This window comes from Lycorma delicatula, chromosome 10, assembly GCF_047948215.1.
Source record: "Lycorma delicatula isolate Av1 chromosome 10, ASM4794821v1, whole genome shotgun sequence".
Taxonomy (NCBI): domain Eukaryota; kingdom Metazoa; phylum Arthropoda; class Insecta; order Hemiptera; family Fulgoridae; genus Lycorma; species Lycorma delicatula.
The window spans coordinates 29,973,665-30,262,022 of record NC_134464.1 but is presented as its reverse complement, the minus strand read 5'-3'; the positions used below and the strand labels follow the sequence as shown (position 1 = coordinate 30,262,022).

General features: G+C 29.4%; 2 protein-coding genes across 3 annotated transcripts; one reads left to right on the top strand and one right to left on the bottom strand.

Annotated features, from left to right (window-relative positions):
* Positions 1-101,919: 101,919 nt before the first annotated feature.
* Positions 101,920-231,961, bottom strand: app (Palmitoyltransferase app). 2 transcript variants are annotated; one of them, XM_075376945.1, is made up of 10 exons: positions 231,483-231,961; positions 187,305-187,465; positions 181,808-181,966; positions 180,212-180,349; positions 177,315-177,469; positions 174,408-174,525; positions 168,680-168,873; positions 164,411-164,612; positions 134,381-134,753; positions 101,920-103,733 (listed from the first exon to the last, which is right to left on the bottom strand). In XM_075376945.1, the coding sequence occupies exons 1-10, from the start codon at positions 231,713-231,715 to the stop codon at positions 103,724-103,726; spliced, it is 1,743 nt and encodes a 580-aa protein (XP_075233060.1). In that variant the 5' UTR covers positions 231,716-231,961; the 3' UTR covers positions 101,920-103,723. The 2 variants fall into 2 exon arrangements, with proteins under 2 accessions (XP_075233060.1, XP_075233061.1); XM_075376946.1 differs by having other exon boundaries at positions 164,483-164,612.
* Positions 231,962-232,295: 334 nt separating this feature from the next.
* LOC142331455 (transmembrane protein 242) lies at positions 232,296-238,997 on the top strand. The gene is made up of 3 exons (XM_075377375.1): positions 232,296-232,580; positions 235,320-235,558; positions 238,767-238,997. The coding sequence occupies exons 1-3, from the start codon at positions 232,478-232,480 to the stop codon at positions 238,911-238,913; spliced, it is 489 nt and encodes a 162-aa protein (XP_075233490.1). The 5' UTR covers positions 232,296-232,477; the 3' UTR covers positions 238,914-238,997.
* Positions 238,998-288,358: the final 49,361 nt, after the last annotated feature.

Genomic DNA, 288,358 nt, shown 5'->3' with positions numbered 1-288,358 from the left:
TCAATCTACTGAAACAATATGTAAAAATAAATATTTTTTTTTTGTTTTGTGTTTTTATTTGTTCTCACTGGATAATTTATTATTTAAACAAATTGATGAATGTAGCAAAAAAATTGGCAAAATAAAAAGAAATTTTAATTTAAGTCTGGAAAAGAACCAAAAAAAAGTCTGTTCTTCAGCTGCTTACAAGAAAATAACTCTTAATGAATTTATTGATTAAAAAAATTGTATTCTCAAAATTTTATCTTATTTTTAAAAATTTTTAATTATTCTTAAAAAAAAAATGTTATCGATAAATTTATTTACAACAAAAAAGACGATCAAATTTTTAAGGTGATCAAGTTTACATAAAAAAAAAAAAAACTTTTACATATTCCAAATACATATGGTAGTTTACTAATAATATATTTTGAGTGTTTAATATGACTGATGAAGAAATGAACAAGAAATACCAAAGTTTATATTTCAGGTTAATCAACATACAAATAAAATACTATCAAAATAAGAAGTTACGTAAATTTTTTCCTAACCGACTAGAATAACATGTATAAGATATAATTATACAAATCAAATTATTTAAAAATAAATAACTAAAAACTTAATTTAAATAAATTGAGTAAAAATATGTTGTTGTCCTTAAGAATTAGTAGTCTTGTTAAGAACATTTCAACAACTTTTGTAACTTTTTATATTATAAAACTTAAATAAGTGAAAAACATGTTTAGTAGGAAAAAATTGTATTAACATATTTAATTTCAGAGCATTGTTATTTTTAAAATACTACACGATTTTTATTTTTCTGCCCTGGTAAGGAATCCGTAAGATAAGATATTACAGTATAATAGATAAACGTAAGGGTTAAAATAAAACAGTAGTAGAGAGAGCATTGGAATCCAAGATTCATCTATTCAAAAGCGGTTTAGGCTGATAAAAATTTACATAATTATTTAGCTATAACCAGCTTGACAGATAAAGATAGCCTCATCAATTCCTACGTAACCGGTGGCTGTGGAATGAGGATATCTCTACTGAAATGAAATGAGACGAAATTTATTTATCTAAGTTTAAATAAATTATCACTGAATGCTGTCACGGACTGTTTTATATGTATGCGCTCTTCCAGTTTATTTTTGATTTTTCTTAATTTATTTTTATACTATATATTTTCAAAAACATCTTAAATAATAAAATATATTTAAATCTGCAAAATTTCCTTTTTATACAAACATTTGGATTTTACATAAAATTCAGGGGAAAAATAAGAGGTTAATCAGCTTTCTATTTATTTTTCTATGCTAAATCAAAAACGACCAACCCTCTCTCACAAACTCTCTCTCTCACTCACTCTCTCTTTTCCTGTTTAGCCTCCGAAACCACTGTGAGGTATGTTTTAGAGGGTGAATGAGGATGATATGAATGAATGTAAATGAAGTATAGTCTTGTACAATTTCAAGTCGACCAGTTCTGAGATCTGTGTTTAATTGAAACCTAACCCCCAAAGATAACTGGTATTCACGATCCAGTTAGTATTCAAATCCGTATAAAAGTAACTAAAACGACAGACCTATAAAGATGTATAAAATAAAAAACGATGCACTTGATTTTAACAAAGCATTCAGGATTATTTTATCTACTCTTTAATATAAAATTTAACTTCAAATATTTTCAAAAAACCTCACACCCTCTTTACAATTTTTCTATTTCCATAATTAAAAGTTTTATTTTATAAAATATCTTATTATTACATAAATTAAAGCCCATAAAATTTTTAAGAAATTTTGTGAAATTTTTTTAATATATTTTTTTTTGATTCGGATGTCTTATCTGAACGGTCTTTCAGCCTTTCTTATCTGAACCTCGGCCTTTCATCCGGAGGTCCTGGGTTAGAATACCGGTGAGGTATGGTATTTTCATATTCAAAAAATTTTCATGCCAAGCTTTGAGTTTATATGGTAAACTAATCATCGAAAAAGAAAATGCATATTGAAACACATACATACATACATACATACAAATACATACAACAACTATAATACTAGTAATTTAATATAACTAATGCCATATCCGATTATCTGTTTTATAAACATATAAAATATAACTTGTATTTTTACTTCCTTGTACAAAGTAAAGACAAAATTTCGCTTTTCAGGAAAAAATTTCGGTTTTCAGATTTCATCGGAAATATCAATTTTGACCATCCCTGAATCCATTTTGAGTAGTTTCGGCGTGAACTTTTGTACGTATATATCTCGCATAACTCAAAAACGATTAACTGTAGAATGTTGATACTTTGGGTTTAGGACTGTTGTAACATCTAGTTGTACACCTCCCCTTTTGATTGCAATCGACTGGACCAAAAGTGTCCATAAAAGCCCAATATCCAAAAAAAATTGGATTTTGAACTTCTTTTTAGTTGCAGTAATAAGCCCTTATTGAAAGCTTTTCAACGATGTATCATACGTGGTATTATTTTCATTGTTTCCAGCGTTACAGCCAAATAAAATTTTAATTAATAAAATATTTGGATCTTACAAAGGGAAGGCACATCGGTTCGAATCCGACTTCATTTGCTTTTTTTTTAATTTAAATATATTGGTTTATTAATAATTATTAACCTGTAATTATAAAAAATGTTTTACAATAATTAATAAGTCAATAATAATGTTGATTCTTCTGCCAGTCATTAATGACTCAACATGTGTTAATGTAATATTGGTATATATAATATTATTACAAGTTCAAATATTATAATAAAATTAATTTAAAAGGACTATTTTTTATTTAACTGAACCAGGAAAACAATAGTTTTTTCCCTGTTTAGCTTCCGGGAATCACCGTCAGGTATTACTTCAGAGGATGATATGTATGAGTGTAAATGAAGTATAGTCTTATAGAGCCTCAGGTCGACCATTTCTGGGGAGTGTGGTTAATTGAAACCTAACCACCAAAGAATACTGGTATCCACGATCTAGTATTCAAATCCGTATAAAAGGCAGTTGCCTTTACTAGGATTTTAACGTTAGAACTTTTGACTTCCAAATCAGCTGATTTGCGAAGACACGTTCACCACTAGACCAACCGGTGGGTAAAAACAAAAGATTTAGAATAATTAAACCTAATCAAGGTACTTACCTAGGCGGCAGTTATTCATCATTTTTAGAAAATAAAGAAATATGAAAAAAAAATAAAAAGATTCTTTATTGCAGAAATGAAGGATCGTATCTCACTTTCAAATAAAATAAGTTTAAGCGAAGTACAGCAAACAATGTGTATATGTAATTTAATAGGCGCACAATGAAGTCATGTGGTGTCCACACCATATTTTTTGTATATTTTTAAATAGTTTTACTTTCCCAGCGAATATAGGTAGAATAACTATATTAAAGGGGAATGTATGGTGATCGTGCAAATAGTGGTACCTGGTTTTATACAAATATTTACGTTTTAGGATCCAACTAGTTCATCTAGACCATAAAAACATATGTATGTAGTATATGCTTACGTTTCGCACTGCTTTTGGCCTTATATCTCACAACTGACCAAACCGGTTTTCTTAAAATTTGAATCAAATATTTCTATACACAGGGCAATGATCATATTAATTCTACTTTCCCGTCTCGTCCTGTAACAAAACTGTAGCTTTAGAAAGGAAAGAATTATAATCGGTTCAACGGTCCAATTTGGACATATGCAGTTTTCACCGGATATTTACGTTTTAACACGTAAGAAACCCAAAAAACCGGGTGGAAATTTACCGGATGTTCGTGTGTACGTATGTGTGTTAGGTATTGCACTCCTTATATCTCCTAGAACTACTGGACCGATTTTTACCAAATTTTGTCAAATTACTTCTACATATGAGGTGTTGGTACCATTAAATTTTCAAATTAAAAGGTCAAGGGGGTGAGGCTGCACAGCAATGACACCCTCATTATCTCGAGATTTTGTGCATTTTTTTATAAGATTTCGTGTTATTTTCTATAGGCACATTTGTTAACAATTAAAAAATAATAATTGCAAAAACAAACCTTTTTTTCAAAATCGCACCTACATCCCAAAAAAAATGTTCTAAATTAATAATCAGTAAATAATAATTTTATTCCCCTTTTACCTTTTTCTCTTTCCCCGTTCCACCACCCTTTTACTTTTCCCTTTTTCCCAATTTTACTTTTCCAATTTTCATTTTACCTTCCTTTCCCTTTCCCCTGTTTCCTCTTCCTTCGCCCATTCTCTTCCCTTTTGCCTTTTCCCCCTTTCCTCGTTTATTTTTTCTCATTTCCCCTTTTCATTTCCTTTTCCTTTTTTCATTTTCCCCGTTTTCCCCGTTTTTTCTTTTTTCAATTTCCCTCTTCTTCCATTTTTACCTTTTTCGATTTTTCCCTTTCTCTCTTTTCCCCGTGCGTAAATCGTCCAGTAGTTTTTTTAGTCTATAGCGAACACAAATATCGGAAACAGTGAAATGGAATCGTAAAATATTTAGTATAGCGTGTGTTGCTTTTACGTCCAACAGATAGCTCTATTTTTCAAAAAAGCATGTTTTTACTTGTCACAGGTATGACATCTTAGGTATATAAAATAGTAGGTATATATGCGCTTACAATACGCGCTTATTCGAATGGAAGGTTGCATCAAAATTACAAAGCAATCGGTGAAGAATTTTCGGAGATTTAAAGTTTTGAACAAACGAATATTTACATACAGTTATGTATATGTAATCCGTGCATCACAAAAAAGCCGCATGACTGGAAAGTCCCACAATTCTGCTGTCAGCTTTTTTTTTCAAATTCGTTAAGGAGGTGGGGAATATCGTGAAATTTCGATTCTCTTCAGAGGCATTTTAGAGGAAATTTTATTTTTAAAAAATTTGTTACCTACAATGCATACACAAATATCCAATTTTTATTTTTTAAATCAACCCCTACCTTTAAAATTGAAATCTATTATGTTTTTTGTTCTTTTGCTCTACCTCCCTTCGATTTAAAACTTTTTTTAAATTGCAGACTTCGTATTTATAGAGCTATCAAAAAAGTCTACAAGTTTTTTAAAATTGTAGACCCTGGACCTAAAACGCGGAAAAGTTTTTTGAGAATTATCTTTTTCTTTATCCTTTATTCAAGGAGTTATTCGATTTATAGAAAGCTTTACTTAAGCAAATCTGTTAAGCTTAACCTATATATGAATACTTTTTTTTATAAGTTAAAACTTTACATAATAATTATATTATAGTTATTATTATATAATTTAAAAATAAATATTACATAAATAAAAGCTGTACAAGGTATTGTATGACTTTCCCGGCAACGCCGATCAAGTCATGAAATACTTAGCCAGCTTTTTTATAATCAATTCAATAAAAATGCAATACAAAAGTTCCGCGGCTTATTTGTAACGTAATAAGTTAAAAGTTTTGTGTTAAAACTAAGAATGTTCGTAAATACATACTTCAATCTCAACCAACCTGTGTAGCCTCTCCTCTGCAGAGGCACATAATTTAACTGCTTCTACTAAAAACTGTTTTCTATGCATACAATAAAAGAGATAATATTCAGTCATATTATTTGAATAGTATTATAGAAATAATTGTCGATTATATTTACAGTATTCTAATATCCGTTAAAGATTAGAAAGTTAATAATAAAAATAACCTTGAATAAATAGAAATAAAAAAGTCGTGTTAAACTTACTTTATGTTATTTACCTTTTAAAAAACTAGTCAGTTTTATTATATAGTTAGTTATTACTTAATTTAAATATTACAACTTCCGTTTTATGAAGTTAAAGTAATTCTAAAGGCAAATTAGATTGTGTTAACTAAGTTCACAAAACTGTTACAAAAATAGAGTAGGGAAAAGTATATAAATTTTTTACGTAAACATAACTTACCTTTTGTTTTATATAGAAATAACGGAAATGTAAAAATCATGTACGTTTTCGTTCAAGATAGAATCAGTAGGAGATAGGCATTTTCCGCTCCGTCAAGTATCCCATCTGTAACGTATGTAGATTATTGACGTGACAAACCGTCCGTTTAAAGCGGTTTGAATATTTCTTGTTAAGAAGTATCAAATCTAAAAAAAAGAGAAAAATAAAATTAAAATTTATACTAGATCCCGAAGGATAACAATTAAAAATTACTTTTTAACCCACTTCAAAGAAGGAGGTTATGTATTCAACCGGTATATTTGTTTATGTTTGCTCGCGCGTAACCTTTTTCCTATTAATCCGATTGAAATAGCTTTTGTTGCAATCGACGCAGTTGCTTTTCGCGATGGTACCATGATGTTGATAAAAATTTTCTAGACACAAAAATCGATTTGAAAATTGATTAAAAAAAATCTGATGTAGACACCGCATCACTTCCTTTCCCGCCTATTAAATTACATATACACATTTTTTTTTACAATCAGAGGTTGTATAATAATTATTAATAAATCAATATATTTAAATTTTAAAAAAAATTAAAAAAAAAAGGAAATCCAAGACGGATTCGAACCGATGTGCCCTCCCCTTGTACGATTCAAATATTTCATTAATTAAAATTTTATTTGGCTATAACTCGGGAACCTATGAAAATAAGTACTACTTACAATATATCGTTGAAAAGCACTCAACGAGGACTGATTACCGCATTTAAGTAAAAGTCCAAAATCCAATTTTTTTTTTATTTTGGGCTTTTTGATCACTTTTGATCCAGTCAATTGCAATCAAAAGGAAAAATACATAACTAGATGTTACAATAGTCGTAAATCCAAAATTTCAACATTCTAAGGCCAATCGTTTTTCAGTTATGCGAGATAGATACGCACGTACGTACATACATACGTAAGTACAGACGTCACGCCAGAAGTATTCAAAATGGATTCAGGGATGGTCAAAATGGATATTTCCACTGAAATCTGAAAAGCGAAATTTTTCATGATCACAATACTTCCTTTACTTCGTACAAGGAAGAAAAAAAAACTTTTTTTTGCTAACAGAAAGTAGGTAGGGACATTGTAAAACTTGATATTCTATATGCATGCATCACATTAGATGATGTTATGTGGTCTTCTGTAGGGATAATAAAATCTTCTCTAGCATTAATAAAATCATCAAAAATCGAGATATCTCGTCTTAAACCTTTCAGTTCCAAAATATATTGTATTTTTATAATATACAGCATCGGTAGGGACAGCATCGGTGGGAATCTTATAATTCTATATACCTGTATCACATGCATGGTCTTTTACGGACTTTCGCAAGGTCGGAAGACTAAATTTCTTCATAATACACGTAACACTGTTGATATGTCATTAATAATCAACGTATCTACGCTTTGTGCGAAGTGTAGCACATTACTGAATCCTGTGCAGGGTTTCTCAATCCTTCCATCTGTGCATGTGTTTTTTTTTATTGTGTGGGTTATACAGTATTCTACGCGGATCTAAATTACTCAAAGTTAAACCATCTAAACCTTTGACTCGATTTAAGAGCTATATAAAATTGTCCTTTTACAAATACTTTTTTACCCAAATTTACTACAGCTCTATTTAATGTTGTACGTAGCAATTTGTGCTCCCTTATAGCTCAACTTAAAATTAAAGATAGCATAGGTCTTATTAATCAAATACAGAAAATTATGAAATTTTTTTTTATGTGGAACCGACATCACAATGCGCTAAAAAGTAAGAAATAATTTCGTCCAAAAACTTAAATAATTCCTTAGACACGTCTTTGTATCGGCGCAAAAATACATGTTCATACTTATGTGGTACTTGAATGGTAGTGTATAAAAATACGTAATAACTGAAAAAAAAAGCAGTCGAAACACATAAATATGAATTACACTGTTGTAATATCGGTAGTAAGATTTTAAAGAACAATTTAGATTCGGAGTAACAGTACAAGGTGAAAAGTTAAAGATGCTACGATTTGCTGATGATATAGTAATTCTAGCCGAGAGTAAAAAGGATTTAGAAGAAACAATGAACGGCATGGATGAAGTCCTACGCAAGAACTACCGCATGAAAATAAACAAGAACAAATCGAAAGTAATGAAATGTAATAGAAATAACAAAGATGGACCACTGAATGTGAAAATAGGAGGAGAAAAGATCATGGAAGTAGAAGAATTTTGTTATTTGGAAAGTAGAATTACTAAAGATGGACGAAGCAGGAGCGATATAAAATGCCGAATAGAACAGACGAAACGAGCCTTCAGTCAGAAATATAATTTGTTTACATAAAAAATTCATTTAAACGTCAGGAAAAAATTTTTTTAAGTATATGTTTGGAGCGTCGCTTTATATGGAAGTAAAACTTGGACGATCCGAGTACCTGAGAAGAAAAGATTAGAAGCTTTTGAAATGTGGTGCTATAGGAGAATGTTAAAAATCGGATGGGTGGATAAAGTGACAAATGAAGAGGTGTTACGGAAAATAGATGAAGAAAGAAGTATTTGGAAAAATATAGCTAAAAGAAGAGACAGAATTATATAGGTCACATATTAAGGCATCCTGGAATAGACGCTTTAGTATTGGAGGGACAGGTAGAAGGAAAAAATTGTGTAGGCAGGCAACGTTTGGAATATGTAAAACAAATTGTTAGGGATGCAGGATGTAGGGGGTATACCGAAATGAAACGACTAGCACTAGATAGGAAATCTTGGAGAGCTGCATCAAACCAGTCAAATGACTGAAGACAAAAAAAAATATGGGTACTGGATTTTATGAAGTATATTATATCTACGTAATATATCTACGACGACGAATCAATTATAAACTGTAATTTTTTTATAAATTTATTGATTAATAATATACACCAGAGGTTCCCAAACTTATTTTTCTCATAGACCACTTTCAAAATTTTGCTGGTTCCGGTGGACCCCCTGCAGCTACATTTATACCATATTTCCAGTCGACGGAAAATGTGAAGATTAGATCTAACTATGAAAATTTGCGTTACGGCTGAGTTCCACGAACTAACAGCTTCCGAAAAAAAAGTGAGAATTGATTGGTTAATTTTTGATTGACTGTGCTGTGAGTGGATGTCAAAAAAGTAAAGTTGGCCAATCAAAAAAATATTTATATTAGTGAAGAATCAAACAAGTTCATGCAAGATTGCTAGCACACATACCACAAGTCGTATTTCGTCCCTTTGCACGTCTGGACAAGCGTTGCGGACGGCGGCGGCAGCAGCGGCGCCGCTTTGCAAGTCTCGACACGTTCGTTGTACTGAACATGGAATATGCAAGTTTTTACAAGTAACAGTCGCTGAGCTTCTCAAAACATTATCTGCCTAGATTGATACGCAAAGTCAAGCCAACATTTTAGTTCTTCACTATCGAAACCAGATGAATTTTCGTGGACCACCGCTTACGAATTGTGAATCCCCATTTTTTTGTCACGCCAACGTAGACCCCCGTCGAGTTTCCCGTGGACCCCTGGGGGTCCACCTGGACCACTTTGGGAATCAATGATATACACAATTCATACCTTCATCATTTCTGTATATGTCTTCTGCACGATATATACACTTTTGTCAACAATTTGAAAGCTTGAATATCCCTTATTCATAAAACGTTTGAGGACAAGTCGTCAACAAATTGCGCACGCGCTCCTCGAAGTCTTCATTATTTGGCGAGTAAGAAGTGGCGAAGGAGAGAGAGGCCTCTAACACACTGAACATTATCCCCCCACTCCGCCATCCTGCTCGGAACTGCTTGCTGCGTAGAATAGTAAAATTACCGTTTAAATTTGATTCACCCACATTGCATTCTAGAACAAATTTATATTACATCTAGAAATTATTTTGTAGAAGCAGGCGCCGAATCAAAAAGTGTCTAACTAATTAATTAAATATTTGGACGAAATTATTTCTTACTTTTAACAAAATTTTGATGTCGGTTCCAATTTTTTTTTTTTAAATAGTTATTATTTTATCATGTAATATAAAATACTTTAATAGGGAAGGCACTGTAAAGGATACAAATTTTTACTCAATTTTTTTTATTTTTCACGTTTTAAGGTAGCTTGAGACAAAAAATAAGGAAAAAATCATTTGGAAAAGCGACTCAGGTATATGAGATATTGATTCAGTTACATTTTTATGAAAATCAGATCAGAGGTGAGATAATTTCCCTTTGACCTACCACGAGAAAAGTGAATTTTCGGGGAAACTTCACCGAATATCTTTTTAAATATTGCTTTATTTTTCATTAAATCAAAATAGAAATACAGCTAAGTGAAAAAAAAAGTGGTTAGCTGTAAAAATTAATTTCTGGAAGGGTAGTTTCTGTAATCTCATTGTGACCACATTAGAAATCAAAATGACAGAGAAATAATGAAGATGAGCGATACAATTTTTGATGAAGTTGAACAAAATAGATGGTTAAAATGACATGATTATTTATACTCATATATAGCAGTTATAATCTAAATATACCATAATTTTGATGATAAAAGCATCGTTTGATCAAGAGACAGTCAACTAAAATACAAATTTTTTAAAAATAATTTTGATATTTTTTTTTTCAATTATATTTTTAATAACTCAAACATTTTAATGAAAGATAACATCTGATCAAGATAGTTAAATGGAACCCCTGGTTAATTTACTGGAGGAATAAAACAAAAAAAAAAGTTGATTTACTGAACGTTCTGTTTTTTTTTCACAATTATACTGCAAGTACTACATAAATAATTCATTAATATGTAAAAACCCTATGGTGAATTTAAAATAAAAAATCTATCAAGGGAAAAGCCAGGAAAGTTATGCAGATCTTTGTCAGTTTTCTAAAATTTTTATTTTTCACTTTTTTATGACTAATAATTTGAATAGATTTTTCACCGTTGACAGTTTTGACGAGAAATCTATTACCATAATAAAGGAAAGATTAATTATTTACGCTTAGATCGAAGAGTTATAATGTAATAATAGTAATTGTTCAAAATTAAGAAAATAATTTAATTGTTCATAAAAATACTATTCAAATTTTTTTCAAAATATTTTATTTCTTTCACTTTTACAAAATTAATAATTAATGGAGTAATCCTAATACTAATTATAATTACTTAACTTAATCATACATAATTTAACATTGTTTTATAATACAATTTAATTTTTATTACTTAACTTAACTTAATTATACTTAATTTATATGATTTATAAAAGATGAAAGATTAGGTGTCCACAAGGGTCTTGTTGCCCGTTTTGTGGCACCATCCCTTTTATATTAATCTGTTTAGTTAGAGTAAGGGGGACAAAAAGTAAACAGTTTTATCTTATATAAGAGAATTAGTTTTGGTTCAATTCATGATTTACTCTGGTGGAAACTTATCTTTTCTGCAGTTAAGTATAGAGAAGATCAATCGTCGTCAAATATTTATGTATACTAATAAACCTTACATCTAGTGCTACCCAGTAAGTTATATATGTAAAAAATCTGTTACTATGTTAAAACCAATTGTATAAAGCATTATAATTAATCATATATGTAATCATTTATCATGTAATTACATGAAACATACTTTCAGCGTCATCAATATTAATTAGCCATCGTCTTAATAGCTTTAAGAAAGTGTTTAGGTTCCTACTCGTCTTTATATGATTAGGAAGTATGTTATACAATCTAGGAGCAGTACTTGAAAATAACTTCATATAACTCGTTTTATTTGCTCTAAGGACATATACATTCCTTTTACTTCTAAGTTCGTACTCGGTTATCATACTATCTCTATGACCACGTTTGATAAAGAAAATTTTCATTACTTTATAAATATATAAATAACGTAGCGGTAATATAGACAATTCCCTAAATATTGGCAAAGAATGAACCGTAGTTCTTTTTTTACTTATCATTCTAACGAATCTTTTTTGGATTTTGATTATGGAATTTAAATTTGTAACATAGGTTCCTCCCCAACGGCTGATGTCGTAGTCTGATCGACTACGCACAATAGCAAAATAAACTTTTCTGATGGTTATTTTTGGTAATAGTTTGTTTAAAAAATAAAATATCCTAAGACAGATTAATAGGTTTTGCTTTAATAGCGCAATATGATTCTTCCAGGGTAGACCACTATCTAACACAATGCTCAAGTATTTACAAATATCACGTTGTTCGATCTCACTATAATCTAAACAGTCGGATTTATTTATCAAACATTTTTTATATTTATATTTTATTGTAAGTGGCAATTTTATTTTTCCCCTTAAGCAGAAGTTGATATACAAAGTTTTTTCAACGCTCAAGATCATATAACGATTTGAAAAGCATAACCGCAATGCGTCCAAATCTGATTGCATGTCCCTTGCCACTTCTATCCAGGTGTTGGGGCCATAACACAAGGCAGTATCATCTGCAAACGCATATACATTACCTTTAAGCGGGGCCGAATGTATTTAAACTATAAAGATTTTGTTTACTTCTTGTATTTAAAAACAGTAATAAAGTTTTCTAATAATTTTAGATAAACTAAAAATTAATGTTTTACTTTGTAAAATATTTTACAAATATGATAAAATATTTTTATCATTTTAGAAAAAAACCCATTCTACCCCCGTCGTGCATTACAAATTATTATTTCCCTAACAAGACTTTCTCCTGAGGAGCAGAACGTAATATTTTTAACATTCCCGTGAGCTTTTCTTCCTTATAATAAAAAAATACTGGTAATGAAAGAAACACCAGCTAACTAAATTAGTAAATTATACTATAAAATAAACGTTATATAATTTAAAATGGTTTCGCGTTAACAAACAAAATATCTCCTACTGTTGTATATACATACAAGCGACGAATGAGGTGAAAGTATTCTTGGTATGCCGGTACGTTGCATATTAGACCGCAAGATAAGATCATATAATACTCGTACATGTGGAATTATACAGGCTTAAATTTTGTGGAAGTGATATATGGTGAATACACACCAAGCAATAATGTTACACTAACAGATAATAATAATAATAATTTTTGCATATATTTAATAAAGATATATTATTGTATTTTAATAAATTCCTGGTTCCTTAGAACATCAACATAAGCGTAGTATATGTAACAATACAATTATTCTTTCGTCTTGAAACATATTATTTTAACAATATATCATCTGATTTTTTTACTATTATATTTTGTATTCTTCTATAAGCGTATTAGTCATAGTTAACATTCCATATACTTATAACAACCGTTACATATTACATTAAAATAAAATAATATATAGTAGAGAAAGTGTATAAATAAAAGATCACAAAAGACTGATAAAACTGTGATAATAGGTGTAAAATGAATAATTTATGTAATACCTAATTATCTAATGTAGTGTACTTATTTAATGAAAAAAAAATATATATATATATATATATATAAAGTATAAAAAGACGTATATAAAAAAAGGATATATATATATATATATATATATATATACAGGCTGATTCAGGAGGATAGAGCAATACTTTGATAACTCATTCTAGAGGCTAAAAATATGAAAAAAATCATATAAACATAGGTCCGAAAACGCTTCATTAGCGAGTTATATAGATTGAAAGATTTCGCCCGAGTTTCAGTTCCTCCGAGTAAAATAAGGCTTTCTGAAATTCTGGGAAGGTCAATTAAGGGGCAAATTCAATTGTTTCTTATGGTTTTTGAGCTGGAAAATCGAAAAAAATAGGTCCCAGAACTGTATCTCCCTTAGTTTATAAGATATTTCATGTAAAACGCCAAAAATAGAGTAAAAAAACACATTTTTTTATGTTTGACGTACAATAACGTTGTTAAATTGGCAATAAATCATACATTTTTTAAACATAAATTGTAGACAATTTAATTATAAGAAGATTGATGTAAATAATGTCAACAGAAAACAAATAAAATTTTAAACATGTCGAATCTTATTAACAACAAAACCGATGAAAACTTAGAAGAAAATGTTACAAAAAAAGAAAACAGATGTGTCTAGTAGGTACAATAATTTTAGACCTATGGAAAACAAGTAGGCACTGATTTTTTCATCAAAATTTGTTTAAATACTACTCATTGTTGTCAGTTAATTGTGGTAATGTGTTAAATAACCTTTCACTGATCAATCGTGTCGTGTTTGCAGTATTACGTCGAATTCTTATCGTAAAAACTTTTACGTAATGAATTTATTATATTGCTGGAAAATATCCCCTTAGAAAAACGAATTGATATGTATTACCAACTTGATGGAGCTCCTACTTATTTCACTAATGAAGTAAGGCAACGTCTTGATGAAAAGTTGCTGGTAAATGGATAGGACGTGGAGAGCCGGTTAATTGGCCAACGAGATCCCCAGACCTCAGTCCGTTGGATTATTGTTTGTGGGGATGGTTGAAAAATGAGGTTTACAAGCAAAAAGTAGACACACGTGATGAACTGATTGCTCGCATTCTCAACGCTGCAGTTATAATCACGGAACGCAAAGATACCGTTAGACTGGCAACACAAAATCTAGTACACCGCGTTGAAAAGTGCATTGAACACAACGGTGGCATTTTTGAAAGTTATTAAACCACATGAAATACTACTTGTAAGCAGCATTTTATCATTATTATAAAAAAACAGTAAGTATTCTTTCTTCCTTCCTCCAGTTATAATCTACTATACATAACGAAAAAGTTTTTTCAGTCTGTTAAAAATTAAGCTGTTTTGTTGTTAATAAAAGTCGACATGTTTAAAATTTTATTTGTTTTCTGTTGACATTATTTACATCAATCTTCTTATAATTAAATTCTCTACAATTTATGTTTAAAAAATGTATGATTTATTGCCAATTTAACAACGTTATTGTACGTCAAACGTAAAAAAATGTGTTTTTTTACTCTATTTTTGGCGTTTTACATGAAATATCTTATAAACTAAGAGAGATACAGTTCTGGGACCTATTTTTTTCGATTTCCCAGCTCAAAACCCGTAAGAAACAATTGAATTTGCCTCTTAATTGATCTTCCCAAAATTTCAGAAAGCCTTAATTTACCCGGAGGAACTGAAGCTCGGGCGAAATCTTTCACTCTGTATAACTCGCTAAAGCAGCGTTTTCGGACCTATGTTTATATGAACTTTCTTATTTTTAGCCTCTAGAATGAGTTGTCAAAGTATTGCCCTATCCTCCTGAATCACGCTCTATATAATAAAAAATAATTAGCAGTAAAACTAGCCGTCTCATGAAAAAATAAAACTGGTTCTAAAAAATTGTTGTTTACAATTTCTTTCATTACAATACGCAGAAGAGTTTACAGAATGAAACCGCCTAGTCAAAAGAACAAATCGCTTTTCATATATTCCTTGTTTTTTTCATAATTTTTCCTTTTTTGGCAGTTTATGCAATGCAGGTGTTTACATAAATCATTTATACACGTTAAAATTATATTTAAATTTTTTTTTGTTAATCTGTTTGAACTGGGAAATATTTTTGAAAAGTTTTGCTTTGATACACGGACAATTTGAATTTTTAAAAGATCAAAACATCGTAATCTTTACAATGCAACATAATTGAAAAAGGTTTTAATAAGGAAGTTCTGAAAAAAAGCCTTGATTTTAAAAAAAAGTTAGAAATATTTTTATTGAAGTAGCGCTGAAGAGAAGTTTCTGATAATTAGAAAATTATATGGTTAAAAACACAACATAGATATGAAAAGAAGGAATTTTTACTTTTTTGTACGAAGTAAAGGAAGTATTATGATCAGAAAAAATTTCGGTTTTCAGATTTCAACGGAAATCTATTTTGATCATTCATGAATCCATTTTGACTATTTTCGGCGTGAAGTCTGTACATACGTAATGTATCTCCCTCGCACAACTGAAAAACGATTAGCCGTAGAATGTTAAAATTTTTGATTTAGGACTGTAGTAACATGTAGTTGTGCACCTCCCCTTTTGATTGCAATCTACTTGACTACAAATGTCCATAAAAACCCAAAATCCAAAAAAAATGGATTTTTGACTTTTTCTTAACTGCAGTATAAGCTCTCATTAAGAGTTTTTCAACGATATATATTAGTGGTACTTATTTTCATTGGTTTCAGCTTTACAGCCAAATAAAATTTTAATTAATGAAATATTTGGATCTTACAAGGCGAAGGCATTGGTTCAAATTCGATTTCATTTTCAACTTTTTTTTAATTTAAATATATTGATTTATTAACAATTATTAACCTCTGATTGTAAAGAAAAATTTACAATAAATAATAATTCAATAATAGTAATAAAAATACCAGAGTTATTAGTGAAATAAAATTTTATGTACTTTTAAAAATGTCTATTTGTAACTTAATAGGCGTACAAGGAAGTCATGTAGTGTCCACATCAGATATGGTGAAACATAATTTAGTAATCTTCACCCGTTTCGTTTTTGTTTTTATGATGGTTACATCAAAATAATTTTTAAAAAACATAGTATTAGACACGTAGGCAATAAAGGGATTTTTACTCTAACCTAATATTTCCGGTAAGACTGATGAATTAAAAATTGTATAAATATTTGATGTTAATAAAAATTAATATTTTAGCAATTTGTAACCGTTCATTTTTGTTAAAGAATTGGTGCATCATATCTCACTTTCAAATGAAATAAGTTTAAATGAAGTGCAAGAAAAAATTTTTATATGTAATTTAATAGGCGTACATGTAATTTAATAGGCGTTTAATAGGCGTAATTTAATAGGCGTGTATTTATTAGGCGTAATTTAATAGGAAATCATGCGGTATCCACATCAGATTTTTTTGTTTTGAAATAATTTTTTTAAATTACTTTGAAATTTTGTAATTCTTACATGCAGCTATCAAGAGATGTTTATAATTTTTTTTAAATTATAGATCCTGCACCTAAAATTCCGAAGGTTTTTTGAAACATTTATTTTTTTTATTTTAGCCTTAATTGAAGGGGTATAAAATTTACAAAAAAAAAACTTTAGCTAAGCATTTTTGTTAAACTTAACTTGTATATGAGAATTCTTTGAAAAATCGTAAAATCTGTCCCCAACTCTAAAATATATATATGTATACATACATATATTGTTTTTTGTTGTTTGGCTCTAGCTCTTTTAATTTTTATTAGTAATAGCCGATATATCATGAAATACTTTGCTACCATTTTATTTTAAATTAAATTGTATTATAGAGTTCAATTCCGCGTACGGATTTTGGGTTTACATTTTACCCTAAGCACGTAGTAAAGTTTTTCTTCTTCTTGATAAAATTGTAATGTTTAAATTATATTTCTAGTTCATATTCGGAGTCTTGTAATTTGGTTTTATTAAAAAGAAAATAAAGGATTCAATACATAAATTAAACGACATCCAGAGTTTATTAGGTCCTAAACACCTTCTTTTCATTCTTTTTTCCTGTTTAGCCTTCTGAACTACCATAAGGTATTAATTATTTCAGAGGATGAATGTGGATGATATGAATGAATATAAATGAAGTACAGTCTCAAGTTGAGGTCCTAAACACTTGGGAAGAAAATTTTTTAAAATATCACTTTCAAATTATGAACTTGCAGGTAGGTCATTCTGCAACAGAAAATTCATTTCTTAAACACTTTTTTAATTTTTATTTTTATTTTTTATTAAAAATTTTAATTTATTAGCATTTCATTTTTTTTTTTTTTTTATTGATGATTTCGGGTTCGAGTCTCGGTTAGGTATGGCTTATTTTTCACACGCTACAAAATTCATTATCATCCATTACGGTTAACTATTATTGGGTATCAACCTGTCAAATATTTAATTAAATAATTTAATATAAATTTTAAAAAATACGTTTTCAAAACAAGTTCAATATGCTATTAATATTTTACAATTTACGATCGAAAATAAATTAATTGGTATTTATAATAAATATGAAAATTAATAATTTTATTATAAAAGTTATTCCGTTGCATAAAGGAAGACGAAACCGTAACAGAAATCCATAAAATTGTGGTTAAATTTCAGTTAAGTTACAAAGAGAAGTGAATTAGTTATTCAATTAACCACGCTATCTGCACACCACATTATATCCGACAAAGTTATTGTTTTAACGGAAATCGATAAACCGAACAATCCAAATTTTAGTTTGGCAATGGTGGGAATGAATTATTATTATTGTCAATATTATTTCTAAACATAACCTTTCAATTCCACTTATAAAAATGTTTTATTACAAAGGAATTTCTCTAATTATAATATCGAATTTTGCTTAATATATTATTAGTTTTGACAAACGAATATAAACACAGAGTAAAGGTTAATTAAAAAGAAAAATTTTAAAGTAATATTGCGAGAATTTCTTTATTTTTTAGGTCAATTATTTAAATTTTCCCGGTTCGAATTCCGGTCAGGTTTTTTTCACACGCTACAAATTTCATTTCCATATCCCACGCACAAGCTCCAAGCGCATACATGGACATAGTGATATCATGAAGCAAAAAAGAAAAAAAATATCAAGTTGTAGATATTTAAAACATACCATCAACAGTAATTTTATTTTGAACAATTTAAAAACAGTTTTATATTATTTCAAAAATTTTAGAATGAAAATTTGTCCGTAATGATTTTTCCCACAAAACACTCAATAATAAGATCGTTGAGAAAGTTCTCGGTTTGATAAAGAGACGGCGCAAGTAAAATCAAACGACTAAGATATCTGTGAAGTATGATGCTTTAGATATCGTGCTGCAAAGTTTCAGATGCGTGCTATTTTTAACGATAGAATAAAGCAAACAAACTTTGATATATTCTGAAAAATGGACAAAATTGTAAAATAAATATTCCAGATGTTACAAAGTTTTACTTTGTTTTAATTTTATGCGTCCAGACACAAGTTGGCCTACCTTTTCTACTGCACGCATTGCTCATCCTCTTATTTATTTGCTATTAATTAGAAATTAACAAATTAGAAAAAATTATAGCCACACTCTATTTACATCAGGATAAAACTAAAAGTAAATAAGATATAAATAGTTTCTCCTTTGTGAAAATCGATCGTAGTTTATGCAGCCTTTTTTATGAATCAAACAACTTTTACTACATTCTGAATAATAATAATAAGCCGTAATTAGTCTACATACGACTAGATATATATTCTATAATTAATTTTATCCTTTAACAAAAAAAAAATTGTAATTTAGATAAACATTTTTTTATTAAAAAATATTTTAATAAATATTCTTTTCCTATCCACTTATTCTATTTTTTGAACGTTTGCGTAAAATTACAGAAGATTAAATGTTACACCTCGATTTTGTTATATAAAATAATTACCCCAGGTTCATTAGATCATCTAACATCATCAGTGTTCTCACGAAAAAGTTAATTTACTTGAAAAAAAAATGTATATATAATACATTCTAATTTTTGGTTGTGTAATTTAATAACCCATTAGTTGTCTTAACATAAAATAACTAAAATTAAAATTAAATTATATTTTATATTTAAAAAAAAGGAACGTTATTATACTACAATCCTAAATTATATTAACAGGTATTTCTTATGAATATACAGTCCTACTAGATCATACACAAGTAACCTCATTTAAGAATCACGCATCTTATCATATCAAAATTCATAACAAATTTAGCTTCCTCTTTATAAATTTATAAAGGTTTTTTTTTTTTTAAATTAAATCATGTTCTGCGTGTACTGGATAAAACATTATTTGAGCAAATAACAATCTATATTCAAACTACCACTATTTGTATGGAGTTAGCAATTTTTTATTATACCGCTTTGAAAAAGACCTGGAATAAATTACAATACAGTAATTAGTATTTTCAAATATTAAAAATTAATAGTTCTAATACATGATATAGTGTCTTTGATTGAACACTAACGATAATAAGTAGCTTAATTAATCTCTAATTGTACTTTTAATTACAATCTAGATCCTTCATAGATCATCTGTGATAACAGTCGATATAAGTAACGATGCCATTCAAGAAGTATCAAACATTTCTTGAAAAATTAACAACTTTTTACCTGTTTTTTTTAAAACCTTAACGGGTTGACTGCCATAGTAATAACCACTGTCAGAACCGCTATACTGAGAAAGTTAAAAATGTCAGACATTGCTAAAACGTTTTTATTATATTTTTATATACTTGAAACTAATAATTTTATAACTGAAATAATAAAAAAAACTGTTGATAAAAGTTTTGATTTTTGTGCATGGATTTTAAAATTTACAAAAAAAGTGTTTAGATATCAATTTATGTCTCATAGTAACTGAGGGTAATGAAACACACTGATATCTCTTTGTTAAATATATATTCATATTTTTAATAAAAAGTAATAGCATGGTAATAAGAATTACCAAATTACATTTATGTTTACAGTTATTTACGTTTACATTTATGTATTTCCTTCTAATAAACCACTGTTTTTTAAGAAGATTTTGAACTTCTATAGTAAAATATACTTTTTATACGAGTATTATGAACATAACCATAAGTAACACAACTACAAAGAAATAAACACAAATATTTCTCTATTTTCTCTGTTGCCAACCTAACTTTACAAGTTGTAAAAAGTAAATATTAAAAAATAAAGAGGAAGCACTTGTAATTAATTGGATTCTAGAAAATGCAAAAAAAAATTACTTTGCTTAATTACTTCAATAAAAAAAAACCTACTTCTGCAGTAAATACATCACCAGAAACTACGATTTTTTTTTTGTCTTTAAAACAAAAATAGTATAATTAGAAAATAAATAAAGAAGAAAACTGCCATTTAACAATAACACTACACTGAGACATAAACTGATATCTCACAGCAATATTAGATTGCAAAACTGAGACATCAAATGATGTCTCATAATAATAATAATAGATAACTAAGTGAGACATCATTGGATGTCACATGGCAGTCAACCTGTTAAATTCTTTCACTTTTAACATTTTTTTCAATCTTTTTGTAGAAATTTTTTTCCTCAAAGTTCTCATAAAACAGACAAGCCTCAAAATCGGTTTGATTCTAAACAAAATATTATAATTAGTTTTTATATAAAATTAAAATACCATTCACAAACCGTACTAAGGTAAAAGTCTAGGGTTCTGTGCTTGTGTTGAAGGAAGGTTTAATAGGTCGAATTTTACCCCTACACATTTTAACCATTAGGTTCATTATGCATCTTCCAAACAGTCCAAAGGTGAAAAGACCCATCCTACATCCACGTAACCCAAAATTAGGAAAAAGGGGTTGAGGGCAAGAAAAAAAGACGGGTAATGAGAAAGGATAGCCAAACATAATGACAAAGGAGTAGTAGCACTAAATATAACAACCACACATAGATTATAAAACTCAAGGCTTCCTCCAAGCAGCGAGCGCTCATCTTGCTCATATCCGTTCGAGAGAAACACATATAATAAAGCACTACGTTACTAATCAATGGTTTTGTAAAATAAAAATGGTATTTCTTCCAGACATTAAATGAGTCATATTAGGAAAAATGCAGCATTCCTAAAGAAACTATCTCTTTCATCCTTAAATTGAGTGGTATTTAGAATTGTTTAACTGAATAATAAGACCCCCACTATAGATGAAACGTTTTTGACTAGTAATCTTTCTTCTAAAGTAAAAAAATCTGATGTGGACAACATATGACTCCCTTGAATGCCTATTAAATTAAATTTACCATTTTTTTTAAAATGAAAAGTACATAAATTTTATTGCAGTAAAAAGTCTGATATTTTTTCATTTTTTTTTATTATTGAATTATTATTCATCTAAAAAAAAAAAGATAAGGTAGAAAATGTAGAAGAAGAATGGGAGAATGTTAAAAAGGAAATTCTTAAATCAGCAGAAGCAAACTTAGGCGGAATAAAGAGAACTGGTAGAAAACCTTGGGTTTCAGACAATATATTGCAGCTGATGGATGAATGTAGAAAATATAAGAATGCTAGTGATGAAGAAAGTACAAGGAACTATCGGCAATTAAGAAATGCTATAAACAGGAAGTGCAAACTGGTGAAAGAAGAGTGGATTAAAGAAAAGTGTTCAGAAGTGGAAAGAGAAATGAACATTGGTAAAATAGACTGAGCATACAGGAAAGTTAAGGAAAATTTTGGGGTACATAAATTAAAATCTAATAATGTGTTAAACAAAGATGGTACACCAATATATAATACGAAAGGTAAAGTCGATAGATGGGTGGAATATATTGAAGAGTTATACGGAGGAAATGAATTAGAAAATGGTGTTATAGAGGAAGAAGAGGAAGTTGAGGAGGATGAAATGGGAGAAACAATACTGAGATCTGAATTTAAGAGAGCATTAAAAGATTTAAATGGCAGAAAGGCTCCTGGAATAGACGGAATACCTGTAGAATTACTGTGCAGTGCAGGTGAGGAAGAGATTGATAGATTGTACAAACTGGTGTGTAATATGTATGAAAATGGGGAATTTCCATCAGACTTCAAAAAAAGTGTTATAGTTATGATACCAAAGAAAGCAGGGACAGATAAATCTGAAGAATACAGAACAATTAGTTTAACTAGTCATGCATCAAAAATCTTAACTAGAATTTTATACAGAAGAATTGAGAGGAGAGTGGAAGAAGTGTTAGGAGAAGACCAATTTGGTTTCAGGAAAAGTATAGGGACAAGGGAAGCAATTTTAGGCCTCAGATTAATAGTAGAAGGAAGATTGAAGAAAAACAAACCGACATACTTGGCGTTTATAGACCTAGAAAAGGCTTTCGATAACGTAGATTGGAATAAAATGTTCAGCATTTTAAAAAAATTAGGGTTCAAATACAGAGATAGAAGAACAATTGCTAACATGTACAGGAACCAAACAGCAACAATAACAATTGAAGAACATAAGAAAGAAGCCCTAATAAGAAAGGGAGTCCGAAAAGGATGTTCCCTATCTCCGTTACTTTTTAATCTTTACATGGAACTAGCAGTTAATGATGTTAAAGAACAATTTAGATTCGGAGTAACAGTACAAGGTGAAAAGATAAAGATGCTACGATTTGCTGATGATATAGTAATTCTAGCCGAGAGTAAAAAGGATTTAGAAGAAACAATGAACGGCATAGATGAAGTCTTACGCAAGAACTATCGCATGAAAATAAACAAGAACAAAACAAAAGTAATGAAATGTAGTAGAAATAACAAAGATGGACCGCTGAATGTGAAAATAGGAGGAGAAAAGATTATGGAGGTAGAAGAATTTTGTTATTTGGGAAGTAAAATTACTAAAGATGGACGAAGCAGGAGCGATATAAAATGCCGAATAGCACAAGCTAAACGAGCCTTCAGTAAGAAATATAATTTGTTTACATCAAAAATTAATTTAAATGTCAGGAAAAGATTTTTGAAAGTGTATGTTTGGAGTGTCGCTTTATATGGAAGTGAAACTTGGACAATCGGAGTATCTGAGAAGAAAAGATTAGAAGCTTTTGAAATGTGGTGCTATAGGAGAATGTTAAAAATCAGATGGGTGGATAAAGTGACAAATGAAGAGGTATTGCGGCAAATAGATGAAGAAAGAAGCATTTGGAAAAATATAGTTAAAAGAAGAGACAGACTTATAGGCCACATACTAAGGCATCCTGGAATAGTCGCTTTAATATTGGAAGGACAGGTAGAAGGGAAAAATTGTGTAGGCAGGCCACGTTTGGAGTATGTAAAACAAATTGTTGGGGATATAGGATGTAGAGGGTATACTGAAATGAAACGACTAGCACTAGATAGGGAATCTTGGAGAGCTGCATCAAACCAGTCAAATGACTAAAGACAAAAAAAAAAAATATTCATCTAAAAATTTATTTTTACAATGAGATGGTAATAATTATTAATAAATCAATATATTTTTTTATTTCATTTGGCTATTACTGTGGAACCAGTGAAAATAAGTACTACTTATGATATATCGTTGAAGAGCTCTCAATGAGTGCTTATTAGTGCAGTTAAGAAAAATACCAAAATCCAAATTTTTTGATATTTTGGGCTTTTTTGGATACTTTTGGTTCAGTCGATTACAACCAAAAGGGAAGGTGTACAAATAGATGTTACAAAAGTCCTAAATCCAAAATTTTAACATCCTACGAATAAAATTTTTGAGTTATACGAGATAGATACGTACGTACATATATCCATACATACGTCACGCCAAAACTAGATAAAGTGGATTCAGGGATGGTCAAAATGGATATTTCCGTTGAAATCTGAAAACCGAAATATTTCGCGATCACAATAATTTCTTTACTTCGTACAAGGTAGTAAAAATGGACAATAATCTTGTTAACAAAATTACCATTTTGTTTCAGTTTCAGTTACGCTAGTGAATACTAGTATTTCCTGTCACGGCTTCGCCCGCGCTATGTGTGTAAAAACCTTCAAAGATTAGAAATACTTTTTTGGTAATTATCTTTACATTAAAGATATGTTCCCAAAATTAAATTTTTATTGAAGTTGTTCAAGAATTACTTTGCTCTCAGTGCAGTAAAGATCAAAAGAATCATCATCCATTTTCGATATTGACATAAACAACGATCGATATAGATAAGGATATAATAATTATAAAAGGAAATAATAAAATTTCCGATCTCTGTGCCGAAGTGGTGGAGTGGTAGCGTCTCAGTCTATCATCCCGAAGGTCCCGGATTCGAATCCCGGTCAAGCATGGCATTTTTTATACTCAAAACAATTAAATTTCCATATTCCCACGTACAATTTTCAAAAGCCTTCGAAGTGAATTAGTAAATTTAAAAAATCTATCCAAAAAAGTCATTTTCAAATACCAAGTGACTGAAAAAGAACTTCACAAATTTAAAAGCTTATGAAAATTTATTGAGATAATTTACAGATTCGGTTGAGGTCTTATTTCATAGCAAAACACATCAAGTTTTGATTTACGTAGTTCATTAGCATCAAATTTGGTCACCAGAGTTTTTAAAAATGGATACATTTACTGGCGCGGAATATGCTCGCTATGTATTTTTATTACACGATTTGCAGTCAGAAACTTCAATTCAACGTAATTTTCGTAGATAGTAAGATAGGGGTCTCTTAGTATGCATACAATTTACTCTTGGCACCAAACCTTCGTTGAGATAGGTTGTTCTTCTTCCAGACAGAATGGCCCGTTCTTTTTCCAGGAGGCAACCGTAAATGTATCTTTTACCTGGACATGCTTCAAAATTCTCTAATTCCTCAATTAGATGACGATAATCGAGATGGATTCCGTAACTATCAACAACACGGGGCATCACCACAATACCACCTGGAAGTCCGAGATTTACTTGATACATGATTCTAGGACCGTGGATCGGTCGTGAAGGTCAAATTGCATTGCCACCTCGCTCCCCAGATTTGATCCCGCAAGATTTTTTCTTGTGAGGTTTCATAAAAAAAAAATCGGTTTATGTACCATCTTTGCTTGCTCATCTTGTTGAGCTATGACTTCGAATAAATCCCCGAGTTGCTGGCTAGTGTCTGGAATAAAATCGAATTCAGGTGGGATTTATGTCGCATTACAAATGGAAGCCACATCGAACCAAAGTGAATGTTGGGTATCAAACTTGATGTGATTTTCTATGAAATGAACTTTAACCGAATCTGTAAGTTATCTCAATAAAGTTTTATATGTTTTTAAAGTTGTGAAGTCCTTTTTGAATGACTCGTCCAATATAAATCAAAATGCTTGATCCTAAAATTAAACGATGAAAAAAAACGTCAAGGATATTTTACAACTATGAATAGGTTTGTAGAAATCAGTTAGCTAGAACTTGTGATGAATGAAAGGTTATGTCGGGGTATTACTACAGAGGGAGAATAACGAGAACCAGAGAATCTTCTCTCCCATCTTCAACTTTACCACTTTTATCTCTAAGCGTAACTCTACACGTCACCATCAGTTAACAGTAATTAGCGTCAATCACATTCTCTTTAACAACTCAGTACTGTAAGATGACTTCGACGAACTGTACATGAAGAAAATTAATGTAAGATATATTGAATTAATAAATGGCTAATATATGTCAGTACAGTAATGATTTCATTTTATTCTCTGTTAACATAATTACGAAACTAATCTATATTAATGAAGCTTCATATTAAATGGAGTGATTTTTACTTTAAAATCTTTATGATTAAAAAAGGAAAGAGAGAATATAACTATTGAAATAAGTAGAAAAACCATAAGCAGTTTAATGGTCTAATATTGGAAAACAGTTTGGGTCGAGAGCTGGATGAAACCGCAAAATGGTGAAAGTTTGAACACTTGAAAAAGTTATTAAACAGAGTTACTATTATATGAGATATTGAACTAAACTAAATCAATAACTCACGGATACGTAAAGTTATACTTAATTAAATGCACTGTTTTATAATATTATACTAAGACCGAACACTAAAATATATTATAACAGTTTATTTAAAAAGAATAATATGTAAATTTTAATGCGCTATCTGTACTTTCATATCATTATTATTAGTTATTTTTATAAATTAATTAATAACCATTTTAATTAAATCAACTTATTTATAATACAGTATACTACGTATTATCAGAGCGGAAAATAGATCTATATCTGATAATTAAATACCGTAAGATAATACTATTGCAAAAATATGTATACCTAAATAACATACTCGTATTGTGTTAATTTTTATATTTAAAACTAAATACTTTAAGTTTTTCGCTGTTTAGCCTCCGGGAATTAACCTTCAGAGAATAAATGAGGATGATATGTATGAGTGTAAATGAAGAATTTTTGTATAGTCTCAGTTCGACCATTCCTGAGCTGTGTGGTTAATTGAAACCCAACCACCAAAGAACCTTACCACCAACGCTATATCATTTAGATACCCACAATCTAGTATTCAAATCCGTATAAAAGTAACTGTCTTTATTAGGACTTGAACGCTGGAACTCTTGACTTCCAAATCAGCTAATTTGGGAAGACACGTTCACCTCTAGACCAACCCGGTGGGTTTTTAAGTATCTATATTTATGGAGCTTTACTATTTACCGACCATTATGAAAATAAAAACGGTAAAAATACCATTATTCATTTCGTTTTAATTTCCCGGCAAATACCGGGTAGAGTAGCTAAAGAGAAAGTTTGGTTATCATATAAAAAATGGTGTACCGGGTTTTTTTGCAAATATTTACATTTTAGAAACCAATTAGTTGATCTAGACAAAAAAAAAATCTGTATTTCATATTTCTGTCGTTCTGCTTTTGGCCTTATATCTTAGTTTTGACCAAACCGATTACCTTCAAATTTGGCTAAAATATTTTTAAATATGGGGCTCTGATCATATTCATTTTTTTCAAAATTCGTTAAGGCAGTGGATGGATATCACAAAAAAAAAACAATTTCGATTTTCTTCAGAGGCAATTTAGAGAAAACTTTACTAAAGCAAATTTATTACCTACAACGCCAAATATATAAATAATTCAAAACAAACATTTTTCAAAAAAATCAACCCGCATCTCTTAAAATTGAAATATGTCTTTTTTGTTCTTTGCTCTATTTTTCTTTGGTTTAAATATTTTTTGAAAACCTATTTGAAAATTTATACTTCATATAAAAAATTATCAAAAAATGTTAAATTTTCTTTAAAATTATAAACATTATTTATCCCGGATCTAAAATGCAGAAAAGTGTTTTGAAGATTTTCTTCTTCTTATTTTTGCCTTTATTGGAGGCGATGTAAGATTTAGAAGAAACTTTACTTAAGAAAATTTGTTAAACTTAACCTATCGTGAATATTTTAACAATTTTTTTACAATTTATTCTTCACCTCTAAAAAATATTAATTCTGTTTTTTTTTTTGCTATAATTCTTTAATTTTTATTACTAATAGCCGGTAAAATGATGCAATAATTTGCCAGCTTTTGTTTATCAGAGTTTTTCATTCACCTACAATTTACTCCTTTATAGAAACGGAGAAAGATATTTTTCCGTAAAATGCAATGAAGGAAGGAAGGAAGTGTAAATAAAATATTTGAAGTGTTTTATAGTTAGGTGTATACCCAAATTTTGATTTTGGATATAACGTTTTTGAATTTTTACTTCTGATATACCAACAACGATTCAAATACTTAATCTTTATAAACTAAATTACTACTAGATGTGAAGAGATTTCAAAATTGTTCTAAATAAAGTGTAGTTTTATATTATTTTAGATAATTAATATTTTTATGGTGTTGTAACATCTAGTTGTGCATCTCCCATTTTCATTTCAATCGACTGAACCAAAAGTGTCCAAAAAAGCTCAAAATCCCAAACAATTTGGATTTTGGACTTTTTCTTAACTGCAGTATTAAGCCCTCATTGAGAGCTTTTCAACAATATATTTATCCAGTCAAAAGTTATTAAGCTTCAAATACGCCGACAGACGTACATATATACGAACATTACCCCTCACTTATTTTTTTGTTCTTTGTGGTTCCTTAGTCCGAGAAATGGAAAAACAACCCATTCTCATTTTCTTATTGATTGCCGTACTTTCCTTCTTACAGGAATTGCTCTAGAGCTCAGATGCCAGGGAAGTAAAAATCCAAAAGCGTTACAACATTGGAAAAAATAAGGTTGCGTATATGCCTCTCTGATTACTCCATATAATAAACGATTAGCAGAATATCTGTTGAGTAATAAGAGAAATTAAAATGAAAAATATTGATACACAACAAGTAATATATAATTCAACTTTGTATTAAAAAATTCAAATATATATTTCGAAATATTACGATAGCGAACAATAATTGTATATTACAGTGTTCGTAACTAATGAAGTAAATAATTTCAACGTTAGAAGTGGGTAAAAATTCTATGTAATTCTGTTATCTAAAATTATTTCAAAGTATTAATACTTAGATACTTAGTATGTTGATCAATTATTAGAATATTTAGATTCAAAGTCCAAGTGATATTAGATTGAGGAAGGAGAAAAAAATGAAAAATTTAAATACTTTATCTTAAATAAATTTAAAGTGACCCAAGTAGAGTAATACCAGAGATTCAAAACATTAAAATATTTTACTTAAAATTAAAATAAAAACAATATAATAGCACATAGTCTACTTACACTCACCCGAAGCTGATAGGGTGATTAGTTGACATCAATTATATAATTTAAAAAAAGGATCAGTTATTCAAGTTACGATTTGATTCTGAAAAACTCTTTCCCGATATGATTTTAGTATTTGTATTAAATTAACTGCACTGTTTCAAGTATGATTGATCTAAACTAAACAAAAACTGTAGTGTGTTTCAGGTTTAAATTTTTTGTATGGTAATGTAATTTTATAGTTAAATAAATTCATAAAAAACATTATAAATCTTGTTCGAAAACGAAAACACATTTTAATTTATTTCCAGTTAATATATAACAAATTGCATTCAATAAAATTTTATTCAAATCACACGCTAAATTTTAAATTTTTAATAAACATCTTTGCCTTTATCTAGCAATTTTAGGATGCTAATCTCTATAAGGTTGAGTATTTTTTATATACTAAAAAATGAATTTATCATTAAAAAAAAAAGGATCACTGACGCTGCGCATCAATATGAATAAATAAATAAATTGATTCGGCTACAATTCCTGTCGGATAACGCAGACATGAACATAAGAGGATTCAAGGAAATCTTATAAATGAATTGTTTCTACAAGTAAAACTTTATAGAAATATTGTGTAACAACTGATCGTGGTAGGGGAACAATCAGGAAAATTTTTTTAGTGCTTTTGTGTTTCTATGAGTATCAATAAAAAGTCGTAAATAAGTATATAAATTTTATAAATATAAATAACTGTTACATAAACAACTGCATAATAAACCTGGCTTGCTCGCTTTCTATATATAACATCTTTAAAAGTCAGCCAGTTCAAGAAAGTGTAAAAAAACTGCTCCTATCGTAAAACCTACTGAATTTTTCATACTGAAAAAAAAAACGCGCAGCTGCTTGCTACGAACACATCTTAGAAAAAAAAATCTAATTTGATCAGCTCACATGGCTTTCTCCATAAAACTATGAAATAAAAGAATGTTAAATAACCAGATTTTATTTCTTACTCTTTCTATAAGTAAACATATTTTATAAATTGTATTTAAATCTTTATACGACTGGAAATTTGGTACTACATTTGATAAACTGGAAGCACATAGTATAACGGGTGGTCATTTAGACTGAGACATATCTAATCTCAAAAACTACACAATTTAGGAAAGAATATTTCCTATTAACATTTTTCCATTTCAAGGAGGAAATACGTTCACAACCTATGCTGACCTTGATAAGGACAAATAAAGGTTATTTAAAGGTCAACTTAATTTTTTTTAAATAGGAACCAATATTTTTTATTGCAAAATCGAATTCTTTGCAAAAAAATTAAAATTTCATTTCAAATTTTTTTTTCTAAAAATGATTTTTTAGTTATCCATCTTTAAAAATGCCGTAGACCATAAACTGGTGATTCTAGTTTAATTAGGTCTAACCCAGCTGTCGAGTTATTATTAAATTTTTAATTAAAAAAATTAAATTTAAATAAAAAACAATCAATTAAAGGATTAACTTAAATAAAATCCATTTACGTTTTAATGCATTTTTTTAATCAAATAGTACATACCATTATGGTACACAGCCTACATGTGTTGCACGCTTTGGTCAGTTAAGTTATGTCGACTCTATGAAAATATTTGGTTTAATGAATTACTGATACTTTAATTTTTTTTTAATGTTCTATTTAAAATAATTACAAAAACTTATTCTATATAAATTACAGCAATAAATGTTCGAAGTGGTGTCCTTCTACTTCTATGCATTTTTCGATACGTTTTAAAAACGATTCATAAACATTTAATAGAATTTTTCACACGATATCTCTACAGACTTTTACGCTCTTTCATGTTTTCAGAGGTAACTGGTACTTTTAGGAAACCTTTTCTTTAAGGTAACCCAATAAAAATAAAGTCCACTGGAGTAATGACGGGGAAAGGAGCATACCAATGAATTGGACCAGCTCGACCAATCCAAAGTTCGTATGGTGTTTAGTTCAAAATGAAACGTTTCCTGGTGTTTACATGCTTAACTTCTTTTTCTTTTTCTTCAATATTGTTAACATCATTATTTTTAGGATTGACTGATAGATGTGTCTCAATTTAATCCACCGGGTGTTGGTCTAGTGGTGAACGCGTCTTCCCAAATCAGCTGATTTGGAAGTCGAGAGTTCCCGCGTTCAAGTCCTAGTAAAGGCAGTTACTATTATACGGATTTGAATACTAGATCGTAGATACCGGTGTTCTTTGGTGGTAGGGTTTCAATTAACCACACATCTCAGGAATGGTCGAACGGAGACTGTACAAGACTACACTTCATTTATACTCACACATATCATCCTCTGAAGTATTATCTGAAAGGTAATTCCCGGAGGCTAAACAATAAAAAGAAAGAAGAAAACATTTACGTAGGCGAATCTTCGTGATATTCTTTCGTAGCACAGTGAACAGTGAGCGCTACATACAGATGGTCCAATGATTTGTTAACACTATGCCTGCAAGCCGGTGATTTCAGTAGGACAATGATGCGACTCATAGAACCAGCAACACTATGATTTTCTTTGATCAGTGTTTTAATGGACAAGTGATTTCAAAGGGGTTGTGGGCCCCTCGGTCTCCTGATTTATCCTCTTCTGGCGTTTTATTGTGAAGATACTTTAAGGATGTTACTTACAACACTCATCCTCACACCATTCCCGAATTGCAGAGTGAAATTGAACGATATATCGCTGCAATTCCTCAACAAACGTTACATGTGTTTAAGAACACGCAATGTTGTATTCAATTATGTGAATCGCATAATAGAGGCCGCTTTCAATAACTATTGTAACTTTACTGATTTTCCCATAAGGTTGCATCACTTTTTAAACTCCAAGTATTTCTGTTTATAAGTCGCATATTCTTTGTAGTCATTTCTGGTTTAACGAGTTCCACATTCCTCTTCTTTCTCAAAGAAGTTTTTATATTTTATTCTCACTGTATTTCTGTTAATTAGTTATAAATATCTTAATAGATAAATCAGAATGTCCTTGTGGTTAGTTTTACCGATGTTTTCTTAAAAATTAGGTAATATTAAATTGATCTAAAAGATTCTTTAAGCGTTGTGTTGATTAAACTTTTTGAAAAATGTTTAAGGCGCAAATTAAGGTTAAATAACTTGATTATCAGGAAAACTTAAACCGAGAGTATCTCGTATTTTAAAACATAATTTTTGTTTATAAAAATTTATAGTCGCTGATTTATTCCACTTAAATTAAATTTAGAATCTACCGCTTTATTTTGGCATTCTATTTATCAAAATAGAATAAATTCGATCGGATTGTTAACAATTTTAGAAGAAAATTTGATTTTTTCACATTTTTCCTATGAAGGAAAAAGTTTTCTTTGAGAGTGCTATCTATATACAACATATATAGCTCTCTCGGGAGGTATTGCCGAAACTTAAAAACGAATTCAGTGCATTAAATAAATAAAAACGTTTATGCGTACAAATGCCCTTCCCTCGCGTCACTTTTCTCTGACTGCTATCTTCTGCTTTTTTTTCAACACTTCACTAACCAAGTTAAAAATAATTAATAATAATATCTATTAGTAAGTGAAAACAGGCTCAAAATTATCAGACTGCATAATTTTTGCGATCCAATTTTAATAATTTCACTAACATCTCAGTTATTTATCAACCCATTTAAATAAATGAGGTATTATAATTATGTTTACAGTAAAAGGATTAACATTTTATCTAATACAGGTAATTCGATAAAAGCTAATATTTTCTCAGCTATTAATGATAAAAGATATTAATGTCCGCTATTTTTAGGTAGATTTCATAAGAAAATTATCCATTGTAATGGTATATATATATATATATATACATTTCACTTTCTTGTGGACATGATAACTGCCATAATTTTGCGCCAATCACTTTCAAATTGATACATAAAATATAACGACTCAAAATCTCGGTCGAGTTCGTTAATGGGAAAAATCGGACCATGGGGGCGGAAATGGGGGGAGCTTTATCGAAAAAAAAAACAAAATATTGCTATAACTTACATATTAAGTAAAATAACGAACTCATTTAAAGTTCCTACTATTCTTTGGATAAGGGCCTAAAACTTATCTAACTAGTCTTTTGATATCACCAACCATTGGCCCAGAGGGTGGAAAAAATTGGGTTTAGAAGACAAAAAAATCATACCTCCTTTAATAAGCAGAACATCGAATCGGTTTAAAATGGTCGTTAGTCCTCTAAACATTACCTAAAACTTTTATGTGAAACAATTTTTGATATGATCAACCCTTACAGCAAGGGATGGCCAAAACAAAAAAAAAAAAAACAGAAAAAACAAAATATCGCAATAACTTTCTTATTAAGTAAAATATCGAATTCGTTTACAGTTGCTACTATTCTTTTGATAAGTACCTAAAACTTATCTAAGTAAAGTTTTTTTTTATATCACCAACCATTGGCCCAGGAGGTGGTAAAATGGGATATCGAGGACAAAAAAAAATCATACCTACCTTAAAAGGCACATTATCGAATCGGTTTGAAGTCGTCATTAGTATTCTAACATTACCTAAAACCTTTGTCTGAAACAATTTTTGATATGACCAACCTTTACGGAAAGAATGATCAAAATGTTGCTGGAAGTGTAAGAAGATGGGGCTTGTCGTCTGCTAAACATGTGAAACTTTTTTCGCATGCAACCATTGCCGTATTGAGTAAATTTGAAGTTTTTCTTAACTTTAAGGTGGAAATATTTTTTATCCCTTACTTAGCACCGGTGAAATCTACCTCCGCCTTCCTGCGTGCCGAAAGGGATTTTTTATTTTCCAAAGGTAAAATTTTTCAAGTTATCTGTTTTTTAGGAGACGATGTCTTTTGTACCAAATTTCAATAAAATATTTCAATCCATTCTTAAAATATAAATTTTTATTGAGAATACACAAAATGGTGGACAGAGGGGAAAATGAATCGAGATAAGACATTCGTTCATATAACTTATTTATTTTAATTTGATAAATCAATCCCATCACCACCCGAAACACTTTGCATGATTAAACATTTATCTAAAAATTTGTAAGATTACATTATATAGTGCGTACGGAAAGTCGTTGTGCAGTATGCGTTAAAATTATTTGGTGCATTCTATTCTTTCGGCGTTAGGTTGGTTGCCCTGTGGGTTCGTTGGGTATTGCTCAATAATAAACCAAGACGTCAGTTGCTGAGTTGTAATTGGACATGCTTTGTTTCGTTTATCGGAATCAAAAATTGCAAGAAACATAAAGGTTCTTTCGGTAGAAGAACGCATTTTTTTCGTTGAACACATCTTTCGCGAAGATGATTTAGTGAAGCTCAAAATTTTTAAAACGTTTCCAAATTATTCAACACAATGCAGTTCGAAGTCTTATCGAAAGATTTCGGGAAACAGACTTTCTATTGAAGACGGTAATCAAAGTGGAAGGTCACCTAAACTAATCGTAGTTGCTGCTTGATATTTCGGATGCTAAGGATAAAAGTCGATTAAAGTTAATGCGTAAGTTAGCACAGCAGCAAGATATCAGAATTTTTCCGCACAAAGTTGCAAGAAAAGAACTAAAATTTTTCCTCTACAAAGTAATGTGTGTTTTAAGAACTGAAACCTATACAGATCATGCCAAAAGACTAAATTATTGCCAATGGTTTTAAATGTTTTATCGATCAAAATGCCTTACGTAACCTCAACATTACGTTTTTACAGATGAAGCGTGTTTTCGTCTGGGAGGGTATATTAATTTACAAAACACACTACTGTGGTCTACAACTAACATCCATGAATTACACAAATAATCTTTACACGAAGCGAACAATTCGAGTCTGATTCGGTGTGAGTAGAGTGCCGTGCATTGTGGGTCTAATCTTTTTTTAAAAAAAACAGTTAATAGTGATCGTTATTGTGTTGTTTTAACAGACGTCAATTATCAGAAGTGGAAATCAATCACGGTTGGTTCTAACAAGACAGCATCACAGTGAACACAGCTAATAGGTCAATGACGTTTTCACGAAATATCTATGGTGAACGAATCTCTTCGAGGGGTTTGTGGTCTCACGATCCCCCGATCTGACTCCCCTACAAATTACTTTCTATGGGGGGCAGCAAAATAAGCAGTGTATCGTAACAGACCATGCACGATTGACGAACTAAAAACCGCAATAACCTATGCCGTTACTGCGTTAAAATGTTTGAAAACAAGTTGAAAATTGTGCGGTGTTGTATTGATGTTGGAGGAGGTAATTTTCAACACCTTTCATAAACTACTCCAGTTATTGTAATATCCGTTTCTATAAAATAATGAATTAAAAATACAAAGTAATAATTAAGAAAGTTTCGTCATTACATTTCCATAATTCTAGTGTACAGCAACATCTCGAACTCAACTGTATTTTAATGAACTTTTTGTTGGTTTTTTTTTGTATTTCATGTAAAATTGTAAGAAATAGCCATCTGCACGTTTTTGAAAAATGAATAGATATTTTCAAATGTTTATAGCGTATAAATTTAAGATTAACACCTATCAAAATGGAACTATCAAAACGAATTTCTTTTTAAAAACATAGAAATAAATAAAGCTGAAATCTTAGCTTTGTATTTACTGTTGTGAGTGTGGTGAAAATCAAACTGTCAGACACATCACAGAAGTTTTCCCTAGGACAGCTTATGAAGGGAATCCTGAAGATTTACTGATGGCGACTCCAGAATCAGTAGTATATATTAATTTGCTAAATCTTTGTAATTTTGACTGTAATTGGTGTTATGTTTTGGTGCCATACGCTAAATAAATAAATACTGTTTACATTTACTTTATCAAGGTGCACTTTCAGAAAAAAAGCTACAACAAAAATTAAACTTTTTTAGAAACATTTTTCTTTTTCAGTATACACCAGAGAATGCATAAATAATTTTTAAAATATTCTCTAGTAGTTTATTTTTATTTCAAAAAGTAAAATGGAGATTCATCCTAATTTTGGGGAAAAATATCTTTTTATGGCTTTGTAGGTGGAATTCTATTTTACGGAAAAATTTCAAAATTAAATCAAAAACAATTTTTTTTTTATTTTTGAATTGAAATATTTACATGCGAAATATATTATTCTGAAATTTTAACTGAAATATATATTTTAAGGATTTCTTTTTGCAGAAGCAAATATCTTTTAAATTTTAGACCCTTTGAAATTTTGATAAATAATAATTACATAAAATGGTTCACAATTATACTTTTCTTTCTAAACAGTCTCGCATCTCAGAATGGAAAAATATGCGAGGCTGTTTTGAATTACACTATGTATAAAAAATGCGATTATGCGGAGCTCTTTGGGATAATAAGACCGGATCTCATTGCAACACACACCCTGTCCACGTAATTGATTTTAATTTGCATAATAGTAGTTTTAATTAATATTACGTACTATCTGCTACAACATGGTAGGGAAATTATTTTTTCCCAATTCAGTCTTTTCATTACATGTTTCCTATTACAAAATAGCGAGTCGGTAAGTAATTCAAAGCTAAATAATTACACTTTTTCCTCAATTTTTTAGATACTACATTTTCATAATTAACTTTCCAAGGTTATTTAGATGAAAATTATGAATATAAGTCATATAACTCTCTGGTTTACATTTCTCACAGTTATTTTTAATGAAGATAAAATAATAACATTTTTTTTCTTTGTTATTTCCTTATACGAAGTATTGTGATCGTAAAAAATGTCGGTTTTCAGATTTCAACGGAAATATCCATTTTGACTAGTTTCGGCGTGACGGCTGTACGTACGTACGTATGTATTTCGCATAACTCAAAAACGATTAGCCGTAGATGTTGAAATTTTGGATTTAGGGCTGTTGTAACAAATAGTTGTGCACCTCCCATTTTCAATGCAATCGACTGAAACAAAAGTGTTCAAAAAAGCCTAAATTCCCAAACAATTTAGATTTTAGACTTTTTCTTAACTGCAGTAATAAGCCCTCATTGAGACCTTTTCAATGACATATCATAAGTTGTATTTATTTTCATTGGTTCCAGAGTTATAGCCAAATAAAATTTTAATTAATGAAATAATTTGACCTAAAAAATTTTCATCCGGCTTTTTGGGTTTCTTAGGTGTCAAAACGACAATTTCGGGTAAAAACTTCATATGCCGTAATTGGACCGATTACAATGCTTTCCCTTCTACAGCTATAGCGCTAGACGGGAAAGTAATTAAAACAAAAAGGAGAAAAACAAAACGGAAAAAGAAGATAATGAGGAATTAATATTTAGATAGCAGTAGTAAAAGGATTTTTTTTAGTAAAATTACAAAGGATGGACGGGTAAGGGAAAGGTTTGGTAGATCCAAGACTGTTTTATTTCCTATCTCCTATTTTCTGGATAACACAATATTACGTTTCACGAAGCTAATAATGAATACTACTTTACTTTCTCATTGATTGGCTGTATTTTATCTGTTTAACTCCCTTCCAGTACTCTATTTTGCATAGAAGTTACGATTTTTACAAAAAATAAAAAACTTAATTTCTCATAGATTCGTTTTCGAATACGTCATCGAATACGTTTTTTCGATTTGCATTCTATCAGTTCCATTAAATATGATATATGAATTTTTTGTTAGCATAAATACCGGGTGATTCAAAAAGGACATCATAAGTTTAAAAAAATATAAAAATTTAGCCAATATCAGAATCGGTCCAGTAGTTCTCGAGATAAATGATGATCTTAAGAGGCCAACCGAACACACTACATACGAACATTAATATCCGGAAATTTCCCATCCGGTTTTTTGGGTCCCTTAGATGTCAAAACGTCAAGATCAGATGAAAACCACATATTCCCAAATTATACCGATTACAATACGTTCTCTTCTAAAGCAATAGCTCTGCTATAGCGCTATCTAGACGGGAAAGTAATACTGGCGACCTCAGTGTTCGATTACAAGAAATAGTATTTTTAAACGAATCGTGATTGATATTTTGTGTTGGGATATTGTCATTAGGGAAATGTTTCCTGAAATATTTGACTCATTTTTTGCAAGGATCCAGAACGCACATAAGCTTCCATTATTGCAACCCTTTCTTCGATCGAATACGGCATATTAGAAAAACATAATTGGAAAGAAGCATGAACAGTTTATAAATAAATAGACGACAGTAGTACCATAGACAACCAATACTGGCGCTAGTAGTAGCAGCGACGGTAACAGCGTTAAAGATGTCTCAAATAACTGCAGTTCGAGCCGGGTCGAAGCCAGGTTTTAACTTCTCATCTGGTAAAACAACATTAATTTTATAACGTTTCCATAAGTCTGTTTACTTGATATTTAATCAATTTTCTTAATACTTCTTCATTTTTATTTTTATTTATTCCGTTTTCGTAAAAACTGTCCGTGATTGTTTAACATTCGAAATGAAGATCTAGCTTTAGATTCTAAGTAAAACGTTGTAGTAAATGAGTTTTTGAGCGTATTTACTCTTCTAATTCAAGATAACCTTTGTTTAGAATTTACAAATAAAATTAAAAAAAAAAAATAATCTAATAAATTAAATAAAATGTATATTTTTTTGTTCTGGCTTATAGAAAATCTGTTACACCGTGATAATTTACCTCTTTATCCGAGAACAAAGATAAAATACAAATGTAGGAATATTATGTAATAAATACTAAAAATAAGTTCTTATTTAAATTTTTTATATAAACCAAAATTTTATATTATTTGGAACAAAAAATATATATTTTATACAAATCCCTTAATTTCGGTCTTTACTTATTTATATTCCCACAGGAATAATAGACATACAGAGACGTTTATCAGGTACATATATTCTCCTAGTAACAATGACAAACGTACATAATGAATTTCCAAGGGATTTGTCATGTTACGTCATTGTAAAGTCATTTGGTAGTGACAAAGACATATACACGCGCACGCGCGTGAACGTTAGGTTAGACCCTAAATACAACTACAAATCACTACCCAAACACAGTCATATCTCATCAGTCTGTTGTTTATAAGAGCTTCCACGTGCACTTATATAACAGTCATATGACATAAAATAATTAATCTGGACATGTAAGTCCAAAGAGTCAGTCAGGAACAGATTATTCCAGAATTAACATAAAATATTAGTTATGTAATGATATAATGTTATATTAAATTATACTTGTCTGTCCATCCAAACGATTATTAAACCTAGCGAAGTAAGATTTTGTTCAACTTGACCTTTTGCTGTTCGTATATTTATTTGTGAATTAATGTAAAAAGTTACGGCTATTATTATTATTATTATTTATTTATTTATTATTATTTATTTATTATTATTATTATTATATATAACAATTCACAGATGTTAATCAAATTTAGACGTACCTTACTTGCTATTAAGCAGAACAATTTACAATATATTTAACGACTCTTTTTTTATGAAGTTTCCAATTTACAAAACACATTGGCACAAATATCTTTCTTAGACGGTGAGAGAGAGTTTTGAGGAACAGTCATTAAGCCACTGCGGCTTACTGACTGAACATATAATACATATAATACTCTTCAATACTGCCGTCACAAATCATTTCCATCTCTATGGTTACGCGTTAGATAATTTAATCATTCACGTTTTACGTCATCATTAAGCCTGGAATTTCTCTGAAATCGTAGGTATTAATGGAATAAACTTTTCTACCAGTAAAAACGTATATAATTAGTTTAAAATTATAAATTACATTTAAACAGTTTGAGAGCTGCCTTCTATATGTGCGGAAACGTAGAAAAGAAATAAGGAATTATTAGCAGATTTTATAAATTATATTTACGGGGGAAAACTAGAAAACTTGTTTCTTTTTATAATTATATTGCATATCCATCTTGTCGCACAATTGAAGAAATAATATCGTTAACTAAACCCTAAAGTAAATACGGCATTTTTACATATATTTTTACTTCCTTGTACGAAGTAAAGGAAGTATTGTGGTCGCGGAAAATTTCAGTTTTCAGATTTTAACGGAAATATCCATCTTGACAATCCCTCAAACAATTTTGACTAATTTCGCCGCGACGTCTGTACGTACGTACGTACGTTTACTTCGCATAACTCAAAAACCAATTAGCCGTAGGATGTTAAAATTTTGGATTTAGAACTGTTGTAACATCTAATTTTGTACCTCCCCTTTTGACTGCAATCGACTTGACCAAAAAATACCAAAATTCAAAAATACTGGATTTTGGCCTTTTTCTTAACTGCAGTAATAAGCCCTCATTGAGAGAATTCAATGATGTATCATAAGTGTTACTAATTTTCATTGGTTCCAGAGTTATAGCCAAATAGAATTTTAATTAATTAAATATTTGGATCTTACAAGGGGATGGCAAGGGAAAGGTTCGAATTCGACTTCATATACATATTTTTTTTTATTATTATTTTTTTTTAATGAAAATATATTGATTTATTAATAATTATTAACCTCTGATTGTAAAAATACTTTTAAAATAAATAATAAAACAATAAAAAATAAATAAAAAAATCAGAAGTTATTAGTAAAATAAAATTTTATGTATTTTTCATTTTAATTTAAAAAAATTTAAAGATGTTAGTAATTATTAACAAATCATTATATTAAAATAAATAAAAATAAAAAATTAAATATATTATAATTAAATTTAAAAAAATTAAATATATATTCGGATTCGAATCGATTCGAAGTCGGATTCAAACCGATGTGTACATAGTTGCAGATCCGACACTTTCTCACTTACATCACATAAGTAACTGAACGACGTGAAACAAAATTAATATATAAACTAATACAAAATGTTGATACGGACATAACAAAATAGTGTGATATGATGTCCACCACAACGCAATTGTGTGTGTAACTGTTCATTTTATTAAAGAATTGGAGGCTCGTATGTCACTTTCAAACGAAATAAGTTAAATGAGGTGCAGCAAAAAATGTGTATACGTAATATAATAGGCGTACAAGGAAGTTATGTGGTGTCCACATAAAATTTTTTAATTTAATTGAGAATTAATTGTTTTTTAATTAATTGATATACGTTTGTCTCTCTCTTTCTTATACCGACGTTTACAGTTCCTAAATAATAAAATAATTTGAATTCAATGATGATACTTATAAAAAATAAAAATTAAATACAAATTATGAATTATCAGTACAGTGAATAACTTAGTAAAATAATAACTTACGTAAGTTAATGGCTAGCCAACCACATATTTAACAAAACTAATTAAAAAGTACACAATAAAATAAAACATACTTGATAAAAAAATATAATCATGAAATTATGAAAATCATAATTTCATACATCAACCAAGAATCATAAACAATGCCAACAAATTCAAAAAACAAATTATTCCCTTTCAGAACTACACACAATATTCTCGTGTAGACGTCATGCAATAATTTAACGAAACGCATCCTGAAAAAAGTTAGTAAAGTGTTAACTGGCTACTGAAAACTTCGTCCTCCACAAACTTTCGCTTAGGAGAAATATTAATTAGATCGTTAAAGAATGTGTAAATATTATGCAAGTAAAAAATATTATGTAAAAAATTATTGTATTCTTTGAGTAAAATTTTGAGGAACGGTATTCATGGTGACCGTATTTTTCCAGCACCTTGACCAAGTGGTAAACTCGTTGTCGTAAATCAGCAGATTTTAAAGTCGAAGTTCTCAGGTTCAAATCCTATTAAAAGGTAGTTACTTTTTTTCGGATCTAAATACTAGATTGTGGATACTGTGTTCTTTGGTGGTTGGGTTTCAATTAACCACACGTCTCAGGAATGGTCGGCCTGAGTTTGTTCAAGACTAGATTTACCGATGCAGTTGCATTAAACTGATAATTCGCTAATGACTTCAATTGCTGATCCGACTATAAATAAAAGTATTAAATAAATAAAAATTAAATTTAATATCAATGACCCGCATTCAAAATTGCACAAATTTTATAAAAATCTATATTATCTTTTCTTTCTTTCCTTTTTCTTTTGCTTGATGATATCGCCACATAAGCTTGAATCTTTTGAGTGGAATATGGAAATGTAGCGCATGATAAATGCCATATCTGACCGAGAATCGAATCTAGGACCTTCGGATGAAAGGCCGATACGCTACCACTCGCGCCACGAGGTCGGCAATCTAAAATCAATCCTTTATAAAATCGATTAATTTAGTATGAAGTTATCAAACAAAGCGATGACTGATAACTGAGACTTATTATCCCTACCGCACTCTGAATGAAATTGCTATAATACAATCAAAGTGACATACCAGTACAATGAAATTTAATTAGTACAAGAAAGCCATTCTCAATCTAGAAATAAAAAAAAAAAGTAAAGGAGTTTTGCTTTACATCCCTTTTTTTGGGGGTTGAATAAGACCAAATAAAATCGGAACGACATAATTTACTTAAAAAAACCATTAGACTATATAAAAAACTTTTATCTACCCACGAGTAAAATTTATCTATAATGAAATCATCTAATTAGTACAAGAAAGCCATTATTAATCTAGAAATAACAAAAAAAAGAAAGGAGTTTTAAAAGAGAGTTCAAAGAAAGCAGAAAAGTAAAAACAAAAAAAAAACATCTATAATGCACAGCATAACTATATAAAATAATTATATTAAAAAAAAAATATATGAAATATATGTCCCAAGAGAAAGCTACAGTGTAAATATGCTTAAACAATATGAATTTACAAACACACTAAATTAAATTAAATAAAATTACAGAAAAGGATTAAAGACCAAATATATTACGTATTTTACTACATAGTAAAGAGATAAATTTTTATACTAACTTTTACGCTGGAGTACACACACACACACACACACACACACACACACACACATTCACACACTGAAGAGTATATACTGTAAGAGTATATATAGAAAAGAGATAGAACTTCGTCTTGACATTCTACCTTCTGTTTGTCAATACATACATATTTAAAAAGAAATAAACTACATACAAATAAAAAAAAACAAGTTACTAAAGCAACAGCAACAAAACATATTGCAATATTTTGTATCACAGTAACAGTTAACGTACAATATGTAACATAATAAAAGGAGAGAGGCTACTGGCCGTTCACTCTCAATAACAAGTCAACTACGTCTCACTCTATATATGTATGTATATATATATATATATATATATATAGTGAGACGTAGTTGACTTGTGTGTATGTATATATATATATATATATATGTATACATAAATACTAAACAGATTTAGTCTACCGCACCTGTTCTTTGGTTTAGATATTTTGTTAAATACTAGTTATAGCGTGATCAGACAGACAACATGCACTATTTAATACTGTGCACGTGCGTACACACATACACACACACACACACAAACAGGATTTTATTTGTTTTATATATCACTTTCTCCTAAAAAGGCGGTAAAAAAATATTAGGTAGATGAGAAATATTATCGGTATATGTTTCTGTAAAATAAACACAAATACTCGTACATAATAATGTTAAACAAGCAATAAGGTATTTTATTGATTTCACTTTTTTTTGTCAACTGTTATTTTTATACTTATCTAGAAATAAATTAACCTTATTTAATAAGTTTTTATTATATTGTTTCAGAATTCTTTACTTATATATATATATATAAAAGGTAAATGGTATATATATATATATATATATATATATATATGAAAGGTATAATTTAATATATATATATATATTCATTTACTATTATCGAAAAATTCGATTTCATCTTGGCATTTAACATTTAATCATCTGATTCATGTTGGAATTATAAAACTAAATCGAAGACGATATCCTTGTTTTTTATAAAATAATTTTTGTAATTTTCTTGTTATGTTGTCATTTAAATAAAAATTTAATTTAGTTTTTATATAGTTTTGAAATAGCTTTTTAAAAAATCTGATGTGGACAACACATAACTTCCGTGTACTATTAAATTACATACACACATTTTTTTTTTTTACAATCAGAGGTTAATAATTATCAATAAAACAATATATTTAAATTAAAAAAAAAGGAAATGAAGTTGGATTCGAACCGATGTGCTTTCCCCTTGTACGATCCAAATATTTCATTAATTAAAATTTTATTTGGCTGTAACTCTGGAACCAATGAAAATAAGTACCGCTTATGGTATATCGTTGAAAAGCTCTTAATGAGGGCTAATTACTGCTGTTAAAAAAAAGTCCAAAATGTAATTTTTTTTGGATTTTAGAGTTTTTTGGACACTTTTGGTCAGTCGATTGCAATCGAAATGGGAGGTGCACAACTACATGTTACCACAGTCCTACATCTAAAGTTTCAACATTCTACAGCTAAACGTGTTTGAGTTATGCGAAATACATAATTACGTACGTACGTACGTACAGAAGTCACGCTGAAACTAGTCAAAATAAATTCAGGGATGGTCAAAATGGATATTTCCGTTGAAATCTGAAAACCGAAATTTTTCGCAATCACAATCTTCCTTTAATTGTACAATTTTCCGTCATTTGTCTTTCATCATATCTGCAGTAGAGGACACACAAGAGCTTAGTTATGTTAAAAAATGTACATAAACTGTATTGAACAGAAAATTGTATATTTTACAAAACAAAATTTCTTCACCGGTAATAATTAAAGAACCCCCTCGAATATAAACTGATATTTAAATATTTTTATCCAATCGGTGACATATATCCAGTGAATAACACAAGATTTACGAAAATAAATTATTTTAAATTTGTTTACTCAACATTCTCTCGCTTATACAGAGTAGTAAAGTTCTCCCGGCAGTACTTTTTGAGAAATTTAGGGTGAAAACTAAATAACAGCATCGTGTTAGAAAGATGCTTCGTAGGCTGGTACGAATCTGTTTCCCGAAGATTGCGAAAAGTCGTGCTAATTGTTTCATATTCTACTGCAGCATCTTCCACAGTTTCAAAACGATTTACTTCTGCTCATATATGTTATTTCGATAAGTTGTTTGCAGCTATCTCGAGTGAAATTAAACAAAACAAAAGAGTGAGGTAAACAAAACATATAGAGATCTCAATTTGTATTCCAAGAGTTGCGAATTCCAACCGAAGCGGATCTGCAATTCGGAAAACGTATTTCACATTCTACTGTAGCAGCTGTAGCATTACCATTATACATACCCAAAATTAAAAACAAATCAGAGTATTATTTTTCTGTTGTAAATAAGTACGTCATTACGTTAATGGTAAACCGATCACGTTCAAACTAAAATTCACAGAAAATCTTCGCTAAAACACAGTTCACAGTACCCAATTTAGTAATGTACCTTACAGAATTATTTAAACACTAATAAAATATTGTGCATTGTTAATCAGTTTTTGTTTTTTTATTGTCAGCTTTGAAATAATCGTTTTTAAAATAATTTATTGTATTTCTGTCATTAATAATAAAAAGAAAATTATCTAAGTAATTGCTATTATTTTTTTTATTTTGCAATTTTTTGGTAATATCCAGTTCTTTTTAAATATTTTAACTAATTTTTCACATCACCAAAAAAGAATTTAGTTTTTTTACATTAACCAATAAATGCTTTTCTGACAAAGTAGTAATGTGCTGTTTCTAAATAAAATTAGAATTTTTCTAATTTTCTTTGTTTTAATCAACTTTCCTTAGACCATATTGTTCAGAATTAAATTCTCTACCAGTTTTGTTTAAAAGTTTTATGTGTTAATTACCCATTTAACTAACTTATTGTACGTTAAACATAAAATCCAGGGTTTTTAACCCAATTTATTGATTTTTACCCCTGATTTCTCAAAAATTACTGTAATACGGTTCTGGGACCTATTTTACTCAATTTTTCAGATCAAAAACCGTAAGAAATCACAAACTCTACTTCTTAATTAACGTGCTAAAAATTTCAGTACGACCTCATTTCACGGGGGTAGTTGAAATCAAAACGAGATCTTTCATTAGTTGTAACTGGCAAACGAAGCATTTTAGAAAATATGTTTATAAGAAAATTTTCCATTATTTTCACGAGTAGAATAGATTATGAAAGTCCCGGGAGAACTTCGTGATACACTCTGTATAAATGAAGAACTATTCTAAAAGTTAATAATAAATTTAATAAGGAAAATGTTTAACAGAAATTTCTTCTAAATCGAAACGTAGATTGTCGTTCAGATTGTAAAATAATCATTATCAGTAGATACGAAGCAAAAATGCGCATATAATAATAAAAATATAAAAGAAATAATAAAGAAAAAAAATAATAATAAAGAAAGTAAAATAATAAAGAAAGTAAAAATAATAATAAATAATAAAGTAAAAAATTCAAGCAATTCTTCATGTAACATTTTTATGTGATGTATTTTAATAATATTCAATTTTACTAATTAAATTTTTTAATCCATAAATTGATATTTTCAGAAATACCACGTCCGTATTTCTTTTAAAATTGTTCAATGAAGTATAATTTTATATACTTCTATTATGAAGTACACATTTTATTTATTTTACTCAAAATAGAACTTATTTGTTTAATGTAATTAAACAAACAATATGTTACAAGAAAATAATGCATGTGTATTTTGTAATAATCTTTGTGTCAGGGCCGCTTAATAAGAATTAATTACAACCTACTACTACATATGCAATAAAAGGAACTGTACCTCTCTTTATAAGATGATTTTTTTTCTAATAAAAATACGAACAGAACCAATGTTCTTTCTAGACAAAATACTCGTAGTTAAATAGCTTTGTCAAGTAGTGTGTTAATATTTCATTAATAAGTTTACGGAACAAAAACATAAATATATCCTGCATAATTTCCATTAAATAAACTAGCAGATTTGAAAACACATAACTACTTAGATTAAATGACATTTACAGTTTATGATCAAAATAACAATAATATGTTTCGTATGTATCAACCTACACACGAAACAGTTTCACAAATAGATCTCAATTAATTAGTTGCTGTCAACAAACGGTAAAGTTATTTAATTAACGTGTTCCATATTGCAGCTCGTTTATAAATCAATAAAGTCTAACTTTAAATTATTGGTAATGTAATGAATTTAGGCTAATCAAATTATTAATGTACAATGTCCGGATACGCGCGCCTGCGCGTCTGGGTGTGAGCGAGCGCTTCTGCGTGATTTTATTATATATACGAAGCACTAAACACAGAATGACATCTTCAATCCGAGATAATTTGCGGGAGGGAAAATTAAACGACTTGAAACATACAATCAGAATTAATAGATACGCAGTCCAGAGAAATTTGACCTTTTTAAAAAATATGTTTTTGAGATTAGCCTACGTTATTTCACTGTAATACAACATTTAATATAATGAGTAATTTTTCTTTAATTCTTTTTCTTATAACATATATAATATATAAGTATAAAGAAAAATAATTAATATCAGATAATATCAGCTGGAAATAACGTGCTGCAGCTCCACAGTACCTAAACGCTAGCCACCACTGTTTTGGCGACTATTATAATATTGTCCTGTAATATGATAGGTTATTTGAAAAAAAATAAAAATAACTTTTATTTTTGTTTATCTAAAACTGCAGAACTTCTTTATGAATTTAAAAACTATAAGTACTTACTTGTCAAGCTCACTAAATCTTGCAAAAATCTTTAACTTCAAACTACTAGAATTCGTATTTTTAATAACACTAAACTGTACTAGAAACTAGTACTGTTATTTAACTTGTAAACGAATTAAGAATCTACTTTTTTTGTTGTTCTTTATTAAACATTGTTTGTTACTTTAGCACTGAAAAAAACATACTCAAACAGAAAATATAAAACAGAAAAAATACATGTAGGTTATCTTGTTTATGTAGCAAACAGTAATAACGCGTTTGAATGTCGGGCGGATAGATGTCGCATCAGGGAATTTAATCAGATGATCATTTCTGTCCAACTGTCCTACTGTACTATTCCTTACAGTCAGTACACTACCCAACCAATTACTCGCTTCTAACTGTTCGTGAAGCAAGATAAAAAAAATTTAGTCAAGAACATTTACTTGTAGAAGCATCCTGTTTGAAAATTTATGTAGCTTAGTTTGTTATTATTATCTTTGTTTTTCATTGCTGAATATTTTACGATTCTTTTCTACACTTCTAAAATGTTGATATTTTTTATACCATTTAATTTATTTTCATTATATATATATATAATGCACTTCTTTTTGTTATACGCATGTTAAAAAGACTACGCTATATACCGCCATACATTTTGATAGTACAGAATTCAATATTTAGCTCTTATCTACAAATTTAAAACAAGTCAACAGTATTATAATTGTTAATGACCTTAGAAATAAATACGTCTTAAAAAATACTTGTTTGTAACTATTTCGTTATTGCTAATCTAATAACGGCATCTGATGTTACATTTAATTGATGTTGCATTTAATAACATCCCCTTTACACTTTATTTTATTAAATATATATATATATATATTTAATAAATTACAAGTAAAGCCAATGATTTAATTTTTAATTTATAACTGTTCTTTAGGTTTTTAATTATCATACATAAAAAATTTTTAATTTTCAATTTATTTCATTGAACTGAAATAAATTATCAATTATTTTTCTATTACAATATATTTGTTCCCTGAAACATTTCTACCTATATTAAATTATTTAATGATATTTTTTAAGGTCAAAAGCTCTATTAATTAATGGTAATCATAAATGTTGTTGTTTCCATGAACTCTCAGTCTTCCTGGCGAAAATTCCTTACTTTTAGTGAGAAACTGATATTGGCATTTCTCCTTATTATTTCAATTTTACATTGTAGTAAATATTAACAGTTTAATAACACAAAAAGTATATTAAAATTATTTTGAACTGATTCTGTCCATTGCAATATTTTTTTTTTATCTTAATGTTTATAGCCGATTTGATTTGAATAACAATAAACTCCTGAAAAATATATTGTAGTCTTCAAGAATAACAAGCATCCTGTAACAGGTGTAGTAGGTTAAGTGAGTGAGTGGTTAAGCGGATTGGTATAGTGGTTAAACTCGTCATCACAAATCAGCTGATTTCGAAGTTAAGAATTCTAAGGTTCAAATCCTAGTAAAGGCAGTAACTTTTACATGGACTTGAATACTAAATCGTGGTTATCGGTGTTCTTTGGTGGTTGGGTTGCAATTAACCACACATCTCAGGACTGGTCGAACTGAGACTGTACAAGACTAAACTTCATTTACATTCATTCATACATATCATCCTATGAAGGAATACCTTACGGTGGTTCCGGAGGCTAAACAGAAATGAGGTTAAGTGAGAACAGAAAAGTGGTTACTATTTCTTTCATCATTGAGCTGAATATAATGTTCCTTATCAGCAAGCCAACTGCTTTGAAATGTAGAGAATACTTAGCTCAAAAGTGACACCTTAACTCTGTTCAACACGGTGAGAAGTATAATAAACATCACCACTCTCAGAGAAAGTAGATTTTACTAGTCCCTTGTATTAAATAAACTTTTTATTTTTTCCAGTTATTTATTTACTTATTTTTTCATACGTTATTTTTCACAACATTTACAAACCATGACTTTTTAACTATCGAAATAGTCATCCCTCTATAAAGTTAAGTAAAAATCTTTTATTTCATAATTTTGTTTTTCAATTTATTTTTATGAAAACCGTTTATTTTACTCTCTGTTCAGATTAAATAACCATTTTGAAGTGACAACAAGTGTGTTTTTAAAGAAAGGGCCGTTTTGAAATAAAGAAAAAACTGAAAAATGAGAGCAAACTTTATTCTTTACCCATAAAAACTAGTCATTTACGATTTTTCTACATAGCTGCATTCAATTTTAACATATTTTTCGTAGCGTATTCAATTATTTATTTATTCTTTCTTCAAAAAATTCCACCGCCAGTGACCTAAACCACGCAGTAAAACAATTTTTCAATTTTTTTCTTCGATAATATCACCACATAATCTTGAAGCTTGTGCGAGGGATACGGAAATATAATTTTGTAGCGTATGAAAGATACCATGCCTGACCGGGATTCAAACCCGGGACCTCCTAATGAAAGACCGAGACGCTACCACTCCGGTATGGAAATCGCCGAACATTCGCGGTCACTGTCAATCCTTTGTGATGCAAGCTACTGTTTAAGGTGAAGAAAGAGAAAGTAATCGCTGGTTACTAAATTAGGGCTAAAGGGTGGATGATTGAAGATCTTCCAACAAAATTTTTCCAATCGCTACACAGTCTGATTTATCGTGTGTGGCCCGGGTATTGTCATGAAAAAAACAAAATCCCGCAGAATGTTACCCCACATCGTTTGTTTTTTATATCTTTAAGGACTTTTTTAACCTTTCGCTACACGTATCGGCATTTACAGTTGTTCCGCAATCACTTAATTCTACAAGCAGGACACCCTTGTCGAAGTTCGCTGATTCTATTAAATAATTTTTTTAAAACCGATTAAATACATATTTAAATAAATATTCGACCGTAGCCGAACGGAGCTATCCGAAAGATCTTTAAATTTTAAAAGACCTAATCTATGAAAATTAATGTTTCTCATTAATAGTGAATTATAAATAACAACAGTAGCCATTAGTTACTTTACCGAACGTTCTTGTTTGAAATTCTTCGGTCTCGGAGTCTATAAATGCAATCATCACGTTGACTGCTGCTTTGTCTCGAAGTTCTAATAAGAAAATACAGGTTTTATTCCGCTAATATTGTGAGATCAAATAATTCATAACATTAATTTCCGTAAAGCCGCAAAAGATTTTCCTTGTATGTGTATCTTCCTTGTATCTTCGGCACTCATCCGGCACACAATTTTTCAGTCAAAATTTCATAAAGCAAAGATCATGAAACATTAGGAAACATCAAAGATAATTGTGATAGTATGAAGCGTCATCGGTTTCTCGAATTCTTCCTCAATTTTTCCATCAAATCATCCGTTATCACAGACGGCCGACCGCTACATTCCTCCACGAACGTTCGTTCGCCTTTATCGAAATGTACAACACCCCGATTTTACTTTAGCGTGATTTTTCACGTCTACGTTTACGTTGTAACTGGTTCCCGCCAGTTACAAGTAATGTAGCGTCATTCGTTTTTTGTTTGCAAGTGAAAGAACATCTGCAGCCGAAAGATATTGCCGGGTGCCTACTTAAAATAACAATGTAATAAGTGATTTTTTTTTTTACGGTGATAAACACTTGCGCGTTATCATCGCCTGGAATAAAATAAATAAAAGAAAAGAGGAAAACAAATAACTAAAACTGCATTAAAAAACTAAAAAAATTAAACATAAATACAAAACTAATATTACAGCTAAAAAAATATTATATTATTTGAACAAAAAAAAACTAAAATATTAAAAACAAAACTAAAGCTTACAATCAAAAATAAAAATAAAATGACGCAAAAATCTTATACCTAAAAATCACAGTAAGAATAATAATAAGATAAATGAATTTAAAATTAAAATAAAACAAAAACAAATAAATTAAGCGATGGTTCTGCGAAAGATTGGTGCAGGTAATTCAGTGAACGGTAAACTAACGTACATGACGAGGAAGGAAGAGGCTGACATTCCATTGCGAGTGATAAACGTGTTGAAAAAACTGAACGTGCCGTTCGTGTATATATGAACTTTTTTTTTTAAATCAGAATCTAGGAAATCAGAAAATTTATGAATTTTCTTCAGTAATACCGGAATAAAGGAAGTAAATTTATTGACAATATTATTACTGGGGTTTATCAATATTGAGACAAAAGAACAATGAAAACAATGGATGCACATACACTCACCGAACATACCTAAAAAATTCGAATAAATCGATTCGAACAAAAAAAAATCTGCTATGTTTTGGAACCGTAAAGGTAATTTTTTTGCGTGAATTTATGAATCCGGGTATGACAATAACTGCAAATATTTATCGTGAAATGCTTACAAAGCTTAAAAGAGCGATATTGAATAAACAGTAAGAATGCAAACGAAGGAGATCGTTTTTTTTTTCATAACAATGCGCGGCCTCATACCTTCACTAGAACTAATGTTCTAAACAAGAAGGGGCAGAGTTTTACCACACTTCCCTTCTAGACTGATTCGGCATCGCTTTATTTTCATGTGTTCACAAAATTCAAGATCTGGTTGGCCGCTCAACACTTTAGAAGTAATGATGACTCATGTATGGAGTCAACGAATGGATGGTTACTTTGGTGGCATCGTTCTTTGAAGAAGGAATAAACAATTTGGTGTCACAATACAAGTGCTTGAATCTGGGCGGGGACTGTGAAAAGAAGTACGATACTATAATTATGTAAATATATGTATGCAAGTTTTGTATATAATAAATTTGTTTCAATTTATTTTGTTTATTTTCTTTTTATTACTCGACCGGAGTTAATTTATGTGTAGCCGTCGTATTAATGAAATATTTAATTGCTTTATTTTCACTATTTTATTTATTATAATTGCTATTCATTTTTGCATTAAATTACATGAAAGTAGAGTTGTACTCTTGGAGGGTATGCTATGACAACCCACCGGGTTGGTCTAGTGGTTAACGCGTCTTCCCAAATCAGCTAATTTGGAAGTCCAGAGTTACAGCGTTCAAATCCTAGTAAAGCCAGTTATTTTTACACGGATTTGAATACTAGATCGTGGATACCGGTGTTCTTTGGTGGTTGGGTTTCAATTAACCACACATCTCAGGAACGGTCGAACTGAGAATGTACAAGACTACACTTCATTTACACAAATACATATCATCCTCATTCAACCTCTGAAGTATTATCTAAACGGTAGTTACCGGAGGCTAAACAGGAAAAAGAAAGAAAAGGGTATGCTATGATGCCGGCCTCCGTGGCGCGAGTGGTAGAGTCTCGGCCTTTCATCCGGAGGTCCCGGGTTCGAATTTTAGTCAGGCATGGCATTTTCACACGCTAAAAAAATTCTCATTCATCTCATCCTCTGAAGTAATACATAACGGTGGTCCCGGAGGTTAAAAAAAATAAAAAGAAGAGTATGCTATGATTGATATAGTGAATGTAGTAGGAGTTAAGAAATTTTCTCAAAAGACTAATCGAATTTTAAACACATACAAATAAGAAACTGTAATCTAATTACATAACACTGTAAATTTCTTTATAAAAATTACTGTAACATTAATACATTATACAACTATGATTGCGTAATATCTATTAGTGTTTTTTTTTAAATCAGTCAAAATAACACTGAAAACTGACTGACAACCGTTACACGACAAATTTATTATTTATTTTTGTTATTTCCGCATTTTTTAACTTGTATGGAAGAAGGATTTCTTCCATACAAGTTACGCAGACGTACATAATGCACTTATTAGTGAACTATTTTATAATGGTAGGTATGTACGAGTAGTTAACAAGATTACATAAATATCAATAAAAGAGATTTGATTTACTCACAATTACTCTTTCAAACACATAAAATTCAATCACGCGACTGTACATTATTACGCCAAAATATATATTTTAAATTTTAAAATATACTAGTTTCACACACGCACGCGCCCGCACACACAGAGACAGAGAGAAATATATATATATTTTTAAATATTTGTAATTAGTGAATGTAATGAAAAATAATAAAAAAGACAACAAATAAAATAGAGATTTTTAAGATGTGGTTTATAGGAGAATTTTCATAAAATAAAGTGGGCGAAATTTACGAAATAATTCTAAAATGAACTAGAAAGAAGAAACAAACAAAAAAAAAAGAACTAAGACAAAAATATTGTGAAATGAACAAGTTTGGAAGTGACACAATATTGTTAAGGCTTCTACTAGTTACGTTATATCTATTCCGATTAGTTTGAAGCTTATATCAATAGTAAAATGTCGATTAATGATTCCTCTTCCACTCAATTTACCTATTTACTTAAATTTTAGTATAAAAACTTCTCTTAAAAAAAGAAATAGATAAAAATAAAATAAAATAAGCTGATGAAAACCTAAAGAGTTAAGCTTACGTGAATTTACACTCATAAAAAACGGTTAAAATTCGAAAAATACGTGCTATTAATGACCGAATTACTAACATTTTCTTATTATCTTCGTTAAATATTTTTAATATTTTCCCGATTGTCGTTCATTTTTCAAGTAATAAATTTATCTTTTTTAATAAATAGAAAACAAACTGGTATGTTAGATGTAATAAACCAAATAAAATATTGTATACATTAATGACAAATCTGCTGCAGTATTATTATTACTCTAAGGTTAAAGCGATATATAAAAATCTAATTTAATATTTAGTGACAGTACCGGTGTATATAATAGATTCCACCAACTCTTTTTCTTATGAATAACAGTCGATAACAACAGATATCGTCCCCACCATGCTAAAGTAACGTTGTGAAAAACTCAATTTTTCAGGAGAGCAAAAAGTTAAATTTAAGAGCATTAAGAGCGAAAACAAATTCAATGTTAAATTTTAAATAGGCTCATCATTTTTATTCACTTTATTCAAGATTGGTATAATTAATTACCTCATTTTTTGTGGATTATATACATTATTACCTTAATTGGACATTAATATTGTTGTAAAAGTAAATTAAAATAAAAAATGATACTCTGCATTAATGCGACAATTTTAATCTGTTAATAAATCGAAAAGTATAAACTATCGAATGTATCATATTCGTCAATTTACTTCGTAAACAATTTTTTTCGGCATTTTGTCATCTAATTTATTCTGTTTAGTGAGGAGTATTGATAAAGGATTGCGGGAATCGTTAAATAATTTGAAGTTATTCAATGCATTGATAAGTTAATTACGATATTTGGAAAAATATGAAAATTTAAATAAAGATACGAAACATTAAAGCAGAAAAATAATTATAAGAAGTAAACCGACATACTAAAATATCCAAAAAATACAAAATGTTATAAAATATGTCAGAAAAAATAAAATTGTAAAAAATTACAGTTATACAATTTTATTTTAAAAAACTGTGTCCGTATTGGGTAACTTTTCTGTTTGTGATAATAAAGTTTTAAATATCTGTATAAATAAAAATGTATGTGTTCGTTTGTTCAAAATCTTAAATCTCCGAAAGTTCTTCACCGATTGCTTTGACACAACGTTGCATTTGAATACGCGCGTGTTTTTATATACCTAAGATGTCACACCTGTGACAGGTAAAAACATGTTTTTTTCAAAAACAGCGCTATCTGTTGGATGTAAAAGCAACACACGCTATACTAAATATTTTACGATTCCATTTCAATGTTTCCGAAATGTGTGTCCGCTATACACTAAAAATCTACTGGACCGATTTACGTGCGGGGAAAAAGGGAGAAAGGGAAAAATCGAAAAAGGTAAAAGAGAAGAAAGTAAGAAGGGGAAAATGAAAAAAGAAAAAAGGGAAAACGGGAAAAGGAAAAACGGGAGAAGGAAATGGAAAGGGGAAAGATTAAGGGGAGAAGAGAAAAAAAGAAAGGTAAAAGGGGAAGTAAAGTGAAATGGGAAATAGGGTAAAGGGAAAGAGGAAGTGGGAAACGGGAATATAGTAAAATGAAAATGGGGAAAAGGAGAAAGGAAAAAAAGTGAAAAAGGGAAAGATTAAATTTTGTGAAGTTCCTTAATGTTCATTTTGTTAATGTTTTATTAAACTTTCAATTGCATTCATTTAATCTACATATATATATATATATATTTTAGATATATAGATATATAGATATATACAGAATATTAGATTTAAGTATATATATATACTCAAATCTAGCAATAGCGAAGCATTGCCGGGTCTGCTAGTAACATAATATTTTCGATTTCTCCTTTTTTAATATAGTTTATGTAAGTATTGATAAATTTATTAAAAAATAAGAAAGTAAAAAAAAAGATAAAAATTAAGGTAATAAAAAATTTATAAAAATTAAGATAAAACATGATTAAAACCAACAATTAAAACATTTATTTATAAAACCATTATTTTTCTTCTTCTGTTTTATCTACTTCTTCTTCTTCTACTGTCTCGTCTTCATCTGGTTTGGGTAACCTGTCTTTTTTATCTTCCAACGATGGCAAGTTTTCGTAAAACATGTGAAATTAAATATTGTTCACATAGATGCAACAAATCTTTTTTTTTAACTGACATAGCAAGTTTATTTTTAAGTACAACAACCGATTTCTTTTTTGATTTCTTGTCTTTGACGTCTTTTAGGTTTTAAAGTTAGTGATTTGAATTCAGCCTCATCATCTTGTTTTTTCCAATTTTTTATTCTTATCTGATTTCCACTACTCAAACCAAATGCAATCGTTAAAAGTAAATCGAGCTTCAGATTCAGAGATTGCTTCATCCCTTGTTTTCTTAGAAGTTATTTTTTATACCTTTCTTCACCTTTTTTTGTTGATTTGTTATTCGGAAATTTGTAGGATTAAAATTGAAGAAATCATCATTTAATAATTTGGTAACAGCAAACGGACGCAGCTTTTCTCGAACCAATCTCATTATCAACACCCAATCTTCTGGAATAAAAACGGATACATGCTTCGCTCTTAATTCTATTTTAAAGTGGACCGAATCATACTCCATTTGAACGTCTCCGGGTTCAAAATAAACATGATCTATAAGTTGTAGTTTTTTATGGGTGTTTACAGCATGTAATAACATGAAACTGCACTTTGTACTAAAATTATAATTCTTATGTTGACCACCACAAATTTCGGACATCTATCTGACATGGAATAGATCAGGTTTCGATATTGTATATTTGAAAACGCATGAAGAAATTTCGTTACTGCCTCGTTCCCCTTCAGTTTCAACACCAAATGTAACAGTGGACATCCACGTTTCATAAATTGTAAATCGTTAAATTGTAAATTGCCAGCTTATGAACATAAAAGAATGGCACAGCAGCACCTTTCGGAGTGTATAAGACAGCCTGAAGGTCAAAATCGAAAGGCAGAACAACGCTATTTTTTCTAAAAAAAAATAAAAATTCTCAAATCGACTGATATGTTATATAAATGTTTAAGCCTTAATTTTCTTTAATAACTGGACCGATTTAGACAACTTTTTTTTATTCTTTAAAGCAAATACCTCTCTCTGATTGTCCTGTTGAACTTTTTTCCTTTAAATGAAAACTTTTTTTTTACATTATCTGAATATAAATTCCAATTTTTTTAAATTTATTTTTATATAATAGTTTAGTATTTGATTTTTATGCAGTTATATTAAATAATCTGATCATTCAAAAGTATTTTCTGACAAAAATTCAAGAAAGTTAATTGGAAACTTAAAAAGTAAAATAATAATATATATTTTCTCATTTCAGAAAATCTTAACTCATACTTGATAACAGATTTTATGTCGTTCGTTTTTTTCTATTATTTTTTTTTAATTTTATCAAAACACAGATTTTTAGTTATTACAAGTACTGAGAACGGCTTTATTCATAAGGATAGGATTTTTGACAGTTTGTTTATCAATGTTAAAAAAAAAACAACAAAAATTAAATTGATTATCAAATGTAAAAAAATATTTTTTTTTAAATTCAACTTTTTGAAGTCACCTTTTAGTTAACGACAAGTAAATTGTAAGTAGTAATTTTTAATTTGCATCCAGTTTTAAACTGGAATTTTAGAATTAATAAAAACGATTGATAAATTATAATTTTTTAATTTTAAATGTAGCATTTTTAACTGATTTATTTTATTATTTTTTAAAAGAGTCTTTGTATGATTTATGAAATATTTTATTGAAACAGATTAAGTAAATGTTTTATTTGGAGTGTGATGCTCTACGGAGTTGAAACATGAACGATGAGAAAGGTAGACAGAAAACGAATTGAGACTTTTGAAATGCGAGTGTGACGCAGAATGATAAATGTCAGATGGCAAGATCACGTAACAAATGAAGAAATATTAAGAAGAAATCCAAGAGAACAGGAAAATGCTAAATGTGGTTGTATATAGGAACAGGAACCAGTTAGAACATTGTATGAGAAGAAGGTGTTTATTAGTGGATGCGATAGAAGGCTTGGTGATTGGAAGAAAAGGAAGAGATTTCAAATGATGGATGGATTGTGGAAAAGAGAAAATATCCGGAAAAAAGAGGTTAGTAAAGGATCGAAGAAGGTGGAGAGCAGAAGCTGTAACAGTACCTGCCCTAATGGCAGAATACTATAAATGAAAGTATGATTTATTGTTTTAAGATTAAAATTTGAAAAAAAAATTTAAGGAATAAAATGAAAATAAATGAAATATTAATTAAATTTTAGAATAATTTTTTTTTTAAATAAAAAACTTACATTCAGAACTTTTTACTTCGTACAACGAAGTAAAGGAAGTTTTCAGATTTCAACGAAAATATCCATTTTGACCATCCCTAAATCCATTTTGACTAGTTTCGGCGTGACGTCTGTACGTACGTACGAATGTACTTCGCATAGCTCAAAAACGATTAGCCGTAGAATGTTGAAATTTTGGATTTAGGAATGTTGTAACATCTAGTTGGGCACCTCCCCTTTTGATTGCAATCGACTGAACCAAAAAAGTTCAAAAAAGCCCAAAATCCAAATGTTTTGGATTTTGGACTTTTTCTTAACTGCAGTAATAAGCCCTCATTGAGAACTTTTCAATGATATATCATAAGTGTAAAAGTTTTCATTGGTTTCAATGATATAGCCAAATAAAATTTTAATTAATGAAATATTTGGATCTTACAAGGGGAAGGCATATCGCTTCAAATCCCGACTTCGTCTTCTTTTTTTTTAAATTTAAATATATTGATTTATTAACTTCCGATTGTAAAAAACGTTTTACAGAAAATAATTTGATAAGAAATTTAAAAAAATATCATTAAGTTATTAATGAAATAAAATCTTATGTATTTTTCATTTTAAAAAAATGTATATATGTAATTTAATAGGCGTACAAGGAAGTCATGTGGTGTCCACATCTTTTTTTTTTTTTAATTCAGTTAGAATTGTATAAAAATAAGATATTCACGGAATTAAATGTTTTACGGTTTGAAAAAATAATATTCTATTCCTTATAGTAGTATAACAAAATATAAGAAAAATTATTTACCGATATAAATAATTTTAGTATCAAATAAATTATGTAAAACTGAGATGTAGGTTGCATTATAATATAAATTATAGACTTCTACTGTACTCTGATGTATGTAGTAAACAATTTTATAACAATTTTGTTCTTTTTACTCTGTTACTTTGACATTGTAATACAACTATATAAGTTAACTGTACATAAAGTTATTTTACAAATTGATTTAAAGTATAGAAACGATTTAAAATAACTGAATAATGTGACAGAATCGGATATTATTTATTTATTTATTTTTTTTTAAAGAAAATATGTCACTAAAGAATAGAATAAAAAATAAAAAATTGAGTAAAATATTTTATTTTATATTATATTATAACGGAAGAACCATTTCTATTTTATTTAATATAGGCGTATAATAAATATCTGAAGACATTTTTATTACTATAAAATTGTTATTATTATTCAACTAAACCGTATAATACAAAAATATTACAGCATAATAAAATATAATATGTAAATAGCTGAGCAGATTCTTCGTCGAGAGGTACTACAATTTTTCTTTATTTTATTCAATTCTTGAATGTCGCTGGGATAAACCATTATAATGAGGAATTAGGCCAGCCAACTCAAAATTGGTCACCTCTCCATTCATTTTATATCTTAATTTATGAATTTGAAAGATAGTAATTAGTTTCATATGAACGGTAACAAAAAAAAATTCAGGATGATTTTATATTAATTTCGTTTTTCCAGTGGCTAATAGGAAATTATAATTTATCTTTGGTAGATAAAATGGTGACATTATAGTAAATAATTGTTTTACTTTTGCTATTTTTTCACTTAAACAATTTATGTTAAATACTAATTTCTATAATTTTTTAATTGAAAACGTCTTTCATATTCGTTAGTGATTCCTCTTTTTTTATACCGATAATCTCAAGCTATAATATGACATTCAGTCATTTTTAATGATCTCCTGAATTTTAATTTTACAAGACATCGGAAGTATCTGATACCTAGACGCATCTGAAAGGTTTTTTGTGAGGTGATTTACTGCTGTAGTCACGTCGCAGAAGAATTAAGTCAAGATTTTAGGATACGTGTAAAACAAGAATATACATATTTGTTTTTAGAGTAAATTAATACCGATTAATATTATTGTTTTGCTATTTAACACACACGGACATAATTTATCTACTTTATGATACGAACGAATTATATTAGTGTTTTGGGAATAAAGAAAGGAAAACATTGGAGTTAACCTGTATTAAATAATTACAACTCAAGAAACAGCTTGAAATGTTCTAGTACAGGCAATTTGTCATCAAACTAGGCTGTATTTGAAAATCCTTATCTACCGATTGATCTTTTTTCCATATGTTAGGGGTGATGAGGGAAGCTTAACTTCAGATTTTTAACACCCCTCCAATAGATTTTTGAAAAACTCGAAAAACTCAAAAAGTTTTTGAAATGCGTTTTTTTCTGAATCTATGCATTTTAGAGAAAAGTATTTCCAACAAAAAATGTAGAGGACATTCTCCTATACAATTAATGTTTTTACAGTTTTGCCGTATAATTTGAAATTGAAATACTAGGTGGCGCTGAAGTTGTAAAAAACGTTGTAAACGAGTAGACCGGGTTCGAACACGTGCCCAATTCACAACATTTTCACACTTTCACAAGCTACAGCTTCAAAACATTAAGTCGTACAAGAACATTTTTATAATAAAAGTTGTCTGTTTTTTTTTTAGATTAACAACTTTTCCAAATGCAATACAGACGAAAAACAATTTTTTCCGATAAAAAAACCGAAAAACTACGTTGTTTACAACTTCAGCGCTATCTAGTATTTCAATTTCAAATTATACGTCATAACTTCAAAGAAATTAATTGTAGAGGAGAATGTCCTCTACATTTTTTGTTTGAAAAACATTTCTCTAAAATGCATAGATTCAGAGTAAACCGCATTTCAAAAACTTTTTGAGTTTTTCAAAAATCTATGGGAAGGGGGATGTTAAAAATCTGCGAGTTAAGCTTCCCTCATCACCCCTAACATATGGAAAAAATATCAATCGGTAGGTAAGGATTTTCAAATAAAAATACAAATTGACTGTACTATTCAGGATTTGAAGCTTTTCATTGCAAAAGTTTTTGTAGTGTCTAAATTCATGAACGTTATTTAGTTATAATTGGCAAAAACATTTAACAAAATCATATGTAATGAAGCATAAACCATGTAACTTTTTTTTGCGGTGGCCCTTAGGCCCGGATTTTTTCTAGTAATAGGTTATAAAAACTTGAGCTCTAAATTGAAGTTCTCGTAATGTAAGTTATTCTTAATTTAATTTCGGGTTTTTATTTATAAATATCTGGCTTTATAATTATGTTTTGGCGATATTTAATACAATTTTTTTTTGCTTCAAATTTTTAATAAATATAAAATTAATTTTATGATTACTATTAAGACATGTAAAATTAAAAAGTTTTTTTTATTTTGTTTCTATGAATTTAAAGTAATGTCATAATGGTTCTAATTTGCTTTAGCATTATGAAACATAAAGATATCATTAAACAAACAAAAGCGTGTTCTGATGTGCAGGATATAAATATGTAAGCCTAATTTTAATTTTAACCATGATATGTAAGTAACGGGAAAAAATTTATTTAGTCTTTTATTTTTTTATTAATATCGAATTTCTTCCCACAATATTATTATTATAAATAACATCAACAATAGAAAAAAAAAAAAAATTTTATAGATATTGCAATTAAATCCGTGGAACAAGAACAAGTTCGAGCTGTCGATATTTTAATGATGAGAAACAATTGTTTTAAAAAACAACAGCCTATCAGTGTTAATCATAAAGTTCTTTTATTTAAAATATTATATATGATGTAATTTTGTTTTTATAACAACCTCGGATATATTATTTAATAAAAACCGCAAGTAGGATATCCAATTCGGTATACACAATAAAGAGTAAAATTACGTCCTGGAAAACTCGATCTTTTGATACATGATTTTTTTTTAAATAAATAAAAAAATTTTTTGATGAAAAGATAAGTTAAAAACCTCAACAAAATGTAAAAGGTCGGTGTCCAGTTTAATTAAAGAAAGGAATTTTCAAATGTACGAGAATCATTTACGGAAGCAATAACGAGAAATATAAAAATAAATCTGACATCTTTCAGTGCTATATTTTCATTCTCGAAAGTCCAATATTATTATAATTCCCATTAATACTTTAACTCTACTACGTTTCGTTTGTATCTACGACAGATTTACATTTCTATCTTAGACATATTAGACAGATACATTTTTTGGCGATGTAACCAGCTTACGATATTTAAACGGAAATATTTTACGGATTTTATTAAACGTTTTATCTATCAGGTTTTGTATTAAAAATCGAATTATTAAAATCAGATTATTAAACGATTAGTACAGTCAATTTGTATTTTTTATTTGAAAATCCTTACCTACCGATTGATCTTTTGTCCATGCGTTAGGGATGATGAGGGAAGCTTAACTCCAGATTTTTAACATCCCCCTCCCATAGATTTTTGAAAAACTCAAAAAGTTTTTGAAATGAGTTTTTCTCTGAATCTATGCATTTTAGAGAAAAGGTTTTCAAACAAAAAATGTAGAGGACATTCTCCTTTACAATTAATGTCTGTGAAGTTATGCCGTATAATTTGAAATTGAAATACTAGGTGGCGATGAATTTGTAAAAAATGTGTTTTTTAGGTTTTTTCACCGGAAAAAATTGTTTTTCGTCTGTATTGCATTTGAAAAAGTTGTTTATCTCAAAAAAACAGACAACTTTTATTTAAATAATTTTCTTGTACGACTTAGCATTCCAAAGTTATAGCGGTACAATGGCAACGCAGCGGTCCTATTGTTACTGTAGCCGGGGAGATCGTCATTGTTCAGCGATTAGACCGGTTTTCGAATACGTGCCCAATTCACTACATTTTCACACTTTCACAAGCTACAGCTCCAAAACGGTAAGTCTGTTTTTTTGAAATTTAACAACTTTTCCAAATGCAATACAAACGAAAAACAATTTTTTCCGGTGAAAACCCCTAAAAAACACGCTTTTTACAACTTCAGCGCCACCTAGTATTTCAATTTCAAATTATATGGCATAACTTCTAAGACATTAATAGTAGAGGAGAATGCCCTACATTTTTTGTTTGAAAAACGTTTCTCTAAAATGCGTAGATTCAGAGAAACACGCATTTCAAAAACTTTTTGAGTTTTTCAAAAATCTATGGGAGGAGGATGTTAAAAATCTGGAGTTCAGCTTCCCTCATCACCCGTAACGTATGGAAAAAACATCAATCGGTAGGTAAGGATTTTCAAATAAAAAATACAAATTGACTGTACTAGATGATCAGTTAAAACTTAATTTTACTGCTTTGGTTAAAAAACGAATTGTTTTTAAACAATTTAGAGAACGTTAATCCATATATATACATACGAATAATACTTATGATTCATGTATCTCTAAACATTAATCATTTCGTAAGTTTTAGATGTTCATATAAATCAGTGAAAAACTTTTTTTACGTATAATATAAACGTATAGCTAAATGTAAAAACCAGTAAATAAATTATCAGGTACATACAATAATAATAAAAAATTATTAGCAAATTTAAAACAAAAATTTGTATATTAAAACATACTGTTATTTACGTTTAGGATTCACTAATAAAAATACTTCAATATTCACGAAATTTGTTTAATACACAAGGTCCCCGGAGGAACATGCGAGCGTTTAACACATAAGTGCGCATAGTCAATTAACGCTCTTAGCAATTCAGCTGATCTATATTTTCCCACAATTGTATATATAATTACTAGCCTGCTAGTCTAGCCAGAACCTGGTCAGCCCAGGCGAATTCCGGAACCAACTCGGGCATCTCTTGGCCATGGGGTAGGCCTTTTAAGCTCCACGAGCTCGCATCGCTCGCCATTCCCAATTCTACAGTGGGACCGGCGCCCTGGACTCCAGCAGATCTTTTTTCGGTCACCATTCCCATCTGCCCAGAGGGCTCCACAACCCGGACCCCTATACTTAATATTTATTTAATTTACTAAGCATTTGGCACCCTTGGTATTACTACAATTGTATAAATTAAGTTTCCACTTACCAACAATTTTAAACGTGTAAATCCTAGTACTTCGGAGCTGTTACTCCATCTTCAGGGATTTTCTAAAAGATTTTAATTTAAATTCAAATCAATAATCTACTAACGACTATTAGATAATAGTCACAAACATCTTACAAACATGAGGTTATTGTCTTATTGACGTACGAATTAATTTTATTCTTGACGACCGATTATTATGAACATAACAGGTTAATTTAAAAAGAATTATGGATTTGAATTTAAATTAACATCCCTGAAGATGGAGTAACAGCTCCGAAAGTACTAGGATTTACGATTTTTAAATTGATGGTAAGTGGGAACTTAATTTACACTACTGAACGTTTATTGCTTAATATTGTATCATTTTTTTATTGTTGTTATATATTTTTTGATACAAATTTTAGATAATTAATGCCTTCTTTGCAATATTACATTTAAATCTGTACTCGTCATTAAAAAAAAAAAAAAAAAAAAAAAATGGTAATAGGTATTCTGTCTAGATTTAAATAACTTAAAAAAAAAAAAAAAAAAAAACATTTTACTTAATTAAACAGTAAGCAATCAAATGACTCAGTATTTTAAACTTGGTCAAGCTTGGCAATTTTCACACGCTACAAATTTTCATTACTCATTCTCTGTTGTAGTTTGATCAGAAAAGGCATCCACCCATAGAAATACCGCCAAATACCTCCCACCTAATCCCAGAAAAAAACTAAGGAACAAAGGAATAAAAAGAAAAAAATAATGGTGTGTGTTTAAAAAAACATTACTAGTTTTTATTTCATTTTACTTTAATTAGGTATAAGAAATAAATGTTAATAGAAAATTTTTGTGTAACAAATTTTGCATATGAAAAATATTTTGAAATTTTAAACTTCGGTGTCACTTATCAGGGATTTATTCAGTATAAACCAATAATTTAAAGGGATAAAAAATGAAAATTTAAATATACTTATTTTTGGAAATGTAACTTAAGATTTCATCTTCTACTGACAGATAACTTAAGGTAATTCTTTCACAATTTACCTAGTTAATAATTTTAACATCGGGACGATCCATAACGTTGGCTGGATATATTTCATTATTCATAATTTCATTTCATTACTTTTGTAAAAACCAAACTAATGAAACTAGCACAAACGATTGCGTTTTCATTTTTAATTGTATTACATTATGCTTTTAGGTGTAGTAACTATAACAGTATTATGCAGTTTTACTAAAGACACGATCAACCACTCCTTAAAGGTAGATAATCATTCAAAAGAATAAAAATCATTCCATTGTAAGGTTATTTAGGGAAATGAGGAATGAAGTGATTTTTTATTTTCTTCTTTACTGTGCAGGTTTTTTTTATATTGGTTTTCTGCAGGTAGAGGCAGAGTAGAGGGTACTGTGATCAATTTTTTTTATAAAATGGCGTCAATCCAGGAGGAAGTGCAATGTGTTTTATATCACGAGTCGAAATCACCAATTACTGCGCAGCGAAATTTTAGAAGGGAATACGGACGACTAGCACCTGATAGCAAGAGTGTCGTTGCGTGGTTTGCAAGTTTAAGGAGAGTGGAAATTTAGTCGACCCTCCACGAACAGGGCGGCCATTCGTTAGTGAAGAGAAGGTTGAGGTTGTGCATCAAGCATTTCTACGTACCCCTTCCAAATCTACTCGTCATGCATCTCGTGAACTAGGGATTCCCCGGTCAACAGTGCACAAAATTTTACACAAAAAACTAAGTTTTCACGCGTATAAAAATCAGATATTACAACCTCTACAACCAGATAACGGCTCTCGTCGTGCTGCCTTGCGATCCAGAATTTGAAACGGAATGATAACGACAATGAGTCCCTGCAGCGTATGTGCTTTTCAGACGAGGCTACTTTCCACCCCTTAGGGAAAGTAAACAGGCATAATGTAAGAATGTGGGGTTCAGAAAATCCGTATTTTACCAGAAAAGAAATTAGAGATTTCCCTAAAGTGAATATGTGGTGGGGGTTGATGCACAACAGAATCACTGATCCCTTCTTTTTCATCGAACGATCAATAAATAACAACTAATATTTACCTAGTTATACTGCAATAATTGCTATACGTCAACTAAATGACTTGCAACCTAGGTTGGTTTTCCAGCAGGATGGCGCACCACCACGATGTGGATTACTGCTTCGAGATTTACTGAATAAATCATTTCATGGCAGATGGATTGGTAGTGACGTCTCGCTCCCTGGCCACCACGATCACCAGACATAATTCCCTTAGACTTTTTCCTCTGGGGTTATGTTAAGGACACAGTCTATGTAACACCCGTACTTGACTGAGACGGAGAATAACTGAAGCTGTTGCTAGTGTTACCGAAGAAATGTTGACTAACACATGGCGTGAAATTGATTATCGGTTAGACATTCTACGAGCAACAAAAGGCGCACATGTTGGAAGTTTATTGACATGGTAAACAAAAATTTATATTTTTTACTTTCTTTTGCCACAAGCCGCACAGCTGTAACTGTAATAGTTTTATTGTAATAAAGTTTGTAATCATGGAAAGACACTGAAAGATACTGTATAATACCGGTATCTTCTGTTAAAAATTTCTAGAAAAATTATAAAATAACTTAAAGCGCCTTCCTTCAATAGAGATTAAAATTTACAGATTCTCAAGTCGTTTATCTATCTATATCTATATATATATATATATATAAGTATTATTATAAATCCACTTATATAACGCATAGTTATGTACTGTTTCATATTAATAGAAATTGGAGAATTTAGTATTAAAGTAATGTAAGTAATTTATAATAATTATGTGTGAATATAATTGAATACATGAATTAATTAAATATACAATGAATATAGATTAGAATACTATGTTAAATTACCAATGTCAGATTCAATGTTACTTTTTTATAAAAATAGTAACCTTGAATAGGACAAGCAATGTCATTAACAAGGTAATTATTTCTTTTTTACGTATAAAAGAAATAACATTTAAATTATTCTACAAAAAATTTCTTTAAACTATTTTAAATATTATTTATTTTTTTAATTGTGAAAGTAAGAAAATATTAATTAACCTTTCTCTTAAAAAAATTATTAATATTTATATTTTTCTCATAAAAATATAATAAATACAATAATAATAATATTGGAATTTATAATAAAACATGTCATTAAATAATTGAAAATTTAATGGTAAAAATATTTTAAAAATAAAAATTGCATTTAAATTTTTTGCTTACCTCATCCTGAAATAAACTTTCACAAGTGTATTTGGAGTTTAAATGTGTACATAAAATATAACTGTTAAATAAAAGAGAAAGTATGGTAAAATTGAAAACCCACTTTAAAAAATAAATAATAAAACAAAATTATAAAAATATAATTTATTTGTTTTATCTTATTACGACTGCTCAAAAAGAAGTGTAGATTCACATATTCACACAAGGCATTTTTACACGCGCTACAAATCAATCATCTCATCCTCTGAAGCAATACCTAACGGTGGTCTCGGAGGTTAAACAAACAAAAAGTAAGAAGAAGAAAAAGAAGCCGATCTGATTTAAATGTACGAGTATATGACTCCGCTTTGGAATCCTTACGTTACTGGAAATGTCAAAGGCTATATAAATATGTATATATATATATATATATATATATATATATTCTTATTGTGTGTATATATACTTATTTGTCTTCATTTTTTCTCCTTTTATTGTCACGTAACCACCATCCCCTAAATTTTCCAAAGCTTGCTCGATTAGTTTAGCTCCATAAATGTTAAAAAAGATTGGTGACATGCAGCATACCAGTCTAACTCCTCTTCCCATCTTTACTGTTTTTGCGTCGCTAGTTCCTTTTCTTTTATTTGAATTAGTAGCTATCAATAAAAAAGAAGTGCTTTACACTATATTAAACTTTAATTTCTGTTGAAGGTTTTAACTTGCTTGAAGAAAAACTTGAAAAATTACGATAATTTAAGCTTAAAGTTCATAATTTTTTAAAATATTTTTGTATAATTAACGCATCATGAAGCTTGTGGGTAGGAATATGAAATTAATATTTTGTGGCATGAAAAAAATAGCATGACTAACCGGGATTCGAACTGAAACATTCCAGATGTCCCTTTTTCAGATACCTAGATTCTCAAAGACTAAGACGTGCACTTGCTGAAAGTGTAATTTCAATGATCCTTTTTTAAAAATTACGAAAAAAAATAATTTTTATAATTATTTATTAAGTAAGAATTTTTTTTATCTACCGGCTATTTTTTTTTAATTTTCTGTTTATCGGCATCAGTATGGTAGTCGTTAAAAAAAAACTACTCTTTCGACTTTCAGTAAAAATACATAATTTTTTTACTGTTACAGTAGATTCACAATTTCAGCGAAAGAAGAATTTTAATTAAAATTAGTTGAAATCTTCGTCGCCTCTTTGATAAGTCTACATATAGATCTTATAATTACAGGGTGTCCCATATAAAACGCAACCCATCAATCACTCATCCATGAAATTTCAAAAGTCAAGCTTACTCCCTTACTCGTTACTGAAATGGACTCGTCCAACATCTGAACATCGCGGCGACGCAGTAGAACACTACCGATAGTAACAACAATGCAATCATAACGTTCAGTGTATTGCTAGAGACAAGATGGTGTTTTCGCTAGTTGAACGTGTTTTCATTGTTGAGTCGTACTTCAGTACGAAATCAGTGGTTGCAGTGCAAGATTTGTTTCGCCATAAGTACCCAGATAAACCAGCTCCTAACAAAACATCAGTATTAAGGTTAGTTGAAAAATTTAGAGAGACCGGCTCTGTTAATAACAAGGAACACAAAAGATCTGCGTCAGTGTTGAATACAGATACAGTCACTGAAATCAAAGACCGATTACTCGCCTCGCCAAATAAATCGATCAGACGTTTGTATGCTGAAATTAATTTGTCTAAATCAACTGTTCATCGGGCGACCAAACAATTACAGTTACGACCTTATCGCATTCAAACGGTTCATCAACTTCTTGAGCCCGACAAAGAAAAACGGCTACAATATTGTCAACGGTTCCGTCGATTTCTGCGTGAGGGAATTAATGTTATGGATTCGTTATTTTTCACAGATGAAGCACGGTTTCATTTAGATGGCTACGTAAACAGCCAAAACAGTTGAATTTGGAGCGCTGAAAATCCCCACGTTTATCACAAAAAACAATTACACCCGCAGAAGTCGGACGTGTAGTGCGCGATATCGCGGAAGAAAATAATCGGTCCTATTTTTGTCGAGTACACCATTAATCAGGAACGATATCAGGATATTTTATTTCAGTTCATCGCACTCTTGATAGAGGAAGACAGACACTGCTGGTTACAACATAACGGTGAGACATCGCACTATGCAGGTTCAACTTCTGATTTCGTTGAGGAATTCTTTGGTAATGTGTTATCGGTCGAGGCTTGTGGCCACCAAGATCTCCAGATTTGACTGTGGCGGATTTTTTCTACGGGGTTACCTCAAAGAAAAAGCCTACAGCAATAAACCACGAACACTTGAACGATTGAAAGTCAATATTGACAAGCTGTATTAAATATCCAGCCACAAACTTTGAAAAAAGTTGCAAGAAACGCTGTAAAAAGAATTGAAGCTTGTATTCAATAAGATGGCGGCCACTTCCAACATTTACTCTAAATGTAAGGTTATGGATGTTATTAATAAAAATTACATTTACATTTACAAATGCCTTTTTATTATTGCAATACCTACCAATATAAGGTTGGGTTGCATTTTATATGGGACACCCTGTATATTCACAGCTGATTTCGCTGAGGAGAATTTCAGCTTTAAAATTTCTAGTTCATTAAAATGTTTAAACAAATGCGATCGAAAAAAAATGTATTTTAGATGCCAAACAATAAATAAAGCTTTTTTCTTTTATATCCATTTGAAATCAGAGAAAGCAAAAATTATTAGATTTATTACTATTTAGGTCGCACGTTTAAGTGAAAAAAATAACTTTTATGATAACTCACGCTCAACAGCAAATACCTAATCATATTGTCACGATATCGATCAATTTTTTCACGTCCTTATTTTCACTATTCAATATTATTATTATTACATTTCACAGCATACGCAATACAGAGTTTTATAGCAAAGCTGTATAAGTTTATAGGTATTGTATGTTATTTACAATTAGAAAGTTATTTACCACAATTACCATTATATCAATAATAATATAGGTGTAAGAGAAGATTACAATTTTAATAGTTTTATGGTGTAAGGATTGACATAGTGATGGTACGTCAGTATAAAAAAAAGAAATAGATTAAACCGATCGCGTTGTATAGTTGATGATGTTTAAAGCTTGAGTAATTCGATTCAAAATAAGTGAAAAAAAAAAAAAATAAACGAGATGAAAAATAATTTATATTTTATTGCTAACGGATAAAATTTTATGATGTTAAATAAATTTATAAAAAAAAAGGAAAAGTACGAAAAAATCTATAAAAATGATCCCCACCCAAAAAAGTAAAAAAAATTAAAAACTGGAAAATTTATATACGAAGATTATTCAATAAAATCGTAATGAAAAATTAACGACAAAAGGAAGAAAAAGTAAAAATAAAAAATAACATACAAATTTTCCAGAACATATTAAAAAAAAATTAATATCTATTAACACAAAAATAATAAACTATAGAACAGTAATTCAACTGAAATTTTGTGTTAACTTGACGATATCAGAACTAATAGAATTAAAACTATAGAAGAATTTCGAGAAAACTCCGTGGAACAAAACAAAAAAATAGGAAATATAAATTAAATTCAAATAAAGAAATTTATCAAAACATAAAAATGATAACACGTACTCAATGGGAAAAAAACAGATTAATGAACTTTTCTCATATTTAGAATGAATAACAGACTAACTAAAAAAAAATTTTATCACCGGTTAAAAAAAAACCTGAAAAAAAGTTGTGATACTTATTGGCATTGGTTATTTATTCTTATATAGTGGGAAAATGAAGATACATGAAAAAAGTTACCTAAGATTTATTTTTTGGGATGAAGTTTGTTGTAAAATTATAAATATATATTTAAAAAAAAAGTTGTTAATTAAAAAAATGTGTATTTTTTAATATTTTTTTGTTTCTCCACCTCCAAAATCACGTTCCAAGAAATCTTTTGATTTTCTACTCTACTATATTAAATGGAAGAAACTAAAAAAAACTCCGTTAAAAAATGTACATCCAATAGAAAGTTACCTAAGTTTTGTTTTTAGGGGTGGGGAATTGATGAACTCGCAAAAATGTTCAAAATCAAACTTTCGATGAAATTTTATTGTAATATTATTTAAAGTTTAAATAAACCAAAAAAACTTTAAAAAAATCAAAAAAGTCGATATTCTTAAACTTTGATCGGCTCCCTAGCCTTGAAAGTATTTTTTTTCTTTTTGGATCACGTGTACTACTACTACTACTATGTCTCTCTCTTTTTCTGTTTAGCCTCCGTAACAACCATAAGGTTGAATGAAAATGTTATTATGAATGCAAATGAAATGTTGTCTTGTACAGTCTCAGGTCGACAATCCCTGAGGTGTGTGGTTAATTGAAATCCAACCATTAAAGAACACCAGTCACCACGATCAGTATTTTTATGTCTAGGAAGACATATAAAAAAAACTGGTTAAAAAATATGCAGTAAGATAGTTTTTTTTCGATTTTTGGGCAAGGTGGGATTTTAGAGAAATATATATTTTTTTTAAATAATAAGGATAAGCTCACTCATGTACTGAGCTTAATATAAAGTGGGATTTGCTACCAAATTTTTGAAAAACTTGACCTCAAATAACTCTCTACCTTCCTGGACATATTGAAATGTTACCTACAAATTGCGCCATAAACACGAGTCTCTGTACTAACCTTCATCAAAATCGGTTTCTCTAGTCAAAAGTGATTAAACCGTTAGCTTCAAACATCCAACACAAGTACATTTGTACGTACGAACAATCCTTCCCACTTTTTTTAGGGTCTCTGGGTCATCAAACTTTCAGAAATGCAAAAATAGCCCATACCCAATTTTTTGACTGTTTAACATACTTTCCTTCTTGCAGCATAGCTCTTGAGCTATGAGCTTGCTTATAGCTGAAGAGCTCAAATTTTTATTCTCTTGGCAAGCTCTTGGCTCTTGCCAGGAGAATATAAATATTCATACAGTTAAATTAGAAAAAAAAAAAACTTTGGAACAAGTTAAATTAAAAATATTAGAATTATAAGACAGGAACAAAGTAAGAAATGTAATCCGAAATGCAGAATTCAAAGAAAAGCCCAAACTGAAAATGGGTTAAAATATGGACAGAAGAATGGGAAAAAAGAACATCTCGAAATTTTTAAATAATGAAACGGTACTGATATAAGATGAAAATTGCAATTAAAATATCTGGTCTTTAGTTCGTCTAATTGAAAAAAAGGAAAGCTACAACACCATATTTTTCACTATTTTCTAGCAACACAATTTTATGTCCACCTTACTCTAGAATGTTGTAAAATCTCTGTATATCATATAGTAGAATGATTTATATTAATTTATTTATTTACACAACCTCCCCAGTCTTTTTTTTTTTTTTTAAGATTTTGACATATTCAGTACTTTCAAGTATACGAGAAGTCATACTTTCTTTTAGTTAGAGAAATGATATTTACTATATAGCTATATTCCTATAATGATCAAAGAGATATGACTTGAAGGGCTTAATTTCATCAGTATTTCCATGGAAAAGACATGTTTATTTACAAAATAAGCATGTATCCTACCATTTTAATACCCGACATTTATCAAATATCAGTGTTCCAAATATATATTTTTTAATATTTCTTTTAATATATATTTTTTCTTTTTATTTCCTTGTACGAAGTAAAGGAAGTAATGTGATCGTAAAAAATTTTGGTTTTCAGATTTCTACGGAAATATCCGTTTTGACCAGCCCTAAATACATTTTGACTAGTTCCGGCGTGACGTCTGTACGTACGTACGTACGTATGTGCGTATGTATGTATCTCGCGTAATTCAAAAACGATTATCCGTAGGATGTTAAAATTTTGGATCTAGGACTGTAGTAACATATAGTTGTGCACTTCCCCTTTTGATTGCAATCGACTGGACCAAAAGTGTCTAAAAAAGCCCAAAATCCAAAAATAATTGAATTTTGGACTTTTTCATAACTCCAGTATGAAAGCTTTTCAACGATATCGTAAGTGGTACTTATTTTCATTGGTTCCAGAATTATAGCTAAATAAAATTTTGTTCAATGAAATATTTTTATCTTACAAGAGGAAGGCGCATCGATTTAAATTCGATTTATCTTCTTTTTTTTAATTTTTAATTTAAATATATTGATTTATTAATAATTATTAACTTCTGATTGTAAGAAAAATTTACAATAGATAACTCGGTAATAATAATAATAATAATAATAAAAAAAAAAAAAAAATATGAAAAAATATCAGAAGTTATAAATGAAATAAAATTTTATGAACTTTTAAAAATGTATATATGTAATTTAATAGGCTTACAAGTAAGTCATACGGTGTCCACATCACTTTTTTTTTAATATCAATATTAAAATGGTACATACAATAAATAAAAAGATATTAAATTAAACAAAAAATTGAAATGTCCCCACCCCCCAAAAAAGGATAATATAGTTGTGGATATATGTTAATTAATCTTTTTCTTTCAATTGTCCACAGCTGTTTTTTTTCTTCAAAAATACAGCTACATATTTTATACTAAATCATGTTTTATGTTTTTCAATCGATTTGTTTTTATTTATATTTTTTGTTTTGTATTTATATTTATTTTTAATCGATTCTTTTATAAATATAATGACAATGATGATTATTTGACATTCATCATTATTAAACTATTCCTGAATATGACTATTAATATTTTTATAAATAAATTAATCATATTACATTTTAACGTTAAGAAAGTTTTAGTGTTAAGTATTAACAATTAAACTGGGAAAAAAATTATTTTATCAGATTATTCTACTTTTTAATCTTATGAAAACAACGAGGAAGAAACCCCGCTATAATAATATTTGATTTAACCAGTTTGGTACGCATATATTAACGCCTCCGTATCGTATACATCACATTTATAATGCATTCTGATGATAATAATTTGGTTCCTAAAAGTAGTACAAACGATAGGTAGTCGGTGACCTACAGAAGTACAGTACATAATGTCGGTATGTGTGAATGTGGGCGCGCGTGCGTAAAAAAAGAAATAAAAAAAATTATTGTCAGTACTAGTGAGAAGTACGAGGGAGGGGAGAGTATCAACCAAACCAAATACTTTACTACGTGGGTTATGAAAGAGCATTCAACTGTAAATAGTCACGTATTTGGATCGTACATACAATAGGAAACTTTCTGACCACAACAGTAACTACAAAATATACGATGTCTACTGCCGACTCGATTTCAATTTATTTTTCTATTTATTCACTGTCAATGAAATATATATAATACATAGAAAAACAGAAATATAATAATTTTTTTTATGAAGGCTTATTGAGTATAATATTAATTCAACTATGACGAAAAGCAGTAGTTTACATATCTTGAATTCAATCACGAATTTAACGGTTTAAATCGAATACAATTTCCTTGTTTTTCATTAAACGATATATAGCGAAGTTATGAAGACTCACCTCTCTACCGCGAGACGCGATTCAGTGAATCATGAAATCATTAATGATGAATATGACAACGAATAATTTTTTTATCTTGATTACTGATTAGCATACAGGAAATGATATTTATCGAGTGAACAAGCTACAACCGAACGACTACAGATTAAGCACAATTGTGACATGTAATATTTGATAAATGAAATGAAAACGTAAATTTTATTAAATTCTGTTTTTACATTAGCTGTGTATTTATTTTTACCAGTGACGGCTAGCGTATAGGCGCTGAGAACTGCAGCATCCCCTATTTCCACTCGATATTATCGATAACATTTAATATAATGAGTCCTTTTTTTATTAATTCTTTCTTTATGCTTGTACAATATATATATATAAATATATAATATATAGAATATATATATATTTATATATAATCCTTAAGATTGATGTCAGTAGCCATCCTCCAATTTATGAAAAATATACAAACATCTTTGTATAGAGCTGCGCGCTTCACAGTTCTAACGATCTGGTGTTTGGCTGTTATGCGCATACGCACATAGGAAGCTGCACACGAGAAAGAAAGAAAGAAAGAAAGAGAGAGCGAAAGAAAGAAAGAGAGAGAGAGAGTGAGAGAGAGAGAAAGAGAGAGAGAGAGCACTGTCGCTCCCGCAGTGCCGATCCTGGAGTGCTGGTGGAAGGTGATTTATTTTTACTCCTTGTTCGTTCCCTTTTCTAGTTTAGTCGGTGGAAGTAATATGAAAGTGGTTTATTTGTTTTTTCAGTGGTATCAGAAGATGGCGGAAAGCAAGGGCTCTTTGATTGCTAAGTCTGTCCGAAAACACGCTGGAAGGGCGAAAGAAAAGGTAATTAGTAAAAACTAATTATGTATTTGATTCTGTACTCATAGAAATTTAAATACCATTGGACTATAGTATTTTTAAGTGGACATTTTATTAAGTTATTATCTAATAATACTTTTCTTTCTCCCGTTTAGCCTCTGGTAATTACCGTTCAAATAATATGTCAGAGGATGAATGAGGATGATATGTATGAGTGTAAATGAAGTGTAGTCTTGTACAGTCTCAGTTCTATCATTCCTGAGATGTGTGGTTAATTGAAAACCCAACCACCAAAGAACACCGGTATCCACGATTTAGTATTCAAATCCGTGTAAAAATACCTAATTTTATTAGGACTTATATATAAATTTTATAAATGACTTATTAGAACGCTGGAACATTCGAATTCCAAATCAGTTGATTTTGGGAAGACGTGTTCACCACTAGACCAACCCGGTAGGTTTATCTAATAATACTTTTTTCCTCTCAACTCCTCTGGGCCTCCCCACCTACCGGCTGTACGTCCGGCATGGCAGGTCGGCCCACCGGTTCAGCTCTTTTGAGAGTTCCTTATTTAGATTTGCCCATTTCTGACACCACGCCATACCTGGTTTGTCATGGCGTGGTGTCGGGTCTTTTCACTGATCTTCCTTTTCCAATATTCCTAACTTAGAGCCCCTGGAGTCCCCAGCGGCTCATTGGAACCGACACACCTCGGCATGTCGGCCGAGGAGGTATTATTATCTAATAATACTGAAAAACATTATCAAAACTGACATTTTATTATTTATTCGGTTAAACCAATACGGTTTTTAAGCATAATGTGCTTGAAACCATGTGTACATATGTACTCTTGAATGTGATAAAGCGTAGAATTAGATTTTTATCCTGCTTCCAGCTATTCTATTTGGTTCTTTTTTTTCCGTTCTTTTATTTTACAGAAAACTTTAATCATGACCTTGAAAAGGTCCAGAAAAAAATTCACTGGAGCAGTACTAATTATAGCTTCACTAAGCTATAATTAGCTATAATAAATAGCTTCACTAATTATAGCTACGAGCCGCCACTGATTTTTACAAAAGTTGTAAGTAGTTCCCTGCATAGCGATGCCCTTTTGTGCTCAACTGATAATTTACTTGATCCAAACTGTTATCAATATCACCGACATATAGTCGAATGTCGCCTTTAGTTCATCGATAGGGTGGGTGTTTTATTCATAAACTCTACTTTTCAAATAGCTCTAAAGAAAAAAAAATCGCAACTAGAAAAATCTGAAGAAGCCGGAGGCCACCGCTCTCTGCTAACAATCCCTTCTTCTGTAAGCCTTATGGGCGTATGCTAGTGAATCGTTTGATGTATAACATGTTGATCCGCACTGATCTCTATACAACTGGATAGGGGATCCCATGTATTGGAATTGGTAAAATTTGAAGCATAAACTAGTGCCAATAAATGAGAACCGGTAGAACTAAATAAAATGAAACGGCGCATGCGCAGAGGTAAGTGTAACACTAGGGATAAAACCATGTTTTAAATTTAAACCGATGCGTACAAGTGTTTTTGAATTTGTATTCTGAATAAAGTGACCTATTTTTATTGCATTAAAAAACAACTGATTGTGATTGTGAATACCTGTAAATTGAAAATAAATTTGTGAGTAAAATCATGCGTAAGTGTGTGTTTTGTAAAACAAAAGATACGAAAAATTGAACAATGTATCTTTCTTTAAGTAAGGACAACGTAAGATTTGAGATTATAACAACGTAAGAATTGCAAAACTTACGTAATTATTGTGAATTCGTAATAAGTTGTTTTTCATAAATAATAAAAAAAATATTTTATATATATATATATAGTTTATAAACTATACTGAAAACTTGAAGGTTATTTTTTGAAACTGGTTTAAAATATGTGGCGAGAAATTGATTTGAAAAATTGAACATTTTTTATTATATTTTGGTTGTTCAAATTGGCTTAGAAAATTGTTCATATATTAGCTCTGTATAAATATTAGCCATTTAACTACTTAAAAAAAGAAAACTGAAATTTTCTACAACTGTCCGTAAATTTCTGCTTGTTTAGCGAAAATGACCGTTCTTTTGGTTATCTGACTTGAGTAAAAATAAACATCCCTACTATCACAATTGTAATTGCGCAAGCGTACAATGGTTTTATTTAGTTTCCAACATCTCATTCTGCGGCATTGTAATATGCTTCAATATTGAACACTTTTTTTTTGTTTAACCTCCGGGTCCACCGTTAGGTATTGCTTCAGAGGATGAGATGAATGATTTATAGCGTGTGTGAAAATGCCATGCCACACCGGGATTCGAACCCGGGACCTCCGGATGACAAGCCGAGACGCTACTGCTCGAGCCACAGAGGCCGGCAATATTGAACACTTAATTATATTTTACGCTATAAGGATCTACTATCCAGTTAAATAAAGGTAAGTGTTGCTCCGTCATGTTAGAAGGCGCACTCTTGTTCACGATCTGTTAACTAGGAAAATTCTTTGAAAAATGTACTATACACTTCTGCAGTGATAGTCCGGTCCAAATTTTTTTTTTTTACCACTGTAATATTACCAGAAACAGCACACTATCTACAGATTTTCTCATCGTGAAGTAGATGATCAAACATCCGGTAAAAATTTTCAGTCATCCAATACCTAATGCTATACGAATTAACATTCACAGATAAATAAATCGATATTCTCGTTTGACATGTAAAACAAAATCTGGTCTATCGACAATGCTTTTGAAAAGCCAGTCACAATAATTAAGACGTTTCGATTTATCTATTTCAGTAAGTCGTTCCATAGTCGTTAACAGATACGGTTTCAAATTTAAAATATGAGGAATCTTATGTGTATTTTACATTAGTTTGTTATGATAATTTACTTATTAATTTTTTCAGACCGGTAAAAAAATTCTTCTTTGAATTTCGGTTACGGTCTCTGGAATCCAAAAGGGAGGTCACCTATTTCTTTTTGTGTTTGAAACCGATCCCATTGTACGACATTTTTTAATCGAATCGTATATGTTATTTTTTGCTAGGATAATGTCATTCAGAAAATTTTCTGTGAATATTTGACGCGTTTCTTGAAAGAATCCGCAACGCACATAAGCTTCCATTACAGCAACCCTTTCCTCGATCGTATAAGGCATTTTTGAAAGCGCAACTGTAAAAGAATATGCGCTGAAGCATGAATAATTTACTACTGACAACAATAAACTAGAGTAGTAACATACATATCCACCGCGTTGGTCGAGTGGTGAACTCGCCATCAAAAATCAGCTGATTTCGAAGTCGAGAGTTCTAAAGTTCAGTTCCTTTTAACTGATCTGAATACTAGATCATGGATACCGGTGTTCTTTGGTGGTTGGGTTTCAGTTAACCACACATCTCAGGAACGGTCGACCTGAGACTGTAAAGTCTATAAAGTAAACACATAAGTTAGCACAGCAACAAAATATCGGACTTGCTACCGCAAATAAAGCTGTAAAAAAAAAATAACTGAAACTTTTCCCCTACAGCGTTTAAGAATTGAAACCTATAGATCATGTCTTAAGACTAAATTATTGTCAATGGTTTAAACGTTTTATTGACCAAACTTCCGTAGGAATCCTCGACAATACATTTTTTTTTACAGATGAAGTGTGGTTTCATCTAGTAGCTGGGGAGTGAATATTAATTCACAAAATACACGCCTGTAGTCGATAGGTAACCTCCATGAATTTCATGAAGCGAACATTGGAATCTGAGTCGATATGAGTAGAACTCGCGTTGCGGGTCCAGTATTTTTCAAAAATACAGTTAATAGTAATCATTATTGTACTGTTTTAATAAACTTCATTACTTAGTCAATAGAAGTGGAAATCAATCACGTTTGGTTCCATCAGGATGGCGTCACAGCGCACGCAGCTAACAGGTCACTGACTTTTTTACGAAATGTTTTGGTAAACGAATCTTTTCGAGGGGTTTACCGAAAGGACTTCAGTAGACGGTCTGAAGGGGAATTACGTCGGGAGGACAGGCTTCATAAGCCTAGCCTTCCGCGGTCGGCCCATAAAATGGGTTCGATAATGCTGGTTCAACAACGGATTGGAATGCAACTAAATCCGTCTTAAAAATCACTAAATAATAAACAAAACTTAAAAAATTAGACCCGCGATTTAAAATAACCCTTTTTAAAAAACAAGCCCGATTAGAATCATCCAGCAGCAAGGGATTCTGTCCAGGTTCTGCGATAAGTAGGGAGAAATAAACTCCCGCCAACTTTGCATTCCATTCCATTCCATTCGAGGGGTTTGCGGTCTGCACGATCGCCAATATGACTCCCCTGGATTACTTTCTACGGGAGCAGCAGCGAAACAAGTAGCGTATCGCAACATACCATGCGCGATTGACGAACTAAACACCGCAATAAAGGCATACATACGAGACATTCCACTATATCTGCTGGTTAAAAGGTTTGAAAACAAAATGAAACGTGTGCAGTGTTGTACTGATGTTGGAAGAGATCATTTTCAACACCTTTTATAAACTATTCCAGTTATTGTTATATCTGTTCCTATAAAATAATTAAATAAAAATACAAAGTATTAATTAAGAAAGTTTCATCATTACACTTCCATAAATCCAATGAACAGCAACTTTCTGAACGTACTAAAAAAAAAAAAATAAATAAAAATTAAACCCGGTATATGCTCTGTAGTCGGCTAAGGAATTTGAAGTGGCTACGCATACAATTAGAAAATAATTGAATTATCCTGATAAATCCAGATGCTGTCCAAAATTCCAGCTATTCGGAACTTTGTTCTATTTATCCAGATGAAAATAGGTTTTTTTTTAACATTTTGGTATAAACTAAGGAATATACAATTATTTCGATTTTTTTTGATTCTGAGGAGCACAGGATAGTATTTTTTGTTAATTAAGGTTGCGTATAATGGTTGAACCAGACCTTTTTTCTTCTTTTCTTTCTTTTTCCTGTTTAGTCTCTGGTAACTACAGTTCATATAATACTTCAGAGGATGAATGAGGATGATATGTATGAGTGTAAATGAAGTGTAGTTGTACATTCTCACTTCGACCATTCCTGAGATGTGTGGTTAATTGAAACCCAACCACCAAAGAACACCGGTATCCACGATCTAGTATTCAAATCCGTGTAAAAATAACTGGCTTTACTAGGACTTGAACGCTGGAACTCTTGACTTACAAATCAGCTGATTTGGGAAGACGCGTTCACCACTAGACCAACCCGGTGGGTTGGTTGAACCAGACCTGAGTACCTTGAACTTAACCAAAGATTTCCAGTTTACCATGAATAGAGATGGACCAGTTTTATGCTCTTCCTATTAAAAAAAAAATCTTTATTTAAACGTATATATTAAAAAAAAAAAAAAAAAAAAAATGATAAGATTATGCTATATAATCTATAATATATATATATAAATGTAGTGATTTCTGTAAGTCTGTTAATCTTTCATAAAAAACTAATCAATCATTCAGCTGACATTTTTCGTAACCAAAGTTTTTATACCTGGAAAGAACATAAGATATTGCCGATAAGAAGTGTTTCACCGTTCCAAGATGGGGGTCGTTTTATTGGGTAACGAGTAACAACCGGATTTTATTCCTTGTCAATATTCAACTTTACCATTGCCAAATCGTTGGTCAAATCGAATTCGGAGACCGCTTGCAGTGTTTGAAATTAAATTTTCAACAAAACAGGTCTCTTTGACTTTTTCGATATCTCTTTCGGTTATCGAAAAAAGTAGCTTTAAAGGTACAACGGATTTTGGCGCGGCGGCTCAACTAACACAGCCACTGCCACATTTATTATATGCACGAAGCGACTGGCTTCACCTGCCTCCATTACTTGAGTAAAAAATAAAAAAAAAAGAGAAATGATGTGCGGCCGCCCATAATAGTGTTTATCTGGTAACGCTACGAACCGTGCAAAATACATTTTTCCCGTACAAAGGATGGGTATCCAGCTATAACTACTGTCTTTTAAGATAGGTATGATTATTCTCAAACCCATTTCAGATCAATCAAAGTTTCGATTCCTGTACTGACCAAACTGTAGCTCTGAAGAAATTAGTATACTGACGGTTTTTATAAATTGAACAGTGACGGGAAGGGGGAACAAAACAAACCCTGATCAGCTAATTAGAATCTAAAATTATATTGAAAAACTATAAACGGATATCCAACTCGTAGAATGTGGTAAATTTAATCTCAAAATTAAAACTGGTTGTTGACTAAGTGCATCATTAAAAATTAAATTAAATGTTCAAGGTAAAAACATAAAGACAAATAATATTTAAATTTCATGACCCAAGAAGTTTAACTAATTTTTTTTGGGCGGGGGGGGGGGGGGGAAATGCTTCGTCGTATTTCACCAACATTAAATACAAAAATTTTTGGCTAGGATACATTAATATATATTTAAGTTAAATTAAGAAATAATTACGTAATTAATTTCCGTTAAAACATTTCGTAATATATTTTTAAATTTTAAAATCGTGAGGGCTTTATTTAAATATAAATAAAATAAAATTATTTTTACTCTTGGTAGCGTGTTAGATATACATGCTATGCTGGTAAATGATGCGGTGCGTGAGTATACATTAGAAACTTGCTTATTTATCTAAACAGAAGCTCTTATAAACTGTATAAATGGATAAAATGTTAGAACTGTATTTAAAAAAAAATGATGTCATAATAAGTTCTCTCAGACATTCACACTCTCTCTTTCCCCTCTCAATATACTTTCTAGGTAAATGTGAAGTGTTGGTGTGCGTTATGCAATGTACATCACACATCAGTGGCCGTAAAATACACTTATATATTGGTATATGGTTATTAATTTACGAGTATATTTAATTTTTGATGTGTTGTTAACATTCTGTAGCAGACTCCAAACATGAATGGATGGATACATGTTGCATATGTTAATAGAGTTCGCATGTGTTAAGAAACATTTACATACAGAGTTATACTCGTGCCATATATAAATGAAGAATTTACTTTCTCTTAAGATGCGCAATTATTCTGTACGCACTTAATGAATGCATGAACGCAGTTTGTAACTAGGCTACGATGATTTCATTTGAATACTAGATCGTGAATACCGGTGTTCTTCGGTGGTTAGGTTTCAATTAACTATACATCTCTGGAATGGTCGACCTGAGACTGTACAAGACGACCACTTCATTTACCATTCATACATATTATCTTCATTCATCCTCTGAAGTAATACTTTACGGTGGTTCCGGAGGATAAACAGAAAAAAGAGAGGCTATGATGACTTGATTATAATGTACAACGAAAGGTGCTATGTTATTACTGTAAAATTATATAAAATTTGACCAACTATATTCTAATTTAGGTAGTGGTAAAAATTTGAGCTTATCATTTATTCAAATTTTGAATTATAAATAGATTTTTATTTTAAAGACTGATTTGGAGATTTTAAAAACTAAAGAAATTAAATTGAAATAATTAACATACAGTGTAGCATCAGTAAACGGGATATTTTGAAGTAACTCTCACTAAAGTAAAAATATCTGATGTAGACAGTACATGACTTCCTTGTACGCCTATTAAATTATATATACGCTTTTTTTTAAGAATCAGGGGTTAATAATTATTAATAAATCAATATATTTAAATTAAAAAAAAGTTAAAAAAAAAGAAATGAAGTCGGATTCGAACCGGTATGCCTTCCCCTTCTAAGATCGAAATATCTCATTAATTAAATTTTTATTTGGCAATAACTCTGGAACCAATGAAAATAAGTACCACTTATATCGTTGAAAAGCTTTCAAATAAGGGCTTATTATTGCAGGTAAGAAAAATGACAAAATCTAGAGTTTATGGATTTTGGACCAGTCGATTGCAATCAAAAGGGGAGGTCCACAACTTGATGTTACAACAGTCCTAAATCCAAAATTTCAACGTTCTACGGCTAATCGTTTTTGAGTTATGCGAGATACATACGTATGTATGTACGTACAGACGTCACGCCGAAACTAGTCAAAATGGATTCAGGGATGGTCAAAATGGATATTTCCGTTGAAATCAGAAAACCGACAGTTTTCGCGATCACAATACTTCCTTTACTTCGTACAAGTAAATAAAATAATGAATTTACAAGTTTTATCGTTGAAAACAAAAAGTAAATTACATACCATTAAATGTCCCAACACAAAAAATTTCAATTTCTAAAAACAATGTTCATAAGATAATGATCATTCGAACGTATGCATTCCTGGAAGCGAATTTTGAATTTTTGCATGCACTTCCATGGGAATTCCATGGCACAGTACAGTGTCAGGTCGACCATTCCTGAGATGTGTGGTTAATTGAAACCCAACCACCAAAGAACAACGGTATCTACGATCTAGTATTCAAATCCATAAGAAAGTAACTGCCTTTACTAGGATTTGTTGTTTACGTAACCGCTGATAGGGAAATGAGCCTCATCCGATTGAAAAGGTTTTCCACAAAGTTGAGGTCGTCATTAACCTTTTCAATAATTTTATCACAGAATTATTATCGCACCACATAGTCTGATGATTTCAGATCCTGTACAACTTCAACTTTGTAAGGGTGAAACTTCAAATCACTGTGAAGTATTCGGGACGATTGTTCGCTTCACGTTCAATGCTGTTGATGTTTCCATACCGATTATCGTGGGCTTATTTCAATTGAGACCAGAACTGCTTCAATGTTTGCGGGGTTCATTCACCTCCTGGTAGTTCTTTTTTAGAACTAAACCCATCTCCTCGACATTCTCAATTTATATCTTGATGGCGCAGCAAGATGGAAAGTGACCATGACTTCCTAAATTGTAATGACGTTGGAATTTCCGTTGAGCAGCAGTCATACTGTCACAATTTTTGTAAAACGCCTTCACGGCAATTTTACGTTGTGTACCGACCACTGGTCCTTGATTATTAATTGGATATTACTGGATGTGTAACAATTGCCGAAAGCACAAAAAGAATCCGACTGCCTTTCCAACGAAGTCCAAAATGTTCGGTTCTTAGTATTAGTCATCAAATAAACATTCCTAAAAGCATTAACCGTGATGTTAATCGCAAGCGATTGAAACTTCGTACTTATAAACTGCAGTTACTTCATGAAATTAAACCTAACGATAACTCACAAAGAGTTTAATTTATAACGGCCATATTGGACTTAAATTTTACTGATGAAAACTACCTGAAGCGCATTTTATTTGTTGCGAAGCAATATTTCATATTTACGGAGTCGTGAATTGCGATAATTGTCGAGTACGGGGCTCAGAAAATCCACACATATCGGCAGAATTTGTTCGCAACTGTCCTGAAAGTTTGGTGTGATATCATGCATAATCAAATTTCTGGGTCATATTTTTCCATGAGGAGACTGTTAAGGGCATAATATACTCGGTGATGTTAGAGAACCTTGCGTTTCCGCATATTGAAGATATGAACCGCTTAATTTCCCAACAGGATGGAGCCCTTCCAAATCGTGCAGAAATTGTGCGGACTGCGCTCAACAACAGGTTTCCAAAAAACTGGATAGGTAGAGATGCTGCCATCGATAGCCACCACGACGTTCCGATTTGACGCCAATGGTTTCTTCTTTTGGGCTACGTAAAGAACATTGTATACTAAGAAAAAATCCAGTCACACGAACACTTGAGCCAAAGAATAATTGTAGACGTGGAAGCAATTCTTGTAGAAATGTTCGCGAGAGTGTGAAATGACGTGGATTATCGGTTTGACGTGCAAGGCTGTAAACGGTGTTCATATTGAGTTACATTAGAAGGTAAAAAAACCTTACATTTTGTACATGAAATAAAACACATACTTCTGTAATTCAAAATATAATAAAGTAAATTTAATTAAAAACCGGGGAATTTTTTTTCGTACACCCGGTAGATCATAATATTCATACTACAGAATTTTTATAACAACTAACTGAAAAGTGACTTCTAAAATTGGTTAATTAAGAATGCAATAAATATGATATTCTCTCTCCACGATTATAACTCTGTGAATAAAATTTGTAAGATGTATGTGACTAACATACATCATTTAATAACATATACATGATTTACATTTGATTACAGTAAACAAAGATAAAGTCATTGTTACTTCCTTTGTTACGGGATACGTCGTCGTCGTCTCCTGTCTGCACCGAAGTACGCAAATGAAACTATACTTCTGATTATCACAGTCTTTCTACAATATTCTCAGATATAATTGTAATAAATACAGTCATTTTAACATTTTTTTTTTTTAATATAAACGACTTTATTATTGTATTATTTTGATGTACTATTAGATGTAATTTATATCAAAGAATAACAAGGTACAAATCATCAAATCAACGAAGGAAAAAAAGATGTTATAAATCGATCTTGCATAAAAAAAAATTATTTCATATAATTTTTCTGGTCGGTAGTATATCACAATCATTGAGATTTAATCTAATCGTATGCATGTAATTAAACTGACTGTACCACTCTTTATTTAATAAAGTAAACCTCACTTTAGCATGATGTAAAAAAAAAGGAATACTTCTTCCTCGTTTGTGTTTTAAGTGGTAAACTTCGTCGGCTTCTGTATAAGTACAACAGAGGCGTAAAACTACAGGCGTATTTATGAAAAATGATAACTACATAGTGAACATAGAACTACATAGTGAAGTGTACTGTAATGGTCAGTGATTGTTGTAATAACATCACGAGTCACAGTTCGGCCAAGACTATTTTAGGTATTTTGTTTTATATTATATTTTTTAATATTTAACGAAGTGATGTTTTCTATAATGTACTAAAAATAAATTTATATCATGTGTTAAGTAAATGTAAAAAAAAAATTACAACTTCTTTTTAGTTTTATTTAGGATTACTTGTTAGCTATTAAATATTCGTAGTTAGGTGAACTGCTATCAAATGCTGTTTTAAGATATATTAAGTGGAAGAGAATTTAAAATAGAATAAACCGTAATTTCTTTACTGAAAATATGATTGGATCATAATTATACATATTAAGTTCAAGATAAAAACATAATTTTTTATTTATACATTAATAGGTTTAGTGTAACAGCCAAATTAATTTAGTTATAATGGAATAGATAAATCTTTATAATACCATTAATTTATAGTTTTAAAATTTTATTTTATTTAAAACTATAATAAAGATTACTTTTAAATCAAAAGTTAAGGGTAAAATTGTTAATAGTCAAACTAAGGAAATAGCTATCAAAGTTTATGAAAGGGGCCAATAAACAATAGTTAAGTATTTCGGTGATTAAGTCTAAAGGAATTACCGCCCAATCTCCAGGAATGTTCATGCGCCAAATTACGAGAATTAACAAAGAGTTACAGCCAATGCTAGAAACGAAATGTTAACTGTAAAATTGTGTAGTGAAGCTATAAGGCATAAATCAAAAATCTATAATTGTATTGTGTAGCTATAAGGCAGGATAATTCCAGCAGTTAGGCTATATAATAATTTTAATAAAGATAATGGTTATATAAGAAGACAAGATGAAAAATGAAGAAATAATGACCAGTGTAAACATTAATAGATACTTAATTAGAACAATTTAGAATCAGGAAGCCAACTGGTTGGGACATATTAGAGGTAAAGGATTGATTAAAACAGTAGAAGTATCAGTAGAAGGTACAAAAAAGAGATGTCATAAAGGATTAAAAATTATAGGCAATTTAAAAATATTTAAGTGCTATTAGGTTCTTAAAAGTTTAGTTGGAATAGGGAATAATGGAAATGGATATGATATAAGGGACCTGTCTCAGGGTGGGTATTTGTTGATGATATCCTTATCGTGAAAGTTTAAAAATAAATTTTGTGACTAAGTTAATTACTCAAATCTCTGATTTAATTATATAGTGCTATTTTCACAGGAAAAGTAAAAAAGAAGATATATAGACAAACTTACGAGTATAACAAAATATGTATAGTTGAGTGTATGTATTTAAAAAGACAATTGGTGTAAAAATAATTAATTATGGTATTACCTTAATCATCAAAATAATTTGTACTCTGAATATTCTAAGTGGTATATACATCATCATGCAAATGTGCATTAAAACAATATATATATTCTAAATTCACTTTCAACACACAGTTGTGTTAAAGGTAATTATGAGAAATTCACACAATTTAAAGAAATCTTTTATCAAATAGAAATATATAAATGTATATATTCCAAATAATTAACAAAAGAATACAATAGAAAAAGAACATTTTATTTAAATTACAATGTAATTTGTAACCTATAATTACTTCTTTTTTTTATAAATGTAGGCTTTGTACTAAAAATAGTATTTTTCTGTAACCTTGGCCTTGTATTAAATTTAACATTAATCATTTATTCTAATAAAAATTAGATATGGCCAGAAATTTTACATAAATTAAATTTTATTTAATCAAAAACTTTAGAACAAAGATTTTTTTTAATCATAACTGTAGATATATTGATAAAATCCTATCAATTTGCTTCATGTATGTATCATCATCATCATATTTATATACATGTTGATTTCAAAGAAGAAACCATCAAATTATGATGAACGTAAAAATCTAACTCTGATATTTACAATAAAACAAGTTTTAAAATGTTAACAGAAAGTAATTAAAATAAATAATAAAACGATAGTTCAATTTAAATAGCATTACGAGTTATCATCAGTATAGTATGACAAGTTTAGCACAGTATAATTTGTCACTAGTAAAAACCTACTAGTACACATTTGTAGGTTTTGACAAACTCACTACACCACTAACATTATACGTTAGCATTAAACTGTATAAAGAAAAAAAAATTTTTTTTTGGTTTGCTCTTCAATATAACTTACTAACATGCAGTCGCATTTCGTTCAATTAGTGGCTAAATGTAAAGGACACTGAATGTAATCAAAATAATCTTGAACATGAACTGGAGTTGGATTGAGCATTTCTCCAGATTGTTCACATACATAATGTTAAGAACCATAACCAAAATGGTTATAGGAAACCTATCATAGCAATTTTCAAGATGACGAGCAACTCATAGCAAACTTACAAATACAAAGAGAAAGAAGAGTGAGATGGTTTTTTTTTGTTCTCTTTTTTATTGAGCCTAACATATTTTCCCACATGACAAAACAAGCCCACCAAAATGTAGAAAATGTTCAGCTTTACCAGTGACAATTTCAATCTGATGACCAAGGCTGGTTGTAAAATGAACATTGATTATTCCGAAAAATCAACAAAAACTAGTACTTCTTGTATCTCAGGTGCTTTACATGAATTACAAGCCATAAGAAAGCTGGGACAGTTAATGTAAAGCAACAAATTAATTTACCCCTTCAATCAAGAAACGATGCATTACATACTCTGACTGTTTAATAGGAAGAAAAGTCTGTACATATCATAAATAAAAGCTAGAATGAATTATGTACAATTTTCCATATAAACAAACTGAATATTCTAGATTCAATTTAAAATGCTACATTAATGTATGCTAAAATGCCTTCTGAATAATTTTTTTTTTTGTCTTCAGTCATTTGACTGGTTTGATGCAGCTCTCCAAGATTCCCTATCTAGTGCTAGTCGTTTCATTTCAGTATACCCTCTACATCCTACATCCCTAACAATTTGTTTTACATATTCCAAACGTGGCCTGCCTACACAATTTTTCCCTTCTACCTGTCCTTCCAATATTAAAGCGACTATTCCAGGATGCCTTAGTATGTGGCCTATAAGTCTGTCTCTTCTTTTAACTATATTTTTCCAAATGCTTCTTTCTTCATCTATTTGCCGCAATACCTCTTCATTTGTCACTTTATCCACCCATCTGATTTTTAACATTCTCCTATAGCACCAGATTTCAAAAGCTTCTAATCTTTTCTTCTCAGATACTCCGATCGTCCAAGTTTCACTTCCATATAAAGCGACACTCCAAACATATACTTTCAAAAATCTTTTCCTGACATTTAAATTAATTTTTGATGTAAACAAATTATATTTCTTACTGAAGACTCGTTTAGCTTGTGCTATTCGGCATTTTATATTGCTCCTGCTTCGTCCATCTTTAGTAATAATTCTGAATAATATTAGTTAACAATTTTTTAGGTAAATCAAGATTTTTTTCTACTATTTCTGGAAGTGCAACATCCAGTTTCTATGAACTACAATTAACTTAACTCTCTCTGGTACGCTTATAATTGACATCAGACCTATAGAAGACCGGTTGGCATATGATCTTAAGAGCAGATGGATAGTTGTAAATTATTGTATTCCTAGATACTTCCAGTTGTGATCTGTAAAATATCACGATAACTTCTTTTATCAGTAATCCAGTAAACCAGCCACACAGACTTGAGCTATAGTAAAACAAGAAGAAATTTTTACGACTTCAAAAAAAAATACAAGAGAAAAATCATAAATTATTTTATATTTATAACTCCAAAATGTTACTTTGAATCAAAACTTTGTTAACTATGAGCACGAGGCTGCACATACTCATTATCGTCTACTACATCCAGCTATATCAATGAGGTCTATGTTTTTTAAAAATAAATCTTAAACGGCATTTTTTGCTAGAACATTATCTACTAGTAAATGTCGGCAGTATGCAGTTTAACTCCACTCAAAATTGTTTAACTTCAGTGATCTACTGATTAAATAAAGGTGGCTTAAGATCTTACTTTAGGCGGCAATTTACCTTACTTTATACACTTTAATTTCCCAGCTTATACGAGTACTTCCATAAATATTCCAGATATTGTGTGACTATCAGGATATAAGAATGCAGTTTACAATTTTACCTCACATCTTATATGGTAATTGATAAGATCTTTGTTATTGCAAGCACTGAGATATAAGATCATACTTATTTACATTATGGATCAATAGTGGATTATAACAAGTTCAGGATATTAGTCATACAAGTCCTTTTTTGTAAGTTATCCAAGATCATACTTATTTACATTATGGATCAATAGTGGATTATAACAAGTTCAGGATATTAGTCATACAAGTCCTTTTTTGTAAGTTATCCTTGTAGTACTGTGCACTACATCCAAAAAAAGCAGTATTATATATATTAGAGTGGACATTGAGCTGTTTGGGTATTTGCTAATATGCAAATCAGTATGTTGTTGAAACCACCATGAATAACACTCAGATCTAGTGAATAAAGACCGAACTGAAGTTTTAATAAAAGTAAAGTAGTTTAAAGATACTGTCACAGTATCTTTATACTGAAAAACAAGATTAAGGACTGAACTGATATGTGCTAACTACAAAAAAAATTATGATGAAGTATGTTCTAGAACAATCTACTTTTCAAATAGAATTTTACAATAAAATTTTAAAATAACAGGATGAATAAAATAATGAACCTTGAAATGCAAAAGCTGCAAGAAAAATGAAGTGGAATGAATGCAAGAAGAATGAAGTCTTTTTCCAAATGTGGAGTCTATTTATAACATTTTAGATTTCTTTAACATAATTATATTATTTGTTTTACTTTCCAATAGCCCTGTTGCTGCTAAATTAGCATAACTATAAAGAGAAGATATAGCGATCAGCCAAAATACTGGGTATAAAGTTTTTTGCAATTGTTAATATTTCAAGTCCCTCTTAGTCAAAAAAAAGAGTTATAGAAATTTCTGAAACATGTACAAATTTTGAGTTGTAATTTGACTATTTCCAGACCGGTTCAACATAAATCCTTCAAAAATTGCTAAAAAAAAGTCTCTATGTACGGATCATTAAATTCTGGACAAAATTAGAATTAATTAAAAGAAAATAAAAGTGGAAGTTTTTGCCATTTAAAATTTTTGGTTATTGTATAGTGACTGTAGAAAATTTATTTTTAGTACAATGAAAGAACTTAATGAGTTATTAAAAATTCAAAAGTTTTAAGTCGATCAAATGGTTTATTCAACATTATTTTTAAACAGTCTTTTCCACATGTCTTGAAAACAAGCTGACCAAAAAAGTTGAAATTTGATATTGATATTTGTCTTAAATAACCTAACTTCAGACTGATTTTCAACCTCATTGGGCAAAAGGAATCAAGGTACCTATATATATATTTTTTTTTAATAAAGTATAATTTTTTTTAGTCATTCCTAATAACAATGCACAAAATAAAGCAAGTGGAATGTGAGGAATCAAATATAAAATATCATTTTTTTTTAACAATTGATATTTATGAATCTAATAAATTTGTTCAATTTCTTCTTTTCCATCAAGATCATTCATGCTAAAATCCCCAACTCCGTCTGTATGTCATCACCCCTGAATCTATCCAAGCTGGTGCAAACCGTTGTAACTCTTAAAGAATGATCGTCTAAAAGAACAAATTGATGATATTAGGGTATACAGGGGAAATGTCTATTACCTGTTGGTATCTACAGTGAATCTCAATAAGAGATCAAAGAAAGAAGTTGGAAAGACTGTTCACCCGCAGCAGAAAACATATAGGGTAAATTTGCTGATGAATATGAATGTTGACCAAGTCTTGCCTAAACGTGATGAGAACATTAAATCCTACTCTAAGGAATAGAGTGAGGTTGTAATGTTATAATGAAGAAAACTAAATGGAACACAATGAGAAGCTTTGCTACTTTAAACAATATTCTAGAAATCAAGGTATCATCTGCAAAAACTGAAATCAGGATGATATTTTCTATGAAGAAGTGAAACTTTCTTTGCTCCCTTTAAAGAACTGTAAAGCTACGGATTTAGATAATATAAATTGTGAACTTTTGAAATACAGCGGGGTTTTGACTTGACTTGCATATTGTTTTATCTTTTTCATTTATGCTGGCATAATCATACAGTGCCAAAAGATTGGAAGTGATCACAATTTTCAAAATGGGGATTGAAGTAATTGCCAGAATTACAGAGGGATATGCCTCAAAACAGAAGATCCGGTGAAAATCAAATATGCCCAAATTGACCAATTACAATGCTTTCCCTTCTACAGACTGCTATAGCGCTAGAGATGGGAAAGTAAAAATTATTACTAATTCTTAGCAATCTGTTACTTTTTGTACAAAACAAAAATTTCATGTCAGATTTAATATTTCAATTAAAAAGAAACTATGTATATAGTAAACAGTTTTCAAAGGGTGGTTACTGTTAACTAATTCTTCATCTACATCAAATGGGCAGAAATTAAGTTAAAATTCCATTATTTTACTAAATTGTATCATCAACTACCAATTCCAAAATCTTGTCGATCTCCGTGATAGAATGGCAGCATCTCTGCCTTTCATCAAGAGGTCCTGGGTTTGAATCCCGGTCAGGCATGTAATTTTTCGTACGCTCCTCAATTCCATTGAGCAAAATGACCAAAGCAGTCGGTACCCATCATCTCATTAAAATAAAATCTTGGTTTTCCCGATTGAATTAAGATAAAATTGTACGAATAAGTAACTGAAGTCAGAAGTTAATGTACCATAAAAATATCTCTTTCATTGTTTCTCTTTCATATCTCTTTCAACGAAATCACAGAAAAATATTTCTACTAATTTTCTGATTGGCCGCATTCTTTGACTTTCCATTCCAAACATGTTTCCTTCCAAATTTATCACTGCTTAAAAACTAAGGAATATAGAATTCGGAAAATAAAGAAAAAAATAATGAAAATCTAACAATGATCGTTCGATACACTATTATTATGTATAATTTCTGAACCCACCGGGTTCGTCTAGTGGTGAACATGTCTTCCCAAATCAGCTGATTTGAAAGTTGAAAGTTCCAGTGTTCAAGTCCTAGTAAAGTCAGTTATGTTTACACAATTTGAATACTAGATCGTGGATATCAGTGTTCTTTGGTGGTTGGGTTTCAATTAACCACACATCTCAGGAATGATCGAACTGAGACCGTACAAGACTACATTTCATTTACACCGCATACATATCATCCTCTGAAGTATTATTTGAAAGGTAATTACCGGAGGCTAAACAGGAAAAAGAAAGGTATAATTTCCGAATGCCAGTTGGCTAGTTAGAGTTAGTTCGTATTATTAACATTAATAAATAATTAATTCTTAAAATTCTATTGGTCAGTTGAACATCAGTAAATTTAGCGGATAACATTTATTATTTTTTGCCAATAAGTTAAGATTAACAGTTTAAAAAGATAGTCAAATTTATGAAGTTGTTTTTTTTTTAGTTGCTGAAAAATTTTCAAAATGTTATTTCATTTTTAATTCCAATCTGTTTTCATGCAATTTAATTTTGGAATTAAGTAATTAAATTTAAAACTACAAAACAAGACTTTCGATTCCGAACGCCGACGGACAGGTGGTTCAATCTCATTCTTCGTCACAACTATGAATGATAATTTCTATAATATTTACTGCTCATTAAACATCATAGCGTATCATTTTCTAAAAAGTATTGTGGAACAGATGGTTTTGTTTTTGTAATGAAAAGTAGGACAATGTTCTGCGTCAATAGTCACGGATTGAAATTTTATTGACTGTATAATGAGATAATTATAATAATTTTTCTTTTAGATTACTGGAAAAAACTTCATAACTTTTTCCTAATTTATTATATTCTATTATTTTATACTAAAATAATATTTTCATTCAAATCTGACATGGAATTTAAAATGAAGGAAAGAAATCTTAATCAAAATTACTGTCTTCGATATCGAATGCCGTCTAGATGGATAGCGGTCTCTTACTACATATACATTAAGAATAGAATCTCCTTAAAATTCAACTGTTTACTACAATTTTATCAATGCCTATTTTGAAAAATAGGCATTACTCTAAGGCCGTCGGGTTTTGACTTGCCTCGTAAGACATGGTCAACGCTAAACAGAATACGAACTCAGCATGGTAGGTGCGCCTATTTCCTGTCCTTTATGAATGGGGTAAAACACCGATGCCCCTTTGTGAGTGTGGTAAAAATCAAACTGTTAAACACATCACAGAAGTTTGCCCTAGGACAGTTTATGAAGGAAATCCTGAAGATTTCCTGATGGCGACTCCAGAATCAGTAGCTTATATTAATTTGTTAATTCTTTGTCTGTAATTTTTGATTGTAATTGGTGTTGTGTTTTGGTGCCATACGCTAAATAAATGTAAAGAAACCTTTTGAAATTAATCATTGGCAATTGAAGTTGGGTTAATACACAGCAGTTTACAAAGAGAATGGAAAGACATATACTTTTTTCATCCAAATTACATTATTCAAATTTACGGACGCCAAAAAATTATCTGAAAGCCCATTTTTGATTCTTGAAAAGTTGTTATGACCTTTTTAAGGAGTTCCAACAGATGATCTTATATTTCAGACAGGAATATAAAGTCATAATAAATACCGGGTGTTTTAAAACGAATATCTCGGTTTTAAAGTTATGTAATATTTATTATTAAGTTTTACTTATATTGATAAATTATACATGAAATGAAAGAACAACTCAAACCGGGTTTTTCTGTACCTGTTCAATGTGAGCATCATTTGTCACGCGGCACACATCCAGCCGATAGGAGAGTTCATCCCATACTTTAATCAGCAACTCTGAAGTAACTGATGCGGCAGCTGCTTCAATCCTGTGCCTCATGGTAACGTTGGCACATTTACTTGATCCTTTATAAACCACCAAAGAAAAAACTCCCACGGGGTTTTCCCACGTTCTGGCGAACGTGGAGGCCATGGCAAACAAGACCTGTCATCTGGTCCCCGACGACCGATACAGCGGTCGGACAGAATTTCATTCAACCAATCAAGTATAGAGTTATTCCAGTGAGGAGATGCACCATCTCTTTGTCAAATAAAGTTTTATGGTTCGTTAAGGAAAGAGCTATAGTTGTAGCATATCAAGGTAGTTCATTCCAGATACACTTGCATCCGCGAAAAAAGACAGTCCGTAACTTGTCGTCAGGATAAGCACAAAAAGCATTGTTTTGGGGAGTATCGACCATACTGTAATATTTCGTGAAGATTTTCTGATCCCCAGTTATGCACATTATGAATGTTTATTTTTCCATTAATAAGGAATGTTGATTCGTCACTTAATACGACACGATAAAGAAAGAAAAGAAAATCGTCACGGTGCATCATTTCATCTACAAAGCTAGCACGCAAACCATAATTTGTAGGCTGCAGAGCTTTTAACAGGTGTAAACAATATGGAAGCGTTTGATAATTAATCAATGTACGTGAAACTTGAGAAATATTACGTAGTTTTTAAACTCCGATATTAAATTTGAAATACACGGATTTAATGATATCAAGATTAGGCATTTATTAAGGCTATTCAAAACAAAACAATACGGAATGATTTAATTGCAAACTAAATCAATTTGATTATCCAACTTTGTCATCAAACAAAATAACTAGAAATTTTGTGATACGAAAGTAAATATTTTTATTATTACGGCAAATTCTACCAAGGCGTTTGTTTAGCAATATTACGTCTACCTATAATGTAATTTTTTTTAATATATCATACAAATGAATACACCGAAAAAATTTGATATTAAAAATTAAATTATTAAATATTTTTAACCAGTAAATCGTTCTCGTGGTAAGTGCAGTTAAACGATCCTACTGAATTAGAGCTACACTTTATACGAACAGAGGATGACAAAACACTGCTGTAATATTTTAAAGAATTTATCTGAGTGGAACTTCGTAATAATTTAGTTATTAAAAATTGGCTTATCACATTTTTTCCTGTATACGACGTGTGGCTATTAAATAACGAGACTAATGCTGCTACAGAAGAACTGCGCGTGCGCCAAATTCGTACGACCCACAGCTGTTTAGCGGGAAACCTTCTCTTTCGATTGTTGCACTCCAGTCTGTAGACAATCCCGTATTAGTATGGTCGTGGCCTTCGTTTGGATAACATCTGCTTTTTTGTTTTGCTGAAAAAATTTTAAGTGTTTTATTACAGCAAAGAATTGTCGTGAGATTTCATATGAAACGTGGAAAAATCGCTACTGAAACTTATCTTTTATTACAAAAAGTATATGGCAATGAATGTTTATCATGTGCGCGGGTTTTTGAGTAGTTTAAATGCTTCCAAAATGGCCGAGAAAACGTTGAAGGTGATGTTCGGCCGGGTCGCCCTTCCACGCCAAAAACTGATAAAAATATTGAAAAAGTTTATATTCTGATCTGACCTGACCGTCGGTTAACTATTTTTGTTTTTATTTAAGGTTCTTGCTCAACTCCGTGAAAAAATAAGAAAAAGACGACCCGAATTGTGGAAGAACGTCGTGGGTTCTTCATCAGGATCAGCGGCGGATCAATGGGAAGGGGCGACGGGGGCGATCACCCCCCTCTCAAACAACCCAACCATGATCTATTTTAAAAACAATTTTTTAGATCCTGTTAAAGCCTAGAGTTATGAAATTAGAAGATAATATGGTTGAATATACTACTGATTCTTCAAAAAAGAAGCTTTGACAGTGTTAAAAATCAACTTTGCCAAAACGCATTAGAAAGAAGACATGACTGGGACTTATCTTATCAATTTTTCAGGTTTTTATTTAAAGGTCAAAAATATGGACACTCAGAAAACCACGCAAGCATTTTCAATGAGTGACGGCTATTTTCTTTGTTATTCTAAGAAATTTCGATCCCAAACAATTTTTGAAAAAAAGATTTTTTGAGAATTTTAAATTTTGTTACAATTTTTCTTTAAAAAAAAAATCAAATCTTTCAACATAAAACTTTGAAAAAACCTTACGTAATTTTATGGGTACCAAAATTTCTCGAAATTATAAAGCAAATAAGCCATTATTACACTTAAAAAAACCTCCAGTGATATTGTTTTTTTTCGTATATCTAACCCCGAAATGAATGTATACGTAATAACTATTGTAATAAACTGCCTATTTGGCTACTTTTTGGCAGATAAAGAAGTTTTTTGAATTTATTTTTAATGTTTTTTTGTCTATGTACTGTTTGAAGAAAGATTATTGAAGGAATTTTAATGTTTATACAATAGTATCAAATTATATAAAAAATATTAATTGAATATTGTTAAAAAATAACTTATAAAATTGTTTAATATTCTAATATATTTTACACGGAATTTTAGAATATAACAAAATTTATATATGTTTACATGATTTTTATGTTTATAAATAAAATCGAACATATCACTAAATTACAAATATAGGAATGATTTTAATTTTCGATAAAATATATTTAAAGACCAAATTTATATGTATTAGATTGTAATCATCGAACATGTAGTCTGCAGCACTATCCACAAATTCGCGGAAAAGCGTCGAAGAGAAATATGATGTTTCTTACAACTGTAGTATAAAATTATTACAATTTTGCGACATAGTAGTTTTTCCAGCAATTCATGTTTTACTCAAAATTCTAGCCACATTAACTATAAGTGTGGCGACTGGTGAGAGAACATTCTCTACTTCGAGATGCATAAAATCGTGGTTGAGGTCAACTATGACTGAAGATCGATTAGTTGGCTTGATTCTTATGAATATTCATCATGATGTAAAAACAAGCGTGGAAAATGTAATCGACCGTTTCTCGAATACTGGAAATCGACGCATAGAATTTGAATTGTAATTTTCTCTGTACAAAATATTTATACATATACTACATTTCTTTATATTCATTTAAAATTATATTTATACTAATTTTATGTATTGTATTTATGAATAAAATAGTTTAGTTAAATTTATTAAAAATAGTTGTGTTCCTTGATATTAGGCCATGTGTTTTTTTTAGTTTTAAATATAATAGCCCCTCCCCCCTTATGAAGCTTCTGGATCCGCCGCTGAATAGGACAACGCCAACGTACTGGTTCGTACTGCAGTGTCTGTTAAGACGTTTCTAGCCAAGAACACCTGTGTTCTTCTTCCTGACCTCCCATAATGTAACTTTTATCTGTTCCCAAAGGTCAAATCTTCATTAAAATGAACAAGATTTCAGACTGTTGAAGCTATGAAAGAAAAAGCATCAAGGGTCATGAAAGATCTCACAGAAGAAGACTTCCAGCATTGTTTTGAACAATGTAAAATTCGCATGGAGAGTTGTAGAGATAGAGGAGGGGTGTATATTGAAGAGGATAATAACTAAATATGTATAAATTTAAAATAAAATATTTTACAGCATTAGTCTCGTTACTCAACAGCCACACCTCGTAATATTTTCCCATAACTGAAAAATTATTGGAAACTTAGAGGTCTGGTAACAATGCAAACATACATGTTGATTGCAGTGAGCAATCACTTTGAGATAGATGGTACCGGCGGCTAACATCTTACTCTGCCTGTCTCAAAGGAAAACCAAATCATCCAATTTTTAAAGTAGTCCTTGCAAATCCTCATTTACAACAGTATGGAAAGCATCCATTTTATACAGCACCAATGGGTGTTCAGGACCGGTGTTTACTGTACCTTTTAAATTTTGACACATCTTCTATTTTCCCAACCAATCTCTACTCATAACATCCATGGAGACTCAACCTGATAAATTTTAATTATGATCTTGCCATACATAATTAAAAAAAAACCTCCTATTGTCTTTCAACAAATGTTTTACCAATCTGTATCAAAGACAAACCCAGACACAATAGTATAAAGACATAGATGGGTCGAAACACAATGATACCATTGATGCACTTTTGTTGTAAACAACAGAACCTATATGTTTGGTCTACCTGGTATTACAAGTGTCTACAATGGCTGAACTGTATGCCATCAATAAGACTTTGAATATCATTACCCCAAAATACCGTCACATCCTAATTTGTTGCGATTCATATAGTGCAGTTCAAGCTTTAAAAGATTTGTATTTTAAACATTCTATCGTCACAAAATTTATAAAGGAATTGCTGAGTTGAATGGTCATAACAAACAAGTTTCTGTTGGGTCCCTAACCATGTGGAGTAGCCAATCATCTCTCACCACTCGTATTACTACTACCGATTTTATTAATTCTATTAAACACACTCTTCGAGGAAGGTGGCGAGGTGGATCAACTACTACAGCAGATAATAAACTCCGATACATCAAGGATACTGTGCTGACATTGAGTTCTTCAATCCATTATAACTGTAAAGAGAAGGTTTTTATTTGGCATTTACGAATAGGGCATAATAATCTTAATGGATACCCAATAAATCAGACCGATGCACCTGTTTGTGTTCGGCTGCTGCGACTGCCAACTAATGATACACCACACCTTGTGGACTGTGTATGTTTTGTGGCACTGCGTTGTAAATTTAAATTACAAGCTAACAACCAAGATATTCTAGGAAACAATACAACGATGCTATCGAATACATTGTTGTTTCTTAAGGTCATGTATCTATATTCGGCTATTTAATAAATATTGAAATATGTTTTCTTTTGTAATATTGCATAATATTTTTTCCGGACATATAATAACGCGAACGCGTTTTTGCCCTTCCAAAACAAATTTAAATAATGGGTCACAGCTAAACATTATGCAGTTATCCACATATATATTAACAAGTGGTCACCGTAGCGTCAAATATACAGTTAGGTACTTAGTGCAAGGTTGATATATAAAAGTACAAGTTATTTAATAATTAAAGAGACAAACGGCAACAACAGAAAAGCTATTTAAAAGAATAAACTGAAACTGGAACTATCTAATCTTCAAGTTAACACCACTGACATAGAAAATATCAGTTGCTGAAGAGAATTTCTGTTGTTATAATATCTTTTGTTTATTTCAAAATATCGCCTTTGCTTTAAATGCGTGGAAGAGCATGCTGTGTTAAAATTTCATTATTTGAATGCATAAAACTGGCCGAAATTCACTCGCACATGATTAAAAGTGTATTAACCATCTAAAGTTTATATAAATAGATCGAACAGTTTAAATTGGGCAGAACTCAAAGTCACTGATTTTCATCAAAGCGGAAGACCAGTAGAAGTTTTGATGATGCTTTGAAAAATCATATTAATGACCTTTATTCGCAGGGACTGATGCATAAAGATTTATGTAATCACTGAAATTTATAACGTGAAAATTGGCACTGCCCATTCCATCATCCATGATAAGCTAAGTTACTGCAAAACTTGTTCAAAGCGGGTACTGAGACAGTAGACTAAAAATCACACAAGACAACTGAATTCATATTAGTAGAAACTTAAATAACAGTTTATAGTGGAAGGTAATAATACTTTTTTAAATCATCTAACTCATGATGAAACCGGGATTCTTCAGTTTGAATCAGAATCAATACATCAAAGTATGAAATGGAAATAACAAAATTTACCTTGCAGAAAGAAATTAAAAATCTATGCAGTCAGTTGGTAAAGTGATGCTAATGGTGTGTTGGGATTACAAAATTTATTGCAATTATTTAAAGGAACAATGCACAATCAACAGCAAATACTATTGTAACATGATAGAGAATAAAGAGATACCCACAATAAAGATGAGATATCCTGCTTCTCTCTCAAAAGTAATTCTTCTGTACGATAACACAGTCTCCATACAGTTAAAAAGACTCGGGAAGCTATTCAAAAGTTGAGTTTGGAGGTGTTGCAACATCCCCCATGATCTGCACAATCAGATTTATCTTTTTTTTTCTGCTCATGATAAAGAGATTTTACATGGCACCTACAGCATACAGAATACGTACTCTGGAGCAAGTCCAGAATACGGTACGCGAAAGGCTCAGACACCAAGGTGAAAAATTTTCACTCCTAGAATGAGAAAGATCAGAGAAAGAGGAACATATCCCAAATAAAGTCGGGGATTACATTGAAAAGTAGCACAATAGTTCATTGATATTGAATAAATAATAATTTTTCTACAATCATTTGCCTTTTTTATTGTTAATGACCATATCAGAAGACAAATTTGGTGGAGCCTTTCATCCTAAAGATTCCAGGTTTAATTCTAATCAGGATTGATATTTTTCATATGCTGAAAAAATTCCAATTACAACTTCCAGCATATGCAATAAATTAATCATTTAGAAAATAAATGAGAAAAAGGTAAATTGAAAGGAAATATCAACAAATCAACTGGTTACAATTATTAAATTGCAGGAGGTGGAAAGATGGAAGAAAAAAGAAAGTAAAAAGGAATAAAAAATAAAAAAATAAAATTAAAAAAAATATACAAATGCACTATAATAATATTACAACTCAATAATAAAAATATTTATCTCACTATTATAATGAGTACCTGTACAGCAATTATACAATTTTAGTTATTGAAAATAATCCTATATTCTAAATATATAATATATAAATTCAATATAGTATATATATATATAATATAAATATACAAATAATAGTTATATAAATATATAATAAAACTAACACATTAATAATTTCACAACAATAACAAACATGTATACACAACACATTTACTATACAAACATTTATACAATATATATTTATATACATTCTAGTTAATATAACAATACAGTATATACATAAAATAATTTATTAATATTATTATTATTATTGTTAGCAATAAGGCATTCAGACATATACAAAAAAAAGTCAATTATACATTAGCTGTTATAATTTACTAAGGGTGACACAAATTAATAATTTTTTTCATATTTAGTATAGCATTTTGCGACATATCATTATCTGAATAATATACATGATCTATTTATGTATAAAAAAAGCAACTTACAGGTACATCTAACATTATCATTTTACCCTTATGACCTTAAAATAAAATAACGTAAAAGAAAATATTTACTGAAAATCAAAAAGAATATTTTAACGAATATTAAATCAGATTTTTTTAATTATCTTAAACTGGGATGCTAACGTACTTGATACATTAATCATTTTAGTTTTTATTTTTTATTTTTACAAAAAAAAAGAAAAATTGCTTCTATCATCAATCCGTTGTAATTAACAACGTCAAATCTACAACGCATATTGTTTTTTACAAATAATTTTGTTTTATTAAGATAATTTAAAAGTAAATTATTTTTGTAATATATCTAATACAAACAGATAATTAATAATTTAAGCAATTTCATTATTTTTTTTATGATCTTATCGTACAACACATTTATTGCAAATATTTATTTTTTAATTACTAATCACAACAATAATATACAGAAACAAAGAATTTTTCTGTTGTTTTTCAATCCAGATTTTTTTTGCTTTACATTATCATAAAATTATAAAATACACAATACACTCCCAGTATACCTTATCTGCTTATACTACCCTACTGGAGAGGGTTTAAGTTACAGTACATTCATGTTAATTAATTAACAATGTGTCACACATTAATAACGGATATTTTAATTAATCTGCTGTTCATTAAAAATATTTAATTTGTAATAGTAAATTATAAAATATGAATAAATAATAAATTAATCTTTTAATAAGTACTTTTGATACTAATTTGTCATTATAGATATCCCTCTAATACAAGTAGCTAAATTTAAACCTCCAATGGTTAAATGATATGTAGTTAGCATAGATAATTTTTATGCCACGCAATTCCAAGGATGAATAAGGTTGTTTCTTAAAGACCTGTTAACCTGTTAGGTGGCTCTTTATTTCATAGAAAAAAATTAATTTTTGGGGTAGCAAATATTTTAGCTAGCAAAATAAAGTAAAGTGATCTATACAGATAAAAATTCCGTGATCTGCACAGGATTACAGGTTGAATGAGTATCTGTCAGCTGGAGGAGGCATTGAGGAGCATTCCTATAATGTAATGTAGTTGCTATAAAAGTAAATCATTAAATATTACTGCTTACCGCTTTTCCTTAACCTCGATCCTTTTTCCTCCCATTTTGGATTGTGTGGGTTTAAATATGACCCTGCTAGGTTTAAGGATACTAGGACTTGTATAGCCCATATATCCTTGGTGATATTTCCCTGCTTGTGGACCAATTTGAGGATCCTATATCCAGTGATTATATAATAGGCCAAATGGCTGAAATGCCTACTTAATCTGCCTTCTAATTCCTTCTAAAATACAAAAAGAAAAATTACACTATAAATAAAAAAAAAATATATATATATATATATATATATATATGAAATTGTACTATTCCAGACATTAGTAAACATTAATATATATTTTTTTATTATAAGTTCAAATTGTAAAAATGTCACATTATATAAAATGTAAAAATAAAAGTAACAGAAAATACAAATCACAATACTGTTTTCAAGTTTTGAATAATTATTAGTTTACACATTTTTATAATATTTCAAGCCTCTACTTTATACTTTTTTAATGAATTCTGACCATGTTACTGAATTAGCAGTTTATTTAGTTCAATTTTAAAATGTAACTTTGTAATTGACATTGATGCATTAATATTGATTGGCCTTTCGTAAAATATTAATTTTTTCTGAGGGATATTTTTGACAATGATTTGGTATAGAAAATATCTGATTTAATTAAATTTGTCAATAAATTAAAAAAAAAAAACTTTCTAATACTCCTTATTGAAATTATACACCAACAAACTGTGATATTTGATCAAATAACTGCTGTGTATGTTACAGTTAAAATACATTTTTAATTTATTCTATTTTAATTTAAACAGTAAATATATTTGTTTTTTTGTAACTCCACTTTGTATGATTGTTTGTAAGTAATTTACACATTTTTAAAAAGATACTACCAAACAATAGTTAATAATATAATATTGTAATTAACACAAATACACAGTATTGTAATTAATAATATAAAATCGTAATAACTCAAACACTAGAATGAAAATAATAATTAATGAGAAGGTATGACACATCATATAAGCTGCAGGTTTATTAGTCAATACTTCTCTAGAGGATAAACGAAGAAATACATAATTAGGTTAAATATGTAAAAAGTATGAGAAAATATCAAATACACTACAAAGCGAAGTGATTTACAAACCAAATTATGGAGTATAGAATAAAGTCAAGAAGAAATATGTAATTTAAATGAAATCTACTAAGATAAAAATGTATTAAATTTCAATTTCATAAAATGAAAGAAAATGTCACAATCAAAAAGGTGCAATTAACACAACTGTAGTTGCACTGACTTAATTGTAAAGAAAATTGAAAAAGCTATTCCAAAAGTATTAATGGATAAGTTCTGCAATGAATTTGTAATTTTTAGTTAAAGCAAACATTTTTAATTATAAAGATAATTAATAGCTTTATAATGAATAAAGTTATTAATATAGAATCATTTTTACTGTTTTTTATAGTTCCTAAATATTAATAGGCATAATTATTAAAAAATAAAATTTATTATTGCAAAATTATTTCATTAGTGTTAGGACTGATACTGAACTATAATTTTATAGAACTAGTAAGTGGTAATCTGTAAAGGTTTGGAGAAACTCCACAGAAAATTACTAAATGGCATTAAAAAAAAAATAAACAAAATAAATATAAATATACATTGAACACTAGATTACTTTTTATATCTCATTAGTAATTTACATAAACTGTATATAGTTACATTTTTTATGTAACAAATTATAATGAACAGTTTAACTGACACTAAATATTTTTTTTTTTAATCTTATACAAGACACATCTGTATAAATAATGAAATTAGATGCTTAATATTTTTAGATAAATTAACAATTTAAGTATAATATTTAAAAAATATTATTGTTTCCACTTTCATCTTATAATTCTATTAATTATTTGTTCACATATTTATTTGTTAAAATGTGAATTTACATCTGTTAAAAATAAAATAATTTGTTATAAAATTTTTTTTAAATATTTGTCAGTTTGCAAAGGGAAAAATTCTGTTTTGAAGTGAAAGACTGCTGCCTTTATTGATACATTTTGTTTTTATTTTTATTTTTTAACTCTATAATTTTATCTTTTTAACTTTACTTATACAATGATGTATAAAATTTTAGGTAGCCTAAAATGAAGCACAGCAGCTTGCCTACAAACAAGATAGATCTTAGCTAGAATGTAGTATGTATAGAAAGATAAAAAATTGTAGAAAATGCTGGATAATGAAATTAATATTACAACTATGGATCAACACACATATTTATATATATATATATATATAAACAATAAACATGAAGGAGAAAACTTCACTGAAAATTAAGAATTAAAATTAATAAAAAAATACAAAGGAAGATTAGTTAAAGAATAGATTTAGGGATATAAATAAAAAGAAAATAATTAGAGAAGCAGGAAAGATAACTATCCTATGAAATCTACTATACGCATGATATTATACTATGAAATCAAAGTGTTATCATATAATTTCTCCTAATAAGAAAAGACAACTATTACTGAGAGAAGTAACAGGCAATAGATGGCAGGAACCCAAGAATATCTAAACAAAGAGGGAAATATCTGATGAAATGGAAAAGAAAGTAAACTTGGTGATTTTCATGGAGACACTAAATAAAAAATTTTATAGAGCTGGAAAATAACTAAAGAGGTTATAAAGATTAAGATTCAAAATTTATGAAACTGAATAAATGAAATCACTTTTTAAAGTATTACTTTTTTATCAAAAATATTTAATAAATTATTATTTTGCAAAGAGTATAGAACACACCATTTTTTAAAAATTATTATTTAGTATTTTAATTATGTAAATATGCATGTATGTACTCGTATTATGTTTGGAATGTACATGACCTGATACGAGATAAAAATCAATCTCTGAAAATAGCACTACCATTTATTATAGTGGCTTTCCATTGTCTTCACAGAATCAAATATCCTGTTGAATATCAACAGCACATTAAAATCTAAGTGATATTCCTACATATGTCACAAACACACTGAAATCACATATGTCACCTTCAATCCATTTACTACAAGGATTGGCTGAATAATGGCTGTTAAACCTTCAGAAAAAGCACGTATGACAATAAGCTTGCATCTCAGATGCTTTATTTACATCTCTACCATAACAAAGACTGTGAAATATAGACTAACAAATTAATTTAAACCAACAAATTACATACATTATTTTCACAGTATGGAAAATTCAATCTAACACATTTATTAATAAAATTAAAACAATTTATTAAGATCAGTTTCAGGTACGTATTAAATAATTAATTATATTGATTAATTGGGTATTTATGTTAATGACAACTAATTTTTAACTGACTAAATTACAAAATATTAAAGTTTAAATTATTCATATTTATTGAATTAAATAATTTATATAAACAAATTAAATTCACTGCTGAATTAGAGACAAAAATGTCTTTGTTTCTGATTAAAATAATATATTTATATGTAAATCAAAAACCAAATTATAAACATTTTCAGAAAATCAATGTAATACACAAACTTATATATATATATGAATTGAGCTCATCCATGATATAAAATTTAACTCCATTTACACAGAACAATTAAATACTCAAAAAATTATAAAAATAATTATGTACAGAAATACAATGAAGTAGAGCTGTACATACAATGAATCGAATTCTGATATTTTTCATCAAATTATTTTAAAAAATAAACAATTTTGTAAATATAAAATAAGTGTAAACAATTAATGAATAAAGTTATTAAATATATAAACAAGGATTATTCCACAATTAACTACCAACTAGTAATTAGAAATAAACCAGTTGCCATAAAAACAGTGTACTGTGCAGTAATCATCAGCAATTTATAATTTGTCATATACTCATCGGTAATTCTTTTCATTAGCAATTGATGAAACACTGAACTTGTCATTATCATTACTGCTAACTTGAGGTATATGACATTACAATCATTTTTTTCTACATGAAGAAACATATGACTGCCGAGATCCATAAACAATTATGTTGTAGTTACAATAACATCATGAGTGATAGTATAATGAAAGAATCGTACTTAATGAAAAGAATTTTTCACAATTTCTGAACTCTCAAATAAATTCCATAGATGTTTAGAATGATCACACATAAACTGGATTTTCATAAGTTCTGATTTAAGAAAAACAACCAACTGATGCGAAATTTATACGGCCTTTGCATTCCTTGAATTCTACAAGGTGAGATAAATCTTGATAGAATTATAAAATATGGATAAGAAATTAGCCAAATTTGTGAAAAAAAAAATTGAAGCACTACTGAACTGAAAATAATGGGAGTGGTTTGGAACCATACAAAAATTTTGTTGACAAAATTTATGAAATGTAGAACTACAATAACATCAGAAGTTTACTATGAAATTCTAAAGAATCTTTTAAGGTTAATACAAAACTACAATAAGAAATCTTCATGAAGAGTTGTTCATCTACATGATGCATAGCCCCAATTTGTAGGAAACACAATGGTTTTACCTAAACAATTTTGGTCGATTTTAACCGTCTCCACTATGCCTAGATTAGGTTGGTATTCCCCTCTTCACCAAGATGAAAGTCTGGCCAGTCACCCAGCACTTTGAAACCTCTAAGGAAGCTCATGGAAAATGTTAATAAATAGCTCTCTACTCTGACAGAGGACTGCTTTGATGAGATCTATAAAAGCAATTATCAAAGTATATTAATGACTAAATACGGTTGGCAACACTGTGAAGTAATGAAGGATATATATATATATATATATATATATATTTAATAAAATCTTTTAAGTTTAATTTTTTCATCAGCCAATCATAAATCAACTTTGAAATAGCCTTCATGTAAGTAATTGACAGTGAAAGTTGTAGTCAATTTTATATTTGCATGGGTAAGCATAAACAAAATTCTAGAGCTATAAATAAAAATAAGACAAATCTAATTTTAATATAAAATTGATATAAATTATTAAAAAAAATGGAATATTTTAAAAAGTTTTATTTAATTCTAACAATAAATGTAATTAACTTATGAAATATCATATAACTGTAATAATATTAATTTAATTAATGAATATTAAAAAAAATATATATATATATACAAACATGTTTAAAATATAATTAATGTATAAAATACAAATGAGTTTTTTTAGTTCCATCATTTAAATAGAATTTTTTTTAATATAAGTTGATTATTTTCATTTATTAATTTGGTAACAATGATATAATTTTTAAAACATAATCACACATTTTAATTGCATTACGTTGGTAACTTATGAAAACAGAGTAAAACATTTAACTATCAACCAACATTAGAGTTTAATTTTTCATGATGGTGTTATGCCAAATGTGCTTTTTTTTATTCATGATTGGTATAGAGTGTTTTGTGTTAATTTTTTTTTACAGAGAATTTCTACTCTGTATGTTCAATCCCCTTAATCACAAAAATTGCAAAAGATAATTTACCAAAAAACAGAACAAATGGAAAGAATAAAAATTGAACTGGGTGACCGAACAGTCTTGGGTCTGGTTTAAGAAAGATCACTTGGAGGTAATTTCATGTCTCAGATTAATGTAGTGGGGCAGACCCAAAAAAAATAAACAAACCTATTATAAAATTCACATGGAAGTGTGTATATTTAAAAAATTGGGCAGAAATATATATAAAGAAGAATTATTTTAAATTTGAGTAAGAATAAATAACCAAAGTATGAGTAGAAAATAAAGAAATACCAGCTACAATACAAAAAAGAGTAGACTGATGTAAACTCTCATGTAGCTTACATCATTAAATTAAATTTGTATGTTTCTTCCATATACAAATTACAAAGCTATGTTAACTAAGTTATATTAAAAGAAAAACTGACCGTAGATGAAAGATAAAATGTTCATATCTTTTTTTTATTGAATATCAGAAAAATTACAAAGAATGGAGAAAAGGAATCTTCTAGTTCTAATATCAGACTTATAAAAATATCTTAACAATGTTTGAATAAACTATAACATTCTACGGTAGAGAAATGTTAAGCTGAAATAGAAAAAAGATGGTTTTTAAAATATGGTGTAACAGAATGTCAAAAATTAGTGGATTGAAAAGAGCACAAAATAAAAATTTCTTAAACCAATTGAAACGTTTGTCAATGAATCTTACAAAAAGAAAAAGGCCAAATCATATATTACTTAAAGTATTCTATATTATTTTAGTCATAGGAGGAAGTTAGAGGCTGTAAACTGTTAGCTAAGGTGAGAATCAGATTTTCTAATAAGCCAAATAATTGATGACGAAAACAAATAAATGTAATATTTTTTATTATTAAAATTATATTTATAGATATGTTACCCTTTTAAAACTATGTAAAAATAAATGTTACTTGATTTTATGTAAATACTTTTGAAAGAGATATTACTGAAATCAGGGTAGGTGGGTGGAAAACTATGAATGCTTATCTCTTTGAATAATATGTATTTAAGATGGTACGTGTTGCTGTTTCAAGGTTCAATGGAGTCTGATGTCAATAAAAACTACCCGTCACAGCAGTCATGTCAGTAAAAAATCTGATTAATATTACATAAAACTCTTTTTTAATAACACTGCAAGACTTTCAATCATACAACTAGAAAATAAATGTATTGTTGTGATTTTATAAATACTAATTAAAATGGCACTAATAAAGGTGTAAAAATATATTGGAATTTTCTTGATTTTATAAAAATCAATAATATGATAAAATGAATTATAATATATAATTTAAATTATATGTATAAGAGATACACTCCTTAATATCAATTAAGTTATATTTATACATTGGTTGTGATGTAACATGGAAGCAATATTATAATCTGCACAAAGGATCATCAAATATCAATCAGGTCCTTTATTAATTACTGTATAAATAAAAAAAATTCCATATTAAATAATATACTAATGGCACCACATACAACTGCTAAATATATTTTGATAAAACAGACTTAACAGATGAGTGTGTCCCACAAAGAGGTATATGCTTCTGATTTATATCACTTATTCATTCTCTCATTGATTCAATTGACAATTTACAGACCGTTTAACCAAAATTCTAAAACTGTTCTATGAAATTTCAACCTTCTAGGATTTATAAAACAAAATGGCAGCTTTCAAACAAAAACATCAATTTCAAATAAAGCACATTTTTAATTCATTATAAAATAACTGGTAAAAATGATTAAAAACAGATGATAATTAGAACTAGAGTAATTAAAACACTTAAATTAAATTAATCAAATCTGGTTATGGAAGATGAGGAATCATCATTTTATTGATTATTACTTAATGTACGTGAAAGGGTTCTGAGGATGATATTTGGTTTTTCCATAGCGGAAGATTTACAGAAAAGATTGCATTTGAATACATTCACAAAACTATAATTAATTTTAAAAAGCAGGGAAAAATTAAAAATTTGACATGATTTCATACATCAACTATTAAGCAACATACATTATTTGCAGTTAGCATTTATTGCAGAACTTTTCAGATATAAGTACAGGTGGAGTATCCACTTAAAAAAAAGATTGCTGGAAACTAAAATTTTTGGAAATTAATGAATTTACTGTTCTGCTTCTATTTTTACAATCATCTATTGAAAATCATGTTGATGTCCTAACTGAACACGGTCAATTACTTTCTTCTTGTCTTATGTCAATGAATTTCAGAAGTATATCTGGTTATTTAGCTGAAGGATCTATTTCTAATCAACTAAATGTTTAAAATTATGAGGAAAAACTATTCCCTGGAAGAAAAACAGTAACTGTTCAGATCAGTAGGGTACATACAGCAATAGTGGTTGGGATATGGCTAGAGTTGATATCTTTGGTGAGTGTCTTCCTCTTTTCGTTAAAAACAGATTTAAGCAGCAAATTATGAATTCTTAAAATGAGATGCCAATTTTCTGTAATTGAGGAAATTTTTTTACACAGAAGAAACTACCATTAATGTTATGTTATATTCACATTACTATTATGAATTAATAAACCGGGATCATCTCATAATTGTAAAAAGGAAAGAAAAAAGACACACGATAAGGATACACACAATAACTATAAAACCAACCCACAACAAAAGCAGTCATTTACAAATAATATGTAGCCATACCTAAAAGTTTTATAGTATTCAAGCAAAAAACTGATGCACAATCTCACAAACTGAGATGACAAAAGTCATCTTAGAAAGAAGAAAATATAATGATGATTTAACACATCTAAACATGTATTAGCCATCATGATGTCATACACAACATAAAAGAGAATAAAATTCATTATTTGTAACAACAGCTCATGCTCAATTTTTTGAGAAAAACATTTTTCTTCAATTGAAAAATTCAAGTTTCATGAAGTCATATCATTTTAAAGCTTACTAATCTTTAATTTTACATTATTTTAAATATAAAATGGCTAAAAAGTAAATAAATTATGTACTTGTACTAAAAATTGATAATTTTCGACAATTAAAAATCTTTGGAAAGTTTTACTTTGAAAGACTAGCATTTTGTTTATGTGCATTAAAAAAAAACTGTAACGGCATATCTTTTTTGAATAATAATAATAATAAAATCTTATTTGCTTTATCAATGCAAATATAATATTATTAAATAAATAACATTTGAAGGACATAACAAAACTGGTTGTCTGCCAAAGTTGAAAGAAAAATAAAAACTGGTTTTTGTTAATTTCTAACAAAGAAGTCTGCATAAAAATAATTTTTTCAAGATGAATTTTTTAAAATTTGCAAGATGATATTAAGCAAAATCTGGATTCTTTGAGGGATAATTCTACAGTCTTCTTGTACAAGCTACACTTAGCAGAGAAAATGAGATTTTTCCAGCGGGGTCATACAGAGCAGCAGTATGGAAAGATAAAGTACGTTATTCATAGCGCCCCCAAAGAACCACTGGGAGAAAAAGTTAAAATGGTGGTCTGAAGAATTGGTAGGCTTGTGCAACAAAAAAAAGAGTGCTTATTAAAAGTGGTTGCTCTTTGAAGCTTGAAGATAGAAAAACTTATCGAAGATGTAACTACGAAGTCAAAAAGGTAAAAAATGGTTTTTGGGAAGGAACATGTAATAAAATAACTGCTTTGTTGGGAAGCTCTCGATCAAGAGAGATGTGGATGATGATGAAAATAAATGTCAGACAAAATTTAAGAAGAGAACCTATTAGCATTGAAGAATAGAAAACATATTACCAACAGCTACTGTCAGAGGAAAGGGATAAATTTAGAGAGATAGATTATGCCCTAGAAATGATGGATTCTAGTTCCATTAGTGTGTCGGTGTTCGTATGAAAAACGACAGATCAATGGGCCCTGGAGGGATACCCATTAAGTTAGTTAAGAATGCTCTACTAGTGATGCTGGAAGCGATTGCTGATTTATTCACTGCTTATCTTAAGGGTGACAACATTGTGCATTGGTGGAAGTTAGGAAATATAACATCTATATTTAAATAAGATAATAAATTGGGTTGTAGAAATTACAGAGGTATCAGTGTGACAAGTTCGGTGGGTAGATTGTATGGGTGGGTATTAGGATAGTGTTCCTATTACGTATCTTTGGACAACTATGAAAAACTGTGGAGTAACAGAAATTTATATAAATGCAGTTAACATTTTTTATCAGGGTTCTAAAGGCAGGATAAAGGTTAGTGCAGATTTTCCTGATGACTTCGTTGTCACTAAGGGTTTATAGCAGGGCTGTTGTATTTCCCCAATTTAAAATTTATTTGCAGAAGGCACTGAAATATTGAACTTGTAAGTGTAGTCAAATGGAAGTTCTGATGGAGGAAAACTATATTTACAGTTTATTGTTTGCCAATGATCAGGTTATTTTGGCAGAGGATAAGAATGATATTTTTTATATGATAGAGAGCTTAATTACTGAATACAGGAAATGGGGATTGGAAAATAATGTAGAAAAGACAAGATATATGCTGGTTGGAGGAAAAGGAGAGGATTTAGAGACATCGTTAGGAACTGTGAAGCATTCTGATGAATTTAAATATCTTGAGATAATATTAACATATGATGGAAGAAATACTAAGGATATTGTGAATAAGATTATAAAGGGGGATGGGAACTGAAAGAAGGTTGCATTCGGTTTTGTGAAATAACCATACCTTAATGAAAAATAAACATAATATTTTCAAAACTTTAGTTGTAAGCAATGTGATGTAAGGATCTGAGCTATGTATGCTACATGAAATGATGGAGATTGATGGCTGTAGAGATTATGTACTGGAGAAGATGTTGCCAAGTTACACTGATGGATAGAGTAGAAATTATGAAGGTCACATCATCTTTGATGGAGAATATAGGAGTTTAGACGGCTAATGGTATGGTCATATGCGCAAGATGGGTTCAGATAGATTGCCTCGTCATGTTTGGGAATGGCAGCCATCAAATAGAAGAGAGTAAGGTCACAGAGAATGTGGAGTCTGATGTCTGATGTGGTGAAGAATACGAAGAAGTGTGGTTTGCTGCATAAAGCGAGTTATGATAGAAAGGCTTGGAGAAATAGGATGCGGAAAATGACTGTAATGACTATAAAAAAAAACCGCTACAAAAAATAATTTTTCATGGTAGATGATAATTCACCTGATTACAAAGTAGTTAAATAATAATGGTGGTCAACTAAATTCTGAATAGCAGTAAGAATAAAAAAAATAAAAATAAATTAAATCTTTACAAAATAAATATTGGTAATGGAATTAAGCGAATAAACAACTGAGTAAGTTATAATGCATAGGCAATTCCATATTATAAACAAGCTCACTCATAAGGAAGGATAAAGAATGAATGCAGAATGTAACTGAAAAAGAATTATAAATTATGCAACCCAAACTTATGTATATAACTTCTGTAATATAATTCCTTACATGATTTAGAAATTAGCAAAATAAAATAATTATTCTGTAAATACATTTCTTCAAAATAAATCAATTAATAAACAAATCAAAACAATTTTCTCTGAACCATGCAGTGGGTCCCAGCTAGCTACATTTCATACACACTTGCACCCACCCATACTATGAATATACATACATATATACAAACATACATAAAACACACACACACACACACACACATATATACATAAATGTATCAGCTTGCTGTTTATTTCTGTTTAAATTTCTTTTATACTTCCACGCATTCAATAAATTCTGTTTGAAAAGACAGGTGTGATAAACTAAGAAAGAAAAGTATAATACTATTTATATTCTTATAATGCCTTAACAAGATGTTGCAGGATTCACACACAATGAAAGAGAGATGTACTTATGAGTCCTTGCATATTTTGGTAAACAAGAGTGCATCTTTGGACTATCCCTATGATAGCTATTCTTGTACATCCCACAGTGTCTATCCATCTCCACAATGTTCAATAATTAATTAATTTTCTAGTACAATGGATAATTTGCAGTTAATATTTTTAAATGTATGCATGCATTTCTAAAATAAATATAGTTTAAAATATAGTATTAGGATATCTTAACAAAAAGAATATTCTATTTAGAGTTCAAAATAATTTGTAATCTTCTGGTAAAGTTGTTATATTTATCAATGATCTTATTTTTAAACATTTTATTTAAATAAACACCAAAATCATTTTATGTAGGTGTTTTTTTTTTTTTTATAAACTTTACTTTTGTAAATTTATTTTATTTCCTTGTATGTACACAACAAATCTATGCATCATATTAGAATAAATGATCATTTAACGTGCTAGTAGATGTAAAGAATTGTTTATTATATACTGTACTTTTGGTGATAAACAGTTTATGATAAAAATTTCAACTTCAATTACATTACTTTGTAGCTGACCTGAAATAAGTTCAAATACTACTAAATCTGATGTAATTATTTCCCTAAAACAACAAACATCCTACACCAGGCTTACTAAGGAAAATTAAGAGTCAAGTGGATTCCTTTTGCCTTTTTCACTAAGCCGAACACACTCTTGTATGTCGGCATGCCAAGCTCAATAAAAATGCAAGAGAGTTTTGGCTCTGCTAGTGACACCTTCACTACTTCACAAATTGTATAATAATTCACAAATGAGTTTACTATACAGCCAGCCCATAGACTGGCTATGTAGTAAACACCATTAATCTCAGGGAAAAAACTCTGACAAGTGGCTCTTGCACCTTAAACACTTTACATGACATTTTTGATTGGCCACGAGAAAAGCAGATAGATTGTTGTGCATTAAAAAATTAATACATTCTTATAACAAGAAACATAATTTACACTGCTTCTAATTAGTAGGAAATAAAAAATCTATTACACGAATTGAATTTATTCAGCAAAATTTGTGTAATGGTAAATAATTCAATAAATTATAATAATCAGAACTGATGGTGATCTATGGATTCAAACATACATTTTAATTGGTGAGTTCTATTCTGTTATTTGATGGTGTCTGTAGTAAGGCACACCCCTCAAAACATGAAGCATTCTTGACAATTTTTCTGATGAAACTTAGGGAAGATCCAAAATGACGGTAACTTCTTGTAAAAATTTCTTAATAATCAGAATTTGGAATTTTCAAGAATAAAATAAAACTCTTAGTTATGCAATTGACACTGGGTGTGTCTGGATTTGAAGAAAACTTAAAAAAAAAACCATTACCAATCAAGAAGCATACCATCAGATATTATTTTTATATCCTACTTCCTCTCATTTCAAAATTATTAAACTTTTTTTTGATAGGTGCATTAGTATTAACATATGATAGCCCATTATAGGCTTATTTGTTTTCTGCTTAAAATATAATACCAATATTCAGAAAACAATTTTAAACAAGATTTTTTTTAAACTTTGATCTACATTAAATAGCATCTATGTTAGCCTTAATACTTAATATTAAATTGTGTTTAACAAAAAAGTTGTAGGCTACCTAAATTAAATGCAGATCAAAACTAGCATAATTTTTGTCAAGAATAAGAAACATCATATGCAACATGTACTAAGGAAATGATCCTGTTTCAATAAGTTTAACATACTTTTGAATATCAGTAAGTCAAGACCTCCGAAATAAAAATAATATTTAACCCTCTCTCTCTCTCTCTCTCTCTCTCTCTCTCTCTCTATATATATATATATATATATATATATATATATATATATATATATATATCTACATTTTGAAATTCAAATAATTCATTAACATATTGACCACTGTGCTAATAAAATTAAATGTTAAAAAATTTAAACTAGCAAAACAAAGTAAATAGATTAAACATATATTAATTCCTAGAATAAATTTTCATGTGATCCTGTACCTTCAGTTGGTATTTAATTCTACAATTATATTAAAATAAAATTGTTTTTATATAATTTGTGAATTTGTTGAAAATGTTACTATTTCATACATTTTGAAGTTATGGGCGAATATGCAAATTCTGCTGTTTAGTACTGGAATGGTGTAATAGTTAAATATTGTATTTTTGTAATATGTAAACTAACGTTCATATTTCAAAATACAAAGGAAAATAAAACAATTTATTTTAATGTAATTATAGAATTAAATACCAACTGAAGATGCAGGATCCCACAAATATCTGATTCTCATCTAAATTTCATCTAATCTTAAACATATATATATGATTGCTTTATATATGCAAAATTAGTTAGGTATGTATGTATATATATATATATAACTAGTTTCTGTTCATCACCGGGACTAGCTGTATAGTAAAAACCACTTTTTTTTTAGTCAGCTACTCTTACTGATATCTCTTGTAGCTCAAGTGTTTTAAATTCATCACAACTAAACAAGAGATGGTAGCAAATAGAGTAAAGCAAGAGATTACATTATGTTCTTAATTAAATGTTTTACTATCTCAATATTCAAGCAAGAATATGGCAAAGACATTTCTTATCAACAGCCCTGGTCATATTTTTGAAATTGTACATAATCGCAGCAGTCTAAGTTAGAACAAAGACCAATTAAACCTATGGGTTTTATAGAAAACAAATAAGCCATTAGGAGTGATGTCTGAAGAAACAAATTTTCATTTATATATATAAATTAAAATTTGTTGAATATGTGTATATGTATATATAGCTTTTCAATACATTTCACACCTCTTTATTTAATAACTGTAATGTCACTATAAATTAAAAGCTCAAAAATTTAGCTGTAAAGACTGATGATAATATTCAACAAATAAACATCTATAGTGCTTTTATGAAGAAGCCACACATTCAAAATATGAAAATAAAAATTTTTCAAATATAAATATATAAAAATTGATTAAAAAAAAAAAAAATTTTAAAACTGTTATTGTGTACTGACTAATTGCTTATTATGTATTCAAACCTGCTTATATATTATAAGTCATAAGTCATTCATAGTTACATTTGATTCAAGTAAAAATGATCAGATTACTACAAATTAAAAAGATTCAGATAACGTCATTATCAAATTATTCTCGTTTATTTGCTAACATGTACAATTTTCTCCATTTAATTAACGGTTAACTCACCTGTTTAGAAGACAACTTGCTTATATGAATCTGACATTACTAATGCAGTATATTCTTGTGTCATATTAACTGCTACAGAGTTTTTTTAAATGCATCTGACATTACTAATGAAATATATTCTTGGGTCATATTAACAGCTACAAAATTTTTTTAAATATGATTTTTTTATACTATTTGGTCATCCACCTTTAATCCTATTTGTTAATTTCAGAAACATAATATTAATTACAAAACATAGAACTTTAGTTTTTCTATTTGATGAACATAGAAATTTTACTACTATATTTGTTTTGAAATTATACTACAACTTATAACGTATATTGTTAATAATTACTTTAATGATTTCATCAAAGTTAAAATTTATTAATAATCAATTCAAATAAAAAAAATTAAAAACTGTAGCAATATGGGATATTAATATATTTTATATGAAAAGTAAATATATAATGACTGCAATAATTATAGCAGTTTGTAAAGGATAATACAATTAAGATGTAACCTAACCATTCACATCTAATAAAAGAGACTGTACCACTCCTTATAAGATTATCTTGTCATTACACTAAAATTAAAGTTCTTGAAGTTTCTCTTTGTTTATTTATATTGTCTATATCAATTAGCATGGAAGTGAATAATAAATAATCCCTTTCGTAACTTGGTGGCAAGTATTGATGATGGTAGTAAGGTATTACTTTAGGTTGTATGAAGATCATCTACTCTGATTATATAAGCTTTTTATATTTATGTAATTTAAGGTTCAACAGTTATTCAAGTAATTATGCATAAATTGTTTACAGTTTATTAAATGCGGTTATTAAACTTTATAACATTTTACATGATATTTTTTATTTATTCATTTAATACTCGCAACCTCACCCTAACACTCTTCAGTGAAATATTCACTTTGTTGCAGTTAATTATGTTATGATTTTATTTATCTTCTGTTTAATTATATATTTTATTATACTTTGATTTTTATTTAACTTATTTTCCTTCCTCTGCTTCCACTCAACCTTTCTTTATTCTTTTTTACAAGTAACTTCTTTCTTTCTACTTGTTTTCTTAAAAAAAAAATTATCATATACAAGTTTTAATCCCAGTTGTTTAATTTTTTTTCATTATATGTTGGATTTGGTACTTTAATTTTTATCTCATTTGGATTTTTTTTTCATACTGATGGTTTATCTGGAGACTTGTTTTATTGTATGCATGATAATCTAAGGCTATTTATTATTTTATTTACTTTTTTTAATTTTTTTATATTATTTTCAGTTTACATGTTTTATGTACTATTATTTTTTTACAATTTCGTTATTGTTTGCTATATTTTATATTTTTAGATACATCTATTTTAATCTACCAACTTAAATTTGAATTAATTTCTCAAAAACAAGTCGAACAAAATCCAAACTTATGACTGACGCACTATCATAAAATACATGCATATAAAATATTTTTTAATATTACTAATTATTCTTTAAATAAAAAAAAAGTATAGAGAAAATCTTATCAACATATATACTAGTATAAAGCACATTCAGCTTACACCATCCTGTCAAACAATTTAAAATTAATTTAGTGGACAATCAAATTTTATTATGAATATAACTCATAGTAGTAAAGATATATATATATATATATATATATATATACACACACACACACACAGACAGAGAGGATTACACACATTTTTGAATGAACATTACACAGTTAATCTGACACCAAACCTTATTATTGTTGTAAAATGTGTGTGAACTAAGGTTATTTATTTCAGTTTTCCAGTTACCATAGAGTCGTGGTCGGTGGAACATCATGTGTTCATGTATGATGCCTATGTTAGAAACGGAAACTCAATATAGTTTAGCTGTAGGTCAGAGGTTATTCCCCAAGCTCTTCAACATAGGTCAGCATGAAGCAGTTCCAACATGCAAAACCACCTTAAACTGGGTTTAACAGTTTCGAATCACAGGCACTCCAAAAACACTATAAGGTGCTGAATGTATGGTGAGAACACCATAGAATTTGGAAAGAGTTAGAGCAGCATTTCTCTATACTCCCTGACATTCAGTTCAGCGCCACTCATTACGATTATGTTTAGGATGGAAATTGGTTAAATTAATTGAAAATCAATCTTAAATTCCATCCGCATAAGTTTGTCTGTGTGCACCAATTACTTGTCACAGATTATGGCCAGCAGGTACATTTTTCTCTATGGATGCAAGTACTTCTTCATGATAAACCCATCGTGCTCATTTTTATGAGTGACGAGGCGTATTTTCAATTAAATGGGTTTGTCAACCAGCAAATCTTCAGGTACTGGGCAGCAGGAAAATCCAAGACAACTGCATAAACAACTTCTGCAATTACCTGATGTGATAGTATAGTGCAATATCCATGCTGTTATGGTCCCTATTTTTTTTGAAGAGGAGAGTGTAGCAATAACAGGTAAATTACAATCATTATACACACATAATAAAACTTTTTTAAACTACAGATGTTGACATGGAACAAGATGTATGGCTCCAACAAGATGGGGCTAAATTCCACACTGCCAGATATTCCATGAACATTTTACAGGGATTGTTTCCTAGTAATTTGATTTCCAGATTTGGAGATATGCCTTGGCCTCCTCCCTGTGTGAATTTTTCTGCGAGGGTAATTAAAGGAGCAAGTTTATGTCAACAAACCCCCATTCATTAGAAAAAAACTGAAGAGATATTATAATATTTGTAAATATTTGTAAAGAGATGGAGCAGATTGCTCAGAGAACATTTTCACTCAGGATCTTAGATCGTTCAGGAACATGTGTGGGACAGTTTCACCTCTTAACTTGAAAACTGCATTGTGGAAGATGGACATCATCTTCCAAATGGTTTTTTTTTCTACGTAACTAATGATAGGCATTTCTTTCCACACCTATTCAAACCAAAGTAGTAAATTTTAGTGTATAATTATCGGTTTAATATTCATTCAAAAATAAGCAAACTCCCCTGTGTCATCCTGTATATATACAAATAAAGCTTTACAAGTTAAAAGTAAATCTAATTTTAATATTATAATTTAATACACTGATACCAATATGAGAGTATAATTAAACGTAATATATTCAATAAACAGTAGAACCTCTATTATCCATAATTTGTAATAACTTGACATTAGATAACTTGATATTATAGTGACTTTAAAAAGTAACACAGTACGTACATTTTTTTTTTTACAAAACAAAATACACTAAATATAATAACAGAACTGCAAACAATGTACTACTAATCTGGTACAATAAAACAAAAAAAATCTGATGTAGACACCACGTGACCTTCCTTGTACGCCTATTAAATTACATATACACATTTTTTTACAATCAGAGGTTCATAATTATTAATAAATCAATATATTTAAATTAAAAAAAAGGGAAATAAAGTTGGATTTGAACCTATGTCCTTTTCCCTTGTATGATCCAAATATTGCATTAATTAAAATTTTATTTGGCTATAACTCGGGAACCAATGAACATAAGTACCCTTATGATATATTGTTGAAAAGCTTTCAATGAGGGCTGATTACTGCAGTTTAGACAAAAGTCCAAAATCAATTTTTTTTTTATTTTGGGCTTTTTTGGTCCAGTTGGTTGCAATCAAAAGGGGAGGTGCACAACTAGATGTTACAAGAGTCCTAAATCCAAAATTTCAAAATTCTACGGCTAATCGTTTTTGAGTTATACGAGATACATATGTACATACAGACATCACGTCAAAACTAGTCAAAACGGATTCAGGGATGGTCATCAAAATGGATATTTCTGTTGAAATCTGAAAATCAAAATCTTTTGCAATCACAATACTTCCTTTACTTCGTATAAGGAAGTAAAAAATAAAATAATTAAAAAGACATCATCAGCTATAGTACTCAGAACTAGTTAAAGAAAGAATAAAAAAATTATATACCACATTTCTAAAAAAAAGTATTATTTAAATAATATATTCTATTATTAATTATTTCAATTTATTTTTAAAAAGTATGAAAATAATCTCAACTCGGTACTAAAAAATGTGAAAAGGTTACAAAGCAGTTAATAAGCCATATTTTTATGATTTTTTTCATTTTGTACATTTTAAGATTGAGTAAGGTTTAAAAATAGTCAAGAAAGCAGTGTTTACTTTAATTTCTCTTTATATTTTTGAAAAAAATGTCTAAACTAAAAAGAAATTGTGTACACTGATAGAAAAGTTATAAGAAATAAAATAAGACAATCAAAAATTTTGTATGATTAAATGCAAGAAATTAACATTAAAACACATTGGCAAAGACAGAGTAGACTTACAGGAAGAATAATGTTCCAGAGAACTGTAATTAAAACAGCATGGTGATAGTAGGAAAACGACTGCATATGGACAATTAAATTTTTTTGGCTTGACTGTTCACAGAGACTGATTGTTAAAAGGGTGATGGATAAATGAGGTTTTACTTGACATTATTTCTTGTAATATTATTACATTAACTTCTTTATTTCTTTTATATTTTACACATGATTAATTTATTGAACGTTCGATATTTGCTTAAATAAAATATCAATTTTAAAATACAATTTATTAATTTAATAATGTACACTGGTAGTGGATGGCATTTTTCTTAAAATTATTTCTTTCTCATTATTATTTATTACTAATATTTTACACTGATATTAGTCATAGTGTGATATTTTTTAATTTTTTAATTGTATATTCATATGCGTTCAACATGTGCTATTTAAAATCTTGCTAAACATTAAAAAAAGTTACAATAAAACCTGATCTGGTAATAATTTCCAGTTAAGTTTGCTATTGTTGCATTTAATTTTACAGACATTTCATTCATTACTTGTTATTCCCTCATACAATATAATGAATCAACATGAACATAGGCACAAACATACTCATAGGTTGTTTAAAATTAACAAATATCTATGTTTTTACCACATCATATTTGTATCATTATTTTAGATAAAATTATGAATCCTGGCTTTACCTGATATTCACTTCAGACATTACGCTTTAGGAGAAAACAATAGCTAGTAAACAAAAGCACTTGCACAACAATCAGTAGGCTACCCGACCAGATTACACCAGCTCTACAGATTAACACATCTTCAAGATGAACACATCATGGGCCTGGATCCAAATCTGTTAACCTAAATTGGAAAAGAAGGAATCAAGGATAATCGGAAGCAGGAACAGTAAGAAAGGGCGACTTACTCATGGTGAAACCATGGCAACAAACTACACTCAAAACGATATTTTAAGGAATGTTATGTTGCAATAATAAATTTAAATCATTCACAACAGCCAATTCACAAGCTAAAATAGTTAATTAGATACAGATATTATACATTAAATACAAGTAACAATTATATTTACACATAAATACAAAGTATTTACACGCACATGTATGTAAATACCTCTTTTAAAGAATAAACAATTATAACAGAAAAAAGAACAGTCTTAATTATAATATACATATATAAACTGTTATAATACAAAAAGAACATTCATTATTAACTTCACATTCAATATAAATTATTTATAAATATAGTAGTGAAACCTCTGTATTCTAGCATGTGTTTATTTTGTAAAAAAATATATAAACTTTACAATATCCCAAATCATTAAATATGTTTTCTGTTATTTAATATTTAAAATCCTTTTAATTTCTTTAATAGTTTGGGGTCTTTGGTCCACACATCACATTGTAAAAGAAACATAATATTGTATGTAAGCTCTCTATTTGAATATGGTGTTTCTAAATGCAAAGCTGTTCATGAAAAAAAAAAAAATTTGTGACATATTTATAAGACAATGCAAGCTTTTTTACAAGTGAATCATATACTACTCATTCTTACAGTTAAGGATTATTTTCAAGCTTAGTTTTCTTATAATAATACACATGCAAAAAACAGTAAATGTAATTAAATCTTTGTAAATTGAAGAAAAAAATTTCATTAGTAAAACATACACAACGTTGAATAATATTAAAAAAATTCAAATCTGAAATTTTTTGGAAAGTTACTACTACAATAAATATGATGTTAAATAAGCAATATTAGAAGCCATCATCTAATTTCATTTGTTTTATATTGACAACTGAAGTCAAAATTAATAAATTAAATTCATCGAGCAACAGATATAATAAAAAATAAAATATATTTCCTTTTTTTACTGTTGTATAATAATAAAGCAGTATCTGTTTTATTTTTATACATCAGCGACTTACTTTTAAAAATTTTTCCAAATTTTTTTTTATAATTTTAAACTTTTCATGAATTACTGAGGTTGCACTATGTAATAAATAAATAAATAAACAAAAAATAATTAAAGCATGTATAAATAGATTAAAAATAATATTTCACAAATTCATTGAAAAAATAACCAAATTATTGACAAAACAAAAATAAAAATATGTAAGTTATAAATGTTTTGAAAATAATCAGAGTAAACTAACTAAACTGGTACTTAAAAAATATTACATTAAAAAAAAAAAACGAAAAGTAATATTAATAAATTAAACTGAAAATAATAAAAGCAACACTTAAAAACAAAATTATGGGTTATATGCTAACTCAGCTTTAAAGATTATTTATTTTTTAAAAAAAATCCTGTTAAAATGAGTGATGTTATAACAGAGAAACATGTTGAACAATTTATCTGAATTAACATGGCAATTAAAAAATATATACATAAATTCCATATTTATTTGAATGCAGTAGGCTCTGATGTATCTTTATGTTTTTATTACTAATAGCTTTTCTATAAAAAGAAAAAAATACATGAATAATCAAAAAAGTTAATTTGTGAAAGATTGAAGCAGCAAAACTTCAGTTTTTTTTTTGTATGAGAATGAAGTAGACCATATTTAGAATTAAGGTATTAGAATAGAGTTATCTCTGATGAAAGATACTTCTAAAGTATGAGCTACTTTAGAAGTATATTTCGTAAAACATACTGAGCATATGTTTTGCGTCGGTTTATACAAAACTTTCTATTTAATACTTAAATATTAAGAAAACTAGACTGGAATGAAAAAAGACAGAAATGATATGATGTTAAATTCCACATCTCAGTTTTTAATAAATAATATCCTAAATTCCAAATGTGATGATCCAAGGCAAGCAAGCAAGTAGTAGTTTATCCAATCTGCAATCCAGTCTATCATGAAGGTAAGATTATCCTACTTTACCACTAATCTTTTCTTTATTCTTAATCCTAAATCACTGATCTGGTGGGTGCTAGTTTTTCCATTCTGAGAATACTGGGATCTGATGAGTCGGTATGACTTTGTTAGGAGGACTGCTGGTAGATTGACTTGAAAATTTTGTTTCCTATATGATGGCAGCACAAAATATCTGTAGTGCCTACTGGATAAAACAAAATCACTTAATCCTCACTTCCCCCAGAAGTATATACCCTTTTAATTCTGACCTAGTCCATCATTATATTATACTAAGTGGTTCAAATAAAACTCATGATTTTTTATTAATTTATTAAAACAGCTGTTCATCTCGGTGGTTTCACTTATATGTCATGAGATGGCACAAACAACTGTTTGTTCTTTATTGTTTGTAAGTATGATGTCATTGTTGTAGTTCAAAGTTATTGCTGTGATTCATAATGTAATAAATACTAAGAGTGCAACATCTGTTCACTGTGATACATTACTGGATAACAAATTTGGCTGTAGCAATACAAAGGGCATACCAAATGGATTTGTTGTTAGGCCAGAATAATAATGGTGTTAATTCACAACTAGGAAACAACTGACAATCTTCTAAGTAAAACTGGAAAACACTGTATATTTAAACTCTGGAAGTTAGTGACGATGTTCAGAAAGGACTGTTGTGGTCACCCAGTAAGTCACTAAGGTTTTTATTTCTCTTAAGAGAGCAAACTCTCATACTTGATATGTCAAAGAGCTCTGAAGGGAGCAAAGTTAAGGCCATACGGGCCGATGGTTATTCATGAATTGTTGGTACACAATATAGTTAAAGGATGCAATTTTTATGAAGGTTATTACAAATCTTGTCATACTATCTATCCACAACCTGATTCTACTTGTCTGACTATTTCAATTTGCAGAATATATACATTTGGGGTGTAGTAAATCCATATACCTTTCACAAAGCATTTATAGAACCATTGAAAGACGGAGTTTGTTATGCGGTAGGTATTATCAGAGAGAATAATGGATCCAATTTTTTAAAAGAACTATAAAACTGCAGAGTATCGCCACAATTTTCATGAAATTTCTTGAACAAATGGATGAAAGGAACTACATCAAGAGCACTTTTATCAGAATGAAGCAAAATGCTATCTATACATCTTGGAAGTCTGTAGTTTTGAAACTTTCCTTGATGACTGCATCCTCTCTAGGAACTTGTGACTACTGAGACTATCTGATTTAATCATATCAGATTTTTTCCTTTGTAGTTATCTGAAGGCAAGAGTATACACACCCTAGACATTAAATGATTTGAAACAGAACATTATTCACAAAATTAATGGTATTGACAAGGTAATGCTCACTGAATGACCAGGAACAGAAAATTATATGTTCAGATGTGTTTTGAGGTGAATGGAAGACTTGATATAAAGGTATCTCCCAAAGATATATATACATTTTAAAACACACTAAACATATATAGCACCATTGTCGTTAAAATAAACACACAGGAAATATGAGTTTTATGTGAATCACCATATACTATTCATAGTATATTAATATACAAACTCTATTGTACTAATTTAAATTGTGTTGTTTATTTAAATCTAAGATATATATATATATATATATATACAAATTTGACAAAGTTCAAATTTGTTGAGTTTTAACTTTTTCTGAGTTATGGGTATAATTATTTATAATGTTCATGAATGTACAGTTTGTAGTTTGTGTTAATTAATTAGATGGTTGTTTATCTAAATATATTCAAAGAACATACAATAATATCATAAGTTACTTTCTTTTATTTTCTCCCATTTTAATTTGACTATTTCTGTGGTAGAGTGGTACATCTCAACCTTTCATCTGGGGATCCTGGGTTCAAATCCCGGTCAGGGATGGGATTTTTCAAATGCTATAAAATTCCATTTCCATATTCCCAGTAACAAGCTTCAAAGCTTCTGGGCTGAATGAATGAATTAATTCATCAAGCAAAAAAATTCTTCTCTTCTATACTTATCGCATTAATGCTGTATGATAGTAGCAACTCTGTATGCATTTTTAAAATCACTTTTTTAGATTACATAGAATCTATTAAGAAGAAAAGAAAAAACAAAATTATAAATGGTTGATTTACAAACCTATTTATCAATTTTCATTTATTTTAACACATTTGTTAAGTAAGAATTATATCTTCTAAAAATAAAAATTATATCTTCTATGAATTAATTAAAAGATTCCTTTCTGTTATTATAAAAAGAACAATCAGGTATGGCATTTATTTATTATAATAAACTATAATATTTGGTAGCTGTAAGGTATACTTGTTTAAATATAAATTTTTACAGCTTTTCTTTACAGTATACTTTATACTTCTCTTAAAAATTTTTTTATTACTATTATTCTTATAATGTAGTGATGTTAATGTACAAATTATCAATAAAACATTATATATGCAAAATTCCGTGAAAAAAAATAACTTGTAAAAAATGTAGAAAAGACATGAAATTTTTGCAATTATAATATAATAAAACACAATAATGATAAATTCTTAATTCAAATATATCAGAAGATAGAATACTAACTCTGAATTATTAATTCTATTATTGGACAATAATACAATTATTATATTGATTGAGAAATAATAAATAATATAGATTAATTTTATTTAACATGGCCCGTTAGCATATATATTATATAAAAAATTATAAATATTAATCTGCTTACCAATAAATATTTGTATAAATTTACATCATAGCGCTTTCGGAAAATTATTTCCATCCAAATTTGTCCAATTCGACTGATTATTTATTTATTTGTTAATTTATTATTACTTTATCATTTTATGTTTGTAATTTATTAATATTAATATTTATTTAGGGTTATTAATTGTCACTGAATTAAGTATTAAGAATTAAGTATTAAATTATGTATAAAAATGTATTATTACCAATAGAGGTGAACGAGAAAAAGAAAGTTCTAAAAACAAAATTCGTTGGATATTCAAGATACGATCATAAACTAGTTTACAAAAAGTAACAGTAAAAGTTCTTTCTTTTTTCTCTCAAATAAAAAAGTTATTTTACTTTTATTTTTATATTTATTTTTACTTCTTAAATACAATTTATTTAAGAAGTAAATAACTAATTATACATATAATAATAATACTTCAAATATTAAATGAATTAGATGAATAAAAAAATATTTGCATAAATATAACAATCGATCATCAATTATTAAAATAAAGTATGCGTTATTATTAAAATATGTTTTGTCAGTATGGTAGTCACAATTGTTATGACTAGTAACAATTAGTCATAATTGCTAACAATTGTGGCTACCACACTGACAACATGCATTACATATGACTTGATTTTAATAACTGATGATCAATTGTTATATTTATACAAATATTTTTTTATTCATCTAATTCATTTAATATTTGAAGTATTATTATTATATGTATAATTAGTTATGATATGTCCCTGAATATGGAAATAATTTTCCTAAAGCGCTAGGATGTATATTTATACAAGTATTTGTTGGTAAGTGGATTTATAGTTTATGTTTAGAATTTTTTATATAATAAATAACAATTCTACGCAGAAAGTTTAGTCTTTAAAAAGAAAAAAATTAATGTGGCTTGCATTCATGATACTATCACAGAAATAAATTAAAAATGTTAAAAAAACAAATAAAAAAGACATTAGTATTAGAAAATGGCTAATAACAAAAAAAAGTTTTTAATGAAAATCACCAAAAAAGTAAAGTTTTTGAGTACTGTTCATACTTTTTAGTATAAAGAAATAAAGGATATGCTTTTTAGATTACATACATATTTTTAATATAATATGCTTTTAAATGTTAATTTCTTTAATTAAAAAACTATTAGTGTTTAATATGAATATATAACTCACACATTCAATCATTCTAAATGTATTTCTTTAAATGGATTCTTTAATTATGCACAAATTCACTATTGATATACTGACCTGCAAAAAAACTATTCTAATAATAAGATTACAGAACAAGTAAATTTATAAAAAAATAAATATTTCCTTTATAATTCTATTAGGAAATTTAATTTTGTATACTGGTACTATATTATCTATCTGCCACATGCTGTAACAGTTATACAGAAAAAACACGACAACCTAAATGCAAGATGCAAAATACTCCTGAAAATCATATAGCAAGGCTGAAAGCAACAAGTATCATATATCACATACAGTAGCTTCTTTGTACATCAATATTTTTAAAGAAAAAAAATTCTGATTTCTTACACCTAAAACACATTACATTTGTATTTCAACCAAAAAAAAAAAAAAAAGACTGAGGCATAAGCAATGTAATGTAAAAACATTAATGTATCCATTTTAGTAATTTTTGTATGTTTTATATATTATTGGAAATATGAAAAAATGAAACATAAAATCAGAGATAAATATTATGATTATTTTATTTTACTAACTTTATAATAATATGGATGATGATATACCCGTTAGGATTTCTTCAGAAATACCAAATTCTTGAACATTATTTATGTCTGTTTGGTGGCATTAAACACAAAACACCAAACACCTATTCGGTGTTTTGTGTTTAATGCTAAATTACATTAAGACTCATGCATGGACATACACACTTGCACAAAACTAAAATTGTTTTTTTCAAAAATATTTTAATCGAAGTATCCACTATGTTTTCTTGATTATCAGTGTCAACAATAATAAATGAACCACAAACAGAACAAATGAATTGAGAGATATTGTTTATTATTTAGATTACCTTCAACCTTAATTTTTTTTTTTTTAAGTATTACTTTACATGTATTATTAATTGAGTAATAATTTTTTATTTGTAAAAAAGAAATGTTCTATCAGATCAATGATTCAATGTGATGTAAGTGTTCACGATCAGACACAAAAGTGTTTTTAATAAAATCTTAAGACTTTTTGAATATAAAATCACTTTTCCATTGATGAGTCCTGTTGAACTGGTGTATTTGATAACTTATTTATTTATACTGCTACTGATAATTCTAATATATAAACACATATACACAATACACTTCATAAGTTCTTACTTATAAATAATAAAATTTTATTGTTAACTAAATTTTAAAATTTCATTATAGCACAATCATTATCTGACTTGGAACGTAAAATCCAAGAGATAGAAGATCCTCTCCAAATGGGATAGGGTTTTACTAACAACATTTTAAATAGGGATTTGACTGAGCAAAATGTCATTATCTTGATAAAACCAAAAAATTGGCAAAACAAAATCTGCAGAATATTACTTTTATTTGAAATTCAACAAACTATAAACTTTACATTGTGCAATATATTTTCAGATAATATTACGTGATGTAGTCACAAAAATATTACGGGAATTTATTTTATAATTACAGAATGAAAAAAAAAATTGCAAAAATCAATTGTAGATAACGAAATTTCTTTATTTAGATTAATTAAAGGTTTAAATAAATTCTTAAAAAAATCCATTTTTACGAGCTTAGGAGTTAGTAAAAAAATTAATTGTAGTTTAAATAAATAATACCTCACACTTCTTCCACTTAAGATTTAATTTCCATCACACTACTTAATTTTTATACAACTACCCAAAAAAGAGGGTAATTTATTTAAGGTATATGTATGTTTGCTCCACTGTAACAGCTCAACGGCTGAACCAATTTAGATGTATTACCCTGGGTTGGAATCCTTATATTACCAGGAGTGTCATAGGTTTTATATATATTGTAGTAGTAGAGATTTACCAGTTGAAGAAAAAACTTTAATGAATTGAAATAATGAACAGTGAACTGTGAGCTTCAATCACTGTGCGAGCTGAGTTTGAACTGAATGATTACAATCAATTGAATGAATATTACAAAAATAATATAATCAAATTTATGTTGAATAAAATGAAGTAATATTAAATAAATTAAAAAAATATCTGTTTAGTAAAATGGGCTTCCCGTGGGTACTGTGTGTGAGGCTAGAGTGGTGAGGTGATGTGAGCATCTTGTGCGAGGCTAGACCAATCATCAGCATCAGCTGGTAACAAACAGGGTACCACTACAGGGGCTATTTTGGGAGTTGTAATGCTTTTATTACACAACTGCCCAAAAAGGAGTTTGTATGTATGGTTGTTCTACCATAGCAGCATAATGGCTGAACCGATTTAGATGTATGATCCTGCGTTGGAATCCCTTACATTACTGGGAATATGTCATACATAAACAAATTTAAATAAATTTTTAAAAATTATACTATATACAAAATTGCCACCGGCATGCACTTTAATTATCCTATATTAAAGAGTAATGTTTTTTTTTGGCAGTCGTGTTTTTTAATATTTAATATTTATTTCTTGTTATGTTCTGGTTTCATCTTTCAGTTATAAAATTTTTAACGAAAAAGTGTAATAGCTACTATTTTTAATTTTTTTCTTGTTTTATCTTCCTCTATCGTTTATTTATTCTTACAGCAATAACATACTTGCACTTAATTACAGTTACGTTATGATAAATGAATCTAATAGCAGGAAAAATGCTTAGCCTGAGTGGGAATTGAATCCAGAACTTTGGGATGAAAAACCAGAAAAACTAACAGTTCACCTTGGAGGTAATAAAAGTGATTTATTATTTGAGAAATACCTGTCCTCACTCAGATAGGTTAGTATTTATAATTTAAAAATGCTATACATGTTCTGAGATAAAATAATTACTGTGATATATACAAATTTCAAAATTCATAAATAAACATTTTATTAATAATCAATAAGAACTTATGAGACGTTCCAAGGACTATACATTAATAATATTATAATAAAAAAATACACTGTTAATATTATGCATATATATTTCCCAGTATATTTCCTAATGCAATAAAAATACATATATATACATTATAATATATAAAAGTCACACACTTACACAAAATCTGTACATAAGTCTTTAAAAATAAATAACTAATCTCTGTGTTCAGTATAAAAGATTACTAACATTAAAAAATTTATTACATTAACCATCATAAAATCTATAATAAAAAATACTACGGTATTAAAAAGAATTTTCTATGTATTCATTAAATATACAAGTCTATAAACACCAATCACATTAAATTCAAAATTATTTTAATATACTATTTTCAAACAGTAAACCAAATGTACATATATATTTTAGACATTGAAAAATTACTTAATTATGCTCTAACATTTTATTTATTAATAATATAATTAATCAATTAATTTATAAATATAAAATTATTTGTTTTTAAAGCCTTCAAAAATAAATCAATATAACGATTTACTCACAATTTATAAACTAATAAATATCACTATATTGTATAGACCTTAAACGAATTTTATTACTGTGCTGATAATAAAATTAGTTCTAGAAACCAGGTTTGAATTATGTATGGATGGATATAAAACACACATTTTACCTTGAAAAATAATGGAAAACAATACAAATATTGATTCATTTAATAACAATATAAAACCGAAATAAATTTCAGTTTAGAATAACTTAGATAATACATTAGGGTCTAGAAAGAACTTTCAGATCCATGTGAATTAAGGGAATGCTGCAATGCTACAAGGATTCAGTAAATAATTACAATAAAGTCTCATAACACTGCTGAGATAATATTTGTAGGGTCTGAACTGATCTCTTCACCAGAGGAAATTTAATTGTTGAGTAACGTATACTGTGAGGAAGTTAATTTTTGGTTATTTCATGAAACAGAAGGTATAGTGTGATAGGATGTAGTAATATAAGGCTTCTGTAGAATGCATATAAGATGAAGAGATTTATTTGGGTGTACAGATACTCATATGAAGCAATCATGCTTCATATTTAATCAAAAGGGGTAGGCAGATCATCTCCAGTTCAAACAAAGAAATAAAGACCAGTAATAAAAAATTAAATAATTACCAGCAATAAAGACAGATGAATCAGGCAAACCAGACAGTAAATACTGATCTGGGTAGGCTTTTTAAATGAAATTTTAACACTAAAAAAAAAATTGTATAGAACACTTTGGTTAAAATGTTTTTTAATATGCATAGCATGAACGGGTGATAATACCCAAAAATCAAATCTGATATGATAATTTTCTCTAAAATTTCTACAAAAAAAGTTTACATCAGTAGAAATCTCTTGAAAGATTGAACGATCAGCCTGAATGCATTAAAACTTCATCAGATAGTTTTTAATATATAAAAACCGTCTTAGTTTTTAAGTATGTTAAATCCATTCTTTTAATATGCATGAGAGAACAAACTTACTCACTTCTTTCTTTTAAGTATTTTTAATGTTTTAATTGTCTATATTGATCATAAATTATCTGATGAAGTAGTAAAGATCAGCATAAAAGAACTAATTTACATGCTTGTATAAAATCTATACGCTTTTATCGCTCAATATGTATAGATATACAAGCATACATGAATTGTTATAATCAATTATGATTACTATAAAGATACAATTCATGGACAGATCATAGATTTTAGAAAAACAATAAAAAAAACATTAAATATCAGAAATCCGCACTTATAGAGTTTATTTGGTTCTGTTGCCAATTAAAAATAACAAATTTATGTAACTTAAAATCTACCTCATCCTTGCTCTATTGTAAAAAAGTATCCAAACAAATACGTACATAAATAGAAATAGATAAAAGGACCTCAAACATTTCTCAAAAATGGACTACTGAATTTTTTATACTTAAATTTTTTTTTTACAGGATAAAATAAAATAAAAAATGATTTTTTAATAAAAACAGAATAATATTTTTTATCTTATAAAATAAATAAAATGGGAAATAAATACTTCCCATCTTTCAAAAGGGAAAAATGAAAATGCTGTTCTTTTTGAATGAAAAGCAAATTTCAGATTAATTAACAAAGCGTAGCAATAATTTATTCTTACCGTAGAATTAACAATTTAAACAGAATTATGACTTAGTAACACTTATATATATATATATATATATATGTATATAGTTTTTTAATAAAAATATTTTTCATATGAAGTATAAAAATATATATTTCATATAAAGCACGGGTTTTGTAATAAAAAAGGGAAAATAATAAATTAAAAGTTTTAAAATAATTAATACCAATAACTTACAATGTTTCCTTTTTTCTAAGGAGACCAGCTTGACTACTTGCTCCCACGGACGATGTAGACTCTTCTAATGAATCAAGATCAAGCGCCGATTCAATCATAGTTGTGTCCTGTAATAATCTTAATCGACTGGCACTTAAAGGTACAAGATTATTTTCATGATCTGGAACGATCGAAACGACAACTTCATCCAAATCCAGATCTAGATCTGATAGATCCATCTTCGCATTGCTACTGTCTTGTTGTTTACCAACTACTAAATCATTCGTATTTAAAACAGTTTCTTCTGTTTCCGTAATACAAGATGTAGTGATTGAATCGTATAAACTGAGATTATTAGGACTTACTAGTCTGTTTATACTTCCTGTATCACTACCTGAAACCAAACCAAAAAAAAAGGATTAGTATAAAATCTTAACACTAGAAATAATAGAATAATGTTATTATAAACCTAACAACACCAGCTGACTGGTCTAATGTTCAACTCCTAGCAAGGTTTTATCAGTACTTCATCTCATACTGAAAAAAAAACTTAATTGCTAAAAAATTATGTCATCTATTCTAAATAGAGGGGGGGGAGAGACGGGTTAGCAAGTCTTTGTTTGACAAATCAGCAAGACTTATACGATGGGTTTAGTAGGTGTAGTAGTTTAATAGTAATAAATGTTATAAGAGTGTATACATTTGGTCATGTGTAGAATTGCTGTTATTGTTGACATTTATTCCTGTAATGCTAAGACCTGCTATAAAATTGTATATTTACTGTAGAATATATATTTAGAGTAAAAATATATAAATTTACTTTTGCCTGTTTGAGTCCTTCTAAAAATTAATTTAAAATAGTGCTATACTTGAATAAGTAAATAATTAAAAAAATAAATAAATCTGAATATTAAATCAAGTTCTTAAAGTGTTTAATAGAGATAAATAATAATTAAATTATAAAAATTGTTAAAAATGAAATTTATATTTTTTAATAAAAAGTTTTTTTTTTATTTTGCTTCAACCTTCAATTCAATATTTGTACTGATTCACTTATAAATTTTAATAAATTTATTCATTTTTGTTGGATAATCCAATCCAGTTTTTCCTTTGTGGCTTATTAGTAATTAATTTCATCCTAAAACAAATTTGAAATGCTATAAATTCTTTGTAGAGTATTCCAGTGGTGGAGATGCTATTTTTACCTTGGTTATACTTCTGTTTAATATGGAAAACAATCTAAAACACTCTTCCATTCTCTCCACTATTGGTAAATTATTTAATTAATAAATTAATTAGGTGCATTTATAATCTATGGAAAAATATAAATCAGCATCAGCAACAAAAAAGTGGAGGAACTTGAAAATAAAACTTAAATAATTTAAAAGATACACTATCTAAGGAGAAATGTCATCAAAAAAGTCAAAAAAATCATAATTTTCAGTTTCATTGAGATAACTAAAATCTTTCACAGAAACTACGTAAGTTTCTGGTGTATGGTCTATTGTGAATAGACGTTAGATAAAGCTATTTTATTTGCTACTGTTATGTTGTCATATTAAATTTTAGTACAGAACAGTTGTTATTAAAATTTTTTGTTGGTAATACTATAATTTCTTTAGGAGAAATATTTAAAGAGGTTAATCTTTTCTGCATAAGAGGTATTTATAATTTGAAAAATTATCTCAATAGAAATTACGATTTACAGATTTCTTTTTAACAGTTTTGTAGGTCATAATTTGTTTTAAAATACAAATGAAATAATACATATTTATAATGTGAGATAATTAGTTTTTAAAAATAAGTTCAATGAGTTTCACATATTTACTACAAATGTAATTAATACATACAAAACATTTTGCAATAAAAACCAATCTGAAAGAAATCTAAAGTGTAAGAAACAACATAATAAAAATAATACAATATTATTAACATTAAATTACATAATTTATACTTAAATAAAGTTATAAATTTAAAATAATAATAATAATCAGAATAAGTTTCAAGACTTGTGATTATATATATAGGTACGATTAAAAAAAATGATAATTTTTTAATTCTGTGTCTTATTAAATGCAACTGAAATTTGGCAGCCAATTAATTAGAACATTTTTTTTTCACACGTAGTGATTTATTTTGTTTTAAAAGCCTTTGTTCCATCCTTTTTGCTTTAAAAATGACTTTTTGAATTTGTTTTAAATATGGAATAAAGTGCAGTGAAGTGGTGATAATGTTAGATAACACTTTTGGCGAGGATGTTATATTGACATTAAAGTTTTAAGAGTGGTACAAACAATTTCAAGAAGGTCGTGAAGATGACTACAGGGTTGGACATCCTAACAAATCAACAACTGATGAAAATGCCTACAAAATACAGGACATTGTGATAAAAAATCATCAAATCATTAAACAGAAAGCTGAAGAAAAGATATTAAAAGATAGCTGTAAAAAGATTTTAACTGACATTTTGTTTGTGAAAGGGGAAGCAGCAACATTTCAAAGGGAAATCAACATCACAGAACAATACAGTTGTTCTGTGATGTTGATTTACAATGATGGCAGCTTACAGAGCTGCCATCATTGATGACTCAGAATTACATCCAAACAGGTAATAAACAGGTGACAAAACTTGGGTGTACAAATTACAGGTCCAATAATATAAATGGAAACTTTCTGAAGGGTCAAGATCAAAAAGAGCTTGCAAAGTTCGATCCAATCTTAAGGTTTTATTTTTATTATAATAATGGCGTCATCCATTATGAATTCTTACCACAATGTTGTACATTTAACAAACAATACATCATATCTTCAGCAGTTTTACACCATTTATTACATTGTCATAATAGCTGATCAACTTGTCGGTCACAATTCAGGTCTTTTACACTAGACACAATCTCAAAATTTGTTCATTAGCCATAGACTAAATCACCAGTTAGTAGTACCAAATCTCACACAGTTCAGATCTGCATTTATAATTTTTCTTTTTGGCTGCTGACTTCTAGGATTGTCATTCATGTCTTCTCACCCACCTTTGAATCTTTTTTACTACTTAAAAACACTTTTTTTTCAAACCATGCATTCCAAATATCACTTTCAACAGTTTCTATGTTTCAGCAGACAAGATTTGATGTTACACTGTTTTAAGAAAAACTGACTTATTAGGTGGGTGTAAATATTTTCAGGTTTGGTAGTAATGCAGTATCGACCTTCTCCAACATAAGCTTTTATTTTCATTGTACGCACTCTACATAAGTATATAAAAATGACTAGGTGGGGCGATTTCAAAATTCTTTGCAAGTCCGCTAATAAAAATTCACTGCTCTTAGTGTTACATCCCTGAATATAAGAAGGCTGATTTGCTTAATCCTAAGCAGATGTACTGAAAGACATCCAGGCTTTTGATTTCTATCTAAAATTTTATTGGGTGAAAAGCAGTTCATCTTACTCAGCATTCAATGGTAAAATGTGAGGCTAAATTGGACAAAGTGAAAAAAGCAAAAATTAATAAGATTAGAGTTATCAAAATAATTTAGAATAGGAAAGGAAATTGACTGGGGCATATCATGAGAGGAGGATTGATTAAACAATACTACAATGACCAGTAGAAGATGCAAAAGAAAAAAGAGTAATGATTATAAAGAATCCAAAATGAAATAGAAGCTATCAAGATGTTAAGACTTTAGATGGAATAGAGATAATCAGTAATAGTGCAAGGGACTTATCTCAGGGCAGACAACAATATAGAGGATGATTATGAACAACCATAGCAATTAATGCCTCTTCAAACTAAAAAAAAATATTAAAAAATTATTAACAAATATTAAAAAAATTAATTATTATCATTTATCATTTACTTATATATCATCTTATGATGTACCATCTTTATTTAAATTCATATAGTGGGTAAATTACAACTACTATTTTTTCAACTTAAAATCAAATAAAGAACAATGACCTAATTCATTAGTAATTGATATTAAATTAATATTTAAAACAATAAATAAAATTAAAAAAAACTTATTTTTACTACGCTCTTACAAGAAAGATTACAACTAATGTGTTATATAATGTCTTTTAATACGACTCAGAAACTTTTAATATTTAATGATAATGAAGCAGTTAATTATGAAAATATATATATATATATATATAACAAAAACGTTAGTAATCACAAAACATAATGAAAAAACTGTGACTAAACAAAATACTCATGTAACTGATTTGGACAGATCGGTATTATTGTAATGGAAACATGCACAAGACATTTATATAAGGATAACACTAAACACTAAACACCATGTTATAAAAAACATTTCACTCAAAAGTTTAAAACTAATATACAAATTTTCATTTAATGGAATGGCAGAAATCTTTACTTAACATAAAACATCACATTATTTTTTTAAATTTCCTATTTTATAGAATTTAGATAATGAAGATGTCTATTGTATTGAGATGTATAACTTCAGACTCTTAAAAATATAAGGTGTTCGTAATACATCATTTTTGTAATTATCTATAGGTAATTACAAAAATATATAAATCTGTACATTTATAATTTATTTATGTATATATTTATAATTTACTGACAGATTATTTTTGTAATACTAAATAGAACTGTCAACTACTAACTTGAATTAGCAAGTTTAAATCTTTATGAAATGTAAGTAGTTATTAGCCATTTTATTTAATATTACAAAAATAAAAAGCGGGCAAATTATAAATATAAATCTCTGAAATATATGCTTTTGTTATAAAACTTTATTCAACTATATTCTAAGATGAAACTGAATGTAACTAAAACAATATAGTAATAATTCTATAGTTGAAACATTCAAAAAAGTATTTTAATGACAAAAGTTAAATACATAAGCTAAGAGCAGCGATTCTCAGCCTTTTTAGCTACATGACCCCCCCAAAAAGTAAAAAATTATATATAATGAATATTTCAGAATTGCCCAGCCTCAACCCAATGTTAAAACTGTTTAGCTGCATTGACAGCAATGGGTAATAACATGCATGTATGAAGTGCACAAACAAGAGCAATTTACAGGTTCCAACTTGACGTGTACGTGTTCCATGTAATTTAATCTGCTTGCATAATATTCAGCAGAATAAAAGAGGCGTAAGGGATTGCAAAATACCAGTTAAGTTTTAAATGCGAAGTGTGTGTCTGTTGCCTTTAAGTTTTAAAAGTGTAGTTTCATTGAAAATAATAATTGAGGTTTCGGTTTTTTAGCATATAGTCAAACGGTGTAATTGTGTTTTTTTTTTCAATTAGATTCATATGCAAAATAGATAAATGTGAAAAAACAAAGTGAGCCATCTACAACCAGTGAATCGATTGGTAGAAAAACAAGATTGTACAATGAAATCATTTAAATTATGGTTTTAACTTACTGAATCGAATGCCACAGTGTGATGTTTGCTTTCGAAGTCCTATCCAATCAAAACATAAAACCGTCAAAATTAATTTGACACTTAGAAAGTATATATCATAAAATAAAGAGAAAGTATAGATCATAAAAGCAAACCCTTGGAATTTTTTGAAAGAAAATAACATATTTTGAAAAACTGACAAGCTTCTGTTTGTAAATTAAGCTGTACTGATAGCTGTAATCTTGAAGCATCATCTTATCTCATAATATTAAAAGTAACTAAAATGTCCAAATCCCATACAATCACAGAAAACCTCATACTGCCTGTGGCAATTGATCAGTGTTTTTATAGGCATAGAAGAAGCAAAAACACTAAAAAAAATCTGCTTTCTAACAACACAGTATCAAGGCGAATTGATGACATAGCTACCAATGTTCGCGATTGGATAATTCAGCAAGTTCAAGTGAATTTTTTTGTAATCATTTGCTGTTGGCTTACTTAGTTGACGTATTTTCGCATTTAAATGACTTGAATGTGAATTTACAAGGATGGAATAAAAACATTTCATTAATGACAAAATTCATGCTTTCATTAATAAGCTTCATATCTGGATTATTTGACTTCAAAACAAAAAATTTTGATATGTTTCCGATTATACTGAGAAAAATTTGGACTATTATTCATAATCGAAGATGCATTTGCGTGAGCAAGAAATTCAGTTGGCAGAGGAGTATTTCTTGGAAGATAAAAATGATCACTTGAAGAGATGGGTACTCAATCAATTTAGTGAAAATGTTGTTCCAGCTGCTAAGTTACCAGTTGAGATTCATGACCAGCTCATCAAAATGTCTGCCAATAAAACATTATAACTACAAATCACAACTGAAGATTTAGATACTTTGTGGTTTGCTCATCGAAGTGAATAAGGAAATTTAAGTCACAGAATCAATGAAGATATTAATCCCTTTTCCCACATCTTACCTCTGTGAATAGGGTTTTTTATCTATGGTTGTGCTAAAAACTAAATACAGGAATCGTCTTGTATCATTTGAAAACAATTTGCTTTTGTATGTTACTAGCAGAGACTTACTGGCATGTAAATAAAATTGATAAGTTGTGCCGTAGATTATAAATACAGCTAAGGAAGGAAAATATAGAATTTAAAGATCCTGACAGAAATGGAAATGATTTACTGATATAAAAAGTTAATTGATACAACATACAAGACAGGTTGAATTGAAAAAAGGAGTCACAATTCATGAAACCATGTATTTTGTCAAGAGTATTGTATAATAAGTATTGTATGTTATTTTGTATAATAAGTATGACCACTGAGGAACAAGGTTCTAAGAATTATTTTTATATCTGTTATTTCAGTACGTATGGAGAAACTTTTAAATGAAAAACAAACACAACCATCTCATTAATGTATTTTCTTTACACGTGTACTTATAAATCTAAGAAATGTTAGTAAAATGTTTATAATAAATGATCTTTTTTCTCATAAAATAATTTCATTACTATTTATACGTAAACTTGTAGGTAAATTTTGTGATCCCCTCTTTATATCATAGCGACACCCAGGTTGAGAAACACAGTTAAGAGAATTAAAACAGATATTTTACTTTAAGTTGTTGACATATTAAGTCATATTTTATGGTTTATTTACGGCAGTTATACTGAATCAAAAAATAATCAGATAATGATGATCTTCCTTTTATATTTGAAAGAATTTAATAACCTTCTTGAAAAGATGATCAACAACTTTTGTGTAAATTCACTAACAAACTACAACTACCAGAGACACTTGATGGATTGAATAGTGTTTAAAAGTTTTTTAGAATCTACAAAGGGAAATTAATATAAGACCTATAAGAGATGAGTTAAAAAGTTTGAATACTATGGCATTTTTGAATTTCTCCTCCACTGGTTTCAGTCTATCTTAAAATATGGAGACAAATAGTTGGTATAGAATTCTCAATCTGGAAACCAACTCCTGAAATCTATGCCGGGATGAATTTACAGTCCTGTAGGTAGAATCCTCTTCTAATGCTAACAGGAAGACGAGAGTAGAACCTGGTTGTAACTCTTGCGACAAGTTTACTTAGATTAAAAGAACAGAATGCATGTGAATGGGAACTTTGAGGGTAGACCCACTCAGGAGACTGTGGCTCGTTTGGGCTTGCCTGGTTGGGCTGTAGTTGATAAGTGACCGGGAACCCCTTTTGCTTGGCACAAAAGACCGAGATCTGGCTGGGGCTCCCACTTAGAGGCATGGCAATAAAGGATTGAGTCTCGGCCCTCTTGGGTGAACGACCCCCGCGGGGAACAACATAGTCGGATCTTATGGAGTCTCAGAGGGGCCATGGCACCCGCTTAGGTTGTGTAATGCTTTAGAAAAGCAGGACCAACCTGGGTGGTTAAAAAAAGATAGAATCCTCATATACAAGGAATGTCCAAAGAGAAATCACTTTTGAAAATAGTACACCAATGAATTGATACTCATTATTCTACTAGATAGTATAATTCTTTAGAAATAATATTATATTTGTCACATCATTTTACATTGTTTCATTTCCAGTATTTAGGTGAGGTTGTGTTTTGTGCTTACAGAAATTTTCTGATAAAAAGGAAATGAAGATTCTTGAGAAACAATGTAATGAGTAAAATATTTTTTTCTAATATATCAAGATGTTAACAGAAATTTTGAAAATATTACAAGAAGTTTTATGGGAATAAATTGGTTGTATGGGTAGGTTGTCACACACAGTATTATGATCCTATATTAATGTTTCAAAAAAATCATGCCAAAGTCACTCAGACGTGAAACTGATGTTGATAATCTTTTTTGATTGAATGGTGCCATTCACTATGAATAAATCTGACATGGTCATAATATCAGTTACAAATTTTATCTGGAAATAATTCAGCATTAGAGTACAGGGTGAAACAATAATGGTAACACAGTCAACAACAATCAGTGTATCTACATATCTGTCAATATATACATAAATAATAATGTGTAAATTTAGTATTCTCTCTTTATCACTACAGCCTGCTACTGTAATGTACTACTATATTTTTACCTAATGATGACAACTTTATCCTGAAACATGTCATTAGACTGAAAGTTGGATGATGAACTTAAATCAAATAATTACAAATATTTCTGAAAACATGGATTCTACAATAATACAGTACAATAATAATACTTCCACAGATTCATTGCTCCTTTGTTCAGGAGTTTTTGATAAAGTATAACCATCTATCATACCCCCAGTATTCCTATTTGACTGATTTCATTCCTGTGAACTTCATTCTATTTACAAAGATGAGATTCACTTGAAAGGATGCTATTTTCAGATGAAAGCAGAGATTAAAGAAAATTTATTACAACACCAGATCTGTAGATTACTCCATAAAACACATGCCAGAATATATTAAAATGTGGAAAACCACTGGGAGGAATATATGAACAGTAGATGAAACTACTTTAAAGAGGATAAATTTGATTAAGTGGTATTAAAGATAAATAAAATAATCTTGGAAAAGTTTATTCTCTTTTTGGAGAAACCTTATTAATAATTTATTTTTTAAATTATTACCTTATCAGTTACCTTATTATTACCTCTGTTCATACTAGAGCTATTTATCAGTGAATTAGAATGATATTATAAGAATGTAGATGTTGAATACTGCAATACTTCAATTGTTGTTAACTGAGGAGGCTATTGTTAATCTAAGGCCATTGATTGATAAATAAATTAGTTATTTATCTAATTTGTATAGCTGTACGGTCTAAAGATCAAGACGAACAGAATCTTTTCACTTAAGTCTCTTACTTTATCCAGAAGGTAAGACTAATTATGAAAATTTCAAATATTTTAATTAAAATCTAATATAATAAGAAGGACGGTTCAAAGTGTGCTTAAAAAGAATACCGCATCTTTACCAAAACTAATGATAATTTCTCACCTGGATTAAACAAATCAAATCCAGAATTTACCTTCTTAACTAGTTTGGCAGTTTCATAATTACACTTTTATTATTTATATATTACAAAAAAATATTATCAAGAAGGGATGCTAAAGCAGTAAAATTAGAGGGGGGGGGGGGCATAGTCAATAGTGATATAATTACTATAACAATTTATATTACTCAGGAAGCAGTTTTTTAAAAATAGAAGGAATCTTTCAAAATTAGTTCTGAAGTCCTACGATTATTCTGGCCAAATAAACAAAACATCTACATAACAGTACAGAAAAAATTACACTTTTACAACCACTTATAATGCAACAAATTATTTAACTTTCTTGTAAGGTACAAATGGAAAAAATTAAGGTGAAGGAATTTTTTTAGTTAAACCAAAAATGCAGTAACTAAAGCAAGACAAAATAACGGTACAAAAGAAGCAACGTTTTTAAATAATATAAAGTATAATTGCTGAGGCGAAGGTAATGGTAATTATTGGTAAGTCAAGTACTAACTGTTGCAAGCTTAAACAATTTTACATGCCATTAACTTACCAAATTGATAAAAACTTCACAGCATCAAACTTCAAAAGTGTTTTGCATTAAAACAAAATAAATAAAATTTATTAGTAATTTTTTTTAGTTTTTAATAAGTATAAACACATTTTTAAATATAAAATTATGAAATGCCTTTAAATAAATTTCAAAGTCTTAATATTTGTTTAATGATAAAAGAAAAATAAATAAATTATTCAGACAATATGATAGTGATGTGAAACATTTTAATAATGCAATCATTATCACTCAGAACAGTAGTGCTTTTAATTTAATTACAAAATTATATTTATACTGTAGACTTTCTCAAATGACGAATTTTTGAAATTACTACAATTAAAGCTGACGTATGTAATATATAATATAACTGTTTATAATTTCCAACTGTAATTTCTCTGATTTATAATTGAACTAAGCTTAAAATTGTATAAAACAATTTTTTTTAAATTTCCCAAGTTTTCTGAGTAAAATGTTCAGATATGGTGAATCAAATAGCAAAATTAAATTTACAATATCTCCTTGATTCCACAATATTTGTATGAAACAAATTGCATGAAACAAAAAGCATACGAAATGTGTAAGCAATTTCATACAATTTGTAAGCATAAACTATCTCATAAACTGCTTTTTGTTGGATAATTTAAATTTGTGTAATCCCTAAGCAGATGGGTTGGCATTATAAGACAGAAACTTACTACAGTTTTTCCTGCTAAGTGACATAAGCGTCATAAGTAACAAAGCGAGTTGGATGTATTTCCTAACATAGGGTACAGTCGAAAAAATAAATATATAATAACAAAAACAGTTAATCACAACATAAAAAAAAAAAAATCAACTATAAAAAAAACATTTTTAATCAATTATTTTTGACAAAATTCTTACATGGTACAAACTATGAAATGGCAACCCTACTCAACCAGACTAGGACTTCCTTCACTATCCTGATGATTTTTTGAACTTGTAATATCAGAGGAATAACTGCAAGAAAAACTGAAGAACAGAGGGAACTGGGGATAATATGTTCATCTATGCTCATGAACAGATGAGAATAAATAAGTAAACTTAAAAAGTTTTGTTGATATGCTTAACCTGAATGAACTAGATACTGAGTAGTCCAAGTGATATTCAGTAGTAATTTAGTGGTGGAAATACAGTGGTGTAAGGCATACCAACTTTCTACTTAACATCACCATTCATCTTACAAATACAAGCCATGTTTTTAACACTGACATGAAACAAAAAGAGTGAATGTTTTTTAACCATCCTCTAATGACTCATTACTATTGATCATAAGATGTAAGGTAAAAGTCTAACTTAAATTAAATCCTAAACCACCTTATGATGAAGAAATAAAAGAAATTTACTTTTAAAAATTCAAGTACTTTTTTAAAATTTAAAATTGCTTTAACCTTTTTTTAAAACATTTTTATAATCAGAGTAATTTAAATGTTTAATCTCTCTATGAAATTACTTTGGCTATATAAAATAAATATATAAGAAATATATAAAATAAATATATAAGAAATATATAAAATAAATATATAAGAAATTAAAATATTGGAGTTCTAGATTTCTACAAATGTTTAATTTTTTTAATTTCTTGTATGATGATTATGAATATCTAAACTTCTTTTAAAATCTGTCTGCCCAAAACTGACTATAGCGTCATAGATAACAAAAAAAAACTAAGTCAAAGTTGCACTTAGGTTTTATATTACTTTAATCTTACAAAGAATAGAACGGATTTCTTGTAGCCCAAAACTCTTTCCTAATCTTATTTTAGATGATGATCCCAAAATAGTATTAGTAATCTATACTATATAAAGAAGAAAAGGGGGGTTTTTCTTGTTCGGGATAAACAAAAAATCTACTCGATCAATCACAACCAAATTTTTACCCATGTTTCTTAGTATAACTGACAAGGGTTTTAGATATATTTCATCTTTAAAAATCTCAAAGAACCAACCGACCGATTGCTTTAAAATTTTCAGGACACATTCATATTATTCCACGGAGGTTTTAAGTCTAAGACCGAGGCTCTATTTCCCTTGAAGGATACAATATTAAAAATATTCATTATTTCTTCACCTCCATAGAGGGTGAAGTTGTAAATTAAAGATATTCATTAAGGAAAAACAAGGTTAATCCTTTTACTTCATTATTATATTTCTGCCTCCACGGCAAAGAAATAAGTTTTGAATACATTCATCATCAAAGATGTGTGTACTTTAGTTACCACAGCTACTATTATTATGTCTTTAGTAATTTAGTTTCTTTTTCAGGTTTCTATAAAGCCTAACACTTTAATTGCTAGTTATCAGTATTATTCTCACAATCATGAGTATAACAAAAAGTGTGGGAGTACAGGGGGAGGAGACCTTTGGGTACATGGTAATGGTGACCAAAGCAAGCTCTGCAGGTGTCCAAGGCACTGTCCCCTTGCAACATAAAAGTGGCACGCAAAGTGAGCTCTGCAGGCTTGGGGTAGGCCCAAGGAGCCTCTGAGTTGTGGCTAGACTAGCCAGCTACTATTATTAATAAAGGGATGATCAATTACTGATCTGGTGCTCTCATTAATTTTCTAACAATAAGCCTGTATACTTATCACAGAGTAGATATTCTAGTTCGTTTTTTTCTAATTATAATTAACATGTCGTTTATAGAGATTATATTCAATCATCACACCTAAGAACTTCACAAGCAATAACTGTTTCATAATATTATTATTCCCTATAAGATATTGACATTATTTTCTCATTTACTATATATTATTTTAAAACTTACAAAGTTGATTTACTTAGCCTGAATTTTCTATAGCAGAAATTTTCTATAGTTGAAATCCATAGCAGAGCACTGTTCTATTAGGTACTTTCAAATTGTTTTACATTTCATTTACTTTTTTAATTTAATTTTTAATATGATTTTCAATTTTTAAATATTACTTTATTAAATACAGTATATTTTCTTTAAAATTTATGTTGACATCAGAATTATTGTTAACAATAAAATATAAACATCAAACTTTAACCATAATATCTAGAATTGAAGGAAAATAGAATAAACAAAACTACATGAAAAATAATTTGAAAATTCAGTTATTAAGATCTATGGCTGGATAATGAAACTGCTAACAAAATAACATATTAAAGACTAATCCAACCACAGTTTGTTTATTATAACAGTATAGCCTTCTTGGTTATGGAAGGAGACAAGAATATAAAAATTTTCTCATAGTTTGTTTTAGGCTCATAATCATCATCACACATTTACATGGGAGAAATACGTCTAGTCTCAAAATCTAGTATCTTTAGTAGTAATCTAGTATCTAGTAGTCTGTAACTTATAGTAAAGCAAAAAAGCACCATAAAGGAACATTTACTTTTATAATTCCCAGCATAAAGAAGCTGATATGAATTAGACCTCAAATATTTCTTCCGTGCATAATAGAATGCCACAAGGTGATGATAATATGAAAAAAGATAATAGTCTAATAAACTGATCATCTCAATCAATTCCTTACATGTGCTAATTATACTGTACAATTATATATATGGTCATCTTATCCACTTTCTCACTGAATGAAAATAATACAAAATATTACTTTCATTTCTGTCAAACTTAATTACCTCCCAATTCTCAAATTTTACTAATATCTCATTATTTTTATAAATAACTGATTTTTCATATTATAATACTTAGTCATATATTGCATATATTTATATATATGACATATGTCATATATTTGTATGTGCTTGGAACAACCAAATGAAAATCTGCAAATACTGATATACTATCAATTTTGAGAATACAAATATTGACAAACGATTGATAATAACAGAGATAATTCTAAAGTACATACTCAACAAAAGTAATTTAAAAATTACTATAAAATAAGAACAATAATAAAAAATTTGCAGTGAGTACAGATGAGAAAGATAAATTTAAAAAAATTCAAATTAATACATTTTACTGGAAATTGGTGCATAGTAAACAAAATGTGCACAATAAATAAATATTTTACTATGTAATATACACATAAAAAATGTAATAAAACCTTTAAAATATAATACTTTTTTTAATTTTTAAAAGTCAGTGCCAAAATTCAAATTTTCAACCTGTTAACCTTTAATTTAGTGCCAACTTCAAACAGTAAAAATTTGAAAACATGTTACTTTGAATTTTTTGTGCAATTTTTCACATAGTTTTACTTTTGTTTAATTTACTTTATTTTACACATTTTAGTTTTACTTTGATTTAAAATCTGGATATGCCTACAAAAAAAAACACTACCTGTATGTGAAACAGTTGTTTACAAGAAATGAGCAATAAACCTGATTCTTGATAAAAAATATGAAAATGAATGCAGAGAAAAATGTAGAAAACATTTCTGAGTGTAAACTAAGGCTGTCTAGAATGCAATAACATTATTAACTTTAAGTTTTTCAAGTAGTTTTTTAAAAGTTTTACATGAAAATATTTTCAATATCAGACTATCATCAGGCTATAACTACTTAAGTCATTATCTATTACTATCAACATGTCATTATACCATAACTATTCAACAACGTAACGATGGTAAAAAAAAAAACAATCATTTATGTAAATAACATATTTTTTCAAGAAACTTTCACTTAAATTACGAAGAACAATGGGATCACCTAAAAAAACATTCACTACAAAATGAAAAAATAATCATCATAATTGGGTAGCCCATTTGGTAAACTTACTAGGATTAAATTGAGAATCTTCTCATTTAATGAAGTCTGCAAGAAAAATTTTAATTAAATCATACATGATAAACGTCATCAGAAATCATTTGATGGAAAAATGAATTATTCTGTACTGTATCGAAATTTATTATTTTCTCCATTATTGTAGTAAGTTGCAATTTATTTGAAGGAAACTGTAGAAATTATTAAAATTTATATATAAAAAGTGCTCTATTTTTACCCATTTTCTTGATAGTGCAACTTTAATATTCTGGTTGTTATGAAGGAAAGAAAAATTTTTATTAATGCTGCTGATAATTTCAGTTGTCTGTTGAATAAGAGTAAATTTACTTCAGGAAAGCACAGAAAACAGTATAGAAATCTTACTATTATTGTAACTGTTTCATTGAGCAGTATTGTGAATTATTTTTTTTAGCTGATGGCCAAGATCCCTGAAAGTTTTAATGGAAATTATGATTTCCTTAACAGTGTTTTTTCTCCTTATATTACCAACTCAATTTATGAAACTACATAACCTAATAGTGGTGATGAAACACATATTTGGTAGAAACAAATATTTCCTAACATTTTTAAGAGCTATAATAGGAACAATGATTTTTTTTAATTGACAATCAAATATAATCTTTTTTCAACACCTTAAAAATAACATCTTTTATAAATCTAACAAATTTATAAAATGTTTACAAATTTGTAGTAGTGTGCACTACTGGGAAACCAGGGTCTTTTTATGAATAACTTTTCATAATTCCTACTTCCAACACGAAAACAGAAAAGAACAAGTAGTTTTAATAAGATAAAAAACTATTTTCACATAAAATGATCTTTTAAATATAGCTCATCAAGGCCAAGTTTTTTTCCAGTATACATAACAAAAAAAACAAAAAAAAATTAAAGTGTTTCTTTCATACCCTAAGAAGTAGGAAAAAGTCTGGAATCAACTCTCTTATAAAAGTATATCAACACAACAAGCTACAGTGTATTATATAGAACAGTTTCTGTTTTAAATTTATGTTTAGTTAGCGGAGGGCAGAACCAATCATGAAACTTAAATAAAACAGAAAAATGTATGAATTAAATGATAATAAATCAAAATTTTAAACAACTGTGAAAGTGCCTCCGGCAATACTTAAAACTATTTTTAGCAAACAATAAAGTGGATTTAAATCAACAAAAAGCTACAGTAGTAATTATAATAATAATAATAATAATAATATAGCAATTAGTGACTTTAACTATATATAATGTACATAAACGCGGTGAAATTACATATATTAATTAAATAGATTTATATACAAAATAAACCTGTTCTAATGATCGATATTCATGATTTTTTCTTTTTGTTGTACTTAATCTCTTCCATCAAATCACATCACCATGCTGCCACCATAAAATAAAATATAATAATCAGTAATATATTTAAAAAAAATTTTCATTAAGCTAATCTAAAGTAAAACTAATAAGGAACCAAACATTATTATATAACATTTTTATATTAGAAGTAACATAACACAATACAATATGTAAACTATCAATGATGATTGTTTTCCCATTTTTTTTATCCATCAATCAAAATTATTTTTTCATCAACATAAACAATAAGGGATTATATAACAAATGTAAAAAATGTTTTAAAAATATCTTTTAACCTCCACAAAAAAAGGTTCACATGGATCTGTGTGATCTATTTCTCTCAGAACCCAAGCACATGTACGCATCCTTTAGGCATGAATTGATGCCCCAACAGCATGACAACAAAACATCATGTGGTGAGAGAGAGAGGGAGGGGGGGATGATTCCAAGCAATATGACAGAAAAATAGTGAATTTGAAGTAGAAAAATTTGATTGAAGATATAAGCTGGTCAGGAAAACCTTGTGATTTCATACTGTACTATTGAAGTATCATCATATATAATCATAAAGTATTGTACAGAACAAATAGGTAAACTAATAGATTTAATTAATGCCTCATTGGAAGCAAGAGAAGTTTGAGTAATTAAAATAATCAAAATTAAACCTTTCTTCAATAAACATAAAAAATTAGATGAGAAAATTGCAGATCATAGATTTACTTCTACCTTTTTCAATTTAAAAAATATCTGAGACTAGTACTCAATAGGTTAGAATCTAACAATGGAAATGAAAATACTACATCAGTAGTAGAAAAACAAAGTTTTAGAAAAGAGAATTCTACTAAAAACATACAGATAACTTATGTAGAAAAGACGATAGATGTACCTGAATAAAAGGAGAAATTCTACATCAATCTTTATAGATCTAATTTTAGTTGAATTTCTTCAACTAAAATTGAAGAAAATAGGTATTAACAGGTATAACTGGTAATTAATAGGTAATAACTGGTTTAAATCTGATGTATAGAAAACAATGTATAGCTAAAGACAGAAGGAATAATTAGAATTGTTGTCCTTACTTCTTCACCGCATTACCATGAGAATCACAGAATTCTAAACTAGGTCCTGCTTTTGTTTTAATAAATATCAACCTGTTATCATCAGTGATTAAAAAGAGTCAAGTATTATTTTACGCAAATAATACAACAATGATATAACCAGCACTAATGTAGATAGGCATAGATACATTGAGCTATTCAATACCTCATTCAATATAATTTAATTCAGCATTAAATGAAATTAAACTGAACTTTATAAGCGTTAAAAGGAAACATGAAAATAATATCAATGTCAAGATATGTGTGTAATAATAACGGGTTCGTGAGAAATAACTCCTCAATTTGAAATGTAAATAAAATAGACATTACAAAAAAATTTAATATATTCTGAAAGAACAGCTTTTGCCATTTATTTTCACATATATTTATTAATTTCTAAGAATTCATATGCCGACCTTCACTATCTATAGATGTTTTAACTTCTCCCTGAAATTTCATATTACTTTTCTTATCATTTCCAGTGGTACTGTAGCAATTTGTTGATGAATAGTAGCTTTTAAATGATCAAGGGTTCTTGGCTTCTGTTAAAAGATTTCAGCTTTTACATGTCCCTATTGAAAAAAATTGCATGCTGCAAGATCTGGTGACCGTGCAGCCCATGGGATGCATCCTCATTGTGAAATAAGACGTCCGGGAAACATTTCTCAGATGAAATTCATTGATTGCCTTGCTGTGTCCCAACCTTGTTGAAACCATAAATTTTTGGCTTCATTTTCGAGTTCATTAAATCTTGGTAGCAAGAAGTTGTGTAACATTTTTGCATAACGTTTGAAAGTTACTGTAACTGATTCCCTTTCTTCCTTAAATATACATGGCCCTATTATTCCAAATTCAGCATCTGCTCACCAAGTTGTAACACACTCACAGTTCAGAGGGCACCCATGAAGTTGTAGGAGATTATTTTCTGCCCAGTACTGAAACTTTTGTTTGTTAATACAACCTGATAAGTGAAAATGGGCTTCGTCACCTGACAACACAATCGAGATCACTTGAACATTTTCCAGAAGCATGGAAAATGCCTAGCCTGGCAAGAAGCAATGCAGCAAATCCACTATGTTCATTTAGCTGCTGCATGACCATCATTTTGTAAGGATGAAACTGTAAGTAGGCGTGTCAAATTCTCCTTACAGTCCGATCAGATATTTGTAATGCAGCAGTTTGTTTAAGAGCTGAGCGATGTGAAGATTGTATAACTGCCTGTCTCACAGTTTCAATATTTTTGGATGTTTAAATGTGGCCTACCTGCGGGTTTCTTCTTCAAAGCTGAACTGGTAGGTCTAAAACTGAACTGTCTTCTTATCGGGTACTGCAGTGTGTCGACCTAGCCAAAAGTGTGAACAAAATAATTGCTGTGTTTATAACAGAATCACCATTTTTAAAATAAGTTTCAATAACAAAAGCCTGATGCACAATTCACGCCATGGTTGTAACTGATATGGCAAGATATCCACTACAAAATGGTGTGCCAACACCATGCCCTGTACTATTAGCGCTCCACCAGCAGTGGTGGGAAATTGGGGAGTTATTTCTGTTGGTCCCTGAACCGTAGAAAACTCATTACTAGTAAAGTTCTTGGGTAAAGATTCTACATATCTTTCTTGAAGTGACCATATAGATTGTATATGCAAAAAATAGTTCAAATTTTACAACCAAAAGACTAATATGTAGGCTTGGAGATAATAAGAGCAGTTCATCATAGATTTATAATCTCTTAAATACAATACTCAATACTGTTTTGGAGATCACCATCAAAATAAAATTTATGAATAGTTTTTAAGTTAAAAAAGTCAGCCATTAAATACAGGTATAGATAACAAAATCTGACACATGAAGGCAGTTTTTTAAAAAACTAAAATTATTAACAGGTCTAACCCTATTTATTTATAAACATATTAACCAATTGAAGACATAGATTTTGCTATCAATTTTCAAAAAAATTAAATATTCATAATTATTTATTCTTTTTCCAGCAAAAATAAGTTTATGTTTAGCAAAATAATTACCACTCCTTTTTTTTATAAGAAATGAAAAAAAATCCTAAGTATGACTGGAATTAGAACCCAAAACCCTGCAGATGAAAGAGAGACGCTTTCATCCGCCATACAGATAGGTAATTATAACAAGAGAAACAGAACAAGTAGGTCTGTGGAAATTCATAGTGCAATATTATTTCAATACACAGTCAAAGTTCATGGAATAATTTATGTAGACATTGATGTCAGTGCTGATGGAAAAAATTTCATAGAAAAACTAAAACAGTTTTTAATTGAAAAATGTTTTTACTCTACAGTAGATTTCATGTTTTTAATCATAAGTAAGTTATGAAGTCGCTGGCCTCTGTGGCATGGGTGGTAGCGTCTTAGCCTTTCATCCGGAGGTCCTAGGTTCGAATTCCAGTCAGGCATGGCATTTTCACACATGCTAAAAATCACTCATCTCATCCTCTAAAGTAATACCTAACGGTGACCCTGAAGGGGTTAATAAAAAGAGAAAAAAGTTATGAAGTCATAAGTTCAGTAAATTGGAGGATGAGACTTAATTTTAACTTTTTACTCGTTCTATATTCAATATTCAATCTCTAAAGTATGGAAGCAATCAACCACAAATAATGGAAAATTGTATATAAAAAAGTTATGTTAAAAAAGAAAATATCTCCTCAACAAGCTGCTATCTCATACAACATAACACAATAACATAAGACAATTTTTATATGAAATTTGGTTTTGTAAAATAGGATTTCTATTTAAATTTAAAAATTCAGATATCAAGATTGAAGTGTAAAATATCACACTTATTTAACTACTTAAGTGTGTACTTATTTTATAGAAAAGACCCAAAACCAATACTCTACACCTCTGACATAACAGATTTGGTCACCTGGGAGCAGTAATGTGACCAGTCAAAATCAGGTTATGATGCACAGCAAGAGTATGATTTGAAAACGTTATATAGATACATCTTTGATTTTTTTTTGTTTACTTATATTAACAATAACCAAGTATGTATATGATAAACTGATTATATTTATTTATGGGGGTGACAGTTTATACACAATATATTGATAGCTACAGCATTTTGTAATTAAATTAAATGAGGTAAAGAAGGTACTGTGGTGAGAATAACACATCTTCAAGGAATTGAAGTATTGGAAGTTACTAGGCTAGGAAGAAATTTTATGATGCAAGTAAAGTTTTAAATGACCTGAAGTTAAGACCTGACTCACAATCTTGTGCAATGTACAGGAAGGATAAAAATAATTGCAGAGTGCCGAGTACAAGTAGTTCTTTGGGGAAGCTGTACAACAGAATTATTAAGAAGATTCATTTTTATTTTCATTTGTGATTTAAAAATAGGATAAGACAAAGACTATGGAAAAGTACAGTAAAAATGTTCATACAAAATACAGGGATATTAAAAAAAAAACTTCAGAATTGATTAAAAAAAAGATTATATAAATATATATACGAGGGTGAATCAAATTTTAATGGTAATTTTGCTATTCTATGCATCAAGCAGTTCTGAAATGGATGGTGGAGTGGAAGGTTAATGTTCAGTATATTAGAGAGGGGGAACCAGCTTGGTTAGCTCTTCTGCACTCTGTCATCAGTACAGCCATGAGTGGGCAAGAGGTTCAATCGTCTGTTGCACAGCGTATAATCATAATGTTTTTAACTAATGAAGGCGTTACACCTACAGAAATTTTAACTCGTTTAAAGGTACAGTTTGGCAACGCTACACTGTCCTAGAACTGAGTGTATATGTGGGCCAGAAGATTTAAGGGCAGGTGAAAAGTGTAGAAGGCAAAAGTCAAGATCAATGTCCAAAGTCAAGCCTCACAACTGAAAACATCCGTGCTGTTCAAGAGCTTATCGAAGGTGATTACTGGTTCACTGTTGAAGAAATCGCATCAGTAGTATCAGCTATATCAGGAGTGATCGATCTATTATCACTGATCATCTTGACTTTAAAAAACTTAGTGCTCAACGGGTTCCGAGGTTGTTAACTGAAAATCAAAAACAGGTCAGGTGGAGATCTGTGAGAGATCTCTGAATCAATTTCGGCAAGAAGGGGGACGATTTTTTGAGGCACACCGTCACATGTGATGAGACATGGGTCCATCATTATACTGCAGAATCAAAAATGGCGAGTAAGGGTGGTAAAGGAAGGATGAGGGCTGCCCAGTGAAGGCCAAAACCCATCTGTCAGCCAGTAAAGTTCTTGTAACATTTTTTTTTGATTGAAGATGAGTTTCATCAATGATTTTCTCCACAATCAACGAATGGTGAATGCGGCTTATACTGTCAGCTGCTACAGACAAAAAATACCACCTACCGAAACAAAAGACGGAAAATTTAATATATATTATAGAGAAATGATGAAGGTATGAATTGGGTATATTATTAATCAATAAATTTATAAAAAAACAATTACCATTTATATTTGATTCACCCTCGTATATAAATATATTAGATTGTTAATAAGGTGATGAAGTATTAAAAGAATATGATAAAAAGCCTAATAAATACCCAATAAAGATATGTTTACTCATCTTTTTAATTTATTTAAAATTTTGAATAAAAAAATTATACCCACCAAAAACATCAATGCCCATCTTAAGGGAAAATATAAGTAAAGCATAATATATGATAGGTTTTACTAACAAACTGGGGTTTCAACATTTCAACAGACCTACCAGAAACCATCAGAACATTAAAAAGCCAACCTAACTACAATACCACTGTTATAAACTTTCCCTCTTAGCACCTAAAAAATTTAAGACAAGTATAAAACTATTGAACCCATTATAAAGGGATTCAAATTTTAATAAAAATAATAAATTACTGTATTTCAGAAGTATAAATACAAATAACAAAAAGTTTCCTGTCAAATTAATTTAAGAACAAGAGTAAGAATACCAAACAGTAATAACAATTTCCAGACGATACCAAACTAACAAAAGAATACAATCATTTTAAAGTTGATACACTAAAGCTACCGTCATTCCTAACATTAAATCCTAGCTTTTTATAAACATGCTCATAAGTGTGAGATAAATATCATAAGTTTGAATACATGAAAAAGTGAGCAAGTTAGCAAATACACAACCAAATCCCTAATTTTAGTTAACATACTCAACATCAATTATATTATATTGTAAATATTGACAATGAGGACAAATTCCTGGTATAAGGAATAATGTAACATGTTTAATGTTATACAAGAATAAATTCTTTTCATTATACACTCAAAAATAGGATCTAGATTCACTTTAATTATACATAATCATTTTGATCATTAGACTAACTTCTCTTTATCTACGTAAATCAGAATTTATGAATGACAGACACATTTTTTTTCGTCTTCTCTGTTCTCTACTATGTATGTATACCAAATAAAAACAATTACAACACGCATACATCTGTCTGTTTAATAAAAAATATGACAGTCCAGAAGGAAAAAATAGTTTTTTGTTGGAAGTCTTGTAATGTTAATATCTATTTCTTGTAAGTTTCTTATAGAAAGAAGAATGGAACAGGGTTCACAAACATATACCACATTCGGTTCTCAAAGTATTACATGCTGATAATGTTAAACTCAAGTAGTTTTTTAGGTGTTCAAAATAAGTGGCTTAATAAATGTGAAATATTTATTTTTACAAGGTAAGAAAGTATTAACAGTAAAAAAAAAACTACAAATTTTTACAACTGTTCCTGTCTTATCTAATTAATTAAATTTTGGAGTTAATGTAGTATTAAACTATTAAAAATGGCAATAGCACTCTAAATTTAATCAAATTAGTAATATAAATATTTATATTATTGAAAAGTGTTTGAGAAGAATTTTCATCCATTAAAGAAAATTTTGCCTTCTCTTAACATAAAACTTTTGTTAACTTTATTTGAAATTTTAAAAGTTGTATTTATGATTAAATGTAATAAATATATTTTATTTACATTTGTGTCTGCATCTTATATACCAACCACGCTGACTGTACAAGTTACTCACATTAATTACTGTAATTTTTGTTTGAAAATAATTGTATATTCTATTATGTTTATATATAATATACAATAATTATCTGATTTAGTAAGCATAATAATTTAATTGATTATAATATATTAATATAAAATGAATTACCTGGTATTCCTCTGTCTGCCAGATCTTTTTTATTAAAAGGGAGAAACCTTATCTAAATAACCAGAATTGTTTCAAATAGTAAATAAATAAAGTTTTATTAAAATATCAATTTTAATTTTTTTTTCCTCTGAAATTGTTTAATAAAACCAGAGTGAATAAGTCATAAAAAAAACTGTACCAAAAGATAAGGCAAGAAAACCTGTCAGAAATTATAAGAAATTTTTTATAAACATTTTTTTAATTTCTTCCACTACAGTTTTCATTGTTTGACATTTTTGTTTAAATGCATCCTTAGCAAGTAAGCAATGAAAAAATTATTCTGCCAATAAGAGGGTGGAATCACTTTTCCAGTTTAAATTGGAAAAGAAAACTTCCCAGAAATATAATTTTATAAAAAAAAAAAGGTTTTTTGTCCTTACTTTTAATTTTGTAAAATTATTATTACTTCTACTTATTATTATAATATTATTTCTACTCTCCGCAGTCAATGCCAAAAATGTACTTTTTTCATTAGGGACAATCAATCGATAACGTTTCAGATAAAAAAACTAGCAGATATTTTTAAGATTTCAATCAAGTAAGATGCTATTTCTGATTGAAATAAGTTCATAAAACTGAGATGATAGATAAAAATTAGAACCGTTTACTTAAAGTAAAACTCCCGTTTTGTATACATGCAAAATATAACTTGTCTTATAAATTTACACACAAAAGAATACATTATTTTATGATAAAAATTTTTACAATACACAAATAGAGCTTGCAACAAAAAATATCTACCATCTACTTAAAAAAAATTATAATTACAATACACATAACATTTATATTTATTATGTAAATTATAATATCTTTCTGTTAATTAGCTAATATCTTTAAAACCAACATACACAATTTTTATAAATGAAATGCCAAAGTAAAATTTGAACCACTTCCAAAGTAAAAGAATACTCAGATCAACTCAATGGTTCTCAAGATTTAAGCAAACATCAGTGCAAACAAACATAGATACATAAATACAAATACATTTTGAATTGTGTATAACAATTATAGTGAAAATATACTAATTTGGTAAGATATGAACAACAATTAAATTTGTTAAAATATGTTAAAATAAATAATATTAAAAGATTATTTCTATATTTTAATTTAAACCATAAGAAGAATAACAGAAAATTTTGGTCTACCTTATTTGAACTAAATAATTGTTTAAATATCACTTGGTTAGTGAAACCAAGAAACAATTAAGTGAATCCACTAACAACCTCTAACAATTATGTAATCTATGATGATGAAATATTTTGTCATAAAACTAATAATTAGTTGGCAAATTGTAATAATGATTATCAATCAGTAATCATTATTACAATTTGCCAACAATATCAATATTGTAACAGTATATCGCATATACAAGAAGTATTACATTATGATATGATAAAAATGTTATATCTGTCAATGGTCTGCAGTTAAGTTTGTAAATAGTAAAAAAGTAAATTCAGTATAATTACTTCATACACAGTACAGTTAATATTTTCATAAATGAGCTTAGAGCATTCTTTTTATTTCTAGATGAGGCAAATATGGATTACGTTATTATCAATCTTCTAAAATCTTAAGTTTTCATGTACATTATACACTAATCTTCAATAGTTTAGTTAAATTAAATAATTTATCTGAACTTCAAGATATGTCTAAATCACGTTTATGACTATATAAAAAACAAGTAACTAAATTATTGGACCGACATAAAAATATGCAATTTAAGATAAAAAGAAATTTAATAAGTACTTTACTATAAAAAAACAATGATGATAAAATAAATATACAGAGAAATATGCCATGGCAAGATATAAAACTCAAATAAAAATCATAGTGAATGTGAAACATATTATCAAATATAGTAAGTACATTAAACGTAATTATGAAAAATACTATTCCGCATATACATGTGGGATCAGATAGAAAAAACTTCATGAAAAGATATAAAGTTAAAATTACACAGATTCTTCAATAAAATCCTCAGTATGAAAAATTAATACAGAAACAGTAGACAAATGTAGAGATAACATAATAAATCATAGTTCAATAAAAATTAAATACATTAATTTGATGATCTCAAAAATATATTCTATTTCTTAAATATTTTCCCAAGAAATATTAAAACTTTTTCTTTAATTGCCAATAAATTATATAAAATCTTGCTTTCCTGTTTGTCTGAATTTAAAACATTTACTTATATTGTAACTATAAACATCCACACATAAACACAAGCTAACATACATATATATATATATATATATGCTCATGCATGCACACACATATAGATATAAGATTATTATATTGAAAATTATTTAATAATTAGAAAAAAAACTGAATATAAAATATATGAAAATATGTTAATAATATTTATGATTCTGGTTGTTGAATGCAAAGGTTAAATGAAAATTAGAAGTTTCTTTTAAACTTTACAGGGAGTACAAAAAACAGAGATTCATTAAACTAAAGTTCATCTATCTAATTTGTAAGAAACATAAAACAGATATTGAAAATAATTTACACCAACCAAAAAGCAAACTGATCTGATGATTTTGTGATTGTGTAATATTTGCGTTACAGTGTTTCAATGGTGGTGGAGTATTGTTGATAAATTGGGCTATTCATAAAAATTCAGTTGCAAAAATGGAGTGGTTTGGTAAATATATGCTTATCTTGTAAATAGATAATTTTAAAAGTACAGCTTTTGTATCAAATTTTTGAAATATATTTTGGACAAATTCATATTCTGAGAACAGTCCAAAACAATCAAACCATCATGTCGGCTTTTAATGCCAGGTTCGATACAAATTCATTCTTGCATGAGGTTTATGCTTATATTTCATATCAGTGTAATGAAAATTACACACAAAAATCTTAAATTTCATTTTTACAAAAAGATAGTTACAGGAGTTGAATGTGAATGATCATGTACCCTACAGAGTACCATGAAAAGCATGAAATTTTCTAAAATCTGAAAGAATGCTACTGTTCTTTCATGTAACAAACTTCAATTTTCCATCTCAGAATGAAAATAATCAAAACTTTACTTACTGGTTTAACAGCAACTCATTCATCAAATACCAGTTCTCAGGTCAAAGAGGATACAAGGCAATGGTGTGCAGTATTAAATTTTTGCATCAAAAACCATACTTCCTTTAGGAGGTACTTCTTACAGTGATTATAAATTCTAATCAATTATGACAATATCAAGCAAATTTTTTCATTTAATTTTCAACAGATTTTTTCCAGAAAGAATGCTATAACTATCTCCATTTCTGCAAGAGCTACTATGGATATTCTTAGTGAACTCTTTCCTAGGCATCTCATTTCATATCATGGTGATATTAAACGGCCTGCAAAATCATTCACCCTTGGATGTGCAATTTTTTCTTTCAGGTAATTTTAAAGATGGTCTACAAAAAGAGTTTAATCTTAATTGATGAAAACAAGGTAATTATCCAGCAATAAACTGCCACCATCCCACAAGAAATGAATCAGGGAGGGCTGAAAAGCTTCAAAGTAAGGTTAAATGATTGTAGAAGAAATAAGGGGTAAAAGTTTGCCTAAGTTTCTCGACTTTACCCTTGGCAGATTTTTATTTCAAATACACCATAGGGGTTTTAAACATTAATTATGCAATATTTAATGTGCAACTGGGAAAAATATAAACTGTTCACTTAAAAATTGGGGTCTACTATGACTCCCTTCATTAAGTGACATTTATATCTTTAAAAAAGTATACTATGATTAAAGTACAATCACAAATTAAAAAAAATAAATAAAAGTTTTAGTAAAGAAAAAAATCTGGGTTTCCCATTTGAGCTGCTTGCTCAACAGCTACCTAATATTACATTTTTAATAATAGCTATAACTTGAAGATATACAATCAGAAATTAAAAAAATTTAAATGCTTAAGTTGGGTCCCACGGGATCCCCTTTTTTTAAAAATTATGTACATTAATAATAGATAACTTGAATTTTCAATGTTGAAAATTAATATTTGAGTCCCATTTTTTACTTGTTTTTTCGGTGGTTAAAAGTTAATTTATTAGAGAACTTATTTACTTCAATAAGTTGGCACAAATTGGTTCAATGTTATTAAATACGGTTAAAAAAATAATAGTTTACTAAAAAATAATATTGCTAATGCAATGGGGTTGAAAATCAAGCCACTGTGTCAAATTTCAATGTTTTTGTCAACGGATTTCCAAAATATGAGGTAAAAACTATTGGTTATATGGAAATACCCTAAATCTTATTGACCTAAAACTTTGTAATTTAAAATAAGTTAATATGCGCTTAAGTTAATTTTCTATGACCACCATATGAGAAGTAAAAAATTAAAGTAAAAAAAAATTGTTTTGTTTTTAGTTTTGTCAAAAATTTAAAGCCACCAATACCCCATATTAGAAAAAAACTTTTTGAAACAGTTTTGAAAAGTTTATGTTAAGCCAGTCCATAATAATAATAATAAAAATACAGGCCAACAGATAATATACACATATATACATCTTCCAGAAATTTTTATAGTTTTTTTTATGTTTTTTGGACTAAGGGGGTCATGAAATGTAGACATCTGCAAAATTCCTAAAATTTCAGTTGATTGCTGCAGCTTTCCTTTTATAATGCTGCTGTAGCAACAAAATAAATATTTTAATAGGGAAAGTAAAAGAGAATGTTTGGATAATTCAGTTTTTTAACTGATGTAAAAAATGTTTAATTAATTTGCATCAATTACTAAATTTTAACAGCTTTAACGGACTAATTTAATTTTTTCACTCATAAAAAAACTCTCAGATTATTCTGCCAGATTTTTAGAAATATGATTATTAACTATAATCATAATAAAAATAAAATTAAGATAAAATAATTACATTTATACATTTAAATTCAAATTTAAAATGATGAATCATCAAATAATTTACGAATAATTAATTTAAGTTGGTTCAAATTCAAACTGTTATGTTGATTAACATATGATTTTACATTTCGGTTCTTGTCCATAAAATTCAATCATACTTGGTTCATGAAAATATTTATACACAAATATGCTATTATACACAATGTGTTGTCTAGTTTAAAAAATAAACTCACAGTTGCCGAGTTCTCTTCTATTACTCACCAAATGGTAAATTGAAAAGAATGATGGTTTTCATTTATTAATATTGGTAATAAAACACAGTGATTATGTCTGAATTATTTTTAAAAGTTTATTTATTTTCTTATTTTTATGAATTGGTTTGCATGTGCTTAATCTTTTAGCAGTGTAGAATTGGTTTTCATGTTGTATCATTTTCTGCTGATAATGAAAGTTAACAAAATTACTACTCAAAACTGAGCATTCACCAACAACTTGTTTTTATATTCAATTATTTCATAATTGAAAATAAAAACAAGAAAATCTTAATTGAAATAGTCAAGTAAGACATAAAAGTAAAAAATACAGAAATAAATAAGAAAACCTTTGTGATTCTGTTCATAATTTTAACTACCCAAATTAAACGCTGTAAACAAACTTAGAATTGAAAAAAACAACATAACATAAGGATTCTACTGAAGTAGGATGGGTCCAAAGCTATAAAAAAAACAGCTCTTTAAAAAACAAAAAACTGACTACTACCAACCTCTAAATTACAGTACAGTTGCACAAAGCAAGTATCCGATAAAATAAATCATTCATTCTTCCAATTTATTAAACCAGTTTATTAAACTACATTCTTATTGCTTAACAAGTAATACTTCACTTTAAAAATATAAGCTACTGATTTTTAATAATATAAAATTAAATTCAAATATTTCTAAAAAAAAAAATTGAAGAAAAAAGCTTGAACAGCACTTAGAAATAGTAAACTATTACTGCTTATGGAGTGAAATCTAACATAGAGACTGCAGTTTAAAAGAACAAAATATAAAAGGCAGACAGGATTACATGATTATTATAAATGATTACATGAACTTCTTGTATTCATATGTGAATACAGTTTTGGACCATTTACTGTAATTACAATAATATTGATTGGATAGTAAAAAATATTAATTAACGGAGCCACTATCTGTTACCATGACAGATCTTTCTTGATTTTTTTTTAATTGAGAAAATACCTTTTTTGATTAGTATTTTTGTTTCTACATTAGATATAAATGCAAAGGTTATTTAAATTAAATTTAAAGCAAATATTAACATAATCTTTAAAAAGAAGTATGTTGACTAAATGAACTGATACTCAATGTATACACAACTCATTTATAAACTAACTTCATTGTAGCATCAAAACAGTTAATTAGCATTACTTATGTGACTATTATGTTTAAACTTATCCTCTTCCTCATCATCATCATCATCATCATCATCATCATCATCACTATCACTTGTTGTAATTGTATAAGAAGTAGCAGTTGCTATTGATGAAAAAACACTGCCGCTGAGATCTCTAGAGCTACTACCAGAATACTGTTGTAACACTTCTCCTAACCTAACTAAACCGCTGAATGTCGGTATAACATAACGATCATCTCGGTTGCTACCATCAAAATATCTACCAGCTGATGAAGGAACAGCAGAATTATTGTGTTCTTCCATCAACCTTATTTGTTCACGTCTATAACTGTTTGTCGCATAACGAGGTAATGTTCTGGTATAGCTATTACTGTTATCATAAAACTGACGCTGTTGTAAATGATAATTAGTTCGTCTTAATGGTAAACTAGCATAATAAAAATAAGGATTGTGAACATGAGATATTCGTTTAGGTATCTCATGCCGGTAACGGTACGAACCATTTATAGATGGTACAACGGTAGAAGATAATGGTACTGTTGATGAGGATGATGACGAAGATGCCGTCGTACCTGGGATTGGTAAATTGCTCGTTGTAGTGTTCTGCGGTGGTGTTGGTAACGGACCACATAATCCTGACTGTATTGTTGGTGAATTTAGATTTTCATCTGATAAACTTGTCAGATTGACTGGAACACCGTTCTGAAGAAAAAAAAAACAATAAATAAATAACAAATGATCTTATGATTTGATGATTATAAAAAGTAAATTTTCCTACACGAATACTACAATTAAGCAAGGTCAATTACTGACAAACTACCATCACACATAAAATTCATGAAAATTTTATAAACCTTTTATAAACTTTCTAAGATATGACATGGGTTCTTAGCTAATTTTAGAAAACATATATTTCTAATGTTTTTTTTTTGTCTGAATAGATTTTTTACTTCCTTGTACAAATTAAAGAAAGTATTGTGATCATGAAAAACTTAGGTTTCCAGATTTCAATGGAAATATCCACTTTGACCACTCCTGAATCTATTTTGACTAGTTTCGGCATGACATCTGTATGTACATATGTATCTCGATTAGCCATATTACATCTCTATATGTAATATGATTAGCCATAGAATGTTGAAATTTTGGATTTACGACTGTTGTAATATCTAGTTATACACTTTTCCTTTTGATTGCAATCTACTGAACCAAAAGTGTCCAAAAAAGCCCAAAATCCCAAAAAATTAGATTTTGGACTTTTTCTTAACTACAGTAATAAGCCCTAATTGAGAGCTTTTCAATGATATACATAAGTGGTACTTATTTTCATTGGTTCCAGAGTTATAGCTAAATAGAACTTTAATTAATTAAATATTTGGATTTAGGGGAAGGCACATCAATTCGAATCAGCTTCATCTCCTTTTTTTAAACTTTTTTTTTAATTTAAAGATATTGATTTATTAATAATAATTAACCTCTCATTGTAAAAAAATAATTTACTATGAATAATAATTTAATAACAAAAAAGAAAAAAAAAATATGAAAAAATATCAGACGTTTTTAATGAAATAAAATTTTATGTATTTTTCATTTTAAAAAAAATGTGTAAATGTAATTTAATAGACGTACAAAGAAGTCTTGTCTTGTCCAGATCAGATTTTTTTGTTTTGATCAACTAAGGACACATTATCACTTTTCTTAATGTCCCTCCCTTTCCTTTCCTGCCACTACTTTTTAAGCCCCACACTAGTCTTCTTCCTGAATTCTTCTGTAACTATTCTCTTTTGTTTTGGACTTTCTTCTTCATAGAAAATTTTCAATTCCAAGATTTAAAAAAAATCTTTCTTGATTAATTACAAACTTTAATTAATTTAAACTTTGATTAATTACAAAGTTGGGAATTTCTATTCTTGCTTTGTGTGAAAAATTTTTTAACTTATCGCAATGTATACTTTTAGTTTTTCTTCTATGTAAAAGAGGATTTCCTGAAAATTCTATTACCAGTCATCCTTAAAATATAGTATAATAAATCTAATCACCTCTTATGCATTATTTATGTTATTTCTTTAAATTTCAGATATAGCATTTTGTGGAGGAAAAGTTTATATATTTATTGTGTGCTGCATTCATAGCAGCAAAGATTTTTATTAAAATAATCTTCTTTTTTTAATTTTTATAAAAGTTCAATGTTGATCATGGTCAAACACCCTGCCGTATACAATGCTTCTGGACAAACCACCACAATAAAATGGTTTAATTTTGCATTTATAAAGATATATATTTTAATATGATTAAATTTTTTTTTAAAATTATTTACATATAGTAGATACGATTTTTTGTACAGCTGGTTTCATGCTCATCCATCATCTGGTGTAATACAAGTATATGCAAGTAGTAAAATATCTATTATATTAATAAAAAGTACAAGAAATAGTACATTGAAATAATTTTCATAGATTTACGAGGGTAAGTCAATTATTATCTGCAATTTAGTTATATCTTTGTTTATGTTGGTAGTACTGTCATGTTGCATAGATGACACATGCGTGGTCTGTGCAGGTTTGATGGTGCTAGGTTAGTTCCATTATCGCTGTCCTGCCATTAACCATGACTGCTCCGCTTTCTGTTTACACCAAAGAAGAGCAATGTTCAGTGATCCGTTTTTTGTGGTCGGAAGGTGTATCAGGGGCCTAAATTCATTGAAGACTTTCGGTACAGTAAGGGAAGAGTGTGTTGACGCAATGGAGATTCTACTAATGGATTGAAAAATTAAAAAATGGTCACACAAGTGTTACAAACGACGAAGGAGCCGGATGACCATTTACCGCCACAAATGAGGAAAACATTGAGCGTGCATGTGACATGGTTTTCTTAGACAGACGAGTAACTATTGATGAAGTGGCACATCGTCTGCAAATTAGTCATGGTTCTGCCTATGAAATCATCCACAACAGACTTGGGTTTCATAAAGTCTGTGCAACATGGGTCCCAAAACAACTCAAACAGTTGCATAAAAAAACATGCTTAGACATCTGCCAAAAACATTTGGATCGGTATGGTAACGAACGGGACATCTTCTTAGACAGAATCATCACTGGTGACGAAACATGGATCCATCATTACAAGCCAGAGAGTAAACAGCACAGTATGCAATGGAGACATCCAAATTCGCCCTGCAAAAAAAAGTTCAAGACCCAACCATCCACAGGAAAACTGATGCTTATGGTTTTTTGTGACTCATAAGGCCCAGTACTAGAGCATTATGAGGAAAGGGGCATGACAATAAACAGTGCGCGTTACAGTGAGATGCTTACTGCCAAGCTGAAGCCTGCAATTCTAAGCAAACGCTGAGGACTGCTGTCGAAAGGTGTTGTGTTTTTGCACGACAATGCCTGTCCACATACTGCTGCCCACACTGCTGAAATGCTCAGAAACTCAACTTTGAAGTACTGGCTCATCCTCCATATAGTCCCGATCTTGCCCCTTCTGACTACCACTTGTTTGGTCCACTCAAAGAGGCATTAAGGGCCATCGATTTACCTCGGACGAAAAAGTGAAAGAAGTGGTGCATTCCTGGCTTGCAGCTCAGCTGAAAACCTTCTTTTATATGGGCATCAGAAAGCTTGTGCAACGATGGACCAAGTGCATTGAAATGCAAGGGTACTATGTTGAAAAATGATGTATATGTAAGTTTCCTACTTTTATTGCAATAAAATTTATAACTACATTGCGGATAATAGTTGACTTACCCTTGTATTTATTGTTCATGTTAACATGTTTTATGTTAAACAATAGTTCAAGTCCATTTCATAAAACTGATTTCTTGAGGCTATTTTTCTTGGCCATCCATTCAGTAGTTTATCTGAAGTATTTAAACTATTTTACTTTTTATTTTTCCATACCTGGTTTTTAAAAAAGTTAGGGGTTTCTTAATAATTCATATAGTGTATTTTTCGAAAGATATTTGTAAGTCTGTTATTTCTACTATTAGTACTGTTTTGCTCTTCATATTTGTTTATCCATACACAAATAACTTTTAAGACACAACTGAAAAACATTCCTGTCTTAATCCTGTTTTATGGGGAAACATTATAAATTTTACCTAAAAATTTAACTATAGAAATTGTGTTTGTCAGTGTTTCTCAGATTACATTCTTGGTTTTATTTTTCACATAAAATTTTCTTAGTATTTCAATACGGATTGTCAACCTATAGAACCATATGCTTTTTTTGAAATCAACAAAGGACCACTAAATAGTTTTTAGCAGTTGCTTGAGTCTCATTGTTAAGAAAGTTTAGCTTCTTCCTTTTAACAGAAAGAATCTGTTCCAATCAAGATCAGGACTTCCTAAATCCATCTAAATATTCTCCTAATTCTTTTTCTACTTTTAATTTGATAGATTTGGAAGTTCTTTAGATTACATTTTTTTATAAAACAGGCAACAAGGATATTTTTCAATAGTTGTTTATATTTGTTTTGTTGTCTTTTTATGGAAAGAATAAATCAAATCTGATCTCCACTGATCTTAAAATATCAATAGCTTTTTGATAAAACAAATTTTGGCATATAAATAAAATGTCCCAAATAATTTTTTTCAAAATTGATAATTACAAAAATATTTGTTACAGAGTTTTTATGGAGCTCTAGGGTTAAGTTAACTGGAGAGAATATTCTAAACACTTAAAAATATCTTTAATATGTTTTTAAACATGATATGATCCGTATTAGCAATAAGTAAAACTAAACTCGAAAAAATAGTAATATTTACAGTAACGGGTGATGGTGATGATATTGTACTCTGAGGTGGGCATGTTGAGCCATAAGTACGATTATTGGCAACAACTGCACTCTGTTGCGGCTCTTGATCACAGTTTATACTGTGCTGTTGTTGATGCTGCTCCTGCTGTTGTTGATGTTGTTGTTGCTGCGCACAGTATTCTGCAGTCACCAAGCCTCTGCGATCTGCAATTAAAAATGTAATTTTAATATTAAACAAAAAAATAATAAAATAATAAGATGAAAAATGCAAATCTTTTATTTGTATGTGCTATTATGATACTTTAATTGCTTAGCCATACCTATCAGGCTTCAATATTTGGCTTTGTACTTCTACATATGGCATCGTCATCAGTCTGCTGTCAGCACTCTTGCCACCTCCTGCCATTCTTACTGTGTTGAGTCTAATTGAGTCAAATGTTGTAGTGACTGAATAACACTCTTCTGCATTTATGAATGATGATGTACTAGATAAAAGCAAGATTGCAAATGGAGAAGTGAATATGTGAACAGATTCAATTAATAATACCTGAATAATTTTCAAGGTAAGGGCCAATCAGCAAAGGGAATCATATTTTACTTTGTTAGAAGTCACTACTTCTCTCATAGCTCACTACCTATAAGTTTAATCCACAATGCCACAAAACACAAAAACCTAGCAATTTACATACTGCACATCGTTGAAAACATTTGTCAAGCACCTGCATGGATTTGTTAGATCATTCTAGAAAATAAAGAGTACTGAGGAATGGTTTCAACTTACTAAAAAGAATACAAACTATTGCACACTACAGAACCTTTAACTTAGAACAATAAATATTCTGCAATAAAATAATTAGTATGTTGTGTGCTCTGTGCCACAATGATTAAATAATAGTTAAATGATCACTTATTAAAGTATTACACTTTTAAGGAAAAAATTTGTTTTTAAAATTGATATTATAGATTTTAAATATTAAAAAAATTATTGTAATACTATTTTGTAATTGTATTAATGCAATAAAATATGCTTATGTTTTTATAATTAATATTACACCAGTGATAATACCAGTTCATCACAGGCATAATATTTATTCCTGTACTTGCAGCAGGAAGAATCCCACTACAAGAAGTAGAATACAAGGTAGAACTGAAGAATGATAACCTTCTACATAATTAATAACTTTTGATAGTTTTACATTACTTAAGTATAATATTATTATACTACTTAAGGTGTAAAATAATTTTTAATGTAGCCAATATCAGTAATTGTAAATAGTAAAAGTCAATTGCAATTTATTTTGACCCCAATAATTATTATGATGCATCCCTTACCATGATATCTGTTCTATTCTTCAAAACTATTTATAGATCAAATACATAGTCCTTTAGAGACTTTATTTTTAGGTAGATGAATTTAACAAACTAATAATTCTGGGGAAAATACTAATATATTAATGCTAAATGAACTTTATCTTAGCTAACAGGACGTGAAGTTAATAACAATATTATTCAGAAAGTTGTGCATTTTTGTAAAACGTTTGTAGGGGGTGACTTCACTGAATTATAAAATGATAAATTTTAAAATAGGATTGATTGAAGAAAAACTATTTAAAGGATCTTCTGTTGAATTAGATGAAGTTCTTTAATTGCAATCTCAATTTACAGAACTTCTTTGCAAAGAATCTTTATTAATTTTTTTTTTTTGGATACTGATTTTATAAAGATAATTTTAATCGAAAATTAATTAATTTTAATTAGAATTAAATAATAATTTAATTTTTATTATTAAAATAATTTAATAATAATTTTAATTATTATTAATGATAATTTTTATTTTTATTTTTCAATTTACTTTACAAAATCCAAAAAAATACTTTCAAATCATATACTTATGAGTTGAATTGTTATTTCCCAAAAATAATGAATAGTGGGTGCATCTTCTGTCGTTTCGTTGTATAGCTATTTGTCTGTTTAATTATTGAATTACCCTCATAAATTATAAAAATAAAACAAATTTTAAGACAAAAATAAATGTTTCAATCCATAATAATTATTTAAATACAAACTCATGAAATACTATTATAGTACATTAAACATAAAAAATTCAACAAATAATTCACAATTCAAATGCTGCCATTGAAAATTATTTTGAGGACATATGAATTGTGTTTTTTTTTTTTTTAGTTTATATTATTTAAAAATTCAACAAAGTAATAATGTTTCTATAAAAGAAAATCTTTTAATTATATTTTTAAAAAATTTATAGGAAGAATTTTTAAATAGTTCGGCAATTTATTAAAAATGTTAACAGTAGCATAATAAGGCTCTTTCTTGTAAACTGAAGTATTTTGTTGAGTTGTATGAAAACAGTTTTGTTGTGTGGTTTGGTAAAAATGGATAATGCTATTTTTTAATGATAAGTCAAAATTCTAACTAACAAAATTGCACTTATATATGTATAAATGCATAATCATATTAATATTAAAACATATTTAATTTTCAAATTATAGATCTACATGATTCATACTTATGGGACCAAATAATGATCTGACAGCCTTTTTTTTTTTATCTTAAAACTTGTTCTGATATTTTGATGGAGCCCCAAGAAGTAAATTATACTTTATACTAAAACTAGGTCGCCGTCATATCTTCGCCCATGCTATACAGTTACTTGCATTTCCCGCAGCAGTCAATCATTTATTTTATGTTTTTTAGTCAAGTAATCGGAGGCAGTGCAGCCAGTCACACGTACAGTAACAGTAATAGCGGCTGAGTTGGTTGAGCCACAGTACTATATATTTTTGCACCCCTTAAAAAAATCAAAATTAAAAAATAAACAGAAAATGATTTTTAAATATTTATCTGAAGAGCATTTGCGAGCCTAAATATACTGAATATCTTGTTTACATGGTCAGGATTTGGAAAAGTTACCAATCATTGTTCAAAATTTTTTTGAACTTTCTTCATCACCTTTCAAGGTCGAATTTCAAAAATCTATAAATTGGTTTACTGACATGAAGATTACAATCACCAAAAATCAGGTTGATTTCTTCATTTATTGAGAAATTAAAAAAAATAACTGGGTTTCAAAAAAAATTCAATAATTCATTTTAATCCTTGAAACTTGGAATTCCAAAAAATCTAGAAATTGTTTTTTAGATATTTATAATCTTTCAGTTCAAACACAACTAACACAAATATAGACACAAGTTCACAAATCATTAATTCAACACATTAAAGTTTGTGTACTTTTCTGTTATTCCATCCCCAATTTTTTAAAAATATTTTTCACTTTTAATCATTGGGAAAATGCTTAAAATATGATATTCACTTCATTTTGGGATGGAGAAACCATTTTTTATATTTATCATTCATAAGACCACGATATGTAAGATGAAACACTAAATATCTATGAAAATTCATGCAAAAAATGATCGTTGGTTAAGTAAAAAACTAAAGAGCTGTGAAGAAAAACTGATCAGAAAGGGAACTTGGTTGGAAGGTAGCATATTGTAACATTAATGTTTACAATTGCAAACATTACTGTTAATTAGTCAAGGTTAGCGAACGTTAAGTTTGGTAAGATTATATTTATAAGTTGATTTCTACAATTAAAAATGTGTTCTCTACCAAAATTGACAATGATAATTAAATTTCATGTAAATATGAGTGAATTGGATAAAAAAAAAAAATGGGAGGAATAACAGTAAAGACCCAAAGTTTATGCTTCAACCGACAAATCTCCACTACTACATTGTGTATATTTTTTTTTGAAATTTTTCGAGATGAAATATATCTCTATAAACCTTCTCAGTTATGCCAAGAAACATGGGTAAAAATTTGGTTGCAATTGATCAGGTAGTTTTATTGTTTATTCCAAACAAACAAAAACCTTCTTCCTCTTTATGTAATAGTATAGCTATATTTAGGCATAACAAATTTTTAATAATAATGACAATATTGGTATTTTATTAATATGTTTTAGAGCAGAACACTATCACTTGATTTTGTTACAAATGAAATCAATTTGATCATCCACAAGAACTTATTGCCTAATAAAACACCTAGAAATTTTGCTTAGTGGATATAGATATTAACATTATGATTAATGAGTTATAAATTCTATCCATGCAATCAGCAATGTTATGTCTACCTGAGAAGCACAATGCAACAGTTTTATCCATATTTAAAGTTAAGATGTTTACAGTTCATCAAGTGGATAATTTTTGGCTTCTGTTGTACATATTTCAATTCCTGTTATTTATCTTCAGTTACAGATACAGTCGTATCATCTGTAAAAAGGATTACAATGAATGGCTCGAGATTTTGAACGAGATCTATTAATAAACAAAAAAAAGTAAAAGACCGAAAACACTTCTGTGGCACTCTGTGTTCTACATCTTAAAATGAGGACCTAAATTTTAATTTGTATTCATTTCTCATAAGATTCTCACAAATGGTAGGAATTACGCTGCAATAAATAAAAAAATTGGATAAGATGACAAATATTTTTAATGAGTATTTTGCTCCTATTTCTGTTAATTTGCAATTATTAAATAGAAACAAATAAAGTTATGGTATGTTTGTACATGTGTGCGCTTATGTATTTTCACAAGTCTGCGCATGTGACAAAAAAAAATTGTACAATCTAGTGAAAGCAGTAAACAGATGCAATGGCTTAATTAATGTTAAGCACATATTAGTAGTTAAATCCAATTTTATCATCCTAAGGAGAATAAAAAACAAATTTTTTTTGGGATGGATAAAATAACAATATTGTCAATAAAACAAAATTTCAACAATTTTTTGTAAAATTATAATTCAGTCCGTCTTAACTATCACCAGCAATATTTTCATCTTAGTGAAATATGCTGCTAGTCAAATCAATATGCATAAAAATTAAATTAACATTAGTAGAAAATTATAATCTACTTCAATACAATTTCTTTTTAAAATATTTTAAATAATAAAACTACCTCAATATGTATTTTTTATTACTGCATTACAGCAAGTTGGCTATTAACAAGTGTCAGAGCACTAAATCAGTTTTAATTTCTACATCAGCATAATTTTAGGAATTTTGGACAGTTCAAAATTGGCTACCACAAGAATAAAAGTATGATGCAAATAGTGGGAAGAGAAAATAAATTACAACAATGAAATCATTTACAGATCATTTATTTAAGAAAAAATTATAAATATAGATTGCAGATATAACATAAAAAAAATGGATATTACCATAATGTTCACATGGTCTATAAATATACTCATCATTGAAAGATTTCATAACTAAACAATAATATTAATAGTTAGTAGAAATTAAAAAAAACTTTTGATTTATTAAATCTATTAACAAAAATTAATTATTACATATTACTGCTTAATTACTATTCCTTACTCTTTTTTTCATGGTTTTTTTGCAGAGATCTCCATTTTGTCAGAATGTACGAATTTTTTTTATGGGAGTACAGAGATAGTAAAAAAATACCTCTACATACTTTGATTTTTCAAGATATATGTATAACTTCATATGATCTGATGATGCAGAGATCTGCGAGAAAGAGTTAACTTATATGAAGAAAAGAGAAAGGAATAATAATATTAAACAGTAAGCAAGCTACAAATGATTTTTATAAATAATTATATTCTCCTGATAAGGTGTATTTTGCTAGACTACTTATTATTTTATTTAATTTACAGCATTAAACTTACTGTGTACCATATGAATGTTGTCTTACCAATGAGGCTTGGAGGCAGAGGTCCACACAATACGTGGCAACAATTGGAACACACATTTCCTTGACTGTAAGGATTAAAACTAGATTGACCTCGTTTCGATGTAAACGAACCCTTGATCTATAACACAACACAAAAATAAAACTTAAACAAAATTTTATTTAATTTTTTTTTGTTAACAGAAAAATTGTTCTTGTATATATGATATTTTAATAATAGAAAAATAAGAGAAATTGGCATATGTCTCTTAATAAAAAGCATTTATACAAATATTTTTACAGAATGTCTGGAAATGCTCTGTTTTCAGGTTAGGACTGAACTAGAGAAAAATTATGCTCAGATTTTTGCTCTGAGAGTCAAATAATGCTACATTAAAACTCAATGCACACAAAATTAGAGGTTTTATATAGAAGCTTACATAGAAAATTAAAAAAAAAATGGATCCCATAACTATACCTCCAGTAGTTTTTGACAAAATTCAAAAGTCAAAAACATGTATTTTATGTTTGATGTAAATATAATTGGTTTACTTGTCAATAACTAAACATCAAATCAAAATTTAAAAAAAAATTAATTCTGAAAAAACTTTTATTGAAAACCAATTACAGGAAGAAAATTCTAAAAATCTTGCACTACAGATGAATAAAAAATTTAAATTAAATAAATTTATTTTAATTTTCAACCTGCCTGTTATAATCTGAAAGCAGATGCTTTCAGATTTTTTTTTTATATAATTATAATCTTGTTCCGTTCCACATCGAGTCATCCAGTGCTAGCGCTCACCAGCAAGTTAATCTCGTACGATCATTCTATGTCAGAATCCCACACAGTGCGGTCATGTTTTCATTTAAGTCCAAGGGGACTCATAGTTTCTTGATAATGTTCAAGTTCAACTATTATTAAAGTATCGTATATTCTTAAATTTAATGTAACTATTGTAATTCAATCAAAATGTCAAGGGTGACAAGAAATTAAATATAACGATTCAAGAAGAACATAGTGTTACTTCATTTCATCATCGACCATATCATCAAAGATACAGTTCACACTAGCTCTAAATTGTACTACATCCTACGAACTGAAAACAGGCATACTGAAAATTAAAATAAATTTAATTATTTTCAAATTTTATAAAGTAAAATCTGTTTGTTAATCCTTCATTCCTCATGTGACTCCTATTCCTACAAGATCATAATTTTATGTCAATGATTGTTATATTTGAATAAAATAATCAGATAACATTAACTTCATAAAGTTATTTTTTTAGACTCTTATAAACATTATTATTACTATAAATATTACATAAATAAATAATTTAAAAAATCATCTGCATTATTGTATACATAAGAAAAGATAAAAGCTAGTTATTAAACAATAAAATAAAAATAAATGCCACAAGAAGATTTGAACACAAAACTTCTCAATTATGAGATTTCAATGCTGTCACTCAGCTGCTGCTCTCTCTCTCTCTTTTTTTGTTTAGCCTCCAGAACCACAGTAAGATATTACTTCAGAGGATGAATGAAGACGATATCTATGAATGTAAATGAAGTATAGCACAGTCCCCTTTCAGGTTAACCATTCTCGAGATGTGTGATTAATTGAAATCCAACCACCAAAGAACACCAGTATCCATGTTCTAGTATTCAAATCCATATAAAAGTAACTGCCTCTACTAGGATTTGAACCTCAGAACTCTTGAATTTAAAATCAGCTGATTTCCAAAGACATGTTCACCACTAGACCAAGCTGGTGGGTACTCAGCTGCTGCAGCGATTGAATTTACACATATAAGTTACTTAAAACACTTGAAAATCATTAAATAGAGTTTATTCAGAAATGGGACCAAGTTGAAAGTTGTCATTGTGGATTTAGAGTGGGGACTCTCCTCCAACCACCCTTGCAAAAGAACATCAATAAACTATGTTGTAAGCTGAGAACCTATACTTGTTAGTCTATTTGGATTCATTTGGATTATAGTCTGAAGAATTTTAACCTTCTTTTTTAACTGCAATTTCCAAATCTTCTTGGGTTTTATAAATTTCCTTATTTGATTTTAATCTGCATCCTTCTTTTGGTTTTCTGGTGACTGTAGGTTCTCAATTTTGAGATTTTCTAGGCCAATCAGATTTGTCATTTCAATTCCATATAAGATCCTTGGACTATAAAAATGGAAAATTCTTTCTCCATTGCAAATTTCATTTGTCAGAAAATTTAATCTTTCCAAATTGGATTTCTGGAGTTCCAAAGCTTCTTTATCCATTTCATTTGTAATGACTATTTTTCCTAGATATTTAAACTGGATCTTGGTATTTATTTTTCCATAATTATGGAATAGAGACCAATTATTATTGGTGTCTATTGAATTTTTGGGATAATCTTTGAGATTTGTCATGATTTCTATTTTAGGGAAGACAATTTGCAAGCCTGCTTTTTTGATGTTTCTTTCATGTCATTAATTTGAAAAACCATACATTCTTATGATTTTGGGAGAAGTGCTAGATCAGCTGTGAAGTAAGGCAGCTGATATTTAGAGTTTGGTTTTTGGTTCCAATTTTAATACTTTTCATTAATTTTCCAGGTTTTCATGATTATGCCCAGAACTAAGTCAAATAGGTTTGGAGACAATCCATTTCCTAGTCTCAGATATTTTAATCTGGAATGGTTTACTGATTTCTCCCCAGAATTTTACATTGGAAATTGTGTCTTGTCACCATTAACTTGATTAAATTTATCTTTTTTTTATCAATTCTGTATTCTTTCATTATCCTAGACAATATTACAAACATGCTTTATTATTAATTTTAAGTAAAAAAAGTTGGTAATGAAGGATAAATATGTCACATCTGAAACATGCACATTTATGACTTAGATTAAAAGAAAAAATCCAGTAATGCTGAAATACTTACATCTTCATTAGTCGTTTGATTTGAAGATACAAGATAAGTATGGAAACCAGCCAGACCAATAATACTCCATACGCTAACAAAACAAACTATAACTACTACTATACTAGTGGGAGACTCTTTAACGGCTTCAAAAAATTGTCTATCATCTTTTGTCACTATATTAAATAAACAAAAAAGGCAAAGCAATAAATAAAATCAGGTAAGATGCAAACAAAATGAGTACATGAAACAAAAACATAAATTATTTAAAAAGAATTACCATACAATAAAAGAATATTATTATATTCATATAATATACAATATTATTTTACTATAAATTATTATTATAATCATGCTGGCCAGTCCAGATAAGAATTTAAGTAACACATTACATACATCTGTACAAGAAACTAGGAAATACAAAAATGTAAACTTGTTATACAAGAATGTAAGTTAACAGACTATTACTTTCCACTTGTACTACTCATAGCAACACTGTATTATTTTTTTCAGTTTTTGTTTCATTTTAAATATATATATATATATATATAAACATTGTTTACACTGCTTCATGAATCAAACAATATGTTTTTTTTTGTTTTATGTTTTTTTCTCTATTACTTTGATAATTACTAATATAGTTAATTTTTTAATATTTTTTACTGGTACTACTGATGTTAACTGTTTAAAAACAGAAAAACACACTTAGTTCTGAATGCTTACTTCTGTAAATGGTTGCCAGAGTATTCTATAAGTCTTATAAATCATAAAAAACAAATTAAAAATTCCTAATAACTCAAAAGTAAAGCTGGATAAAATTAAAATTCAAGAAATAAACTGTAAACACAATTAGCTGGTTTGTTTTGTTAAATTTTTTTTTGTTTAACCACCAGGACCACCATTATTAGGTATTGCTTCAGAGGATTAGTTTTAATGATTTGTAGCGTGTGAAAATGCTATGCCTGACCGGGATTCGAACCCGGGACCTCTGGATGAAAGACCGAGACACTACCACTCGCACCATGGAGGCCTGCTGTTTTGTTTTTGTTAACTTATTAAGTACACTACTAATTCATTTAGTTAAATAATAATTACACATAAATTAAAAAAACTGTCTGATAAGCAGTTATGAATGGACACTTAATGATTATATTAAAATATGAGTTCAGCTTCATATCATAAGTATTTATAACACAGAATACCTTTATAATGATCAGCCTAATTTAAAATTAATGGTTTGCTCCGGCTGATTAAAAAAATTAAACAAAGTTTAAGGGATTTTCATTACTTAAGTAAAACTTAAATTAGTTAAGTCCGATAAGTATAACTTCAACTGATCTTAATTTCAACTTATAGTATCAAAATGTTTTATAGTAAAAAATACAGAAACTATTCTTTTTCCATTAACCTTAACTGATTTTTGTAAAAAAAAAAACATACTATCCCAGCAGATTTCCTTTTTTGGAACCGTAGATACTGCATTAATTTAAATGGTGCAGCGATCTGTTCTCATAATAAACTTAAAAAGTTTACAAGATAACAAAATAATGACTAGTTACCCATTTGACCTATTAAACTTTTCCCTATCTTCATATAAAAAATTCATCTCAATTTTTGATTTTAAATTGATTATTCTTCCAATATTTATGATACTGCAAATTAGATAAGTTATTATTTTTTAAGGTCTTCAGCTACTTATTTTTTCTTCAGCAGTAATATTTAATTTATAATGCTTCTTATATTTTTATACTTCTTTGTTCCTACTGAAAGCTTACATAATTTATGGTTCTCCCTTTCCATATTTCAGTGAGATGGAATAAAATTACAGCTAAATTATTTTAAGATAATTATATTTATCTAATATATACTAATCTAAATAAAGTTAAAATAAACCAAGAACCTAATGAATGTAATACATCAGCTAAAATGTTAAGTAATATTTTACTTAATGTTAAATCTTCTATTTTAAAAAAAATTGAAAGACCTTCAATTTTACGTGACAATTTAATTCATGGAAAGCAAAATTCTTGGAACTACAAAAGAAGATACCTGAATTTGAGCTATAATAATTTTGAATTTAACAGTTAAATAAGATAATACATAAGATAGGTCCAAAAAATCCCATAACACAAGTGATTTGGCTGAAATCATAGCAGCACATTTGTACTAGTTTTGTACAACTAATGAATATGTAAACCTCAAGGCAATATAGACTTATATAACAGTTATAGAGCTGTTAAACAATAGAGCATATAGTGCAGATGGTCAGAAAAAATAAAGTATCTTAGGGTACCATAAAATATTGAAACATGGGTGATGATAAAACCCACAAATTTGACAGCAAAAAACAAATCTGATAAAATGCAAACAAAAACAAGGTGAACAGAATGCAAGATTTAGTTACAAATAATGGCTCAACAAAAAAAAATAATGGAGTTGAAAAATGATTAGTAGATTCTGTTCAGAAAAAAATAACTTAAGTGTAGCTAAAAAATTAATTATCCATCACAACAATAAACCAAGTCATGGTACGCTCATTATACAAGAAATTCTAAAATAAATTGCTAAAAAATAGATTATGATAGATCATCTAGCTTACTTATCCAACTTAGTTCCTGTGATTTCTTGCTGTTCATAAAATTAAAAATTGTATTATAAAGGACACAGATTTTTTGATTTTAATAAAGATCATAATACAGTAAGGAACTCATCAAAAGCATTCTAGATAAAAATTTCAGGTCTGTTTATAAAAATAGTAACAATGTTTAAGTAAGTGTAAAACACTTCTACAGTGACAGTAGGTAGTAGCTTACCAATATGAATGAAGACATTCTAAATGTATGTATTTTACAGGTTTATTCTGGGAATTAAATTGTCACTTTATATTTTCTATACAAATAATAACTGAAAATACTTACATAATATTAAATGTGTTACAGAACATGCCAATATAAAAACACAAAGGAATGCAAGAGAAACTATAAACATATAAAAGTATCTGTAATTTCTCTTGCCGACACAGTTGCCAACCCATGGACAATGATGGTCAAAACGTTCTAAAAAAATAAAATATTAAAAAATTATATACTTGAAAATGCTATTTATTAATTAATCTAGTTTTTATTTAAAAAATAGAAAAAGAATTAATATATAGTGTTGGAGTTGGCAGGAAACGCCACCAGGGATAACAAGAAAACTCGTATCATCCCTAGGCACTTGCAGTTGGCCATCCACGATGACAAGGAGTTTGTCTGAGGTCACCATCATCCAAGGTGGTGCCTTACAGAACATTCAAGTTGTGCTTCTGCCAAAGAAGACTGAGAAGAAAGCTTAAGCTCTTGAATCGGTGATCTGATATTTCACAAACAATTGTCAGAAAATTAAAATTTGTCTGACGACTGGATATACATATATATATATATATATACATCAATTTATTTAAATTCATTTTTTTATAGTCCATAAAATATATATATATATATCTCCAACTTCTCCTAAGCCATCTCTAGAAAAGATTGGATTCATTTAAATTTTTTTTGAAGAAATTAAATCTAATTCCATTAGTTTGCTAAAAATGAAACCAGCTGCTCAATAAAAATAAAATATGAAAAATGATGGATTTTGTTAAAGCAGACAATTTTTTCTCATACTGTGATATTAATTTGCAACTATGGCCTCCCATAGTTGAATTCTGATTGGCTGTTAAGGACATATTTTCAAACCTCTCTTAATAAATATTCTTGTTTGCAATCTGATCATCAGTGCACCAATGCAATAGATACTGCATTTATTTATCTCTAAAGCAGAAGAGTAAGTATAGTCTGTGTAATATATACGGTAGGTTCAAAAAAATCTCGTAATTGCTTACACAATTTAAAATAACAATTACATCAAGGAAATTTTAGGTTTTATGGTGGCAGCACTCATGGTGTTACAATATATAGTTGCATCACATGTTTTGCATGCAGCAATACTGAAGCTGTATCTTGCAGTGAAAAGTATCAGTAATTGAATAGTGCATAAATATCTCAAAATGGATTCCAGAAAATGTTTTCAACATTTTATAGACGTTGGCAAAAGTGTGTAGCTGCTGAAGGAAACTACTCTGAAGGAAATGAACTCAAAAATCTTTTCATGTAAGAAGTTTTGAAAAATAAACTGGTCTCAGGAATATTTTAAACCTACCTTGTACATATATATATATATATATATATATATATATATATATATATATGCAGAAACACATAACAAACAAACAGACAAACACACACACTCCAAATTAAACTGTTCTTTGTTAATAAGACAGATTCTTGAAATTAATAGATTAGGTTGGTGAATTATACATTAAAAAATCTAGGTCTTGTTCATCTGCTAAAAAAAAGATCTATGAAAATGACCTGTTTTGATACTATTTTACCTAAACAAGTAAAACTTTAGGTACAAATATATTTAAACAGTATGATAACTTTTACAATATTTACACAGGGCTACAAAAAGTAATCTGCTTTACTTACCTACGCAGTTATCACACAGGCTACAATGGGAAGCACGAGGTGGCCTAAATATTTTACATGTAAAACAATATTTTAATTTTACAGTTTGTCCTCGAACCATAACTTCCTTCGTACGAGGAGGAGGACGATAAGTTAATGAATTAGCACTATTTGGTACTTCTGAAAACAAGTTAAAAATTATAATATAGAACTTAAACTAAGTTATAGTAATATCACATGTACACAATTATTTCCACAAAATGTAAAATATTAATATTAATTACACTCTAAACTTAAAATCAACATTATTTTAAACAGAAAAGTCCAACAACCACAGTACAGATATCAATGATGAATACTACAAAAATAATCTAGTATCAGCAAACACAAATAACAGTCAACTGAGGTTCCAGTATTTTAAAAATTTATTTATGTTTTTATAAAATAGAGTGTTGATTATTTTCTTTACTCCTTTTATTATATAAAACATAACAGAGTAAGATATGTTTTAAAAAATAATTAACAACAACAGTTTTCTTTCTTTTATTACAACTGTCTACTACTTTATTTATTGATGATCAAATTCTAATTACTAATACTAAACAGAACTTTAAAAAATTCATTTTCCATTGACAAAGTGTTTAGAGAAATTATTATTTAATTATATCCAGCTTAAAGACTACCATTCTTAGGAAAAAGTTTGTTGAGTTCAAAGATAATGATTCAATTATTGAGCATGTCAATAACTAATTACTTAGGCTGTAAATTAATGTTTAATCAAGAGAATGAAGTTTGCAAAACGTTTAGCTGTTTTCAGAGAGTTGATTTTATGTAGAACAATTATATTTCAAGGACAAGGCAAAAAAAAGGACTTATAAAAATACCAAGATGAAATTTTTATGGCTACTTTTATGGAAAGTCAAACGTTGCATAAGAGAAGAGGATTAGAAATTTAGACATCCGAAATGAATTAAACATAATAGCAATAAGAAAGTTGACTAATATTGCAGCAAGTGGAAAAATTGTCTTTAAAGATTGGACAGCAGTAGAATCTCAAGAAATGGTTTTAGAGTATAAGCCCAAAGGAAGAAAAGAAACATAAAAATCATTGCAATGTTGGAAGAATTCTTGGAATTGTTAAATTCTAGTGACAGATCAGGTTTATATAAATCAATCCCTTGAAGAGAAGAAGAAAATTATAACAATATATTGGAGTAATTATATTCAGATATTGTTAAGATTATCATAAACTCTCAAGATTCAACATCATACTTCTCTTTAATATTAAAATTTGCTAATTGTTATACAACCATCAACCAGAAGGGAAAATTGGTTTTCACTATTGCTAAACCTCCCAAGATTAATAGCAAGCCTAACTCTTCTTTACATCAATCGTACAAAGTATTTTTTTATCATCTGTCTGATTGATCTGGTGAACTTCAATCCTTTTTCTTTTTCAACAATCTTTTAACTGCTACTTTCTACATTCTCAGTTATCTTTTTGTGATTTCATTTTAGTCTCTATCTTCATTAACAGTCTTTATTTTCAAAACTATTTCTAGTTCAGTTCTCTTAATTAACTAATCTTTAATGAAATATGTTATATCCACTAACCCCAACTTATTACTAACATTTTCACTGTGTTAAAAAGACTCTGATACAGACAAAAATTCTCCATATATCTATTATGACTACAACTGGGTAAAATTGAAGGAAAAAATGAATATGAAAACATATTATACAACAGCCATATGAAAGTCCCTGGTAATATGATTACTGTTTCTTCTTAATTTAAAAAAACATTTAACAGGCAAGCAAGCAGAAAGTTGTCATTGTTGACACAAAAAAAAACAAAAGAATACTCAAGTAGAGATTAACATAAAAGAATCTTTAATTTTGATAAATAGGCCAGTAAAGAAGTATATATCTCAGCTTTTTTATTTATCACTTTTATAGAAGAGGTTCATAAGAAGGCATGGATGATCACTGATATTATTTTGGAAGGAGAAAAGGATACAGCCCAAGATTACCTTACTGCTTGAATAAAAGGAGTAGAAAAGTGGGGGATGCAAATAAGTATAAAGACGTAAAACAATGGTACTGACAAATTATGATTGAAGTGGGAGAGGTTGTCTAGAATTAGAAGGAGAAGCATTACAAATTCTTAAATTTCTAATTTTTATGTAGATTATACTTGGAAGATGAATTGAGAGATTAAAAGTGGAATGTAAATGATAGAACAGCTTTCCCAAAGTGTCAGTAGTCTGATAAAGAATATGTATTACAAATGAAAGGTAAACAGATAATTTTTCATGAGTTACTGTGCCCCTACCTAACAAACAATTGAGAGTTTTAGGGATTAAAAGACAAGAGGAAAGTAAAATACAGGTGACTGAGATGAACTTTTTAAGAAACATGATAGGAGAGATATGAATAACAAATGTTATAATAAAGAGAAGACCTAGAATGCATAGTGTAACAGGAAAGAATCAATCAGGATAGCCTAAGATGATTTAGGCACTTACATGAATATCAAGAGGAAGAATTTCTGAAGGAATTCTGAATATAAATGTAATTGGAAGAATATTAGGAAGACCAAGAAAGAATGGTTAAATTGTGTACAGGACAACCTGAAAAAGAAAATAATAGTTGAGAAAATTTTCAAGGAAGAATGGTACAGAGACAGAATTAAGGGGAGATCCATGATGTGCCGCCCAACCCAGAAAAAGTTGGATGATGGGAAAGGAGTATGAACCATAAAGAACTAACCCAAAGGTATTATAAAAGTGTGCAAAAATCTATTTTACAAATAACAGCATATAAGAATAAATAAAAAAAAAGCTCAATAGTTGTAAAAGGAACCCACAGATTGATTTCTTCACACAAGCTGTCTCACATGAACAACTTCCATTACAATATAGTATTGTTATTGTGTCATAAATTACTGATGACAATGACCAACCATTCACCTTGGCATATTGTCTACAACTAACATTTCGCAAAGCACATATTATCAAGATGAATTCTTGGCCCCTGATTAAAAAATTTGCTTCTTTTTCATTAATACAGTGAATACCATTGTGATTAATGACTCTACTATTAGTATTTGATACACACTGAGTTTCAGTAATATTGCATAGCATTATTGGCTTTCGTGTGGTTGTGTAACGTTGTGTTTTATGCTTCGGCGAAGTTCTAAATGGCAGATTTTAAAGATCAAAGAACCTGCTTCAAATTTTGGTTCATGCTTAAAAAAACTGGTGCGGAAACCCATCGCATGCTTGTGGAAGCATTTGGTGATAATGCTATGAGTAAAACATTTTTGTGGTACAAACGATTCAAAGATGGACGAACGACAGTCGATGACGATGAGCGTTGAGGAAGACCATCAACAAGCGCAACACCGGAAAACATCGCGAAGGTGCGAGAGGCTATTGTAGTAGATCGTAGACAAACAATCCATGATATTTGTGCAATCGTACAAATGTCGTAATGCCATATGTGGGTCCGTGCAACGTATCTTGGACAATTTGAACATGAGACGCATTGTTGCAAAATTCGTACCGAGACTGTTGAACAGCGACCAGAAACAAAATTGCGTAGCTATCTGTAGTGAATTGAAAAATTCAGCAAGAGATGACCCTAACTTCATCTCCAACATCATAACCGGTGATGAGACACAGGTGTACGGGTATGACCTTGAAACGTCGCAGTGGAAGTCGCCAAGTTCACCGCGGCCAAAAAAAGCACGCCAAGTTCGCAGCAACATGAAGTCCATGACGATTGTTTTTTCGACATCAAAGGCATTATCCATAAGGAATTTGTTCCTCTTGGTCAAACTGTCAATGGGATGTTCTATTGTGAAATTTTGAAGCGGTTATGTGAAAGCATTAGGCGCAAACGTTCAGATCTGTGGGGGTAACAACAGCTGGGTTCTGCACCATGACAACGCGCCCGCGCACACATCGCTAGTCGTTCGGAATTTCTTGGCTTCCAAAAAGACGGTAGTGATTCCCCACCCACCCTATTCGCCTGACCTTGCCCTGTGCGAGTTTTTCCTCTTTCCGAAAATAAAATTTCAATTGAAAGGCCGTCGTTTGAACACAATTGAGGAGATTCAGGAAGAAACGCAGAACGTGCTTCGAACACTTACACCTGTAGACTTCCAGGGATGCATGGAATCATCAGAAAAACACTGGGATCACTGTATCAATGCCCAAGGGATTACTTTGAAGGAGGCAGTGGAAATTATAAGTTATGGTAAGCTATTTTATTTTTATGGTAAAATTCCCCGAACTTTTGGGTAGCACCTCGTGTATATATATATGAGCTTGGAGAAACAGTTTCTTCATATTCTCCTAAGTATTAATCAAATCAAGCAACACTTATATGTTTTTGAAAGGGTCACATATCACTGAGTATGTTTAGAAAGGTTAGTTCTATATATTTTGAGATTTTTACAAAAAAAGGGAAAATGTGACTCAGAATGCTCAAAAAATCTGTGATGTTTATGGAAATGATGCAGTACCAGTATGTGTGGCACAAAACTGATTCAAGTGTATTCAATCTGAAAAATTTGATGTCAATGATTCACCTTACACTGGTCAGTCAATGAAATCACGGAAAAAAAATTAAAAAAGATTGACACATTAGCAGTTATAATATTAGTAACAACAAACTAAACATTGACTACAAAACAGTTTTAAACCATTTGAAGAAGGCTGGATAGGAAAAAAGTCATATAATTGAACAATGAAAAATTTGATGGATTGAATTTTCACCCGTGAATTGTACGTGGAACAAAATCAAGTAATTTTTGAAATGGCTCATTACTAGTGATAAAAACTATATAACATACAATAATGTATGGAAAAGATTGGGGTTGAAACATAGTGAAGCTCTGCAAATGGTGGTAAGATTGACACCAAAGAAGTTATGCGGTGTGTGTGAATGGAAAGGAATTTTTCACTATGAACAAATGCAACCTGGTCAAACGATTGATTTTAACCTTTACTGGAAAGATTACACCAATCAACCAAGATAAAGCGATCAGAATTAATCAATAAGAAAGAATTGTATTCCATTATGACAATGCCAGATCCCCAGACCTTTGGTGATCTGTTGAAAATTGAGAAAGCTTGATCAGGAAGTTTTGATGCAGCCACCATAAGTCCTATCTTACATTGTCATACTAGTATTTTTTTTTTATCTCTACAGAACTCCTCTAATAGTATGAAGTTTAGTGTAAAGTGTATAGTATAAAGCTTCAAAAGAAGATAATGAAAATTTTTTATCCCAATTTTTTGTCCAGAAAACACAGAAGTTTAAGAGAAGTCTAGTTCAGAAATTTAATGAACTTCATTTGAAATATAAAAAAAAAACCTTGTTTTACTTATGCATTAAAATACAAAAAACTTTTCCCCAATCCATGTCTTAAGACATCATTCAAAGTAATCAAAGGTGATTAAGGAAGAAATTTAAACCGTTCTAATAAAAAAAAAAGAAAGATAAAACTGACCAATTTGTTTTTCTATATATGCAGCTTCATCTGGGGTAGCACGAGGTATTACACCTGGATCACTAAAACTAGTTCTAAAAAGCGCTGCCATTACAAACACAAATAACAAACCACCCACAGCTGGAATAGCTGGAGATATACGCAGAGTCAGGAACGGACAACTGTAACATAAAATTATTAAAAGAAAAGATTATTGAAAGTATCATACAGAGTGGCGCACAAAATGATCCAACATTTGTTTTGGTAATAATTTTTTAGGTTAATAATTAATATGTTTTATGTGACAGACGTTCATGAATATTAGTTTCTTCTCTTTCCCAGTGCAGCGTTTGTGTATAGTTCCAAGATGGCTGACAAAGGAAGTTGAAGAGTGAATAAAGACTGGGTTGTTTTTAAATGAAACTAAAAGTGTGGTGCTTACACAGACGGTTTTGTGCACATTTTCAAACTCGGTGGTCGCCCTCATTTAAAACAATACGTAGACTTTACAAAAAATTTAATAGTGATGATTCAGTATTTGAAAGTAAGCAAGAATGGCCTGCCAATGTTCGTTCTCCACAGAATGCTGAAGCTGTCAAAGCAATGTTGCTGAGGAACATGGGCAAATCAACAAGAAAAGCAGTAGCACAAGTTGGGATTTCTAGGCGGTCTGTGTGGCAAATTTTAAACACTGATTTGCATTTGTATTCGTACAAAATAACAGTGTTACCTAAATTAATGGTTGACAGCAAACATCAAAAAATGGCATTCTCTGAACAGGCTGTGAACCAAAACATATTGTTGAACAATGTTTGGTTTTCAGATGAGGCATCTTCACCTTGATGGAGTTGTTAATGTGTGTTTTTGGGCCAAAAATTCATATATGCTTCATGAAAAGGTGCATCACACTCCAAGAATTATGGTATGGGCTGCTATTTCAAGTTTTTGAACAGTGAATACTGAATGTTATCTAAACATGCTGCGTAATGATGTTATTCCTCAGCTTCTTGCAAAAGGATCTCAATTTAGAAAACGAGTGGTTCATGCAGAATGGAGCCAGAGCACACACAGCTAATGTTGTTTTAGACTTTCTGCATGAAACTTTTAATGCAAATGTCACTTCAAACCGATTTCCTAATCGTTTTGCATGTGGACAGATCTGGCCCCTGAACAGTCCTGCTGGATTTGAATCCGTGTGATTACTTTTTATGGGGATTTTAAAAGGAAAAGATTTTCCCTAAGCATCCTCATACAGTGAGAGTGCTGATCATTGAGGTGTAAAACGAGGTAAACGAGGATATGTGCTGTCAAGATATTAACAACATAGGAGTTCATGTTGAAGTTGCTAGACGTGATGGTGGTCATTTTGAACATGTAATACGCGGAACATAATTTCTTGGTATATAGTAAACACACTGCATTTTACTTTTCTGTATTGCGATTCAAATAAATATTTTTTAACAAAACCAATAATTGGATCATTTCATGCACCACTGTATAAATAATTCCAAGCAAAGAATCCAATGTCATACAAGTTAATTAAGAAAAAAATTACAAATAATACAAAAAGATAATTGTGTGTAAAATATAAGTAAAATTTTGAACAATTCTGGCCGGAATACAAAGTATTTGCAATAAATTATTCTAACATGCATGTTCAAAATAATATCATAATTTTCTTATATATAAAGTACCTAGAAACAAGTCTTTGAATCTAGAACATAATGTTATCAAAATAATTTGTGTTATCTTTGTTCTTTTTTGAGGGTTATAATTTTTCAAAATGACAGAAAATATTAAATTTTTAAAGCAACTCCTACATTTTACAAAATTTTCATTCCCATAAACCAACAAACATGACCTAACTTAATGTATGAAATATTTGCAGTTAACTATAGAGTATGTCCATACAAAATCTAATTTATAACACCACATTTAAAATAGATACAAAAACATACCTTAAAAATATGGAGAAACCACATTTATCAATAATACACGTAATTATATATTTATCAACAATACATTTAATAATCATAAAACTCATATAAATAGCTTTTCCGCCTGTTACATTGCCAATTACACATACTCATAACAATTGACAGCTATAATAAAAAACTTCAACAGAATAAAGTACCTGACATGCTTTAAAATGTTACAGTGAATGTACCTATCACACTGCACTTTCATTGTCCTGTTAATGCCCATCAGGGCTAGAAATGGGGGTGGTGGTGTGGTGACCGGAAGCACCACAAGGCGGGTGTCTTTCCCTACAGGGTTGGGATGCGCTTTCATTGACATACACACACAACATGTTACATCAGATGCAGAATATTCAACCAACATTTCTATAAAGCATTTATAGCAAAGAAGGTTACTTTGTTAAAAAAAAATTCATGTGAGATGAATGAGATGATTGTCTTAAGTATAAATTTGATTGGGACGCCATGATGATCAGAAAATGTCATTAAGAAAATCCAAATTTATTTATAATTGAACTGATGTAATTTTGTTTTTATAAATGTCAACATGTTCAATGTAAAACATTATGAATAGGGTTTAATTTATTTTGTACCTTTTCTAGAAAGGGTTAAAAAAAATTTACTGGAGTTATGTTGAAAATTAATCACTGGAAAGAGTATGAGTTTTTTTTTAATAAAAAGGTTTATTAATTCCACATTCAGGATGAACCAAGAGACTAGATCAGGTAAAATATTACCTGATTACAATAATGATATTTGCTAAAAAGAAAAGTCACTTATTCTTAAAAAAAGAATAATAACCATTCATACCCAAACAGACAACAAAACTGTTTTCGTATAACTCAACACAATTCAGCTTACACGAAAGGCCCTTAGTTTCTGTTGCCACTTGTAATAAATTACTCAACTACTTGAAAAATCTTCCTGCCAACTTACTTAAAATAAAATTATTAAATGATTTTCTTTTACAGAAACAACATTACTCTTTGTAGAACTGATTTAATTTTAAATAATTAAAAAAAATAAATACATTTTTTGCTTCCCATTCGATATCAATATAAAAAATAGCATTATATTTGCTCAAAATTAATTTTTAATACTATTCTGTAGTTATGTTTTATATTTAATTCATTTTTTTTCTAACAATATTTAAAAAATATGATGTAGACACTCCACGACTTCCTTGTGCACCTATGATTCACTTTTTTTTTCAATGAAATGTACATAACATTTTATTTCATTAATAACTTCATATATTTTATCATATTTTTTAAAATTTTATTATTGATTATTTATTTAGAACGTTTTTTACAAACAAAGGTTAACAATTATTTATAAATCAATATACTTAAATTAAAAAAAAAGGAGAAGTCTGATTGGAACTGATGTGCCCTTACCCTAAGATCCAAAAATTTCATTAATTAAAATTTTATTTTAATACCAATGAAAATAAGTACCACATGATAAATTGTTAAAAAGTTCTCAATGGGGGCTTATTACTGCAGTTACGAAAAAGTCCAAAATCCAAATATTCTTGGATTTTGGGCTTTTTTGGACTAGTCGATTGCAATCAAAAGGAGAGATGCACAACTAGATGTTACAACAGTCCTAAACCCAAAATTTAAACATCCTACGGCTAATCGTTTTTGAGTTACGCGAGATATAATTACCCCAGCGAATCTTTTCTTCTTTCTTTTTCCTGTTTAGCCTCCGGTAACTACCGTTTAGATAATTCTTCAGAGGATGATATGTATGAGTGTAAATGAAGTGTAGTCTTGTACATTCTCAGTTCGACCATTCCTGAGATGTGTGGTTAATTGAAACCCAACCACCAAAGAACACCGGTATCCACGATCTAGTATTCAAATCCGTGTAAAAATATCTGGCTTTACTAGGACTTGAACGCTGTAACTCTCGACTTCCAAATCAGATGATTTGGGAAGACGCGTTAACCACTAGACCACCCGGTGGGTTAAACCCCAGCGAATCTACAAGCTTGTGACGTCACGTGCTGACATCTCATTATATTATTGTTTTCTAAAACATAATTGTTGCGCGTAATAATTTTTATTTCATTTTTCGACTTACAAACAATATGGGGGCGCAAACAATTTACTTTGTATGTTCAATTATTTCCACTTTTATTGATTACATGTATAAAAATGCTTAATGACTCACTCTTGTAAACAATAACAATTCCTTGACCAGTGACTAATGCTCTGATTGGTATTATGTACAGACCTTTTCTTTCTTTTTTCCTGTTTAGCCTCCGGTAACTACCGTTTAGATAATTCTTCAGAGGGTGAATGGGGATGATATGTATGAGTGTAGACTTGTACATTCTCAGTTCGACCATTCCTGAGATGTGTGGTTAATTGAAACCCAACCACCAAAGAACACCGGTATCCACGATCTAGTATTCAAATCCGTGTGAAAATAACTGGCTTTACTAGGACTTGAACGCTGGAACTCTCGACTTCCAAATCAGCTGATTTGAGAAGACGCGTTAACCACTAGACCAACCCGGTGGGTTTATTATGTACAGACCTATAAAAATTTATTCATGCAGTTAGAAATGACTTCTTCGTCACGATTATATTTAGATCCGTCATTCGTAGTACACAATGTGTATAAAGAAATAACTAGCCCAGTTTATATCGTGTTCAGTAAAGGTATTCGGATATCGTTTTGTGCAATCATATCATTATTTTATAATTACTTATTGTATTTCGCAAATTGTTTGTAATATACTATTTTTTGTTCGTGTGTTATTAGTGCGGTTTGTTATGACAGAATTTTAATCCGTAGTTAAGAAAAAAACTTAGTAGTCAAGCACGTGAAATTATCAATAATGATTATGATTTTATGAAAAAATAAGCTCTAAAAATAGGTAAATTAACTGATGACAAACGTATAATTGGCATTAAAAAATGTGAAGAAAGAACTTCGCTGCTGCTTGTGGGATATCAAGAACACAGGTTCAAAAACTAAGAAGAGAAAAAAGACATGATTCTTCAATCAACATCCCAATCGTGTTCTTTCAGCATGCCGAAAAAGTATAAACGACGTTTGAAACCTGTCAGTGAACTGGAGAGTTTTGATTTAGGTGTAGTTAAAAGAACAGTTAATGAATTTCATTCAAAGAAGAATGAATTACCTACTTTAAAAAAAAAATAAGGCAACAACTTCAGTCAACTATTGATTTTAAAGGCAGTGAATCAACTTTAGCTGTATTTTGAAAGAATTAGGTTTCAAATAGCGTAAAGCAAAAAATAACAGAAAACTTTTAATTGAGAAATCCGATATCAGGTGGAAGAGAATTGAATACTTGCAGGCAATGCCTAAAAACAGAAAAGCAATGCTAAAATTGTTTATTTGGATGAAACGTACGTTTTAAATTCACATTACGACAAAGTCGTAGTCTGATGGTATTGTTGAGTAACTTTATGTGCCGATTTATAAAGGTGACCGTTTAACAGTAATTCATGCTGGAGGAGAAATCGGTTTTATTCCGAACGCATTGCTAACTTAAAAAGCCATTCGAAAAGTGGCAACTACCATGACAACATGAATACAGACAATTTCATGAAATAGGCGAGTGAAAAATTGATTCCAAATTCAAATTTTCTACCAATGTCAGCAGTAGTTGTTGATAACGCCTCTTATCACAATACACGTATTGATAAAACGCCAAATTCTAACTCCAGATGGAAAAAAATATGCCCGACTGGCTAGAGAAAACCCATATTCCGTATAATTCAAAAATTCTGAAACCACAGTTACATGAATTTGTAAAGTTACATAAAACTGAAGTACAAAAATATCACTTGGATGAACTTTTGAAAAAAACATGGGTATCGTGTTCTTAGATACCCACCGTACCATCCTTTGATTTGATCGAGATGGTACGGTCAGCCGTAAAAAGACATGTGGCAAGTCATAACGCAACTTCTTTTTTCACAAATGTTGAAAAATTAACTACGGAGAAAATGAATTCAATGAATGAAGATTCAACCCTATTGTGAAAAAGTAAAAAAATATTGAAAAATAGTATGGAAAATTGGAACCACTGATAGATGAAATGACAGAACATTATATTATACGTGTAGACTCTGATAGTGAAAATGAAAGTGATTCGTTTAGTTTGAATTAGATGCACGAAGAAAATTCAAGTAAGCTTTCATTTATTATTAAAAATTAATAATTTAACACAAATTAAGGTTATAAAAAAATTAATTACGTATTGTTTACAATTAGTAAAATGTAAATATGATAATTATTACCGCGTACAATATGATAATAAGTAATACTTCAATTTGATACGCGGAGTTGATGTTTTCAGGACGAATAGTAATACGCAGTCTGCTCGTGACGTCACAAGCTCGTACATTGGCGGTAGACTAGTATATACATACGTACGTACAGACGTCACACCGACGTCTCTAGTAAAGCCAGTTATTTTTACACGGATTTGAATACTAGATCGTGGATACTGATGTTCTTTGATGGTTGGGTTTCAATTAACCATACATCTCAGAAATGGTCGAACTGAGAATGTACACGACTACACTTCATTTACAGTCATACATAACATCCTCTGAAGTATAATCTGAACGGTAATTACCGGAGACTAAACAGGAAAAAGAAAACAAAGACGTCACACCGAAACTAATCAAAATGGATATTTCCGTTGAAATCTGAAAACCCTATTTTTTGTGATCACAATATTTCCTTTACTTCGTACAAGGAAGTAAAAACAACCAATGATAATTAAAATTTGATATTCTAACATTTTTTTCATCTAACCATTCATCACACTGCATAGCAGCAGATCGATTAAACAATTTTTAAAATGCTCACTATGCTTTTTGCAAAAACAACTCATTTCAGGCAATAAACTTACTATCATTGGAATTGTAAGTGCAACATGAATTCTGTTATTACAATATGAAATCAAAATAAAATAATGGAGATACATCATAGAAGATTCGAGATTGTTCTATGAATTAAACAGGCGCACGTGGAGTGGTGGTTCTCTCATTTAAGTACAGTCTATAACTGCATTAGGCATCTGCGATTTGTTATTATTAACTTGTTTACAAATTTGTTGCAATGTTATATAACAGTTATTCATACATGAAACAAAAGAAATATTGTGTGAAACATGTATTCTTCTGTTCTTAATCAAAAGTTATGTTACCTATAAAAACACAATAAAAATTTTACTAAAAATAAAAGTAAATTATTATTTCTTAAAATATTATTTTTAAGATTATTATTTTTATTATTATTTTTATTCAAAATAAAATGTTTCTTCCTTATTTCTTTACATTTAAATAGGACGTTATATTTCAAATTCTACATCAATTAAAGAGACAGACATCACTTAAAGACTACAGCGAATTTTTAAATAAGCGATTAAAGATTTAAGTATTTATGCTATTATATCTATTGACACTTTTCATATATATATTATTTAATTGGTATTTTCACTGATTATTAAAGTTACGCAGTAAAAGGAAATAATTGTACTGATCATCGAAAAGCAATTTAAAAAAATTGTATCATGGAGTTCGTTAGAACTTCGCAGGTAAGAGTCCGCAGAAGGTGAAGTCGACGAATACGAGTAAGTTTACAGTTCTAAACATGGCCTAACCTAAAAGTGAAATGAAAATGGGGAAAAAAAGAAGAAAAGGATGAAAACATTATATTTCAGTTCAATAAGTTTTGTAATAAAGAATACTTTCAAAAAATATCTCTAATTTTGTTAGACAGCATTTTTTTTCTATTTGATGAACTGCGGGACTCGAATATGTCATTTTTTCTTTTTTTAAAGGTGACTTCACGAATCGCGCCGCTAGATAGCAGTACTTGATAGTATTAGGTAGCGTACAATAACTTTATAATGTATTTGAAATAATAAAATTCAAAAGAAAATATACTACAGCTTGTTTTAATAATATATTATCTTATGTAAACGATAGTACTGAAGATGAAACATTTTTTTTAATTCCCTTCACTTCTTTAAAAAAAAAAGTATTACTTTACAAGAGATTATACTATTTTTTATTAAAAAAGTAATAAATATAAAAGAAATAAATTCGATTGGTAAAATTTTTATTCTATAATTAGAACTATTTGATTGAGAAATAAAAAAAGTTCATTTAATAATAATATAAAAAGTGTGTCCACAGATACGAAAAAAATCGAGGGTTACACTTACAAAGTAATAAGTACAATATTACATCACGGATCTTCGATTTGTGAAGGTCATTATACTAGTTTTATTAAAAAAGGAAAACATATGATACGAAGTGAATGATATGACTATCAACAAACAAAACTAGCCGTGAAATTCAAAAAAATGTATATTTGTTTGTTCTAGAAAGGCAATACATTTTAATAATAAATCCATAAGATAATCCAGTAATTCCTAAAAAATAAATAAATAAAATTAAAATAAAAGAATAATCTAACAAACGCAGTAATATCCAACAAAAAAAAATTACAATGAAATTGTAAACCCTACGGTAAGAGTCTCGCAGTGATAATACATATCAAATTTACAGAAATAATACAAATCTTATGATTATTTGTTGTTTAATAAATTAAATCGGGCCGGTAAGTCTTTGTAACACTTTTTTCTATTTTTTGCTTATTATATGGAACGCTTAAACATTGTTTATTATCTATTATTGTACATCCATTGTCTATTACATATATTTACGATGTATTTTTTAAACAAAATTCTAAATTAATAACAGATTTTGATAACAGAAGTGTAGTGTCTCTTACCTTTTTTAATTTCAGTATCATTTTGTAAAAACGTTTTACTTATAATACAGAAATTTTTGTTTTTTGAACGGAAGAAACGGTATGTTACCGTACGGTTTACAATTTCATTGTAATTTTTTTTGGATATCAGAAACTAGTAGAGATAATCAAACGAGTATTTTTTTTTTAATTCACCGACTCTTTTTGAGTTGGTGAATTTAAAAAAAAACGGATTGTTCTAAACGTGTAGAATTCACAAGTACAATGCTTAATAACGTTAAAAGATGACGAAAGATTATTAAAACTTGTTTACGAATGAAGCAAAATTCCATGACAATGGTTGTGTCAACCGGCATAATTGTAGGATACGGGGATCCCAGCAGCCCAATGAAATTATTGAGTATGTCGAGATCCCCAAAAAAATAAACGTGTGGTGCTGGTTGACATCTAATCGTATGATTGACCCATACATTTTTCATGTGCCTCCTATCACAGGGAATATTAATTAAGACATGCTACAACTGTACGTTTTCCCGCAAATTGACCATACTGAACAAGAAAGTAACGTAGCTGTAATGTTTCCACAAGAAGTTGCGCCCCCACACTTAATCTTGCCGTTCGATGCGCTCTCAATGAAAGATTCCCTAATCGTTGGGCCGCTCCTGTACTTTGGCCTAGAAGCCCAGATTTGACACCCTAATTTTTTTCTAATGGGGATATGTTAAAGACATTATCTAAAGTGATAAAATCAGATATGTACAACATTTAAGAAAACGGATCACGCTGATATCGCCACAGTTACGCCTGCCATGATCCAGCGGACCGGGGCAGAAGTCGATTATCGGCTGTATGTTTGCAAAACGACCAGCGGAGCTAATATTGAAACCTTCTAAGGTATGTAAAAACCTTTTTGAGTTGGTGAATTAAAAAAAAAAAATCGTTTGATTATCTCTTGTAGTTTCTGAGATGCACCCAACTCAGATCTCCATCACTTTATTTCGATTTCAAATGGTTATAATCGAAATTATGTTGTAGTGACAACTCCAATGATACCAGATTTATCAAACAAATCGTCCGTCACATCCCGAAATATACTTCTTTTCAAAAAAAAAATTCATGGAGGTTCAGAATACTTTGATCGAACTGGTACTCCTCAGAGTGATAGATAAGAGTTAGATGAACAAGATGTAAGAATATCAAATTTTTATTTCAGCCGATTATTTTTAATAGTCGGCGGCAAACTAAAATCTTAACTTTTCCAAAAATCTGAAAGAAATTGTTTTTTTTTCTTTATACTTTAACATCATTAAAAAGAAAAAAAAAATAGAACAGAAGTGTTGTTTTAAACAGTTTACGTAAAAAAGACTTATGATTCTGACGGTAAGATTAAACTTTCCCTACAAATTTTTTTTTGACGACAAAATCACCCGCTAAATTATATGGTTCTTAATATACCGTGCTTGAGAGAAAAACAACAGGAACAAGATTAAAGAGAGTTGGTAGGGGCAAAAAAAAAATGAAATAAAAATATTATTTCATACTTAAAGGACACGTTCACTATCTTTATATGATTAATTCTAAATAACACAACAAAATTATATTTTTAACGGTAGTATACAAAAACGTACTGAATAATGAATCATAACAATTAAACCCACAAGAATAAAAAAAAGCAATAGCGACATTAAAATTATAGAAACATTAATATAACGTATTATTAAAAAACTTATCTTAGATAATTGCGTGCGCACACGCGTTCGTGAATTATCTTAAAACCACAAAAATACGTAAGACATTATTAACATGATAGCAGTTAATGAAATAATCGGTACTTATTTCATCATTATTTGTATTATAAATTAGCATAATACTGAAAAGAAATGATTTTGAATTTGCGATTAACAATTTAATAAATAATTAGATAATATGTAGTAACATTATATTCTACAAAAAAAAAAAAAAAGGATCTAGAACGTCAAAAGATATCGCAATTGTATAGATACTGGACCATATTACAACAATAAATTTAGGAGAGAGAAAAAATAAGTTACTATCGCTAATCTTATAATTTAATTTTATAAGATAATTAAAAGAAAATGTAAGAAAAATAGTCGGAAATTATTTGCGCGAAATATAAATGAAGCATGTTATCTGTTGAAAAAAAAAGATAAAGAAAAACGTTAATAATAACAATTTTGATGAACAGATTTAATTTAAACAACTAACGTAAAATTATGAATTCAAATTTCATACTACAATAAAATAAAAAAGTAGAAAATTTAGTCACACTATTTCATCTAAACAAAGAAAATGTTATTTTCAGTTTTCGAATTTTCCCATTCTTTTTTTTTCATGCACCCAACTAAACCAAATAACTGCGAAATTAATATTTAAAAAATCTCATCTCCTGGTAATTATAAAATAAATAATATTTTTTTAAATTATAGCAACTTTCATTGCGCTTCCCTAAGCATTAATAATTAACAAATGTTTAAAAGTAGAGCACTTCCAGACCAATTAAATTTTTTTTTAAACAAATTTTAAAATTGACAATGTACATTAATTATTAAATCTGTCGATTGAAAGATTTTTTTAAATAAAATGTCCTATTAGTTTACTAATTTATCTAAAATCATTGAAACAATAATAATAAAAATTCGTTTATTTAGATAAATAAACAAAAATGAACACTACCAAACAAACTTGGTTTTCGGAAATAGAAAATCATTGAGAAAAACAATAACTCAGCTTATAAAAAATTTTAATAACTAACTTTAAAATAAATAATAAAATTCTAGTAGCGTTTTCGACCTGCCCTAAATCTTTGATACCATTCCTCATTCAAAACTTCTAAAAAAGCTAGAAAATATAAATAAGTTTTTGTGGCACAAAACATTGAAACTTTTTGATAACTGTTTAAAAAATAAATCCAAAATTCAAATGAACGAAAAAACTAGCAAAAAAATTCTGAATTTAGCATACCTTAGGATACAATTCTCACACCGATCCTTTACTTAATCTATATAAATGGTTTATTAAAAATAATATATTCGGACGTAGTATAAGTTATTTTGCCGATGATAACGCAATAATATTCGTGGGAAAACACAAGCTGAACTCAGGGTAGTCAAATTATTGCCTGACCGGCACACTCACGCTAAACGAAAGACATTTTCTCCAACAAATAGCAGATAACCCCATTCACTGCAACATACCATCGTAACAGTTTTAATATCCACTCTCCAAGTGCGTAGAACCAGTGAGGCCAGCAAAAAACTTAGACAGAGGTAGGATCTTAAACGTTTCTTACCAGAAACAATAAATGTAAAGTATTTGGGTGTTCTTACGTATTCACACTTAAGATGAAACACTCATCATGAGCTAAAATACTCGGTATCTGGGCTAAAGATATCGAATAGTAACAGCTTATGCATCCAGCTAATACAATTTTTCTTCTTTTTCATAAACACAAAAACTCGCCAAGTATTCATGTAGGTCAGTCAAGTTCAATGAGTGGGACTTTAATAGCTCGGAAGATGTCTAAACGATAACTATCTCTTGTTAGATATTTAGGAGCATATGCAGCGTTATTAGACCAACAGCTTCAACAACGTTCTGTTTTAAATCGACCAAATCTCAAACCTTTCTTTGATACATAGAACTTTTAATAAATCCCAAAGCAAAACCGTCAAAAGGAGTGATATATGGAGATCTACGTGGCCATGCAGTTGGATCTCCTCGTCCGATCCAACATCCGTGGAACGTGTGTTCAAGAACATCTCGATGAAAGTGAAGTGAAAACCATCTTGTTGGAAACTGAAGCCTACAGGAATCTGAGCAATAACAAAGTTCTCAAGCACGTCGAGGTACCTATGTCCTGTTACAGTAAGCTCCACGAAAAAAAAACGGACCGATAACGTCATTTTTGTGTAGTCCTAACCAGATGTTGACTTTGAAATGAAAGGGTGTGTCCCTTTCAATTTCGATTACTTTATGGAAGTTTCCACTACCCCAAATTTGACAATTTTGTGTTAACTTTTCCGCACGTATGAAAGGTTGCCTCATCAACAACAACGTAACAATATAATTAAGATTGCTTTCGATTCGGTGAATTATTTCTGCAGCAAACTGATATAATAAGCGAAGATCATTTGGTTTGTGATGAAGAAGTTGTAACGTCTATGCTCGCAACGGAGTCACTTATGAACAATGTAATGAACAGTGGAACAAGGAATATGCAGTTCGTAAATTGCCCGTCTAATTGGCTTTTCAGAACTGGCAGTGAATGTATAGCGTACACGATCCACAGTCTCGTCATTAACTGAAACTTTTGGATGATTTCAAGTTTGTGAAACCAAGCTTCCACTCCCTCTTAAAATCGTATCTCACTGACGAATAGACTCGGATGCAGGAGGATCGGTATTACGTTCGGTTTGTACTCGCGTCATTGAACACGCGTTGTTGTGGGGGTCCACATCTCGACTGCTGCTAACTGACTACAATTGCATTGTGAGTCGACTTGCCTATGTATGCGTATTCCGCTGACCTTGAGAGTATATGGAATAAATTAACTAATGAAATATAAAAAATGAAGGATGGGTCAGTCATGGGTAACCCATTATCAGCGATACTAAGCGAAGTATTCCTACAGAATATGCAAGAAGAGAATTACCAGATATCATGAAAAAATACAGATGTTTAGGATATACTGGGTACATGGATAACACTCTATTATGAATTACAAAAAAAATAATGAAGAAAAGATTCTGGAAGAAATATACAAATTCCAACATAACATTAAATATACGATGAAAAAAGAGAAGACAAAACTATAAATTTTTTAGACCTAACAATAAAAAAAAAAAAAAAATAATAATAATCTAGTTTGAAATATACAGAAAAGAAACTTATGCAGATAACATCATAGCTTATGATTCGAATCATCCAATGGAGCAAAATTTAGCGGCTTTTAGATACACGATAGACTACATAAATTACCATTAAAGAAACCAGCACATAAAAAACGGATACAAAACTATTTTTCATATAGCAGAAAATAACTAATTAAATGATCAAAAAATTAATAAAAATAGAAATAAATTAAATCAAAATAAAAACAACAAATGAAAAAGAAACCATTAAACGGAGTAAATTAACATCTACTTGGAAAGAAATTTACCCAATTAAACAATTCTTTAGTAAAAATAATATAAAAATGACTATAAATACAAATAATAACTAAAAACGATTTTTAATAACATAGAAGAAAAAGATATATACAACAAAAAAAAGTAAATGCAATGCAACATACACTGGACCAACGGAAAGAGAATTAAAATTAAGATGTAACGACTACACGAAATCTTTTAAAAATCAAAAACAAGATTCTGATTATGTAACGCATTTAATAAAAGAAGGACGTACCCCGATGAAAATGGAAGAATCAATGAAATTAATTTACAAATGTGTTAAAGGAAGAAGAATGAACTTTTTAGAAAATCTAAAAATCTTTTAATTCTAAATGATCCTAAATGGGGATTTGGGACATACCTAAACAGGGGCTTTAAAAGAAGATCCTCATCTGACTGTTTATATTGTGCAACGAAAGACACTCCAGAACATATGTTCTATGTTTGTGACAGATGGAATGCTTTTAGGGTCTCGCCTGAACTAGCCAGCTTGACACCGAAAAATGTGATAGAACTTATGTTGAAAGATACTAGATAATGGGAACTGTTATCAAGTATAGTAGCAAATATTCTCAGTACAAGGGAAGAGACAACTGGATTATTGGCTGACTGAGCTGGGTACTCGGTAGGATTTCTACAGTGCCGCCAGCGGAATGATAGTTTCTGGTAAAAGTCCTCTGAGAGAGGCAGAAGAACACGACCGCTTGCGTGGACCGGCGACGGTGATGGCGCACTCTGAAACTTAAGAGGGGACTCTGAATCCCCCGAGTCCGAAGGTTCCCGACGGGGCCGTGGTAATGCTTCAATGCCGGTCTGGCCCCGGAAGGGGGGAGGGGTTTAGATTTAGTTGGTAGCGCGCAGGAACACCTTTTTTTTGTCTTCAGTCATTTGACCGGTTTGATGCAGCTGTCCAAGATTCCCTATCTAGTGCTAGTCGTTTCATTTCGGTATACCCCCTACATCCTACATTCCTAACAATTTCTTTCTTTTTCTTTATCCTGTTTAGCCTCCGGTAACTACAGTTCAGATAATACTTCAGAGGATGAATGAGGATGATATGTATGAGTGTAAATGAAGTGTAGTCCTTGTACATTCTCAGTTCGACCATTCCTGAAATGTGTGGTTAATTGAAACCCAACCACCAAAGAACACCGATATCTACGATCTAGCATTCAAATCCGTGTAAAAATAACTGACTTTACTAGGACTTGAACGCTGGAACTCTCGACTTCTAAATCAGCTGATTTGGGAAGACGCGTTCACCACTAGACCAACCCGGTGGGTTATCCATAACAATTTGTTTTACATATTCCAAACGTGGCCTGCATACACAATTTTTTCCTTCTACCTGTCCTTCCAATATTAAAGCGACTATTCCAGGATGCCTTACTATGTGGCCTTTAAGTCTGTCTCTTCTTTTAACTATATTTTTTCAAATGCTTCTGTCTTCATCTATTTGCCGCAACATCTCTTCATTTGTCACTTTATCCACCCATCTGATTTTTAACATTCTCCTATAGCACCGCATTTCAAAAGCTTCTAATCTTTTCTTCTCAGATACTCCGATCGTCCAAGTTTCAGTTCCATATAAAGCGACACTCCAAACATATACTTTCAAAAATCTTTTCCTGACATTTAAATTAATTTTTGATGCAAACAAATTATATTTCTGGCTGAAGCGCGCAGGAATACATATGCACTTAAATATTAACACTTTGCGGAACCTGTGGCGAGTACGACACTCCCCTATGGAGCGTACGTAACTGGTATTCCCTCTCCTTACAAAAGAAAAAAAAAATGAACAGATCAACAATCAAGCGGATGTCCTTTTCAAGAACCTCAATTTATTGAAAATAGTAAACAGATATATAAGATTAAAAGATAAGTATAACAAATTAATAATAAACATCAATAACAAATAAACAAGAAGAAAGACAGATAAGGCATTACGTCAAAATATAGGAAGAGACGTTGACTTCACTCTATATAAAGATTAACAGAAATTTAAAAGTATCATTACAATAAGTTTTGACAATGGAATGGTTCCGAAACGCGTCAACAAGTGATAAAAGAATGAAACTGAGGTAAGCAGTACTCAACATAAAAACAATAGCGACTTCGCTGAAAAGATAATAGCAATTATTACAATTATTACGTGATAGTAAATATACTAGTATCTTAACTTGTTATACTCGTGTAAAAACAATTTTGTACAGAACAAATCTTGGAAGTCAGGAAAGAGATATTTCCAGTCGATTAAACCTACGTTTAAGAAATTACGACTGGTTTTCTAAATATAAGCCATTACTTTTGGATAAATTTAACCCGGACACACTGTATATTAATCATAAATTTTACAAAAATATCAAAGTCACGATCTACATTCCAATATGAAAAGCGAGCACGGGACTTTCATTAGATACCCACTTTAACAAAATAAATATAATCCAAAAACATGCATCAAGAACCGCACTCGATAGACAAAGACGTTACCTAAATAATAAACTTTTTTGATTAATTCAAAGTTTTTATTGGTAGGCAATTATACAAAAAATATCTAATAATATAGATAAATAAAAATACAAGCCTCTTTACTCCTTTATACTTTCCCAAACAATTTACGTATATTTTTCAGTTATTCTGTTTCTCGTACAGATTTGACAGTACGCACAAGACAATTCCTACACTCAATAAAAATCACTAAATTAATGATTACGCAAATAGATTTAAAATGGATTATATCTTGAAATACTTTTTCTTTAATCTATTAATGGAATATATTTTCTCAAATTTTTTCACCTCAAAATCATTAATCACTGAAACGCCAGTAAATGACTTCATACAATTTGCTTTTGACTTGTTATTTGACGCTTGCCTCAAACCTTTTTTCTAGCACGCCTGAACATTTAAGATAAAAAAAAAAAAAAAAAAATTTGTATAACGAACTATCATCATTTGTACTTTGTTATCAATAAATGTAAAAGTGATAAAATGCATTATATGATAGCAAAAAATAAATTGAATTGAACTGAATTAAAATACTCGATTTTTTTTAACAACTTGTCGCGGGTATGTTAATGACATACTCGAAAATATGACAAATTATTTCGATCAATGTGCAACGCATTACGAATAATTTAACTTGCTCGTAGCCGAAACCTATAGTTTTTACTTTTCGATTATTACAAAATAATCAGCAAAGCAATGTAATCATTAGAGGTTAACAAGGATAAATAGTAGGTTACGAGTATTCTGATTTACTCACAATGCGCCGGGGCATTTCCAATTACATTTTATTTAGTTAACGTATTATTTATGCTTATGTCTTGCTTATTTTGTAATACTGTATTTTCCAATTTTTATACAAAGAGATATTGCATTATAAAAAAATTTTGGTTTGTTGAACTGAACATATTTTTATATTATTATTCTTATACGTGTCACTGCTTATCACTTTGTATCATTGCTTGTTATTTACTCGTACTTATTACTATAAGCATAATATCCAATACCCAGTAATTTGAAGTTACATATTTATATATATATATATATATATATATATATATATATATATATAACACAAGAACAAAAATTATTTCATCGTATATTACAACCAGATTTAATAAAGACTAGTTTGGATCCAGATGAAATCACAACTTCCTATCGTCTTACAGTCAGCTTTCTGTCACGAACATCAAGCAATTTGTACGATTTTTAAGAAACTAACTAAATTTAAATTATAGAATAAAATTTTTCAACTCGACCTGTTTCGTTCTAGTGAAAATAACTTCTTCAATAAACAAAAATTCATTGTGAGTATAATTAGAACAATTATAAGACGTTACGAGATTGTTATACCCAGAAAAAAAATTCAACTATTGAGAAAATAAAAAAAACCATAACGCGTTCTGGTTGTTTTTCGTTCTCCAGTGGAAGAAATAAATATCGATACGTTATAATTACAATAAAAAAATTAAAAAAATCCTTTCGGCACGCCGGACAGCGAAGGTAGATTTCACCGTGGCAAAGTAGGGGTAGGCGAATTCGGATTGTACGAGCTCGTATCAAACATTACTTTCCATGTTTCATGAACACTACGTTTTCTTATTAGACTACAAACTACTGCTAAATTTATCAAGACTTCCTTATGATTTTTCCTGAACTACTTGATAACACATCTATTTGAGGATTAGTGGGAGATTCTAGGTTTGTCTCTTTGTACCGATAAAAAAAAGACAATGTTTTCAGAAAGTTTTATTTAAAAATATGTATAAATGTAACAAAGAAGACGATTTGAAAGTACAATAGGCCCACATATTACCCATATTAAATATTACAACTTACGTTAAATACACTACTTTGTTTGAATATACAGAAAAGAATAAATCTATTACCTTATCTTCCTATCAATTAAGGAACTTTAATATTCAATATTTTACTTAATAAGAAATGTTATAGTGATTTTGTTTTTACTGTTTTTTGTTTTGGTCATTCCTTGCTATAAGGGGTTGGTCATATAAAAAATTGTTACAGACAAAATTTTTAGGTTATGTTTACAGGACTAACGACCATTTTAATCCGATTCGATACTGTGCCTATTAAGGGACGAATGATGTTTTTGTCTTCGAAACCCCATTTTTTCCACCCCATGGGCCAATGGTTGACGATATTAAAAAACTTTATCTAGATAAGTTTTAGGCCCTTATCCAAAGAATAGTAAGAATTTTAAACGAATTCGATATTTTACTTAAGGAAGTTATAACGATATATTTTTTTTCTTTTAAAAAAGCCCCCCATTTCACCCCCATAGTCCGATTTTGCCCATTAACAAACTCGACCGATATTTTGGATGGTTATATTTTATGTATCAGTTTGAAAGTGACTGGCGCAAAATTAAGGCAATTATTGTGTTCGCAAGAAAGTGAAATACATAAATTTTTGAACTGACGGTGGTTTTGGGGTCTGGGAGATCTGAAACGCGAAGATATATCGAAATTTTCTAGAATTCGAATCATGATACTCATTACAATAGGTAGCTTTCTTATGAAATCTACCTAAAATTCGGGCAATGAGCGAAATTGGCGATTGCGTACAGTAAAGCAACTTCGCAAAAAAGAAGCAAAATTTAGTTAATATCGTCGTTTACCTAACGTGTTTCGTTTTTGAAAATATCTTAAAACTGCACTAATTTTGTGTAAAATGGTAATTCCAATTTTTTGTTTTTGGTTAAACTTTTTGCCAGTTACATTTTAATAAAAAAAAATTATTTGAAAGTTTAAAAAATCGTGAAATTAAAAAAAGCAGTAAAATATCACATACTAATTTTTATATTATAAGATTAAAGATACAACAGAATTAATAAATACGGATTTTTATTTGGTATCTGAAGTAAAAACCAGAGACGTTCGTTTCCAATATTCTAATATTATTTAATCGGGCTGACATAAATAATTCGTATTCTCGGAAACTTATCAGTAATAAATAATTTCAACATGTTTCAAGTTTCAATAACATTTCGCCCTTATTTCTGCTCCAAAGATAAAGTTGAGGAAACCATATTGAAATTCTTAGAATTTAAATTAACGGTAAATTTTATGGTTTCGTATTTTTAAAATTGAAAATCTGACTTAAGTAGATTCCAGAACGATTCCTCTAGTAATAATTTTCTATAATTATTGTAAAACACTTGGTATCGCAAAACATTATTTTTTAATTATGAGTTCAATATGTTCGTTCAACATTTCGTAATAAAATTTGTAAAGAATTAAATTCTAAGAGAATTTATATAAAATAATACGAAACCATCAAATTTTCCTCTTAATATATGTCCAAAAATTTCAGTGCGGCTTCTTCATTTTATCTTATGTCCAAAAATTTCAGTGCGGCTTCTTCATTTTATCTCTGGAGAAAAAATCGGGAGAAAAATTTTTCACAAGCTATCACTTTAAAACAAAGCGTTTCTGGAGACTCATGTTTTTATAAACTTATTTATTTTTATTTGTAGAACATGTCCTAAAATTCTTTCCGTTTCTTCATGAGATGATATTTATATATAACTTAATTCCTTAATTCCCAAATTACAAAAAAAAGAAAAGAAAAATAATTATATAAAATTATACGCATTATAATTTTTTATTAATATTTCTCCAAATACTATACATGGATAAATAAAGGAAAACGTAGTTTTATTTTATGAAAGAATTTTTAAAATCTGACGATCTATTCTGAGACGGCGAGGTTACAAATGTCGGTGTTGATATTCGTACCACTTGAATGAGCCAACACCGGATGATTCGTGTGTCCTTAACCCATACTGTATTCTCTTTGTTCATTATATAACTTTGTTACGTAATTTTGAGGATTGTATTAGTTAGATAATAAAGAATCAACAACAGTGTTGACGGCCAACTTGAGCAGTGATAGGAGATAAATTTTGAATTTCTAAGTTCTCCGCCGTTCATTGTCAAAATTCAATGTTCTCTAAAACGATAAAACAGATAAATAAATAAGTTCGTTATTGGTTTTTCTCGCAAATTAGACAATTTTATTTTACAATTAAATATAATACATGTGTAACAAAATTAACGCAGGTTTTAAATTGCCCATCATTTTTTCCATTGGGTTGGCAACGCTCTCTGACACATATGTAACAATCATTTTCCGGTTGGTAATGAATAAGTTGTGATGGAGAAATACACGGTGCAGGGGCGCATAACTAACGTGAAAACATATTACAAATTCGGATAATGTGCTGAAACTGTACGCAAATTACGCGGTTGTTTGGGCGGAAAAACGCGCCAAACGAAACGACATCCTGACCGCAGTAGGGGAAGACACCCTCCGCCACCACCTCCGTTCATAACCATTATGGGTTTTACCGGAGGTCACTTCGTAACCTTGGCTCTGACATATTTCAGTCCGTCTCAGCCAGCGATGCGAATGCCACGAGTGACATCCCATCGATGTACTACTGTTTAATGAACTCAAAACAAAGCACATCTAACCGAGTCTTAAGTAAGACTGAAAGGACTTTACTATACAACGGGACTGAACTACCTACCCGTAGAAGGTAAAAGTGAGTTCAACACACAAGAAAGATAAAAATATTACATGGAACAATAATAACAAAGTAACATTGAAACAAAGCAAAACAAAGAGCAAAAACATAATTTGTAAAACAAAACATCAACAAAAACATAATACAAGAGAAATCCAAGCAGGGCTCTAAATCCTCTCAGCGATCCTTTCTTTTGCTAAGTACGCCATAAAACTCTCCACTATTTCCCATTCGGCCTGGCTCCTCCAGTTTACAGGGAGATCCAACGCCAACTTGATAAGATCAAGTAGACAGACGGTCTCCGTGCGCATCAACTCGTATTTCGAGCATTGATGAAGAAAACGTTAGGTATCATCCAATTGTCCGTACTGAGGAGATATCCCAGAATCTACCAGGCCAAATTTCTGTAGTCTGTCCCTAAAAGCACCATGGCCGGAAAGTAATTGCGTCACACATTTATTAGGATACACCCAAGAGGCGTCCCGTAAACCAACAACATTTAAAAAGAGATCATGCGTATAACGTCCACCCTCTGTCTCATCCCGTTTGGCCTACCACAAGACATTGCCGTGTTGTCCGATTTCTCGAACTTTATCCGAAATCAACACACCGGACATCTTTGCAACATACCGCTGCCGCTTCTCAGACGCAATCAAGTCTATCGGTTTCACGCCTGCAATCACCAAGATTGCCTCCCCTGAAATAGTACGGTAACCACCCGTTACCGTAAACAATATTAGGCGTTGAGTCCTTAATAACATGCCCCGATAGCTTTTATAATTTAGCTTATCCGCCCAAACGGAAGCCGCGTGTAGCATAATATCCCCGCACACGCCTTTATTTAGGATCCTCATGGTCTTAAAATTAAGACCTCGATCAGGATTGACCACACGTAGAATACTAAAGAAGGCACTACAAGCCTTCTCCGCGACGTGTATTGAAGGTGCTTCTTAAATTGCAGTCGCTCATCAAGAAACACCCCGAGATACTTTCTGAACATGAACATACTTTATACGCTGACCTGCCATCGAAACACGGACTCGCCGACACACTGCGAAACGGCCTTTGAGGAGCATCATCGTGGTCTTTTCTGAAATAAACGTTATCTTGTTTTGATGAACCCACAGCTCAAGCATCCTGAAAGCTTGAGTGGCTCGGAGTTCTACCTCCCCGCGAGCATCCTTCAGCCAACAGAAACCCATCGTCAGCATGAGCCACGATGCAACACTCGCTTGGCAACCTCAGCCGTAGAAGAGAATCAAACTTCACCACCCAAAATAGTAAAAAGAGTGGCTCAAAAGTTTGAACAAACAGGTTCAGTGATGGACAATAAAAGAAGAGGTCGTCTTCGTACCGGACGCTCGGCTGAAATCATTACCGCCGTGAGTGGATGAACTGTCAACTGCAGGAACTGTCAATGGTGTACCTTATCGCGAGATGACTACAACATTTCTGTGGTCTCAGTTGGAAGTCGTGGACTTTGGCTTTGATGATGATGAGATTTTCTCCCAGCAAGATAGCGCCACGTGTCGTATTGCGCGCGAAACCATTGAGTTGTTATAGCAGAAATTTCACGGGCAGCTGATTTTGCGCAACAGTTATAACAATTAATGGGATCCTACACCGTGTAACTTTTATTACTGATGATTTGTAAAGTCCAAAGTTTACAGAAAACGCATACCAATCGTTCCTGAATTTACAGAAGAAATCCGACGTGTTATCGAATTGAGTCATAAGCCTGCAAAAATGCGATTGCAAATTTTCTCAAAAGATTCCGCGAGTGTCATATAACGTAGAAGAAATTTTCCGGATATTATTTTTCATATATAATCGGAATGTTTACTCTTTCAGTGTTATAACTTTCTCGATTCATGCAGAAATTTTTAAATTTACATCCTGCGTTACTTTTGAAACACTATGCAATTAATATAAAATATAAGACTAATAAAGGGGTCCTTGAAACAAATTACTTGTTATCATAACTTTGTTTTATCATTATATTCAAGCGCCTAATGTTTAAAACATATCAGTTTCTGTATGATTAGTGAAACAAGAAAACGTTTGACAACTACAAAAATAATCATTGTGTAAAAAAACGTGCGTCGCCGCGCCTTTGTTTACTTAATAAACAAACAGAAATATTGTACACAAGTTATTATTGTTAAATAAAATATTAGTTACTGTCTGTATTATTAAGAAACAAACAGGTTCACGTTTTAATCATGCTTATTTCATAAATCTCTTTAGTAGATTCATAGATATAACATTAGCATATACATATGTGTATATTAGTTCTTGTAGCCGATAATGTAAAAGCCAAATAATTAATTTAATTATTTATACAAAATGTATATGACACCATAAGTACGTATAATAAAAAATTACTATTATTAAATTTAAAGAGATCATCGCCATTTGAAAAATAAAAAAATTTATTTAATGAATTTAGATTTTTTCTTTGTATCAATGTTCACTAGGCTGATTGTCGACGATTTCGTCTAAATTTTATTTCGCCACTGCTTTTACTTTTCGTTAAAATTTTTTTCAATTTCAGTTGTACGTTTACATGCTAAGTAAATTAATTAAAAAACTAAAAAGTATCCTTAATAGTCAGAAAAATAATATTAAGTACTTCGAGCAAATTTAGCAAAGCAACATGTTAGCTACATTTTTTCACTTGACGAAGTTAGGAAACTAATAAAAGCAATGTTTTTCTGATAAATGTGATATTCACATTATATTATTTATGCTATTTTTTTAATTGAAAAAAAGATTTTTAGGTTAAAGGAAAATATTCGGTCTCTGAAATTTCACCGCGTTACCCCAAATCTCTTTACACGCTTCGTTGTATATTAAAACTGATTCTAAAGACGTATAATATTAAAATTCATCAAAATTAAATACAGTTTTAAAAGAATATTGATTTTTTTTATTCCATTATTGCGCTACCAGTAAAAAAAATCTTAAGAAAATTTATTGCGTATGTTTTTTTACGATATTTCCCCACTCAAGAGAGAAATACTTTTCAACATTACGTAATCCATGTTAATCCTGTTTCAATCTTTTAGAGGTATTTTAAAGATAATCTCTAATTTTTTAACAATACTGCGGAAGTAACCCGAAACATAGCATTTCTCACAACTGCATCCCAAAATAAACGAAAAAAAAAATATATATCTTTATGCTACTTAACGGAGATATGTTTTCGTAGAATGGATATACAATTTGTGCTGAATTTAAAGCTTCTATAATACAATAAAAGGATGTATAGATATATACAACAAAGGGTGTATAGACATAAAGGAATACAACTATAACCCATTTAAACTTTTTAGGGATAATTTTAAGATTACATTTCTAAAGGTGGTGTAAAAATCAAAAATTACATCGATTATGATACAGTAAATATTCCTGACAGATTTCAGTATTGCATTTCAAAGAGCATTTCATACCCTGATTTCAAAAAAAATTGATTTGCAACCCCTTTTCATCCTTTCAGACATTTTATTTCTTCCCTTCTAAAGGAAGCAAAAGCAGTATCGTAATCATCATATAGTATTCTGTCTGTTGGTAGGTCCCCGACCATCCCGGTCAGACATGGCATTTACTAACGGTAATTCCGGAGGTTAAAAAAAAAAATAATAAAATAAAAAGCTCCCCGACACCACTGTTGTCTCCATCTTTTTCTGTCCCATGCTTTTCTTTTCGACACATCATAATCTTCAAAACCCCTTATGTCATTTATTAATTTCAGCCTCTTCCTTCCTCTTCTTCTTACACCTTCAACAGAACCTTCAGGAACTGTATTTATTATTCCTTTTCCTCTAATTACATGCCCGATCTAGTTTCCTTTCCTCCTGATATTCTCCAACATTGTTCTATCTTCATTTATTCTCCTTAATAATTCTATGTTACTCTGTCTACACATTTTATCTTCTCCATTCTTCTTCAGACCCACAACTCAGAAGTTTTGTTCTTATCTTTTTTCCTTTTTCCGCAGTGTTCATATTTCATTATTGTAAAAAAGTATACGCCAAACATAGAACTTTACCAATCTCTTCCTCAGGTTCAAATCCATGTTGTTGTAGAGTAGGGTTTTCTTTCTAAAAAAAGCATCATAGTACTACACTACTTAAGGAGAATATCCTAGGTAAGTATGAAGTCTCCAGCTTTTCCGGGTTCGTCATCTCTTTTAACTCTTTCTTAATGTGACTACTTAAAGGATAATGTACACCTAAAGGATAGTTATGCTTTAAAAATACGTTTTGCTTATTTCTCTTACAGCCCTCTTACGATTAACTGGCTTATTTATTTAGTTATATTAACATAGAATACAAGTAAATAACAACGGGTCTAATATTGACTCCTGTGGGACACCACATTTAATATGATTTATAACATCCGACTTCTACACACAATCTAATATTTTAAGACAAACATTAAATTTACTATATGTAATACTTCTTTAAAATAGAAAATATTTAACCCTAATTTTCCAAAATTTTAAATCTTTACTCACAGAATTTCTACCATAACGATTGCATTATTCATTTTTTTTAAATCCATTTAATATATCCTCAATAATACCCGTGTGTAGTTGGTAATGGGACTGTCAATATTTAAAATCCACTTTGATTATCAAATAAAAGCAAAACATTAATTTTAATTGATTTTCTTGAGGCACCTAAATATAGAATAAATGACAGCAGGTTAACGAAACAGATTTTCAAATACCTTTGGTAGAAGTAAATGAGAACCTGGATCCAAGAGACCAAAAAAAATTTGGAAAAAATAATATAAAAGAGAATTAAATAACAGAATAAGACGTGTTTCGAAGGAATGTGCGAAAAACAGGAATCCAAGCTAGGAAAGATAAGAGAACTGGAACAAGGTCATCCGAGGAAAGGAAAAAACACACATAGCAACAAGATGAAAGAGTACTGGAAGGTAAGGAAACAACAAAAGAGAAGGAAATCAAACTGTTATGTGCTCTTTAGGTGGTAATAAAAAAAAAAAAAATAAAGCAGAATTAGTTATTGAAATAAAGTAGCAAAATCAACAATGCTAACGGAAATAATTTATTCAAAAATTTTATAAATGTAGGGAAAATGGAAATGAGCGCCACTTTTAACAAACATTTTATTTTCTTTCTTGATTGTTAGAATGAATAACTTATAATTTATAGTAAAAATAATACGATTTACTGGCGTAATATAAATGAATTTAATTGAATATTCATCAATTCATATGAGAAAATTACTTTTTTTCATATAGTTGATTTATGACTAATTATAATTAGTTTAGCTGCATCAGAAATAACACATTTTTAAAACCTTTAAAATTATACTTAAGGTTCTTCTTCCTCTTTAAGTACTGAATACTTTTGGTAGTGAATATTATTTATTGCGATTGTGTGACTTTTCACAAATTAAATGTGTATTTAGCTCAGTTTTTGGTTTGGTATTACTTTTTTTATTATTTATGCTATTAACTAAGCCAATGGATCTCGACAATCTTAATTAATTTTTCTTTCTCTTTTTTAGTTGAACAAGTTGCAGAGCAATTTAAAAATTATAGAAACTGAATAAAATTTTACAAAAGTAACTTCATTGATTTTTTTTTTGGAGGTTATTTTTTAGATTTTATTGAATTAATTAATGTCTCCTACGTTTAAATATGTTTGATCTGTCAAAAACATAAATCTTATAACCCAAGTATTAATAGCAGAGTGATTTTGGTATTAAAAAGTGACCTAATCAATACCAATTTACTACTACTTTTTATCCGGTGAAAACCATCATCTTTAGCTTAACTGCTGAAATCTTTATCACATACTGTTGCGAGGTCACAAATATATATTTGTGTAAATAGCTGTTTGAATCATCAAAAGTAACAAAATCATCTGCAAATACTAATGAAAACAAGGAATTTAGTTGAGGTCGTAGTTATTTCAAGTCATTTATTAAAAAATTCCGTGCAACATAAATATAAATGTTAAAGAATGATCTTATCAAGATCAATGCACTAAAACATTTTTACTTTTATTCTTCAAATAGATATTTGTTTCTTTAAAAATTTCTTAATTTGCATCATAACATATTTCGGTTCACTCGTATCCAAAATTTCACACAACTTCTTTCAAATTATCAAAACCTTTCTCCAAATCAACAAATAATATACGTGTTTTTATGATTAAATTATAGATACTTTATAATAATTTATTTTAATGAGAAAATGTTTTCTGTAAACACTTAACATTCTTTAAGGTAGACTGTACTTCTCACAGTTGAGTTAGAGGATCTAGCGAGTACAGACGTGTTTTTGGTGCGATCTGTGCTTTTTCTTATGTTTATTGGATGTTACGCATCGGTCGGTGGGATTTATCTGGAAGGGTTTTTTTTTTAAGAAGACCGATTTTTGGAAGACGGATTTACTTTTTATTAAGTTTTTGTTTAAGCGATCGTATTACCATCGGCAACAGGGAACATAATTGTCTGACTGCTACTGTTACATATTAGTACGGGTTAAGGGACGCATTTGTATTCCATTGTTTTCGAACGGGGCTGGTCGTCATCGGTATTGGTAAGGGTTAGCGGAACGGAATCGGGTTATCGTTATCGGTAGTGAACATTGTGGAACAAATAAATAATTACTTTTATTTATTAGCTAGATACAGAATGTTCCAGGAAGTATTCACACCCACATTGGAGTCCCCTGCACCCAGGTAGAAGGTACGCAGGAAGGAGAGTAGAACACGATTTGGGCAATCTTTTACCGGTCCTGCCCTCCGACATGAAAAAAAGGCGGAAAAAGCGCCTGAGCCTACGACCTCGAGGCGGGAGGATATGGAGGTTGTAGAGGGTTTACCCTACAGACCGGCGACGAAGGGAAGAAAGGGCGCCAAGAGAATCAAAACCAAGCAATCCTTCACTGAGGAGGAGGACGTACCCCTCGACTTGAGGGAAATGGCCAGGAGACTCGAGCAGTTGGCCAAGGACCTTAAAAAGAATATCGACAAGAACGTCAAGCGCAGCATCAAGGACATTGAGGTGGACCTTGGTGTTGCTGTTATGGAACTGCATAGAGTGGTCAATGCTTATTTCACCCCTCTGCGGGAGAATCAAACTGCGGAGTTAGCCATTCAGACTGCGGTTGCCACTGGGTGCCCCCTCCTAGACGGGCTGGAAAATGGAGTCCCGGTCGAGCATACGGCCGATTTCATAAAAAATAATTGGACAAGGAAGGCGTATCGTAATATACATACAAGGAAGCCAGAGAGGCAAGAAGGCGCAACTGACACTGTTGCAGTTATAGACATAAGTGAGATCACTGAGGGCAAATTATTAGATCTGAAGGAGGACTGGCCCGACAACTGCACGTAAATTAAGATTGTGCAAATAAATGTAAACCGTGCTGCACTGGCCCACGATCTATTGGCCAGGTATGCATCGGAGATGGGCGCGAAACTCGCGCTCATCTCCAAGCCGTACATTACTCGCCCCCGATTAGGGTGGCATCTGTCGGGGGACGGTCGTGCCGTTTTATGGACATGCGGTACTACGTCTGTCCGGGATGTGTACCTAGGGGAGAGTTTCGTCAAGGTGAAGGCCGAGGAGGGATCTACCAATATTCGTGCTGCATGTCACCCAACATCACGACAGAGAGATTTCAGGAGAAACTGGACTCTATTGCAAGGGATCTCCCCGCACACCGCCCGCTCTTCTTGCGGGAGACTTCAATGCGTGGACCCGTCGCCTTATTGGCGATATTAGAAGTTGGTACAGGAGAACACATGGCTCACTGGGTTACAGTTTAACACAGTTCCTGGCGAGCCATGGAGGTTATAGGTCATATCTTCACAGATTTGGCGAAGATTATAAGGATTTTACACCCTGATTGTGACGAGAAATTTTTTATATCACCTCCATTTTTGCTGCCTACGGTTTGGAGGTGAGCGTGAGGAGATGCTGGACGCTTTGGGCATGGAAGACATGTTCCGTCCCGAGGATACGCAGACCAACATGTTAAAGGGAGCCAGCGAATGGAGGGCAGTAGAAAACTTCATCATGAAGGTATTAGACAAGTTACACGCTGTGAAGAGTCCCGTCAGGGAATAAGACGCCGGAGGGGTGCCCGGCCGGACAGGCCCGCGACTGAGCGCCTAGAGGGCCCCCCGAGCATGTGGGGGTCGACCTAGCGCAGTGAGGTCGCGGGAACTCCTCATACTGACACCTGACGGCGTTACTCTCCCCTTTCCGTAGCAATGCTCTGTAGAGCGGTTCCAGAAAAGTGGGGGGGGGGGGGAAGAAAAAAGACTGTGCTTCTCTTAAAGTTACATATAAACATATTTTTAATGTATATTCAAGCCTTACACTTCAATAAATGAACTGATTTCAGTGATTTTTTTTTTTAAATTTCTGTAGAGGAATATAAATTTAATTGTCCTAACAAAACTTGACAAGAATGAAAAAAGTGAGGTTAACCTAATTATTAAATTAAAAAAATATTACATATTCAAGAGATTCTTAGTTCATTTATCATGCTAAACAGTCTGTAATATCATTTATTTGTACATTTTTTATTTTGATTGGGTTTTTTGCCACTGACTTATTTTTCATATCAATAGTATTTTTTGTAAAGGCCTATCCCAACAGTAAAAAATAAAGATTAAACTGAAATTTTTAAATAAAATAAATTAAAAAAATTACACACACACACTCAAACTAATTTCAAATAAAACCATCCTACAAACAAAAAAGAAGAAAAAACTTTTCCAAGTTTTTAAATTTAATTATGATTAATTTTAAATTTGGTGCGAGTACAAAAAAATCAAAATCAGAAGTATTTAATATAAAAATATATATTTTTTTTTCAGAGAAGTTATTTCAGACAATACTACACATATTCTTTTTAAAAACTTTATTAGACAAACTAACAGACTCCCAAAGTTATCAGTAATTTCTAAAGAATTTTTAAAGTCAAAAAGTAAAAATTGAATAAACAAGTCTTTGTTTTTTACTGGGTTTTCAATAGACAGTTTCCAAGAATGTAGTGAGAGAACTATAAGAAAGTTAACGCACAGACATCCAAAAGCTTTAAAATATTTTACCATCGACATATATAATAAATAATTGTTGTCAAATTTTTCAACTCATTTTCATAAACTTAATACCATCTTACACATACAATATATAGAAAAACGACAGGATGTTTTCATAACAATGATATGGCAATATTTCTAGGAGAAAATTATTTTTAAAAGCAAAAAATTATCTTATCTTGCACTACTTATGTAGAGTACTTTAGATATGAATAACAATAAAAACACACAGTATAGTATAAAATCAATTATACATAAGTCACAATAAATATATCACAAGCTTTCCATATCAGTGTTTGAAAAATTAACTACAACAATTAAATTATTTTCCCGTTAAACTCTTACAAATTTTAAAATTTTATTAAACAATCCATATGATAAATTAAATATGACGATTAAAATCCGACATATATTCATTACATAAACACTTAAGATGTGAAACTAACATGCTGAGTGAGCAGAGAGGGTAGCGCTTGTTTCCTATGCAGGAGACAGTTCAAGGCACTTCAAGGCAGTTCAAGGACTATTTCAGTTTGTAGCAGGAATATAAAGTTTGAATTTACCAGACTAGTATTTCAGTCAATAATTTGGCTTGTTTTATCAACTTCTAGAATTGATAGCAGCCTCAATCAAAAGCAAGGTAAAGAAAAATTTGCCATTCCATCAATAAAGTGGCAGTATCACTTCATGCCTATCATACAATGCCACAAATGAATCTCACAGCACCTAATGAGCAAGAAGGGATTCATCATAACAGAATGCAGTGGAAGACAGGGACGGTCAACACAAAGGCACAGTATAGATTTACTAGAAAAATTAGAACGCTATCTTTCCTACGACTAATATTAAGTTGGTTAAAATATTTGCAGAGATCATCATTAATGACAATTTTTTTTAATATATTTTTGCCATGGTTTAAATATATTGAAAAAGATTAAAGTAGCACCTGATTGTGTTTTTTATTAGACTAAACTGCAATAAAAGATTAAATACACGGTCATGTATAAAATATGGAATTTTTTTGGGTGCACATCCTCAGTTCTAATGACAAAGAAGTTTTAAAATTCAGTAAATTGCCTTTTTATCTATGGAAAGTATACAACAATATAAGTAGATTATTATTTTTTTATTTATTTAAGACTGACAAAAAGTTTCATATTTGTAAGAACTCAAAATTTAAGTAACTACCAATTAATACAATAAAAAATTTTTATTCACTATTACTTTAACAATTAAATAAAATAGACAAGTAGTTTTATTTTAATAAATGTCTGTAAAGCCTTTATTTGCAAAGAAACATGCTCACCATTCTAATACTTGTGTACTGACACAGATTACTTTATCTTCAATGTTCTACTTCATATAGTCATACGTTTGATTTTTCTGAATTTATTTACTTTCATATAATCTTTAAAATATGTTTGGATAAGTAGATTTAGCAATCTAGAGCCACAGTGCACAAAAAATACTGTAAAATTTGAAAAAGACCTGTTATTGTTAGTGGAATCGCACACCAAACTTTTATAGATGCAGAAGAATTTTATGAGATAAAGAAAATTTTGAGAAAATTCATTGATTCTGGTTCTTCATAGTAATTTAGGACTAATATTAATCAGAAAAGAAAACATGTTCTGAAACTCAAAACTACTACAAACAAAACCTATAAAATATTAGTCGTCATCTCATCTAATCCACAAATAGTAATGAAATCCCTTTAAAAAATATATACATAAAATAAAGCAAACTTTTCATTTGCTAGGAACTGGGGTATGAAATGCTGCATGGTAAAAAGAAAGCCACCAATCATATCATACTAATATGTATGAACATCATACCTAACGAAAATCAAAATTTTGAAGAGAAAGCTCTTATTTTTTTTTAAACAAGTAGCTTCACCGTAGGTTCTAGTGGAGGAGAACCTAAGAAAAGACGAGACTAAAAAATTATTTCTAAACACAGACAGCTATAGCTTCAGTAATCATTGAGGATGTCAAATGATTATGGGACTGGTATTATCTGAACAAGAAAAACTTAAATAGTTCTTCTTGTACGGATATTAAATGATTTCCTTTTACTACTAGTCAACTAAATTACTGAAAAATTACAGTTGTTAATTCTTAAGGAAGAGTTTTCTTTTAGACTATTTTTCCTTCAACTACAATAATGTATGTTTTAATAAATTACATAGTTTAAATAGTTCCCTAATTGGATCTCTAGTGATGGATTACTCAAGAGAAGATAAACGGAAATCAAAAAGAATTTTTTTAAGTTTTAATGTGTTAAATAAATAAATAAAACAAAAATGGTATATTAGACAACCGAAAAAGAGAATTAATAATAGATCTGAATGCAGTAGCAAAGAGTGTGAAATTAGGGGGAGGGATAAGCATTGGTTGGGCAGTTAGTTATAGGATAACTAAAAGGATATCATAAAACAAAAAGTCAAAAATAGAAACAAAAGTGAGTAAAACGATAAAAGTATGTTGTTATAAAACATCAGAGTGAAACAATTATTTTAGTTAGGAAATTTTCAAAATGCATATCTTTTGGAGAAGATTACAAAACAATAATGATAAATGAAGAAATAGATGATACAACCTTAAAGGTTGATGAAACTGAATAATAAAGAAAACTGTCATCCTACAATAGAGGAAACAAAGAGCAAAGTTGAAAATAAAATAAAGAAGGCATCAGGAGGCTTTGTGTATTCAGTACAGTGCATGTTACTAATAACATGCATTTTTTTTTTAAGATAAAAGGAAAAGAATTATTATTAAAAAAAAAAATATGGAATGGTAACAATTACATTACATAATGGTTAGGTTTAAATAATATGCAGTAATAAACACCCATGAGCGAATCTGATGATTATTTATAACACGAATCTGATGATTATTTATAATAAAATTTAAAATTACTTTTAAGAATTTAAAGATGAAAATTTTGAACAAAAAGAAGGGACAGAAATAAATTATAAAGTATCACTTCACACCATCCAAGTTGAAAATGAAATGGGACCTAAAATATTAACTTAAATTTCACTCTGGCTAACCATGAACTAACACATTTTGCCAATTTTTAATTTAAAATTAGTTCATAAAAATTACAATTACAAAAAAAAATAGCACATGTAAGATAAATTATATTGCCAACAATTAATTTCATCCTAGTCAACAGCAGCTTTCAATGGAATGGTTTTCAAACTGATCTGGTTGCCCTGTGTGGAATTTTATTGCAGAGAGATGGATTTTAATTAAAGATAGAGCCAAGTTCAACGGTTTTCAGTCCATAGGCAGCTCCCTTGAACAAATTCCAAGGAAGATCTTCACATCTTGGGATCTCAGTGTGGAAAGAACCTAGCATAGTCAGACCTCATTTATAACACTAATAATGGGGAAGAAAGAATCGAGGATATGCAAAGCAAAAGGATGATCCATTAATTACGGAAGATCAGGGCAGTATACTACTATCCTCAATTCACTGGGTCCAAGTAGTTAAATTAATCAACGGCTTCACTGCAAAAACTATTAACACTGAATACAGAAAAGAATCAACAAAGATGCTCCTAAAGGTAACAAAAACACCTTACTTCAACAGATATGTGGGAAAAAATGTTCAAAAGTTACACACTACCCTCCATACAACATCAAGGTAAAAAAAATGTTAAAAGCAACACTCTCAATGTTACTTTCAATACTCAAGACCTGTATCCTCGGAAAATCTATGCATTAAACAAAACCTACTGAAACAGCAGGCATCAATAAGTGTATATGTAAATATAATTGAAATTTAGAGTACCTTGAGCAAGTACATGAATCATTGAAATAAGAGCAAGAATAAAAGCCATGCTTACATGATCAAACATACTGCCCATCAAAAAATCATATGATTTTTCTTAAATGTTTATAAACAATAAGTAAGAAGCAATATCAACAATAAGAGCAAGAACAACAAAAGCAATCCCGTCAAACGGGATTGTGTTCTTACACAAACATAATGCCCGTCAAAAAATAATAATATTTTTTTTCGTAAATGTTTACAAACAATAAATAATAATAAAATAAATTAAAAAATGTTACTACCGTAATTAATTCATTCAATATCGTAGCACATCTTAAAACACAATTATTTTCGATACAAATAAATCAATACTGAAAATATTGTCGATTACAGATTTACAATCGTATATATGATGGTATATTTTTGGCCTTTTAAATACGCGCGCGGGCACGCAAACACATTTTATGTAACCTATGACACTTCCCATAACTAAAGAATTCCAACGCGGTGTCATACAGCTAAATCGGTTCAGCCGTTGAGCTATGGTGGAACATACATATGTACACCCTTAATACATTACACTCCTTTTTTTGGTAGTCGTGTAAAAAGGATTTCAGGTAAAACGACATTTCACTTTTTCTCTTGCTTTTAAGGTATAGAGTTTTACGATCTCTAGCCCTTCAAAGCACACAAAAAGCCATCCCGCAAAAGGCAAGATCTCATAAACGATTTTACATATTCTTTTTTATTCAACCTTAAAGAAATGCATTTTGAAAAAGAAAAAGCAAAACTACAATTGAATTTTTTTTTAATTAATGGGAGTCAAGGGTTTAAGGAACCTAGGCTGTAATTAATATATAAACTCCATGACCCTACTAAATTTCTTACTGCAACCAAAAGCACAATCTTTTTAAAAAAGGATTTGTAGCAATATATCACGTTTCCTAATTAAGGCGCTTATGAGTCTGGATGGGTAAAGGTTCTCTTGTGGGAGATGTAAAGTGTCGATTTAAGTCCAGAATGTAATAACAAAAGGACAGTTTTAGTTTCGCACATGGCGTAAATTGATTCCGTATCTTTCTATTTAACAGTGCCACTAGCAAAGATCGCGACTTCCAAACAGAAAGCCTTCTGTGATTTTTGCAGTTTAATGTATGTGAATCAGTATTAACAGTTAACGTGCATTCCGAAGTGCAGAAACTTTGCACTTATACGTGCAAATATACGTGTACAGCATTTCGAGGTTGGCAAGATCAACAGATATTTTGCGAGAGAGAGTTGTTTGCGGTACGGTATCGGTGCGTACGATCTGTAGCTAAATAAAACTTTTCTTTTATTGTCTTCTTTATTGGAAGATTAATTAATTTAAATGTTCATACTACATTAAATATATGTATATGTTTCGTTTCATTTTAAATAGGTTATGGAATCAGAACGTCGCATAAAAACTTTTTGTAAAATATAAAGAAAAATTGTCTGTTTGAGGTTAAGCTGTATTGTTGTAAATACTTGATGTGGGTTGGCTAATACGTACGATCGAATTTGAATGTAATAATAATACAGAATGTTAAAAGGAATGAGTGCAACGATTAATATTATTAAATTGGAACGTCCCAGTAATTGGACTACGTGAAATTTCAACAAAAGTAATATTCAAAGGTATGGGGTGTGTTCGATATTGTTGACGGATCGACACCAGAAACTGAAAATGCCACATGGTTAGACAAAAATTTAAAGGCACAAAGTCAATTGTTTTAAGTACCGGAAAAATCAATGATATACTTATTTAATAAAATGTGACTATTTGACATGTGGTCAAAATTTAATTCAATCATTTCAACAGAAATATCTAGATTATAAATAACAATAGTGGCTTTTATCAATCAAGCAATTCGCTGAAACAGTGTAAGATAAGGTTATTATAACAAAAATTTTAAACATTTCATATCCGCACGGGAATCGGTTCCGGCTGAAAATCAGAATCTTAATGTAAAGATTGTTAATTGAAGAGGAAAGTTTGAATATATTCCGCACAGAACAAGTACTTACTCCGGTAAGTAATACAGCAAGTAAAAGGAAATATTTTAATTCCGGAAAAAATGGACATTAAAAAGAATTGTAGAATGAAAAAAATACTTGTATTAAACATCAATGGACGTGCTATTTATAAAAAAAAAAAACAAGGATATTTAATTAATGGATATAGATTAGAATAAGAAAAATACGAATAATGAATTTATTGTAACTGTAATGTTTGGTGACTTATCTGGATAATACTGGGTTGTGGATAGTGGTGCGAGCAAGCGCATATATCATACATGAGAACTACTTTAAGATTATACAGAGATGGGAATACAAAAATATGTAATAATAGGAGTTGGATCAAAGATAAAAGTCATAGGTATTGGAATTAAGTGTGTTACAACAATAATGACTGGATCTCAACATCATAAAATAATATTCTATATATACTGGATTTACAAGTAAATTTATTTTCAGTGAATCCTGCTTTGAGAATGGGATAAAATATGATTCTGGATCAAAACGAAAGGAAATTTACAAAGAATAATAATCATAATGTTAGTGCCATCGCCAAACGTCAAAGTAAACAACTGTTTATCACAGTTTTTCATTTTATTTTATCAAATCATTTGATAGTTAACATTTGTACTTGACTGTAGCGTCCCACTTAATTTATTTTGTCAATTATCAAGAAGCCTTCTATTTTTCACTTTTTATATCCTTTTTTCGTCCAAAAACTTTCATTACAAACTTATAACAATAAAAAACTCTACTTTTAAAATTATTTAATGTTAATTAGACGGGGTTAGCGAGCGTTAGGTTATGTTGATATCGTACGAAGTTCAGTACCAGGAACCGTTATTTAGGTTATCAACGTACTTTAACTCTCAAACCTCATCTAATTAACATTAAATATACAAATTATATAATTTACTTGGGAGAAATAAATAAGCTTTTAAAATTTATATTGTTTCATTTTTTTATCAATGCCCAAATTAAAAAATAAATTAGGTGGGATGCTAACCGACAAGGCGACAAGTAAACTAATATTATTATAGAACCAAATTTTGAACAAAGCTTGGCAATATGGCATGAGCATTTTGGACATCAAAACTTTGAACACAAAAAAATATTTGAAAATAAATAACATAACATCTAATGAACACAAGATAGACTATTGCTTGTATAAAGGGCAATCAACAACAGTTTTCATTTAGTTCAAGTAACACTATAACCCATTACACGCTTGAGATTGTACATGTTGATCTACATGGTTAAACCCCTTGGGGGTTCTAGAAATTTCAGGTTGATCAATGATAATTATTCTCATTACAGAGTAGTGCATTTTCTTAAAAGTCAGAATATGAAAGAAAAAGTATATATATATATATATATTTAATAATAACAAAGAAAACTACAGGTAATAAGATAAAAGTTTTCAGACAATAAGGAATTTCTAAATAAAAAAGTAAATCAGCTATTATTGAAAAAAGGAATAATTCATCAAGAGTGTAACATATACTAATGAAGGAAATTGTAAAGCCGAGACAGAGATGAGAACCATAGCAGTGGCAGCTAAAACTATGCCATATGCAAAATTGCTCAAAAATGTTTTTGAACAGAAGCAGTGAATACTGCTGTTAATATTTTAAATAGAACCAGTACAGCAGAAGGAAAAACAAAATTTGAATTACAGTTTAACAAAAGTTTTGGCATAAACCAGCTATGCATATTTGGTTCAGAATTGTATGTAAATGTACCTAAACAAAAGAGATTGAATTAAGATGCTATAAGTGAAATACTCATGAGGTAAAAGTACAGAAACAAAAGGATACAGTACTTATATATACAAAACCAAGAGACATTGTGTTTGTCAATGTAAAAACTAAAAATGAAGAAAATCAAAAAATGTAATTGAAATACCAGAAATTATCAATGAAATTCAATATGAAGAGAATGAGAGAACGAGAAAGACAAAGTATCGTTAAGTGAGAAATGAAATAGTGATCCAAAGGAAAGAAAACAAGAAATACAAGAAGAAAAAAATCAGTTTGGTTGAAAGATTATGAGACCAACATTTTGAATGTCAATACAGAAGACAACAGTGACCTATGCAGAAGCAATTAAATGTTGTGATGTGATTAAATGGTCAGAAGCTATAGAGGCTGAATCAAAATTTTAAATAAAGGTAATACATGGATTGATTAAATCACCAGTAAATAGAGAAGTGATGAAGACTAAGTGGGTGATTAAAAAAAAAAAAGTTGATAAGAATAATATACAATATAAAGCTAGATTGATGGCAAGAGGTTTTCTAACAGATGGACAATCTAGAGTTGAATGATATCAATGCTCCTGTTGTAATATTACAAACCTCAAGAATGTGGTTTACAAAATTACAAACTTCATCTTATTCGCCAGAATGCCCACAGTCTACCAGATAATGTGAAAGCAGCATTTTTACACTGTGAAATACAAGAAGAATCATATATTCTAATACCAGATGGAGTTGAAGTGGTAGTATTAAAATTTACAAATTAAATTAATTTATCTACTAACTTACAAAATCACTGAGAGACTAGAGTACAAAATTTGATTCTGTAATGAAAAATGAAGGTTTTATTAGAAATAAAAAAATTAAGTGGACACCACATGACTTCCTTGTACACCTATTAAATTATATATACACATTTTTTGCTGCACTTCATTGAACTTATTTCATTTGAAAATAAGATACCCCATCATCCTCCAATTGTTTAATAAAGTGAACAGTTACACAAGTGCTGAAATATTAGTTTTTATTAACATCAAATATACAATTATTAATTTAACAATTTTACGTGAAATATTAAGATACAGTAAAAGTTCCTTTATTACTTGTATTATTCGTATCTTCGCGAGTTTCTGATTAATAAAAGTTTCAGATTTCTGGTGTCTCGTATAAATAAAAGTTAATAATAATTAAACTATTCCATTTAGTGAGTGAACTCCTGTATACTGATTACAAGTGTTAACTTCGACCTTACGGTATAAAATATTCAGTTTTTATTATTGGATTATTTGGTGAATAATAAAAAATGAAAAACAAACAATCACACAGGAAAAATAATCACATAAAGAAATACATCTAAAAAAAACAACAACAAGATGAATGTAAAGTAGGAAATGTTAAGAACAAGGGAAGAATAAAAAAATTAAGAGAAGATAAAAAATATAAAGATGACAAAAAGGAAGAAAATGTTAAAACCAAAGAAAGAATAAAAACATTAAGATAAGATGATAAATATACAGGGGGAGAAAATATTAAGAGAGGATGATGAATATGAAGAGAGAAAATTTGAAAACTAAATGTGTAGACAAATTAAGATCAGAAGAATTATACCAGACCAGAGTGATTAAAGATTCGCAACAAAAAACAGATAAACGAAATGAAGATCAACCGACTAAGGGAGAATATTGTCTGACAATATCAGAGGAGTAAAGAACTAAAAGATAAGAATTTTTTGCGATTTATTAGATTGGGCATGCATGCCTTAGTGTATATGTTGTTCTTGTGAGGGTTTATTTTTCAGTCACTTAATATAGATAAAAGTCACTTAATAAAGAAAATATTAAACAGAAATTCCAGAATAATTAAATAAAATTAAACTAAAAAATCCAAAAATAATATGATTCTAAATTATAATTTTCAATTAATATATAAAATAATCAGATGTTTCACCAAATCTTACACATACACATATATAATAATGCCTATTAAATTACATATAATATATATATATATATATATATATATTATATGTAATTAGTATATAATAGTATAATATAATTAGTATATGTAAAAAGTATATATATATATATATATATATACTTATAAAAATTTTATTTCACTAATAACTGAAGCTTTTTTCTTTTTTTTATAATTATCATTATCATTGAATAAATTATTTATTGTAAAATGTTTTTACAATCACAGGTTAATAATTATTAATAAATCAATATATTTAAATGAAAAAAAAAGAGAGAGGTGCACAACTGGATGTTACAACAGTCCTATAAAAATTTCAACATCCTAAGGCTAATCTTTTTTGAGTTATGCGAGATACATATGTACAGAAGTCACACCTAGGATGTTGAACACACTTAGGATGTTGAAACTAGTCAAAATCGATTCAGGTATGGTCAAAATGGATATCTCCACTGAAATCTGAAAACCAACATTTTTTGCGATCATATAAAAATGATCAATGTTTGTACATGAAGTTGGTAAATAATTAAAAGATATTTCTACTATTATATGTGGATGATTTGCTAATCTTTAGTACCAGTGAAAGAGAAGTAGTTTAGAGTAAAATACATGTTAAATGAAGAATTCAGAATGAGAGATCTTTGTTTGATTTCTAATTTCTAAGGTATAGATGTTAAACAAGATATAGTGGAAGGTATCACAGTTATTGATCAAGGCAATAATTAAATCTAATTAATAAGATGTAAATGAAGGTCCAGAAATAGAAGTACAATGTCATTAAATAATTGACTGTCTGATGTACAGAGCAAATAGGTTCAAGGTCAGACATGTTGTGCTAATTGTCATTTTTAAAATGTTGCAAGTGAATTATTTTATAAAACACTAAAATGTGTTCTTCAAACTGATTGTGACTGATGCAATTCTAGGATATGCTGATTGTGGTAGAAAATTACTACTGGTTACTGCTTTAAAATTTATGTAAATTTAGTATCATGGTATTGCAAAAAAACAGCAATGTGTTTCACTATCATGTATCAAAGCCGAATATGTGTGGCGCTAAGTACAATAACTAGTGAAGTTTGTTGGTTAAGAAATATTTTATTTAATTCTGGCGTTTTTAAGATCAAAATTCTGTTTTAAATCAAAACAGAATTTTAAAGTTATGAGGGTAATCATTCGGCGATTAAAGTTTCATATAATTCTGAAAATTACGATTGAAACGCATAACATATCATTTCATTAGAGAATCACTGCAGTAAACTATATTACAAGTGTCCAAGTTGCAGACTTATTTACCACAGCATTGTGTATATAATATATATCATTCAACTGATTCTTTTTACATACAGTTTTGAATAATCTCATTGAGTGGTTGCAATAAAATTACGTGTACTCAAAATACTGAGGTTGGCAAGATCAATATATTGAGTGTAAGATTTGATTGTATATAGTATCAGTATATGCAGTATACAGCTAAAAAGTTTTTTTTATATTGTTGTATTCTCAAGTGGAAGATTAATTAAATTAAATGTTCATATCACATTAAATATATATGTTTGTATGTTTCATTTCATTTTCAATATAGCAAGTTTTATGATTGTCTAGATGACAACATTCATTGATGGCATAATCAGTTTAAAATGACTGTGTATGGGACGAATGAGGGTGTCTGAAGTAAATGTTGAATATGTGAGATAGTCTTACCCGTGTAATCCTAAAACAATTGTTAAGAAGGGCAGCCGGGAATTACCAATGCCCGTGTGGAATGTTTTAAGGAAAGTCTTGGGTATGCCACAATATATTACTTTATAGTTATTACAGGCTTTGAAGCCTATAGATTATGCTACATGTATCAACCTCGTGATCATATTGTGTTAAGTCATCAACACTTCATCTCAGTGGAAAAGTTAACACATATAGTGCTAACTTAAAATGTGAAAGGAAGACAACCCAAAATTCAATATTTTTTTGCAATATTCCAGCGGCAAGTTTACATATCATTTCTTGAATCTAGCATAAGTGGAGTTGCTTAGTTGAATTTGCTGCATACAGACAGCTCTCTTCTCAACTACAAGATGGATCACAGAATTTTATTTGGTTAACAAGATGGTACCACCTCACTGGCATAACTCCGAACAACCACTTGATTGGTTGGGATGGGCCTAATGACAGAGCTTGTTTGTGGTGGCCTCCAAGGTCACCCGACCTGACCCCATGTGACAAGATCTTGTGTGTATACTGCGACATAAAAGGTTGAACAATGGAAGAGTTACTTATTCTTAATTTTATTTGTTATTCATTACTGTAAGTGTAACTTAAATAGATTTAAAACCCCCAATATTTTTTTCTGTATTTAAAATTTTGTTAAAGTGTGAAGGAGATGGTCAAGGGAAGGTATGTAGCCTGGGTGTCAAAGAGGCCTGAATTGCTATGAAACCTTTAGGTTTTTATTTATAGCTGATTTTTTCAAGAATCCATTGTCCCCTTAAATTAAGAAAAATTGATATATTGTAGTATTCAAATTATTTCCTAAAACACATTCGACTATCATGATATTTCAATTTTTCTTAATTTACGGGGACAATGGACACTTGGGAAATTGGAGGAAGGATATCCAAAGTCTGTCATCACTGAGTCTTATACAGGGCCCTATATAAAAAGCAAATGCATTTAAAACAATGGTTAGAAAATTATAATATTTGCTGTTAAGCCCGCCCGAATATAACACATTTAAAAATTTTTAATTCTTATAATGGGGTTTTTTCTAGCAAATTTGATGAAAAACCTGATTGCAAAAATTCAAATCATAGGGTATGGTGGGGATATGATAAATCAATTGCCAAAATAAGATTATTGTTTACTTGTATCTTATTAATATTATTAATCTTGAATGAATATGAAAGGAGGTAAATTTAAAGAGATAAATATAAGAAAATTCTTTTATAGCCCATTAATCTACATTAACAGTATTTTAAAGAGTTTAAAGCTTTTGACATTGGATTATTAACTCCTGAAATTACCAGACAAACAAGTACATGAAATGTGTCTTTATATAGCTAATTGTAAAGAATGTTAGTTGCTAATAGTAAAGAATGATTCCAAATTGCACAGTAATCTCTCGGAGAGGATTCTGTAGCCAAAATAAGAAAAAAAGTTCATATAAACATAGTCAGCAAATGGTTTGTTAGGGAGTTTCAGCTCATAAAACATTTAGCTCTGATTTCTATTACCTCTGCTTCCTTACAGTTTTTGATAGAATACAGAAATTGAATATAAGTGGTTCCAGACCTCTATCTCACTTAGGTTTTAAGAAAAACTGGGTAAAACATGAAAAAGTTATATTGAAAAATACTAATAGCTAAAATATTAATAAAAATGATATTAATAGCTAAAATAAAACAACTAAAATATTAACAGCTGATCAGCTGTTATTACCAACCTATGAAAAAATACAGCATATTAATATTTTAGAAGGCTGTCTTTAAAATTTATATGTAAATTGTTCAGTTTAAAACTGTATCATTTTTCTGATCCGGTTGCGTTTTTTAAAATTTTTTTTATTAAAGTTAAACTTCTCAAATTTGTGTTTAATTTTGATAGATGTTATTTAAATCAATTTTCTCAGAATTAAATTTTCTACAAATTTTACTGGAAATTTTTATTTTTTTTATTAGAAAATTAACAAAGTTATTTTATTACAAACCTAAAAATGTATTTCCGACAAAACGTTTTCATGTTTCACCCTGTTTTCCTTAAAACCTAAGAGAGATAGAAATTTGGGACCATTTTTATTCAATTTCTTAGTTCAAAAACCAGAAGGAAAGACAAAATTTATCCCTTGATTTGTACCCAAAAAATTTAAGTAGTTTAATTTCACAAAGAAAGCAGGGCTAGATGTTTCACAAGCTGAAACCCTCTTTTTCTGACCTATGTTTATATGAACTTTTTTCTTATTTTTTGACAATAGAGTCCTCTCCAGAGAGATACTGTGCAATTTGGAATCATATGATATATTATATATATATCATACACATAATGTTAGACAGACACTAAATAAGGCAGAACATAAACATAAGTCAACTTTTGGCCATTATTTCATACACATCAGTCTTGCTGAAACGTGCATAAATATTTTACTCTTCCACAAAGAAAATATAAACTACACTTCAGATAGAAAGACAAATACGAAAGAGGACTAGCCTGCAACTGCTCCCTTTTATACAATAAATGAAATTAATTAGTTTTAAAAAAGTAAAAATTCTTTGACTTTGTAAACAGTGAAAGAGATTGTAGACACCAAAAGAACTGAATATTTGTTTTAACTAACAATAAATAACTATAATTAAAATTATTAATAAAAAACAAATGATCGCCTCACAAACATAACATAGTAAATAATAAGGTATATGTTATTAAAAAAGTCTATTGATAATAAACTTGAAGGTAAAAGAAAATTTTCTAACCTCTAGTTTTTGTGTTCTTTGAAGGTTATCTTACGATAACTAAAGACAAAAATAGATACTGACTGAATTGTAAACAATAATACTTACTCGTATAGAAAAAATAACGTAGATGTAACGCATATAAGGCCAACAGTAACAAAAAAGACACTGGTTTGAGGTGCCATCATAATTCGGCCATCACACCAAAATCTGTTCCTTCCAGGAAATAACTCCCATTTTCTGGTAACATGTGTCATCTTCGATTCCTCATTAGTAATTTTATCGTTTACAGGAATTTCAGTATATATAGAATTACATAAACTGTCAGGATTTGAAATCATTAATACGACTGACAGCTGGCATTTTCATGCCACTATAACCTTCGTGAAACCTGCCCATTAATATTATTCATTATAACTTCTTTAAAATTTATCAGTTAGGAAAAACTTACAAGCACAAAATAATTATACTGCGAAGAAAGCACGTAAAACTAACCACAAAATATTGATAATATCACAAAAGGGTACGAAGTAGAATATTTTTATTGAATCTGACAATTCGTTGTTGACAAACTTATTAGAACTACCCAGCCATTACTGTCTTAACCGATCGAGGACAACGCCCCAAGGCTGCAGTGGTGAAATTTGGAATAATCAAATGTATTACATGAGAACGACAATTCCCTAGTTTTGTTTTTCAGCGTCCTGAAAAACCCCCGCTTTGAAAGATATTAAAAAGCTACAAATTTTACAATGAACAGGTGTATTCATTTGAACAAGAATAAGAATTTTTTAAAACGAACAAAACTGTAATATTTAAATGTTCTTTATATGCAGGGTAATCGGCTGAATTGTAAATATCTTTTAATTGTCTAAGATTAATTTGTGATAAATAGTAAGTTGTACTAAAAGGCGTATGTAATTCTCTCTTTACCGTGAAAAAAAAACACATTGTGAATACAGTTGTACTTAATAATATGGTGATCACTTGAGAGTGGTCTGTTGTTCTTAGGGTCGTTGAATTTATTTACCCTTCTTATCTACGTTTTTATAACCTACCGAATTTTGTGTTTACTTTTGTGAAAATTTTTAAATTTAATTACTATGGAAGTAAACGATAAAGTATCAGAGTTTAATATAACTGGTACCTCGGAAATTGAACTACAACATGTTAAAGACTTAGACAAACCTAGAAACAAGTTTAGAGGTTAGAACTGCTCTTAATTAATATATTTTGATATAATAACGCATTTAATTTAATGTTACTCATAGGTCTGTCGCCTAATTTAACAAATTTGGCTCGTCGTATGGTTATTGTTGTTGTTTCGTAAACTTATGTGTGTATATACCATAATGCTAGCAAAACTAACCATTATTTACATTTACAACAAATTTTCGTGAGTTTTTAATTCTTTACCGTACTGGTATTTTATTTACTAAAACGATTATTTTTAAATTTAAGTATGTAAGATTTATTACTTATTAGGACAATTTTTGTATAGAGATTACCTAAACTTTTAACCTCACTTAATAATTAAATTCAAATTTTTTAGTTCTTTCCTATTTCTTTAAATACCAAGCACAAAATAATTAAGAAAAATTAAGCCTAAACTGATTAAAGGATAACAAATTTTACCTTGTATGAAATATGATATCTAATTTTACTTACTAGTAATAAACTTTATTTATATGCTTTTTTTGGTCCTGCATTTGTATTTTCTTAATCATCTGTTTTGTTGAGTAATTTTGTGCCCTACTTCACTTACAACAAACAAATACAGACACTGAAAATAAGGGTGATAGAGGGTGCATGTAGTATCATGATAACCTTCACACAAAACTTAACAGCAGAATGTCAGCTAATTGAACATAAGCAAGAGACACTGAAGTATCACAGAGCACAAATTTTGGTTTTCTAATATCGAATAATTCCTAGAAAGTGGCAGTAGGCAGTATTAAAAAAAAAACTGACAAGTAATCAATCATGAGTGCATTTCCTTTCTCTTCCGTTATATTTTACAATAAAATTAAGCAATTAAGTAAGCCCAGAATTATTTGACTGGGATTGTTGAAAAAAAGTAAATTAAATATGAGTGGAAAAGAAGTGCTGAGGTGGAAGAACTGGAAACTTGAAACCTAGCAGCTGTATTCCTTTGATCCATGATTTGTCTAGTGGTGAAATCCTTTCTTCCACTACCCAGACTTTGAGGATATTCTTAATGTACATAGGATTGATGTTATTTCAAAAGTAGATCCCACTGTAAATCCAATCGGGAAGAGTTATTAACCTGTCAAAGCAGGAAGTGGACAGTGCTAACTAGAAGTTGTAAAAAGAAGTGTACACTGTAATTCTTATGTAAATATCTTTGGAAGCTATATGAATTGCAGTTAAGTGGCGAGTATGTACAAGTTCATTATTTTATTTCACCATGATCACATTGTAATCCCATTATGAAATGTTTACCACCTGTACAGCACATTAGAAAACAAAAAAATATTTTTCTTTCAAATTAAAAAATACACTTTTGGATGTATTCAAGGTCAAATAATGTATTTGGTTACCTTGAAATTTTAATATCACAAAACTTTGCCAGGTGACATCTCATATGAAACCCTATTCCAAGAGCTTATAATTACACCAAACCTCTCTATTTCTTATAGGAGCTGAGAAATTAATTCTTTGTAATTATCCAAACCTTACTTTTTGCAATTTTTTTACAGGGTCCTACACAAAAAACTGAGTGACTGAAAAATCTTTAAAAAATATAGTTTTGCATCATTTCATAGGTAGAGCCAAACCTGTAAATTTTATTTGAATAACTGGACATGAATCTGAAAAGTGCATTTATTTTTGTTGATTTGATGTGGAATGACCCATTTGGGCTTCTCCTAAAAATTCTTACTACCTTTAAAGTGGTTGTTTGTTGAGCCTTGCTCCAGAGGACCAGTTAATTACTTGTTACAATATTCAACAACTTAATTAATTTTGACTTCTGAGATTTCATTTAGTTGCACAAGAACACAGAGTATGATTGTAAGTTTGAGGAATGTGCAAAATTTATAAGTTTTCTTACAGCCCTGTAGAAAGTATTAGAATACTCCTCTTCTTGTGAGGAAAACAGAAGGTAATTGTGTTTCTTCAGACAAGTTGAAGTGAAATTGCAAAGTATTGAAAGTTCAAAAAATAAAATGCACTTAAAAGTTAAACTGCAATCTAGTTTTCAAACAGATATCAGCTTAACAAGAGCAAAATATATAGAGAACTAAAGTTAACATATTTGGTAAGGATACTTGATATCACGATAATAGTGACAATGAACGTATGCAATTGTAGTTTTTTTAAACTACATTTGTTGGTAATTATAATTACCAACTTATTCTGTCGAGAAAATTAGGTGGTGTATTAAATTTAACTTTAATCTCTTCTGAACTAAGCATTCACAAAAAACAAGCGCTTTGTAGAAAGAAAGAAGTCATGTCGGAAAGGAAGGAAAGGACAAGAAGAAACAATCTGTGTATAATCATTTGGCGCATAGTTCAAAACAAGAATGACAAAGTATAAGCAGATTTCTTGAGTCCCATTCTTATTCCTAACAAGTCATACATAAGGAAAAATTTGATACAGGTGCAAATAATATTTCACAGATAACCAACAATATTTGCCAGTGTGAAGAATAAGGTACTTTGGCTGGTTATTAGTGAATTTGATGACAAAAAAATTTATTTAAGCAACATGGTCCTTCTTTTCTTGCTGGTTGTTTACTTATCTATAATTATGTTAGGTAAACAGTAAATAGCAAATAATATTTATTATTTAAAAATTATACATATTTAATAATATTTGGTTATTTTTTATAAATGATTTTTGACTTTTTGATTATCTAGTAGTTTATAATTATTCTATTTAACATAGCTCAATTTATTGCATTATATCTGATTGTTTCAGAAACTCTTTTTCTATCATCTGTAACGGGAATTTCAGCAATGATTGCATTTGGTTCAACTTTGGCGTTGGCAAGGAAGAAAGATCCAACATTTTTTAATAAAGGCCTTGTCAGTTCTAAAGCGTTACCAGAAACTGGTGTGGATCTTGCATTAAGGGCGCTAGGATATGGTTCTTTATATGCTGTATCTGGTTGTGGATTATTATTTTATGGAATATGGAAGCTCTCTGGGGCAAATGATGTATGTATATATAGTTTTCAAAATAATTTGTTAAAGATTAATACCATAAAATCTGATTTATAATATTGTTCATGAAGTACATCAGTGATTGCACGCCCTGGTTTATTACTGTAATCTTCAGTTAAGTAGCTGTTTTAACAATTCATTATAAATTGTATAACACTATTACAAGTAGTTCAAAATGTAAATATTTTTATAGTTTCATTTTAATCTGTTCTATTTACACATTAAAAAAGATATTTAACATGCAGAACTTTGTTAGAAATTACTCCCAGAAGAATGGTGCATTTATTAACCTGACTTAAAATCTTTAAATTATTATGCAAAGCCAAAAACTGGTGGTTCCATTCTTTAAGATCATAAGGGAATTTTGCTTACGCAGTTCATGGAATTTGGGACCATAGTAATATCAGAAGTTGAACTGTGGAGGTTTAGAGATCTAATCAGAAGAAATGTTACTGCTCATGCTCACTAACATTTATTATTTTCTGCATGACAATACCTGAATATGGTTTGATTTCACAAGTCACACTTGAGTAGTTTAAATAGAAGATTTTTTTACTGTCCTCTTACATTTTACACCCACCAAGTAATCAGATAAATGAAAACTACTTGCCATCTCTTCACATAGATGAAGATCCAACTTCATACCCTATGCTTACAAAACTAATGAGGAGCTTATTGATGGATAATGCTTTAAGTAGGAAAAAAACTATTTTGTTGTTTATTACTTTTGTTTACTTATTTCCTTTTTATAGTATTTATATATACTACTGGTTTTTATTATTTTTGTAAATTTACTACACTATTAGTTCACATAATAGTTGTTATTTTACACACATAGTTTGAATTTTGCGTTGCTGCTCTGAACAAGTTTTCCCAATAGGTTTTCTTTTGGTAAGAGCTACAGCCAGTAATTTATTTCCATTGGAGTAGTAGTATATCTATCCACTTCTTTTGTATATAATTATGTTCTATGCAATAATATGAAAAATCTTTTTTGCTATATCAAAAATCTTTACACTTTTCCTTTCTTGTTTATCCATTGTATAAGTTTTGTTGCAGTTGTGTACATTGTTTTATATAAATTTCCAACTTCCATGTTGGAATGATGTAAAACGAAAGAAATCCCTGTCTTTCATCCGGAAGATTCTGGGTTCGAATCCTGGTCCAGGTTTGGCATTTTTCGTAGACTACAAAATTGATCTATCATAAAGTAAATTCTGATTGGGCAAAAGCCTCTTTGTTGGTTTGAAAATAAATAAATAAAATATTTTTTAAGAAATTCTAAATCCTAAATCGTAATCTATTAATAAGGTGATTTACTTTCTGTGAAGAAGCTTTCTTTGCCTTTGTATTGCTATTGTATGAATATTTAAAATTTCAGTACAAAGCTGAGTATGAGTATGCAGGTGATTTATCAGTATATTAAAAGTAATTTAACTTATCTGTTTACTGTGTTTTGGTGGTTTATATTTTATTTAATGTGGTTTTAATTATGTGTTTATTAAATACATATACTAAATGCTTCCATCATAATATCTTCAAAATTCTGTTTTGGTGGTTTATATTTCATTTAATGTGATTTTAATTATGTATTTATTAAATATATATATATATATATATATATCCCTGTCATAGTAAATATATATATATATTTATTTACTAAATACTTTCATCATGGTATCTTCAAAACCAACAGTACGAAAAGGCTAAAATTTTGTTCCTTAAAAGGTTTCAATTTTTGGCTTTTGGTTTTAAAATTGTCCATCAGTAAATATGAATGTACTTATTTTTAACATTTGGTAGTTGCTAAATTTTTAGATTTGTTCTGTACTTCCTGAATTGTTTTTACATATCAGTTGAAAAGCAATAAAGGCATATTAGATCCTTATTTCACACCAGTCTAAAACAGAAGTTGCCTTTTCTTCATTTAATGCTCTTGATTAATATCTTTAAAAAGATTACACATTAAACTTCTTTATTTTACAAAAAAATTATTGTACATTGTGATAAATATTTCAATCACTCTCCCAATTACATTACCTGATATTCAATTTAATTTCAAAAGAAAAACAGAAATCAGGATGTAGAATTCTTCTTCCTTCAAAAATTCTTTTTCTTACCACACAATTGTATAATTTAGGGGTCAATCTCCTGATGTGGCAAACGTTTATAGCATAATCCAATCTAAGACTCAGAAGTTAAACCAGTAGTTGAAAAATCTACTAATAGTAAAGGTTTAAAACTGACTCATTAATTATATATCTGCAGTTATAAATAAGTTATATTTATATCTGCAGTACATTGAAAAAAAAGTATACTTCACTTTCTTATTTAAATCATTTTCATTTTCTGTAAACTTAGCTGTAGATAAGTTCCATAAATAAAGGAATTATAAATTTTCATTCACTTTTTAACAATCTTCATTAATCCATATCTTAATAATGACTCCAAAGTCTATTCAGAAATTTAAATCATTGTTTACATTACTCATACAGATAACTGGGAGATTTTGTCGGTGAATTACCTCTGATATTTTAGTTAGAATTGAAAGTTTAGTTTGTTTTTAATTATATTCTTACTGAAAAAAAATTTAATTTGTTTTAAAAACAATTAAAATAAATCCCAGCCAATGAAATGACATTGTTCAGGATCTTCAAACCCAAAGAAAGTGATGGAACACTTAGAGAGGGATGTTATGCTATGAGACATCAAGAAATGTTATCTTACATTAACTATCATCAGTTTTACTATATTATTGTAGTAGTAGAAAACATGATAGCTACATCTTGAATCGCCTAAAACGTTTTATTTATTTTCAAAGCAGCAACAGGCATACACCTAATTATTTTTATGATCTTATTTTTGATCGTAGAACCATTTAGATAAAAGGTAGAGATGTTATCTAGATTCGTAATTTTACAATTAGATATAAAAAAATTCATATATTTAAAACATTTTTTATGTTAATTTCTTGTTGTTATTATTATTGTTTATTATTTTCATTGTTAATTATATGCACTCCTTTAGGTTTTTATTTGCAGTCTTTTTTCATAAACTCTTAAAATATTTAAAATAGCAATTTTATCATTAAAAAAGACTTTTGGAAAGTTTTTTTTAGTTATTGAATACACAAATAAGAAATATTAGGTTAAACTCCTTCATTTAGCTTTTTATATTTTTATAATTATAATTTTTTTTGCAGATGCAGGAATTTCGTATGAAAATGGGTTCAATATTACCTCGTATTTCAAGGAATGATCCACCCCAAGGAAGAACTGAATTTGAAGGTTTCAGAGATTTAATTAATTACATTTCTACTGATTATTCTTCAAGTTCCTCAGAAAAATAAAAGAAGTCTTGATATGTCCTGGGATAATATTTATTTATTTTGTAAATATTTGATTTGTTATTAAAGTTTTAGTTGCTAAATTTAGTTTGTTGTTAATTATATTCTTACTGAAAATAAAAAAAATTAATTTATTTTAAAAACAATTAAAATAAATCCCAGCCAATGAAGTGACATTTTTCAGGATCTTCAAAACCAAAGAAAGTGATGGAACACTTTGAGTGATTTTATGCTAAGGGACATTAAGAATTGTTATTTTACATTAACTGTCATCAGTTTTAATATATTATTGTGGCAGTAGAAAACATGGTAGCTATACCCTTGTTGGAAGTGATCTACATCCACAACATGTTGAATCGCAATGGTTAAAAGATAAAGACTGTTATAGTTTTTATGGTTGTTTTATTTAAGTTTTATTTAATATTATTTGGTTATTATTATTGTCATAATTCTTATATTTATGATTTAAGTTTATTTCCAAAACTAAAAAATTAAAATAATTTAATTATTATTAATATTCGTTGAAACATCTATATGTTCTGTAATTAATTCGTTATTAATAATAATAATTTTTTTTATAATTAAAGTATTTAAATTTCATATTTACCACATTTATTAGTAAAGCTTTCAAAGGCTTCCTCATCAGTAGCTGCCATTTATGGTTTGGTAATTATATGATTGCACATCATCCATAACCATAATGAGGCAAAATCACTCCCAAAAATGGTAAAAGCCATTTCTAAGAATAATAAATACTGCATGCCAAGCTGCAGTATAAAGGAGAGTGGCAAATGAAATGGTTTCCCATTACCTTCTTCACTAAGCCAAATACACTTGCTTGTCAAATTACCAAAATGCAGTTTACATTTTACAAGTGACAGCTTAACTTTACAGAATGAAGACTCAGAATAGTGACCAGTGAACAACATTACTCTCAGAGAAAGTGATATTGTTTAGTACCCCTCAAATTCTTAACATGGGCCAGAATATGAAGACAACTGAAATAAACTTTGTGAAAATTTAAAAATTATATACTTACTATATATATATATATATATAATTATATACTATATATAAAAAAAAAAAAAAAAAAAAAATTAATTTAATTTAATTAAATAAATTATTTAATTATTTAATTTAATTAAATAAATTATTTAATTATTTAATTTAAATTAAATAAATTTAATTTTATTAATTTTTTATATTATTAATTAAAATTATGTATATAAACAGTGTTTAATTTTAATTTATATAATTAGGGTGATTTTTTTAATTGGTGTAACCTTGATAGAGTTTAACCAAACTTGACAAACTTGATTCACGACTACATTTCTGGAGACTACAATATATTAAGAATTATGCGTAATTACACTAATATTTACTAGTGTTACTTGCACATTAGTCTGCTAACAAGAATAAATACTATCAGATTTGTATTTAATTCCATACAGCTGATAAGAAAATAACAATTTTTTTGTTTGAAGATATAATAAAAATCATTATCGTATTGTTAAAAAATCTGTTTGCAGTTTTATTTTTTTTTAAATTTATAAACTTTGTAGTATTACCAATCCTAAATAAATTCATATATTTTTTAAAACGGCTCATAATTATATAAATAAATTGAAGTTTTAGAAATACATGTAAAGTTGACTTTATAGAGTTAGTGAATAGAATAATAATTTCCTATTTTACAATATTATATAAATTTTATCTAGATATGTTACACATTTTATTATTATGTTATACATTTTGGGCTAATCAAAAGTTTTCAGTTAAATATTATTATTCAGATCAGAATAAAATTGTAGACTATACAAGTTGGAACTACCTGGTGTTCCTTTGGGTACCAGTTCCAGATTCAATTCATTACCTAGGCACTTCTAGAATTTTTAACACTTAAGTATTTTCATTATTTGTTTAATCTCCATCCTGCTAACGTACTATTATTATTTATGTAAATTGTGGAAGCATTTCTTTTGAGATCCTCTGGCAGATCTAGCCATGATCAATTTGTTTCCTTTATTGATTCATAAAAAACGTTTTGCTCTTATCTGACAGCTCTGTTAAATAATATATACTTTGATGGATAGTTAAACTTTTTTAGATTAAAAATAAATTATATTTATTAATTTTTTTAAAGTTTGCTTTTGGATTATACATTGGCTTCCATACCTGGCACTTTTGATAAAATGCTCCCCTTGTCTGAGTATTTTTTTATGACAAGCAAAAAAATCTTAGAAATTTACTTTGTAATGTATTTTTTTCATTTTCTTTGTTTGAAATTGCATAAGAAAAAATATGCAGTATATAAACACTTGAGCTATAAGTGTGAAGAGTGCATGAAGGAAAGTAGATTTGCTATTTACAATAAAGCACCAATTAAAAAAGCCACTATGACATTTATTATTAAAATAAACTATTAAAAATTTACTAGTAAAAATGTTAGACTGAATATGACGAGAAAAATTATGCAAACAAAACAATCAGAAATTATTCAGAATAAATACTCCCAACATAAATCTAAAATGTATCTTAAAAGGGAAGAAAACTCATGATTGGGCATTAATCTGGAATTAATAATAATATGATTGCACATTGGAGTACATATATGAAAAATAATGATGTTTAATTCTACTGATGATTCCAAAAAGTAATATAAAGTCTACATTGAAAAAGAAAATTCTTTAATAATAAAGTTGTTAGGTGTTAGGGAAAATGATATAACTTTAAACAACAGAAATTCTGCAAATTGAAAAGTGGGCAACGCAAATGATGACTGTTAAAGTGATATAGGAATAACGGACGAACATCATGGCCCTAAGAAATTTAAAGACAAGTGATAGTATACAGAAACTGTACTGTGGAACAAAGCTATAAGAGATTACAAAAGCAGATCTAGTAATAATTTTGATTCTGATTTAGTTAAAAAATGACAAAAGTTTTTAACTATAAATTTCTTTGTAATTTCACCATTACAAATTTTCTTACAAAATTTGAAATGGTGGGGAAAAGAAAGAAATGATATATTCTAAATAAAGGTGTTCTTTGTCAATAGATTTGCACCAACAAAAGATGTTAAAAATTTGTTAAATGATTTGAAGAGAAAGTATATTAGGTATATGAGGTTAAGAACTATGATGCATATAATTATTTCTGTATGTAAATTATTGATGGTGATTTTAATAATGTTACTAATCCTAATGTTTGACCAGAAGGCCCTAAATTTCTTGTATTTTTGGCTCCATTGGAACAAGTTATTATTGGAAATGAAAATAAACCACTGGAGAATGGCTAATTTTAAAACAAAGCTTGCAAACATTATGCAATTCAATTCAACAATGTACATTTAAAACTATTTTGATTATATTTAAATCTTTTAATTTTTAATGCTAAGATGCTAAACAAAATAAACCAATAACCAAAATCTTCAATATTGGAAATATTAGAATTAATATTTTGAAAAATATGTTTTTGACTTTTTGAAATCTGGAGACTCATGCATCAGGGTTTTTTAACAGTTAAAATATTCATTAAAATTGATTCTAAATAAATTAAAATTGAAATTTAAAAAAAAAGTTTTTTTTTAAATTTGGGAGCTCTTCTATTAGGGGAGGGGTATTAAGAAATCTTAGTGGCTTTATTTTTTATAACAAAGAACATTTTGAGTATTAAAAATCAGAAACTGTAAAAAATTTTTTTTTTCCATTGTTGGGGTTCCCGAACTCAAGGGAAGCATTCAAAAGTAATTTTATAAAAAATTACTTTTGAATGCTTCCCTTTAAAAAAATAATCCCTTTAAATTTTTTTTTTTAAAATACCTAGACAGCCGTAATTCTAAACAAAAAAGTTGTAATTTTTTAGGATGGGGTGAACAATTTTGGCTAACTTTTTTTCAAGAAATACTGAAGAGTAAGGGTTATCAAAAGTTTTATATTTTAAATGCACTGAATATGGATGGATTTAAATTTAAAATATTTTTTTTTAATTAAAAAGATATTTTTTATTTCCACAGACCATTGGAATGGGATTGGCAAAACATTTTTATTCTGGTTTGAAGGCCTATTGATGTAGAAAATATCGATGCAAAAAACACTCATTAACTCCTTTTCTAAAGCAAGAAATAACTAGAAAAAAAGAAAAATATAGTATATAGTATTTTTTGGAAAGGGAGTGTATATTAAATTAATTTTGGTTGTAATTTGTGGTCTTAATAAAAAAAATCTTTCATAAGAAAAATATTTTTCTTAGTGCTCCAGTGAAGAGCTGAAATTTTATTTTAACCAAAACACTGTCACTCCTTTTTCCGGTAATTCAGAAAAATTTAATACATTCTTTGCACCTGAAGTCGTACCTGTCTACCAAGTTTGAAGAAAATTGGGCAACGTAGTCCAGAATTATAAGACGTAAGTACAGGCCAACATAAAATGCACAAACATCCGTCTGTCAAAAATGTATATTTGGACTTGAGAGCATTGAAATAAAAGAAACCTTTTCACAGATTATTTACAATTTATTTAACTCTATTTTTGTTGTTAAAAAGATTTTTTTGTTAAGTCTCAAAACTTAAAAAAGACAAATTTAAAAAAAAAACTTTTTTTACTAATTACTGTATGTACTTTACCATTATAGCTGTAGCTGCTACAGCAACATATATCACTATAGCCAGGAAAACAAAAATAAATAAATGTCAAGTATAAATATATAGCATTTAATTTATGTATTACCACAATGTTGGCGATTAAGGATGAAGTATGTTGAAATATATTTGACACTTATTGATTTGCCCAAAGTTATGGCTGGATAGCTATCACATGAACATGAATATTTTAACAGCCACATATCATGTGGTAAGAACTGACTGTAACTATCAGAATGGATTCCTTAAATGGGGTGGAGAACATTACTAGCAACTAAAAAATGTATTAAAGTTCAGACTTGGAATTATAAAAAATTATTATTTGTTTGACATAGGTTTTTATGCGAAGGTTAAGGTCAAGTTGGTTTTTAGTTTAACTGATATATAAATCTTAATGTCAGAAATGATCCGAGTAAAAATTCTGATGGATCAAAGACCCTTCCTTTTTTATTATTAATTATGATTTAATTGAATGCATAAACATTAGTGTAACCTAACACATTTCATTTGCCTTTTTCATTAAATTTCATTAATCAAAATTTGTCAATCCTGTTAAAATTATTTGTACCGGGAATTGAATGGGGTAGATTTTAATAAAGTTTTTAAAATCAGTGAAATATCCTTGTTGATTTTCGAAGAAGTTTATAAAAAGTCTCAAGAAGAATAAAACTGCTAATATAAGTAATTAAGTGACTTGCAATGGAAAATTAAAATCAAATAGATGTTATTTTCTTTGATTTTAAAAGGTTTTAATAGAATATTGAGTAATGTTCTCTTAAGTAAGCTACCTAAACAAGTTTTCAGTGATGTTATTAAGTAAATTGATTTGTTTATCAGTGGCGTATGCAGAATTTTGTTAAGGAGGTTCATTATTAGAATTGTTGACAATTGACATTTGTATTTTTAATTTTTAGTGTTATTTTGTTATTGTTACCATTATTATTATAATATTATGTTACGATATATTTATTTTACAATGTTCGAATATAACACATTCATAAATACCCTGATAAAATGTTCTATAACATATTTTTTTCACAGTCATAAACTACAATTTTTTTTAAGAACTTTTTAACATCTGTTAATTTTGTATAATAAAAATGTTTGTGCCAGTGCTACATGCCATTATTACATTTAGGCTACACAACTTCTTACGATAGGAAAAACACTTTACATACATATAAAATCCAAAAGTAATCAAATATAATGAAATAGATTTAATTAAATACAACATGTCAATATGGAACTCACCGAGGTTGAAGAATAAAACTGATGAATCCACATTCTATGTAGGAATTTAAATAAAGAATTGAATGCAGTTGTCTCAGACGTTCAAACCAGTACTTTATTGTAGTGTATTATTATTGTTTTGAAAAATCATTGTTTAAAAATAGTTCTGGTAGTTAATTAAATTAATATAATATTTATAATGTACATAGGCTACGGTATATTATGCTACTACTTTCAGAAATTTCAGCATTCACAATACAATGTATGTTGTAATACAATGCAATGTCAATAAATGACGTTTCTTTTTCATTAGTTAATTTAACACATCTTCAGTTGGAGTGTAGTTTCTATGTATGTTGAGGAGTGCTAATATATTCAAACGTGTACTTCCAGTCGAATTTCACAAAAATGTTTTTAGATGGCTTAATGCTGAGGAATATCGTTCATTTGTACATGTGGACACTGGGAGTGCAGTTATGTCACTGACATAGAATTCTGTGAGTGAAGTGAAAGCATAAACTTGAGACGGCATGGGTAGAAGGTCTGGGTTCATAGGTAAAAGGCATTGAAAGCATTTCAATATTTCCTTATGTTTCAAAAAACGCAAATCTAGTTGGGACATGAAGGTATCCAGAAATGGAATAAAAGTAGAGAAGTAAAGTTCTGGCGTCACTGATGATAAGTCCAAGTTTACATGGTTTTTTGCTTGCACTGTTACATGAGGGATTTGAATGGAGGACCCCAACCTGCTCAAGACTTTAGCAGCACAAATGAGAATTTTAGAAAATTCTTCATCAACATTTTTGCGTTTACATTTTATTTCACTGTTAATGTCTTCAGAAAGGTTTACTGCTTTCACGAGATCAATAGTTGAATTCTGCAGGAATTTACACAATAAGACTTAAAGAAAACAGTCTCTGAGTACAAAACAACGATACCAAAAATTGACAGTCAGTCAAAGCACATAAAAGTGAATTTGCTTGTGAGGATGAATCTTTGTCATTCCATTCTGATATGCTTTGAAGAGTTGCAATAATAGGGTATTCAATTCCACTGCTGCGGCCATGGAATTATACCTTTCCAACCAACGTATTGCACAAAGTTGAACGAGTTTTTCATGGCATGAAGTTGTAGTTTTCATTTCACTTATCGCTGATTTTAAAACATGCTGCCTTTTAGGGGTATTAAGAAATTCGTACAGACTCAGTATTGTACCCATACAGTTTCTAATGGCAGTTACATCACAAGCACCGGATACAGCTAAATTGAGGCTGTATGCTGAGCAGTGGACATATAAAGCTGATGGAATTATTTCCTTTACATGTGTTTGGACTCCGTTTACTTTTGCTGACAAGAACACAGCTCCATCACACCCTTGACCACAAATCTTATTTATGTTTACATTTAATGAATGCAACTTGTCCAATATTGCTGTAGCGATTCCTTTTCTGGTCAGATCATATAATGGTACAAATCGTAGAAAGTTTTCCTTCATAGTGAAATTTTTTCTATCAACATAATGAACAGTTAGTGGATAATTGTTGTAAGTCTGATATGTTTGACTTCTCATCAGCGAGAATAGAGAAGCAACTGGAGGCATTAAATTCCTTCACGAGATTTTGAACATTCAGGTCATTGCATACTTCAGTTATTTCATTCTGTATTCTAGGACTCTAGGACTGGTATACTGTGCATTACCAACATTGTCAACATATTTTTTAATACAGTATCAGTCTTACTTCAAAAGTGAAGCTGTGGCCTGAAATTGCCATCATTTTCTTCCGGTTCTTACTTGACTTCAACCTCTATTCATCCCAAATCCCTGTGGCCTTGCTGAGCGATATATTGTTTCCCGCAAAACAAAATACTCTCAATAATAAGAAGTTTTTTCATGTTCTCCAGTTTCTTTTAAGTTGTTGCAATACCTATTAGCACACCTATAGACTTTTTCTTCCCACATGAAAGTTTGGTCAAAGTACCAAACTACTTGTTCTGAGAATCACTCTATGGCATCCTTCCAGTTGTCAAATTTCTCACTACAAATTTGACCTAAGGGTTGCTTGCCAGATCCAACATCATTTCTTGGAGCTAAAAGTGCACAAAATTTACAAAAACTCTCTCCCTTAAATTCGGAATATGCAAGCCATTTCCAGCGGTAAAGCCATTTAAAGTGAAATCGCAGATTTCTTTTTCCTTTTGTTGGAAAAATAAACCCTGGATTTGGTTCCCAGATTGTTCAATACATTTTTTTTTTCATTTGATAAGTCTTTTCCTGTGTAAACACCAATATCATAAGCGTGTGGTTCACTGAAACTTGAAGATGTTGAAACTTCCAGAACCAGAACAATACACTTATAACTTCTAAATGATTCAGCGGGCAAGTTAATATTATTGAGGTGATGTACTTTCAATACCAGTCGAGTTTTCACAGGAGGGTATGAAACTAGGATCAGGAAGAACGTTTGCGACAGCAAAGAAATATTTGGCAGTGTGAAATTTTCAGTAACATTACAAGAATCACTACCGGCATGTGACTTTTTGCTAAAAAATTGTAAAATTGAACTTTGAGGTCATTTAGACATATTAAAGAACATGGAACGATAATGTGAAGTTTCTACTTAAAAATATGAACTGCAAAATGCACATTAACATTCCACAACAAAATCTGAACTCGACTAACGAGTGAATACTGCTCGACAATGTACAATATTTCATATATGCACTGCAGAGCTGTCCTGACAATATGTTTCACATCAAATAAGTTTGCATGTTATCAGCCTTATTTTATTACATTGTCGGTATTTTTATTGTACCTTTTTAACAAGCGGCACAGCTTTGATGGTCATTCCTCTCTTTCAGTAGACGAGAAGAGATATATGCTTTGACACCCACCGCACCAGTGAGAGCACTGCTGCATTCTCAGAATGCTGAATGACGGCTACTCTGTCACACGCTGAGTGATGTACTGTACGTGTCGCAGCTCCAAATACAGAGATTAAATTACTGAAGAAGGAGGGCGAAGGACTGGATCTTTTGTCGATAGATTTTGTTACTCTCACAGTGAGAAATTAGAGAAGAGAATACAATGGGTTTTTAAGAAGATACTCAAATATATATGTTTATTTTATACAGGCCTAATATTAAAAAGTACTTAAACCATAAAGGGGGAGGTTCAAACCTTGTAACCCCCCATAGCATATGCCCCTGTTGTTCATACATAACTGACAAATGTTTTACTGTAAAATGTGTAGCTATTGCACCTAAAGACATATGTGAAACTAAATGAGGACCGTCAGATATCACTACTGGGGCTGCGTCTTGTTTATTATTATTTCACTTATAGGTGTGAAGTGTTTTCTTATGATCTGAAAATATGTATCAACAAGGATACAGCCCAAATGGCTGATAAAATTTGTAAAAGAATGTCAGAAATATAATAAAGTGGGGCTAAAAAGAACATAATATTTATAGAGAGTAAGAATACAATGATGGTTCTGCCCTAAAAATACAGCATTGTATCATATAAAATGAAAAGTGACTCTTTACATAAGGAGACATATGAATAAATGAGAGTCTTTGCTTCTTTCTATATTCAGGATTATACTTCTGTAATCATGTGAAGACTATCATTGCTAAAACTAGATGTAATCTTGGGCTAGTCTACTTGATTGTAAAGGATTTTAAGAGTAGTTGTATGCTTCTGTATAAATCCTTAGTTTACAACTATCTTGAAAATAATACAAAACAAATTTTCATGCTGGCAAAAAATAATTCTTTTTTCAATATGATATTAGTCTCATTATTTTACTATTACAAGTTAATGGCAGGTTTATATAAAAGGATTGTATAAAAAGAGAATCTAAATAAGAATATAATTAAAACAAAGTGTTTGTTGAAAAAGATGAGGTAAGACTACCTATAATGAAAAGTGAATTCAACCAAGTAATAAATGAATTTACAGATCCAAGACACCAGGGGTAGATAACATCCCAGATAAAATACTCAAGGCACATTGGAGTGGAAGCCAAAAAGTTATAAAATATAATAAATGAGATGTATGCAAAAGGTGAGATTCATATGTATAGTGTATATAAAAGATTTTGAAGTAATGCATATGATATACATTCCTAAGACTAGAATCTCACAGAAATATGAACAGTGTAGAACTTTGAGTCTTGTATCACATGTCTTTTAAATGTCAACTAGAATCATTTACCAGTAAATAGAAAAAAAATTAGAAGAAAACTTAAAGATCAATTCAACTTTAGGAAAAAACCAAGGAATGCAGGAAGCTATCTTGGGCTATGTATTATAATTGAAAAATTTAATAAACAGGTTGTGATAGCTTTCATTGGTACTGGAAAAGTAGTGACTGGAATATCATGCATAAAATATTACGAAGCATAAAAGTAAATTTCAGAGATTGAAGAATTATTGTACAACTAAATAGAAATTAGAAAATTCTCAAGGGACAAACAGACTACAGGCCAAGATATCAAAAGGCATAAGACGAGGATGTGTATTATCACCCATATTGTTCAGTTTATAAATTGAATTGTCTATGAAAGAATTTACAGAAAACAGCAGGAAAGGGATAAAAATAGGTTATGAGTATTACAAAACTATTTGTTTTCCGGATGACATCACCTTAATTGGTTATAATGAAGCAGAACTACAGGACACCTTACACAATATCAACATACATTTAATTAATAAATGTGGTGTGAAAATAAACAGAAAAAACAAAAATTATGAATTATATGAGAGATGAAAAACAGAAAGCTGAGGTATGATAGGGAAAAACTAATACAAATTATTACATTCCAACATCTGGAAATATTATTTCATCGGATGGAAGAACCTTAATAGATGTTAAAAGTAGAATAGAGCATGCTACAAAAGAATTATGCAGAAAGAGAAGTTTACTGGTGTCAAAGAGTATTGGTATGATAATAAGGGAAATATGTGGTAATAAGTTTAGAATAAAGTATTTGTTTGTATATATTGTCCCTTGAGACATAAACTCTAAAAAAAAAACAGAGAAGGATAACCTTGAGGGTTTTGAGATGTGCTGGAGAAAGATTTTGAAGGTTTCTTCTACAGATGTAGTGGAAAACAAGGATTTACTAACAAGAGTGGGAGAAAAAAGAATAATTACAAAAAGAAGGAAATGTAAGATTGGCCATTTGCTTCAACGTTGCACCTGGTTTACTGTTTTGATAATGGTTTAATAAAGTGAATAAAGGTGAGAAGAAGACCTCTCTAGAAAAGGGTACATGAAGTGAGGGAAAGAAAACAGAGACAGGGTTTGATGAAAGAATACAAAACCGACCAACCTTATTGAGAAAAATAAATTATAAACGACTAGATTTCTTAAAAATTTTCTATTTAACGTAGCGGTTTTTATCAATATTATGTAGGAAGTATTGAATTAAATCAATTTTTATTTCTATAACATTATTTATTTAACTTATTAATTTGAAGTTATGATTTAATTTAAATACATCAAATGAAAATGACCTTGTGTTACTTTTATTTTATTATACAGATACATAGCATATTATAATTATATTGTAATAGTTTTTATTATTATAATTTAATCACTTTCATTAATCCATTTAATATTACTTATGTATTTAAAGCATAGTTATGGGAGCGTGCACATGTTTTTATTACAATTATTTACTTTTTAATCCATAGAAATAATTTTTTTATAAAGATATACACCATGACTTTTAATTATTATACTTGCATATTAAATATTAATAAGTTAACTAATGTTTAATATATCAGCTCTTTAATATAATTAAATAAAAATTGTTAATTTCTCATTATTATTATTATTATTATTGTCATTTTTAATTAATATAATAATTATAATATATTTGTAATTCCTAAATAATAATAATTATAATAATTGTTTTTCAAACAGACGTAAATAAAGATGTTCTATATGTAAATATTTAACAATTTCTTCCTTTTTTATAAATAAATATCATGAATAAAATTTACATATAAATAAATAAAAACCTTATTAATTCAGAACTTCTATAATTATTACAGATTTTTTACTAATTGCCAAATTTATTATATTTTTTTTAATTAGAATACACTTACATAACATTCAGTTTAAACTCCTGTACTTTTTAAAAAATAAGTAAAACAAAAAGATTAATTAATTCAGAAAATTTAAATATAAATAATTATTTAAAAAATCTGATGTGGACACCACATGATGTACATGTACATCTATTAAATTACATATACACATTTTTTTTTAAATGAAAAATGAATAAAATTTTATTTCATTAATAACTTCTGATATTTTTTTCTTTTTTTATTGTTATTTTTGAATTATTATTTACTATAATTTTTTTTTTACAATCAGAGGTTAATAATTATTAATAAATCAATATATTTAAATTAAAAATATAATCCAAAATCCAAATTTTTTGGTTTAAACAGTACTAAATCCAAAATTTCAACATCCTATGGCTAATTGTTTTTGAGTTGTGCAAGATACATATGTACATACAGACGTCACACCAAAACTAGTCAAAATGTTTTCAGGGATAGTCAAAATGGATACTTCCGTTGAAATCTGAAAACCATAATTTTTCACGATCACAATCCTTTCTTTACTTCGTACAAGGAAGTAAAAAAAAATTGATTTGACATCAAAATGCGCTAAAAAGTAAGAAATACTTTTGTTCAAATGCTTAATTAATTCCTTAGACACTTTTTTTGAATCTGTGCCAGATACATGATCATACATATGTTTTATTTGAGTGGACCTATAGATGTATATAAAAAGATGTAATAATCACAAACGGAAAAGTAATCAAAGCATGTAGATTGAATTCCACTGATGTAATATGCACAAAATAATATACCAATGTGAATCAAATAAAAAAGAAAGTATTTGAGAATGACTGAATGCAGATGAAGTCGAGAGTTGGATACATTACATGACAGATATTAAACTGATGTAGGTCATGGAGCAGAAAAATATATATATTTGATAATTTACTACAGTTTAAAAAATTATGAACTATTGATTTTATTAAATATTTTTGTATTCTGCTTATTTTATAAATATAAAATGCCAAAATTTTAATCATTGATAGGCAACTGACATGAGTCACTTCTGAATATTATGTGACTATTTTCAAGAAAGACAAGGCACCTAATACTAGTCTTAATAGTAATATGTAAGAATAGAAATCATGAACATCAGTAGTGTAACCGGTATTTCTTGTTTTTCAGTTGCTGACAATTTCTTGCAAACATAAGAATAATTGTGAAAGAGTGTGTATAAAGCAAAAAATAAATAAATAAATTTATGATTACCTGCCAAAGAAGGTATGGGGATTATAGAGATACACATAATGATTTTTAATTATTATAAGTATAATAATATTACATTTAATACGTATCTATATACCTTCACCTTCTTTTTAGTTTTCCCGAAAGTCAAATCATTTTCCATTCTGAAAATTTATACATATGTACGTACGTTCATACATACATGTACAGTATTAATATAATAATTATTATTCTCAATTCAATTTCAATTTATTTATAAAATAAATTTTGCCAAATTTACCCTTTAATCTAATTAAGCTGTAAGAAATTTTTTAATCTTATTTTTTCATGAAATTAATTTCTTTCTTTATTTAAAATTTATGTCATAACATGTATAAATATATCGTACAGAAAATTATATACATTTTTAATTTAATACTGTGTAGCTTGTATACAAGGATACAGATACAATAAATATTATAAATCACTGCCAAAAAGATTCAATATTAAAACAAAATTTCAAATTACACCATACATTTAAAATTATAATTAAAACAAAAAAAAAATTGCTTAATTATAAAATTATACAAAACCATGCAGAATGGAAGAAATGAGAAGAAAAAAATAACTACAATAAAATATCATTACAAAAGGCTTTAAAATCAGATTACAAAAGGGGTCACTTACAAAGAATGAACTGTAACAGGCTGGCTACTTTACACGCTTTAAAAATCTAAAACTCCAATAGTAACTGGATCAGAGAAACTGTAAAACACATGGAAAAACTGAAAATAACACAAGAAACCAAAGATTGTTCACTAAGGAAGAAATTACAAAACATCATAGGTTTCCAGAAAAAACAAAAACAATGGAAGTATTCCTGGATATAAGAAACAAAAAACAAAAAAACTGGAAAATGGTAAAGGAGATGTGTAAGAAAAAGAAACTAAAAAAGTGAAGTAGTTGAAATAATATAGTTCATAGTGGCTAAAAAAAAAAAAGATTACAATAATTCCTAAATTGTTACGCTTCAGTTGATATATATTTACTAACTAAAGAATAATAATAATAATTTTTATTTCAGTTTTTTTTTCATAAAAAATAATTAATAGAAAATTAATGATTAAAAATAATAAATTAATAATTAAAATATAATAATTTTACATGGATATAAAATAAAATTATGTTTATTTTTTTTTATTCAATTTTGAATAAAATAATAAATTATTTCTATTTGCATGTAAGTTTACATGTAAGATCTCAATATTAATTATTGAAATATATTTTAATATTAAAAAAAAATGATTGCTCAGTTCTGCACAAGAAGATCGAGTTTTCGTTATTTTATTTTGTAAAATTCTTAGTGCAAGATAATCAGTTAAAATATGGATATGGGTTTTTTCCATTTCATGATCCAGGACCCCCCCCCCCAAAAAAAAAGGGGTAAAGTTTGAATGAGATTGTATATGTGTTTGAAGCTTAATCATTTTTGACTGGATAATACGATTTTGATGAAATTTTGTATAGAGACTTGTGTGTATGGTACAATTTCTTGGTAAAATTTTTGGGTCAATCCAGGGACTGGGATAGATAGTTTTTTAGGGTCAATTTTCTCAAAATGTTGCAAACATAGCCCACTTTTTATTAAGCTTAGTACATAGTGCATGCTTATCTTATTATTTAAAACAAATTGCTCTAAAATTTCCCCTTTCCCAAAAATTGAAGAAAGCTTCTCTTTTTATTTATTGTGTATTTTTTAACCAATTTTTTTTTTTTTGCCTTCCTAAGCATAGTAGTAATCTAAGCGACCTCAAAAAAAAATACTTTGGGACAACATTGCGGGTGGAGTAGCTGATCATAATTTAAAAATATCAATTTTTTGAATTTATGAAACCTTTTTTGAGTTTATATAATTTTTAATATTATAAAAATTTAAATAATAACTTATAATAATAATATTACATCAAAATTTCATCATAATTCACCTCCACCTTCAGAAAAGAAATCTTAAATACATTTATATTGTTTTAAATTTTTTATTGGATCTTTTTTTGTTTCTTCTATTTAACATAGCAAATTAGAAAATTTTTTTAAAATCTTGGAAGCTGATTTTGTAAATGGAGGAGCAGAAAATATAAAAAATACTGATTTTTTAAAACTTTTTTGCTTTAATGTATAATGGTAATTTGACAATAAAACTTCATTATAGAATACCCCATACCCAAAAAAATAAATGTTAGATAATTTTTTTCATGTATAATAATTTTTCCACTTGTAAGAACAAATTACCAATGCCAAGAAACTATTACAACTTTGCTGTAATTTTTTTTTTTAATTTTTATTATGAAAAAATTCTCAATGGACAAGATAAATTAATATGTAATACATTAAAATATATGTAAATTTATTATTTGTTACTTTTAAGGGAAATTCTTCCACGCAAAGGTGTTATGTATAAATATTTTATTTTTTCTTGTGATGTAAACTATTTTTATGAATATTAATATTTAAATTATAGTTACAGGAAAGTATATATATTTTAATAACATTTCATTAAATTAATACATTGTTTTATGAATTACCCATTATAATTAATTTATTCCTTTTTTATTTTATGTGCATATATATTAGATGCTTTTAGAATTTTTCATCATTATCATAATTTAATAGTTTTTTTTTTATTATTATTTTTGCATTTTATCAAATAGTACGTAACATAATTATGTATTATATGTTATTATTTTCTTTTTTATGAAAACATATAAGAATATTATTGATACACAAAATGGCATGCGTGTGAACAATAAAAATTCACTAATTCATAAATTCTATAATTCAAAAAAATCTTTTCTTAATATTAGACAAGAATATCAGTGGCTAAGAAAGCATTTAACAGAATTAAACAACAGTTATATAATAAAATGGAGTATTACGAGAGTGTTCTGTTGATATATATTTCTGTTTAGACGGGAAACACAGACACTAAGAAAAAGAATGGTTGGAGGAGGCATTTGGATACAGAGAAGATTGGAGAAGAATAAGTGGGTAGACAAAATGAAAAATAAATATGTAATATGGAGAGTGAACAAAAATAAAAGCTTGATCAAAACAATTCAGAACAGAAAAGCTAACTGACTAGGATATATCATGAGAGGAAGATTTATATATATTGTGCTATAATGATTAGCAGTAGGTATAAAAACAAGAGGCTGGTAAACAATAAAAATTATAGCCAATCTAAAAGAAAATGGGAATTATTAGAATCTTAGAAGTTAAGATTAGAATAAAGGAGAATGGAGATGGTAACAGTATGCAGATCTTATCTTAGGAAAGATTACCAAATGATCATAATCATCAACAAATTAATTAAAACACTGATCTTTAATAAATATGCAAACAGCTTAGTTTTTGTTTCTATAAGTCTGCTTTTTTGAATTAAAATGATTTTACTTAGTAAAATAATTTAATTTATTACTAATTTAAGAAAGAAAAATGATAAAATGGATCATTTATATAGTTGGTTCCTCCTTATATTATTAGGTAATTACCTTTAGTAAAATTTTATTTAACACCTGAAACTCATGATATTCTTTAATTGTTGATAAAAGTAATTCTTTAATGATAATAGTAATACATTTAATTTTAAGTTATATTTAATATAGATAAATATAGCAATAATAATAATACATTTGAGGGATGGTATATTGTAACTGTAGTAGCACTGACAATTCTGTATACGACAGCTTGGAATAGAGTAGAAGAAATTCTGCACTTTGTGACTTATATATTTGTAATTCTTAGTCTTTGTTAAGTAAACTGAAAAAAAATTGAAGAAAGATCTTAAGAATGGATAAAGTTGAACTGGAGTAATTACATTTCTAGCCAATATATTAGCTAGAAATGTAATTATAAAAACGAACATGCACCAGCTAGAGGCAAACTGGTATGTGATAGAATGATAAAGATTTTAGTAAGAAATGATAGACTTATCCATATGCACCACAAGTAACAAATATGGATGAGAATGGAGAATAATTTTTTGAGATAGACATCAAATTAGGGAATAAAAGTATAGTGATACAAATGCGGAATTACATTTATCAACCAGAGACTGTACAAGGCTACATTTCATTTACATTCATACATATCATCTTCATACATCCTCTGAAGTAATACCTTACGGTGGTTCCGGAGGCTAAACAGAAAAGAAAGTAATGCAAATGTAGGAGGGAAAGAATAGATGATATGAAACAAGGGGTAAGAAAGACTACTAGAATTTTCTGGAGGAAATGAACTTATTTTTTTAAATAATTGGTTTAGAAAAAAGCTACTAAGAAAATAAAAAAAATATGGTTAAAGAGACAGAAAAACAAAATCAATGATATGTTATGTACTTATTGAAACAAAGGAGAAGAATATTGATAAAAGTTGTAATGGCTATATAGAATTGATTATAAGAGGAGATGATTGGAAGGCTGCATATTGAAAAAAATAAAGACATGCAAAGAGATAAAAATCTGATATGGACACCACATGACTTTCTTGTACGCTTATTAAATTACATACACATATTTTTTTTAAATTAAAAGTATGTAAAATCTTATTTCATTGATAAATTCTCTTTTTTTTAATATTATTATTTAATTGTTATTTATCGTAAATATTTTTTACAATCAGAGGTTAGTAATTATTAATAAATCAATATATTTAAATGAAAAATAAAGTTAAAAAAAAGGGAGATGAAGTCTGATTAGAACCAATGTGCCTTCCCCTTGTAAGATCCAAATATTTAATTAATTAAAATCTAACTTGGCTATAACTCTGGAACCAATGAAAATATGTGCCACTTATGATAAATCATTGAAAAGCTCTGAATGAGGTCTTATTACTGCAGTTAAAAAACAGTTGAACATCTAAATTTTGTTTTTGAGTTATGTGAGATACATATGTATGTATGTACAGACGTCATGCCAAAACTAATCAAAATTAATTCAAAATTAATTAATGGTTATCAAAAAATTAAGATGTTTTCCATTTTAAATGCAATGGGTAACTTGCGAGATGGATTTAAATTTTAAAAGATCTAAAAATTTTGTTTAAAAATTAAAAAAATTATGTTACCACAGACCATGGAGTGGGATGGGCAAAAAAATGCTTCCCATTATGGGCAAAAAATCTCCCATTAACTCTGTTTATAATACAAGAAGATATACCTAAAAAAAAAGAAAAATATATAAAGATATGTGGGGAGAGCAGGAATATTAAGAAAAAATTCTTGGTAATTTGTAATCTTGATAAACCTTCAACTTTTGTAAGAATAACGTTTTGCTAAAGTGCCTTAATAAAGATTTTTAAATATTATTTTAGTTAAAACACCCCATTTCGTATTACAATTTCTGTAAAAATTTAACACATTTTTTCCCTTTCTACAAGTTTGAAGAAAATCGGTCCAGGGGTTAAGAGTTAGATCAAATACAGACTAACAAATTTTAAGCATTATGCATGTATGTGCATAATGCTTAGGAGCATTTGAATAAAACCTTTCTCATAGATTATTTACAATTTATTGCTGGTTGCAGTGGTGGATTTTTGTTTATGATAACTACAAGAAGTAGTTTCTCTCTGAAAGCTCCATCATGTATGGTTTATTTGAGTGTCATGGGTATGTGAGTGGGGGTCACTGTGTAGTTAAAACTATACTCATTAGTCATAGTTGTATCTCCTCTTTAGTTCAGTTGAATTTCTTCAACCTATCCAGGGCCACCACGTGGAGGATCGCACCAAACTATTTTTGGTGCAGGAGAATTGAGCCCCACACATTGTTTTTTTATAAAACTAGTTTTATAAAAACTGTTTTTTTTTTCTTTTTGTTGCTCAATAAATTATCTGCAGTGTTGTATATTTAAGTTATAAATACAAAATGTATAACAAATATAAACACCATTCCATGAAAGTTATTTTAAAAAGAGTTGGCATAATATTTTTCATTTGAATTATTTTACAAATCTAATTTAATTTTTTATTATTATAAAAGTACTTGAGAAAGAGCTGAATCCATATCTATCCGACAAACAACTATAATTACACAGTAAGAATGAAAAGTTATTTGAAAAATAAATTTCCCTACCATTTGTAATTTACCTAAACATTAAAGTATTCTAAACAGTTAATTTTAATTTATCTAATTTTGCTAATTATTTGAGATAAATTAGACTTGACAAATGATTATTTCTATCTTAAATATTAGACCCTACAATTTTCTAGTAGAGCTGTTGTTTTTTCTCGTCTAGATCAGCTAGTTCGGTACACACGGTTAGCGACAGTTAACTCGACTAGCTCAGAAACAACTCGTTTAGATCGGCTAGTTCAGTTAACGCGGTTAGAGACAGTTTACTCGACTAGCTCAGGAATAACTCGTCTAGATCGGCTAGTTCAGTTCACACGGTTAGTGCGGCAGTTTGCCGCTCGACTAACACGGGATTAACTCGTCTAACGCGTCTAGTTTAGTTCACACGACTAGTGCGGCAATTGCTGTTCATCTAACACGGGATTAACGCGTCTAGTTCAGTTCACACGACTAGTGCGGCAATTGCTGTTCATCTAAAAAAATTCATGTTTAATAAATACTTGTAAAATAATTGATTGTTCCAGCAAGTTACAATAGCTGTAGAAAGTAGCCTCCATTATGCGATTCACATCGCATAATACGGCGTATACGTAAATACGGCATAACATGCTCTTTAAAAAATGTTTTTTTTTTTGTTTTCGTTGAGGAATTGAAACTGTTCATCGTTCAATTTCGCTCTACAATTTGGGAACGGTGTGAAGATGAGTTTGCAAGCGACATTCTTAAGGTATTCCCACAAGAAAAACTCAGAAGGGGATAAATCAGGAGGCCGAGGGGCCTCAATACCTTCGAAATCACTTATCCATGAAAATATTGTTCCAAGAAAGTCAAGTGTTGTTGGCTGTATGAGTCATAGCACTGTTCTGCTGAAACCACGTGTATTCTAGCCATTCTGCAAGTATAGTGTTTACAAATAATTTTACCGTGTGTATGTAGCGCTCACTGTTCACTATGCAATGAAAGAATGCCATGACGATTCACGGCATTCTTTCATTGTTTTACAATGAATGTTGACATTTCACAACAAAACCTCACTTTTTTCCTTGCAGATGAGACTCGTGCAACTGATGTGGATTTTTCGTTTACCAAAAGCGTGATTTCTATTCATGCACAGAAATCACGCATTTGGCATTAAGGTGGAACCATGCCTCATCAGACCGAAACCAATCATCGATTTCTTCCCCATCTGGCGTTAAAGATGAAATAATAAAATATACGATTTGCACGTCGATTAACTTTTCTGGTGTTAACACTTTTGGTCGACCACTTTTGGCTGCATCTGCCACATTCACTGTCTCTCGGAACTTATCGTACAACCGCTTGATGGAGGACTTATTTGGTGCGTCCACACTATACTTTTCCGTGAAGGCATTCTGGGTGTGGGCATAACTGGCACATCTAATGTATTGGTAGTAAATTAATATTCTCTGGTGCATTGTGTAACCCATCTTTCCTCAATTAAACCGGCAATAAAAGAAGGAAACATTCTTCCATAATATCGCGTCACTTTTTGAACTCTTTGTAGAAGTATTAATATTATTATAGCCATGTATTCAAACTTTTGATTACTGAATTTCCATGCTAGGGTAGTTTTATTTTGTTTTTATGCACTTTGGATGAACTTTAGTGAAAAATTTCAAGAGGCAAGAATTAAATTTTATATATATTTTTTTTAAATTTTGGCTTCCTTTCGGGGAACAAATGAATCTGTTACTGGAGGAACAATAAGTATTTCAGTTCATTCATTAATATAACAGCAAAGCTGATAAATAGGAACCTTCTATTTATTGAAGTTTGCATTCGCTAAATCAAATCTTTAAAATGGGTTATTATTCAAAGTGTATTACGAAATGTTTGAATTGATCCCGTCTCTAAATAGAAATTTAAGGATTATTTTATCCCTTATAATCCTTCCTTCTATCCAATTTCATTATCTTTGCTCCTAATTAACTTTTTGAACTGAATTTATCTCTTAGCAATAAATTCACTCTGTTTAGAATGTCTTTAATTTATTTATAAATTCTTATTGAAAAGTCGCTATCATTTAAAAATTAAAATCGAAATATTTCGTCCCCACAAATTTTAATTTTATTTTCCTAATATACTAGTGTCTAGTGTATTCTTAATTTTTTTTTCAATTTTGCTTTTCTATATACAATTTAAAGATCTATGAGGTCATGTTTCATCACCATTTCTTTTTAAATTCGCATTTCCCATCTCCTTTTTAAAACACGACCTGCCTTTCTTCATCATTTATTCGGATCATTGCTACCTAATTCTTGAAAAAGTTATTAGTAAATCTTCTTTTGTTACATTTCAAAGTAACTTTCTTTAAAATTTTAAACATTTTGATTTTTTATATTTGAAATGCCTTCTTCAGTTCTGAATTCGGATTTTATCATAATTAGTCGTGAAATAAAACCGCAGTGTTTAAAAACTTACTACTAAAGCATGGATACTAGGAACCTGGTCGAGAGTAAACTGCTAAGCATCAATCGTGGCCGGGATAATTTTGGGGTTAAAAGTGGTTAGGCGGGAAGGAAATAGCCAATTATGTTATTTTTCAGAACATTTAATATTATATAGTATGATATATATACGATTTGATAATGTTGATATTGGTTAGAAACTTTTGGACTCAATCGAATCACATTATCTGCAATCAACTGAATCTCATATTACAGTATCTTCATTTCTTTATATATCTTAAAATTTATATTTACAAATACATATAAGTGGCTTTATTCTTCTTAGAAGCGTCCCTTCTAAGTCAGGCAAATTATATATAAAATTCAACTAAAATAGAGTAGATAGAATCTAGAATTTCTTAATTTGAATAAAACATTTTTCTGTTTGAAAAGAAGAATTTTCGATTATATATATTTAAAAAAAATGTAATAGGGACGTCCACTTTAAAATTAAAAATGGTTTATGTTACTTTCAAGCTAATTTATTTTCTGTCAAAATTTTTAATATCTGAAATATCTGTCCAAAAATTGCAACTCGTAATGCTGCAGTAACTGCATAAATATCTTCCCTTTTCTTCACATTTCTCGACTAAATAGTTATTAATTTTGTATCATTGCAAAATTACAAAATGTACAGTCACTCTCTTGAAAATTTAAGCGGTTTATAGCTGTGTTTGTTCTTTTCCAGTGCTTTTTTATAATATAAAATTTTATTCAAGAGAAATAGTACTAATTTAATTATCTTGTCATTTAATTTCGGTAAACTTTTTATTTAACTGAAAAGGAAATTTTGGAGCGGCTGCAGTAAATTACTTCCAGTTAGTACCAATTATATTGCTTTTACTCTCCCGTCTAAATAGCGCTATAGCAGAGCGACAGCTCTAGAAGGGAGAGTATTGTAATCGGCCCAATTTGGACATATGCGGTTTTCACCAGATCTTGACATTTTGACACCTAAGGAACTCAAAAAACCGGATGTTTCCGAAATGTTAATGTTCGTATATACAGGGCGTTTCATAATGTTCTTCGGAGTTTCGAAAATTCATTAACAAAAAACTATTACACTCATAAGAATAAAACAAGTGCTGTACGAAAGAGTACTTCAAATAGTTTTTCCACATATACTAGGCAGTTAGTAAACCATTTGCTCGCTAGACGTCGACAGTAGAGAAAATGGCTGCCACGGGAAACGAGAAGTCGTTTTGTGTGTTAGAATTTCACTTGTCAAAGTCAGTAATTTCTATGCAATGTGCGTTTCGGTTGAAATTTCATAAGGAGCCATCGAGTGACGATTCAATTCGTGCATGGTATAAACAATTCAGTGAAGCTGGTTGCTTGTGCAAGCGAAAATCAACTGGTCGTCCATCAACCTTAGAAATAAATGTCGAACGTGTGCGTGAGAGTTTCATTCGCAGCCCGTCAAAATCAACTGCGGCTGCAGGCAGAGAATTAGGAATTCCGAAAACAACAGTGTGAGAGTTGTCCGTAAACGTTTATTATGCAAACCGTACCATCTTCAATTAATCCAGGGTCTTTCTGATGGAGATAAAACACGTAGGCTCGATTTTTATTTACAGTTACAGAAAAAGATGTTGTTAGATGAAGGTTTTGTAAACAAGATAATTTTCAGCGATGAAGCTCCTTTCCATATTAGCGGCAAAGTAAACCGTCATAACGTGCGAGTTTGGCGAACTCAAAATCCACACGCTTATGTGCAACACATTCGGGATTCTCCGAAAGAAAACTTTTTTGTGCGATCTCTCTTGAGGCAGTGTATGGGCCGTTCTTTTTTTATGGAAACGACAGTAACCGGCATGATATACCTGGATAAGTTACAATTATGGCTTATGCCTCAGCTACTCAACGATTTCATTTTCCAGCAACATGGTTGTCCTGCCCGTTTTCATAACGAGGTTCGACAGTACCTTAACACAACATTACCTCGGCGCTGGATAGGACGTGCGTCTGAAGAAGACCAACACATTATGCCCTGGTTACCAATATCACCAGACGCCATGTGATTTCTTTCTCTGGGGTTACGTGAAAGATAAGGTGTTTATCCTACCAATGCCGCACGATATCGCTGAGCTAAAGGATCGCATAATTAATGCAATCAACTCTATCGAAAATGACAAGTTTGGCAAGAGCTACACTTTCGTGTTGATGTGTGCCGTGTCACCAGAGGAGCACATATTGGACATTTATAGATTTTAACAAAAACTGAGTCCCTGCATCACCTCGTACAACTTTCATTTAGGTAAGTGAAATACGTTTTTTGTAACTCCTAAGAACATTATGAAACGCCCAGTATATTCGGTGTTGGCCTCTAAATCATCTTATATCTCCAGAATTTCTGGACCGAACTTGGTCAAATTACTTCTATATATGGGGCATTGATGTAATCAATTTTCAACTTAAAAGGTAAAGGGGGTGCGGCTATAGAGCAAGGTCACCCTCAGTATCTCTAGATTTCGTCTAGTTAAGGTAATATTTTTCTTCGGCACATTTATTAATAATTAAAAAATAACAATAATTATAAAAAATACTTTTCAAAATCGCATCCCCACCCCAAAAAATTCTCTAAACTTTGAAGCTTTGTTGTGATCTTTATGATGGTTGTTTTTCATTGTGGTTCTTCAATTAACCAAATAAATTAATCTTTACTAAATATGAAGCCCCACACTCTATCAAGCGGCCAGACCTCCCCCCAAAAAGTTATTTGATCTTCTTTCCCTTTTTTAATAATCAAAACTGCTTTAAAAAAGGTTTTTATAAAATTGAACTTTGACTCCCACTTTGGAGTTCGCGCAATACGTAACAAACATGATCGTATGAGGTATCAGTGTATACAATTTTCAAGGGCGCTGAAAACGATTTTAATATTTAACGCTGTTGAAATAGAAGCTTTTTTTTTAGTAATTCCAGATTTAAAATTTGCGGTTTTTACCTTAATCCAGTATTACTATTATGTATCTTGTAATGAAAATGTGGGATTTTTTCAATATCTCATTAATATATTAATTATATTTTATTGATAAATAACCGTGTGACTGGAAAATCCTACAACTGTGTTGTCAGATTTTTTTCGTAATGACATAAGGTGCTGTTGTGGAATACAAGCAGTGTCACGAGATTTGTCATTTAAATTTGTTTATTGCAATAGAATGCAGAGATAGAGTGACATTAGGGTAACAAACATTTACGTGGCTGTAAGCATAGACCATTTTTATTTTACTTCCTGACGTAAATCATTTAAATATGTTTTTAATATCTGTTGTTTTTAACATCTTGAATAAATATTCAGAAATTTCCGTAAAACTAACTTAGAATAATATTATTAATGCAAAAATTGTCTCTTAAAATAAATGTCCCTTATTCAAAGAGTTCAATGGAATAATGTAACAAAGTTTCGTTAGTTTTTATTCAATATTTGAAGTAGTCCTATTTCGATGTGTGTGGTAAAATAGGTTTTATAGTACATGTAGAGTATTTTTTTAGAATTATTTTATATTTAGTAGTATAGCAAATAGCTTTGAAATAAATACATCAAATACAAATGGGCGCAATATGTTTTAATTCTTGAGAAATTTTAACCAGAACAGATAATCCATCGGAATTAGGTAAGTTTTATATAGTTTCTTTATTCGATTATTTTAACTTTTATATTTTATCGACTTCGTCTGTGGTATTAGTGTTGAGTTTTATTTCGCCCTTCTTGGCTTGTTTTAATAAATTTTTATAATATGATTAATAATATATTTACACACCTTCTAAACTTTATTATTTTGGAGTTATTTTACCCTTTTATTAATAAAATTACGGGCGATGATAACGCCAGGCGTTTTTCGCCCACAAAAAAAAAACCCTAAACGTAATATAACTCGAAATTTGATAAACGCTTTGTAAAAATCTGATGTTGAACCACATGACTTCCTTGTACGTCTATTAAATTACATATGCACATTTTTTGCTGCACTTCATTTAAACTTATTTCATTTGAAATAAAGTGGACAGTTACACAATTGTATTGTAATGGACACCACATTGCATCACATTTTTTTGTAGCGTCCGTATCAGCGTTTTATATTAGTTTGTATATTAATTTTATTTCACGTCGATCAAGTAGTTACGAGGTTTAAGTGACAGTGTTGTCGGATCCGTAACCACGCACACATCGGCTCGAACCGACTTCATACATATATATATTTTAACTTTTTTTAAATTTAAATATATTGGTGTAAAAATTATAATAATCTATAATTATTATTTTTTTCCATCTGATGACCGCAGGACTATGCCATTTTATTCATTTTTTTAATGTACCATTGCGAATTGTACTGCTAGATAGCAGTACTTGATAGTACTAGTTAGCGTGCATAAACTTGATAATGTACTTAAAATAATAAAATTTAAAAGAAAATATACTACATTTTGTTTTAATGGTAAATGCTGTTATGTAAATGAAAGTACTGAAGACAAAACAATTTTAAAAATAATTTATAAGAAAACCTCTGTAAAAATTATTGAATTAAAATGAAAAGTACATAAAATTTTATTTCACTAATGACTTCTGATATTTTTAATATTTTTTTTTGTATTGTTATTATTGAATTATTATTAATTGAAAAAAATTTACAATCAGAGGTTAATAATTATTAATTAATCAATATACTTAAATAAAAAGAATGTTAAAAAATATATATGATGTACATGAAGTCGGATTCGAACAGATGTGCTTTCCCCTTGTAAGATCCAAATATTTCATTAATTAAAATTTTGTTTGGCTATAACTCTGGAACTAATGAAAATGTGTATCACATGATATATTGTTGAAAATCTCTTAATGAGGGTTTATTACCACAGGTAAGAAAGTCCAAAATCCAGATTTTTTGGATTTTGGATCTTTTTGGTCCAGTCGATTATAATCAAAAGGGGAGGTGCACAACTAGATGTTACAATAGTCCTAAATCCAAACTTTCAACATCCTACGACTAATCATTTTTACGTTATGCGAGATACATACGTACATTCAGACGACACACCGAAACTAGTCAAAATGGATTCAGAGATGGTGAAAATGGATATTTCCATTGAAATCTAAAAACGAAAATCTTTCACGATCACAATACTTCCTTTTACAAAGTAAAGATATAAGTAAACAGACATAGTCTTTTTGATGAAAAAAAAATAAGAAAGGGAATTAAAATAAATTTTTTAATAATGATGATTATATTCTCAGTAACAAGGTGATAATTATTACATTAAATTAAAAAAAAAATTATATTTTTATATATATATACATGTAACAAATAAAATTAAAAAAAAATCACTTTGGCATGCCGGATGGTGTAGATAGATTTACTGGTGCTAAATAGGGGATAAAAAAGATCTCCACCTTAAAGTTAAGAAAAACTTCAAATTTACTCAATACGACAATGGCTACATGTGAAAAAAGTTTCATATGTTTAGCATACAACAAGCCCCATCTTCTTACAATTCTAACAACATTTTGGTCATCCCTTGCCGTAAGGGTTGGTCATATCAAAAATTATTTCAGACAAAAGTTTTAGGTAATGTTTAGAGGACTAACGACCACTTCAAACTGATTCAATACTGTGCCTAAGGGAGTTATGATTCTACTTTTCTTCAAAACCCCATTTTTTCATCCCCCTGGGCCAATGGTTGGTGATATAAAAACAATTTATTTAGATAAGTTTTAGGCCCTTATTCAATGAATAGTAGGAATTTTAAACGAATTTGATATTTTACTTAATAAGAAAGTTTTAGCGATAATTTTTTTTGAACAAGTCCCCCATTTCCACCTCCATGGTCCGATTTTTACCGTTAATAAACTCGACCGAAATTTTGGGACAAGTTATTTTTAAGGAACAATTTGAAAGTGATCGGTGCATAATTACAGCAGTTATCATGTCCACAAGAAAGTGAAATATATATATATAAACTTTTGATCTGACAGTGTTTTTGGGGTCTGGGGGAAGTGAAACGCGAAGATATGTTGAAATTTTCCAGAAATCGATCATGGTACCCATTACAATAGATAGCTTTCTTATGAAATCTACTTAAAAGAGCTTAATAGAAATGTTACTGGTAAATATAAGATAACAAAAATTATAAAACAGTTTAATAAAAAGAGGTAAAGTAAGAAGATGTTAAAAGGAGTTATAAGAAAAACTTGAAGATGTTATTTTATTGTTTATTTGATTCATCATTAGTCATTTGAATCAATATGACAATTTAGGAGTTTTTAAATTAAATTCTAAGATATATTCTCATCAACATTAGATACTTTATGTTAATGCTTTATTTTATGGCAACTACAAACAGTTCTATCTTTACTGACCTTCCCTCAACTATTTCAACATAATAATAATAAAAATTTGTAATAAAGAAAATTATATTTAACATTTTATTACGTTTAAACCATAAAGGGACTTCCCACCCACCCTATTTAATATACAGTTGAATATTTTATTTATACGAAAGGTAAAAAAAGATTAAAAGATGTTTATAAATATGTTTTATTCTTAAATAAATCTGGCAAAAATGTGTTACCAGATATAAAGTTGAACTGATTATATATTATTTACAAATTGCAAGATTAAATAATTCTTTTAATTTAATACCTGAACACTTGTTTTTATAAAGCTGCTAAAAACATGAAGAAATTTTTCTATCTTAATAACATCTAGAAATTTTTATAAAACAAAAAAAAGATTCATGGAGTAAAATAGTTTTAGCAATAGTAGCACTTGCTATAGCAAGTGCCACTAAAAATAACACCTATGTAAACTACAGTATCTCTCCATCCATTCTCAAAAAAATAAATCATCCATAAAAAAAGTAAATATCACTTGAATCCCAAACAATTTTTGGGAAAATTAGTTTGTCACTGTTTTTTTTCTCATCCTTACTTTAAACTGTTACTGAGATGAAAAGGGAATAATTATCTAAATTAATTATGGGTTGAATTAAGAACCTCCTCCTTTTATTGAAATCAGTTATAAAAACTGCTATTTATTTTGATTATTGTCTTTATTAATCTAATGTATTGAGAAGAATAAAAACAAAAAAATATTAAAAATTGTCTACTTTCAAATCATTAAATATGATAAGATTTGCTTTCAAATTATAAATTCTTTTTTTCCAAAAACCTTCTCTGGAGCTAATTATCATCAACAGATTTAGTGTAATATTAGATGGCATTTTTATATTAGCATCTTTTTCTGTGTAGACAGTAGCATTCTTCAAATATAACAAATACACGAGTATTTATATTTCTATTATAAGTAACAGTAATATAAATACTATGCCAGGTACTCCACTGAAAATCCATCGGGTTGGTCTAGTGGTGAATGCGTCTTTGCAAATCAGCTGATTTTGAAGTCGAGAGTTCTAAGGTTTAATCCTAGTAAAGGCTAGTTTTATATGGATTAGAATACTAGATCGTTGATACCGGTGTTCTTTGATGGTTGGGTTTCAATTAACACATCTCAGAAATTGTTGACCTGAGACTGTACAAGATTACACTTCATTTACACTAATACATATCACCCTCTGAAGTAATCATGAAGGTGGTTTCGGAGGCTAAACAGAAAAAAAAAGAAAAGAAAAAAGGTACTCCACTGAAGAGATACTGATAATTCGCTCTGAAATAAAGAACAAGTTCCATTAATTTGAAAATGAATCAACTAATTGTTTTATGATTTTTGTTCTCATATATCATAGTGATCAACAAACTTATTACCAGTTAATTATTTTCAGACGTTAGTAGGTTGTATTAATTATTTTATAAAAGTGTAAAGCAGTTTCATTAAATTAGTAATAAAAAAGGACATAAGATATGTTAAATAGTAGTGTAAAAATAAATTTCATATAAAATAATTGTTCAAAAATTAATATGAAAAAATGAATCTTTGAAATAAGGTAAAAATTAAATAAAATTTATATTTTTCAAAACTATTAGTGTAACCGTTTTTTTAATTAATAATTTAAATTGTTTAATTATTTGAGATTAAAAAGTAAGAAAATTGTAATCAGTTACATTTTACTTGTTTCTAAAAAACTATGGAATTTACTATTGATATAAAGGGAATATGTAACTCATCTGACATTTCTAATATACTATTTGTAAAGTTGAATAACTTATTTTAATACAAAAATATAAGTAAATAAAAAACAAAGCACTTAAATAATAAGGTGTAACACTTGAAAAACCTAAAAAGATAACACCATTAAGCACTATCTTAAAACAAGTTATTTTATTATTTCATTATGTGCCTCAAAAATGCTTAACCTCAAAACAGCATCAATTAATTGTACTTAACTTCAAAACATGACATTCCAATCAGCTGATACACAACTACCAATATAAACTGGTTGCAAACATAGTTTTATATCAGTAACAAAATACTGCATTTAACATATAAAAACAAAGATCTTAGCTTATAATTATGATAATATAATGTATATTTTGTATCAGATGTTGAAAAAATAATGAAATAAGTTAGGTCTGATGAGATTATGTTGTACAAAAATCAAATTTTTATATATACAGAGTACTTTGAAAATAAACTATGTATATTTTGTAGTAAATATAGAAAAGTAATGAAATAATTAGGTAAGCTGAGGCTATGTTGATTGAAAATCAAATTTTGTTGTCCTTATGTAAAATGATATGTACACTTGAATTTAAGAATTTTATCCCTACTTTTTTTCTAGGTACAAACATAAAACAACTCTGTAAAATAACTCATAAAATATTTCAGCCACTTTAAATACTTAAGAGAGATTATAAGCAAGACAGGAATAGATAAAAAATCAACTGAAAGTAGAACATCAAAACTGGAAATTTATTATCAAAGACACCTACAATATGAAGAATCTCTACAAGGTCGTGAAACTGAGACATCATACAACTTTATACATTATACAGACAGTAATCCTGCATGGGGCTGAAACATTACATCTAACCAATCTCAAAAAATTGCTCAGAATCGAAAGAAACATATTAAGGCATATCCATGGACTGAGAAACAGAGGAAAGATACAGACTGAAGTCAAACAAGGAGATCTACGAAATAAAGAAGACCTAGAAACAGCGGTAAGGAAGAAAACGTTAAATTTCTTGGGAAATGATAATTGAAAAGGTCAAATTTCTTGGAATATGATTAGGATGATCCAGACAGGCTAAATAAACAAATCTTTGACAAGCTGTGAAACATGAAAAGTAAGTCGAACTACATTAAATAGATGAAAGAGGACCTCCTAAGGATTGGCTTGAAAGAAGAGCACTGTTACGACTTAAATAACTTCTGAAGAATAATTTACAATGCAAAAGTTCTTGTGACAGGAAAAAGGAAAACAAGAAGGAAGTGGAAAGATGAGGAAAAGCGAAGCCATGCTTACTAAAATGAAGGAAAGAAGTCAAAATAATAAGTCAATCTTATTTTTTTGGTTAGATTTATTAAGTTTGACCTAAAGCTTAAACTTTGTTTAAGGCAAAAACAATAATACTAGACCATCTAAAGAACATATATAAAAATGTATTAAATTATTCTTTCAATTAAATGGAATTTAATTCCTTCATCCTTAAAAGTAACTACCCAAATTTATGGTTTTTGTTGAACATAGATTGAAATAGAAAAATAAATACAATCAATATTACAGATTTATTAGTTGATTAATATTTTAACCATTTACATATGATTGCAAGTATGATATTGTATTGTGTAATACAATATTCAAATATATATTCATTTACATTAAATATAATTTATCATTATTTGCCTTAAAAAATTTTTATTCAGAGTAGAAATTGAACTTTTTGGAATTCATCAGGATAAAATAAAATTAGTAATCTAAAGATAACATAAGACTATTATCCAAATGGAAACTGGGGTTAAGTTTGTTGAACCCACCAGGTTGGTCTAGTGGTAAACTCATCATCACAAATCAGCTGATTTCAAAGTTGAGAGTTCTAAGGTTCAAATCCTAGTAAAGGCTAGACTTTCATATGAATTTGAATATTAGATAATAGATACTGGGGTTCTTTGGTGAGTGGGTTTCAATTAACCACACATCTCAGGAGTAACCTGAAACTGTACAAGACTATTGCTGAACTTATTTTAATAATAATAACTGAAAAATATAACAGAATGGTGGGGAATTGTAATGTTAATAATTTTAAAAAATATACTCTTATAAGGAATTTTATAAATAGATTTAAACTTATAAATTTACAACTTTCAAATCATGGTTCATGATTATACTAATATACAAATATAGTCTGTTTAGGATTACAGCAGATGTAATAAATTTTACTGACAGTAAAATCTGTATAGGAAAAAATTATTTGATAAACAGCATGAAGAAATATTAAATTAGTTTAAATTATTAAATGTAAAATGACTCTCTTGTAAATACTCGACCTTTTTTCTTTCACAGAACCTTTTGAAGCTAATTAGCAACATTTTCTATGGAAACGACTGGTGAATCCACTGACAAGATTATGGAATAAAATGATTAATGTTCTCTGTATAAAGTCCTACTGAATAAAAAGTTTCAGTATTTTGAAAAAGAGTCATAAATTTAATTATAAAAAAATTAGACATCAGATCCATGAAAATTAATATACAATAAAATTAAATTTTATTGTACCAGTTTATTACTTAAATTTATTAAGTAATAAAGTTCTCAGTAAATGATATAGTTTAAGCTCATGGTTGATATTATCACCTGAAAATACCAAAAATACTTAAAATATGGAAATTTTTATAAAAAGGCTAAATAAATAATTACAATTTTTTTTGGGAGGGGGAGGGATATGGAAATTCATTTACACACAATGTCAGTCTCCACTAGGGGTCTTATCCAACTGCCATCAGCAGACTAATGAATAAAACCACCACTCTTTCTACCAGGACTTGATCGGAAACCATTTAACACATTTAAAAAAAAAATTAAAAGTACATAAAATTTTATTTCATTAATAACTTCTGATATTTTTTTATTGAATTATTATTTATTGTAAAAATCGTTTTACTATCAGAGGTTAATAATTATTAATAAATCAATGTATTTAAATTAAAAGAAAAAAAGTTAAAAAAAAGGGAGAAGTCTGATTTGAACCAATCTTCATTCCCCTTGTAAGATCCAAACATTTCATTAATTAAAATTTTATTTGGCTATAACTCTGGAACTAATGAAAATAAGTACCACTTATGATACATCATTGAAAAGCTGTCAATGAGGACTTATTACTGTAGGTAAGAAAAATTCCAAAATGCAAAGTTATTGGATTTTGTACCAGTCGACTGCAATCAAAAGGAGAGGTGCACAAGTAGATGTTACAACAGTCCTAAATCCAAATTTCAACATCCTACGGCTAATCACTTTTGAGTTATGCGAGATGCATACGTACATACAGACATCTCATCTGTAATTTTTCGCGATCACAATACTTCCTTTACTTCATACAAGGAAGTAATAACTACTAGAAATAACATTAGTTGACTTATCAATATGAAAATAACGGCAACAGCCAAAACAGGTAATCACAAAGGCGATTGAAAAATGTTTATCGTTAAAAACATAAAAATCTTAATTTTATTTCATCGTCCGACCGTCATGGACAATAATATAAAAAAATTAAGGCCTTTTATATGCTTTTATTTTATTCAATCTTCGTGTATGTAGTGTTTATGGCAGCGAATGGTCAAAATTTGCCATCGATTTTTAATCTATTTTCCAGTAAGCTAGCAAGCTCAAAATTGATATACACATTTAATGTAGATGGCAATCCAACATGGTGCAAAAGTCGTTTTCAATAGAAAATTGATTGTTTCAAAGAAATACGATTTCAAACGTAATATACAAGAATTTGACTGAAAGAGGGAAAAAAAATATTGCGCGAGAGAGAAAGAGTGAGAGAGGAATGCATAGTCTGCTGCTATGCTTCATTTGCTATTATGTTGATTTGTTTGAGGGTGGGTGCATTCAATTCGGTTCCATGTCAGCGGAAAAGTTGTATGGCAGCTCTTTGTATCAGTGATGTATTTGGTGGTGTAATACAAGGTAAGCTACTTTAATTCTATATATAAATAAAATAACAGGACATATTTTACTTAAAAATATTATCTTTATTGATTGCTTGGGTTAACCAATCAACTATACAAACTTATAAATTAAATTCACTACATTTCACTTAGAATTCTCTAAGCTTCTTCAGGTGACAATACATACATAATTTTCTTTCATACTAAGAAAATAACTCATCTAACCATCCAAGATAACAATGTTTTGTCCCTACCTTTATTTCAATACAACTCCACTTGACTCATCTTATCTTTAGATAATTATACGTATATCTTTATATAACCTGAATACTATTTCCTGTGAACTGAAACCTTACAATGCACATGTTTTTCTCAAAAATTACAAACATTGGACATTATTTTTTTAAAACTAGATTTAAAATATAAATATATGATTTTTTATTTATTTTAAATTAAATTAACATATAGGCTATGGCCATTCTATTGTTGACAGCATTTGTATTTTTCTTGATGTATATCATTTCTAGAGTGGTCCTTTTATGTGTATTTGAATTCGTATCTAATATTTTGGTGCTGTTGAAATCGAACGAGTTTTTATGTTCTATTTTATGTTTTGTGTGCGCTGTCACTTCTTTTTTTCTATATTTATGGGCTTCTATTCTTTTTTTAAGGTATTGAGAATTTTGTCCAATGTACACAGAGTTACAATCTTTACACGGAATGCTATATACTACGTTGGATTGCTGATTTGTTTCTGTCTACGATTTTAATTTAGAAAACATACTATTCAGATTGTTGTAATTTTATCGGCTTTTGTGAAATCCTTTTGAAGCAATTTTTTAATCCTTTCTGACAGATCTGCGACATATATATGTTAATGCAACATAATTCTCACTCTTATAATTTTTATTAGGATGGTTGGTTGATATATTACTATAGTGTTTATAAATTGTATTTAAAAATTTTTTATTTATGATATTTTCCGGATAATTATTATTTATTAATAAATCTTTTGTTTTTTTTGTGCATTCTGGTTTATCTTCGGGGTTTCTAAATTTTATTACTCTGTTTGCAAGATTCTTGATTACTGATTTTTTATGAGATATTGGTTGTGCTGATAGGAAATTTAGGTATCTGACTGAAGATGTTGGTTTTACATACCATTTTGTTGATATTTTCTTTTCGAAATGAGTTACTGTTAAATCCAAAAAGTTTATACTGTTGTTAATCTCAACTTCCTTTGTAAATTGTACATGTTAATTAAATAGGTTTTAATATTCTTTTAATATTAAATCAATATTAGGGGGAAAAATAAGCGTGAAAACAATATATTTCAGTTCAATTAGATTTGTAATAAAGAATACTTTCAAAAAATACATCAAATTTTGTTAGACAACGTTTTTTGTTTTCCATTTGATGAACTACGGGACTGGAATATGTCATTTTATTCATTTTTTAATGTATCTTTATGAATCGCGCCGCTAGATAGCAATACTTGATAGTACTAGGTAGCGTACAAAAACTTTATAATGCAATTGAAATAATAAAATTTAAAAGAAATACTACAACTTGTTACAATAGTAAATGCTCTTATGTAAATGAAAGTACTGAAAATGAAACAATTTTTTTAATTCCCATCACTTCTTTAAAAAAAATAAAAGTATTAATTTATAAGAGATTATACTATTTTTTATTAAAAAAGGAATAAATAAAACAGAAATAAATTCGATTGGTAAATTCGAATTTAATGAAAAAATTGGAGGGTTACTAACAAAGTAATAAGTGCAATATTATATCACGGATTTTCGATTCGTAAAGGTCATGCTAGTTTTATTAAAAAAGGAAAAGTATGGTATGAAGTGAATGATATGACTATGATCAATAAAAATTGGCCGTAAAATTCAATTTGTTTGTTCTAAGGCAATAAATAATAAATAAATCCATAATTAATTTAATAATAAATCGATAAGGTAATAATCAAAATTAATAAAAAAAAGAATAATCTAAGAAAAGGCAGCGACATCAAAAAAATTACATTGAAATTATAAACCGTACGGTAAGAGTCTCGCAGATATAATTTTTTCCGCTCAAAAAAAAAAAATTCTGTAATGCAAATAAAAGTGTTTTTAACAAAACGATACTGATATCAAAAAAGGTAAGACACGAGATTTCTATTATCAAAATCTGTTATTAATTTAGAATTTTCTTTAAAAAAAATATACGTTAAATATATATATAAAAACAAAAAATAATAGATAAATAAAAAAAAATAAAAATTTGTTACAAAACTCTTACCGGTCCGATTTCATTTATTTAATAACGAATATTACATATCAAAATTACAGAAATAATTCAGTTCTTATGATTATTCGTTGTTTAGTAGATGAAATCTACTAAGTAGGAGTTTTGCAATCAATTTTTTTTTTTTTTTTTGCTTATTATATGGAACGCTTAATCATTGTTTTATTATCTATTATTATATATATATTGTCTGTTACATTTATTTAACATCAATTTTTTTTTTTTTTTTGCTTATTATATGGAACGCTTAATCATTGTTTTATTATCTATTATTATATATATATTGTCTGTTACATTTATTTAACATGTATTTTTTTTTTAAAGAAAATTCTAAATTAATAACAGATTTTGATAACAGAAATGTAGTGTCTTATCTTTTTTTTTATTTAGCATTATTTATATAAAATACATCAGCTTAGGTGCATACCTATTTATCTTCCATTTCCCTGTTTTTCCTATTTTGCTAATTATTGTATCTGTATCTCATTTCATATACGAAAAAGTATTTCCATTATTTGGAATAAAGGATTAGAAATTTTGAAAAACGATAGAAAGTAAGCATAAATCTAACCATACATTGATAAACTCAATGAAATTTCACCTTTATTGACTTTCATCCTTAATGTTTCTTTAATTTCTTCAATCGAGTACTTAGAAAAATCTAATTTTATTGGATTTTTCTAAGAAAAATCCAATAAAAATCCGGCCAGAGGCCGGGACCTCTGGCCTTTCACCCAGAGGTCCCGGGTTCGAATCTCGGTCAGGCATGGCATCTTCACACACGCTACAAATCATTCATCTCATCCTCTGAAGTAATGCTTAACTGTGGACTCGGGGGTTAAAAAAAAAAAAAAAAAAAAATTGGAACGTTTTTAAATCAACTAGAAACAATTAGCATACAATGAAACGACCAATCTTCATGCGATGAAATTTCAGAAAAGTTTCTCAGAATTAATGTAGGATTAGTGTATGTGAAATCAATTGAATAAATTTAATGAATAAAAATGTAATTATTTAATTATTAAGTAAATATAATTAAATGCAATTACATTATAATGTAATGTAATTATTTAAATGTAATACATAATTATTTTTTCACGGTTGTATTATAGAGTTTGAATTACACAGCTGGAACCTGTATCATAATGAAGGTCATTATGAAACAGATTTTCATTATGATACAGACTCATTACAATGAAAGGCCTACTTTTTTCAGCCACTGACCAGTCAAAAGCGGGTATAATTGAATGCATCAACTGTTTTTTTTTTTTTTTTTTTTACTTCAATTTTATTCCGATGTAGTAGTGTTAAGGAGAGATGAATTTGAAAGTAAACCAATACTTCTATATTACTTTGTTTATCATTTTGTTAATTATGTCCACCTCTAAGGAAGAAATGTCTTTAACACCGATCAACATTAAAGAAAAAGCAGAACTTATGATTAATAATCTATTGTCATAGAAATGTATTTAATGTATTTTTTGAAAACTTAAAAAAAAATATTCTGTATACAATGTATTCTATCACTGATGTAAATCAAAAATCCCAATATTTTCTCTGCCGTAGAAAAAATACGGTAAATCTCTATAATGGTAATTCATTAATGCACTCATGTGAAATTTATGATATTCACCAAGGCTCGTGTCGTAACTTACTTTGCACTCGTTCATTAAAGGCTATAATTTAGGCCCGTTGCGCAATGTACTATTATATATTATTTTAATTATTTTTTATTTATACTTTATTTATTTAAATGTTAAAATTTAACAGTTAATTCATATATTCGTATATATATATATATATATATATATATATATTCATATATTATTATATACTGTATTAATGTAAACAATTAAAATTTTCTTATAACCGAAGAGTTTTTATACGTAAAAGTAAACTTTTCCCATTAAGTATTAGTCAAAATTTTTTAAATTTAATTTTGGGTCCAGAAATGTTCGTATCACTTTCCTTTGACTTCTGAAATTACCTTTAGGTGAAATGAAATTTTATTTATAAAATAAGTCTATTTTTAATTTAAAAACTGACAAACAATTGATTATGCATATAATATTAACTTGCTATGCAAGGGCTACTCGGTTCAGGTTTTCTAACAATTATTCTGGTCATAATTGTTTGCACATACACACGCCCGAAAAAACTAATTTTAAAAATATTTATATAATTAATACAATGTTACATATATGTTTCCTAGCCAGACAGCCTTTAACCCACCGGGTTGGTCTAGTGGTTAACGCGTCTTCCCAAATCAGCTGATTTGGAAGTCGAGAGTTACAGCGTTCAAGTCCTAGTAAAGCCAGCTATTTTTACACGGACTTGAATACTAGATCGTGGATACCGGTGTTCTTTGGTGGTTGGGTTTCAATTAACCACACATCTCAGGTATGGTCGAACTGAGAATGTACAAGACTACACTTCATTCACACTCATACATATCATCCTCTCTGAAGTATTATCTAAACGGTAGTTACCGGAGGCTAAACAGGAAAAAGAAAAGCCAGACAGCCTTGAAAAAGCAAGTTACAACTTGCTGCACATTACTAAGAAACATGAACTTACCTCAAGGTCTGATAAAAAAAATTATTCGGACAAGAAATTTGATTAAAATGCAATTTAATAATAGAATTAAAATGAACAGGTGGTATTTTAAAAATTAACCAAAAAAAAAAAAACTATGAAACAATATCCAGTATTAAATTCAATTTTTCGAAGTCTTAAGTAAACAATTCTCTTAATGAGTAGATATTTTTTATTTAAATAGATTTCATAAGAAAACTACCTATTGTAATACCACGATTCGTTTTCCGGAAAATTTCTACATATCTTCGCGTTTCACATCCCTCAGATCTCAAAACCACCATCAGCTCAAAATTTTATATAAATATATATATAAAAGTGTATATATATATTTCACTTTCTTGTGGACACGATAACTGCCGTAATTTTGCGCCAATCACTTTCCAATTGTTTCTTAAAAATAACTCATCCCAAAATCTCGGTCGAGTTCGTTAACTGCTAAAATCGGACCATAGGGGTGGTAATGGGGGGGGGGGGGGGGCTTTAAAAAAATATTGCTATAACTTTCTTATTAAGTAAAAGTGTCGAATTCGTTTAAAGTTCCTACTATTCATTGGATAAGGGTCTTAAACCTATCTAAGTAAATTGTTTTTATATCACTAACCATTGGCCCGGGAGTTTGAAAAAATGGGGTTTCGAAGAAAAAAAGAATCATACCTCCCTTAATAGGCACAGTATCGAATCGTTTAAAACGGTCGTTAGTCCTCTACCTAAAACTTTTCTCTGAAACAATTTTTGATATGACCAACTCTTACGGCAAGAGATGACCAAAATGTTGCTGGAATTGTAAGAAGATAGGGCTTGTAGTATGCTAAACATGTGAAACTTTTTTCACATGCAACCATTATCGTATTGAGTAAATTTGAAATTTTTCTTAACTTTAAAGTGGAAATCTTTTTTATCCCTTACTTAGCACCGATGAAATCTACGTCCGCCTTCCGGCGTGCCGTAAGGGATTTTTTAACTCGTTAATAATTATGTATTTCAAAAATATTAAATATTACCAATTATTTAAAATATTTTTTTAATAATATTCGTTTTAACAATTGAGTTAACCCTTATAATCAAGAGAAAATTAATATTATATATTCCCACGGAACTTTGAGATCAATATATATTAAATGCAATAATGCGTGTTAAATGAAGATAACAAATTTGTAGACTACTGTTTTTGTTTACCCCAAAAAAATGGGGTACAGAATTTTGCATTTCTTTACGTTTCATGACCCAGGGATCCTAAAAAAACAAAAATTTCGAGGTAATATTCGTATACGTATGTACGGGTGTTAGCGTTTTTGAAGCTTAATAACTTTTGACCGGATAAAACGATTTTAATGAAATTTTGTTCAGAGACTCGTGTGTATGAGAAAATTTTGGGGTTGATCCAGGGGTGGGGTAGATAATTTTTGTGGGAATTTCAGGCCAAGAACGCGCTTATAGTGCGGCAAAAGAGACTTGTTTCCAGCCTCCTTTCGCTAATCGCGATGTTTCGAACGATCTTCTCTGTTTCCTCAAGAAGGGGTTCACGACGAGTGGCAAAGAGAATGAAATGCACCATCAACAGTAAACTTCGTCCAGTTAAGCACATTGTATCACTGTGGAGAACTTATGCAGGAATAACCGTCTTGAGGAGGTTATTATTTGCCGTTTGCGGATAGGGCATACTAAGCTCACTCATTATTAACCCACCGGGATGGTCTAGTGGTGAACGCGTCTTCCTAAATCAGCTTTTGGAAGTCGAGAGTTCTAGCGTTCAAATCTTAGTAAAATCAGTTATTTTTATACAGATTTGAATAATAGATCGTGGATACCAGTGTTCTTTGGTGGTTGGGTTTCAATTAACCACACATCTCAGGTATGGTCGAACTGAGAATGTACAAGACTACACTTCATTTACACTCATACATATCATCCTCTGAAGTAATACCTGAACTGTAATTCCCGGAAGCTAAACAGGAAAAAGAAAAAAAAAGCTCACTCATGGATATCTGATGACTCAAACAGATGCACCCGTTTGTGCTCAATATGACTGCCACATCCTTCTGGAATGCATCTGTTATGCGGCATTGTGTCGGAAGGCTAAACTAGAGGCTACCATGCGACATACGCTCAGGAATAATGAAATGATGTTCTACGATGATTTCTCAGTGCCGACCGTTTACATTCAATTATTTGAATTTTACGTTTTAGCTGTTTATACCAATGTTAATTTTTAATATTTATTTATTTAAAATATAAATATCGTGTCCAGGCGCTGATGACGTCACTTCGTTGTGCGTCCAAGAAAAAAATTCTCAAAATGTTACAACATGCGTGTATGCTTATCTTACTATTTTTAAAAAAAGGTTGGCCCTCAAATTCCCCATTCCCCAAAAAATCGAAAAACTAATATCATTTCATTTATTATATATTTTTTAACCGAATTTTTTGTCTCTTTTGGCATAGCGATCAACAAAAAATAAATAGTTTGGGAGCAATATTGGTGGAAGGGAACTTATAAAAATTTAAAAATATCATTTTTTTTAAACGTTTTTTGGTTCATTTAAACTTTAAATATTATTAAATGTTTAAATAATAAACTTTTAATGATAAAATTACAATAAAATTTCATCAAATTCACCCCTTCATCACCCCAAAAAGAAATATTATGTAGATTTTAATTGGTTGTACATTTTTCATTGGGATTTTTTTAGTTTATTCCATTTAATACTGTAAACGTAGAAAAAAATTCTTGAGGGTGATTTTGGTCGTAAGGGAGCAAAAAACTTAATACGAGTAAAAATACCGATTTTTGGATATCTAAAACCTTTTTGATTTATTTAAAAATATAATAATTTTGCAATAAAACGTTATCATAAATTACCTCCACCACAAAGAGTAGATTTTACGTAACGTATTTCATGAATCATTTCTCCATTATAATCAATGCCAATTATATAATCAATGCTAGTAAACTATCTACTACTATCGACAACTAGTCAGCTTTTTTTTTTTTACTTAAAATCGATCAAATAAATTATGAAATATAAATAGGAAACAAGTTTGGAAGTTGATTTTAAATAAAAAATTTTAGAAATTGGTTTTTTACAAAATGTTTCTAAAGGTTCTTGTCATATTTCACAAGGTAAACATTTGTACCGTTACCTAATTAAAAATTAAAATCCGTTATATATTTCTCTTATAACATTTTAATTAAATTTCACGTATTAATATAAAATTGTTTTAATGGTATTAGAAGAAAACTAATAAATGTGAAATCGGGTACTAACTTAGCTTTTCTACAGGAGTGCAAACTGGCAGTCTTAACAATTTTACGTATGATTTCACGCATAATTTTTGCGAACCACTTTAAAACTTTCAACCGTACCTCAACTGTTTATTAACCAATTTGAAGAATGAAACATAATTTTTTTCGTAATAAAATGCTCAACATTTTATCTAATAAAAAACCTTCAATAAAACTAATACGAAACTATTAACAATTAAAATATTTTAATGGGCGCATTTTGGAATTTTCAAAGGTAATATTTTTAATTTTTTTATTTTTTTGAAGGTATTTTCAGCACGTATATACCAAATTTCATTAAAATACCTTAATCCTTTCTTAAGACATAGGTTTTTATTGAAAAAACAGAAGAGATGGAAAAAGAAGCATGGCAGAGCATTTCTCCACATAAACTTTTTTGTTTATTTTTATGTTCTGAATCAGTCTTTTAAGTTTGATCAACAATTCCCAGGATATCCTGGGGGGAAACGTCGGGATGGCGGAAAGGGTACCGCGATGCTCCTTTGTTTGATGAAGTCGAAATTCAGGCTAAAAGTGGGATATGCACAGCCAAATATTTTCGCAAAATTTCAACTGTTTTACTTAACGGGTTTTCAAAATAAGAAGTGAAAACTATTTAGTTTTAATTTTGAATATCCTCCCATGCCTGATTCCGACTGACTTAGAATTTTGGAATTTTAAATAATGTAATAAATACTTTCATCGTACTAAAGCTCAATTTTCTATGACCGCTTTACAAAAAGTATAAAATGCAAGATGGTGAAACTACCCCTCTTCTTATTTTTAATTTCGTCCATAATTTAATCCTGATCTCCACAGGGGAAGACACCCACCTTGTGACGATCCCGGTCGCCACACCACCCCCTCCGTTCCTAATCCTGAGGGGCTTTTCCGGAGGTCGTCTTTTAGACTCTTTAAACTTGATAACACAACATCAGTTTGGCTTCTGTCAGGATGCCACCGATGCAAATACCTTGGCAGCCATTTCCATATGTATATTTACACAAACTCAGAGGAAGCGCGATCTTCGCGCCTTTCTCTAACACCAAAGATTTCACACAAAAAATTCTTCCTATATTAACTTCAAGCAGACTATGTACTCACTTCATTACTTGATTGAGTCTTTAAATACTAGAAATACTATTCTCATACCAACAAAATAAGTGTTGATCGCAACAACGTAAATTTTGTCCTACAATTCAGTTTAATCAAAGTCCTCTTTATTTAAAGATCGAGAAACAGATTCACAAATTTATTAAGCCTCTAATGAAAACATACCCTATATCTCTCTGTTCTGATCCGCTTTCAGGAGCGAGGTCAGTGCTTACACTCTTCCATACCGCAGCTCCATCACAAGTTTTCCACAAACTCAATAATCCTAACAACTAGCATCTCAGCTAACCGGGGCTCGACGCCAAAATACTTATCGTGGGGAATTAAGCAACTATGATCCATTCCCTTTCGGTTTTCCAATTAACTTGCAGATGAAAATCAGAATTGATTCTCGCAAGTTCTGTAGCTAATTTGGTACGTTCAGCTTCGTAACTGGGGCAAACATATAAGACATTAATTTTATCAAAATTATCATTGGTATGATTACACAATAAATAATTAAAATATAAAATCAATTTACTAACAATCTTTTAATGCGTCCTAGCGCTTTCGGAAACGAATTCCATCTTCAGGAACTTAATTTTTTTTTATTAACTAAAATTTTGTCTACATGACTAGAATTGTTATGTAAAGTGTGTTGTAAAATGTATAAAGGTGGTCGTCATGTTTTAAAATTGCGTCGACTTAACGTCCTTTCATAATGACAGGATAACGGTGGAGACATCCATTATGACAGGACATTATCGACGCAATTTTAACATATGATGACCACATTTATACATTTTACAATACACTTTACATAACAATTCTACATATGACGACAAAGTTTTAGTTAATAAAAAAAAAAAGTTAAGTTCCTGAAGATGGAATCCGTCTTCGAAAACGCTAGGACGCATTAAAAGATTGTTGGTAAGTGGGTTTTATAATTTAATTATTTATTATATAAGACGTGACTGACATCATCAATAGCCTTACACTCCGGACAAAGCCTGAATCAATCAAACCAGATATGGACAACCTATTTCCAAAAGAACTATGTCCAGAAAGAAACTGTATAATACGCCGATTGGGGTAAATCCATCTAACTACCTGCATACTTCTCAGACTAGGAAAAATACCATGCATGTAACGTCCATGTGGCGATTCTGTCTACGTGACTTGCCATAAATGGGAATCCTGGCCGTCTATTTCTTTTATGCGCCTAGAGGTAGAGGCCTACCTTCTTAGCATCAACGTAATTAGCGCTCAGTCGCAAGGTTATCAATGGACTTAATACCAGAAATAACAAGGACTGCCTCTCGAGAGACGGTCCTATAGGCATCAATCACAGATAACAACAGGATTTGAATACTAGATCGTGGATACCGGTGTTCTTTGGTAGTTGGGTTTCAATTAACCACACATCTCAGGAATGGTCGAACTGAGAATGTACAAGACTACACTTAATTTACACTCATACATACCATCGTCATTCATCCTCTGAAGTATTATCTGAACGGTAGTTACCGGAGGCTAAACAGGAAAAAAGAAAGATAACAATAGGAGACGTTGGGCTCTCAACAAAATATTCCTATAACATTTGTGCTTCGTTCCCTGAGCCCAGGCAGGTGCAGGATATAGCATTACAGCTTCACGTACACCCTTATATAGAACACGCGTGGTTCTATCTATCCTGACCCTATAGAGGAAGACTCCCACCTTGTGACGATCCCGGTCTCTCCATTCCTAGCCCTTATGGGCTTTACCGGAAGTAATTTTCCAGACCCTCAATACCTAATGACATATTTTAGTCACCATTACGGCCTCTATCAGGATGGCACCGATGGAAATCCCTCGAATTTTCATCGGTGTTAAAACCCATCAACTAACAAAAGATATTTTTCTAACTCATCTACACCAAATCAAAAAATTGATAACCAATAAAAATTTACAAATTGAGCTATAACAAAACATTAATCTCATACTCTGAAAAATTGTTCGTAACATCGCAATTTTGACCTACCATACTAAAGCAACTAAAATTACCAATAAACCCACAAACAGACCAAACAAACACCAGGCACAATTGTTGAATGCGCCTATTCTGGCGGAAAAGCACCCAAACGGGTCTCTTGCCATCCAGACTACTATTCTACACTCAACACCCTTTGCAGTCCTTCTCAGCGCTAAAAACCTTAAAAATCTTCTAACAATGTGCTACTCATCTCTAACTTTCCAGTTATTTTGAAGATCCATACTCGAACCAATACCCTCAATTTCCCTAACCACCTCTGCAGCATGCCTAAACTCACATTTTGAGCAGATGTACAGCACATGATGATGCCTTCTATTTAGCAACAATAACACATTAGCCGGGAAATTAAAAATTCTAAGTAATACAATAAATACAATTTAAACTTACTTAATTCGATTAATTTAATTAAAAAATTTAAATTAATTATCAATCTAATTCAGTTGACAGATAACTGAGACCCATTCTAGACTCGCTTTAGTTATTAATAAAAAATTTATAAATTTATTTTCAATTTTTTTAAAAACCAGTCGAAACAGATTGATTAAATACAGAATTAAAAAAATGTATGTCATAGTGCTTTCAGTAGCTTTTGGGGCAATCCACATTCTAAAGATGGTCACAAGAGTTAGTGAACGTGGTATAATATATATCAATGAAAAGTCAAGTAAGACTTTCCCGAACGAACATGCTTATTATTATTACTGTTATCTCAATTATTAATTCATTTCTAACAAAGTTATTATTACCTCTAACTTCTACTTAACTCAGATTATTACATATTACATGTCTGTAACATATATCTGGATATTATTGTTTGATTTAATACAATTTCTATTTATATATTTTATATGTATGAATGTATATTTATATAAATGTATTTAATAGATATACAATTATAATATTTAATATATGTCATTACAATATAATTAGTTGATTGATGTCAATTGTATATTAAGGTTACATAAGTCTTTAAGGGACTATTTTTGTTTTAAATGGTCTTGTGAGCATTATTTGGTGACCGATCAAATCAGTAGTCGCATGTTAATCATAATTTATAGTCTTACTAGCTGCAGGGCACGCCTCCATAGCTCTCCGCGCGGGTTATCCTGGCGGGCGGCGTCTCGGAATGAGACTATTAGGTGTCCAAAATTGATTACTGCTTGTGTAAAAATTTTTTTTTTTTTGAATGCTGAAAACTGATATAACGGAAGTTAAATTAGAAATTTAACTCTAGAAATTGATACTAACGAATCGGGATTTTCCGCTAGTAATCGGTACATTCCGGTGCCTATTTTTTGGTTACATTTCATTATTTTATGAAGATAAACAATCACATAAATAAATAAAAAATATGTAAAAATTTTTTAAAAGACCACTCTTAAATTAAACGCACTAAAAGGTAAAAAATAATTTTAGGGCGGTATTTCAGAATGTATTTGACAACAAGCTTTGATGATGATATGTATAATTATGTGAAAATCATAGCTTGAAATTAAAAGTTTGATGGTTTTGCCAGTTTTTTCTTATGCGTGTTTGCACCTGACACTTTAGGTCATTCATTACGCATTAGAAAAAATTGGCAAAAACATCAAATTTTTAATTTGAAGCTATGACTTTCACATAATCTTACATATCACCATCAAAACTTGTCAAATCCATTCTGAGATACCGTTCTAAAAGTTTTTACATTTTAACGCGTTTAATTTAAAAGTTGTCTTTTAAAAGTTTTTTTTACATTTCTTTTATTTTCTACTTTTTTGTGCATTTAATGTAAGAGTGGTTTTTAAAACGTTTTTTTTAAAATATATTTTTTATTTTCTACTTTATAGTCTTCATAATTTTATACTTTACAGCTGCGCTAGTGCACAGGTTTAAGTGTAATTAGCGAAAGATAGGATCGGTACGTTTTTTACTGTGTGTGAGTGCAATCAAAACATAGGACTAAACGATTTAATTTCCGGATAACCAAGATCCGGTCGATCAAGAGTGTACCCGTTGCGTTAAACAGTTAGACCTGCTAATACATATGCCGTTTGAATGGTGAAAATCGGACGAGCGGTTGCTGAGATATTAAGAAGGCACTCCATCACCCTCCGACGGCTACCACTGGGAACAGATGGAGTGTTGTTGAGGGAGTCGAAAATATTTTTCAGAGCTGACCGTTTCGAGATGTTCATTTCGTGATTTTCGTCCAAAAATTTGGATCCGGTTAAAAAGTACTAAATTTTCCCAAAACCTGGATGTGTATATATCGATACATATACGGTATATCGATATGCAATAATATAACAAGTATACATCTGATCATCACGAGACATGACCTAACGAATCGGGATTTTCCTCTAGTGATCGATACCTCCGATCACGCACACGGGACGCACACATAGACACACATACAAATGCCGTTTAGTAGGGTAGAACATGATGTTGGTTCGTTTTCAGTATCTGTTACAATTAAAAAGTTACAAATTTTTATAATTTTAAATTATTTCTTTTTAATTTGCAGGTGACGCAAATGTTTTTTATGGTTTTAATAAATCTCTGTTGGAGGGTCCCATATATTCTAAGCTAATATAATTTATTTATCTCGTTTTTTGACGGTTTTATGGCACATTTTTTTTTCAATTATTAAAAAGTTACTTTTTCCGCCATTTTGAAGTCTTTCACTTGATTTACAAAATTGATATTCATATACGTATTTTATGTATATTAGTAAATCTTACATTAGTGCGTTTAAACCAGCTGATAGCTTATACCGTTATTGGGTAATGATGATTACAATATTTTAATTTTGACGGCATTTTTTAGGTGAACCCGATCGCGGTTATTCGTATATTTTTATATCATCTAACGATGTTTAATCCGAATCCTAAATCAAATTAAAAATCCGAGAGAAAATGTGTTAACATACATACATATTGATTCAATAAACGAATTGTTCGTTCGTTGAAAGTAAACGAAAAAACTGTATTAATACATTTAGTTCGGTTTGTTGTATATAAAATTGAAAGTTCACTTTCTTCACTTGAGACTTCACTATCTTTGATGATCGTTAAGAACAAAATTTCTACAGTTTTACAAAACAAGCCAGTATCTCTGATTAATTGTTAATAATGTAAAAATTTCGTTCCATACTTCCTTGTACGAAGTAAAGAAAGAATTGTGATCATGAGTACTTTCAGTTTTCAGATTTCAACGGAAATATCCATTTTGAACATCCCTGAATCCATTTTGCCTAGTTCAAAAAACTTGCATAATTCAAAAACGATTAGCCGTATGATGTTGAAATTTTGGATTAAGGACTATTGTAACATCTAGTTGTACACTTCCCCTTTTCATTGCAATCGACTAGACCATTGATTCCCAAAGTGGTCCAGGTGGACCCCCAGGGGTCCACGGGAGACTTGATGGGGGTCTACGTTGGCGTGACAAAAAAATGGGGGTTCACAATTCGTAAGCGGGGATCCACGAAAATTTTCTTGGAAAATTAAAATTTATGAAGCAAAATATTAATCGGCGCGTATTTTCCCAGTTTTCAAACTTGTCACAGTAGAATGCCTTGATGAGGATATTAAGACATACGTTCAACATTTAATCGCCCTGCGTGATGACTTCAAAATCAGATTTGAAGATATTCTGACGATGGAAATACCACCACGGATCATAAATCCATTTGATGAAACGGAAGTGGAGAATGTGATATTACAAGAGGAGCTACTCGAGCTTAGCACTAATGAGGAGCTGAAGGTGAAATTTAAAAGAGGGTATCAAACATTTTGGCTGCAGGCAGAAATACCAGAAAAATATCCTGGACTATGGGGAATTGCCAGAAAGCTTTTGATAGCGTTTCCCTCGTCATATCTTGTCGAAAAAAGTTTTATTGTTGTTACAAACCTTTTATCAAAAAAAGGAGCAGATTCAATATCACAGAACGGGGAGATTTGCGCTTATTCCTAACAAAGCTGAAGCCAAATATTGATAATTTGCTGTCAATCCATCAAGTACACCCCTCCCATTAAAATTGTAACTATTTTGTGGTTGTCATTGTAGAAGTTACATTACGTTATTAATGTTTAATTTTAATTATATTACGACAATTTCATTATATTACATTGAAATACGATAACAATAATAATTAATAGCGTAATGATTACATATTTGAACAAATGCAACACAAAAAATATACTATTTTTCTTTTGCTTTTTACCACTCTGAATGGGAAGTTTTCTAAATAAAATAAGTGAGAATCGATTGCTTTCTTGTGCTGTGAGTAGATGCCAAAAATGTAAAGTTGGA

Bases quoted from the DNA above. Each gene is read 5' to 3' on its own strand.
- app (XM_075376945.1), bottom strand. From the start codon at position 231,715: ATGATTTCAAATCCTGACAGTTTATGTAATTCTATATATACTGAAATT. The intron at 180,350-181,807 runs GTAAGTAAAGCA...TTATTTTTTTAG, and splicing joins CCTGTGTGATAACTGCGTAG to AACGTTTTGACCATCATTGT. The intron at 177,470-180,211 runs GTAAGTATTTTC...TATTTAATATAG, and splicing joins TGTAACACATTTAATATTAT to TGACAAAAGATGATAGACAA.
- LOC142331455 (XM_075377375.1), top strand. From the start codon at position 232,478: ATGGAAGTAAACGATAAAGTATCAGAGTTTAATATAACTGGTACCTCG. The intron at 232,581-235,319 runs GTTAGAACTGCT...TGATTGTTTCAG, and splicing joins ACCTAGAAACAAGTTTAGAG to AAACTCTTTTTCTATCATCT. The intron at 235,559-238,766 runs GTATGTATATAT...TTTTTTTTGCAG, and splicing joins AGCTCTCTGGGGCAAATGAT to ATGCAGGAATTTCGTATGAA.